The 283,966-nt window shown below is 43.7% G+C and overlaps 3 protein-coding genes and 1 pseudogene across 8 annotated transcripts; 3 read left to right on the top strand and 1 right to left on the bottom strand.

Annotated features, from left to right (window-relative positions):
• The first annotated feature begins 16,274 nt into the window (after positions 1-16,274).
• On the top strand, positions 16,275-76,098 carry LOC119183586 (uncharacterized). Of its 5 annotated transcripts, none has more exons than XM_075871457.1 (9): positions 17,796-17,876; positions 26,259-26,336; positions 30,696-30,874; positions 32,714-32,776; positions 43,519-43,646; positions 47,663-47,739; positions 62,894-63,002; positions 64,394-64,459; positions 75,857-76,098. In XM_075871457.1, exons 1-9 carry the CDS (start codon positions 17,810-17,812, stop codon positions 75,924-75,926), a joined length of 837 nt encoding a protein of 278 aa, XP_075727572.1. In that variant the 5' UTR covers positions 17,796-17,809; the 3' UTR covers positions 75,927-76,098. The 5 variants fall into 5 exon arrangements, with proteins under 5 accessions (XP_075727575.1, XP_075727573.1, XP_075727574.1 ...); XM_075871456.1 differs by lacking the exon at positions 75,857-76,098 and adding an exon at positions 74,654-74,800 and having other exon boundaries at positions 17,797-17,876; XM_075871460.1 differs by lacking the exons at positions 17,796-17,876; positions 30,696-30,874; positions 75,857-76,098 and adding exons at positions 16,275-16,379; positions 74,654-74,800.
• Positions 76,099-111,083: 34,985 nt separating this feature from the next.
• On the top strand, positions 111,084-232,629 carry LOC119182674 (uncharacterized). The gene is made up of 8 exons (XM_075871455.1): positions 111,084-111,229; positions 142,801-142,928; positions 145,999-146,061; positions 168,889-169,013; positions 174,114-174,169; positions 213,641-213,749; positions 227,989-228,054; positions 232,383-232,629. Exons 1-8 carry the CDS (start codon positions 111,127-111,129, stop codon positions 232,411-232,413), a joined length of 681 nt encoding a protein of 226 aa, XP_075727570.1. The 5' UTR covers positions 111,084-111,126; the 3' UTR covers positions 232,414-232,629.
• LOC119165753 (uncharacterized) lies at positions 207,916-211,468 on the bottom strand (annotated as a pseudogene).
• Positions 232,630-237,683: 5,054 nt separating the features above from the next.
• Positions 237,684-279,071, top strand: LOC119185497 (uncharacterized). 2 transcript variants are annotated; one of them, XR_012885286.1, is made up of 7 exons: positions 237,684-237,791; positions 239,447-239,589; positions 247,100-247,162; positions 248,498-248,622; positions 273,793-273,894; positions 273,955-274,028; positions 278,834-279,071. XR_012885286.1 is itself a non-coding variant. In XM_075870413.1 (6 exons), the coding sequence occupies exons 1-5, from the start codon at positions 237,686-237,688 to the stop codon at positions 273,872-273,874; spliced, it is 519 nt and encodes a 172-aa protein (XP_075726528.1). In that variant the 5' UTR covers positions 237,684-237,685; the 3' UTR covers positions 273,875-273,894; positions 278,834-279,068. The 2 variants fall into 2 exon arrangements, 1 of the variants encoding a protein (XP_075726528.1); XM_075870413.1 differs by lacking the exon at positions 273,955-274,028 and having other exon boundaries at positions 278,834-279,068.
• The last annotated feature ends 4,895 nt before the right edge of the window (positions 279,072-283,966 follow it).

Below are 283,966 nucleotides of genomic sequence, written 5' to 3'. Positions count from 1 at the left end.
CCACCGCAGTCTCTATAACGAAATCGTAGTGCTGCGGGCCTTACGTGGGCCTGTTTCAGAATATGAGTGCTAGTACTGTCTCTATTTTACGATTATAATAATATTATTACACAAAATACATTTACTACTCTGACACCGAGCACACCACTATTAGCGGGCCTGTCAAACCAAATTTATGTTGCTGTCGTAACCTTGCTCTTGCCCCCGATCGCAAACATATCCACCGATATTCCTGGCATGTAGCAGCTTAGTGCTAGCTGGCTACGCACGGGTTCACTTTAGCCAAAATAAAAAAGCCATATCATAGCATCCGGTAGACTTCTAAAGTGGGAACAATACACCAGGTAAAAAAAAGGAGACGCATAGATGCAATGCCCACTAGATTCTTTATGCGTTTGCCAAAGACGACTTGAAGACGACCGATACCTTCTTCGCAGCCATAGTATTTTTGACATACAAGTGAACATGCGTCCGGTTCGCATACTTATATGCACATAGGTACATATGCGCACGTTGAGACACCACAGGTGTCGGAACGTTTTGGAGCCCTTCACAATATTGTCGAGGCTTTGGGATGTTAATTTCCAAAAGTTCTCTACAAAGAAATTTTGTTCTGCTCTTTTCTCTTCGTCGATGCACTGCAGGGCACTCGGTATGTTACCGAACAGGCACATGTATACCTGTGGAGCTCCCATTAGGGCCGAGAAAACAATTTGACGTAAGGACACGTGTTGCTGCGGAGACGTCTACAACCAAAGCCTTATTCGTTAGTCAGTTTTGCGAGATGTATAGAAGCCGCTTTGGAACCTATAGCATTGCATTATCGCATGGCGGATGGTTGGTACCACGTCTTTCACAGCAAAACGGCATTTATGTCATGTCCGGACAGGACAATCCGACTAACTGTTTACGGACAGTGCAGTGGGCGGCTTCATTTCTCCTATGCGTATGATTCCAACAAAAATGCTGGTGTATGAAATCGGATCGCATTATCGTTTCTGAATATTGCAGCCGTAGAGTAAGATGTGGCTTCTCGAGAAGTTTATACAGCAAACACTGAGAACCATACAGTCGATTGCGGTGTCCATGCATTTGGTGACGGCGAGAGCAGCTCTTGCTTTTCACCGTATTTCTCGGTTTTGTGCATTGAGCATGGGTTACGCTAACTGTCTGCCTTGCAAGTATTCTACAGTGACAGCCCACGTGTTTTCACGTGATTATTAGACAGAAAACGTAAGTGCACGTCAGAGATAAGCTTGTACCTGTGTTTGATCGTTATCCTGTCACAATCTATTTGCGTATGGGGTATGCCTTTTTCTCGAAACAATAGACATGTATAGCAACTCTGAACGTCCACCAGGGTGCGCTCTTTCGAGTGCGGGTCGGCGGCACGCGGATCTCTGTTGTTCAATATCGGAGTGCCGATGTACAAGTGGGCGTGAGTTTCTGTCCTCCCCGCTCAATGATCTTGTGCGATTCAATGACCTATTCCCACGCATTGTAGATACCACTCTATTATTTTTAAATGAGGAGAACACCATGGGGTTGGTGCGCCGCCTCAGATCACACTTGGTTGTTTTTTTTTCTCATTGGGTCACCCTTTTTTGAAAGTTGATAGTGTGTCTTTTGATGCTTGAATCCAAAAATTTTGGTCTAATTTTCTCTCGCAAGATCCGGACACCCAGCCAAAGTTTACGCTCTTGCTAACTGCCTAGCCACCTTTAACTGGTGGCGGCATTCATATCTTGAACACTGTCGATAAAAGAAATTATCACGCATATCTGAGGCGTAACATCAATATGTAATTAATTAGTGGTGTGTTCATTTATGAAAAATACATATATGCGTAATTTTAATGACCCAAATGCCTCTTACGTTCCCCTTAAAATGCAACGCTATGCACAAAAGCACTCTCTGCCGATCATAAGGAACGGCAGGCCGAATGAAAAACCGGCCGGATGAAAAAAAAAAACAGCATCATTCGTGGCTGTGGACGAGATCGGCACTGATGTAGCACGGCTGGCAAAAGGCAGACAGTCCCTCAACAAAATTGGCAGCGAAAGACGCAGATAAGCGGCCAGTTTTTGCATTGGTCTTTTCGTAAGGGATGAATCTGGTGACAAAGCTTTCATTGGCTAAACTTCAAAATGAGCCATATTTCAAGGTGCATGAAGGTAGTGAAAGTACCTCGTTATTTCACTTTATCGCAAGACTTGTAGCCAAGAGAGAGGGTAAGAAATGATTGGGAGAACGGGAAATTACCTAAATATTGGCATCCGGTTTACTATATATAGCACTTGGATGGGGTAATTGAGGCAAAAAAGAGGGTTTAAAGCAGGAAGAAAAAGGGAAAGAAAATGAACTAGTTTGCACGCAGGGGAAACCAAAAATGCATCACACAGAGAGGGAACTATTATTACATTTGTTCAGAAATTACAGTCGATCGTAAAGTGCGCGGGAGCACTTCATGGGCCTTATTTAAGCGTTACAACTTAACGATGATGCAAAATTCCTTCATTTGAAGGATGTTGGTTTTCTAATGTGTGGAGCGCGTTTTAAAGGCTTAGTGGCTGTGCACTATACTGTCGGTAGTCATAAAATATACAACGAATAGTTTGTTATCACAGTGGTTACAGACTGCGGTATCGAACTTAACAATGCGGAAATTGTATAAGAGTTCGTAAACACAACTCCCAGCTATAGCTTAAACAAAAGGGTCGCATCTGCTCGGCGAAGCCTCGCCAGTGGACTTCATGACATATGATAAGCTCAAACTAGTGCAGTCGTGCATGCGTGAACTGCGGCTGATTTATTGGTGACGTGGTGTGTTGATGAACAATCCACTGGAGCGTCCGTTCACCACCGGCACTAGAAAGCAGTAGTAGTAGTTCATTGTCTTCTGCATGGCATGAGCTGGCAAGTTCATCAGCCCTTTCTTGACCAATGATTCTGCACTGACTGGGACGCCACTGAAATGTAACGTGGTTTCCTTATTCAGTTAGGTGATGTATAACGTCTCCTGTCTTTAGTACCAGCTGCTCGTGCGGTACGGGGTGTAAGACTAACAGTATGCACTTAAGTGCCCCCTTCGAGTCGCAGAAAGTAGTCCACTTGCGTGTTTATTGATCAATGACGAACGGTAACACGGTAAAAAAGGCTGCCAATTCTTCTGTCATTGATGTTATTGTGTTTACTGTCTTTAATCAATTGGACCAATCTTGATATCCCGACTGCACTGGTTGAGCTGTTTGGCTGAGCGGATGCGTCAGTGTAGATATTTATGGGGTCTTGGCACTTTTCATCATAGAGAAGTACTGCCCGCAGCATAAGCACAAATGACCACAAATAGGCTTATTAGATGCGAAGCATCTTATGACAGAGGGTTGTGTTCCTTGTCCTACGGCGCCTACCGCATGGTACATGGCATGCACGCAACTTTTCTCTTCTCTCCAATGATCCTCCCTCTCTCGCCTCACAGTGCCTAAAAGCAGGCAGCGTCTGCTTGCGTGTTTCTTGATTCAAAAAACGATGCGTGCGCACGGCACGAACATTCACTGGCCACCCTCTCTATATATATGCACTCGTCCCTCACTTCAAAGGTAATGCGGTCGGAAATTTCTCCTGTGGGTTTCTTGAAGAGAAAAAATTCCCTGCGTGCGCTTTAACTGAAAAGGAACTGCACATCTCTGCGTCCGATAGCAGACGTCTGAACCTCGTCACTCATTAGCAGCGATTGGCATGTTCAAGCAAGAAGCACAAGTCCATCACGGCGTGTTTTGCACCTTCCCAGGTTTCTCTCTTGCACAATGCTGCTGTGAACGCCAGCGTCAGTGCTGCCACCAATGTAAATTTTATGGCCTTCTGCTTCGCATCCACATTGTGTCCCTTTAGCTTGAAGTGGTGTAATTTCTCTGGACACCAGGTATGATAATACTTATATTTGGTTGAGCAAGACATCATGCATCTGAGCCAAACTTGATGATGTTTGGTGCTTTGTGGCACCAGGCATTTCAATGACCAAAGAGCGCCAGTTCATGGAACAAGAGATATGGACAAAGATTGTAATTAGCAGCTGTATAAGGGCCTTAAACTTCTTCGCCCTCAGGTGGGTAAAAACACAGCAGTAGTAAAATCATGACGATGCTGTGAAGAGTGTGTGGTGTTAATTTTGATAATAAAAATTGGCAGATCCTACGTACAGTGGGAATCGATTATATGCGAAGCACGAATGAGAAAATTTATGTCACTTTAAAATCAGCACAACGTTACTAGGTGGAGGTAAATGATGCCGCACATGACTTCCGTACTATGATTATCACGTTTGCATGCGTCGTTTACCTTTGTCATCTACTCCCGTCAGCTGATACCAAATTTAGTATATGTGGACCTAGCGAAATAACCGCGAGCACGCTATAAGCGTCGTATGTTGTCATGGGCTTACATGACACGCGTGTCAGGAGTATCATGCTCGCACAAGTCACATAATTCGTCATGCATTGACGTCCTGTAACACCCAATTTGGTATATGTGGAGCTAGCAAAATGGCCGCAAGTGCATCATGAAGGGCTCAATACGCTCCAATGTAGCGTTGACGCGCGCACGCTCTGGGCACATTGACGCTACGTTAGCAAAACGCGATCACTTATAGTCTGACGCCTGGCGCGACCAGCGTCCGTCAAAGCAACGCCGCGTGGCGCGCGCCTGTGAGTATATGGTTGGACAGGCGCCTGGCGTGGCAACGCCGGCGTGACGCGACGAAATGAACGCCGGCGAGCACGCGCATCACGTGGCGTTGAAATGTATTGGCGTCTTGACTGTGGCATGTAGTCATGTTCTCACATGACACGCATCTCATGATTGTCATGTTTGCACCAGTCACATACCTTCGTCATCCATTGGCGGCGCATAATAGCGAGTTTGGTAGATGTGAAGCTATCGAAACAGCTGCCAGCGCATCTTGAGCGTGGCATGCAGTGATGGCATTACATGACACACATCTCATGATTATCATGTTTGCACCAATCACATACCTTCGTCATCCATGCAAGTACCGTAATACCAAATTTGGTATTTGTGGCGCTAGTGAAACAGCCGCTAGCGCATCATAAGCGTGAAACGTAGTCATGTTTTTACATGACACGCATGCCTTGATTTTCATGTTAGGGGCTGTAGCCTGTGTTCGCGATGCATTCATGTCATACCACACCACTTTTGCAACATGTCATGTGAGCAAAACCCCTGCAAGAGCTGCAGGACCATTAAATGTAGATCTTGACATTCATGACATACATGTCATGATTGTTAATTTATGATTACTCAAATATGTTCTGCATACAGTCATGTTAAGTCATACCAAGTTTGGTGTCAATACCATTATTGAAACGGCCAGGAAAACTAAGAGTCCTAGGCGGCTAGATAGATAGATAGATAGATAGATAGATAGATAGATAGATAGATAGATGGATAGATAGATAGATAGATAGATAGATAGATAGATAGATAGATAGATAGATAGATAGATAGATAGATAGATAGATAGATAGATAGATAGATAGATAGATAGATAGATAGATAGATAGATATGCTCAAAGTCGTCAAAGTTTGCCAAGGAAGGCTTTGCATTTAAAACCTGATTTACGTCCTGCAGGACGCAAATCATTACAATTGATCTTGGGTGATTAAAGGCTACTTTAGAGCGTCCGCATAAACATAAATATATCACCTGAATTGCTACAGTCATATTCTAGTTGACTGTCCGTAAATCAAAAAACAAAATATTCGTGTTCTGACTGATTCATTTGTAATTTTTCTGGCAGATTGTGCCATGAAGTGGGTGATACCTCCATAGTTCTTTAACCACTTAAATTTAGAATGGCAATAATAGTATTCAGGCTTGTGATTTGTATTCTTAGTAATAATTCAAGAAATAAGCGGACTGTGCAGCCAGGGCTCCTATAGGATAGTGAACTTCCGACGGATGTAGTTTGTTTATATTTTTCTTTTAGTGGGTGATAACATGAAAGCGTTTTTCATGTCATGGTCTACCAACACTGCACCGGCAGTTCCATCAAGAATGGGACATCCCTCAGAATCTCTCGAATAACTTACAGAGAAAGGTCAAAAGAAAAAGCTTCATTTTCTTGGATTGCATTGTTGTCGAAGCCGTGTTGTCTTTATACGTGACGATATGCGGCCCTGATCTCGCTGCACTTCCTACGCACATGCATGATGGTTCACAAACGCTTCTTATATATTTCTTACACCTGGTTTCTTTCTGGATAATGGTAATTGGCTGGGTGGTGTCGCCGTTTGGTTCAGTGAAGTTTTACAACAATTGACTGCTGGTACCTACAAATCTTTTTCGCAGAGTTTCAGCGCAATGAAAGATTTCCTTGTAATGAGCTACATGGCACCAAGGCAGAGCGCCTTATCGCCAGGTCAAGCTGCGAACCCTGCCTGTCGCATTCCTCAAACGCTGTGTGATATACGCAAAAGAGCACGCGTAAGTTACCTCAATACTGGAAAGCGCACACCTTGGCATTTTGCTGGTCGAATGATGACGCTTCGAATAAGTGTATGGCGAACACCAGTGTTGATCATATTCTAGTTCATACCATTGCCGAATCCAACACAGGCTGTGTTTAGGTGTGTGTCAAGTACCTTGGCTACCATAAAACATCGTGCCAGAAAGCGATGAACGCGCTGCTCAAGTTTCTGCGAGTGACCCACCGAGTCAGTGATTTACGGCATTCCAGTGTTCTGGTATATGCCCTTCCCTCCATTTCTCTCTCATTTCTTCCTTCTTACTCTTGTGTCTCCCATTCGTTCATCCCCAGTGCAAGGTAACAAACCAGATACTTGCTTTCTGTTTTACCTCCCTGCATTTCCTTATATCTTATTTACTTCTCTCTCTCTCTCTCTCTCTCTCTCTAGCTAGCTATCATAAGGCTTATTTATTTTTGACGTTAGTTAGATGGAACAGAGATGTGCCACTAGGCGATAAAGTGCACTCATTCACGTCAAGCTATCTTACAGATTCCAAACAGCAACAGAAATTTTTTAAGCACTCATGTGTCATTGCTCATAATAAGCAGTCAAGTGCTCTCCTGTGGCGAAATACTGCAGTCACTGGGTGTATAACATCGAAATTCTTATGTATAACGGCAGTGCTGTTGCTTTGTGTATATTTTTTGTTCACGCCAGGTGTACCTGTGTGTCTGTTTTTTTTTCAGTTTGCATTCTGGTGTTTGTGCTGTGCTGTTTGTATATTCTTATACAGTTTGCATTTACTTTTTCTGTATTGCAAACCATCCCACCTGTAACAGCCTGATAGGGCTCACAGTATTGAAAATAGAGAAAGGAGACATAGTTCACTTTTACGTTATCTTGTTTCTTATAACAAAACGATCAACAATGTTTGCTAGCTGTCATAAGAAAATATAGTGTATTTTTTGTAGCTCGGCATAGCGTACTTCGGGAAAGTCCACAAAATAAGTCTTGTGTATTTTAGTCTTCAGAAAAGTCCGGTTATGAATCATTAACTTTGACGCGACCACAGTTAAAAACAATAGAAAAGAGATTTTTAATAAAGTCGCCATAGAAGCGTCTATGTTAACTTCAAAGGTGCAGCAATAGGTTGGTGGTGTTTGTGATGTGGCAGCAAGCGACGTTGACCCGGCTGGAAATTGTTCCAAGCACATTTATGAAAATTGTTCCAATTGAGCGTGTCTTAAATATTGTGGTCTGTCGCCTCTTCATAAACAGCCGGGTGTCTCGTAGAAAGCACACCGAAATTAGCTACACGCTTCTTCTGTTGTGGCGGGTCCCTCAGGAAAAGATACATCTTCAAATGCGCGCTACCAATGGTAACACTGTTGTGTGCTGGGTACCATCGTTGTCCACTCTATATCAAACAACAGGTAAAGCCAAACACAATGTTCGCTGTCACAGGCGTCACCACAGAAAGCACAAAACCGGGAAGCCCATTCGCAAACTTCGAATCACGAAGCCCTTGTATTTGCAGATTCGCTTCTTATCAAGAGCAAAAGATTCGATTATTCTCCAGAAAGTTCGTGGATTGTACATACTTGATGTGGAAACTTGTGGACCACGTTGAAGTGAATACACATTAGAGCTTAGTTTTGGTGTTAAGTCTAAAGAGCCTTACGTTCCGAACACATGTCTACGCTTCCCGTGCGATGGCACCAGCCTTTTTGTGGTCCCCGGTTCTTACGTGGCAATGGATGTGCAATACTTTGCAATACTGCTCTTGTTAATCAGCTCTTAACGAGCGCCACAGATTGTGTCTTTAGCTTTTCTTGAGGCAGCCCATCATGATGTCGTCGTAATGCCAACTCTGAGGTCATAAGCATTAATATATCACAATTCGAAATTCCTCCTCTCTCAGTAAACTACAGACTCATCATAACTCTGCAAGCAAAAGCATATTCGACAGATATTTCACCAAATTAGTGGTAGAAGCTACAAATAATTACTTTTCGATACCTCAGCTGTGGTGATGCAATGGCGTACTTACTTGGACGCCTATTGCAAAAATAAACGTACGTTCTTCTGGCACTGGTACATGTTGTTAACGCAATGTTCACTGAGATTTACTGGCACTTCGGCTAGTGCTCTGGAGAGTTGCTGGGTCACACTGGTAGGGGTGCTGGCTTGACTGCTGTGACACTGGCCCTGCTCGGACGCACTGGAAACGCTGGATTATCACTAGAGCGTTGATACATTGATTTCTGGTGTTTAACGTCCCAAAACCACCATATGATTATGAGAGACGCCGTAGTGGAGGGCTCCGGAAATTTCGACCACCTGGGGTTCTTTAACGTGCACCCAAATTAGAGCACACTGGCCTACAACATTTACGCCTCCAGTGGAAATGCAGCCGCCGCAGCCGGGATTCGATCCCGCGACATGCGGGTAAGCAGCCGAGTACCTTAGCCACCACACTTAACAAAAATGACCTGAAATAACCTCAAAAACTGGTTAAACCATTTGTCCTCTAGCGCACTACCTTTCCTGGGTTTTTTTTTTACCACCTACTACCGAGGTAAAAATTTACTCTCGTGCTAACTGACTTTTTGAACGTAGCGAGAGTAGTAATTATTTACCCCAGTGAGGTTTTCAGCGAGTATAGAGGGAGTAAATTTTTACTACCTTCACAAGGTTTTTGAGGTGATTACTGGGAGTTATTTCTGGTGGTAAAAAAAATAAAAATGACAGGTGCATTCGCCCAGAGTCGACAAATTTATTGAATAGCAGCATTGATTGAATTTATTGAACGGCAGAACTGGTGACACATACATTCACACACAGACAAACACGCACACACAACAAATGCAGAATAACACACCACTAGCACAGACTGCACGCGTTGCTCGACCACACTTCGACAATCCGGTATATATATATATATATATATATATATATATATATATATATATATATATATATATATATATATATATATATATAGGCACGACTTTTTGACCGGCAATGTAGTACCGGTAGGAGAGCTCTTTTTTTTTGCATCGATTAACAACAACGCTTGAAGGTGCAAGCATAAGCTTCAGGTGGGCTGCAGGGCACTAAATGTCACACCAACCTTTTATTATAAATCTACACCATCTCACATTTTTGATTATCCAATAATTGCTTGGCACACCGGGCTCTTTGCCCCACGCGTGTTAGCACTGCTGATGCACAAGTCCACAAAATATACCTAAGTACGCACGAAGCATGGTAGCTCAATAATTCTCATTCAGCGACGGTGCACAAACACAGTAGCAGCACGTATTCATCACAACGGGCGTAGAAGAGCGGTCCACGCCTGCATACAAGCTGCTTACCGACGGCGTTCTAGGCCTTTTTGAGGAGCACGGCTATCCGATAAAACAGAGCTGGCGATCACAGAACACATATCCTGCGCGAATTTTGTCGTCATTTCAGACACAAATGAACATGTCACCGCTATCTTACGGGGACGGGGCGGTGTATGCACACTTCCAACGAAAGACCACCATCCGGGTTTTCTTCGTGCTCACGGGCAGCCTCTTGTTGTTTCCGTCTGCCTCGTATCGGCTTCGCGCTACATGTTTGAGAACAGTTGGTGCATGAGGGGGGGCAATTCGGGCAGCACTTTACTCATGCAGACATCGCCTACTGTGGAACAAAATATATGCGATGCTTCTTTCACCTTCCCCGGCGACACACTCCCACTGGTCACTGGTGGCCACGGCTTGGTGACGACGACAGAGTGAAGCATTTTGCTTATTGCTTCTCCAGCAGGAAAGCACGGACGATGACACCATATTGATTTTGTTACCACTGGCAGATCTTCACGATTCAGCTCGGAAGTAAGATATCCGCGACGTGCAGGTTCGGAGGCGCTCGGAAGAGCACGGTCGCTCGGTGATGTGGGAAACACGTGAGATCCATTAGCGCAACCAGACACACAGATACCAAGCTTCTTGCACTGTCTGTCTCCAAGGCCACCGCCGAGCAAAAGCAACATTTTGCGAAAATATGCAGGACAGCTTTCCACAGCAGGTTTTCTTTCTCTTTTTTTTTCTCTTTTGAAAAGCCCCCCCCCCCCATCTTTTTTTTTTTTCGTTCAAAGAATGCTGTTCTCGCTTGTTGTGCTTATGCTGCCCCCAGTTCCAGTAAAAGTGCGCTGACTCGAGGTCAGTCCAGAGGCACGGCGATGCAAAAAAAAAAAAAAAAATCTGTGGGCTTCACGTACCCTCAGTATTCACTGAGAGCGTCACAAGGGGGGTATGGGGCAAAAGCCGCCGAAGCAGCTACACCTTGCAGTCACGTGGTAATAAACTCTGAAACGCAGGTTAAAAATCACGTGATAGAAAACTCCCTAAGTGGTAAAACTGGATTTCGACATCCTTTTACTACTTGCCTGAGAGGTGGTGGTAAAACTATGTCATGTACCATCTTTTACTCCTACGCGAGGTAGTAATTTTAAACCCGAGAGAGTTTTCAGAGGTGATGAGCCGGAAAAACCCCAAACTCGGATAGTTTTTGCTTACAGTGTAGACCACCGCGGCGGGGCGATCACTAGAGCGTGCTTGTGCATACTGCAGCATGCACTATTTCGGCTAGTGTTTTGTGCACGTCTATGTAGCGGGCGCAACAGTATGTTTCAGTATGGTTGAATAGAAAACGCTTGAATGGATGGTACGAATAATTGCTAACTTAACAGGTCCCGAGCATGCCTCACGATTTGTCGATTGGCAGATATAGAGAATAAGCGCAAAACGTTTATGGTGTGTGATTTGCGAAATCACTGTCTCTTTTAATGTTTTCCTCTTGGATGAATCGATCAATTTGTTGATAACGTAAAGCAGCCAATGCGTAATACTTTGTTTTCTGGTGCGCATTGTTTTTAATATCCACGCAGTGTCAATAACAGAGTTAACTCTTGCGGTGCACGTGCGGGTCGCCCCAAACAACGCACGTTTTTTTGCATGTCCCCCGTGTATACCAATTTCCCACCAGGGACGTACTGTTGTAACCATTCTATAGGTTGCAGTGTTTAAAACCTTCAGCTAAACGTCACCCCGAACAGAAACAGCAAATCATTTGGGCCGCAAAGTTGACGAGACGTAAATTTGTTCTCCCGGTTGCTTCACAAGCTTCACCAGTGGAGGCGAGAAAAACAGTTGTCGTTCGATATCACCAACCGGAATTGCAAGTCTGGCAATGTTTTTCCTTCTACTTACTTCAGGTTCAGTTTTAGGTAAAGGAAAACTGCAAGCAACGTGATTCGCCTACACCGAGAGTGGTCATACCCTGTGCCCCGTTCAAGTGAGCATTAGGAGTATCGTGCTAGCCGCGTCGGTGTTTATGTTACCGGCGCTTCTTGCTTTAAGTACACACAATTATAAAGTTTAAAAAGTGACATGAAAGTATAGCATAGACATCTATCAACGTAAATCAACCAGTTTTCTTTGTGTGCGCTGCCCGTAAAGAAGCGATGACAAATGATGCGTCGCGCTTTAAGCGAAGCAAGAAGTCACCGAAAACTGTCGGAATGTACTAGCCGGTACTTCTCTGACTCGTATGCAAAAACACGTAATTTCCATTTAGTAATTTGGACCATCTTAGTGAACTAACAAACTTGTGTATTCTTTCCACAAACTGCATTACTATTTCCTTGGGCGCTTTTTAGTTGTTGCTATCGGTGCAACTCAAAACCTGTTTAGTGGCACGCCCACCGTACCTCAAGGGGAGTTCAAAAAAAAAAAAGAGCAGTCATTCGATATCGCCGCATCAGAAATACATGTCTGGCAATGCTTGTGTATCTACTTACTTCAGGTACAGTTTAGGTAATGGAGAAAAATGTTCCGACGCTCAAATGCAGAAAATTCAAGCATCGCAACCCAGCTGCATTGATAGAAGCCTTCCCAGTAGCCCATAGTGAGCATATACACTATAGGCATATCGTGCCGGATGCGTTCGTTTACATGTTGCCGGTGCTTCTTGCTTTAGGTGCATACACTTAACAGATAATAATGTCTGTAAAGTACAGTTTACTTATTCGTCAACACAAATCAGTCATTTGTCCTTCTGTGCATTACCCGCAAAACAAGTCTTGATGATCGATGCATCGCGCTTTCAGCAAAGCAGGCTCTCAAAAGAAGTTGAACTGGTATAGCGCATTACGGGGAAGAAGAAATGGCTGAGCAGACCGACACAAGAGGACTGTCCTCTTGTGTCGGTCTGCTCGGCCGTTTCTTCTTCCCCGTAATGCGCTATACCAGTTCAAGTATGACGAACCAACTCGCCCAATCTTCAACACTCGTGGCTCTCAAAAGAAGTTGCCGGTCGTACTAGCCGGTACAACTCCCACTCGTATCTAAGACTACCGTTATACCGCAAGAACAGAATGATGACAAAGGCACAAGAAGAAGCCGTGTGCTAATTTCCAACTGAGTTTATTGTGCAAAGCGCAAAAACATATAATGCAGACAGTAAACCATATGATACAATCAATGTGACAAAAAAGCACTGCAAGAGCAAAGGAAAAAGCAAAAGCCAAGAAAGAACTCTGAAGAAACAATACAGAAAGCTAAAAGAACAATAACTAGTTGTTCGCGGCGATACTATCGAGGAACTTTAATTCCTTCGCGGACAAAGACACGGAAGTCTTAGTGCGTGCCACCTGTGCACGTGCCAACGGCGTGGCCTTGACGATGGCATGGGCGAGCCCATCCCAGTGCTTATACGGCGTCACTGTGTCCTAACAACTGTGACCCTTTGTCTTCGTTCTGTTCTCATGCTATAACAATCGCCTTGTTGTACCAACTAGCCCAAACCACTCCGCTTATGTAAGGACACGCTATTTTCAGTTGCCCCATCGTGGTGGTGTAGTGGCTAACGTACTCGGCTGCTGACTCGCAGCTCACGGGATCAAATCACGGCTGCGGCGGCTGCATTTCCGATGGAGGCGGAATCGTTGCAGGCCCGTGTGCTCAGATTTGGGTGCACGTTAAAGAACCCCAGACGGTCGAAATTTCGGGAGTCCTCCACTACGGCGTCTCTTACACTGATATGGTGGTTTTGGGACGTTAAATTCCACATATCAATGATATCAATCACTCAGTTTTCAGTTGGTAATTTGGTACGCGTTAGTGTAGTAACACACTGGCATACTTTTGCAACAGATTGTATTAGTATCTTAACGCCGTTTTTGTTGTGGGTATCAATAAAACTGCTATTCTGTAGCTGCAACACCCACTGCATATCGCCATGTCATCGCTTGCGCGAGAACACTACTCATTATTCAATCGTGCGCGCGTATGTATCGAAAAAGTTATCATAAACCTATCTGCATGTGTACGAGTAGCAAGAGCCAGAAACGGCTATCAAAGAAAAAAACCGGCAGTTACAGCCGGTAATCTGCTCCCACAATTAGTTTAAAATTTTTCAGAGTTGATTTGTGAATTTCTCAAAAGCTTGGTGCTCTTTCCTCATTGCAACGTATGTCCTAGCACCAAAGCCGACTTCCATCACGTATTTTTAAATTGTCTGAACAAAGCCAAGCCCCCGTGGCAAGAGTCAGAACACCAGGAGCGATGGGACAGCTCGAAACCGGGGTTACAGCTCCGGACAGAGAGCTGGGCCAGAAGGGTCACTGAAGCACAGCAGTGTCCGGTCACCTAGAGCGGCCCGAGGGCCCGTCGTGGTCCTGCTTCCACTTCCCCTGCCACCCCCCTCACGTGATTCTACCGTGGATCAATAAGGTTGCTTGCCTACCTACCTTCCAACATGTAATTCGGTGACCGCCAGCCGTTCGTTAGTTTCGAATAAAGACGCGATTCTTATTTGGAGAAGAATATCGCGTTTATCTTGACTGAATGACTCGTAAACATGAAGCTGGACGACGTGTTTGTTGGAGAAATGATCCTTTCACAAACACCTGGTCACGTTTGGGCGAGGTGTGGTGGGTAGAGGTTTCGAATGACAATTAGAAGGTGGCGGGTGCAAATGTTCTGCGTGGACGTTTCTTTTTATAGTTTTTTTTTCTTTTTTATGCGTCAATCACTCCTTTTACTAATATATTTATTTATACCGAACAGGCACCCACGTTTTAAAGTTATAAACCCGTTTGCACTGTGTACCTAGCGCCTCCCAGTACAATCCGCTCCAGTGTCCCAGTATCCAACAGGGTACTGGAACACTGGGCCCATAGAAATCGGTACTAAACGTTGAAGGCTGGGCACTAGACGCTGGGAACTGTACGTTGGTACCCAACGGAGTTGGGTTTAGCTACAGGTTGCTCCACAATGTACTTACCTAGATAACTGAGATAACGTGATTTCAAAACACCCTATCGCTTTGTGGCGGAACAATGCAAAAAGAGAGTTGTGAGCACCATGAACAGCGCGGATAAAGAACCCACAAAACACCTTTCGCAGACCTCCGCACTAAGTGCCTGCTTCTATTCTTATCTCGACTGAAAGTCGTCTTTCAATAATTTCAGTCAGAACATGTACGTAAACTCTTCTCTAGTATTGACAATGCTGGCTTGATTGGGCGCTGTTACAGAAAATTGATAGTTTTGTGGGCAGCTCGAACGAAGAACGTCTTTAGAGCCCCCAATCCTTGAGATAACACTTGTAGTATGGTGCACGGAGATATTCGGAACATTTGAATTGTACGCATACTTTTTAACGTGAACGTGCTACCGGAACACCAGATTGCGTTTACCGTGTTACTGGAACGCGTGTTTTAAATAGTTTCAGCTAACTATACGTAAAAGGTTACGTTCAACGTAAACTTTGACAATACCTTGAAAAACATTGACGATTGCGTGAAACAACCAATAAAAAGGTGAAAATATCTATGTATAAAGTATATTTGATTTTTATAGGATTGAATCATTAAAGCGTCAAAATTGCAAGGTACGTTTTTAGCGCGCACAGTATGGTTGTATCTGTATTGAGGTGAAAAAATACTAGATTGCCAAACGATGTTATCATCATTTTGTGACGATTCGTGCAACCGTATTTATGGACACGTGTTGTTGATTTGCGCTTATTCAGATAAAATGGTGGCTTTCTGTAGAGCCATTCAGTGAAGTATTGACGTTAAAGAGCACATCTTTATCACGTGCGTGCCTCTTTTACCTACCACTTTAAGGCCATATTCAGGCACTAACCTACCTTGTCTAAGAGCGTTAACATGATCGTCAAACGAAACTCGCATGTGCAAATCTGTAATGACATTTCACGAACATTCTAAATCGGTCATTCGTAGTGCCTTGTTTCGGCACTCAACTAGCGCAGTGAAGAGGACTGACATTTTTGAAGTTCAGAAAAAGGCGATATCATTGGTCTTGAAAGCTTGGAGGCCCAAGCGCGATCGCTAAGCGGAGCTTCATAAGTCAAATGAAGTGAGTGAAAACTCATACCCAGCGCTTTCCCCAGCTTAAATTTCACGAAAATTATGATGGTCTGCATTAAAAAAAATGCTTACTCTATCATGAACTTTTTAGACACCAGCGAAATAAAAAAATTGTAGTTTACTAAAATGTTCACACTGACAATTTTTTGTATTTAAAATAAAATGCCATTTGGAGTGTTGTATTTTCCGTCAAGTTTGGAATTTGTCTTAATTATTTTGCTATAATAATCAAATATGCCAAGATCCTGTGACTTCGTGCAAGTGTGAATAGTAACAAGTCACAAATCAAATAAAAGGGTGAAATAAAGGAAAGTGTGGTTGATTAGATTTTTTTAGTTCATTGTAAGTGTTCGGGTTTGCATCATTTATAGGTTATCTTAAGCTCCTAAGTTACACTTGTTGCATTCTTCACGCATCTACTGCCGGAGATTCTTGGGTGATTAAAGGTAATGCCTGCCCACGCTTTTATTAACCAAATACTTTCAAGACTTCGAAATTTGAAAATGTTGTTGTTCTACATAAGTGATTAGAGCCTCTGAAATGAATAATTGAGAAGTGCTATTTTCGTTTTTACCAAGTTGTATCATATTTATGATTAATACATTCACCTAAACACAGTTCTCGGCATAACAAACAGGCAACCAGAGAGTTACGACAACTGACCAAGAACTCATGCAACAGCTTGAATATAAATGTGATTCATGTTTTTTTTAAACATTTGCCGCCTTAGCTAAAATTGTATTGGCAGCTGTGGCACAACGCACAAAAGCAAAATATATAATTGATGAAAAACTCAGCTCAAGCGACAACACTATGCAAAACAGAGCCAGGCCCAAACGTTTCGCCGTATGCGGCAGAAAATGTGCTTTTGTAGGAGGCTGCTCTGATATCCTCTTGTGAATAATTGTAGAGTAACTCAAGCAATCGTTAAAGAAAGAAAGGAAAAGAAGTCACGTGCACTGTCGGACGTTCATTTGAGCACTTCTGTTCTAGGCCACCGCTGGTTTGTGTGCGCCACGAGCGAACATCTTCTTGAATCATGATTTTGTGCTTTCAGTCATCTTTATGTTAGGCAACACTGTATTATCTCGAGGGTGCGAATCTCAAAATCGGCGGCCGCATTTTGAAGAATACCTCATGCCAGAAGACCATGTGCTCAGATTTAGGTGCAGTTGATATAACCCCACGTGATCTAATCTCCGGCACCCTGCTCAACAGCATATTTTACAATAATTTTCATGTCTTTAGGACAGGAAACTTCATTAATACTATAATCGTCAGCACTTTCTGTGCAGACAAAGAAACTTTTCAACTCTTCTAAAAATCTTTCTATGTTTTTTCCTTTTAATGAATTTCATTTTAAAATGTGCAGTTGTCTTTGCTTCCTAAATCTCCCGTCTCAATCAAACAATGAATTGTTACAGGAGAGATATCGATAACTTTCGCTACGTAACATTCAGCAAAGATGTCGTGTTGTTTTGGACATGAATTGTGTAGCAAAAACCTGCATGCGAACCTAGGCAATATGTATTCATTTATTTTGGCTGCAGACAACTACTATAGCATTAATTTGTGTATTCTTGTATACTTCAAGTAAAATAAATATTATAGTATTTGCTTCCACAGCATTAAGGTATTTTTCCATAGTGCCATACAGTTTGAAAATATATAACCATATCGAAAGGACTGCAGCTATGCGCTCGCTTGAGAGTTCATTTATAAGGACAGAGTTTCCCGCCGTAGGAAGCCTGATTAGCAAAGGTCATCTTTTTGTTGCTTTTGTCATAAAGAGCATTAATTTATTCGTAAGTTTTTATATAAAGGCAAGAAACGTCTCGCAGCCGGTCTTTAGTTTCGTATACCGTAGCCTTCATCTATGAAACCGCTAGGTCTCATCCTCTTTTGCGTTGGCTGTTTTTACAATGCTCAAGCTACTATGTCAAGTAAGTTAACTTTATAGCAATGTAAATTTTATACCAATCAAGACTTCTGTCATTATTATTCACTTAGCATATGCATTGAGGAATCTGAACGCAGCAGCAACTCAGCATTGCCATGGAGGTGTGGACAGTGCAAGTGCAAAGTTGCAACGAGAACTGCTATTGTTCATGATGAAGCAATGAATGTCACTTGTAGCACAGTGATACCATAGGATGCCTATTTAATCGTACCTTACATATTACATAACCTTTATTTTCCTTAAATATTAACAGCGTTTACAAAGTTTGAATGGCTAATTCGTTACAATGAAAGTATTAATGCCTGGTCTCAAAGGATGCAATATAGCTCGCTTCGAAGATAGGCTTTGCTGAAGCACAGTGAAGCTATTCTGTAAATCAGGTTTTTTTTAGGGGGATATGCGATGGTCGATTATAAAGTTTCACAGCGTTGCAGAAAAGAATACTAACGGAAGCAAGACAAACCGCAAAAATAAACCTGTTTTTTATTATATCCGGCGTTTCCGCAGCACTCATGCACCCATCCTTTTCGTTTGTGTTCTTTGGATGTCCTGTAAACTTTTCTGTCAAGTATTTTTTTTCGCACAATATTGGTCAAATATGAATCCTTGGCAATTCCTGTGCAATTTTTAAGAAAAATATTAAGAAATATATATATATATAGAAGTATATATGTATAACTTTTAAGAAAAATTTAAAAGTGAGGGGAGGCGCTGGCTTAACGCATCAAAAAGAATTTTAGAACAACAATGAGGAAATTCTTTCATCAGCACAGCCTAAGTTATCACACACTGACAATAACATGCACATACAAAAACCTATATTGCACAGGGTATGTACAGATAGAATTAGGCATGCGTTGAATTTCGCCGAAAGATAATTTTTGGTGTCCCATCCCTCAGGACTTCGAAACCAGCCTTAGTAATGCGACATAAAGTTTTAGTTAGTGAAAAAACTTTTCAGGTCTTCACTCAGCCACATTCCTTTTTGCTGATCCAGAAAATGGGTTTTGTATGAGGTCCTTCAAAATAACTTTTGTACCTGTTAGTCACAGATCTTGTTGGTCTAATATAAGTAACACCCACTTACCAAACGTTAGCTTGGAGTTTTCTAGCTTGCATTTTGTTTAAAAGCTCAAAATACGAAGCATTGCTCAATAAAGCCACAGCTTCACAATTTTTGCTGCACAACTATAATATTCATAATATCAGAAATTTTTTAGGGTGTTGTCACAGAAGAATATAACATGCGTGCTTTTAATAAATTCAAATCACCCAGAGTTATACGCAAGCGCGTACTGTAGCTTCATCTGTAAGAAAAAAACAAAAAAGCAGACTGAATTATTTTTGGGACGTCGAAGCTGCGGAATCACCAGTGTCCAAATGAACGTTTACGAGAAACCTGTTCAGTAGACGAGTATGTAGGTTTGGGATCATCGTAATTCTTATGTCTTAAGTACACCCTCTCGTATTCACGAAAACTAAGACCACCTGTGATGTTAAGCACATAACTGCCGTTTCGCCGACGGCATGAGTGACTTTTCTCTCCTTCTCTCTCACTTTAACCTTTATTCCTCTTACTCCCTCCCCAGAGCAAGGTAACCTACCAGGCTCAGCCATGGTTAACCTCCCTGCCTTTCTTTCATCTTTATTCTTACTCACTCTCTCAGATTGAAAAAAAAAAGACGAACGGCCGTTGGGAAGTGCGCATACGTGTTTCCACTGATCCTAGCATTGTTCCTGGCAAAAGCAATTATCCCAAATAGTTCATCTACATGTATTCATCAGCTGCTAACTAGAGGACTGCCTAGGCAGTGGACGATCCACAGATAGATGTAAAACTGGTGCACTGTTGCGATTTCCCCACTTCCAAAGGGTACTGAGCAGTTTATTTTCAATGATTTATTTATACTCTTTTTTGTACATTCTTGCAAGCTGAACCCTGCGCTTTACGGTGTTTGACTTTAGGTGTTTCACAAGAGCGGTGGGAAACACGCTGATGCTGTCGGCCGTTCGCGGATCCCTCTTGATAGAAGATTTTGCGATGTCAACAATTTCAATCTCGTAATTGCGTCAGGGACACCAGTGTTTGCTGACAAGGCCACCTTTGAAAATGAGCAGCAGAAGGGCGTCATCTAGGAGTCTTTATTTGCTGACGCACAACAATTCATTTCAGGAGGCTGCTCTTGTGTTCGTGAAGAACTACTTTACAAGAAGACCTTCTCGGTAATGAGTTCCTGCTTGCTGTTGATCGTTCCGGATATGCTACGTCCCTCTGTTCTGCGTGCCATATACGATGACGCTATTTCGGGTCACCTAGGAATGACGCCAACACTCCATCCTACACACGAGTAATTTTACTGGCCCCACCTACGCCAGTCTTTGATAGGTACGTGACCAGTTGTACTCTATGCAAAACACATATATCAGTCATGAGAGCTGTGGCTGGCCTCCTACGCCTGTGACACCTCCCCCAACTCCAAGTGAGCAAGTTGGCATGAACATCGGGGGACTTTTTCCTCACTGGTTAAAAGGCTTGAAGTGTGCTCCAATTACCTTACCCGCTACATTGAGAGGGCTGCCCAGTCATATACCACAGCTGGCCTACTCTCATCTTTCCTCTTTCCATATAATACACTACACCACGAACCTCCTCGTGTCATAATAAGGGGCCGCGGACGCGAATTGATGGCAGACCTAGTCGAGACAATTTTCCGTATGTGTGGCTCGGGACATTCGACGCCCTACCATCCCCAGAATAATCGCATTACTGGAAGAACAAACCAGACACTGGTGAATGTGCTGTCAATGTATGTGGCGTCCGACCATAAGAGCTGAAATAACGTCTTACCGTTCATCATGTATGCCTTCAACGCTGCCAAACACGAGACCACCAGCCTTGGTTTTTGCTTTCTTCTATAAGTTTGGCGCTCTCGCTATGCCTTGGATTACATATTTTTCACCTGTGAAAATGGCTATTCTTAAGGAGCTGACATTCTATGTATCACTGAATATGCTCGCTGTCTTGCCTGTCTTCGTGCCATAGTATGATAACACTGGTGAAAGGTATGCTGCGACAGCAAGCACCGGCGCATCATATATGAACGTGGAAACATTGTGCTGGTGTGGAATCCTTTGAGAAAACGTGGCTTCACCCAAAAACTCCTCGTCCAGTATGCTGGTTTATACGTTGTCCTAGAGTGCCCCAATGCAATGAATTGTAAAATTGTATGACTGACAGCCACTCGACGACGCTCTACAACGACCGAGGTGAATCACGTGGCTCACCTGAAGCCTTTTAATCAGTGGGAGGATGCATGAAAGGAGCGGTACGCTTCGTCAGCGAGGCAAGAAAAATTACGCAATGTGTATACCAGACAGAAAAAAGGGAGAAGTGCGGAGGTTGAAAGATCTCTCGGTCTCGTGATACTTTGCGGTCCTGATATCGAAGTCGTACATAAACCCCCAAACCTCTACTGTTGGTGTAACAACATTTCAGCATGTGGAGGCTGCAAAAACAGTGCGTGCCACCACAATTTTTAGCTGTATACACCCACAGAATCTGCTGTATGTGGAAAACTGAACAGCAGACTTGAACTTAGAGGCTCACAGTGGCGTTTATTCGCTTCCGCGTCAGCCCACAACGTCAAAGATGGTTTACTGTTTCACAATTGAATGAGATCACCCGCTCACTTTCTGTGCTGACGTGAAGCTCACCGTCTTCACGTAGAAAAAGTGCCGTATATTCGACATTTTGCACGCCACGGAGTGGTGTCATGTTGGTGCAGTCAGGTACTTTTGGTGCTGGTGTCTCCAAAACTCTTCCCTAATGTTTCATCATTCTGTTTCCTCGACATGATTCTGAGAGGCCCGCGGCGGCTATTTACTTATCGAGCAAAATTTTGATTTTCCGGATCTCTTCTCTTCACTTGCAAGAATTATTCAATGATATAGGTGATAATGACGATTTCGATGACCATGCAAGACGACACGTTGAGGAACTGAACGGATTCGGTTGCTGAGCTCCTGGTAAACTTCAGTTTATTCATACGCTGACACTCATTTACAAACTAAAGCTGGGGCAGCCACTAAACTGACCACTCGACAAACACTGGACTTGATACAAGCTGGTATTACCTGCCAAGCTCTAATACACTGTACACATCGAAACCAAATTATCAATGAAATATTCAATTTCTGGTCAGATTCAGCGCCAAGCACGACCACTATCCACTATGCCGATGTACTTCTTGAATACCGAGCTCTTCTCCTCTCAATTTTTCCCCCTTTAAATATATTCCGTGTCATCTGAGATCATCATGTGGGACCAACTCCTCTTTTCTGGTCCACCAATGTAGCAAACAGCTTTCTTTTTCAAAAAGACGTCTCTGTTCCTCAACGTTCTCATACTTTTCTGTCTTTATCTTGCACAAAATAAGCTACAGAAGCAATTAAAAGAGTCATTTAGTCGCGGTGCAGTTCATTTGTAGTGCCGCGGAACCAACAAGCCCATTGGTTGTCTCGAGATTGTCTGTGACAAGGCCACCGTCGGCCTACTATTACTCTGCAGGTCACGACGTCCTTCTGTCGGGAGAGGCATAGCGACGAGGACGACTTGTATGTCCGTCTGATTCTGAATGAGAATGCTGCTGCCACGCGGGTGACTCACCAGTGATTGGTGCGGTGAACAAAAGATCTTGAGGTTTGGCGATAAAAGCGCGTGCAGAGGCGAACTGCTTAATCACCAGTTTTGCCAGGCGTTTTTCATAATATGCTCTTTTTGTCAGGTGGCGCCTACTTACCAGCGATCGTTTACTTGCCCCAAACATAACTGTTGTCATTAGGACCGTAGGCTTTTTTTTCTGCCAGCTGGATGACATAAGTCACTATGTCAACGGGCATCTCAGAACACACTTCCTCGATAGATATGTGGGGTTTAACGTCTCAAAACCACCATATGATTATGAGAGACGCCGTAGTGGAGGGCTCCGGAAATTTTCACCACCTGGGGTTCTTTAACGTGCACCCAAATCTGAGCACATGGGCCTACAACATTTCCGCCTCCATCGGAAATGCAGCCGCCACAGCCGGGATTTGACCCCGCGACCTGTGGGTCAGCAGCCGAGTACCTTAGCCACTAGGCCACCACGGCGGGGCAACACACTTCCTCGGCTGTTTTAGTTGTGGGCGTTTTTTTTATGGAAACAATCCTCAGATGCCTTCACGTTTAATTAAGCATACCGTTCGGGTGAGGTCGCTCTGTAGTTTTAGATGCGGTGCCCATAGTACCTGCTAAAGATCCGTTTTTTTTTAATCTGAAAAATTTCATCCCGTCACCTCTACATGGCCGCACAGCATTGCGTGCACGAGCACTCGTGTATTTTCGCTGCCTCAGACAGTTGCTTTTAACGACTCTCCAGGCTACGTAACTGCTAGTGCTAACACGTCTACCCAGATTCTGGATCTTTTAGATGCGGAGCATCTTATACTCGCGCCTTGTAGTGCGCCGTCCGCACCGCTTCTCGGACATTCGACAGCTGACGCGCGCGCATGCGCCGTCGCGCCGTCGCCCACTCTTCCACCATCTGTGCATCCCTTCCTCCTCTACACACCGCGCGCTCTTCACTCCTCCACCATCTGTGCACCCTTCCTCCTCTACACACCGCGTTCGACATCTACAATTCCCCTGATTCTCCAGTGGACGCGCATGTGGCGTCGCGCTTCGAGAACATTCAACAGCTGACAGTGCATGCGCCGTCGTGCTGTATATATACTCAAGGTCGGCGCTCGCTCGCTCAGTTGCCGCTCGTCGGTTGGTTTGTACGGCGCGTCGACGTCCAAGGTCGCGGTGAAATGAATTCCAACGAATCCACAAACACAATGATCGACGTCCCTTCGAACAGCGCCGCCCTTTCGCATACGTGTGTACGTGTTCACTCATTTAACACCCCCTCCTACAACCACGTTAACCAATTTAGCCATCGACCCAAGTAAGTCGCAATTTAACACCCCATTTCACAACCACGTTAACCAATTTAGCCATCGACCCAAGTAAGTCGCACTTTAACACCCCGTTAACCAATTATATGGTCCGCATCCTCCTCAGTGTTCCCCCGAGGGAAGCTGCGGGCATTTTTTTTTCTGTTACTCTAACACAGCCAGGCAATGTTCTTTTCTCAACTGCTGCCTCTTGAGCAGCAGAATGTAAATTGGTCTGAGCTTTTACTCGAACGCCAGTGGCTGCTTGCGCACCTCGCAGAGCTCCTTAGACTGTTTACTTGTAAGGTCTGGCGTCGCAGGCCAAGGGGGGGGGGGGGGGGGGGAGTCTTCTTTGTCGCAAAAGCGCGCTTCCCAAAGAGCCGATTTTTGGGAGACGATAATCTCGGCGTAAGGGCGCCCGTTCTGGCAAGAAGACCACGGTTGGTCGCCGCTTTTGACAACCAGCAAGGTGGTCCCTGGCCAGCGAAATGCCAGCGGGCGACATGAGGACAGCCGGTGTATCGGCACACATCCATCAGGATTAGAGTCCGCGGGACGGCTGTCACGTTGGACAGCGTAGTCATCTCTTAGTAAAGGCAGGGGCCCCGCAGCCGAATGGAGCCATCATTGTGTGCGTTCGCACAGTTCGTGGAACGTAGTGTGCAGGCTGGTCCTTTCGTATCTCTCTCCGACCGAGAGGTCGAGTGCTTGAATAAGAGAGTGAGAGATAAGGACGGCAACAAATGTGTTTAGTCTGTCCAATAAACGGATTGAATTGTTTGGTTGGCCATGAGTAGAATTGGGAGGGCAACCAAGGGGTTAAAACCTGGCTCCCGTTTGCTCATGGTCGTTCCGGTCGCCGCAAAGAGTGCTCTGCACTATCGGCTCTGCCGAGCCAACATGCGGTGGTTCCAACGGTGAAACGTAAGGCTTGTACATAAGTTCCTGTATATAAAGTCATGTTGTTGCAACGTATCCAAAGGCGTTGGTCTCCATCCCTCACAAGCAGCAGCAGCCACGACTAGACAAGATGGACACCAAGCAACCAACCTTCCTCTCCCTTCTATAGCAACAGCCGCTACGCAGCTGAGAGAGCTCTGCTCAAGGGAACAGAGGGAGGGGGTAGAAGGTTGAGTTTTACTCTACTCATACACCTATTACAGTCTAGAGTACTCGACTCGTACTTCTGCTACATGCCTGTCTGTGCCACTCGCTTCATGACTTCCGCAAGTTTGCAGTCGCATTTTTTACGACGAGTTTGCTCATAAATAGGCTTGTGTTGAAATTTCTTCATCGTGATGGCACGGACACTGTGCTGTAAGTGACAAACAGTCTGCTTGTCACGCATAATAAATTGTGGCTCGGCCAGGTTAGCTATCATCAAAGTGGTTTCCTCATTCAAGTTTTTCTGAAGCTAAACTTCACGCTGTGCATCCGGTTTCACCAGCATGACTCGCTTTTTATTTGCCCGGTAGGATAGCTCCAGGCTATAGGTTTTGCTAATTTGACAACGGTCTCCGACACTCGTCTGATGGCGTAGGAGTATTCCTTTTTTCTTCCAGATGCCTGCCTGCTATAGATAACATCTTAATAATTATTTAACCTGTTGTATAAAGATGAAAGATGCATGGCAAGGCATTTTTTCTTCAATAAGCATTTCAGTTGTGAGTTCTCGTTTCTATTGTATTTGTTTTCGCCCTGTCTTTGCATCACCGTAAACCAAACACAGCATGCCCACCTACCTGTTAGACGGCACGGTCGAACAGGCATAATCGATGAAAATGGGAAAAGGGCTGAAAACGTCTTTGCATTGGAGTATAGTAAGTGAATGTCACAAACGGCAGTAGTGCGAAAGAATTCGTGGGGTCGAGGTTGATCCACGTTGCGATCGTGTCTGTGAAGGTTCGATAAATGCGTTCTGAGAATTCTTTGGTGGGCAATAGGTAACTAAATGTCTAGAAAATGATGTTTCGAATTGGTGGTGAAGAGAGTTGTGAACGGTTGGAATGGGCACATCCAGTCCATATGAGGGGCCGCTTTTTTGGTTAGAGCTCAAGCTGCCACACACAGATGATATTTAGAAATTAAAAAAGTATAAAAACGGTAATAAATAAATATGATGTATATTCTTTTTCTTCTTTTATGGAATAAATCATTCATTTGCAGCACCCACATTAAAGCCAGTTCAGCCCTGTAGGACCGCTCTAAATTTGAGGACAGAGAAACCACACACGCACCAAAACGTCGGTTGTTTTCAAACTCTCCTGTTTTCATTTTGTTGGTTCCTTCTTTTTTATTATTATTGAGTATTAAAAAAAAAGACGCTTTCTTGCTGACCTTTGGCTTCACAAAACAACTGGTTTTCATGTTGGCCACTCTCCTCTTGCAGAAAAGTTATATATTTCGCCAAGAGAATCAAGATGGAGCCACTGGAGAGATGCTCTTGAAGCTGATCCTAAGCACAGGCGTAAGTATGGGCGCGTTCTAGCTTCACAGTCGAAAGTAGAATTTTCGGCGCTTCATTCAATATAACGAAAAACTGCTTGGTGCACCTGATGGATGGGAAGTAAAATGTACTGAAGGATGGTTTTGATATAGCTTTGTAATTTGGTTGTGTCTAAGAGTGAGCTGTGGAGTTTATTTCGTTGCGATTAAAAAAGCGAAACCAAGTTTCTAGCAATGTTATTTCCACCATATCTGCGAAGCCACTTTTCTTCTGTATTCGCTTTGTGATTTTTCATGACTTGTAGGCGATAATTTGCCATTTTTGGCTCAACTCTTTGGTTACAATATTGTAGAGATGCCAGAAATACTACGTGTGGCAGGCTATACCACACGTGCTTTTGCTCAGGGACTTGACGACTGTTAACGCTCGAGCCCAACCCCATCCGCTTTATTGCGTGACAGCCACTCCCTGCGCGGCCGATGCTGTTACGCCATCGATGAATGTATTTCACTACTAGCTAGAGTGTGTGACGTGGTCACTCATATGTCGTATATCACAGACCGAGAAGAGCTCCACACACATAAAAAAAATCGGCCTCGTATCTGCATGTTAATCTGCAAATTTCGTCGAAAGACGATATTATTGCGTCTGGAGAGAGTGAACAAAACGTTTATTTGTGTTCTGCGCAAGAAAATTGGTGAATGGTATTCTGGAGGCGCTGTGTAGAGTGCCTCGAGTGTTGAGCGGAGGCGAGCGAGCGCATCAAGTCACGTCACACCTGAGACATGAGCGCTTTCTGGCAGTTATCTTAGAAAACGAAGTGTGCGACTCTGAGGTGGGCGTGCACGCCCGTCTCAGAGGTGATAAGGTGTAGAACGCAAGGCAACGAGGTGGGGTCACCACCGTCTCGTCTTAGCAAAGCGTTGGAAACACTCGCCTTTTCGTGCTAGCGTTGCTTGGGCAGCGTAGCGTGATAAAAGCTAAGGTCCTTATAAATACTTTTGTATGCCTTTTCTAGTGAAAGATGCACGAACAGAATATATACGTGTCGTTATGGTGCCTCAGATATGCGCAATAATTGCTCTTTAATTGACAATCGCACAAGTTTGAATGATGAATCTTGAACAACATTGATGGGCGCTGCGAATGGAGTTCGCCGTTTCGGGTTTCGGCTGGTGCCGTTTAGAGTACCCGGTATCAATAAAGGTGGACAAACAGACAATAGGACAGACCGACCAAAATTTTTGCGTTGAAGGGCCCCAAGAAAGACTATCGTCTTTGAAAAAGAGAGGAAAGAAAAAACAGGCCTTGGACCAATGTATCATGTACAGTCATGAGCAAAAATTTACAGACCATGGGATCGGGTGGTCGAAGCCATCCACGCACCATGTAGCATCGAGACGCCTGCTTCGGCGCGCATGCGCGTCTTGTCGTATCCGTTTACCCCTATGTCGCTTTCTCTGACGTGGTTATGGCGCTCGTAGCAAAAACGACAACTGGGTGTCGCTTTCTTGGCTTTGTCCAATTGGTGCCATCTCTTGTTTTTTTTTGTAGCGGCTGCGACGTGGACCAGTTCCAGTGCCATGCTCAGGTCACTATTTATACCCTTTCATTAACGTAATTACGTGCAGCTTGCATCAGAATACCCGATGAAGGCAAGCGCACAAATTTAGAATTTCTCAGTTGAACTTGCTCTTGACGATTTAAGGTGCATGGTACTGAAGGTGAAGGCTCGTCCTCGGGCTAACATCGGCGTTTCTAGATGGCGCATTATTTGCCACAATACCCATTCTTGTAATCTAAGATTTCTTTGTGAATTTTCAGATTAAAAAAGTGGAATCTCGCAGGGTGCCTCTGTTTAAGTTTGCAAGAATATTTTCTATGCATGAAACACATTTACTCCCAACAGCGTCCTACGTAGCAACATACTTCTAAATTAGTCGTAGCTTAGCGTAATTTGAATTATCTCGCGACATCAAACCAGTGTATCACGAGTGTGCTTCGATGCCACGCAACTATTAACTAATATTTATAAATATTTATAAGGGTAATTATAATTATCTAGCTTAGTGAGGCAAGACTCTATCAGGAGTAATTTGTATCTTCTTCAGCTTATATCATCTGAGCTCAGTGAAATTTGACTTCAAATACTTTATATTTGTTGAAAATTCGCGTAATTGCGCGTAGTTATATAAGAATAATTTGATGTGATGAACACACATGCTCAGTCAGATTTATCTATGCTTACTTTGACGGTTGATTGAATTATTGATATGTGGGGTTTAACGTCCCAAAACCACCATATGATTATGAGAGACACCGTAGTGGAGGGCTCCGGAAGTTTCGACCACCTGGGGTTCTTTAACGTGCACCTAGATCTGAGCACATGGGCCTGCAACAATCCCGTCTCCTTCAGAAATGCAGCCGCCGCCGCCGCCGGGATTTGATCCCGCGACCTGCGGGTCAGCAGCCGAGTACCTTAGCCACTAGACCACCGCGGCCGGGCGTACCTTGACGGTGCCTAATTAGCTTAGATATCTCCAATTATCCTAATTATGCCGTCTTATACTCAAGTATCTTTGGTATGTTTTATCAGATATTAGGTAATTAACCAGCCATACTTAGTACACGTCTTACTAGTACTAATTAGACATACATCAGCCTACTTTGTACAGGCAGCAAAGGATGAATTATACCTTCCTGGGTTTGGCTTCTGTGAGCTCACGAGAAAGTCGACTTGCATTATTGGGCCGCAATGAGGCTTTACTTGTTGAGCTAATTTGCTTATCTAAATAAACGATAGCATGATAAACTATGCCTGATTAGATTTGGCTGTACGTGTACATTTCTTGACCCATCAGGAGCATCGAAGCTTTATTACGATTACCATAAAATCCGCAAGCTGGACAGGGCCTAATTAAAGTTACTTACGCCTGACTTCATTGGGTCATACCCTACTCATCTAGGCTTCATTAAGTTCAGTTGCACTTACATTGACTTAGCTAAGCTCATTTATGTTAAACTTGGCCTAATCAAAAAAAAACGAAAGCTGATTTGAGAAAACTTAATTTTGTGTGCTTTCCCTCGTCATGTTTTGTGATGCTAGCTACGTTTAGTTATGCCAATCAACTGACATAAATAACTACGTGAGCCGAGAGCTGGAACTAGCCCCGTCGCAGCCACTATGTGAAAAAGAGACGGCATAAATTCGATGGAGCAAATAAAGGCACACACAGCTGTAGTTTTGTCTACGAGCGCCTTAACCGGGTTAGAGAAAGAAACATGAGCGGCCAGCGGATACGGTATGATGTGCATGCGCACCGCAACAGGCGTCTCGCCGCTAAATATCGTGTCGATGCCGTCGGCCAACGCAACTCGTGGTCTGCACACTTGTGCTCACGCCTGCACGTCAATGTCTGGCTATGCGCGTGTAGTAAATCACTGAAGTCTGCGTATCACGCGAAAGAGTACCTAACTACCTAACCACGCAAAGAATACGCACGCATGGTACCATCCACCACCGGCTCAACCAGAAGTCAGTCTTGTTATTATTCTAGGACATATCCAAGGGGTGAAAACTTCCGGCTCACTAGAAGACTGTTTTCTGGACAAACTAATCTTCCATAGTGTCCTAAGGTCTTATGGCAAATAACTATCAAGCCGGCCTAAAATTTACGCAATCTTTGTAAGTCTTCTATCATGGCGATGAAATGACGAATTTCCTGCGATCTGTCAGTAAGCAGGGCGTCATCTAGGTACCCGAATACTTACACCGACCAGCCGCAAACTTGGGATAACAAAGTTTCGAGACATAGGGAAACGCGTGGCTAGCACGCTGTTGACACTGCCGCAATATTTACTGAGGCCATTTTTATAGCTGATAGCGCAACACGTGTTGTTGTGTGAATTTGGCAAAAAGAAGAACAAGCAACAAAATGAGCTCTTCACTCGAACCTGATTTGACAGCCTCAACCTTGATTGATGTTGATGTTAACTATACCGAACAATTTCCGTCAGTGGCGTAAAAAAAAAACTTTCTGAACTTCTGACGTTTCTGCTGCCCTATGATGGTTGGAATTCCCCAAAGGTCTATTTCTCTGACAATAAAATTGTCCATTAGGAACCATATTTGGTTTCATCTATATATATATATATATATATATATATATATATATATATATATATATATATATATATATATATATATATAGAGAGAGAGAGAGAGAGAGAGAGAGAGAGAGAGCACATTGCACGTAGCATTCAATCTATATACATTACAATAGAGGTGGCACTCACGAGTGGTAGATTACGTGCAATTTTCTGAAGAAGGCGTCATAATGAACAAATCTTTCATGTTTTTGTTACCTCCTGGTGTCCCAGCTTACATACCAAACGGAACAATTGGAAAAGGCGTCTTGTTGACAGCAGTAGCCTTGTATGACTCAAATTTTTACAATTTCACAAAGATAACAGAAGAGCCTAACGAACCTAACAGTGTCACCAATACAGACCACATCGGAAAACCTGTGGAACAATATTTCAAAGAGTTTTTTCAAAAGGTATGCAAATTCCACACTAATTTATGATATACAAAAAGATATAAATTTTTATACTAGTTTAAAAAACTTGAAAACGTTAGGAATAAGTGGTGTCAATAGATATAGTGAGAACTTACGGAGAACTTACATGAGAACTTACGGAGACGTGAAGGTGTAATACAAATGACTAAGAAAAGCGCATAGTTCAGGTCCTGATTTGCCATAGAGTTGATACTCTGACGTCATTTGTTCAGAATATTTATTGAGTTTTCACGTAATATATGCCAGCTTCTTGTAGTGACAGTGCAAGCTTAGCTCTGAATGAACTCAATTTGAGCCAATTCAGATATGAATTTTTGACAGCCATAATGAATTGCGAGCGTTTACGCTTTGTGTTTCGCTCCGTCAAGGTTTTGCGAACTTAAATTTTGATCAAGTGGTCGTGTCCACGCCTTTTGTTGTGATAGCAATTATATGAACACTCTGGACGAGTTTTTGCCGTTGTAAACACCGTTGCCATCGTCATCACATCCCACAAGAGTCCGAATTCCCCGTCTATCATACATTCTACGAACGGATAATAGTGCGCGAGTGGGGACTTGCGAACGCGGCTTAAGCAGAGAACAAACAAGCCGGCCTGTCTACGTCGCTCTGAGATAGCGCTCAGCGAAACCTGTAAACGAAGCAGAAAGGAAACGCACCGCTCATCGTTAACGCGCATGAAAAGGCGTGAGGAGGGTGGGGGATGCTGCTCCAGGAGCAACTGCGAACTTTGACTTGATAGGTGCCCTAGCCATCACTGGTGCATGCGATCTCCTTATATCGTTATACCATCAGGTATGACAACGCGTCTCGTATACCTATCTACGTCTGAGCGTGTCATGTTCTAATCAGATAATAGCTAGTATAGAAGGGCTTTTATTATACTTTTTTTTTACTTTCGCATGTCATTTGCCGAGAGAAGAGAAAGCAATTTTTAGCTGACTTTGATAATCCATTGTGAGTCCCAGGCCACGTGCTGCGCTAAAATATTTGGCTCACGTGTTCTCGGCAGCCTCTACATTATAAGAAAAAGGGAGTAATTTCCCTACACAACATTTCGGTTCATCTGACTTGCTCCCCTGTCCTTTCTAGAAAACCCGGTGCTGGTCACTTTTCTATCAATAATGCTACCAACACGCGTGCCATTCTCGACCACCAGTTACTGCAAGCATGGTGATAACGCGAGAAAAATACTCCAAGTAGGTGACGACTACGATTGCGTGGCATGAACACTCCCCAAATACTTGATTTCTTTAGTGCATACTGCCGATCAGCAGGGTTTTCTTATCAGGCTCAAAAAGTGTTAAAGGGCCCTTTTAAGACTTAGACATGTAAATACATGTAAATGTAGACATGTAAATGGGCCAAAAGTAAGAAGGCAATTAGGTACAAAAATTCACGGCCGACTTATCAAGAGTGCTTACGTAACTTTTTTGGTTGCAGCCATATACTTTTCGCTTTAAAGATATTTTGTACCTAAGGGAATGTAAATCTTAAAATTTACAAGAAATTGCATTCTAAAGTCGTTTTAATAACAAACAATTATTTCACATAAAAACCAGCGACAATAAAGAGGGAAAAGAAAAGAAGGAGACAGACAGCGGCACTGTCTTCTTTTCTTGTCCCTCGTTATTGGCGCTGTTTTTTATGTGGATCATGTACCAACTCGTCCAAGCAACCATGTAAACAATTAATGTTCCCGTAACACAACTTGACCAAAAAACTCGTGATATATATTTGTGCGAATTAAAGCGGCCAATGCCAAATGCACCTAATGAATTCTTCCAATAAACTGTTCATCATATATTGATGTTACAGGTTCAAGATTACTTCAATAACCGGTCCATTATGATTAATATTAATGTTGAAAAAGTTACTCAGGTAAGGCAAGTATCAAATGATGGAAATTTTTTTTAACTCTTTCATGCACACAACTTTATTTTTGGCGAGAAGTAATGTTTTATTGAAAAAACGGAGAACTCTTTTGCAGGAAAAGATTTTCTCCCACAAGCAAAATTACCAATTTTTGTTCAAAAGATACAAAGTGGTCGCCATAGGAGACCACCATGCATTAAGGGTCTACGAGTGACATGCTGCAGCAAAGAGGCATTCCTTTGCTTCAGCACCTCATACAACATGCTCTCCTGCAATATCAACACAATAAGCAGAATACCTACATTTGCATACAAAACGATATCTCAGGTTCACCGTCTAGCACGCCTTGACGATTACGGAAGCCGGAATAAAGCAAGTCTAACATGTAACACTCAAGTCCAATTAGGCAAGTAACGTCATCCTAATTATATTGTATAGAGCTTTAAAAATCACTCCATTTTAAATTAGTCTCGCGAGGCTCATGGGTATCAACAGGAAAAATTGAAGAAAAGGTGGTTACCTTGGGTGAGCAAAGTGCGGGCAAGAGTTACAAGATGTCTTTTTGGTCCGTTTTTGCATACATGTTGCTCCTTGTTTCATGGGAAATGAGAGCTTTGTAGTGAAATTATTGCAACAATTTTTGAAGGCTGATCATGTTGGCGTTATCCAGTATTACGGCATTTTTAGACAAATCAACTTGCAAGTCAAAGTTCATGTTTGAAAGAAAGAAAGAATTGCGAAGCACGAAAAAATAACTATTTGCTTGATAATTATGAACACAAATTTTTGTTCAGTATTACTGTATGTAAAAAACAGATTGAAGATGGAGCTCAGAGGCGAGGAAAAAGAAGTAGCCAGGGTCACGCTCTGCATATTTTTTTTTATTCTCCTGTTCTGTCAACAATAAACCGAAGACGTATCGGTTCTGTGGTGTCTCTGGTCCTTCTGAAACATGGTACCGTGACCAGGAGGATCTGAAGACAGACGCACAGGCTTCAACCCCATTCGCAACAACGGGTTGAAGAACGAAGCAGCAGCGTCTGGCTCAAGGACGAACCGTCGAGAGAAGGACCACGACCGACGACTGTTGGCGACGCACATAAAAAGGCAAGAGCTCTTTCAACACGTTTTAGGCATAAATAAAGAGGTCCTATCGAAAAAGCGGAAGACGCTTCGAGCAAATGTGACGACGCTTACGAGCGAAATCGATAAGAAGATAGAAGAAGACGCCAATCGAGCGCAACTTATGACGCTTCTGAACCAGATGAAGAGCGTGTCACAAACGCTAAGACAAGTTAACGAACAGATAGAACCGTTCATTGAAAAAGACGACGCGGAGACAGAATTTGAAAGAGTTTTGCATTATGAGATGAAGATCGTCGCTGCAACGACAAAAATAGATGAGCGATTACGCGAGTTAGAACAAGCGACGCGACTGACTACGAGAATAGTCACAGAACAGGCGAGTTCAGTGCAAGGTACTAACAAAATTCTCAGAGACGCAAGAGCTTGTTAAGTTGCCACGTCTTGAGATGATCAAGTTTGATGGGGAAAAAACAGCATGACCAAGTGTCGGCATCAGTTCGAGACATCGGTGCATAACAGAGCGAACATGCCGAAGAATAAAAAATTTAATTACCTTCTGGCGTCTCTGAGCGGGGAGGCTGCATCCCTTATAGAAGGTTTGCAGTTTTTTTGATCAGAATTACGAGCATGCAGTCGCTCTTCTGAAAGAAGCCTTCGGACGAGAGAATAATTTAAGAGAGACCTACATAAAAGAGCTTGCGAATTTGGAAGCATAAAGAGTCCTAAAGATGTAGATGGATTGAAGAAACTCTTCCAAAAGTTGCAAGTGAACACACGAGCATTGCAGTCATTAGGAGTGGAAATGGGTAGTTATGCCGCAGTGATAGTTCCTGTTGTAAAATCTGCGCTACCAGTGGATATGAGGATTGAAATGAAGATGAAGGAGTTAAAGAAAGGTGACAACAGACCAGCAACTACGGAATCGGACTCAGCGTCAAGAGACAGCACGAGCAATTTGAAAGAAATTATGGAGTTTTTAAACATATATATACGCAGCAAAGAAGAAACTCGAGAGGAAAAATACGACGTTACCCTGTCACCGCACAGTATGAGGAGGACTAGAACATCTGCGCTTCAAAGCACCTCGATGAAAAAATGCATCTTCTGTGAGATGACTGGACACTATACGGAAGATTGCAGAAGAAGCATTAGTATGCAACAGAAGAAAGAAGCCTTGCAACGGGAACGAAGGTGCTTCAGATGCACCAGACCTCACCACACGGCGAAGATATGCCGCGCTAACGTACGCTGCAAAACATGCAAGGGAAGGCACGCGACATCCATGTGTCGACCACGTACGCCTGCAGGAAAGTCAGCACAGCAGCAAAGCGGTAATGATGTTGAGCAAGTGCGTAAAAGCGCGCAGCCTGACCAGTTAGACACCAGCAAGTCCTGCAACATGCACGAACAGCAGACTGATGAAAACAACTGCATACTACTGCAGCCTTTCCGTGGACGGAGGGACAAAACATCGGGTGCTGCTCACGTATTCTGCTCGAAAATGGGAGCCAGAAGACATTCATCCTCAAAAGATTGTCAAGAAAACTAGCGTGCAAGGTAAAAAGATCCGAAAGGATTACTGTAGGATCATTTGGAGGAGGAGAGATGGAACTAGACATGAAAGTCGTCGAGGTCAGCGTGAGGAAGGATCCCATCTCGAAGCTAGTCACGATTGAGGCACTGGAGATAGAAGTTATCTCCTGTGACGTGATACCATCGCCACCGTTGACAATACACGAAAGAGCAAGATCGATGGGAATTTGTTTGGCTGATGACAACGAGAAGACGGACAAAGAAAGAAAAAATATAGAAACTTCTATATTATTGGAGCAGATTATTACTGCACCGTAGTCACTGGTTGCATTCTCGAGATCCATCCAAAAGTAATGGCAATAGAAACAATATTGGGATGGACGGTCCAAGGTCCTAAAGGACTTCATTGTTCGCTGACGAAATCATTGACGGTTATGGTACTCAAGGTCAGTGCCAAGTCGGACGCGACTGTCGACGAACTGCAGAGATTCTGCGAATTGGAAAACATGGGCATCAAGGAGAAACCAGCAACCAAGATGAACGATGAACATGTGCTAGACTACGTCCGAGACAAACAATGCAGTTCAAGGCAGGAAGATACCAAGTACGGCTACCATGGAAGAAAAACGTGACATTAGACGACAACAACACCATTGCAGAGAAGAGGCTTATCCAGGTGACCAACAGTGAATTATGGTGGAAAGGCGCCACGTGGATCAAGAATGAAAAACAAAGGCCTGATTATGACATCACGCGAGAATCGGACAGTGATGACAACAAAGACGAAGAAAAGACAGTGGCATGCTTAACTACCACCACGAGTGAAGAAAAGATAATTGATGTGAGCAGATTTGGATCATACAAGAAAGCGTTACGAGTTACCGCGTGGGTGATGCGTTATACAGAAAACCGACGAAAAGAAAGGAAAACAGGTTCGCTGACAGGAGAAGAATTGGACAAGGCAGAGTTTGTGCTGATAAAGCAGGAGGAGAAAACGCTACAAAATGCAGTGACACGAATATATGACAACATGAATCTGTACGGCACGAACATCTTGTAAGATGATCAAGGTGTCCTCAGAGTAAAAAGGAGGCTTCAGTGGAGTGATTTGAGCTTTGATTAGAAGCATCCTATTGTTTTACCAAGAGAAAGTCACTTTTCAGAACTCCTAGTTCTGAACGCGCATCAAGTAACAATGCACGGTGGCGTTGCGGCAACATTGACACATCTAAGAACGAAGTTTTAGATTCTGCATGCCCGCAGATGGTGAAATATGTGATAAAGAAATGCATCACATGTAGGAGATTCAATTATAGACCAATGGCACAAGAAATTCCACCACTACCAGCTGACAGGATAACACAAACGAGACCATTCGACACAGTTGGTAGAGACTTTGCTGGACCGCTAAATGCTCGAGAGGAGAAAGGCGAAAAAGTTACAAAGTTTTACATTGTGATAATTACGTGTGCAGTAACAAGAGCCATACAACTGAAGTTGGTAAAGAGGATGTTATCACAAGCGTTTATACAAGCATTCCGAAGATTCGTAGCTAGAAGAGGATTGTGTACAACTATTTACAGTGATAATGCAACAGCATTCAAGAAATCTGAGAAAGAAATGAACAAGATATTAAAGATGGAAGATGAAAGGGTTCAACAGTACACCAGTATCCTAAAAATAAAATGGAAGTTTATTGTAGAGTTAGCTCCATGGTTGGGAGGATTTTATAAAAGACTGATCAGAAGGTTTAAGACATCCATGGCAAAAATTATAGGTTCTCGACTTTTAGATGAAGAAGAACTACGGACTGTGGTTGTTGAAGCAGAAGGAGTACTTAACAACCGGCCTCTCACTTATGTGTATGACGATGCTAACGAGCCACAACCCATCACACCGGCGGACGTTATAGGAGGCAGGCAAGCCATGAACAAACCAGGAGAAAACAGACTCGAAGAATACAGTTTGCTGAATTACTGGAGTGCAAGAAAACAGCCAATGATAACATGGTGGACCAGATGGAAAAAGGAGTGCCTGAGGGAGCTTAGGTGTGCCAGCAGAAAAAACAGAGCGTCACACAAATGTACAAGAAGGAGATGTACTTCAGCTTGGAGAAGCGCGAAAAAGAACTCAGTGGAAACTCTGCAAGGTCGAAAAGATGTTCCCAGGCAAAGATGGACTAGTGAGAACATGCTTGCTTCGTACACCTGAAGGAAAATTAGTCAAGAGGCCAATTCAACTGTTGTATTCGCTCGAAGGTTGCTTCGGTTGAATCTGGCCGGCGGGAAGATGTAGAAAACAGATTGAAGATGGAGCTCGGAGGCGAAGAAGAAGAAGTAGCCAGGGGCACGCTCTGCATTTTTTTTTATTTTTCCTGTTCTGTCAACAATAAACCGAAGACGTATCGGTTCTGTGGTCTCTCTGTTTTTTCTGAAACACTGTACATTTGGCGCACTTCTAATTAGCGAAAAAGTGGTTGTGAATACAGATAAAGCATTCAGGCCCTACATAAAAGGTATACCATTTGTTCAACTTGGCTTGCCACTATTATTCGTAAACGTTTAAAGGTTCTGGTAAAACCAACTAACACGATTATGTATGTGCAAAAATTATTTTTAAAACACAATAATGAGCCTGCATGACAGAGTAAACCAAAGTAATTTGAGCTCTGCAGAATATCAATAACTATTTGTCATTTTCCACCATGCAGGAAAGCTTCTTCGTTGTAAAAAAAAAAGCTCCTTTTCTCCGTTCGAGTGCAGCAGTCACAACCGCAAACATTCTTATTCGAACTACTTTTAGAGTATATGACCAATTTAGTATTGATATGCTTCATAATTCTGTTCTCCTATAGAATAACTTTTTTTCTGTCTTTTGCATCTAATCGTTATAATGTAGTGTACAAAGAAACATCCGTTAATATGTTCGCTGCGAAATGATGGTGAACGGATTATCAACGTTCTTTACGGCACTCTCAATGGTGCGCGCGCTTCGTTGTGACGCGGGGAATGACGTAACTGACCTAGTAGCCAATGGGGACCTTTAGTGTTGCTTGTGGCGGATGGTCTTTTAATTCGCCTTGCTATGCATAGGGATCATTGTACTATTTGAGCAGAGATTAGCGCTCGGGCTAGCGTTTACCACTGAAGGTGTACATCTCTGCTCCCCAACAGTATTGTCTTGATGGGCATAAAATACATCATCTGCATACAGGCGTTACAATGTGGCAAGTAATATCGCAGTAAAATTGCATGGTAGCAGCGCACAATGCCTTTGGGCGTCAGAATATTTGACTATCCTAGCGAATTATTGGTTTAAAGCTAGCCACCAATTACAAAAGGCACCCAAGTTACTCCACGTATTCTCTCAAGACCGCGTAATCAGTGCGTAACAGTTTTGAAAATATTCAATGCGCATAATTGCTCATGGTTTAAAGCATGCTAACCATAGCAAAGAATGCAGACACAGCTTTCCTGACACGAGCCACTTTGAACTTTATTGATGGCATTGTGGTCATTCACAATATAAACTTTTAGAATTACGTTACAAAATAAAAGGTGTCCCACAATTGTCGGAAGCACAAAACAGGGACAGCATATCGCTATCGTGTTCAACCCTCAAAGATGAAGCTTAAGGGTACCCCAATTTTTAAAACAGCCTTGTGGCCATTACAACAAGTGCACCTACATGGTAACATCTACATCAAAGTTAAAAATTTGTAGTCGCGAAGAGTTCACTCTGCCATTGTTCTGAACTATTCAGAAAGGCGTGGTACCCCCGCTTCACACTTTCGAGGCACTCAATGTACTTTCTTGATGCTGTGGTTGACGACAATGAGAAGTTATGCCTCGGTTTTGTAACGGGTGGAAGAATCCAACTACTTACTCGCTACGCGACTCGTATTGTGTGACGCCTGTTTGTTGGTTTAGTGTCCTAAAGGCTCTATTACACATGTCCACGCGATGCCCGATTTTATATGTAGCCCGCTCATGGTCAGTGTGCTACAGAGTTTAAACCACTGGCGTAGCACAGTGGCAGAGCACTGACCTGCCCCGCAGAGAGCCAGGATTTTATTGACGTTCTATTTTCCGTAAGTCTTATTGCGTTTTTTTTTATTCTAAATTCGCGCGATCGTATAGCGACAGAGACCGGCGGTGGCGGGACGGTGCCAGAATTCCATGATCTCATCACAGCTTTCACTGTAAAACAATATATCAGACTCGTAAACCACCATGAAATGCTTGCGTGCTTCCCTGCTAGCAGGTGTACAAGCTTCTGCCATCATAACCTCAGACGCTAAGAAACAGCATTGAGAGAGGAGAACAGACGACCCAACGAACTTGTTCGCTATACTCTCATGCACAGCTGCAATGCTACCGGACTAAATTATGAATCATTCGTGCTTCAGCTGCGCTTTAACATATTAAGATAAAATGGCAAATGTTTCTTTTAAATTGAGCTTACAGCATCCACCTGAGCACTGGTATAAATAAAGACAAAAACAAGCATCCATCCTGGGTTTTAGAAGATACAAGTCTAGGGAACAGTGGGAGCACCCTCAAACGTGTTCCGGGTAAAAGTTGGGTGGCAGCTGTTTTGCAGTTCACACAGGAATTTTCAATGGCGTCTAGCCGCCTTTATTTCCCCCTCTTGGGTGCTTTCAACTATCATATACAGACGAGAGACCAGTCTAGCAACAACTTCAGTTGATTTTAAGACTGCTATGAATGGACCACAAGAATCACACCCTAACAACAGCGTGAATACAACGCGTGATGAGGGAAAGACCTTTATTTTCACAAAAATGGTCGTGAAACTGGTCACAGTTGACGGCAGTGTCCTTTAGTAGTAGTAGTAGTAGTAGTAGCAGTAGTAGTAGTAGTAGTAGTAGTAGTACTTTTATTTACAGTAAGCCAGATACAGAGCTCACTGCAGGGGCAAAGGGCTAAAGGCGAACAGCCTGACAAAGACCCTTGTCTCTCCGCAGTCCGTGACAGTGCAAAGCTTAGACATCACCACTGACAAACAATATATATATTCAATACATTGGTTTCAAGCAACCTGCAATTGTACATACAAAATTCAAACATAAATAGCATAAGAACTTTACATAACACATTTTAAGAATTATAGGTCACTCTCGTAAAAATTCACAACTAAACGATATCAATGAAACAACTCAAAAACAAACACAAAATGCACGTGGATACAATGAATTGCGCTGTATACACTCGTGTAATTGACATAGAAGTTGATGAACAATTTAAGCATTTGCAGAGGCATGAGACTCCATTACGTAGTTTCGATAGTGTAGACCGGTGGTTATGAATAAGTTCTTTATTTTTTTCTTGAAAGTCAGACTACTAGCCCTAAAGTTCAATTGATCTGCAAGGGTATTTAAAACCTGAGGTACCTGGTAAGCAACACTTTGTTTTCCTTACTTGGTTCTTGTTCTAGGAGCTCGTTTCTTTTGTTCTCGCAGACTGTAGTGTGGTATTTCGCTGCAACTTTCTTCATATAGCTTAGTCTTTTGTATTAACTGGAGCAATTTAAAATGATATAATTGATCAATTCGGAGTATGGAATGTTTAATGTATAGTGGAGCAGTGCGCAAGTCTTGTAGATTCCCCTTGTATTTTTCAAAGCAGCGCAATATTTTCTTTTGTATAGTTATTACCTTTTGGTAATTCCTTTGTGATGTTCCACAGACTAACATCCCTTAAGTTACTTTAGAATGGAAGAGTGCATAGTACATACTTATTTTTAACCTCAATGGGATTAAGTGCATTGTTCTAAAAAACAACCAACTATTCGCGCTAATGCGGTGATCAGATGATTTACATGTGTGTTCCAGTTTAATTTCTCCTGAAACGATACACCAAGAAACTTTTGTTCCCTAACATGTGCGATGCAATTTCCTTCAAATTTTACAGCTATGTTACTAATCGGTTTGTTTATAAGTCCGAATATCATATAGGTTGTTTTTTTGCATTCAAGCGCAGTCCATTTTGCCTTAACCAATTTGAAAGATTGTTTAGATAATTATTTACACTGACCTCAAGTGATATTAGATTGTCTGATGAAAAGAAAACATTCGTATCGTCAGCGTACATTATAAGTTCAGGAGAATGAGGTATATCGACAATATCATTTATATAGGCAAGGAACAATAATGGCCCCAGTATAGACCCTTGGGGGACTCCTTGGTTTAATTTTATCTTTGCAGAAATAGTGTTATTCAGTTGTACATAGTGATAACGATCTTCAAGGTAACTTTTAAACAGTTGTAATGCAACACTACGCACCCCATAACTTGATAATTTATGAATCAATGATTTGAATTGTATGGAGTCAAATGCCTTTTGAAGATCGAGGAAGAGCCCAAGAGTATATTTTTTGTTTTCCATATTTTCGATTATCTTACCTTTGGTATACAGTAGAGCTTGTTCTGTTAATTTAGTTTTTGAAAACCATACTGACTTTTTGTTATTATTTGATGCTTATCAAAAAAGGATGCAAGTCTATCATAAATAACCCCTTCAAATATGTTTGATATTGTTGGAAGCACGGATATAGGTCGATAGTTCGCTAAAGTATTGATATCACCACCTTTATGTACTGCAGTGACTTTTGCCACTTTTAACAGCTCTGGAAATACACCCTTAGTGAGGAGGTTGATAATATAGGCCAAGACATTAGATATCAATGGTGACACCTTTACGAATTTTCTTTACGAATGTCTTTACGAATTTTCTAAAGGAATATCAAAGTAGCTTCATTTCTCAACCACTCTTCTATAAGTGTAGTGTTTGATATACCTTCCCTGGACTTTGGTGTTCTAAGGGCAGGATGGCCACCCATTCCTTTGCAAGTGGTCCTGCCTGTAGAGCTGCTTCTTTGGTGAACACAGATTACTCTACATTGGCTCAATCGACACGCCTTGTTCAAGCATTTTTAAGTGGCAGTCCTCCGTAAAATTTCGCTCGAAATAGACAGTATTTTTTCGGTTAAGAGAGCCAGAAACCCTTGCACGCTCATCTCCTAACAGATCGCTTGTGTCCAGCTATATACGTGAATTCACGGCTGAAAATGCACTGGGAAGCACGTAGTGGCGGCTTCTAAGCTTTTGGTACTTCCCCTCAATGTGTACTTTGCAGTAGTTGTCTGAGGTAATTACCGTGTCGGGTTTCCACCTCCTAAGCAATCGCGATTCAATAGCTTTTTTTTTACCAACGTATTGTACTCCATTGGTGATTTACCAATCTCTAGTCTTAAAGTAATTACGCCAGTTAATGATAAAGCATTATCACGTGGTTTTGAGGGCGTAGGTGAAGGTTAATGATTGTAATTGCTGGGGTTTATTGCCCCAACGCTTCGATGTGATTAGCAGGAACGTCGCAAGGAGAGCTGCGGCTATCGCGACAGCCTGAAATTCTTTAACGTGCATCTAACTCTAACTGAAGTGGCTTCGAAAATTATAGCCTTCTTTAAAAAGGGGCCCCCACTGTCAAAAAAGGCAAAAGTTTGACCAGTTCATATGAATTTCTGTATTGCTTGAATAATACCTAGAAAAAAATGTTAAAGTAAAACCATAAATTTTGTGCACAGTTCACAGTGGCCATATTTTTGGATTGAACAATGGAACGTTATATTAAATTTCGGGAATTCTTCAGCTTTGTTATTAGGAGCTGAATGTTACCGCGATTTATGCATAAATGCACGCATGTGGACACATGCTGTTTATTTCACATGAGTTGCATTAGATTATGAATTTTTTTCAAGATATGTAGTGACCAGTTTGTAGCCTCCACGTAAAACTTCATACATGAGCACTCTTCACTATATTTCACTTACTTTCACCTGTTCCACTACTCATTTGATGTAGTGAATGCATCTATTTTCATTTTGCCCTCGCTTTCATTTTTATTGTGGTTGCATTCTTGTTAAATGAACACTCAGAGTTAAGTGCACCCCAGAAGCCTTACCCTACATTACAGATGTATATACAAGGCGAAATATTTTGTCAACTGTGAGTCGGAAAAATCTAAATAAATTTTTGTTTCACTCAGGGCTACACGTTGGTAGGTTCTATTTTTGTAACTTCTGTGTTGTACATCAATGATTTACAGATGGATAACCTAACCGTTTATTTTGAGGACACACATGTTGTCGATGGCCGCAGAACACTAGAAAATATTACGACGTATGGGGATGGTCTTGCTCAGGCCAATAACACTATATTTTATTTGTTTACATGGTGAGTAGGTATTACGTTTCTTAGGACTGTTTACCGTAACGTACTTTTACCTACACAAATCTAGTCTGCACGTCATACCCACTAGACATAGTTGTATGCTGTTTCCTTTATTTCTAAGGCTTATTGTTAGAGATACTACGAATGCGTGAATGTCTGCACAGACCCAATTATTTATGTGCCGGTGTACACAGCACTGCGAATGAGATAAAATGCTCCCAACATGCCAGGAACTGTTTTCGTTTTGCATATCGTATACAAAAAAATAACTTTCACTCAAAAAAGTCTAAAAATTATAACCATCAATCGCAACCGGTTCCGATGTCCTTTCTTGATGTCTAATTATTCAAGGCATATATGACTGCAGATTTTATTCTTAGGTGTGCTAAATATATTCTTTTTACTTTATTTTCATTTTAAATTATTGTTTTGTAGTCTTATACACATTTTCAAGGTGTCTATTTGACATATAATAATTAAGTAGGAAATTGTTTTACACAAACGCACGTCAACGACGCCAGTGGGTGCTCAATAAAAAAAATTAAACAATCTCCAGCCCAAAGAAAACCATGTGTATATGCGAAGCAGCGGGCGCTTAGGCTTACACTGACGGTGACGTTGACGCTGGCACTCATCGCGGCGTTCAGCAGGAGACAATTTTGAGGTGCAAAGCATGCAGTGATCAACCGGTGTTTCCTACTGGAACACTCCTACGGGCAATGAGAGACAGGCGCCTCCGATTGGACATAGAGACCCGCAGCCCGCTCTTAAGTTATGCGCACACTGCGAATTTTTATTGTTCAACAACACATAGAAGAAATCTCCCACCAGCACTACCTTGGACGTCAAAATATAGTGCCCATATATACGAGGTGGCCAGTAAACGACTTTGCAGTGCGAGCAGTCGGATTTTTGAATATAGAAACCCGCTGGCAGACGCTGTGTGCCTAGGCAGGGGGAAGCGAGAGAAGGAAGAGCGTGCGATAGGAAGAGGAAACGCGCATGTGCCTTGGGGTGTGAATGCCGCGGGAAGGAAAGCCTAAATGAGAGAGAGGGGGGAGCGAGCGTCGATTAGCAGACCCTCTCTGCATTGGGATAGTGAGACGAAAAAAATTGACGTCAGATGCACGAGGTGAATGATGATGAGATTGGGCGAAGCTCCTGGAAGTAATACCGTGAACTTTTCTTCCGTTAATTCGCTTGGCGATATGCGCGCTTCCTCACCGCTTCCCATTGTCGCAAGTTTTCAAGATCGGCTTCGCGATGTTGACGTGCTGCGTCGGCCTCTCATTCCCGTACGGAAGGATCTCTCCGACGCTGACGTGCTGCTGCAGCTTCTTGTTCACTCACCGGTGGCCTACGCGCGAGAGCTCTCCACCTCGTGCTTCCGTGTGATGTTCGAAATAGCAAGTAATATATGTTGTCGATTCCCCTAAAAGCGAGCTGTCGCTATTGTTTTAAGAAAACAAGGGACGACATGTTTTTTTTCTTGTGTTGCTTGGTACCTTTCCCCATAATGTTTTTAAAGACGTGCCGTTTGACCTAGTGTAGAAGTTTCTCGAAAACAATTTTCAGAGAATGAAAATGTTGAAGCCATGAAGCAGTATAGGCCATGACGTACTGCTACAAAAGACCAATTATACTTACGTACGGGTCACGAATTATGTCGGTTAATTTATCGACCTCGTATACTAGAGCTAGAACGCGCAGGAGAAATCTCCCACCGGCACCACCTTGGAGGTCAAATCATAAGACTGGTTACATACTACGACTACGGCTACGAAGGACGAACGGGTGTCGCTATAAGGAGCTTCGCCCCTAAAAGGGAAAGCGTAGGCGACGAGAGAGGGGGAAGGGACGCTCATGCGCAATAAGGGAGGTAACGCTGCACACCAGATTTAACACGGTCCTAACCAGCTTCACATCTAAAAAATCTACGCCTCTCCATGCACGGAATTATGACGACTGGGTGAAGCTGGGTATTAAGGCCCATAATGTGTACGTTGAAGCCGCTGACTAGTATAATGAGACCACGCATGCGTGAATACACGCACCAACGAGCGCATGGACTGACGGACAAGCGACCGGAAGGACGGAGCCAAGGACACACGCATAGACGGATGAACGAACGGATGGTCGGTCAGATGAACGGACGAAGAGATGCACGAATCGAACTATTGGACAGACGGGTGGGTGGATGAACAGATCCATGAACAGAGTATGGTGTCGTTTTCAAAAGCCATGGGATGTAGCTTGCAAGGCTAGTTTCACTAAGCAGTTAATTGACAATAATATGGGGAGTCTTGCAATACCATTGCCTTCCTCTTGGCTTACGTGACAGGTCTGCTTTAAAATACATGCGCATTTCCGGTCATGCTATTGTTGGAGCTGACGCTTAATTGACATCAAGCTGAAATAGATTAAGGCGGCTTACACTACTGGTAGGCATTGATCACAAAAATTGTGGTTGGTATTTGCTGCAGAAAAACAAAAAAACGTTATTTTGTGTTATCATTCTCGATAGATTTCGTTGTAATCTTTCTTAGATGGCCAGCGTGACTCTTCTTTCTTTAAATGGTCACTCTGTTGGAACACTTATGTCCAGTCACTGTGTGAATTCAATATATCAACTTCGGGGTAATTTTTTATTTTGTGTTCAGGTTTTTTCTTCTCATTATTGCTTGGCAGCAAGCAATAATTCTCTTTGATCAGTACTAAACACTAAACAAAATGAAATAGAGGCGAAAACAATGTAGGGCCATTTGCTCAGATTTGGGTGCACGTTAAAGAACCTCAGGTGGTCTAATTTTCCGGAGCCCTCCAGTACAGCGTCTCTCATGATCATAATGTGGTATTGGAACGTTAAAGCCTACATATCAATCAATGTTTGATCAGCATTACCCTTTACGCCCTAACGTCCTATAAAAAGCACATGAAGCAATTTCAATGCCGTATGTGATACATGAAGTAAGAAATTGAAAAAGGTGTCCTAACAATCCTCAATACACCTGCGCTGCCATAGCTAGTAATTTTTTGTCATCGTCGTCTTTGAAAGTCCCCAAAGTAGAAAACAAAATGATGGATTGCGATAATGATGACACTTGCCACAACTAAACAATAAATGACACCTTACTAGTTAACTATTAAATCAGTAGCTATCGCAATTTTTATGTTGTTTCTAAGTTGTCTAACTTGCAATTTAATAAGCCCGTCTTTCCTAACACTAACGTATCACCCGCAACAGTGGACAGTCTTCATGTCTTAAATATAGGACACCGAGGCTCAGTGGTTGTCAGACCTCTGAATGCAATCAGGCTAATCCAATTGTGTAGCTCTTAAAGTTCCCGATTTCTTGTTATTCCAGTCGATAGACGTGCCCACATTACTTACATAATACGTAGGAGTGTCTAAAAGTGAGATAAAACGTAATAAATTTTAATTTTTTTTTTATAAAGTATAATAGTAGTGCACCATGGAGGTAGAAGAAGACGACGATTAAAAGTAGTTCAATCAGCTTGCTGTTGCTAACATGGGCGGAATAATTTCTGTTGCTGCTAAGCAGATACGGCAATTTTTCATAATGTTCGAACTTCCAAAGTTTTCAATATGTAGACAGTGGCCATTCAAGTGCAATGCTTCGTATCATGAGTGCAAATACTTGCTATTGGTCAGTTCTGGTGCTGTAACTAATACGTGGTTGCTGTATGTTAGTTTGAAAACGATCACTTGCACTAACGGGGTTAAATAAACAGTCGTATTTAAATTATCCATATTTCTCTTTACAACCACTAAGCCCCGGTGTTTTATATTTAGAACATTGAGCCTTTTTTTGTATGCTGATGGAATGCTCAGAAAAAAATTTTCATGTTCTTAAGGATGCAAAAACTCCAAATCAACAAGAAGCAAAAATATATGCCGGTAAAAAAATGCAGGGCTGTAAGAATTAAACATTTTGCCTATGCCTAAACTGTTATATCATGCAGAAACTGAAATGCACATTTTATTTACCACTCTTTCAGGCCCCCAGACGAGGGAAACAGTCGAAGGCTCTTCCATGAGATCAATACAGTCCCTCCTCACAGAACTAGTATCTCAGGTGAGCACGATATAGTTTAGGCTCGCAAACTGGCCGGGTCCTTTGTGAATTTCTCTGAGATGACTCGAAGGCGAAAGCTATATTTTTATTTTCAGCTGAAGCACTGGTCCTGCCTTGCACTCTCCGGAAGCTATGTGCACTAAGCGTGGTCTTGCAGTGCTTTCATAACAAGAGGAACCTCATTTTTTTTTCACTGCCTCCATGATCAGCCCACCTTTGATTCGGCTACGCTATCTTATGATGATGTCATCATGTGAATCAACTTATTGCAAAGTCACGCCAAATCTGTGACGTCATCTCGTGATAGCACAACAGGCACAGAACGAGTGGTGCGATCTTTCGCATTGCTCGTTATGTGCGTGGTGCCACCGATGCGGCACGCACACGCCAACGGTCAGTTGATTTCAGGATTTCTTCTGGAAATTTCAGACTTATCATACATACTATAAAAAAAATGCCATGCGCAGCTTCATTTATTTATTTGACATACCGTTTGGTTTCCAACCAAGCCTCACGAAGCTGAAAAAAGTGCTTGTTCATTAAAGATTAGGTTTTCTACGCGACATGTCGTTACTAGCCACGTGGACAACAAGACGCTTAAAGGATAAGTCATGCTTCGATATAAGGCTGGCACACAAGCTTGAGCACAGATGTCATTTCCACGTTCGAGATAAGCACTTTAGCGCTTACGTGCATATCGTGAGCAAGACTACATAAATTAGTTCTGCGTATTGCAGCAATGCTTGCTTGGAACGTGGCAAATACCCAGTAAATATATACTATATATTCAACTTCTGTGAGAACGACAGCCCATACTGCATGACAGTATCATATGTATGCAAGCCAGTAGCGAATATCAATACGCTCCTGGCACCTAGTTGAACCGGCATTTGGCATCACTGGAGGTATGAGGTTATGCTGAACAATTGATAATCCGCACAAACGGGCGATGCTAGCGATCTATATGTCCACATATCCGCGTGGTAATGCGTTCCTTAGCTTGTTCTAGCCAACACCTACTAATTGACATTATTAGGTAGCGGAAGCAAACAAAAAGTCAACACCAAGAAGCTCTAGCTGTAAGTATAGCTAGATTGTATAAGCGTGTTAGTGGGGCAAACGAGGGGTTCAAAGTTTTCGTCCTTTGATACGTGAGGGTGCAGTATATACGCTCACCCTGCCTATCTGCCCCACTCCTGCTAACACCACCTGCTTCTTTGCACCTGCGGCGCCTCACACTAACCCACTCGGTATTAACGCAACGCATGGTTACGTTCAATAAAAGTGCACATTTTCACAATTCTGTGTACCATAAAAACCGCAGTTATTTATTAATGTTCCCAAATCAACGTTTATTAAACATTCAAGAATTAAAATTTAGGACAATGTGACGCTATGGCATTATTCTTTAATACGGGTTCACAATATCGAGTACTTTCACTTAAAACAGAGGCTATGGTGCAAAGCACACGGCATACTGTTAACACAAAACATCTTGCGAGAGATTTTATGCGACCATCTCATTGTGCCTCTTCATCCTTTCTCTCTCTCTTTTTTTACACGATTCAGTAGGGTACGCCAATCACATGCACTGATCAGCCATGTGTGACGCAGCAACGGCAGCACAGTTTCCTATTATTGGTGCTTCTTGCTACTTCACGCTACCTCGTGCAGTTCCAATACATCATCTATATATGTGCGGTGATAAATGCGAACATTTGTGAAAGACGTCACATGCCTTGTGACCCCGGTTGTATGTGGATAGAATTTTCGTGGTGTATTGCAATAATTCACATGCATGGCTATTTACAGCACGCGAAGATTGTAGTGAGTGAGGCAAAACGCGTCACGTTTGCTCGTTAGAAAAAGAAGCTCCTACCCACCCTTCATCACAAAAATCATAATAACTCACGGTGTATGTGTCAGACTATCTTCCCTCCGTCCAACTTTGAAGTTGTTGAAGAATTAGGGTGGTGTCACAAAAACGCATGCTATATTTTGCTCGTGATCATGCACTTTGAATTGGCTGGGTGATCAGTGCTAGTCGAACTATGAGTTTGTGATAATAAACCCTGATCGTCCACTTGTTACATTTGTAGGTGAACATATTATTCATAGAAATGGGGTATCAGCAATGTAAACATCAAGAGCCCCAAAACGAGAAGTTGAGACAGCAGAAAAGCTGCTCAAGGCAAACAGCAAGTGCAAGGATATTCAACACTGCTCATCACGGCAATGCTCCATCGTATATATTTAGAAAAGGGCCGGCCAAATGAAGTCCTTTGTGAAAGCACTTATGACTCCGTGTACATACCTGTGTATATGCTGCGAAGTAAAGCTACAGAAATCACGAAAGGTCTAGCGGGCCCAGAAAAAAGCACTGAATGAAGAACCTTGCTTCTGTTCCTCGGCGACGCTTGGATGCGCCTGTCACGCACGTGGTGCCTGGTCCGGAATGTGTCGCAGATAGTGGACTGAAAGAAAAAAAAATGGTATATCCCTTCGTTTGGAGACACCTAGGTTGGGGCTCGGATAGAAGTGTTTTACAAAAGGGGAACCCCTGCAAATATAAGTTATCGGAGAAGTGTCTCTCTTAAAGTGCACCATTCTCTGTGGGATACCATACCTGCTAGCACTTCGGTCATAAGCAGAACGATGAAATCAAGCAAGCAGTGAAAAAGAGGGAGAAGTTCAGTTCTTCATTTCTGTGTCTCGACTTATGCTAGAATTGTCTCCATTTCCATAATGCTGCTAAGTCATACAACCTACATGTACGCACTCCACATATAAAAATACAAGTGCAACTTCCCAGGCATTTTTCTTTGCTGAGACCTAAATGCACTTCCTTTGTTTTGTACAGGTGGTATACTTTTCCATGGTTTAAAAAGCAACTGTGGCACAGTACAAAGAAGGCAAGCCTCTCACTAAAATGTCTCATAAAATTGAACTTAGGTTATTTTACAACGTTGCGAAACGCAGAGTATACAGCAATAACAACTTTTGCTATAAGGCGTCAATATTTGATTGTCATAGGCACGTGCTGTAGAAAACGGCTTGTCAGGACTTACAAGGTTGTGTCCTTATTCGAAAGTCAACTTTAAACTAAAGGAAACGTTAAAAAAGTGGGTGGTGGTGGTGAAGTTGCCCCGGGCGAGGTTATTCAGGCAGACCTGGCCGGTAATTGCTCCACCTGAGTGAGTCTTTTCATGTAGTTCAGCTCACTATACATTCCTTAATCCTGCCTCCAGTAGAAAACTGAAGAGTATGTTGGTCACTTCCTTTTACATCTACCGCACATCTGCCGGAACGTCGGAAACAAAATTTTCCAGTCAATGGGGGAATCCTCATCCCTTCATACTGCGTGTCATTCAATGTACCTCTTTCACGGCAAAAACGCATGCACGACCGTAGATGGTGCTCAATACCAACGACTTCATTGCATTCAGTGCACAGTGAGGCTGAGTGCCACCGATTTTAAGTAAACGTACAGGAGTGTAGGCCGATCGTATTCTTATTCTGAATAGAAGAGTTGACTCGGCTCCACTAACTTCTCTCGTAACACAAGGCCGATGAAGCGAGTTCCATAGAGAGTTTAAATGGCATCGGATGGTCTGCTTGGGTAGCTGTTGGTATATAGGCGCTCTGATTTTCGTTTGTCTTGAAAGTGCTTTGTTGGCTAAGACATCTGCCCTTTCATTACCGCTGTCACCAACATGCGAAGGTATCCTCTGGGAAGTTATGTTGATGCCTTCATTTGGTACCGTCTTTCAGTAGTGCTTGTGAGTGGTGGCATATTTTGCTCATGAGAGTTTTTCAAGACAGTTGTTGCATTGCCGACTCGAGAGAAATACGCCGGATCCCGCAGCTCCAATGTGTCAATCAATCAGCATCAAGGAATTTTTTGTGAAAAGTATGAAAATACGGGAAATGCTCGAACTGATAGTCTCAAAAGGCTAGTGGCTCGTCAATACAATATGCACACAGAATGTACAGGTCAGCTTTGAAGGGAAAAACAGAAGTGATGATAAATACAGGATATACACGTATGTATTTCTTCTAGCGAAATTGAAAACTTATGAGGTTACCACTAGCTTCCTGTGCATAGCACTCATTAGAGAAACGAAAGAACACAATGGAAATTGAATGAAACAGTCATGCACACGGGCTTACATATCTTGTCTCGATAAAAAAAAAATGACTTGCATGCTAGGCCGAGATTGCGTGCGGTTTAAATCACAAGAGAAATAGCGTTCCATATTTTGTTAAATTGAATTCTATCAGTGTTTTTTCCTAAGTATTGTAGCATTCAGGCAGATTGAATTTCCCATTAGAAACACGTTGCGTATTGCGAATAGGAATTAGGAAAATATGAGCAGGCAAATGTGGATTTTTTTAATTGTGTAATTTATAGACACAGCAATTTCCTTGTCGCGCAACATTGCAGCCATGAAAACACGTTTGATTAAAAAAATATTACTTACTTGTTCACCTTGGCTTGTGATTTTCACTGTACGCTTCGAATTCGTTCAATAGTTTTTAGACAACTCTTACACGTAACACCCCGCACTTCTGAGCAGTCTCTCATACAACAGTGGCACAATGAAAAGTAAAGTGTACCAAGTATGGCTCGTGGAAAGTATTGGCGAGCTTTTATTAGAGTATAGTAGACGGTGAAAATGGTGGAGAAATAGTGTTAAAAAACTGGCCATTTTAATAATGAAGTGTCTCTTGACGGCAAGAGTACAAGAATTTGGGAAGAACACCGTTAAAATTTTATTTTATATCAAAATAGACGTCAATGGCTATAAAAATTGCAGACCTATCAGCTTGCTGTACGTTTTCTACGAAATATTTACAAGAAGAGTAGCTATTAAGATGAGGCTATCATTAGAGTTCAATCAACCAAAGGACCAAGCATGATTTTGTGCAGCCTGCTAAACAATACACCATATGCGTATTATGTAGTAGATGATAGAGAAATGCTCAGAATAATCCAACCTCTATGCATTGTCTTCATGAATTACGAAAAGGCATTTGAATCAGTCGAGACATCAGCAGTGATGCAGGCACTACGGAATCAGGGCATCAAGGACTCCCTACATCAACATAATAGAACTATACAGCAGAGCCACGCAGGCCATAGCTCTCCTTAAAAAAAGTATACAATCCAAACGAAGAGGGGTGTAAGACCGGGAAACACGATCACTTCAATGCTATTCACTGCCTGTTTACAAGACTTTTCGGGGCTCTACATGGAGTAAGATTAGCAATAAATGTTAATAAAAGGTATCTTAGTAACCTGCGATTCACGGATGGAAATGCCTTGATCAGTAAACTCATGGGACGAATCACAGCTGATGATTACTGAGCTGGACACGGCAAGCAAAACAAGCAGTCTCAAAATGATTATGCACAAAACGTAAATAATATGCAACCATCTCAGCAGAAAACAGCGCTTTACTATAGGCGAAGAGACGCTGGAAGGCGTTGTGCACTCTGCAAAAGATGATGTCTACTTAGGAAAGGTTGTAGCTAAGGTGCCGGACCATGAGAGTGAAATAACCAGAATGGGGATTGGGTGGATGACATTCGGCAAGCATTCTCAAATTACGAATAGTAATCTATTACTAACCTTCAAGACGAAGGTATATAAGAACTGCATCTTGTGTTGCCGGTACTTAGCTAGGGAGCAGAAACTTGGAGGCTTACAAAGAGTGTTCAGCTTAAATTAAGGACGACGCAGCGAGCGATGTAAAGGAAAATGATAGGTGTGACCTTAAGATACAGGACGAGAGCAGAGTGGATCAGGTAACAAACCGGGGTTAAGGATATCACAGTTGAAATCAAGAAGAAGAAATGTACATGGGCCAGGCATGTAGCGCGTAGGTAGGATAACCGCTGGTCATTGAGGGTAACTGACTTGATTCCCAGTAAAGACAAACACATGAAAGGGAGACAGAAAGTGAGGTGGGCCGATGAGATTGGAGATTAGAAACTTTTCAGGTATAACGTGACCACCGAATGCAAAAGACCGGGTTGGTTAGCGGTTCATGGGAGAGGCATTTACCCTGCAACGGGTTTAGTCAGATGGATGACGATGATGATGGTCCTGTTTGGGATGTCGCAGTAACCAGCCCAACAATAAGTCCTTATTTATTCGAAAAATACATTCCTAAGAGACAGCTTTTTTAACCTAATACTTACAGCCACTCTGGATTCGTCATCACAAAAGACGTTTTAGATTGAGTTGTGGGGTTTACGTCCCGAAACCACAGTATTATTATGAGAGATGCAAAGACGTTTTATTGAAAGTGGCCTAAATTTATGAGTCAATGCACTAACGGAGATATTGTGCCCAGTTATCAATCAGTAAACTATTTTACTGTAATAACTTCTAGTCCTTTTAGGAATAGCCAGACAAGACGCGAGGAGAGCCATTTGGTGAAAAGTGCACTGTTACCGTGCATAAAATGATTCGTTATGCAGTAACAGATGTAGAACTTTCAGAAATTTTAGTTCATAAATGTTCCTGCAACGTATATTCAATTTTGTGGGTAAGTTTTGTATAAATTCGACTAGGGAAAATTTTGGCTGTGGCTTTTCGCACATCCATGGCTGTTTACGGCTCTTTTTACCCTGGGCTCAAATTAGCTGCGACACTATTCGGACGTAATTACTAGTTACAAAAGCGCACAAAACGCGCTGCATCCTGCGTCACGGCCTGTCAATGGGCGAGTGCACGTCCTATTAGTTAACAGTTGCGGCCGCTCATTTTGCTGAGGACGCCCCTGTTTGAATTGTTTTGCACACAAGGCAGAGGCCTGCTGAAACTAGAATGAGCTTACTTCGATATTCATGTTTGTTCAATTGCTTATTCTTGATGAAGAACGTACAGCGCGAACACAAGACGGGAAAACTAAAGAAGGGACACAGACAAGCGCTCATGTCATCATGCAATACCAACTAGCCCAAAGTTTCACTCTTCTAATGCTTATTCTTGTACGTTTTCGTCTGACCATTTGTGTAAGCGAGTTTGATTTGTTTTACCTCTAATTATCAGGGACTATTTGGTGGGGGCATTAGCGGCAGCTTTGGTGTAAGCCAGCCGTTCTTTCAATGTGATGCCGTGAAGGCGTTATGCGTCACTCTGTGGCTCATATGCCAGAAGACACACGGCTGTGAAATATCGCGAGTTCCCAACTGGCATGCAGCCTTAGGAATTTCCACTGTACGAAGCGTTGCTAAAACGAAGCGTTGCTAAAAAACGCGTCTTCCTAAAGGCTTCCGAGAAATCAAAGAAGTTGCCGGCAATTGACAAGTCATACACATTGGTTGACGCGCAAATCTATCCTAAAAATAGTTGGTTTATTATAAATGCTTTTGTTGCTGCTAATATTTGCGTACATTTCTATTGCTTTAAAAGTTCACGTAGATTGATATTTTCTTTCTGACTCATGATTTTAGCACGATGCACTCAGACATGTAGCCATAACTTCTACAGCGAGAGTGGTTATGAGATCACAGCTCTGGTCATGCGCGGTGCCGTAATGGTCCGCCACCGCCACCGGTGTCCGTAACCACTTCGCACGGAAGGAGAAAAAAAATTCCGTAGATCCTACTTTCCTGGGAATCCATATTATGCGAAGCATGCGGAGGAAAGGTGACCATGTTGCAATTTTTTATTGAGCGATACGTCATGAAATGACGCTAAATATATGTACAAATGTTTCACGCACAGACGTATGTTTAAGAGTTGAAGATGTTCACTTGCACAACGAGATCAACTGCAACATGCTCATTAGCAACACCAGACGCTGATATGAAGAGTTGATGCTTGCGAAGATGCTGGCCCCGGACACTGCTACATAAATCAGCTTCAGCGAATGAAAACTAACCCCATCTGACGTTAACCCGACGTGACGGCTGTATCAAAATAGTACATATGAGATGTAGAGGCAGCACTGCAGCCACTATTAACGTTTCACGAAGATTAGCGTCTATTTGAAAAGTAGTTCCAAAACCTGGCGTAGCTCGGCGGTAAAATGCTTCATTGGCACCCAGAATACTTGGGTTCGATTCCAGCTGGGACTCATCGGAGCAACGATACCGACTTCTGGTATTTCTTAACGCTCGCGCGTTGAAATCGTCCATGTGTGTTCTCATCGTTCCTGGGAAGATACAAAGTGTTTATCACCTGTGGCACCTACCCGCATACCAGCGGCACATACCGGCCCGCGGGTATATGCCACTGTCGGACGGGAAGTGTTTGACGACGTACGCGACGGGATAGTGACAATATTCATGTCTTGACAAGCGCGTCGTATTCGTCAAACCATCTTACTCTCTCATGCTAATTTTGGTTCACGCCAAGTAAACGGGGTAACCACGAGAGCACCTAAACGTTGATGATGATGATGATGATGTGTGGTGCTTTAAGGCGCAAGGGCCGATTGATGGCCGAAGAGCGCCATTTCAATTAGTATAGAGATGTGGACAATGATATGTTGCGTAGCTGTATAGGGGCCTTAAACTTTCTCGCGATAATGCGGGTAAAAACATAAATATTAAAAACATGACAGTGACGTGATATGCATAGTAAAAAGGGTGACAAAGGCTTTGATAATAGAAACGTGTAAAAATATTTGGCACTAGCACAAGTGCCTGATCAGCGCCCTTGTGTCCAAGGGCTGCCAGGCAAGTACTTTATTGTGTAGCCACCGCAGCAAAAACCTCTCTGCAGAGGTCGTGCTACGGAATGCCCGGGTACATGATATGAAAACTACCAACTTCTTTTAAAAACGCTAACAATGATTTTTTACTAAAACGCGGTTCCCTACCAACGAACATTGCAGGGTGTAAAGGTATATGTTGTCGGTAGGGTGATGGAAAATGTTGTTTTCTTAAAGTTTCTAACTCTTTGCACTAGATTAACATATGTAGGACCGTTAATCATTCACCACATCTGTCACACAATGGTGGATCGCCACCGGACAAAAGATATGTGTGTGTCGTGTATGTGTGTCCTATCCTGGGCCTTGTTAGTGTTACCTCTGTTAGACGTGATTTTGATACTGGTGACCAATGGCCAAGGTGTGGCTTGATAACGTGTAGCTTGTTTTGTGTGTGTCTATCCCACTTGCTCTGCCAGTAGTCCCTGAGCTTTCGTTTGAGAGACGGCTTAAGATCAAGGGGCGGGATCGATTAGGGTGTAGTGGAACTGGTTTCGTGGACGGATGCAGCAAGCTGATCCGCCATCACGTTGCCTTGGCTCTCACGGTGCCCTGGCACCCAGCACACTACAACATGTTGTTTGAGTGTGTAGAGTGTGCATAAAATAGACTAAAGTGAGACGACGACGGGTTTTTTTTTTTGTTTTTTAAGATTGAGCAGAGCCGTAACCACACTGAGGGAGTCCGTATAAATTACTGCTTTTTGTATTTGTGATTGCTTTATGTGTTTAGCCGCCACAAGTATCGCGTAAGCTTCCGCTGTGAAGATACTTGTGCCTGGATGTAGAGGGCCAGCATCCGAAAAGGATGGGCCGACAGCAGCGTAGGACACAGAGGAGTTAGACTTGGAGGCATCTGTAAAGAACTCAGGACGTGTGTATTTGCGTTGAAGTTCCAGGAAGTAGTTTCGGATATGGGCAATAGGTGCATGTTTTGTAACTTCTAGGAAAGACACATCGCAGTCTATAATCTGCCACTGCCACGGTGGCGGGTATACTGCAGGAGCCATTAAACTGTGTTCGAGTGACACTCCAGTTTCCTCAGCTAGGCCCTTCAGGTGAACTGAGAAGGGCTGCCTCATCGAAGGCCTGTTTTGAAACAGAATAGAGCTCGACAAATCATTAATAGTGGAGTATGAGGGGTGCTTCTTGTCTGCTTTCACCTTAAGAAAATATACAAAGGACATGTAAGTTCTTTGTAGATGAAGCGATCATTCATTTGACTCAACGTAAAGGCTTTCTACAAGGCTGGTGCGAAAAGCACCTGTAGAAAGGCGGATGCCCAAATGGTGCACGGGATCCAGCATCATCAAAGCACTTTGAGTCGCAGACTGATAAACAACGGCCCCATAATCTAAGCGTGTGCGAATGAGGCTCCTATACAAATTCATGAGACATTGCCTGTCACTACCCCACGTAGTACGTGACAACACCTTCAGAACGCTCATGGCTTTTATACATTTTGTTTTTAGATACTTAATTTGCGGTATGAAGGTCAGCTTGTGGTCCAAAATTAGTCCTAAGAATTTATGCTCGGCATTAACAGACAGACGTTGACCATTCAATTGAATGTCAGGTTCTGAGTGTATACCTCTCTTTCGGGAGAACAAGACACATGTGCTTTTTTGTTGGTGCAGTCGGAAGCCATTTTCTTCTGCCTATTTAGAGACCTCGTCCAAAGCTAGCTGAACCTGCCGTTCACACATTGCCAAATTGCATGACTTAAAGCCAACTGGACGTCATCGACATATGTACAATAGAACATATTGCGGGGGATGGACAGGTGCAAGGAATTCATTTTTATAATAAAAAGTGTACGACAAAGTACACCACCTTGCGGTACTCCCGTTTCTTGAACAAATGTTTGGGAGAGAACACTTCCCACGCGCACACGGAATGTCCGATTGTACAAGTAACTCTCGATTATGGAAAGCATTCCACCGCGCACATCCAGGTGAGACAAGTTTCTTAATATGCCAAAAAGCCATGTTGTGTCGTAAGCCTCTTCGATATCGAGAAACACAGAAAGAAAGTATTGTTTGTGGACGAAAGCGTCTCGAATATGTGCCTCGATACGCACCAGATGGGCGGTGGTGGATCTACCCTCTCGAAACCCACATTGGTATTGGTCAAGCAGATTGTGTGTTTCAAGGAAATATAAAAGTCGGTGGTTTATCATTTTTTCAAAAAGTTTACAAAGGCAGCTGGTTAGTGCAATTGGCCTATAACTTGAAACTGAGGAAGGGTCCTTGCCCTGTTTCAAAATAGGGATAACAATGGCCACTTTCCAGGAAGTAGGTATGGAGCCAGAAAGCCAGATAGCATTGTATAGGGAGAGTAATGTTTTTTGCGTTTCAAATGGCAGGTTTTTCAACATTTCATACATGACATGGTCGTGGCCTGGGGCAGAATTACTGCAGGAGTTTAGTGTTGCTTGTAGCTCAGCTAAGTTGAAACGTTGGTTGTATGCCTCGTATTTTGTACACTTGTAATCCAGTTTCTGCTTTTCTATTTTTGCTTTATGCCTTTGAAAAGCTTCAGTATAATGTGACGAGCTAGAGACCTGCTTGAAGTGTGCACCGAGGAAGTTCGCCTGATCTTCGAGGCTGTCTTCCTGTGTGTTTACGAGTGGGAGTGAATGCACTTGTCTTCCTGCTACTCTACCCACAATGTTCCAGGCTTTAGCCTCTTAGGTATATGAATTATTCCCCAATAAAAACTTGTGCCAGCTTTCTCTTCTGGCCTGCCGATGCGTTCTCCTGGCCTGAGACTTCATTTTCTTAAAAGTGGCAAGATTTTCGGCTGTCGGTGAGTTCCGAAGCAACCTCCATGCTTTGTTTTGCTGCCTACGTGCATTTCGGCACTTTGAGTTCCACGATGGCACACGTCGTTTTCCAGGGTGTCCATTCGTTTGTGGTATGCTTTTTGTTGCTGCATCAATCAGAGATGCTGTAAAGTAGTCGACAGCCGCATCAATGCTTAAAGTGCATATTTTAAATGAGTGATGGTATAGAACTGTTCCCAGTTGGCTTTGCTTAATAGCCATTTCGGAACCTGGGGCGGGCATTCTGTTGATGTAGGTGTGCTCAAAACTACGGGAAAATGGTCACTTCCGTAGGGATTAGTGATGACTTTCCAGTGAAGTAGAGGCACAAGCGATGGAGATACTATGCTTAGGTCTATGGAGGAATAGGTATTGTTAGCGAAGTTATAATAGGTTTGTTCTTTTCGATTCAGGAGACACGCGCTTGAAGAGAGAAGAAACTGTTCAATCAGTCGACCTCGGGCATCACAACGAGAGTCGCCTTATAGCCTGTTATGTGCACTAAAGTCCCCTAGAATAAGATAGGGTTCGGGAAGTTCATCTATCAAGGACTGGAATTCATGTTTGTGTAGTTGAAAATGTGGAGGTATGTAAATAGAACAAATGGTGACGAGTTTGCTTACAAGCACCACTCGAACAGCCACTGCCTCAAGAGACGTTTGGAGGTTCAAGTGTTTACATGCTAAACCTTGCTTAACTTAAACCATGCTAAACCATGCTAAACCTTGCTTAACAGCTACACCTCCAGATGATGCCACGGCATCATCACGGTCCTTTCGGAAAATAATGCAACTGCATAGAAAGTTGGTGTGTTTAGATTTTAAGTGTGTTTCCTGTACACACAGCACTTTTGGTGATGGTGAGTGAATGTGTAGAAGTTTTTGGACATCGTCGAGGTTTGTAAGAAGGCCTCTGACATTCCATTGTACAATCTGTGTTTCCATATTTGATGGAAAGTGGTGCTGTGTGTACGGAAATGAAGTGGCTGTTCAAGTGGGAAGTTGTAACTTAAGTAGCAGGGCCGTCTTCGGGCCCTGTTATTGGTTCCTTGGTTTTTTTAGCGCGCTCTAGGGAGCCACGCTGAATTTTGGCACCTGAGGTACCGTGTTTGTGTCCATTGCCTCACGTGAAGCACTGGACGCCCGCGTACGCAAGCTGCTGTTGCGTATTTGTGACCTCGCCTGGTGAGACGGGGTCGGTCGACCCGACGACCCTGGAGTCGGCCGGGGTCTGGCTTGGTAGGTGGAGCAGGCTTGGCTGCTTCCACCATGGGGGCGGCCACCACACCCGATGGCTCACTTTGCGTGGGCCTAGGTAGTGGCGGAGGGTGATGCGACGCATCCACCTGACGCGCCGCATCAGCGTAAGTTGTGCCGTCAAAAGCCGAACACCTTCGGCGTGCTTCCTTGAAGGAGATATTTTCGCGAATCTTCAGTGTAATAATGTGTTCAGTGTGTAATGTACTGACCTTTGCCACCAGTTCACTGGTGGCAAAGGTCAGTACCAAGTGTTTTGTAGGGGTTTCCTGATTGTTCCTTCGGATGACGATTCGCTTCACATTGGTCACATTCTGTTCTTCCCAGCCCTCCTTACGGTCAAGGAGGTCTGTGTCACAAACAACTCCACGTGCAGAGTTCATGGATCGATGAGGTGTTACGCTGATGGGAATGTCGCCGAATGTTGCAAGGTTCTTTAGTTTGTCAAATTGTGTTTTGTCACGGAGTTCTAAAAGAAGAACGCACTAGCCATTTTTGTAACTTTGTAGTCATCACCTAATGTGGCTGTCAGGGACCGCGATACTATGAACGGGGACACTGTTCTGGCTATTTTGTTGGGCTTCTCACTGTGTACAACATGATAACGAGGGAATACTTCTTTGGGTCGGCTGAAAAAGGAAAATTCTTCGGTGCGTACGCGCTTTGAAGCGGCACGATCATTGAGGAGTGGAAAGCTTCTATGCATGATAGAGGAATGTAATTCAGTAACGATGGCGGCCATCCACCATGGAGCCCAACGAGGGGACGCTACAATATTCATAAAACGCGAAACATGCAGACGCCAGCCGTACACCGCTACGATAACCTAATGCGCGTAGACCAAGGTTAGCTAGTTGCACAAGGTTAACCCAAGCCGCCCATGAAATTGGGGAAGTAACAGAAGAAATTAGAAGACAGGATAGATTTAAAGAGGAGAAAAGACGAAGGTGTGGGGGAGAGAGAGATAGGAAAAGGCGACTGCCGATTTCCCCTGGGTGGGTCAGCCCAGGGGTGCCGTCTACGTGAAGCCGGGGCCAAAGGGGTGTGTTGCCTCTGCCGGGGGGGGGGGGGGGGCCTTAAAGGTCCAATCACCCGGCGTCGGCTCAACCCCCAGAATCTCCTTTTCCCCGGACAAGGCAGAGCTACGCACGGCTCAGTGTGGAAGGGAGTCGTAACTCCCCCGTTAGCTCGGGTCCATGGTGTCGCTACACACCGAACGCCTGCTTTCACAGGCGCCCATGCGGGTAGCACCTAAACGTAAGCGGCTAGATAGATAGATAAATAGATAGATACGCTCAAAGTCACCAAAGCTCGCTAAGAAATGCTTCGCATTCAAAAGAAACCTTGGTTGCAAGGACACAGTAGGGCTCGAACCTGAATCGACTGCGAGTCAGCCCAGTATTCCACCATTGAGGCACGCCGGTGCTTGGGACTTCTTCGCAAACTTGCCTTATATTTAGGCTTGACGTCGAGAAAAGAATCGGGATAATATTAGTAATAAAGCGTTATAAAACTGAAAAAGAAAAACCAGGTGTCTTACATTGTGAATAGCGTAACGAGTGGGTCATCCAATGCTCCAACCCACTCCAAAAGCTTTTTCTTGATCATCTATTTACTGTGGCGCGTACCCACTTCAGGCATAATTCGTCATCGTCGTCAGCCACTTCATGAACAGTTGGCACAAAATTTCTTGAAAATTTTTAGCGGATACCCCACTTTTCAGAAGAATAACGAAGCGTAGCTTAGCAAATGCCGACCTACTACCCAGAAGTTTAAATTATTATTATTATTATTATTATTATTATTATTATTATTATTATTATTATCGTCTTAGTGGGTACCAAGCAAATTAAATATGCTTGCAGCAGTTACCCAATGAGTGCTTACAAAAGACTATGAAAGGCCGTTCTTTTCGCTTTTGCTGCGGCTGTGCTGTGCCTTCCGCGCAGGCCTGCCGTGTTTTGTTTTTGTATTGATTGAGCAGGGAGGGCATGGCGCTTGTTTTGAGCTTCATAAAATTCACTGCTCGCGGTTACTAACTTCCAATTGAATGAAATAGTTCATACATGGGGATCACTTAGTTGAGTTTCATCTGAAAGAAGATAGAAATACGGGTGTCATCATTATTATCCAGCACCTGGAGTAGCGTCATACGCTACAAGTCATGGTAGTTCCAGATTGCCTATCTATTCGTAATCCTCATTTTTATGCACTATTTATACTCACCATATAAATACCCACTACTTCAGCTTCATCTACTGTTTTTGTTAACTGCCACACAAGCAGTGAACGGGTGTCTGCCGCTAGAACACGTCATTGGCCATAAGTATTGTTGTTTCTATGCAGAGATTGCAACAAATGGAACATTTTGCAGCAATTCAACTAGTGCAGCTTTCGTAAGGCACAAGTATAACAACTATAATATATGGAGCACCGTTAAAGCAACACTTACCACGTGAGTAAGCTTGAACTATACAGTAGTTATTTTAAGGCTTAAACTGATATCTTACGCCTAATACAAGGTTAGTAAACTGAGAAGGCGTTCATTGGAGTTACGTATATCTGGTGGTTCTATGAATGCGACATGACAAGTCACAACAGCGCACCATCTAGAATGATGATGATGATGATGTTGTTGTTGTTGATGATGATGATGATGATGATAGTGGTGATGGTGGTGGTGGTCTACATACATAGCTCACATCCACTCTGCGGAATGGTCCAAGAAACGAATAATTAGATAAAGGGGATGACATTGTAAATGCAAATCTAATCAACTAGATGCCAGCAACCAGCAGCACACGGCGAGTGAGCACTGCCTGACCCGAGCGTTGGCGATGCTGCTTACCGGAGGCGCGTCGTCTTCACAATACCTAGAACTAGGTATATGATAAACACTTCTGAGCAAATAATCTGGGCCTTTCCAAAGTTCGCCTAAGCCACAATATTTAGTTAGCATCCTTGCATGCAGTGCCCGCCAGTCCGAGCATCACAACTAGGTTTGGCAAGTATCGCGCGGCCAGCTATAAAAATCTACCCCACCATCTATACTAACCCCTTCCTCTAAGAGTTGTTTGGTCTGAAATGTCACTGCTACTTATAGTAAAAAGATGAAAATGGTAATCATGGGGACCTCGTAAAAACCAGACACGCATGTTCACTTGCTTTGTGAAAAATATGTTGTAGGAATAACTAATACGTTCGTAGCTGATAAGCAGATAGCCAAAAAATATCAGTAACTGAGTGCTTTCAAACGCCTGCTTGCTTATTGATCAGTGAAAAACAATGGAATGATACAATATTTGTGTTCTTTTTAACACAAATGGGTTTTATGCTGGAGTGCACCACAGCTCCTCCCATGATGTCGCAAAATAAACTGATATAAGTTATTAGATCGGACAAGAAAAACAAAAATGTGTCTGTCAACAAATCTACGGCCCCTGACTCTACAAACCCTGCCTCCGCAGTGAATCTACGACCTCTGACTTCGTAGCGGTTGGCATAAAAATTTCGCTTCAAAAGCACGTTTACTAATAGCTAGCTATTTATATGCACTACTTAGCTTTATGGCGCTCCGAGTTCAGTGGCTTCAGCTTATTTCATTTTATATTATTTTATAGATTTTCATATATCAACTTTTTTGCAGCTAGCATGCTCCGCAGTGAAACTCAAAAGCATGCAGGAGGAATACAAATAAACTTCATATGTGCCCTTTTGAGACTGTGGTGTTACCTTTAACTCCACAATCTTTCTTTTAGAAATTAAAGCCTAAAAATAGGCATTGCTTATGTGCTCATCAGACAGTTACAAGTAAGTCATTGTTTGATCTAAAATTTGTTCATGCAGGTTTGGTTCCCCACACTTTATATTTTTCACTGAGGAAGACTACCACAAGATGAACGAAACTTTCATGTACGTAAGCAGTTTTTCTAACTCTGTGAATGTGTTGCACTTTATATTGACAAATTTAATTAGTACCATTACACACATACACAGTTTATCCCCTACTTTACATATAATTGTGAAGGCGCTGCCACGATGGTTCAGTGGCTAAGGTACTGGGTGCTGACACGCAGGTGGCGGGATCGAATCCCGGCTGCGGCAGCTGCATTTTCCATGGAGGCGAAAATGCTGTAGGCCTTTGTGCTCAGATTTCGGTGCACGTTAAAGAACCCCAGACGGTCGAAATTTTCGGAGCCCTCCATCACGGCGTCTCTCATAATCATATCTTAGTTTTAGGACGTTAAACGCCACATAATATAACAACATATAATTGTGGGCAATTTTCATTTAGGTAGCTTTGCTGCCAAAAACGGCAAAGAGTCAACACTGCTCACTTAATCTGGCACATGGGCGTTAAAGGCGCTTACAGTATGCAGGTAATATCTAACAAAGCTATCGTCAAATCAATGTGTAACTCATCGGTTACTTCTCCAAATGCAGCTGCCAGATTATCGAACGACATACCTTCGTAGGTTGGTGCAAATGTTATAGAATGTATGGATCAGTACATAGTCACAGTGAGTTAGGAAGCAGTTCTTACACCAACAAGCGCACTTCAGTGTAATCTATCTATCTATCTATCTATCTATCTATCTATCTATCTATCTATCTATCTATCTATCTATCTATCTATCTATCTATCTATCTATCTATCTATCTATCTATCTATCTATCTATCTGTCTGTCTGTCTGTCTGTCTGTCTGTCTGTCTGTCTGTCTGTCTGTCTGTCTGTCTGTCTGTCTGTCTGTCTGTCTGTCTATCTATCTATCTATCTATCTATCTATCTGTCTGTCTATCTAGCTATCTATCTATCTATCTATGTATTCATCCATCCATCCATCCATCCATCCATCCATCCATCCATCCATCCATCCATCCATCCATCCATCCATCCATCCATCCATCCGCCCATCTATCTATCTGTCGGTGTCTCTTATCTTTTGTGTGCTTCGTAATTTTTCTTTGGTGCTTCATTTGAGCTAAGGTGGACTGCAGTATATCGGGCTTCATAAAAAATTTTAGCACTCGTCAACAGCGCTGAAACGGGTATTCCTGATTCTTATGCGCGAAAAGTACGCTGATCACATAGGTGCTTATAGCTATGCATTAACTACTTCTCCAGTGCTGGTCAGGTGCACTAGCAGTACCAGCAAAACTACAGTCCCTTCCAAGACAGTCCAACCAAGCACATCGAGAGCTGAATAACTTGCCGCTGTTCATGCTGCACCATAAGTAGTTATCCACGAAAACTTCAAGCGTGGTCAATAGTGAACAATTTGAAGGCAGCTCTGACATTCTTGCTACCAGCATTGCAGCACGAACTATACGAGCCACTCATCTTCGAGGTTAGGTATCCACTTCATACTTCGTTCGAGAAAGGACATCACGGGACATCTCAATGGCTGGCAAGTCGTGCGCGGTGAGAGACAACGAAAAATTCGACGGTGCCGATTGGTCGACCCGTCAAGGCGTCAGCCTCGATACCATACCTTTACCAAGGACCAAAGCTGCCGGCCAAGTTCGGGTGTCTAGCAACATTGCGCCGCTCCACTGAAGATACAGCAAGCAGCTTGCACAGGCAGCACTACGGCTGCATCAATATTTTACTTCTTGAGACACCTAGTGAACTGCGCTAAAGTGATGACACTTTCTTTTGCAATTTATGGCTAACAATGGCTTTCACAAAGTATTTCTCCTTTCAAATGGGAATGCCTGTCAAGCACTTTTTGGACAACTGTGGTAACAAGTAGGTATTACGGCATTTTTTGCGACTCGTCTTCGCTACAAGAGGCAGGGTAAAATCACTTGGAAGTCGTTCTAAATCACACAGATCTCAGACCGTGGGGATCCGAAACCTTCTAAAACGTCGTCTTGAGAAATCATCACGAGTGGAGGCGATGCAAGCACTGCCAAAGTCTTTAAGTGCATCGGACTTCGACCGATGTTTATACATTAATCCCAAAATCATGACTAGAAGGTGTGTGACCCTGTGCGTGTGTGTTTTCTTTTTCTCTTTCTCTTTGAAGGTCCCCCATTTCTTTTTTTTATTTTGCGGTAGCGTATCAGTCTGTTGGGAAGAAGGTCCCACCAGAGCAACACGGTTCAAGGCGCAAGCACAACACGTTCCCGACAGCGGTGTGTGGCCACGTGTAACAAGACTACAGGTGCAGTTCAGAGCTCCGTAATTGAAACCACGATGCGTCACTGCTACCGCGGATTGTATCTCCGGACACACTTCGCAGTTGGCTTGCTTTATATTTGCTTTATTCGGGATGAAATTGTTGCGAATGCCTTGGGTGACACGACTAAGGGCTGATTAATTGCTTGATGAGGTCGTTCCACCCTAGCAGTAAGCAGGGGTGGCGCCTGTGAGGTTCTGGGTGGGATGGATGGACCGCCCCGCTCGAATCCCCCGCCCCCCCTAAAAAGATCAAGCATGGTCAAAACACAGCGCATGTGTTCTGAGCCTCGGTGGAGGAACTCACTTATATTGCCCCCCCCCTACCACCAGTGAAAAAATTCTGGCGCCTGCTCTGGCACCAAAGCAGAGGAAACACACGAGCAAGCATTATTAGCACATATGCAGTAGTACATATAGTTCTATACGGGTTCCAGTCAAGTGCAAAATTGTTAGTGTAGCGCACAAAAATATAAACACAGCTGTCACTATAGAGGAGCAGCAATACAGCATACGCGTACTTACAATCAACTTCTTACAAAAAGAAAATAAGTCTCGGGCGCATTACGAGTAGTGTGTGCCTATACAACGCCGCTCAGGTTTCATCAGGACAGGAGTAATAGTACCGGAACTATTTCGTGACCAAAATAATCCTAATCACTAAAAAAGATTAATTTGGTAACATCACCTCACAAACGAATTTAAATTTTGTCCGCTTAATATATCAATAAACAGTACTCCATAGGCTAATCGGAGGCCCAACTCTGTACTCTCTAGACCCTTAATTAAGGGGGTAATCAGCAGAAATCTCATTTCAATAAAACATTTTTATAAAAACAACCACAAACTTGACTGATACACCGCTGAAACCTACATTTAGAACATAACAATCCTGGTGTGGCGATGGCATAGTGGTTAGAGCATCCGCCTCGCATGCAAGAGGTCCGTGGTTCCAATCCCGGTGCCGCGCAGTTCCCAACCAGAAAAAAAAAATCCGCGTGTTGATGGAACTGCATTAAGAGGCCTGAGGTGCGGCCTCACCGGCAACCACCGCCGGAAACGCACTCTCTCACCAGAGAACGATTGGCCACCCTGGTGCAGTATCTGGCCACTACCTCCCACATGCATACGTCAAATAACTCACGGCCCTCAGTTCCCAGCAGCTGCGAAGCAACTGACCATGGCGGTGGTCAGATCTGCAACGCAGCAGAGGGTGCTAAGAATCTCTGGACTACAGGCCGCCTTTGGAACCTGAACTTGGCAACGTTTAACGCTGGAACCTTATCTAGTGAGGGAAGTCTAGCTGTACTATTCGAGAAGCTAGATGGTGTTAAATGGGATATAATAGGGCTCATTGAGGTTAGGAGGAGAGATGGGGCCTATACTGTGCTACAGAACGGGCACGTCCTTTGCTATCGGGGCTTGGCAGACAGAAGAGAACTGGGAGTGGGGTTCCTAATTCACAGAAACATAGCTGGCAACATAGAGTAATTAAACTGAATAAAAGATACAAGATGAAGGTAGTACAGGCTTACGCGCCTACATCCAGCCATGATGACGCTTCAGTTGAAAGCTTCTATGAAGACGTGGAATCGGCAATGAGTAAGGTAAAAACACAGTATACTATAATGATGGGTGACTTTAATGCAAAGGTAGGGAAGAAGCAGGCTGGAGACCAGGCAGTAGGAGATTATGGCATCGGCACTAGAAACACCAGAGGAGAGCCACTAGTAGAATTAGCAGAACGCAAATATTTGCGGATTTTGAATACTTTCTACCGAAAACGAGAAAACCGCAAGTGGACATGGAGGAGCCCTAATGGCGAAAATAAGAACGAAATAGACTTTATAATGACTGCACACTCAGGAATTGTGCAGGATGTGGAAGTGGTTGGCAAGGTACGATGCAGTGACCATAGAATGGTACGGTCTTGAATTCGCCTAGACATGAAGAAGGAACGACAGAAACTGATATGCAAGAAGCCAATCAATGAGCTATCACTGAGAGGGAAAGTACAGGAATTCAGAGTGTCGCTGCAGAACAGGTACTCGGCTCCTAATGAGGAAACCAACCTTAGCGTAGATACAATGATTGATAATCTAACGAGTACCATTACGGAGTGTGCAGTGGAAGTTGGAGGCAGGGTAGTTAGACAGGACACTGGCAAGCTTTCCCAGGAAACAAAGAACCTAATTAAGAAGCGTCAAAGCATGAAAGTGTCAAGTACAACAGACAAAATAGAACTGGCAGAGCTTTCAAAGTTGATTAATAGACGTAAGGTATGCGATGTAAGAAGGTATAACATGGAGAGAATTGAACACGCTCTGAAAAACGGAGGAAGCGTGAAAGCAGTGAGGAGGAAACTTGGGATAGGCAAAAGTCGGATGTATGCACTAAGGGACAAAGAAGGCAAAATAACTACCAATATGGATAGGATAGTTAAAATAGCGGAGGAGTTTTACAGAGATCTGTACAGTAGCCGAGACAACCACGACCTTGATACTATAGAAACTAGCAGTAACCCAGATGACACCCCACTAGTAATAATAGAAGAAGTCAGAAAAGCTTTGGAGAGCATGCAAAGAGGCAAAGCTGCTGGTGAGGATCAGGTAACATCAGATCTGCTGAAAGATGGAGGACAGATTGTGTTAGAAAAACTAGCCACCCTGTTTACGAGGTGTCTCCTGACGGGAAGGGTACCAGAGTCTTGGAAGAACGCTAACATCATCTTAATACATAAGAAAGGAGATGACAAGGACTTGAAGAATTACAGGCCGATCAGCTTGCTCTCTGTAGTATACAAGCTATTTACAAAGGTAATTGCTAACAGACTAAATAAAACATTACAATTCAATCAACCAAAGGAACAAGCAGGACTTCGAACAGGCTACTCAACAATTGACCACATTCATACTATCAATCAGGTAATACAGAAATGCCTAGAGTATAACCAACCACTGTACATAGCCTTCATAGATTACGAGAAGGCGTTTGATTCAGTAGAAATATCAGCCGTCATGCAGACACTGCGGAATCAGGGCGTAGATGAAGTATATATAAACTTTTTGGAAGAAATCTACAGGGGATCAACTGCTACCAGTGTGCTTCATAAAGAAAGCAACAGAATACCAATCAAGAAGGGTGTAAGGAAGGGGGACACAATCTCCCCAATGCTATTGACCGCGTGCTTACAGGAGGTTTTCAGAAGCCTAGAATGGGAACAGTTAGGGATAAGAGTTAATGGAGAATACCTTAGTAACCTGCGCTTCGCCGATGACATTGCATTACTGAGTAACTCAGGGGACGAATTGCACCTCATGATTACGGAGTTAGACAAGGAGAGCAGAAAGGTGGGTCTTAAAATTAATCTGCAGAAAACGAAAGTAATGTACAACAACCTCGGAAAGGAGCAGCACTTCGAGATAGGTAATAGTGCACTTGAAGTTGTAAAAGACTATGTCTACTTAGGGCAGGTAATAACCGCAGAGCCTAACCACGAGATTGAAGTAACTAGAAGAATAAGGATGGAGTGGAGTACATTCGGCAAGCACTCTCAAATTATGACAGGTAGATTGCCACTATCCCTCAAGAGGAAGGTATATAACAGCTGTACCTTGCCGGTACTTAGCTACGGAGAAACAACCTGGAGACTTACAAAGAGGGTTCAGCTTAAATTGAGGACGACGCAGCGAGCAATGGAAAGAAAAATGGTAGGTGTAACCTTAAGAGACAAGAAGAGAGCAGAGTGGATTAGGGGACAAACGGGGGTGGAGGATATCATAGTTGAAATAAAGAAGAGGAAATGGACATGGGCCGGGCATGTAGCGCGTAGACAGGATAACCGCTGGTCATTAAGGGTAACTAACTGGATTCCCAGAGAAGGGAAGCGCGTTAGGGGGAGACAGAAGGTTAGGTGGGCAGACGAGATTAAGAAGTTTGCGGGTATAAATTGGCAGCAGCAAGCACAGGACCGGGTTAACTGGCGGGACATGGGAGAGGCCTTTGTCCTGCAGTGGACGTAGTCAGGCTGATGATGATGATGATGATGATGATCAGTCTGTTTAAACTGGTTAACATCATTGGCTTTCCTTTCCCTCCTGTTGCTTCCTTTTTCTACATAAAATTGAAGGAAAGGATAAGGTTTCATAAAATGATGATAATTCATTGCATCAACGCCATTGTGCTCAGGGGTTTTCGCTTAAGCTGTTTCAATTCCAGAGACCGTCATCTACTTTGGTTCAGAACGGCAGCCTTCCAAATGAGTTAAACATCACTTTGTGCGCCGTGTCTTTAACAGCAAATTGCCTCCTTTCCGTCTTGTTTCCTTCTTCACGATGAACCGTATTCTGGCGTGGCGGTCGAAGGATTATAATTGAAACCTTTCCATAAGCCAGCGTATGTTCAATCTAGGGAACTAAAACGTGATTTGTGTGTTCGAATGTTTTTCGTGTTCAGGCTTCACTCCATCTATAGCATCAAGGATATTGAGAAGAAAGTAAATTGTGCTCCAAATAACAAGGAGCTGTACATTTTCGAAAAACATAACTCCGATAAAAACCAATTTTCCGCTGAAACACAAACTCCAAAAAACATCCTTTTTATTGCAGTAAAATAAACTCCAAAAACTCGTAGTTGTGTATACACGGATCTTGATAGAGCAGAGTGGTGTTACGTGGGGCGAGGCGTGAAAACAGAATGAACCAAGCTCAGGATAATGGCCAACATATGATAAAAATACTCGGATAGCGCTCGACCTTCACCTTCAACGGTGCAGCGCGCTAGCGCAATCGGGTACTGTTTGTACTGTGTTGTTTCTCATTTGGATGCCACGCTCTGTTTTGGTGTGTTTTTGGAATAGGTTGTCCTGAACCTTCTTACGTTGCTTACTTCAAGTTCAGTTGCATAGTACCCAATACATCACGTTTTGATATTTTGTAGATGAGTTAAACGCACATATATGGGTCAGTGGGGTCATAGTTACCGGCAAACAGTTGCTGATTTCTTGATGCTGTTGAATATGGTGATCAATAGTGTCTCATTGCTTTCTACTAGGTAGGTCTGTAAACCTCCCACTCGACGCGCGATATACATGATGTGACATCAGGTAGGACTCTAGGCTTTCACACTGTGTCATAGCAAAACCCCATGCACTGTCTCACGCCTTTTCACGGGATCCTTGAAGTAGTTGGAAGCAAAGGCATTGTGCTGTGATACATAACCTTTCAATGTTTTGTAGATAATTTAAAGACACAGCCAGTGGGTTCTTAATTACAGACGACCAGTTGCTGCTATAGCATATGGTGATCAATATTCCTTTAGTGCTTTGTACTAGGTAGGTCTGTAAAGCACCCATAAGCTACTTTCTTGAATTGAACATTTTCTAAATGGTCGTTCAAAATATGTGTCTGCTAACACTTTTAATTCCCAACTGAGCTCGTTGATTCTGGCGTACCCCAAGGTTCGGTACTCGGTCCCCTCCTTTTTTCATTTATAATAGTGGCTTACAAGAATGAATTACGTCTAACAATTATTTATTTGCTGATGATTGTGTAATATATTGAGAAGCTCTGACCCAAACGACGTAACAATTCTTTGGAATGACATTCACTTTGTATCCAACTGGTCTAAAACATGGCCCATGTAACTAAACACCACTAAATGTAAAGCCTTACGCGTTTGCCGCACATCTTATTTCTCCACTACTTATCTGCTTGACAACTCTGCTCTATGAACCTGTAACATCCTATCGCCACCTAGGTATTCACATAAATAACACTATCACCTGGTCTGTTCACAATAATAAAATCATTGATAATGCTAATCATTCGTTGAGTTACCACCGATGCAACTTTTCTTCTGCCCCTGTCCCTTTAAAAGAGCTCCTTTACAAAACCCTAATACGAAATAAACTGGAGTATGCCTCATGCATTTGGGACCCGTCCACTAGTGTACTAACCTCTGCTCTTGAGCTAGTTCAAACTAATTCTGTCCGCTTCATCCTTGGCAACTACAGTCTCGCCGCAAGTATCACCTCAATGAAAGACTCTTTAGAGCTTCCGTCACTCGCCTGTCACCGTAAATACTTCCGCATACACCTTTTTCACAAAATATATTACAGCCACACCCTGCATGATAACCTTATTTTCCCTCCATCATATCTCCTCTCGTAATGTTCATCCCCAAAAGGTGGGAATCTTGCGATGCTCAACTCGCACATGTTATGATTCATTTCATTTCCCGAACCTTAGAAGACTGGAACAATCTTCCAGGATAAATCACGTCAAATGTCCATCATTCTCATTTTCGTGACGTTTTAATATCAAGTGTACTGCTAAGCAACTAACCGATTATGTGATTCTTCTCTTGGCAAACTGTCTGATTCTTGTTTGGTGTGTTAAAACTGCTACCGTAACTTATTTTACTGCTAATACGCTTTTTCCCCAACAGTCTGACTCTCGGCTGTATAGTTACAACTTGTACTGTTATTTTTTGCTAACATTGTATATACAGAAGAAAGCTTGTAGTGTGTTTTTTTAAATCTACCAATCCCCTTTATAATGCCTCTGGCCCTGAGGGTAATTCAATAGATAAATAATAAATAAATAAATACATAAATAAATAAATAAACCTCCGCGAAACGAGGCTGTAGAAAGAAGTTTTAGCAGATGCTCGCCAAGCTTGTGATTCTAGGGTCTTGTCTTATGATGTGTACGCTAGCTTTATGAACAATGTACTGACTACACGCTCACTGTAACTTCCATAAAGTATGAAAGCACCCATTATGCAACTATGCCACTCGTCATTGTTCTGATAAGTGAGATACACACTACACATCTGTACGGTATTATGTGAACCGTGTGCTCAGAAACAGGCTCGTTGACAGATCGACCCCGAAGTGTGCTCGGGAAGCAGAAGTGGCACGAAAGCAGCTGCAAAAGCATCGACTCGGGATCTATATCGACATTGCCTTTTCCAATGTTTAACTGCAATCCCTAATTAAAGATCACCTCGCCACATACTTTAACGACAAAAATTGTAATCTTCAAATAAAAACCCCTCACACAGCTTTCCAATCAGTAATGCAATCCTTGTATATTATTACATTGATATGTGAATGATTCCATCTTGTGTATAAATAGGTGTCTACAATTGCATCATTATCTAAATTAAACTTGGTGCATATAAGTGTATATGCGATCAGGCCTACTAAAACGTCTCATGTCTTTATATGATAGTAGAGGAATTGTACGCAGAATCTACAAGTTCTTTCAATCAGCTCCGAGCAAGCTCCTTGATCATCAGTCACTAGGTGACAGAATTTGAAGGAGAAAAGCTCCTTTAGGCGTAGATTTGTCCACCCTAGTTGTCTGTCGTAGCCATCTCTAGTACGCGAAGTGCTCTATTGATGGCGCTCACGTTGCTAGTACTCTCATTGATCACTAGATGGCATGGAGGCGTGCGCTGCGACTGACGGCCAGACAGACAGACAGACAGACAGACAGGCAGACAGACAGACAGACAGACAGACGAGGGAAGCTCTTTCATCATCATTCACTTCGTGAATATGTCGTATCGAATGGGCGAAATTCACGGAGTATTTAAGGTTTCCCGATATACCTCCGCAGCTTCACCCACTCATCATTTACTCCGTGGATATATGCTGTGATTTTTCACAACAATTGGTGCACTCTATTTCGCCTCTCTTGAATGACGAAAAAACTGGAGAGAGAGCATTGGCTTATATGTTAAACGAGTTCAGAACAATAGGTATACTACATTTCACAGGGGAAGGGGATCACAAATCTCTGATGTTGGAAGTGTAAAGAAAGATGTAGAATTGCAAAGGATGTCATGTTGTAAATTTGTAAAATATGTTCAACATCTATTTCTTTTTGATGTGACGTTCCTGACGTTGCTTTTGCAGGCGTTGTCCCAAGAATAACGGCCAAGGTGGGGTTTCTAGTAGCAGCCAGGCCCCAGTGCCCCTGGCTTGCTGACAAGAATAACGGATCCCTAAGAAAGCAATGGGCACTCCGTGAAAACTAAATAAATTATTTTTTCCACCTTTTGACATACACTCATGGCAAACTACAAAAAAAGAAACCTAGATGCAAGAACCATCCTAATTTTGTGCTACAAAGAGGCGACCTTACTTAAAATTTCTTAAATTACGTGGATCGTTTAGAAATATATCGAGGTATGTGGTGTAGAAAAGACAAGTTTATGATAATTGACTCTCCACATGTATATGTTAAAATATTTATCAGTGCAAGAAGGTTGTTGAAAGCTTTACTGCAGTTTGCTTTAGGTAGGTAATAAAGCGCTGATGTTTGTAGATATTGAAATAAAAATAATACATCTTAGCACATCAAGTGAAATGGGTGAAAAAAGCGTTTCAGATATGTCAATTTTGAATCAATTGTCGTCTTAGTTTTGCTATTTTGACTATTCTCAGAATGAAGCCGGGAGCAGCACATTGCAATTTCAAACACGAACTGGGTGTCTGAAGAAAAAAACATGCATACGTAAACGCCAGAACAAGACTATAGCTAAGCCCGCTCTGCTACATCTCGGCGATAAAAGAACAAATTGTACAAGAACCGGGGCGCTCACTTTTATCATCACCTCGCTCATGCTAGGGCACCCACGCTAATCAGCTTAACGCTTCATACATGCATACAATCACTTACCCCAATTGTCAGTAAATCATATCTCTTATTTGACGGAGTTGCTATGACTTGTCAAAGGCCTAAATATACGCCCTCAGACACTACCGGTCATCATTCTTGATGACACCAACCAAACGCCACCTCCAACATCGCTCAGTGATTTGTCTTGAGGGTCTGAACCAAGTATTTCCTCCCATTTCATTGTGAGTGGTTTCGAGAGATGCGGTCGAATGGCATTATCCCGTTGCATGATATGAGAAGTGCCCTCCGTAATTGTGACACTGCTCTAAAGCTCTACAACGCGAACATTTACGCGGCCGATGTCGCAAGTCGATAGTATCACAGCCGCAAGTAGGACCTGCACACATGGCCTTATATTAAAATGTGTTATGCAAGTGCTCTGTCTCCCAATGTTGTGAAAATTTCGGGCCACAGAATGCTGGCATTTCCTTTTCCAGAAACCCACTGCAAACCATCAACCACAACAAAAGTATTACGGACCTTTATGCTCGTAAAGCTACTGATTAGTGAATCTGACATGATTTGCCATGTCATGAAGGGTATTGGAGATAACACTGTCAGAATGCTGGTCTAGGATATTCTGTGCACTATTGTTCTCTCAGCGCCTCATCTCCTGTGTTAAACCTCGAGGTAACGTCTTCCGAGTCAAAGTCCTTCCATAAAATTCAGAAGTTTTGTGGCTCGAGCAAGTTAATCATCTATGAACTTTGCTTGTTTTAGCACGGTACACATAAAAAGGAAATATGACACAGACACAAACATAGGTAGCCATGTACCTCTCTTTGCGCTGGTGTCCTCTTTCCTTGTTATATGTACTGCACTAAAACAAGCAAAGTTCTTCCATGAAATATATAGTACTATAAATTTACCCACTGCAACTAACAACGAACCACACGTCAGCCAAATCAAGGAATGCCTATTCATCAATTACTACAATTGGCTGTCCTTGCTGACAGTTATTCATTGACACAAACAATGGGTCCTACCTACTCTCCAGTAAATTTTTCGCATAGATATTCACAGTGCCCCCCCCCCCCGCACCTCAGTATTACCTTCGTGTACGTACTAGCACCCGCACAGCTAAACTTTTCGCAGCATGGTATTTCCCTCCGGCATTTTCACCACTTGTTGCATAATTTGCTGCCCCGCATAAACCTTGATTTTTGACCCGGGCTCGGCCCATCACCGGCACTCATAAAGCTTTACCCGCCCGAACCCAGCCCATTGACTCAATAGCTAGATTGCTTGCTTTTACAGATGTCATACATTCCGCTTCTTTTAGGAGCAATTTTTTAGTTGCAGCGCTGTAGTTTGTCTTTCCTTTCCTGTCCCTGTTCTTCTTGCACTAATATTCGTTTAAGATTGATCAATAGCTAGACCCAAGCCCAGTGAAATCCGAGAAAGAAAATGCACCTCAGCGGGCCAACCACAGACTAGGCCCTAAAAGATCCCAGACATATATTCTCTATTCTGGCACAAGTTTACAAGTCCGCCACGTTTGCTCTTGAAAAGTGGGCGAACACAAGGCTATATAACAATTGGCACGCACACCTGACTTACGTCACGAGCCATAGAGCTGGTGAAACCACCTTCACACATTTTTGAGTGCGTGAGGGCAGGAATATTTTTTTATTTACGAAGGCGAGCGGCTGCACTCCTTTGGTCACTTGAGCGGGACCTATGCCAAGTTCTCAATTTTTATACGACTGAAGGTGTCACTGCCTACTGATGTAATCAACAGCAAGACCGAGTAAGCAGGGAATATTGCCACATTACGGGTTCAAGTTTTGTTTTCGCCCTGTAACACTGTAATTCTCAGCGCAAACCACGTCAGCAGTGTTCGAAAAGCCTCGGCTATCTAGTAAGCAATTTCGTTAAAATTACGCGATTCTGGAACGTACAGAGCTGATAGCGATAGTGCTGGAATTTTCGATGACGCATGTGTAAATGCCTACGAATGTCACCGTTTGTTTGTGCTATCATTTCCAGTGTGTATCGCTGTAGTTTGACCTGTTCGCCGGCCACATGTTCGGCATAATCAAACAGTTTATTCTTAAACCTAGTCTGCTCCCTTCATTTTTGTCACAACCCCGTGACATCTGTTGGAGCTGCTGCTTCGTCCAAGTACCGGACACCCCCGTCAAGCTGTGAACCAAGCCACAGTCGGGAAGGAAGCGTCGATGCCAACCTCGAGCAGTGAGCTAGCCGAAGGTAATGAGTGCTACATCCTGAGTGTGGCACTCTACCCAATCAGATTCGCAAGACCAAGGCTACGACTACTACAGCGACAACTATGACAGCCCCTTTGCCAGCGCCCTCCACGGTTGTAATGCAGCAGCCAACAGAGCCACCGAGCTTACATGGATCTCTTAGGGAAGACCCGGAGACCTGGCTGTAGACAAACAACAAAGTGCGCACCCAAACCACTAGTACACAGAAGAGAAGCCACTTCTATTTGGAAGGTTCGGCACGGACCTGGTTCTAAATTTAGAGCCCAGACTTTCAATCTGAAATCTCCCTTGCGGCACAATCCTCCAATGGTTCTGGAGCGTCGCCCACAAATAAAGGCCTGCCACGCCTCTGGAGACGAAGGTACAACTGCTGAACGACAATCTGACCATCTTCGCTTAAGAAATGGCATGACTGCCCCACCACTATGACCCCGACATGCCAGAGGGGAAGAATGTTCGTTTTCTCTTGTGACGGTTCAAGCAAGAAGTCTTCACTGGATCGATGTAAACCTCCCGAAGAGCGTCCAGGATTTTCTGTCGGAAGCAACAGCAATCGAGAAGACGCCAGAAATGTAAACCCGCCAATACAATCCATGAACGATGCAAGACAGACCTGTGACAGCTATGATGAAAACTCAACTATAGCAGTTATTGTCACCGAACGTTGCTTTTTTATATTTGTGTTACTTGCATAAAGACTCCTCATAATAAATACCACATTGCTTTCGCTAAAGTTTTTGCACATTGGTGGCACAAAGAGAGAATAGGTTAAGGGTATTCTTTCTTTGAAATTCTATAGCTCCCACGCACGTCTCAATTCATCAGAACGGCAGTTTTATAGGACATGGTAAACGGCAACCTAAATTGTCTACCGATATCTTTTGGTTTTTTACCTTTTAAGTTTCGACAAGCTAACTTACCAGCAAAAAGTGTCCTCGTCCGGAAATATACGAAAAAAACCTCAGGTTTTTGCCATTGATATACAAACTATGCATGTCGAATACTCGAACTAAAACTCATCTTTCCCGTAAAATGTACCGGGTGTCGACCATCTCATTAAACTCTATTTATATCAAATTCACTGTGCTCAACAAATATTCCCAATCACTAGAAACATGATCAGAAATTCCTTAGTGGGTATTATTAGGTGTAGATTTTGCAACAAAAATAACACGTTCACGGCGTCGTGGGCCACCGGTGGGTAATCATTTGCGATCCGACTATACGGCTGCTTGTTTACGTACATTTATCTGCTTGTGGTAGCAAAAACTTTTTGACACTTTAACGCAGGGGTATGATTTTTGTTGCACCAGAATACACACACTCAGGAGAATACTTGTCTGCGGTTAGAAGCGTTGACCCACCGGCGACCTGCGACACACTCAATAAAAATGCGTTTAGGCCAGGTGTGACGTTACTCACCGGTGGCCTACGCGCGAGAGCTCTCCACCTCGTGCTTCCGTGTGATGTTTTTAATGGCAAGTAATATATGTTTTTGATTCCCCTAAAAGCAAGCTGTCATGTTTGTTTTTAGGAAACCAAGTGAAGACACGTTTTTTTCATTGTGTTGCTTGGAACCTTTCCCCACAGTGTTTTTAATTACGCGCCGTCGGACCTAGTGTAGAAGTTTCATTAAAACAAATTTCGTAGAATGAAAATGTTGAAGCCATGAAAAAGTATAGGCCATAAAGGACTGCTTCAAAAGACCAATTATACTTACACACGGGCCATGAATTACGTCGGGTAAATTATTGACCTCGTATACAAGAGCTACTTGGGTGTTAGAGATAGTTCTATTTGTGCCTCTAAAAATTTTAATCATTGGAATCTGCAGACGTCTTCTGAAAGGCACCGTTCACGCAAATGCTTGACGTTAGTTTTTTTATCGATGAGATACGCATGCTCTTCCTCCATCTAAAAGTTGGTCCTACTGTAGTTTCTTAAAACACGTCTTCTACACAGCACTGGCGTCATACATTCGAACTATTCAAGAACCTTTGATAACTGAGTCATCTGAGGGTGACGCTGTCAATTGTAGGCTTTGTTTTTATGACACATATCTTATCAGTTGCAAATAAACAAATCGTTGTCCGAACTACACAATGCTTACCAATTCACAAAAATCATATTATTGATATAAATTTTACCCCAAAGCTGCTCAACTCTAACATATATATTCAATGCTGCGAACGTTGAACACGTTAGAACTAGCGTTCGTACCAGAAGACATTGGAGGATACATCATCATGTATGATCCTGCACATAGCGTATGGAAAGTTTGCGTGGTATTCCTGGTATCTTTATTGTGTAAATCTGTTGCAATAGTGTTATCCGAAAGAGCACACTGTAATATCTCCCACACACTCTCTCTGTGTGGACACCTGAATCGCGACTCATGAAATATTGGCTCCCTATTAGAATGTAGATTCGACGCATAGGCATGCATTGATGATACATATAAAACTTTTCAAATCAGATATGTTATGTAAGACTGTTGCTGATTTATCTCTATACCTTTGACTATCCTTCAATGCTTCAATCTCAAACAACGTGAACAGCATAAGACATGTCTAATGAACCAATATATTTTTTGTTGAAATGGCATAGCTATCGCGGGCAATATCCCATGATGCATTAACACGGGAACAACTATACAACCATCTCAGTTACAAAAACCCCGCTGGCATCTTCTCCGGGGGAACTCGAGTAAATGCATTGCAGAAGTGTAGTGGTATCGCGTGATTTTTGCGTACTAGGGTATGACTTGCGAATGCCTATTTGTTGTTTCGTCCTAATTATTTTTATTCATCGAATGAACGAGAAGCGCTGCCTTCAACAAGTGGTGGAACGTTGATGTTAGGTTGTGCTTCTCTACTGCACAAAGGTACTTGTGCTTCCATCGCATCTACTCGAGACAAGCAAAGCGTCAAGTAAAGCTAAACTGAAGTAATGACGCCCTTGACTAAATTTCAAACGTGCAATTCAGAGCCTACATATACGGGCTAGTCAGTGAACGGTTCTGAAGCGTGAGAAGTTGGTTTTCACTAGCAGATGCTGCCTGCATTAGCCTTTGGAGGCGAGAAAGGGAGGGGGAGCAAAAGTTTGCCCAAGACACGAGCATGCCGCATGAGACGCGAACATGCGCAGTGGGATGTAAACAATGCCACCGACGCCGGATTGGTGAGAAGGTGCCACTATAGAATGCTCCGACTTTAAAAACTGCCGGAGCTGCGCGGAACACTCAGCACAGTGGCACTAAAACGTGAGAGGCATTTCAAGATCCCGTTGTACACTGCCTTAGGGACAATTAATGCATGAACACATACCGGGTGCCGACTACGCCACAAAACACCTTAATATTTATGTAGTAGAGCAGCACAATCTAGGCTACTTTTTGTCAAAATTCAGAGTACCGGGGAGCCGTCTACTCTTAGGTAAACGCAAGATTTCTTCGTTATGCTACGGCTGATGAATGGGTAGTTAGGCTTTATTCTGGTCCCTCGGACTGCACTCCGGTACATTGCGCGCCGTTCACGCGTGGGAACAGAAAGACAAGGTCTCTGCTCCATCGTGGGTCCGTGAACAGTCCATAGCTGTTCTTCGAGTACGTAGCTGGCGATAGCACCCTCTCATTTACACAGCGTCATGACTTCGCGGCCACCTAATGCGGGGCACCAACACAGCATATGTTCTCGAACGGCTGCATCCGCGCACACTGAACATGCATGGGTTGTCAAGAATAACTTCTACAGCAAGATAAAAATACGACTGCACAAAAAAAGGAGCTGACGTGAACACAGAGCCGTCTCTCTCCATGCATTCATGTTCTTTCTCGATCTTTTGAAAAAATTCTTGACACTAAACTATACCTCTCGCAAACACTCAGGTTAATGCTCTATTTCGGAATAAATTTGCCCTATATGATGGTAGGAGCCAACCTGAAATAGCCTTAGTGGGATCACCTGCGACGTGGCTAGTTTTCATTGTGAAAGTGTACTGTATCCGCCCCACGTATAAATACTTCATAAATTCGTTACACGATATGTAATGGTCCTGTTTCTCTTCAATCTTAAAGCTTCCCGTCCTCCTTTCATTACTGGTTAGCTACGTGTTCTACTTGTCCTCTATTCTAAGACTGTATATTACGTATACTAACATGATTATTTGACAAACACGATACCTGTGTAGGTAGGTATTCGTGTGGTGGGGTGCAAGCTCCACTGTGGCTCTGTCATAGAATACTGAACTTCGCCCAGTGAGCGAAGGTTCAGAGCCCATTTGATCCTTGAAATGTTTTGTTATTTCGGACTTTTTTTCTTTCGCGCATTAGCGCTTATGGACACTGATGGCGGACAACTGTGGTGCCAAAACCGGCTGTTCTGATCACTGTAAAAAAAACATCCTTTATGCTTGTGACAGGCAGTTAATGCGGTGTTGCCTGACCCCCTAATTGGTGTTTCTCTGTAGCTTCTGACAGCAAGTAAATATAATGATCTTACCTGCAGTTCAGACCAATCTAGGCCATGAAGTTTCTTTTACAATACTTCCTGCCTATATCTGTACCGGCAAGATACAGCTGTTGTGTACCTTCCTCTTGAAGGATAGTGGCCATCTGCCTGTCATAATTTGAGAGTGCTCGCCAAATGTGCTCCAACCAATTCTTATTCTTCTAGTTACTTCAATCTCGTGGTTCGGCTCCGCAGTTATTACCTGTACTAAGTAGACATAGTCTTTTAAAAACTTGAAGTGCACTATTACCTATCTCGAAGCGCTGCTCTTTTCCTATGTGTAACTTCAAGCATTGAAATAACACACGTAGGCAATTTCAATGCTTGAACAATAAAAACATTCTGACATAGGCAGCTTTGACCGGACGATTGCAAAGAATAAATATCAGGGTCTCAGTAGAAATCCAACCCTTATATTCTGCATGGCAATCACGTATTCTACCACAGAGCCACGCCAGGTCTACTTAGCTACAGACCAAAAACCTGCAAACTTACAAAGAGGGTTCAGCTTAAATTGAAGACGACGCAGCGAGCAATGGAAAAAAAATGGTAGGTGTCACTTTCAGAGACAAGAAGAGAGCAGTGTGGATCAGGGAATAAACCGGGCTAAAGATATCATAGTAGAAATCAAGAAGAGAAAATAGACATGGGCCGGACATGTAGCGCGTAGACAGGATAACCGCTGGTCATTAAGGGTAACTAACTGGATTCCCAGAAAAGGCAAGCGGGTTAGGGGGGACAGAAGGTTAGGTGGGCAGATGAGATTAAGAAGTTTGCGAGTTCTACGGGCTGTGTTTTCAACACACAAAAAAAGGTGCCAAAAGTGTGCCTGGAGCAGTGGCGGTAGGGGTGATCGCCCCCCCCCCCTATCCCACAAAGCCTGTCAGCACCCCTCCCCCTCTCTTCAGCGCTTGCCATGCACCTGCTTTCACCAGTTAGGAGAAATGAGTGGGACCACTGTAAGCACACATTAACAGTATTTACGCCATTACAGGGTTTTTGTGCGATAAGAACAAAAAGTAATGACCGCGCCCACCTCTCGGGTGTTAATTCGAGTGACCGCCCCCCCCCCCTAAAATCGGTGGCTGGATCCGCCCCAGACCTGGAGCGGCCGTATTCTCTTAAGGTGACGGTACCACCGTCGCCATCTTGCGAGTAGTTTCTGCTTGAGCCACCAGAAGACGCCACTAAGTCACGTTTGGAAAAAAGGGAGGAAAATGCACTCTCCGCCGTCGTAGCATGCAGTGGCGAAGAGCCTGTTCCTGCTGGAACTAATCCATTCTTTTCGGGGGTGCCCCTGCTCCCATATCTCCTTTGAAACGTTTCAAATGTGCGTGACGCCCCCCCCCCCGCTCCCCAATAACAACAACAGCAACAAAAAAAGGCACGGACCCGAGAGCCTTTGTACTCCCGTGCAACTGTCCCGAAAAGAGGTGGCTCTCTCTCTCCTGGTAACGTATAACTATTTACAATAGAACGGCGCTGAACCGCGCTGCCGCAAGGGTTGCTGGAAATAATGGTTTGGTTTCTGAACCAACTCTTTCTCTTACTCGCTAAAAAAGAGTAGAAAGAAAAAGAGTAGAAAAAGAGTAGTTCTCCAGGAAGTTTTTCAGTGGCCCTGAATACCGGCAGTGTTGGGTCGCGTGGAACAACGCCGACCTTGTGCACGTGCATAGTAATTATAGATTTCTCCACTGTCAGCAGCTTTGGTTCGACTGTGAATGTAGTGTGGGTGTCGCGCATGGTCCGCTTGATACTTATGTCGCTACATTCAGAAGCTACCCAGGAAGCTCCTTTCCACTACTTCCTGGCTATCATTACACAAAGCCCCTTTTCCGTGCCTTGCAGTGAGCCAAAAATGGTGATTTTGTATGCATGAACGACAGAAGGGCTTTGCCTTTTTGCTAGCGAGAACACTATGAGCCTCATGCATCCGAAAACAGATGTATGGGGCGCAGCTGTAAACAGATGTATGGGGCGCAGGTGGCTATCAGTGGCGCCTCTATAGGCGGTGCACAAGGCGTATACACGAATGCGCTGCTCAGCTTTAGCGAAACATATGAGAGACAATTTTTTCATCTATAAAACGAGTCCTCCTAGCACCGCACCGAAGAGCGCAAGTCGTAACACAGATGCGAATTGCGTCCTTTTGGGAGTATTGAATAATAAAATGCGTAAGGGCTCTTTCTCAGCGAAACCCAACCTATCTGTATAGACCTAGAGTCGACACCCGAAAACTAGCTCAGCTTTTCCAAGAGGCTGTCCAATAAGGCACACGGAAGCGATTGTTCTTGTACTAAAATTATAATTTCATCCCGCAGGTTGGCTGCTAATGGCAAAGTCGGGCCACATTGGGCAATGTGCATTATTTTCAGCTGTCTAGATAGCAGCAACGTAAAGTAAGAGATAAATAAAACAGAACACAGAGAGAGACGGCGGAGTTGAACGAAGAACGCATTCAGTGCGAAATCTCCACCGAAGCATCGAGAAGGTTGGTCCTGACAAGGACCGTTTTTTTTTTTCTGGCTTTCTTGCTTCAGCTAGAGGTGGTGGATATCGCCGCATCCTTTTTCGCCGTCTTAGGAAACGGCACACTGCCATGCACGGTTGTAACACCGGGCACGAGTGTCTTGCGTTGGCGTCCGCTGCTCCTATTCCCTGTAAACACACAAACATGATACGAACTGCTGAAATAATGCTTTTTTCTAGAATGGGCTTATATTTCGATGTTGTTAGAATCACTGCATAAATATAGTGCAGTGGTTGTACCATCAGTTCCGCGACATTTCTCACAATATGCTTCAAATAAATTACAACATGACAGGCGCAGAGAGAGCTACTTTTTCAGGAGCTCAGATAAAACGTTAAAAAAAATGTCTTTAGGAACGGTGTTTCTCGGGCATCAATACAAATTGCTCCGTGCTATGAACAGCGACGAGTTAGGCTGGTCTAGAAAGTGAATTTGTTTCAATGCTATCACAGCAAGTTGATCCCAAACAAATCACACTCGGAATAGCTGACACAAGGAAACGCAGCGACACGGAAAGATAGTTACCACTCATATTTTGATAAGGCGCGAAGGGAAGATAACCGCTTATATTCCGCTTTATACCGTTGCAAGCTCAGTTACTTACAGGCATATTTAGTCCTTGTAATTGGCTCTTTTGGCCTTCGGTGCTTCTCCATTCTTCGTTTTCTCCTTAGCCTCAATGGCAAGTCTGTTCCCCTCCGGACGGTGCACGTCCATGGACCGAGCAAGTCTGGAGTCTACAATCTCTGGAAGGATGCAGTCCTTGTAGAAGCGCAAAAGAAATGGTTCCATTTTCGCTCTCCAGAAAGCATCATCCCTGCGTATTTCCTGCACGTGTATACCTTTTGTGGTGTACACTACAAAGTCACAGATAATCCGCCCGGTGATGTGCAGCTGGCCCTGCACTTGATAAAAATAGCTGTGCGACCTAGAGAGAACCGGAGCGCCATCTCTTTGTTTTTTCTCCGAGAAGTTTCTTGCTGCTTCCAGTGGTTCATGTTCCTTGTACTTCAACGGGCATTTGACTTCCACAATTCGGTCTGTTCCAACCAGCCCATCCGGGGTAGCTGCCAAAAACCCGTGTTTCAGGTCAATAAAAAGCCCACATGGCTGAACAACCGTTTCTTTTTCTGTTGCGTACAGTTGGAGTGCAACACTTTCGTGTTGCTTCCCGTGCTCTGTTGCGGCGGTTGTGAAGCCTTTGGGTTGAAGGAGCCGCTTCACCAGCGCATCACAAGGAGTGCTGTCTTTCCTTGTGCAGACAGCATAAAAATTGGAGGCGGTGAGACGGAGCCTTCTTTGCTCGTGCCATTCGGGACTGCTGGCTTGCCCACGCGTCTCTTCTTCGATGCTTGCTCGCTTGCTGTCATCCACCTGTAGGTCCTGCAGCTGCCTTTCTGTGTTCGCAGACAATACGGCAGCCGACATGTCTGGCTTTTGACAACTTGGTCCATAATGGGGTGCCGAATTGCTGGCTGCGTGATTGCCGTATCTGCGCTCACGGTGGCCGCTCTCCTCAAATAGCCGCCTTTTGCGTGACATCGTCTGCCTTTTCATTTGGAATCTCCTCTGCGTGTATTTCTTTAGGGTTGCAGCTGGGCTTGTGCAAGTGACAGCCTTGCTTGCTTTCACGTGCCATTCAGGTCCCAGTTGAAAATGAAGCCCCGCACCTTGACAGCGATGCTCATAGGAGCCCTTCTGGCAACGATTTATCTGCTTTCCTCCAGAAAATTTAGCCACAAGGGACATAATGGCTTCAGCAAGATTGCTCGTGTCATCTGTGATGAGACGGTCTGCTTTGTCCGCAATCATGTTGGCTGCAGACATCAGCTTCACTTGTCGTATTTTAGGAACTGCTTGATACACGTTATCTGCCTTGCTTCCATTGCAAAAGTAGCTTTTGCAGCCATCGTGACTTCCAAAAACATGTAGCGGCCCATTCCTGAGGTCTGAAGCTAGCTCTTGAATAAGTCGTAATTTTTCTTTTTCCAGGTCTTCTGTGCTGCCATTGCAATCGCGCAGAATTTTGGCGTAGTGGCTCACAGCCTTCCGAGCTCCATTCTTAATTCGCTTGATTCTAGGAGCCGACAGCAACGAGCGAGTGCCCTTGCTTTCCTTAGCGATGCTATAAAGTCGAGAAGTATAGCACTTGACCACATGATTGGCGCACACGTTTTTCTTTATGAAACGGCCATATTCTACTTTAGTCTGAAGCTGGTAGTATACTGACGAGTCTCCGTCGCCAATGAAAGTGCGATACTGCACACCATGCATTTCAGTGCTTCTTTGGAACCCTTCCACAAGAATATCGGCCTCCATGGCGCCAGAGCTTTGATTCCAGTTTCTGTAGCATGTGTGCTCTTTCGTCTGGCCTTTCTTGGAATAATATTCGCAAGTGCTGCACAGCTTGTTTCTCACGCCCAAGTAAAGCAGCTTTTGCGTGCGCTTTCCTACGATGACAGCCAGACCTGAGTTGGCAGAGTACCTGTGGCCATGACTCCTGTGGGACCAACCGCCATCCACAACTACGGTGATCCATGGGGTACTGCCATCCTCGCAGAAGTGTCCTGCAGCCTCTGCGAGCCTTTTCTCTTGTTCGCCAGCCTCAGTCATTTCCTTCAGGAGGGCTACCTTCCACAACTGAAAAACAAGAAAAAAAGACGGCAGAGCTTTCAGCTATGTCTGAAGTTACCTTTGGCGGCTACATTCGCCTCTAAGCACCACATTTTGCAGGGTACTAAAAAATTGCTACAGTGTTGTCATTTCAATGAAAATTACTCGTTCGTAAGTGGTGCCCTAGCAGCCGCGAATAGTATTGAAGCGCAAAATGACATCGACTCCCTAACCGAGGGCATGAAACGGAAGCTTACCCACGATTCGTTTGATCGAGACAAACTATCCCTGAAAGCTTTCAAAGGCGCCGACTAATATGAATGAAGATATATTTGCGGTGACGCACCTAAATATTTCTTCATCTTGTCGGCGTCTTTCTAAGTTTTTACCGCTGCACAAGTACTGTATCTATGCGAGACTATCCTCCTCACACCGCTTTTCACCGTTTTCTGCGTGGATATTTGAATGGGTCTACGCAGGTATTCTCCTGAACAGCATTGTAGCCACCTTACAGAATTCAGCAAGTGGTTCACTCAAAAGTATAGAGGAAAGGTTGCGCTTCTAAGGCACCTTGTGAATTAAAATACTCGGATACTGGGTGATTCATCGATGTCTTGATGTATATACATTATAGCAAAATGTGTCTCTTACCTTGCCAATGCTTTCCTCTCGCCGCAGGAACGATCCCTTGCTCATTGCAGGAATTTCCATGACGGACATTGCCTCTTCTAGGTGCGAGTGTCCAGAACCTATGCTCATAAAACCCCACACTGCAGCATCATTGACGCCTAGTGCCGTCTTTTCTGTTAGGGGTGTTGGCTCCGCTACAGGATCAGTGGTGACCTTCCTGTTTTCGGCGCATCCATTGCACTTGAATGTATATTCTGACCAGAAGCCTACTCTACGCTCTGTCTGCAGTTCAAAGAACCCACCATGTGGACTGGCGCAGCGATGGTTGCCGAGTTCTTGTATGGCCTTTATAAAATGAACAACTGAGACAACTCTTCTTCCAGAGATGTTCATGCATTGCGACGAAGTTTCATTCGAAGCATTTGAAAAGCAGAGATTTGGCAAGTGCTCGTCCACCCCTAGGCCGTCCCAGTAGTCTGCAGCAACCTCATCACAGACGTCAGCAGTCACTTCCGTACGAGGAATGGTACCCTCATTTGCAGTTCTCGCTCTGTAAAAATGAAATAACAAACCATTCGATACTCAGGATAGAAAATAAGATCAGCATTTTCATTGTTGCGTAAGCGCGTCATCGTGCTTGTTTCCATTATCGTACAGGAATAAAACTTTTGTAAACTTATCTGTCGAAGTGAAGTGAGAGCAAAAAAAAAAAAAGGCTCACTGTGCCCGTGCCATGCATATGAGCAGTATATGACATACCACTGCGAGAAAGGTACGAAAGAATGCAAGGCTTACCTTTTCGTTCGCAAGGTGTTGAGATGTTTTCTGCGTTTCGCCGATAGTACCGTTGGCTTTCGCGAAAGGACCTTTCTCAGCTTCCCCATGATATGGAAGCGCAGTTTGACTGCAGGGCTCGAAGGCGCCAAATCACGCAATGCTTCAGTATCTCGCAGGACGCACGTCAAAGACAAGTGAAACACAGCGTTGAAAGCCGCAAAAGTCACAAGCGAGCTACCACTCAACCAGACTGGCTGAGTCGACGTCGAAGTGGTGGTGATGAGTGTGGAGAACAGACGCTTATTTATGCAGCCCTTGAGGGAGCATGGCGTAGCGTCTCGGAAGTCCCGATTGGAGCACAAACACTAATAGATATATGGATGGAGAGGGAGACAATTCGTTTCGTCTGATTTGTAAATGGATTTGTGTCTCCAGTTTGAAAGAGGTGAGAATAGTGACACCCCCGCCGTCACTGTTCCCACTCTCAAGAACGGGTTTTGTTCGCGAATTCGATCCTTCTCTAGAATCCTACACTCCCAGGAATCCCGGTAGCTTTTTCAGCTTATCCCTTTCTCACAGACTGGAGAAGGCTGCAGGTGCCGAATAGACTTCAGCATCGAGCGGAATTTCCCATCCTTTCGTCCATGTGCTTGTATACTTGAGAAGGATACAGTTTTTATCATCTAGTTCAGATAAATTCACAACAGTCGCAGTTCCGTTTTTTCACATTAGTATTCGTAGTAGTCATATATCGATGCTTGCATAATGCACCCCTTTATTGTGTATCGCTTAGCACAAGTGCGTCCCACGTAAAACAGAAAGCCGTGCTTCATTTGCAACCACCGCCTAAGCAACTAAATTGTTTTATTCACAAGCGAACACGTGAAGCAAGCAATGCAACTCAAAGAACACTGCTTACATGTGACTGTATACTTTGTAAATAAGTGATTGTCACTCAGTGAAATAATGAAGATACGTATATGCGTATATATAAATTCTTTACTGTATGGGTTTATTTCAACACTTTAGAGCTATCTCTCAATCGGCCATGTGACCATGTCTATTTGTTTGGTTGCTTCCCCAAGTATACTCCACTCATACAACTATCACGCAAACAGCAGCACTTTCCTGGTGTGCTTCGGAAATAACTTTTATGGAAATGAATTTAGAGCGAACCTTGAACAAGAACTCTAATAATACCATATTCGATTAGATTTCTAATCGAAAAAGGAGGTATTTAATTAAGTTGATTTGCCTTTGGCAGTATTCGATTCAATGTGAAAAGTTAATATTCGCGCTCCCCTACAAAATAAACAGCACAGTACACATGGTTGGGAAAGTTTAGAGGCCTCATCTAGCGCGAAAAGTGGCCGTCGCCATCTACGTGAGTGCTACAAAAAAAATCGTTGGTTGACGTCACCTTATGACGTCACAGATCACCAAAATTTCACGTGAAATATTCAAACACACATACACTGCCAGACACTCGTCACCTCCCTGCGATGGGAATGCGCGCTTCAGATAATGTCCTACGGGCTTCAAAAATATGGGGAGGCAAGGTCCAGTTCTTTGTGTCCTTCAAAAACGCTTCTACAGTCACCTGAGTACAAAGGCGAGCAACCAAGCAATTCCTGGAATCTTTGGCACAATAGCCTAACCTGCTGGCTATGCATTCCTGATGTACAGTGCAACACGCTTTATTCTTTTCTTCCTTTCTCTCTCTCCTTCTCTTTCTTTCTTTTTCAGCAGGATTTAGCCACTGAAGTCTAAAGAAGTCCATCCGTGTTTTGGCGGCTTAGTTATGTTTAGAAGCGCCAGTTTTGACGTACGTCGGAACTGACGTGAAACAACGTGATGTTTTTTTTTTTGACAGATGGCGCCACCGTCAAAAAGTGTTTGCGAGCTTTATTATTTTTGAAAAATCTTTTGTTTCAAGCACCGCTTCGTAGAGTTAGTGAGTACTGGTGATTACAAGACACTACATGGTCCTGCTAATGTGCAATACTTGTTGTGAATTAGCCTACAAAAGACAAAAAAAGGAAATTTGCACGAACCTGGCAAGCAAAAAAATGAGCTAAATTCACTGCTGTCCTACAAATTTTCTAATTAACTTACGACAATTTTCTCTTCATAGAAACCTAGGGAAAGGCTTGCTGATTTATTATTGAAGATTTCAGAGTTTCAGCTTGGATAGTTTTGTCCCTTCGTCGGTAATGCCTGACCAAGTAGCGCCATAAATTGCCGTATTGAAGGAGTAATAATTCAAGAACTGTTCATCAGAACACAAAACAACTTCGCGTACACATAATTTACATTGTAGCCTGAAAACCCATTCAATATTGTTGTTCTGCACAAAATAGAAAAAAAGTTATTTACTCATAAACTTTCATTCTTTTGCCCATTTTTATTAGAGCGTGCATCAATTTCTAATTGCTTTACTGGCAATATCTCTTCATAGAACCCTTGCATAACGCTTCGTTAAAAGGCTCAGCAAATTTCATTTCGTTATGTTGGACAGTTTTGCTGCACTGGCAGTACAACGGAGGCTTGTACAGCAAAAACGCTGTTTTTTGCTCACACTGTTTTAATTGCCATGAAATAACACTCCAGACTAGGCAAAAATACTAGTTGTCATTAGAAAGCGGAGAACGTAAACTTTCTAATGCAATAAAACTCATATTCTTCCATTGAGCAGAGCAAGCACAGTGAGCCAGTAAACAACGACTAAAATGTCGAGCTCTTGCCACTGGAGTGGGACCGCCACCTTCCCAGAGAGGGAACATTCCCAGAGAGGGAAAGCGAGTTAGGCGGAGGCAGAAGGTTAGATGGGCAGATGAGACTAACAAGTTTGCGGGTATAAATTGGCAGCAGCAAGCACAGGACCGGGTTAACTGGCGGAACATGGGAGAGGCCTTTGTTCTGCAGTGGACGTAGTCAGGCTGATGATGATGATGATGATTATTATTATTATGATGATATCTGTACTTTTCTAGGGATTTATACTTTTCACCGCTTCACAGCCAGTTTTCTTACACAGTAATTTCCACTACTTCTTTGTTGCCTTGGCTAAAATATCCGTCCCACTGACCACTAATACCCCCTTTTTATGAAAACTAAGCCTGAGTCTGTAACTGCATTCTCCAAGAATTTCCTTTTAAATGCGAAGCATTACTCTGCGTACTGCGAGCACTTCTATCTATCTATCTATCTATCTATCTATCTATCTATCTATCTATCTATCTATCTATCTATCTATCTATCTATCTATCTATATATCTATCTATCTATCTATCTATCTATCTATCTCGTATATATATATTTTTTCTGTATTGCTGTATATTTCTATATTCATATATTCCTACTGAAGGCAAGTTATTCTTTCACCCACTTTTCTTTCTTCTTATTTGCATTACGTTGCTTCTAATACATTCCCTATTCATTCCTTGGCATTACTGTTTGTTAGATCTCATTATTATTGTATCAAAACACGAAAAAATGAGCTTTTTGGTATACACTTTTTTCACACATATATATATATATATATATATATATATATATATATATATATATATATATATATATATATATATATATATATATATATATATATATATATATATATATATATATATACAATACTTGGTACAAGAATAAGGAAATTCTCAACGTCAGGGAAAATATAAATAATACATAGCAATGATGGCATTTATACCGAAATACAAAACATCTCAGCACTAATGAGGAACATAATATATTGAATATTAAAAATGAAGTGTTAGGTAATTGACGAGATGGGCGACCGATTTCGTCGTGTCCGCATTAACGACCTCCTGAGGTAACTTGTTCCATAATGAAAGAGCATAAGGGAATAATGAGTACTGATGAACGTTCAGATGACTGAATGGTTGTCTAACTGTTTTACTATTATGAATACGGTCAAAGCGCACGGACGGGTTGGTTCTGTAGCGATTGGGTGGAATTGTGAAGTGACCATGGTACAATAGGTAGATGAATTTTAATCGAGAGACTATTCTACGATGAGCGGGTGTTTTGAGATTTGCCTTCTCGCGAAGGGCAGAGACGCTTGCAAAACGGGTGTAGCTGGAATAAATGAACCTCAGAGCCAGGTTTTGCATCCTCTCTATTTTTTCAATTAAGTATTTTTAATACGGCGCCCAGACCAGGTCTGCATATTCTCACTTACGCCTGATAAGCGCTTTGTAAGCTATCAGTTTTATAGAAGGTATAGTGCGACGCAGTTTACGTTTTAAAAATGCTAACTTCTTTAGCGCATTGCTAAAGATGTTATCTATATGAGTTTCCTAATTTAAATTGCTTGTAAGCATGACACCCAGATATTTCACTTGCTTAGCCTTTTTAACATGAGCGTTATTAATAGTATATTGCAATTCTAATGGGTTTTGTTCGTTCGTAACTGCGATGTATGCCGTTTTTGATGCGTTGAGCTTCAAGCCCCACTTACCACACCAGGCGCAGATGGATTGCAATGCATCGTTGAGTCTGGCTTGATCAGAATACTGAACAATGTCGGCATAAATAACACAATCGTCCGCAAAAAGTCGGATTTTCACAGGTGATTGAAGTGAGAAATAAATATCATTTATGTAAACTACAAACATAAACGCTACTGCAACGCCCCCTCCCCGTGATCTTCTGTCCTTACGGATAAGGGTGTAAGATGATGGCACTATTTCAGAATCTTGCACTTCAGAATGCAGCCAGGTTTCTGTGATCACCAAAACGTGTGGTTGGTAGGTGGAAATTATATCTTCAAAAAGCGGTATTTTATTTAAGACACTTCGTGCATTGAGTGAAATAATCCAAAGTGTTTTGTCAGCTTGTCACGTATTATCGCGTTTACGAGCAGTTGCCCGAGTGAAGCGAGAAGTCGACTTTTCGGGTTGCGCAGACGCAGTGGATTGAGACAGCTCTGTCTTGCAATTTCAAAGTGCGTCCCACACATACAGTTTGCCATCGACTTTTAGTTTATCGCAAAAAAGCGAAACTTTAGAACCGGTCTTTCTTTATACAGCGCTGGAACGCCACAACTTTGTACGAGTATCACGAATATTTTTAGAAAAATAGTCCGATATAGATATGTTGGTTCCTTTTAATTTGAAACAGGATGACAAAACCTTAGTTTTATCAACGTAGTTATACAGTTTCAAAATTACCGGACGAGGGCGCTGTGCGTTTTTTTGACCGATCCGATGCATTAGCTTTATGGAATGGATTTCAACACTGACAATTTTTCTGAATATATCGCCATTTACTTTCTGTTCAAGTTCTTTTGAGCCCTCCTCATGGATTTCTTGTACACCGTAAACTACAAGGTTATTACGACGACCCCTGTTTTCGAGATCATCGACTGTTGCCCTTAACTAAAGAATTGTCTTGTTAGTACTCTCACAGGTTTCTTCCACCTTCTCCAATTTTTGCTCATATTTCTCAGTTCGACCGAGCTCTTGCTCAAGATTGGTAATCCGAGTTTGAATGTCCGCGACCGATGACTCTACCTGTTGCAGGTTAGTAGTTAACGCGACAAGATTTTTATTTGTTTTTGTTTGCTCTTTCAAGATTTTTTTGAGTAATTCACTGTTTAAATGTGCCTCTGACTCTGAATCAGAAGAGGGACCGGGGTTTAGTTCTATATCTCCGGAAGTTAGTAGCAGCAAACGTATTGCATCATAACAGTCACACAATAAACCGAGCAGACACTGTGGGCTTGGAATCACCGCCAGCGTGAGCGAGTCGTCTTTGATAGAGGAAACTAAATATTTGTCACCAACCTGGACAAAGAAAATCGGCGTAAGCATCTGTCTGCCAGCAGTGTCACCAAGCCCACTGAAAGGATCCTCCAACGGGCCTCGGTATTTATGCTTGAAATTATCGGCACTGGATGATGTCACGGAGTCGATTCGATGATATGCCTGGCTTAAGTAGGGCGCAGGTTTGTGATGAATCCATGGTAGTGCTGCGGTGGCGAAGTCCTTCTCCGCATGCTCCCTGTCCTCCGGCGCGTGACAGTCAGATGAAGCCCGCACGAAGGCATGACCAGTTGATCCAACGGCGAGATGCGCCTGGCAGGTGATCTGGACAAAGAAAATTGGCGTAAGCATCCGTCTGCCAGCAGTGTCGCCAAGCCCACTGAAAGGATCCTCTCACGAGCCCCGGTATTTATGCTTGAAATTATCGGCACTGGATGATGTCACAGAGTCGATTCGATGATATGCCTGGCTTAAGATATATATTTATTTATTTATTTATTTATTTATTTATTCATGTTTGTATGTGTGTGTTTGTGTGTGTGCGTTGTCACGCGCTAGGAGTTCGAAGAAACGTACAAGAAGACGCGACTGTCGAAATCTGAGACACAAAGAAGGACGTCTCAGCTGGCACGGTTTGCTCGTCTTTGTCTTCTTCGTTCACTGGCACAGAACACCAGGTGGCATTACTCCTCCCCCCAAGAGAGCATCGACCCGATGCTCAAGCAAAGTGTGCACAGTAGTGGGTCAAAGAAGGCAACATAAACAAGCATTATAAAAAGTAGCGCACGAGAGAAAATGCGTCCTGGGCCCTGCAATCGGAAATAAATGGCATCCACTGTTTACATGAGGAGTTCATTGGCGGAGTTCAATGAATGAGGAGTTCATTGAAGAATGAAGAGTTCAATGAGGAGTTCATTGAAGAAAATTTGCATCACCGCGTAAAGTATGGTTTTAGGCGGACGACGTGTACAGTCTCTGGGCGTGGTAACCTGCGCTCGGATGATGGTGAGCCTCCATCAGGAACCACTTAGTAGTTGTCGCTCACACGTCTGAGTACTTTGTAAGGTCCAAAGTACTTCCTCAAGAGTTTCTCACTGAGACCTCGCCGCCTAATGGGTGTCCAAAACCAACTTGGTCACCAGGTTCATAATTATCTTCTCGATGGCGCATGTTGTACCGCTGTGCATCTTGCACTTTTGAGTCCTGATGTGCGCACGGGCCAGTTTACGTGCTTCTTCAGCGTGCTGAATGTACTCATTGATGTCGGGGGCTAATTGGTCGAGCTCCTCGATGTCCTCCTATGGAATTATGGCGTCTAGTACAGTTCTGACATCTCAACCATAAACGAGCTGAAATGGCGTGAAGCGTGTATTTTCATGCGTTGCGGTGTTGTACGCAAATGCTACGTACGGCAGGATGTCGTCCCACGTTTTGTGCTGCACATCCACGTACATAGAGATCATGTCGCTAGCATTTTGTTTAGCCTTTCTAGTAAACCATTACTCTGATGGTGATACGCAGTGGTCTTTCGATGGGTTGTATAGCTCAACCTGAAGATATCATCAGAAAGCTTCGGTGTGAATGATTTCCCTCGATCAGTGATGACATATGACGGGCTGCCATGCCGTAGCACAATTTGATGCATAAAAACTGACAACTTCAACTGCGGTCCCTCATGGCAATGCCTTCGTCTAAGCGTAACGCGTCAAGTAATCGTTTGCGACAATAATCCATTTGTTGCCGGAAGAAGACAAAGGAAACGGGCCTAGAACGTCCATTCCCACTTGATTAAATGGTGTAGGGGGTGGATTGATCGGTTGCAGATAGCCTGCAGGCTTCAAGGGTGGTGTCTTTTGACGCTGGCATTCACGGCATCTCTTCATGTAGCGTTTGACACAGGCAGACATTTCAGACCAGTAGTCATGTTGTCGCACCCGATCTATAGTTCTCGAGTAGCCCAGATGGCCAGATGTGGGCTCGTGATAGGAAGCTAATAAGACGTCATTGCAGAGGGCTTCAGGCACGACGAGAAGATGCGATCTGTCACCAGCACCAGTGTTCTTTTTGTATAAGACGCCATTTCGTAGGCAAAGTGATGGCAACGTTCGCGACATCGGACGAGGAACGGGTGCGGTGCCACCTTATAAGTGATCTATAATCATTCTTAGATCGGCGTAATTTTGATGCTGAGACATCAGATCTGGCCCGCTCAGCGTTGCCACGAAGGCGCCGTCCTCTTCTGCGCTTGTACTGGCGGATTGAAGAGGTGCTCGTGATAGCGTGTCGGCATCTTCGTGCTTTTTGCCTGACTTGTACACGATGGTGACATCAAATTCCTGTAGGCGCAGACTCTATCGTGCTAATCGTCCTGAAGGGTCTCGTAGATTGGTCAACCAGCACAAAGCATGATGATCAGTCACCACTTTAAATGGTCTTCCGTAGAATATGGCCTAAACTTTGTAATTGCCCAAATGACCGCGAGACATTCGTTCTCTGATGTAGAATAGTTAGATTGTGCACGAGACAGTGTGCGACTTGCGTAGGCTATTACCCATTCAATGCCGTCTTGTCGTTGTACCAAAATAGCTCCAAGACCAATATTGCTGGCGTCAGTGCGTACTTCTGTGTCAGCATCTTCATCGAAGTGGCCTAGCACAGGAGGGGAAGAGAGCCGGTGCCGTAGTTCCGCAAAGGCAGTCTGTTGTTCGTCAGCCCAGACAAATGGTGCGTCATCACGCGTTAGGCGTAACAGTGGCTCCGCAATGTTGGAGAATTTCAGTAAACCACTGGTAATACCCGCGCAGACCCAGAAATCATCGAAGGCTTTTCTTGTCAATTGGAGTTGGAAAAGCAGCGATGGAAGTAGTTTTGCCAGGATCAGGCCGAACACCAACGGCGCTCACGACGTGTCCAAGAAACTTTATTTCTTCATGGCCGAAATGACATTTCTCAGGCTTGAGTGTGAGGCTGGCCGATCTAATGGCTTCGAGCACATTTTGAAGGCGATGAAGATGCTCATCAAACGTTTCTGAAAAGGCAACGAAGTCGTCAAGGTAGACGAGACAGCTTTTCCACTTGAGGTCTGCCAGGACCAACGTTTATAGATACTTTTTCAGTTCCGTAACTCCGCCGCCGCAGGCGGGCGCCGGTTTTACCCGGGCAGTGAGATGGCGCCACAGTCGCGAGTTGCGCTGTCGCGGGCGCACGTGTTGCCGGTGTTGCTCCTCCCCGCAGTTGCTTGGCCGCGTGCGCGGCTGTCATCGCGCTTTTTTTTTCTCGTTGTTGTGACCGTGCGCGCACGTGGTTATCCTCGAAGACTTCGATCATCTGTGAATTGTGACAACCTAGCACTACCGGCCACAGGACGTCTCGGAGCTGCCAAGCTTTACGATGCCAACTTGCTTCGTGCCCGGCTGCACCAGCGGGTACAAAAGCAATCCAGAAAAGCGGCACTTTTTTGCACCGCCGTCCGATCCGCAGCTGCTTGAAAGGTGGGTGAGAGCTATTCCCCGCGCCGATAAACTTCTGAGCAAGACATGCAAAGTGTGTGACGTGCATTTTATGCAACATGACATTGTGAAGACTTACAAGCATGTCATTGACGGCCAGGTTGTTGAAATAGACCGCGGCTGTTGGGCATTACAGCCTGAAGCCGTGCCGTGTCAATTTCCGAATGTTCCAAGCTATTTGTCAAAAACAATAAAGAGGCGGCGGTCGCCTAAGGATAGGGCCAGCTTACCCAACAAAGTCGTACTTGTTGCTACGCCATCAGATGAGTACCAGCAAGAAGTTCCTGATCCCGTGCACGACATTGATTTCGCACAGATTGTCGAAAACGGCTCATCTTTAAAGCTTCCGAAAAACTGGAGAATGGCGGACCTTGAGGAGGACACTGGTAAACCTCGGCAGGTTATCTTTTACAAGGCGGGAATGAAGGACGATGTTTACGCGATCCTGAAGAGCGTCGCGATTCACGAGGACCTCACGTACGTCATCCATGCAAATGGAAGACTGTTGCGCAGCTGGGATGCAGAGATTAACATATTTTCTGCGCAAGATGTGGAAGCGATTGTACAAATTGTGCACGCAAAACAATTTTGCCGTGGTTGCCCTCTTATCGATGTCACCAACTCCAGCAGAGTGACAAAAAAAGTTGGAGGTAGGCTTCATCACAACGATTGCGCCGTTCTGACTGACGCAGATAAAGAAGTGTGTGCTGCATGTGCCAACTTGACAAAAAGTTTAAAGCGAAAGGCAACGTCCACACGATCAAAGAGAAAGGTGCCCGTGGCAGCAAGTGCGCTGAGAAAGCGGCTAATTCGTGCCACTGCCGCACGAGAGCGAAAGAAAGCAGATGTAAAGCACCTGAGTGAGAAGCTCAAGAACGCATTGACGGCGACTCTGGATGATATAATTAAAGATTTGCCTGAAGTACAAAAGATGGCTGTTCGGGCAGCAGTGATGCAGCAGGCAGCGAAATCGCCTCGTGGCCACAGATACACAGCGGACTGGCTGATGGTCTGTTTGCTTTTGCGGTTAACAAGTCCGAAAGGCTACAATGCCCTTTCAAGTATGAGAGCTCTTCCCCTCCCAAGTACTAGCCGTCTCGTGCAGCTGCTGAAAGGACTTCCGTGCGAGTACGGTTTGAACAAGTTCGCTCTTGAAAGCATCCAGCTCCAAATGACAAGCAAGCCAGATAACCAAACATATGGGTGTATCATAATTGATGAGGTGAAGTTGCGAGAAACAACTGAATTTAACAGAACTACTTGCAAGTTTGATGGATTCATCGACTATGGCGATGTTGCCAGAGCAGATGGCGGACAACTAGCCGACCATGCTTTGGTCATAATGTTCAATCCAATGTTCGACTCATGGGTCCAGCCAATTGCAAGTTATGCCACAAAGGGAGCAGCACCAGGCTGGGTGCTGGCAAAAATGGTGCTAAATTCTGTGCTGCAGCTTCATGAACATGGCGCCCGAGTCCTGGCTGTGATTAGCGATGGAGCCGGTAATAATAAATCGATGTGGGCGCACCTTGGAATCAATGGAAAGCTTGGCAGCGCCCAGTGCAAGATGCAGCACCCGTGTCTTCCCAGCGGTGCATATCTCCATTTCATATGTGACGTGCCACATGTTATTAAGTGTGTCCGGAATCACCTGATGAAGCACAAGTACGGACAGGTATGTTACAACCAAGACTTGTCAACTGCACAGTATTTCTTTTGCCATATATGTGTTTCATGAATGTATACATGTATGTGTATTGTTGCAGATTGGGGATCATAAATTGAACTATAACCACTACGAGCAGCTTTATGATGCCGAGAAGAAGGTGGAGATAAAGGTGGTACCAAAACTGACCGAGTATCACATCAAGCCTCAGAAGCTTCAGGCCATGAATGTTCGCCTGGCAGCTCAAGTAAGACATTTAATATGACCTTGCTTGTCACCTGTTTCTTAGTTTATTGTAATGTGCTGAATGCTCCTGCTACATACACTTAATATTTCTTAATGTAAACATGGATTCATTGGCAAACAACATAAGTTCATCTGGCTTGCAACTCGATTAAGTGCACTCGCAATCGAACTAAAATATGAACCTCTTTTTCAGCTGTTCAGCCGCAGTGTGGCGATTGGTTTGAAAATCTACCGGCAGCTAAATGTACCCGGCTTTGATGACACTGCAGGAACTGAAAAAGTTACATCCCTGTTAAATGATCTTTTTGACATTCTGAATGCGAAGATCCCCCAGGCTGGCATAAGAAAAGGTTCCCCTAAAATTAAGGTAAGTGGTTTGTGTATTGACATTATGTGAGCAGCAAAAAAACCTTGTGATCAATTCTTATATTTCGATACACTATTCCCACTTTCTTTTGCACCATTTGTATCACTTTTGTTATAGTTTCGTAGACTATTTTTCATGCATTCACGCATAATGTTTCAGTTCCTGGAGGAATTTCTGGACATGCTGAATCAGACGGAAGCAAGAAAAAATGTCAAACTCATCGCATCAAATCAAACTGTCGAGTCCTTGCGCGTCACGTTGATGTCAGTGTTATCCATTATAGAATTCTTACACAACGAGGGTGTGAGCTACATCCTAACAGCCAAATTAAACCAGGATCCACTTGAGGTAAGAGTTCTGTTGCCGCGAGGCAACCTAAGGTGCTTACATCTATACTTTTTTTGCAGAGATTTTTTGGCCTTGTGAGGTCATTTGGAGGGGACGAAGACCATCCTACAGTGACCAAGTTTAGCCAGTTATTTAGGCTACTTTCCCTCTACACCCCTGTCAAAGTGGCTGTCAAAGGGAACTGTGAGAGCGGCAGTGATCGTGTTTTGCTTAGCGCTTTTGAAAGCCTCGGAGAAAAACGTCGTGAGGCCCTCGTTCGGAAAAGTGCAATGAAAGATAAAGTTTGGCAGCAGCTGATGTCCATACCATTCCATGCCCTCTCAAGTGATGCCGACGATCATGAATACAATGCACCATCACCAGAAGCGACCGCCTTGTATTACCTGGCAGGCTACGTGGCTTTCAAGTTGAAGAAAACTACACGCTGTGAGGTCTGCAAAGAAGATGCCCTTGGTAGGCGTGATTCACTGTCGAAGGAGGCCATACTGGTCATCGAGCGCGAATACGTCTGTGGCAGCCTTGCATACCCTTCAGAAAAACTGCTTGCGTGTGTGAGCACGGTAGAACGCACTATAAAGCATGCTAGCAAAGGCACATGTTTTGGTGACTTATTTTGGGATGTGCTGGATGCTCTAGTGAAGAGAGGCACAAATATTGTTGGCTGTTCCGAGCATGCTAATCAGCTTACTGCTCAAACAATTCACTTTTATTTAACAACTCGTATGCACTTCTTCGCACGAGCCAAATGCTTGGAGAACAGCAGTGCCGTTCGGGCACAGAGAGAGCGCAAGAAGGCAAAGCTAGTTTAACGAACTTCGCAGTAAACCTGCCGACAAATCTGTGCCGTGTACGTGTAATGAAATGTGTACGTCAGTTTTCGATCTATTCGTGAGGCGTTTTCCCACCGCAAAAAAAAAAAAAAGACGAATAGCAGTGTTTCATTCATCCAACAAAATTTACTAGTCGCCAAGTCCTCATGTTACGTAACCCCGAGTGCTATAAGTTTAAGATTTCTATTTCTTTTAGCGCGCTGAATTGTAAACTACTAATGTGGTCTTGATGCAATGGACACAGGAAGGCGCAGGGTGAAGCGATCACTTTGTCACTGCGCAAAACGGATGCCTGCGAAGTACGTACAGGCTTTTTTTCAAGTTCGTGAGTCATACAACGCGCACGAATTAAAGCGCGTGGCCTCTGTTAAATAGCGAGAGTAAAGACCAAGTACACTGTTCGCACAATTCTCACTCGGGCGCACGCAAAGGCTCACGCGACACCCTTCGCGCTAGCAGACGACTCTCGCTCTCCTAGCGCAAGGCGCGACTGCAGCGCTGCGGTGGCGGGTGCGGCGGCCGGCCGCCTTCTCCCTGGGCGCGGCGCGAGGAGTTGCGGAACTGAAAAAGTATCTATAAACGTTGGCCAGGACGGTGTCCATCATTCGCTGGAATGTGGCTGGAGCAGAACAGAGGCCGAAAGGGAGCACTTTGAATTCATAAAGGCCATCCGGCGTTACAAAAGCGGTCTTTTTCCGGTCACGTTCATCGACCTCGATTTGCCAATAACCACTCTTCAAGTCGACGGACGAAAAATACTTCGCGTGGCGCAGCCTGTCCAGAGAATCATCCACTCTGGGCAACGGGTACACGTCTTTCTTTGTGAGATTGTTCAGCTTCCTCTAGTCGACACAAAAGCGAAGCGTGACATCTTTCTTTGTCACAAGAACGACTGGTGATGACCGAGGGCTGCTTGAAGGCTGTAACATGCCATCCTGAAGCATTTCCTTAACCTGCGTTTGAATCACGTGCCGTTAGGTTGGCGAAACACGATAAGGCTGCTGCCGTATGGAATGCGCCTCGTCGTAGGTGTTTCGTGATCAGTTAATTGATTGATTGATTTGTGGGGTTTAACATCCCAAAACCACCATAAGATTATGAGACACGCCGTAATGGAGGGCTCCGGAAATTTTGACTTCCTGGGGTTCTTTAACGTGCACCCAAATCTGAGCACACGGGCCTACAACATTTCATAATCGGTGTTTGACGTATCTTCGAAGAACTTGCAAAGCATGTGTGGAATTCCAGCAACAGCTCGGTCAAACGCCGCTTGTTCACTTCAGAAAACGTTGGATTGACGTCGACGCTGCGGAAAGGCGCTTCAGCAGTGCCGATGGCCTTGGAAGCAAAACACTCGGTGACATTGGCGTCTGGGTCGGTGTAGGTGATGACAGTTCCAGGAAAATGGGGCCGGTGCTCATAGCTGAAGTTTGTGACAAAAACTTCGCAGTGATCCTCACGTGTCGTCTCGCTACACAGGCACCCTGAGACAGCAGAAGCGAGTCATTGCTTTCAACGACTGCTTCACCGTGCATCACTCTGTCCCACGCCACCTGAACCACAACAGTTGAATGGGGTGGTAACGTGAAGCGTCGTCGATGACGCGAAGAGACATTCGGAAGTGGCTGGGGTCAGCGTGAGCTGTTAGGGCGTTTGTGGTCGCGAAAGTGACTAGACGTCATCGAATGCCAATTACAGCACCATGCTCCCTCAGAAAATCCAAGTCAATGATTAGGTCTCGAGAGCACTGCTGGAGAACGCTAAAACTGCCAACAAACGTACAACTACGGACTTGCAATCTTGCTGTATACTTACCGAGTGGCGTGACGATATGCCCGCCAGCTGTACAAATTGGCGTGCGGTTCCAAGGGGTCGTTACTTTCTTCAGAAGGGTGGTTAGTTTTTCGCTAATTACTGAATAGTCCGCATCACTGTCTACTAAAACGCTGACTTCGCGACCATCTAGCCGAACAGGAATATCTAAGGAAACTCTCCCGCAATCAGCTGCTGATGTCGTTGTCGATGTATCGTCGGTACCTTCAGTCCGCTTCGATAGGGGGCTTTGAGCATGACCAGCCTGAGGTGCTGGTGGAGGTGCTGGGTACCCTATGCACCGAACACCTCCCAGTACAGAAGCTCCAGCACCATACCGGTGGTTACGCCTGTTCACCGTGCTAGCCGAAGGATCCGTGGACTGGACCCCGAGTTCGGACTTCTGTCAGAGAGGATGACGGCCCCAACTATCCCAGGCAGTGCCGTCCCAAGTAGCTCCAACCCAGCCGGTACGGAAGGCGCAACGCGAATGCACTATGCGCTGTTCAAGCCCCGAACGCCGAATTCCTTTCATTGTGCTGTCCATGAGGAAGTTGAGGATAGGCTAGTCCACTATGACTTCGTTACCGCTCATAACATGTGGAACGACACAGACAAGCACCTACATGTATACTTCAGCTTGAATGACGGGGCGCTAGTTTGGTACGAAAACCGGGCAGGTCTGTTCACGTCATGGGTGGACTTCAAACGCTGGCTTCTCGAAACGTATGCAAGTCCCGATCGCCAAGAGCGAGCTGAACGTGAACTCCAGTGCGTATCCAAATGCCAAATGAAGGCGTAGCAATGTATGTTGAAGACATGACGCATCTTTTTCGACAAGCCAATCCTCACATGCCGGAAGAGAAGAAGGTGTGTTACCTGATGCGTGGAGTGAAAGAGCAGTTGTTCGGTGGTCTTGTATGCAGCCCCACAAGACTATGTCAGAGTTTCTTGCTGAAGCCGTCCTAATTGAAAGCACGCTTCGGCAACGGACACTGACGTACGAGCGACAAGTGAACGTTGCCTCTGCTACGGACTACATGGGCAGTCTTGGGGGCCACGTCGACTTCTTCCGAGACCTCATACGCTCTGTAATCCGCGAAGAACTGCAGAAGTTTTCAGTACCCTTGGCCCCCACTGTCAGTTCTTTGTCCTGCATCGTTCTAGATGAAGTTCAGCACTGTTAAGTTTGGCCCGGCAAGTCATCTGGGCAGACGCCATTGTGTGCATAAGCGGTCTACTGGGGAGGCTCTCAGCCCCTTCGCCAATCTCGTCTGCCAGACGCTGTTGAAGATTTCGGCAATTAACCCAGACCATGCGGCAAGCGAAGGCGAGTTCTTGACTTTCAAATGCGGACCCTTTCATCGTCCCTTCGAACAGAAGCGGTGTCTGATGACCTCGGCGACTCATCTGGCGACGGGGAAGCTGTTGTGCATGACCGGCGCCAGAGCTGACGGGGGAGCGACGCTCCTTTTTTCCTCAATCAAGTAGATGACCGGCCGGCTGCCTATTCCCGCCAGGAATTGTCCCTGCTAGCCGGAGGATGAGACGTCGTGTCGCCACGACGCCGTAAACTGTTCCAGAGAGGACAACAAAGACAGCATTTTCCTTGGAAGAGACCGTGGCGGCCACCGCGAATTTCCCCGCTAATTAGGCGAACAAATCGGCGGACCCTTTGATGTATGTTGTCAGGATCTTGGGACCTCTCGACTAGCGGCACACACACGACGAGAAAGAGCCCTGCTGGTGCCACCTTGCCGTGCAGTGATCACGACTCAATATTGGACGTGCACGTGGGCCGTGCATGCTCGTCCCCCTCCCCTGTTGTGTGTGTGTGTGATTGGTGTTCCAGTCGGAGAGGAGGAGCCCGGCAGGGCTTAAAACGACGCTGCAGAGTGCTGGACGTCGCTCTGAACCATGTAACGGTTCAACCACTACGCTCGTGGTTTGTGAAACCATCAACCCTTCTTTGCTGTAAATACGTGTAAATAATGCCATAAACCTGTTTGTTTTCGTATCCTCTTCTTGTCAGCGTTCATTTCCTCCACCCGGTTACACCACGCTACCACAAGAGACCGGGTAGACCCCGATCCCTAACAACTGGTGGCAGCGGTGGGATGTTATCAGCGAACTTCCTCCTTCAACTTTAACAGCACGCACTACGAGAACCGTCCTGTCAGACGGAGCCGCGGCCGCTAAATGACTTCTCTCGCATGTCGCATGCGCAAACTCTGCTCTACCCAGCACCTCGACCAGTTGTCACGCACTAGGAGCTCGAAGAAACGTACAAGGAGACGCGACTGTCGAAACCTGAGAGACAAAGAAGGACGTGTCCGCTAGCATGGTTTGCTCGTCTTTGTCTTCTTCATTCACTGGCACAGAACACTAAGTGGAAATAAATAAATAAATAAATAAATGAATAAATAAATAAATATATATATATATATATATATATATATATATATATATATATATTGCTCCCCATTTTGCCCCACACCGGACCACCAGAGCCAGGAGGCGCCGTCTGGTCGAGAAGAATGCGTTAGTGAAAGCAAGCATACACAGACCACAGAGAACAGAAAGGTGAAAAAGAGAAAGGGGAGAGAGATGGAGGGGGATGCGGAAGGAAGATTGTAAGGGGGCAAGGGGGCGCCCCGGGGGGGAGTCCACCTTTTATTCTTTTTATCTTTTTCCTTCTTTTTTCTTTTTTTCCTTTTTTCCTCTTTCTCTCTCCCCCCTCTGTTTTGAGATTGTATAAAGCTGAACACCAACAAACTGTACCTTCAATCCTGATGAAAGCCTGACTCTAGGCTGTTACATCAAAATAAACCACGTTGTGACCGCTCACGGAGGATCTACTTGACTATATGCATCGCTACGGCCACTCAATCACCATGCCTGCTGTATATATATATATATATATATATATATATATATATATATCGACAAACACTTTCTGAAAAACAGTGGCACATACCTGGAGACGGATTTGTGCCACTGGTATGTGAGTATGTTTGGCAGCTTATACACAACGATTATCAACTCAGGTACAATAAAAAACACATAGGTAATTTCAATGCTTGATCAATAAAAAAGTTCTGACATAGGCAGCTTTGACCACAAGACTCCAAAGAATAAATATCAGGGTCTCAGCAAAAATCCAATCCTTATATTCTGCATGGCAATCACGTATTCTACCACAGAGCCACGCCAGGTCTACAAAATACCTTACGAAATGGACCCTAATGTTTATGAGACGTCTATTCTGGGTGCAGTACTGGTTATCAAGTCTATAAATATTACATATGTACTCCTATGACACAGCCGTCTTGTTGGGTTAACGTCAATTGTAGGTAAGTGCCATTCGCTGAGGCTGATTTATGTGGCACTGTTGAGAGAACTTCATCCTCGTGAGCCCCAGTGCAAAGGCGAGCGTTTCATATCAGCTTACCGCTTCTGGTGTTACTAATATTCACATTCATGTAGGCATCGTTACACAACTGCAAACAACTGCTAATATAAAACTTATGCGGCAATTGAACGTATACAAGTGCGTGGATTTGTATATATATTGAGGGTCACTTCATAACGTCTCGCCCAATATAAACGCTAAAAGACATTCACCTTGCAAATGCATGCTTCGCATTAGACTGATTCCCAAGGTACGTGAGATCTGCCGAATTTTTATTCACCTCCTTGGCACTGAAGCCATCATCTCTCTTTCCGCTGCAATAACAATGACTCGTAGACAACCATCTTGATTTGCCTCATCCAAGCAGAACCATTTAGAACAAAAGGCAAAACTACAGCATATCTTCTAAGGCCAATCATCACATCGCAATGAACTTGAGCCGCCGAAACACAAGTGTCGCAGGTGTGATGTGACCTCACGCGACCACCTGCGGAGATACATCACATCTGCGCCTGCTCAGAGCCTCGCCGCTGCTTTGAACTCCATCCACCGACAGACGCTTCGGTACCTCTCTTTTTCCCTTTGGATAACCCAGGGCCGTTTTACGCATAGTATAGCCTGTAGAGTAGGCCAACTGTCAAATATTTTGCTGCTAGCCCCGTTGCGGTGGTCTATAGTAGCTAAGGTACTCTGCTGCTGACCCGCCTGTCACAGGTTCAAATCTCGCCTGTGGCGGCTCCATGGCTTGTGTGCTCAGATTTAAAGGAGAAGAAGGAAGGATGAAAAACTGACAGGGAGGCTAACCTCCCTGCTGGCTCAAATTTGGGTGCACGTTAAAGAACCCCAGGTGACTGAAATTTCCGGAGTACTCAACTACGGTGTCTCTCATATTCATATTGTGGTTTTGGACATTAAACGCTACATAATATTCAAATGAATATTTTGCTGCTCAGAGGGGTGCGCTTTTGGCTCTTCCCACAAGACGAATGGTTACTCGGAAAGGTGGACAATAACGTAATGGCAGTGTTTCAATTGTCAAACACATGCAGATTTCGTGGCGTTCGCTGTAGGGATCTGCGCAACAGCTGCAACACCCCGCCCATATTTTTACCTCCGGGTAGCTCAACAGTTCCTGATTGAATATAAGTATGTCTACTGGCTAGTTTGTTATTATCAGTTTACTGCCGCCTTTTATTTGGAACCTTTATTGTTGAATTCTTGCAAAAAATTAAAAAAATTGGTAAATCCTCATGCATTTCTCATCCTCATACATGTACTTCAACAACTTGGATACGTACTATTGTATAGTGCTACTCAGTAAGTTTAAAATGTGGATTACTACAATGCAATCAGTAAAGTTGAAGGTAGCTAGGATCACTAGAGCTTTCGTGCCCGTCATTTACCACTTGCTCATTATATACCCATCGCGAAGAGTGCCTGGAAAAGAAAGGGTGTCCTACGACCTTTGGCTGCTGAATTGAAAATAAATGGTTTGTTTTTTTTGGCAACCGCTCTTTTCAAGGCAATATTTTCTACAAATAAATACAGAGCATATACATGAAAATGCGAGTCCACACTTCAAACAATGTGGCACTGAAAAGTCTTTCGGTGCCCTTCTATAATAAATTCTTTAGAACTCCGAAGTGGTGAACGTGACACCTAAACAAAATAAACAATAGTGAGCTAAGGTGTCCGGGTAGGTAGTGTGTACGCCTTGAATTCGAGTGAGTGGCTGCGAATAGCTACACTTATTAGTATCGAAGTGAACATGCTATAGGTCACTGCACTGTGTCATGCGAATTTACTGATGGTTTCCCGATAGGAAGGTACTGCACGTAAGTGTCAAAAACAATGTGAACTGCAGCTAGCTATCTGAAAGTTTGGTAGGGTCACTAAACGTTGGATGATCATCACCGATAAAGTGAGTTTAGTAACACTAAATTGAATATATTTTTTATCTTCCAATAGGAGTATAGCATATGCACATGGAATGCTTTTTTGTTGAACCAGAAAGCAGTTTATCCCATTTTAATGCTAATAGGACCTTTGCGAAATGGAAGGCCGTGCAAACATATGCTACCAGCTCACACCTTCAGCAAACACAGCTGTTGCACCGAGCTAAGTGAATTTTGAATTTTCACGTGGTCTTTGACTTCAACTCGAAATAATACGGTGAAAGGGATAAGCGATTGAGCACAAGTGACCACGTTTTGATGGCCAAAGTAAGGAGCTGAAGGTGAAAATATTCATACAGGCGAAATACGCCGCAAGCGGAGAAGCGAGTGACAATGTTAATGGCTTGATCTCACTTTTTCACCCTTTACACCTCTTCTCAAGCCGCAGTGATGCAAAGCTGAACCACATTACGCAACGCTTAATCACCTCGGGGTTGTGCGTACCAGAACTAGTAAACTGTGTGCGTAAAAAAGCCGCAGTTTTGACGACAGGATGCAGTAGCAAATACAACACCAATGAAGTGGAATATCATACGAAGATCAACATGAAGCCCCAAACTTGTTACGCGCTGCATTGAGACGAAGGACGTACAAAATGAAGGCATTGAAAGGGAGAGTGGAATAAAGTAAAGATGAGCTAGAAAAAGGAAAGAGCACCGTCCGGTTCATGGGTGCCTTTTCATTGCACGTAGATTGGTATACGAGCTTCTTTATATTATTTATCTGCTGAGGTAGCACGCATGAGCACGTAAGACCACGACCTTGTGAAGAAAGTTTGAACTTGCTACCTAATTGGTGCAGCCCCCAAATCTCCGCAAGTATCTGCACCCTTTCATCCGAGGGAATACGGGTGAGGTGTTTCTTCTCTGGTGTAACAGCATTAACGGCTGACTCTACACACGTTTTGACTATTTTGCACGCGCCCACCAATATTCAACGACCCTCATCACCCCTTTTTTGGGTTGAACTTATGATGCGTGGGATGGTAACACCGAGTCAGGCCTAGTACGAAATATTGCCACGATGACGACGCTTACAATACTGGCAGAAACCCGTCTAGAGTCTCGCATCACTTGCAATAAGAATATAACAGAGTACAAGAACAAAAAATGACCTTGATAAGAGGGCCGTGTAAGCTCTACTGGGCTTTTTTGCGAACTACTAGCCTGCCCGAACGACTTTGAGACTTTGAGTAGATCGCTTTCGTGTGTCTATGTGTTTATGTCCATCTTTTCAATCCATTTAATTTCATCTTTCTTGATTTCTATTCTTTAGACCTCAACCCCTGTGGAGCGTAGCATACCGAATCTCAGCATCTGGTTAACCTTCTGTCTTCCTCTTTTCTCTTTCCTGCATCTTTTTTTTCACCTGTAAAAAATTTCGCAGCCCATGTCAGCTTACGGTACCTTTGTATTCATTAAATTCATACCTTGCTTAGTTATCACTGTCTCAATCAGCTAACTCCTACTAAAGGTAGACCGAACATACAAACAATATACTTTCATCCAATGATAATAATATGTAGAGTTTAATGTCCTAAAACCACTATATGATTCAGAAAGACGCTGTAGAGGAAGGCTCCGCAAATTTCGAACACTTGGGGTTTTTTAACGTGCCTCCATACTTTCCTTTAAGTCGGATTTTTGTTGCTGATAAGTTCCAGAATGAACATGAGCAAAACAGAGGCTTCTACGAATGATATACGGATATTCGTTAGGTCCCACCAGTGATTCCTCTTTGGCCACTTATAGAAATTCATATGCACTCGGGAAGATAAAACAGTAGGCTAAATAAATAAAAAGAGCAAGGGCGTAAATTCAAAACTGATTTCAGGATTACCAATTTGATTACAATATATTGCTGCTCACTCTTAAGAAGAGTGGTATACATCTTCTTGAAATCAAGTATATCACAATATTTTGTATAATTGTCCTGCGTTAAAATATTACGTTTTTCTCTATTTTGTAGGTGTGAAAGTGCATCTGTACACTCGTGTGCTTTTGTAAGAGTACCTTCAAGAATTTCTTGAACAAGCAGTCAGTGCAATTCAAGTGAAAGATATTACATGCCAATGACATTGCTAGCCCGTATGAAAAGTTATCTGGCCGTTTTTTGTTCAAAGTATTTTAGAAAAACTTGTAAAACTACGAAGTACTGTTGAAAAAAAATTCCGTGATGCATTGACTAAATATCCAATATGAAGAACAATTTTGGTATTATAAATTCAACTCAATATCAAAAGAAATAATACCTCATCTTCAGCAGCAAAAAAACTGTATGATATAGAACAACTTGCCCCCACTCACTGGTAATGATATTTGAAACGTCAATCGAAGAGGTAAACCTGCATTCGTGAGACCTTTCACAAAATAGTGCACGTCGTGCCTTGAAGAATTGCCTTTCTTGGCTTATAAATGTGCTGTTCTGAAGCTGGAATATGTTTTCCCCACTTTACTTCTCAGCAGTTCTTAGCCCTATATAGTTATGCACAGACCAAACGTCCTGCTTCTGTATTTCCTTATTCAAGGTTGTATTGGAAAAAAAGTTACCACCCTAGGATCTTCAGGTCAACCTGCACTCGTATGGAGTAAGTCATATTCATTGCCCTTAGAATACACGTGTCTAATTTGACCCTTCACACAGTGTCTCGTAATGTTTCTGTATTAACCGTGATGGTCTCTCACAAGTCTTCAATTGTCCGATGCTTCTAACCAAGTGCCTAGACTTCCTTAGTTTTCATGATTATTCTTCCACAGTTCTCTTTTTCCACGGCAAGAAAAACATTTTCTCGTTTTTATTGAAATGCAAGTGTGGTAAAACCAGATGCCACAGAAATATTAGCATCTCTGACGAACACTACCTGTGTCTCCATGATACCTGCCGTTTCTTCGTCCTCAGTTCTCTAGTCCTTAATTCCTCATTTCCAGTGCAGGGTATCAAAGTGGACACTCCTCTGTTAAATGTTCTTGTGCTGTGAACTTTATTCGCCTGTTCATTTCTGTTCGCAAAGTAAAATGTCGGCGAATAGAAACTCTTTCTCAATTTACAGTTGCTGCGTTTTTTCTACTTTCGTTGAGCCGTCACCAAATCTAACATTCACAATGTTGGTATGTACGGGAGTGCAGTATGAATGTTAAGCATTCATTTCGACCGTCACAACAACTGGACGATGGCGCAACAGCAGAATCATCTAGGTTTATTTTGGGGGGCTATCAACACCATCTCTAATCTCGTCCTGTTCATCCTTTTTGACAATCAAAGTCATATGGAGCACACTGTGAGCTATATTATATGCAAAAATGTTTATTTTTGTTTCTACACCGAAACTTTGAATCACTCTTTATAAATGTTTGCACCACCCGGCTGCGGCGGCTGCATTTCCGATGGAGGCGGAAATGTTCTAGGCCCGTGTGCTCAGATTTGGGTGCATGTTAAAGAACCCCAGGTAGTCAAAATTTCCGGAACCCTCCACTACGGCGTCTCTCATAATCATGTGGTGGTTTTGGGACGTTAAACCCCACATATCAATCAGTCATTAAATGTTTGCACCAAGTAACATTCTGGAAAAGGCATGAGAAAGTATTCAAAAATGTTTCTACGATGAGCCTATTGTACTTTAATGTGTACCCGTCATACACGTTCAACCCGTTAGTGCTGAAGCGTTTTATATATGGTGAATAAAATGTGACCTTGCTTGCTTATAACAACTCAGCAACACGATGTTTGGAGCTAGTAGGCATTTTCAACATTTAAGTATGCGCCCGTAAAGGTCATTATATCCGCGCTACCTTGCGCCAAGTAATTCCTCCCATCCTCATTCTTTAATTAGAGCGTTTATGTTGAGATAGATAGTCCATACTTTACTTTCCTGTGACAATTCAGACGTTTTACATAACTCCCGATGTCACCCATTTGTGGACAAGCGCCCAGCCAAAGTAACATTTACAAAAGTTCTCATAGAATGTGCTGTGTTATAAGAGCCATGGCATAAAAGTAAAGATAAGCTTTCAGGTCGATACTGGAAGAAGCCAGAACGATAGACCAAACAAAACGAGTAAAATTGTTTCAAAGGCCACTCGAGGAGAGATAATGAAAAATAATTCTCACCGGCAGTGTTTAAGCATGTTGCTTCAAAAATATGCACAAAAACGTGTTTTCTGAAAAACACCCTACTCGCTCACAAAACAAACAATTTTTCTTCAGTCCCGAAACACCTTAGGGACTCGTCTTTAGGCACCCAATCTTATGGGGTGTGATGTATTCGCAGTTCATCACAAACGGGCGTGTGCTGCAAAAACTTGGTTAACCCCATTGCTTGCCTCCGGTTCACAAAAATGAAGTGGGCAACAGTTAGCCCAACAAACAGCGGATGACGTCAGTGGATCTGGAACACCTTTTGCAATATGTCATAGTAAACTGAAACCAGGCATGTCGAAAATAAAAACAAGTGTCCTTGGGTAACATTGATTCTACGCTGTATTGTAACGACGCTATAGGGAGCGAAAACATCCATGCCTGCATGCTCAGTTCTAGGAACGCATGATTGATGAGGCACCACTAGCACCCTATTAAGTAAATATATCTAGAAATAAAGTATACTTCACCCCTTTAAACGTTAGCGTTAGTAGAGTTCACAATTGTGGAGCTGGAACACCGTTTCCTACGTCTTTCACTCCTACTCAGTTCGTTTTGTTTCAAAAGCGTTTTAGGTTGCATATGGCTGTTATGCTTTCTGAGCTTTACCTTTTGTTTAAAAAACGTCTTCTGGAAGTTACATTTATGCCATTCTCTACAATGAAAAGGCACGATTATTATTTTCAATAAAAAGATGACGCAGTGCACGTACAACTTGATAAAATGCATTTTTAGCGCTGTACTGCTGTGGCGGCCTTTTGGAAATGACTTTTTACAGGAACAAAGAACCATTTGTTTTTATTTCCATGACAATTCTGTAGTGTTGTGTTGAACTATAAAAAACTATTAGAGCATGCCTATTACAAAGAGCCGCCAAAAATTTCAGCTATTGTGTTATACAGCAGACAACGACAGAAAGTTTTAGGCAATCAGTTATGCTGGCAATTCATTACACCTTAACAGTGAAAGAAATCGCATGAGCGATGCAATAGTTGAATGGAAAAAACTATGCTAAAGCATTTCGTTCCGAATAATGGTGAAAACTTTTACGTTTATAAAGTACAAGATGTGAGGTTGTAAAATCGCTTTAACAAACGTGAACTACTTCTGATGCGAAGATTTGTGAACATGTGTTCTTGGAACATGTTAGGCTTAGCAGCTATCGGTGCCTGCGTTGTATTTTTTTAACATGTGAACAGCCTAATGCCGAGTGAGGCATTACACAGCCTCGTAGTGCTAACTTCCAATTTCAAGAAAATACTTTCTTCAGAAACGCAGCGTGTATAAGTTATGGGTGACATTCTTGAATTTGAAAACAGTAGTCATGCACTAACCAAGTAGGCGGGTGATGCCTTTGGTCAATGCTGAAAACACGCAGCACTCTTTTTTTTTCCATGGGTCACGTCAGGATATAAAATGTCAGGTTTATATGGCGCCTACCACGAATCGCGCTCGTTATGCAACGCATAATTCGTACTCTGGCAGAGATTTTAGGTTTTTGGGCTGAAAACATGAGGGTTGTTTTCACAGCGCACCTGTTAAAAATTGGTATTGGCTCGAAGTTGCTCGAAAAAGCTTGCCCCCCCGTGCTCGACCTAGCCCCGTTAAAATACGGTAAGTGTTGTAGTGACTGACGAAGGGTTGTAAAGATAATACAAAAAAGGAAAAGAAACTTGTGGTTCAGCGCCAGTAGGCTCCGGGTGGCGCCTTTACATTCCCGCACCGTTTAGCTGGTTGACTGCAGCGCCACGGCGAGTCATGGTGCGAACTAACACGAGTGGCCCCAAGCTGGGTGTTTTTCTGACGACCGCGCATGGCCTAGGTACCAAATTTCGCGAACATCCCTAGGCCCTTCAGTCCCTAGCGGTGCACCCGCGCTGGCTGGAGTGTGCGGTATGAAAGGCGCCGCTGGCTGTGTTATGTGTGTGTCAGCGCTTTCTCTATTTCGGTGTTTTGTGGCAGTTTGTATCATTCCTTTCTAACATGGTGATGCATGAGTGCTGGCTGTTCCGTCGACGTTAGTTCTGAATACGCGGTGCGCTCTGACGCGCCTTAGTGAACGCTGTCACACGGGTACTGCTGCATGTGGTCGCGATGCACTGTATCTGATCGGGATTAGTTTAGACAGTGTAGCGGTGGATAATACCGGTTTTCCTAGAGAAAACTTGATCCCACGCAACAACATTTTTGCAGCTGAACTGTACAGCATCGAGTTTGGCGCAGACGTCCTGACCGCGAACACAAGTGTTTATTTGACACCGGCGCCCCGTCATGGTGGTCTAGTGGCTAAGGTACTCGGCTGCTGACCCGCAGGTCACGGGATCAAATCCCGGCTGCGGTAGCTGCATTTACGATGGAGACGGAAATGTTTTGGGCCCATCTGCTCAGATTAGGGTGCACGTTTAAAAACCCCAGGTGGTTGAAATTTGCGGAGCCCTCCACTGCGGCGTCTCTCATAATCATATGGTGGTTTTGGGACGTTAAACCCACATATCAATCAATGTGTGACACCAGCGGTATGAGTATCACATTACTTCCACTATTCGCACAGGTAGTCTAAGTAGCGTAGAGAAAAAAAAGCTGTGACTGCAACATCCCTTGTTGGTGATCACATGTGAATGCTTATACTAATTTAAACCGTGCAGTTTTGTATGCTTTTGTGGCCTCTACTTCTTTGGCTACTGTTTACATGGCAATGCAAGAAATAAACAGTCGACTAATTACATCAGAAATACGTAGAAACAGTGCATCATACTTAGGCAAGTCTCTAGAAAAGATGAAACGCCTGCAAAGAAGCACGTGTACATGTTCGGTCTTCCAAACAAGCTTATTGCTCACGCTTTTTGCAAATTTTGTTGTTAGGGTTTTGCTGACATGAGCTGCAGTGGTCCACCGCATTATACATTTACTGTATGATTGGTGTGTCAAGTGTTTGCCTGTAAACTGCGATCTGCATAAGGACCGAGTGCTTTGCCTTCAGCGCAACTTCGTTATGCTAACTTTTTGCTTAGCACTTAGATCTACACCTCGTCGTACAGTAAGGGTGTAATCATCATCAGCCTCACTATGCCCACTGCAGGGCAAACGCATTTCTCATGATCTGCAATTCAACCCAGTCTTGTGATTTTTGTTGCCATGTTATACCTGGAAACTTTTTAATATTGCTACGGTATGAGCCGGGCTGTAGTATGTGCCTGGGAAGTAGAAAAGGAAGACGACGTTGTCTGGTGTGGCCTGAGGACTCCATCTTTACCGCGACTGCCCAACTTCATCCTCACCCTGTAAATAAATCTACCTATCCTTTTATTCAACCGCAACAGTTTTGTGGTGGAGGTGCGGGGTAATCAACCAAGCAACACGACGCTTCAAGCGCCTGATCTACGACGAAGCCACCGCCTTGCTGGAATGCCCCGTTACCACCGGCAGCTGAGATGTCTCACGGTCAAGAAGGAAACCGGATCCCCGCAGCTGCAGACCTTCTACCAGTCCCAGCAGCACCGCTAGTGCCAGGTTCGTGTGCGGCTGGTCCCTGGTTGCGTCAGGATCTGATAGTGCCTCGCACATTCGGTGGCAAATCTGGCGAGGACGTGGACGCCTGGCTCACACACTACAAACGGGTGAGCAAATACTACCAATGGGATGCGGCGACCCAGCTGACCAAAGTAGTATTTTTCTTAACGGACACAGAACTCATGTGGTACGAGAACCACGAAGATGTCCTCACGTCATGGGATCGCTTCGTTTCCGAAACAAGAGCGTGCTTCGGAGACTCCGTAGCTAAGAGAAAGCAGGCGGAACAAACGTTACTGCAGAGAGCTCAGATCCTAGGAGAGACGTGCACGATCTATGTCGAGGCAATCTTGAAGCTCTGCAAGATTGTCAACTCTTCTATGTCAGAGGAAGACAAAGTTGGCCACCTATTGAAGGGCATTGCCGATGACGTGTATCTGTTCCTCATCAGCAAAGACAGCCTTGCTACAGTAACCGACGTCAAAAGCCACTGTCGCACATTCTAGACCCTGAAGATGCGATGTATCACCCCCAAGTTTGCTCGCCGACCGAATGTAACCACCGTGGCAAGTGTTGCGAATACACGCCGCTTGATCTCGTGTCGACAATACGCCAGATCGTTCGAGAAGAGCTCACTCGACACGCTCACCCGACGCCGTACGAAGCTACACCCGCACCGCCTCCCTCTCGCCCTCCTGTGTCAATTGCCACAGCAGGCATCGATGACTGAAACTACAGGCCACCCTCACCACAGAGGTGACAGCGCATTAACTACCCGCTGCCGAGGTACGAAGACCACTTCAGTTACCCCCATCAGCCAGCCAACACCTATTACGACCCGAAGGAAGATGTACCTGTACCACCACCACGTGAGCGCAATGCCTTCCAGGAGTACAGTGCATACCACCAAGCCCCTGTGTTCTACCGTTGCGGTATCGCCGGGCATATAGCTCGGTTCTGTCGTCGACAGAGAGAGCTGACATCCCGATATCATTCCCCATCAGAGTTGCCGCCAGCCAGCGGGCACTGGTCACAACAAAGGTCATTGGCCCGCCTATTCCAGGAGTACCTCACGGCGGGGAAATCACCGTGGCAGTTTCTCCCGCTTCTGACCGTAGTTTGACGCCTCCATCTGGCCGACTGCATCGTTCCCCTTCGCCGGGACGATGCCTGTCATCACCGCCACCGCCGGGAAACTAGCCAGCGCGACCGATGGAGGTGAGGTCGCACAACAGAATTTCCTCAGATGCGTCCGCCAGTTATAATGTCCAATAACAAGATACGCGTGGAAATAGACGGCTTTTGTACAAGTGCTTTGGTGGACACTGGTGCTACGATATCAGTTATGAGTCTTTCTTTCAAAAGTCGCATTGGCCGAAAAGTTGTTTTCTTGGGGCGAATCAACAAGGTTTCGTGGTGTTGGTGGGGAAGTACTTCATCCTGTCGGAGTTTGTGCCGTTAATATCTTATTGGCAGGAAAGGTGTTCCCAACAGAGTTTTTTGTGCTGCAACGTTGTATCCACGATGTGATTTTCGGTCTTGACTTTCTCCAAGGATGTAGCGCTTTCGTTGACTGTGGAAGCAGTGAACTTTCCGTCAGCGGTAACATTGTTCCTGCCCTCGTCGATGAGGCGTCGCAAGCCGCGAAGGACGCTCTGGTTGTTTACGATGAGCTGACAGTGCCGCCATGGTCAATGAGGTCAGTTGCGGCGTTCGCCCCAGAATCTGCCACATCTTTCGACGCCATTGTTGAACCTGCTATCGTTCAATGTGCTAAGAAAAGCATACTCGTCCCTCGTTGTTTGGTACCTGCTGATGAAGGAGCAACCTTTCTGTGGGCACTGAACTGTTCGCCAATGCCGGTTGTGCTCCCTCGAGGCTCATACCGTAGTAATATCATCAACCCCCCAACTTTCTGTCTCCCCTTCGTGCGTTTGCCTTCTCTAGAAATCCAGTCAGTTACCCTTAATGATCAGCGGTTATCCTGGCTACGTAAAACGTGCCCGCCCCATGTCCATTTCTTCTTCTTGATTGCAACTCATGATTACCTGAACCTGGTTTGTTTGCTAACCCTCTCTGCTCTCTTCTTGTCTTTTAAAGTTACACCTATCATTTTCCTTTCCTTCGCTTACTGGGTCATCCTCAATTCAAGCTCAACCCTCTTGGTAAGCCTCCAGGTTTCTGCTCCGTAGGTAAGTATGGTCAAGATGCAGCTGTTATATAGCTTCCTCTTGAGAGTTAGTGGCAGATTACCATTCATTATTAGAGAGTCATTCCTGAATGCGATCAACCCCCCTTTATTATTTTAGTTACTTCACTCTCATGGTTCAGCTCCGCGGTTACTACCTGTCCTAAGTCGGCATATTCCTTTACAACTTCCAGTGTCTCTCTACATATTGCAAAGAGCTCTTTTCTGCCGAGACTGTAGAAAATTACTTTAGTTTTGTGCACATTCATTTTCAGGCCTACTTTTCTGCTTCCAATGTTCAGATCTGTAATCATAAGCTGTAATTCATCTCCTGTGTTACTCATCGAGGCAACGTCGTCAGCGAATTGCAGGTTACGGAGATACTTTCCAATAACTCTTTTCCCTAACTTTTCACAAGCTAGGATACTGAAAACCTCCTGTAAATACGAGATAAATAGCACTGGTGAGATTGTATCTCCCTGCCTTACACCTTTCTTTACTGGGATTCCGTCGGTTTCTGTATGGTGGCTGTGGATCCACTGTAGATTTCTTCCAGTATGCTTATGTAGGGTTTTCGATGCCCTGATTCCGTAGTGCCTGCATGATGTCTTCACAGAGTGAAACGCCTTTTCGTAATCTATGCAGGCTATGTATAGGTGTTGGTTATATGTGAAGGTGTAGTTTTATATGATAATGGCACGCGATAACATCAACATTGTGGTTCATTCCACAGTGCAGTTAAGTGAGGCGTATTTCGCTTTGTGCATCTTCTTTCATGATCTAGCAGTAATTTATTTTGGGTAAGAAATATCAGTTTTGGTCTTCTTGCTTTTTTCCACTTCATAATGCGAATTGTTTGTAAAAGATCACATCTCATACAATAATAAAAAAACCAGGGCAGAGGAGGTCCTTGACACTTTGGTCATGCACTACCATATTGCAATTTTCAACGGCAACTCAACGACCACTGCAAGGAACATTTAATGCGTAATAAATTGTATTGTTGCAAAACTCTCCGTGTAAACGTTTGATTGTGAAAACATGCACAGACAATCGACAACAGCTGGTCCATTAGTTTATAAAAAGCACCCAAATGGTACTCCATGCCTACTGGTTATAGCACAGTGTAATAGTATTTGTCTAAAATACGTGGTCGATAGGCACAAAACAACAGCTGTGGCACCTTAAGCAAGGTATTATCAGGTAAATGAAAGCTGGGAGCACTTGGTCACAGCACTAATGGGAGTCTCTCATCGTGTATAGATCCTTTGTACTTGCAGAAGCTTCTGTGCTTACAGGCTTATTCAAAGCAGAGCAGAAGGAGCCTACGTTGCTCTCCAATAAATCATAAAGGAATTCGATTTACCTCTTGCTGCCACACATTTCAACCAGGAAGTTGTCTGGTTAGAGTTAGTTGAGGAAGTAAAAGCACCTATAATCTTTAGATGCTATGACACCAGCTAAGGAGGCCTTGGTGGTCAAAAAGAAAGTGCTTCCTTAGCCGAAAAACCAAGGCAAGGCTTCTTTTTATTGTGATTAAAAACAGCCTTTGCTAGTCTTTGGCAACTGTTTTAGCCCCCTTCGCTAACACCAAGGAAGTCAGTCAAGAACTTTAATATATGGTCCTGAGGAGTTTAAGCCACCAGGGTGCCCACGTGGGACATCCTAGCAGCCGCTACCGTAGGCGACGCCCGAGTCGGGGCGTCGCCTACGCCCCGACTCCAAGGAAAGTCAACTTTTTTTCTAGGTCTTAGCCCCGTATTCTAGAACCTCCCTTCACTCGACGCTTCGCCTTCACTTGAGAAAGCCGATAGGAGCGCCATCTATAGGCACGGAAAGCCACTGCATATCAGCAAAAGTCTTCTGCGATTCTTGAGTAGCGCATCGTCATTTTCAGCCGAGTGGTGACGCAGTGCTCATCTCTGACAAGTGAAGGGTGAAAGTCGAGTGGAGGAGCGTTTGTGAATACGGGGGTTAAGCTCTTTTGCTGGCCTCAAAACAATGTTAAACGAAGCTCTATTTTTACTTTTTATAAAGCTTCTTTCCTATCCGTTTATAACAAACTGCTAGTACCTGAACATTAAATGTCTTGAAATTCAAATACTTCTGAAGTCAAGATTGTCACAACTTATTCAGATTTTCTTTAGCGTGTCAGTATGATGTCATTACATATCGAACTTCTCTGTAATGAATAGAATAATTTGCTCTGAATGAACAGGTGCTGTTTCAAGTGTCATGCGTTTGCACAGATTAATAAACACATAAGAAATGATCTAATAACAAATGTCTCAACTTGGTAAACAGAAAAGTTGTATAATTCAAATGTGGTGTTTTATTGCATCTCTTGATGAGGGTAACATCATTCAGTAAAAGCATTGCTGGTGATTTCCATTGTCATAGAACTAATTGAATTTAAATAACTAGCGTTGAAGTTCCACTTTGCTCCAAGTACATAGTAGCACCATATTTATCCTCTTCTTTATGCCTTGGCATGTCATTATCGACACTTCAACAACTCAGAAGTAATAATATTATTGCCTGTCTTTGTCATATTTTTATCCGATTTAGCATAGTGTTTGGTGCTAGATGCCAAAAGAGATTATTATGTCACATCTACCATTCACCATGAAGGGGTTTTTTCAAGCTATGGTTTTGGCAGTGACGTTGTTCAGCATTTTGCTGTAGAGCATATGAGCAATACTGTTTGTTTGTACAGGACGCTATACCATCGGTCGCATTTACATGTTTTTTCTTCTACACATGTGGTTTTTAAAATTATCAGTGTAAATGCAATTGCCTTTATTTAGGTATGAAGTAGTACATTAAAAGCAAAGAAGTCTGCGTCTCTATTCTGCCCCTAGGGTTGAGAGACATGGTACTGCGCAGTCAGATTTGAATCCAGCCACTCATATAGGGGGGGGGGGAACGAGTTGCTTTAAGTAATACTAAAAATAGAGGTGTGGTCACTACCTTTTTTGTTTTTTACAAGCACAAAAACTCTATCATAGCATAAATACTATAATTGTGTGCTCGAAGGAATCCCGCTCATTTGCCCTAATTGATGATAGCAGGTGAAAAGGCAAGCATTGAAGAGAGGGGGAGGGGGTACTGACAGGCTTTGGTGGCGGCGTCGCCGCTACCGTCCCCCTTCTGTATCTGCCACTGCGTGCAGTTCTGCACGAGATCACGGGATTGATTCCGAATCACAGCAGTCACATTATAATGTATGCGTTATGTACTAATGTGCCAGTGTCATGTACTCAGAGAGAATATGAAGTAAAAATAATTATGCTTTCACTTGAAACAGTGCATCTCATAACCAGATTTCAGCCTTGCAACATAAAACTGTAGAACCTAACTTTATTAATTCCTCTCTAGGCCAGCATAGATGCACACTGCTTGCAAAACCCTACTCCCAGTTTTTTATGTGAAAGGTTTTAGAATGTCTGGTTTATCACAGACTTTATGGTATCATTCAGCAGTATGGTTTTCAAGGCCTTCCCAATGGTCATGACTGTTTTTTCACATTTCTTTCAAACCAGAAGACAAGTTAATTAGAGAACATTGCCTGCATGGGTGGGTGTATGAAAGAAATTTTGATGTGTTCAAGATGGTCTGTACATATACGCCTTTTCCAAATATCATTGTGCAGCAGTTATGAAGCCATACTGTCAAAGAAATAAATGTTCAGGACAAATAGAAATGTTTAATAAAAGTTACTGACAAGAAGTGTAAAGTTAGGCGTCTTTCATAATCATGTGGTGTTTTTGGGATGTTAGGCCCCACATATCGTCGAAAATGCTAAGTTAACCTTGCCTGAAAAAGTTGCTTGTTATTTACTACACACCTCAAGGATCAATATGAATTCTTTGCAATTAGAGTCAAGTGCAAGTATAGAAAAAAGTGCATCTTAAAACCATACGAGGGAGCAGATAACATCAATGTCACTAAACGCTTTTACTAAGTATCCTATCCAATATTTCAGAAAATTAAGCACCTGCAAACATATGCGCTAACCTCCTCTTGAGACTTTTGATGCAGGAAAAATAAAGGAATAATGAAAATAACCACATGTGGAATGATGTAGCCAGGACAATGTTTTATCATTAGTTTCTAAAATGCTTAACTTTTGAATCTTTTCATTAATGTTCCTGACTTAGCTCGTTATGCACTTGGCTGGAGTGCAGATTCATTTGCACCGCTCTCATCTATCCTCCTTTGAGGTCCTTGGCAGCAAAAACACCTATCTGTGGCCGACAAGGGGAATTACCCCCCCTCCTCCTTTATTTGCCTGTACACTTCAAGCAGCAGCCCATCTCCCCACTCCCAAATAGAGGTGATGGCGAGTAAGCTGAGAATGCATGAACTTCACCGCATGACCCAGGCTGCAATCTAAAGCATACACTCTCATAAGAAACTGTGATAAGTGTCCACACTGTTCACACTGCAGAGATTTAAACAAAATTTGTTGAAACACAAAAATATGAAAATGAGTGTGCTTTATCACTGTAAAGTACAGCGCAGTAAAGTGATTGTGTGAAGAGAACACTCACAGATGGAGCAGCCGAATGGGTGGCAAGCGTTCCTTGGTTGAACTGTCACATTCAATAGGCCTCTTGTGCAGCCCTGGCAATAGTATAAAAAATGCACATCCTAGTGCCTCCACTCCCACTTCAATAGCGAGTGGGTACTGTAGAATAGCGAGCAAGTGCCTTTTTTTTACTTTACAGGAGATCTCTAATATGTGCCAATAATTTAGCAAGTGCCAATTCTCTCCCAGAAATATTTTTCAACCTGTTCCCTACTACAAAATTTTGAAGCAGCAGTTCCTTGCAACCAAAGTTCTGACAGTCTTTACATAGGTACAAGATTTTTTAACACTTTTACAGTGTGATGCCTCGAGGCTGCATTCTGAGTTGTCACAAATTGTCTAAGCATAACTCTCTGAAATAACTGGAAGCAATAGCGCAGTATTTTACAGTGGCACGACATATCTTCAACGATCTTAAACCTTGAAAACAGTGGCCAGCTTTTCAAGAAAAAAAGTGTCACGCCTTATTCACAAGTTTAATGCATTCTAGCCAACAAGTATAAATGTATCAAAGGGGGCTTTTGAGCGATTTTGATAAGGCACATAAACAATGAAAACCAATAAAAAATAAGTCATTCTTCAAGCAATTTCTAAGTTTAAATATCTCCCATGGCAGGTGGTGCTTTTTCGAGGCAAAGATAATAAACAAAACATCTTGTCCTTATCTACCCATTCATGCAAAACTCTTGCTCCCTTGTGCCCCTCATTTCTTTCTCTTTCATGGGCTTATGATAAATTGCCCTTTTACCCTGGCAGAACACATCACGGGGGATCGGCTTTTAATTCACCCAATTCAGCATGCCGACTCCTCGTTTTCATCTCCTCGTTTTTGCATGTGGCCTTCACTGCTTTGTTTAAGTTGAAGGAGACGGTATGAAGAATATACAAAAGGCACTAAGGTAAGCAAGGGATGACTTTCGGCATTCTTGGTACAACGTATGTTGAATGTTTTTTGGTCATTTGCTGATTGTTAGTGCCAGTGTATGCGGGTTTCTTTCATCTTGATAAATCTGCCGTACACAATTCAGATAAGGTCGGCAGTTGCAGCCTTGAAAATGTCGGCATGTTGAGACGATGGCTCTAGTCACAACCCGCGTTCACAAATTTCTCATCTCTTTAAGCTTAAGTCTTCCTATAAATTTGTGTGTTTTTCGGTTTCATAACATGACACTTCTGATTTTAAACAAATAATGTAAAATGGTTACTTCCTTGTGTATTTCGTGTTCAAAATAGCTCATTTTGTCTGTATTTTAGTAGATATTTAATGCAAACATTGTTTGGGTTTCTTATGAGAAATAATTTGACTGACTTACAGAACCAATGATCGCTCTTGGTTGTTTATTTCCTGCCCCCTTGCCTGGTCTACAGAGTAGTACGTACAATACTAAGACTGAAAATATGAAAGAAACATAAAGAACGACGTTGTTACACTATGGCACATAAATTAGGATATTTTTTAATTGCGTCTTTTTATTTTATTACCAGCATGTCAAGTGCAAGAGGCATGACTGCTGGCTAGCCAATCGAGAGTTCATTTTCAGGCGGAAGGGAAAAACATTTTCCCCTCGACGACGCTCATCTGCAATTTGTTTTCGGTGATTTAATAATTCAAATAGCATAACAATTTGAAAAGTAGGCCAAACGTGACGTATCACCCTAATTTGTTATGTGGCACTGAGCAGCTGACTCATCTGTCACTCAGTGTCAGTGCGTCTAATATTACCTGGTTAAAACACTTCCGCTGCAAATCCGGCACAAAAGAAGAGCGAAACGTGATCCTAAAACCAGCAACGCGTTTAAATTACACGCACAATAAACGGACATCATGAGTACACGTACAGCAACATGATAAATACACAACACGTACGGTGGAAGTACGGTAAACAATGAAAGTCTTACTTTATTGTCAAGACCTGTATTAGCCTCTGCAATAATTTCACCGGGCTTCTGAACAAACCGAGCAACTTGCACAGCGAGGAAGTTTTCCAATTGTGGTACATTAACGCAGAGCAGTATTACCATCACTGCCACAAAATTAATGATGGAAAAGCGCATTCACCCTGAGATTAGTTAGAGGTTGACTGCTTACCCGTTCTTGACATGAAGTTCACTATCAAGCTCTGAACATTTGCCTTCATCACTTTCGTCACTGAATAGTACATTTATCGCGAGACAGAGTGCTTGCGGCAAATGAACACGTAGTTTGACTTTTGCGCTGGTCCGATGATAAAGGTGGAAGCCGCCATGACGCTTTTCCTGAGAGGAAACAGACGCAGTGCCAACGAGCCAACTTAAGTCTAAGTTGTTGCGAGCGAAATTTAACGCAGCTACCACCTCAGATACAGCTGCGATGACTGACGATTTGTGCTTAATACGTTTTCGTCTTTAATCTTTCATTTTAAATGTTTGACAAAAACGATCTCTTCGCATGCTTGAACTATATAGTCACCATCATCAGTCGGCCCAAAAAAGTTGAATGCGGAACTTGAAAGCACCCAACAATGCCATTTCTTTCAAGGCTCCTCTCGAAATGGAGCATAGTGCTTGCGGCAAATAAACACGTAGCTTGAACTTCGCGCTGGTCCAACGAGGAAACCGGAAGCCGTCATGACACTTTTTCTCAAGGGAAACAGACGCAGTGTGAACGAGCCAACGTAAGCCTAAATTGTTTCGAGGAAAGTTCAATGCAGCTACCTCCCGAGATACAGCAGCAATGACCTGCGATTCATGTTTAGTACGTTTTCTTCTTTAACTTTTCTTTTTAAATGTTTGACGAAAACAATCTTTTCGCATGCTTGAATTACATAGTCATCATCGTCAGTAAGCCCACCAAAATTGAGTTCAGAACTTCAAGGCATCCACAAATGCCATTTCTTTTCTTAATATTATAATTTCCAAAGAAATTGCAAGGCTCCTCTTAGAATAGAGCAGAGCCACAGTCACGTGCATTCTCAGCACTGCCTTAGAACACTCGTAAGCGAGGCCTTAGAACAAGAGAAAAATTATGACGTAGAAGAAAGAAAAAAAAACACAACTACATTGAGTCCTAAAATGCAACTTCCGGTAGGGTAAAGCACTAAGGCAAAAAATAAGCAAACTCTCTCAAATCACAAAAACTAAAAAAGGAACAACAATTTACAAAAGCTACCCACTGAAGTTCTAAAGCTGAATTCACTGAGCTAAAAAGGTCGACTAACAAAAAGAAAATTGCCGACATAGGGATTGATAGCCCCCAAAAATAGATAAAGGATAGAAAAAGCATGACAAAGCATGACAACAGGAAACTACATATGAATGCACACTCCAACATATAAATAGAGTACCATAAGCAGCAGTAGTAAGGTGGCAAAAAACATTTACTACTGCTTACAAATAAGTCATATAACCGAAAATAAAGCCAAAGTTGATCAAAACACTTCAATTCTCTGAGTAAATATAAACAATGTTAGAAAGAAAGAAACATAGAATCAGAAGCCTAATCAAGAACGAATCTCGTTGTATATCCTACCCCGAGAGAATAGAATAGAGTCGTTCAAAACATGACCAACGAGAAATCATGCAGCGTATTGTTGACTCGATCAAAGATGAAGGAGATCTCGTATTTAGCAAGCTTGTGACACTTTCTCCACAATGCTTCACGTACTGGTGAATCCATTGTACCACCGAACTGTAAAAATGCGGATACCGAGCAATTGTAGAAAAAAAGAGATATGAAAGATTTGAAGAATTATACACCGATCTACAGAAGTCCCACTGTGGATCATAGCCATGCGTTGTCAGACTGAAAAATCTATGAAACAGTACTAATCCATTTACCTAGCTTGCAGAGACTACAAAAAGGCATTCGACTCCGTAGAGATACCAAAAGTCTTAGAGTAGCTAGTCCATAAAGCATACATGAATACCCTAGCCAACATCTGCATAGAGTGCACAGCAGACAGACAGGCAGTTAACTGTATTAAGGTCCTGAGGGGCGATTAGAAAAGTCCCTTTATGGGGAGGAGCCATCACAGAGTAGAAAAATTCTATTTGTGAAGTAGATCTGGCAAGGAGACGAAATCTGAGCAATATTTACAGGATGCTTAGCAGAACTCTTTGACCCAGCATGTTGACAAGAAAGACAAATAAAGATTGACAAAACATATCTTGGCACTCACGGTTTTGAAATGACGTTTTGCTTTTCAGCAGTGGTGCCGAAAAAATACATTGAACTGAGGGTCTAAGCCGAGAAAGTGTTCAAGTAGGGCTAAAACTAAGTAAGGAAAGACAAGTATTTATTGTTAAGAGACCAAACAAGAGAGCCAGAATTTGCAACAAGCAACGGCACACTAGAATCCTTACATTATATATATATATATATATATATATATATATATATATATATATATATATATATATATATATATATATATATATATATATATATATATATATATATAAGTCCGATATTCACAGGACACACTATTCATGACAAGGAAATTCGCCAATGAATATGGATGAGCTAGAGCTTTAATTTATTTATTCATGGCAGACATTCCCAAACCGTGAAAGGCAAATAACAACTATACCTAAAGTGGAAAGTGATCAACTGTTTTATGCTGCGAGTACTAACTTATGGTGTGAAAACTTGAATAATAGTACAAAAATAGAAAAAAGAGTCCAAACAAATCAAGAACTATGCAACATAGAAACAGCAAATGGTTGGCATAACATAATATATTAAAGAAGTATAGCTCAATAGAGAACAAACAGGGCTAGATGACGTTCTAGCTGACATTAAGAAAAAATAAAAGATAGCCCTGAGCAGGTCAAGCAATGTGAGGGAGAGACAAGTGACCATAGAGAGATGGGGTGGAAACAAAAAGATGGGAAGAATAACTGAGGAATGCAGAGGGCTAGATGAAATGATGAATTGAAAAATTTGTATGCATAATATTGAACGAGCTTACACAGAGTTGGGAAAATTGTAGGTGACTGGCGGAAGCCTTTGTATAGCATTGGACATAAAAAAGGCTGATATACAAGAAGAGCATGTGTTATCGAGCTGTTGCACATCGGAAGCTGGTTTCAATACACACAGGTTAATAAACTAGCATTGCTACTGTTTACGTATTCTTGTTGCACTACAAAATGCTTTTTACAGTTTTCTAGCAACATAGAAACATATCTGGAACATTTAGCAGAACGATGTACAGCCATGTTCCCGACTGTGTAGAGCGCATCTGCAGCCAGTCTTGATCGGTGGTACCTTGCGGCAGCTGTGGGCTCCGACGTGGTGTGCCAAGGAGCATTCGTGACCTACTTGACATGCTTGGCTGATTTGCACAAGAATGACCCTGTTGAAAAGTGTGCCTGTTTAACCGAAGATGCATGGTTCTTCAGGATGCTTTCAGCATGTGGATTCTGAAAGATGACGTGTTTCGACTGATAACACATGCCTGACTAGGACTTGTTATTGTGCCTGGTCAAGTATGATACGGTTGGCATTGCAAAACTTTCTTATCACCAACTACTCCAGTTCCAAACTAAAGCACATTGCATGAAGGAGGTAAAAAAATAAGCGCACCTGCCACCACAATTCGGATTTTAAAATTTTACATACTTGCTAACACAACAAAGTGCAGGCATGACTTCCTTGAAAGGTCATGTTCTAGAAGAAGTGAGGGCTCTTTTTGGCGAAGCCACACCTTCATTTAGTCAAGTTACGAAAGTATGTGAAATTATTATTTGTGGCAGCAGGTGTGATTTCTTTACCTGCTTCGTGCACTTTGCTTCAACTTGGACCTGGAGGGGCTGGCACTGAAGAAGTTTCTCGATGCCAAGCGTTCAGCAGCCCACACCACTGAGGCAAACTGGAACCTGAAGATGAGGCATACCGGCTCTTTCATACTGAAGAAGCCTGCTCGCGTGACTCTGGAAGGCTTCACTTGTCTGGGCAATGTTCACGTTGCAGAAAATATATGCTATGTACTCAAGAAAGGTCCAAAATTTAGCCAGAACCTCTTTTTCTGGCTCACTAATTACTGGCATTGCACCGACGAGTGGCGGCAAAAGCCGATGTCACAGTTAGGGACTATTGCTTACAAGACAGTGTCTAAGTTGTAGCCAGAGCGGTGGAAAACCTATTCTTCGTCAGGAGGATCTTATGGTGAGTGTTGTCATTCTTCAAGTGAAAGATTTTGTGTCGGTTTCAAGTAGCTAAGTGTAGTGGCTCCGAAGTAATGAATGTAGATCTGTGCAACTTCAAGGCAAGACAAGCAGTCTACAGAAACTTCGTCAAGGTAAAAGACATTAAAACAAGAGTTTTGGGAAGCAAGGCATTGTCTCTGAGTAAAAACTTGGAACTTGCACAACTATCAGAGTCTGTTGCATACTGCAGCTAGCAAAAACAACACTCTTTCTGTGTTTTTTTAAGCCAAGACGCATAAGCCAGGTGTTTCATTCAGGACGATTGTAAGTGATTGAGGTATCTGGCAGAATGCGATTAGTCAGTTTTTATGAAGCAGCTAGACTCTATTGCCATAAAATCTTTTTTAAAGTGAGAATTCCCCCTGCATCATTCACTTTCTTTAAAGAATCCTTCGATTGGTACCTGTTCTTGGTTGATGTTGAGGACCTATTTTATTCTGTCCTGCAGGGTGAATTTTTTGTTCATAAGAAGTTGCATATAAGAGAGTGGCGTGGTTGCCTTCAGGAATGCCACGGGCATGGCAGTGTAAGATTTCATGGCCTTTTTCAAGTTTACGTTAGTCATCTTCATTAATTTTAAGAGCGCATTTTTTTACTACAATACAAGGCATTTACATTGGCTCTTATGTCGCTCCTGTGGGGTGCAATTTCTTATGCCTGACCATACCTTTTTTTATAACGTTCCACCAACAATTTATTTAGAGGTAGGTTTTGGCAATTCTTACGTATATTGACAACTCTTTATTATTTCAAAGCAACTAACCACTGTCACATATTAGCCCATTGTTAACAATGTTTTAGCAGGTTTTCGCAGACTGCAAAAAGTATTGTTATTTACACATGAGTTGAATGCTTGTTGCTCTTTGCAGTTTTTGGCTTAGTGCATTACCTTGCAGAGTCATCATGGCTGTTGGCCTTCTTTGCCTAGTTGTGTAATAAAATTCCTTTCATACGAGTTGACGCATTTTAAAACTGTGAAAAGGGCCATAGGTAAACAATGCCTAGAGTATTTATGTGCAAGGTCGTGCTGACACGTTATGCAAAAGACTTTTTAAAACCAATTCGGTTGGTTGTTTAAGGTTGATTTCCTTCGCATGTTCCTTAACGCCCTAGATGAGTCGCTCTGGCAGAATATCAAGAGAGAACACCACGGTACTGAGGGAGAGCAAGAACACAGAACAGCGAGACATGAGGTTGTAACGTATGTACAGTGAGCTGCACACGACCTATAAATGGTTGCAAACAGAGATGGCATGTCGATTCTTTTCCCTGTGCCATGAAAACCGTCTCAGCTTTCTCATGTATACTAGTATACTATTTGATGGAAGCAACAAAGGTGGGTACAGCAAGAGGCACGCCAAGTCATACACAAAATGTGTCAACGGGGTCGTTTACGAATTTGCACTATCGTACAGCAAAATAAGAATGTTGGACTGGCAAGAATATACATGAATGAGCATGCACAAAAACATCAACTTTCGTCAAAAGATAAAGATGGCGCATACTTGCAGATGCGTTGCAATTTTCACAAGTGTTAGCTGTGCCTGAATAATCTTCAGATTATTGGCAGAAGCAGGGACACAACTACTCGAGAATGGGTGGATGCATTCGGTATAAAATCACGAGGTTCAATAGGTATCAGTGACACTTTATTGTCTTTCTGTTAGGCAGAGAGCAAGGTGACAGATTGTAATTAGTTAGTATGCTCTCAATGCGAGCCTAGCTTAGTCCACACATGTGTACCTATAGTTTTCATTGTTGAATAAGCTGTCGAAACTTTGAGCTCTCCCAGAACCCTTCCCTCATTATTTCATCATGCAAAACAGGCATATCTTTGTGGCTCGTACAACAACATGGACTGACTCGAATGCCAAAAGTACTTTTAGCCTGATTTTTTTGTCTTAAAAATCCATAAGGGCAAAAATTTGGCAAAGAGGAGGAACATTTTGTCTAGTTGAGGCAGACCAGAGAGACATGAGATTATGACAAGCTACCGACTTGCAATGACAAGCAGGAAGATTGCAGTGATTGCGCGAGCATTCCAAGCTGGAAAAGGTTAGGAGTGATCAGTGCGTTCTGTCGCATAAGCCATGAAATAAGAAAAGCAACCACCCTCACCTCTGCCCCCACCTGGAACGTAAGAGGCTGCATTCATTGTTCTTTTGCACAAGGGTACGGCATGTAGCTTCCTTCCCTCATTATTTCATCATGCAAAAAAGGCATATCTTTGTGGATCGTACAACATGGACTGACTCGAATAGCAAGAGTACTTTTAGCCTGATTTTTGTGTCTTAAAAATTCATAAGGGCAAAAATTTGGCAAAGAGGAGGGAAACCTTGTCTAGTTGATGCAGACCAGAAAGACATGAGATTATGACAAGCTACCGACTTGTAATGACAAGCAGAAAGATTGCAGTGATATCGCGAGCATTCCAAGCTAGAAAAGGTTAGGAGTGATCAGTGCATTCTGTCGCATAAGCCATGAAATAACAAAAGCAACCACCCTCACCTCTGCCCCCACTTGGAACGTAAGAGGCTGCATTCATTGTTCTTTTGCGCAAGGGTACGGCATGCAGCTCCATAAGAGTAAAGCTAGGGCACATAAATGTTTCAGTTTGGTAGTGTCAAAGCACATGCTCAAATCAGTTATGGTCAAATTAGAAGAAAGTCACTGCTTTTTTACAGAGTCATTTTAGAAAAAATTTTAACTGGGTTTGAGGACAACAATTCATACTATGGATATTTGCTGATGAATAGAAATTCTTCGTTAGAATATAAACTTTGTAAGAAGGTTTCGCTAGATATAGTTTCATGGTATATATTAGTAAATATTAGAAACTAGGGAGCCATGAAAAATTTGTAAACAGGGGGTGGGTGCTGGAGACGACATTTTGACAAGTGGACTTTTCTTTTACAAGGCTCAACGAAAATTGAGATATTCCATTCAATACAAGAACTATTGCTTTATCATCGTGCATATCCCGAAAATTGAAGCTATTTATATTGTAGAAGAGTCGTTATTCTTGCACACACACGCCAACGAAATCCAAAAGCTTGTACCGTGCACTGACTGCTAAGCGGAGACAAATGTGCAAATCTGATAGTGAAGTACACATCACATCCTTCTGCTGAAAGAATAACGCGCAGGAAAACCAGTAATGAGACTCAAAATGACATTGTATTTCTCAAAGAATAAATAGTCATTCAATTTTCTTGGGCCGTCCAGCAGGCCCGCGGAGCGGCCGATAGGCTTGGCCTAACGGTCCCGACGTGGAAGTCGCCCGCTGCGCGCTGACGCGCGCCTTGCAGGACCTCAATAAAGTTTCGCAACCATTTCAATTTTCCTTGTGACGCTTGATTTAGCAAGACCGAATGTGCTTGAACGTATTTTAACAAAGCACAGGACTATGCCGACACAAGAAAAGAAGAAACAAATTACCCTCCTGCCCGCATAGTATAGCGCTGTGTTAAAATATGTTCAAGTACTGTCACCAACTGGCCCCGCTTTCAGTCCTTTTATGTACACGTGCTTATTTGCGGACGTCCCATTATTACAGAACTATCTAGTGCAATGCACCTTTTCTGCACAAATTTCTTACAATAGCTTTGTATATGTAGTAAACTGTATTTCTTGCATGCTCGTCTACTGATGCAACCAGCAGCAAAGGAGGTAGAGATCACAAGAGCGCACAGAAAGGCTTTGAGCATTCGCACGTGTGATCATACCAGTGTCACACGAGCACATTTCATTGCAATCAGCGAGGGCGTCTCCGTCCACCACAATATGGCGCAGAAAGTATACCGCGCAGCAGCGACAAACCTGTCGATCTCAATCTAAGTATTCGAGTGACATCAGTATTTGTCATTGCTGACTGCCCAAACTAATCAGATCAAATACGGTGCAGCCATCATATAATTTCAATATAAAAGGGTACGACATCGCAAACAAGAACCCGTGTGACAGCAGTGTTGTCAGTACAGTACGTCAGAGACCTAGATCTCATTCACAACACCCGGCACTTGCGCGTGATCATGCCGACGCGGGAGTGATTCGAAGCTATGGCTAGCATGAAACAGCATTATACCATATGCAGGGAAATAAATTTGTGAAACAAACCATTGCACTGCCCACACAAGACAGCCAGCACTTGAGGATATCACATCGACGCGGGATATTGGTCATTCAATGCTACCGCTTGCATGAAACAGCCACGGCGCTCAATATCTAATCTATGAAAGGTAGGTCAGCCGAGAATCAGCCAGTACTCCCTCATCCCCTGTTCGCAAGGCATAATGCCGCAATTCATACACACCGGCGCACAACACCAAAATCAACGTTGACCATAGAGGAAGCGCTGACAGTCGGCGTCGGCGCAGTGCTATGAACTAAAGCGTCAAGGGAGGTTCTCGCGATTTGGTGCGTAGGCAGCACGTGGTCACCAGAAAAGCACCTAGCGCGTGGCTACTCGTATTACTTAGCGCCATGATTCACCTTGACGCTGTAGTCACCAGCTGGAATGGTGCGGAATTTAAAGGCTCCTCCGGGAAAGGATGACTCTCGCTCACGAAACTAGGCCTTGGGATAGCCGGCAGTTGATGCGTAAGATTCAGGCTTCGCAGTCGCTAAACCCAGTTGACTGGGTTTAGCGACAGTTGCATACACCTAATTGGCTGTATGAAATAGTAGTCTTGGGACAAAATTGTAATTTTGACCGATGTGGGTTTGAATCTGCAGGTTTAAATAAATCTAATTCTGTGTGCCTTGTTTTATTGTGATACCAATAATATGGACATCCTCGGCAAGATGTTTCTTGCGGCGTATATATATATATATATATATATATATATATATATATATGTGACGCTATGAAGAATGGGAGACGTGGCGTGGCTCATACCCCATGTTTATTCTCATCTGACTTCTTCCTTCTCGACCTCTACTAACCATGACTTGATACGTCACACGATTCCCCCTCCCCCCGAAAGAAGGCATGGAACAAGGAAAAGTACACAAGGAGAGGTTGAGAAGTCACAAATGTCAAAATGCACAATTGGTTTCATGGACCCGTGGTGTTCCGTAAACTCGCAAAACTTCAGGAAAGAGTGCAGCAGTCCGGCTAACGCAGGAGTTCTGGTGGGCGAGGCTGATGGTTGCGTCCTGGATAACACAAGAATGCTTTGGACGTGGAGATAGCGGAAATCGCAGCCGGCATTCTTGTGAAGAACAAACGAGGTTCGAAAACCTTGCAGAATGGACAGTTCGGATATCGTAGGCATCGAATTCTTCGTCGTGGCACAGGCCGTTCAGGCAGCTTGCGTGCGCGTTGATCGAGGTTGATTGGGCGCCGCCTGTGTTTCTGTCGAGTATAAGGGGTGCTTTTGTGGCTCTTGGAAATTTTTCTATGGCGATGTCGCAGATGGTTTGATAGAAGGCACATTCTTGATCTTTGGTGGAGAATGTATCCACCACGATGGGCCTTTTTGCGATGTTCTTTAAGCCTTAAGAGTGCACTCGATGAAGTTTTGTTTCGCCGTTGACAATGTTTAAGTATGCGTTGACGTTGTAATTTCTTCGTTTCGTCAACTTGCTTGTGGTGTGACATTGATCGTGTTGCTCCAGGATTCTTAGCGATTCCTCTGCAGGCTTCTACGACACCAACCAATGCAGCTGTTTTCGGTGCAAGATGATGTGGGGGGTTTCGTGCACTTGAATCTTCTGTATTTTTAAACCGTTCATTGTTGGTCATGGCCTGAAGCGTACTTATGTCATCAGAAGTCGCACCTGTGGTTTTGTTTTCATTATATGCAGTGAGGTTGTATAGTGGATTCACGTCGCTTCGATCTTGTGATTGATGAACACTCGACGCTTCTGCAGAACACTTTTCTTCACAAGATGCTGATTGTGAATGTTTCTGTCTCTGGAGAACTGCTGAACTGAATACTTTGAACAAATGAGATTCCTGTGAACATTCGTTGTCTGGGTTGGTTTCGTGCGGATTTACTAACTCGTCATGCGTAAATGCTACGATCTTGTGAGGTGCTTCATCAGGTTTATCAGTAAAGTTGATGACAGGAGATGGAACTGCTGAGCTGAATACTTTGAACGAATGATGTTTCTGTGAACATTCGTTGTCTGGTTTGGTTTCATGTGGATTTACTAACTCGTCATGCGTAAATGCCGTCACGCGTCCGAAGCCGTGTGGGCCATGTGTGCGACACGAAGCATCAAGTGATTCGGGTTGTTTAGTAATACCTGAAGTATTATGGTGCCGTAAATACATTGGAAATGCCGATTTATTTGCCCGTGAAAAATCCAACCGTAAGTTCGGTCTTTTGGCAAAATGGTCTACATTCCTATCGGCATACGCTGGCATTACCTTATCTGCTGCGACGTGCAAGTCCCTAGTTGGTGTTGTAATGCGTGAAGTGTGTTTGGATGAGTCATACGATGGTACAATGGTGGAATATTTTCTCTGAGGTCTCGTTTGGGAAATAGGCTTACTGCGGGAAGACTTCGCGTAACTCTGATGGGCGAGTTGAAAAGCTTTCCGCTGATGGAATATGGACAGGTCTTTATCGTATTCCTTGAAACGGCTGATCATTTCTTCTTTGATCTTTTTCCAAGACTCATCGTTCTCGAAGATGTGGGTGAGGTAAAACTTGAATGCCTCACCTGAGATGTAGTCGGTGAAGTTTATGATCATCTCCCGTTCCGACCATGATGCAGCGGCGGCATGGAGCTCGAACAGGTTGAACCAGTCCTGTACGGGTCCGTCGTCCGCTGATCCGGTGTACTTAGGGATGTCAAGGTCGTCTGATGCTGCTGTCATGATGCTTGGTGGTCTTGGTGGTCCGCGTTCGGTCACTGCGTCTTGCTGAGGTCTTCGATGATGATGGCCGGGCGATGAAGTGGTTGCGAGGTCTTCATCCTGTCGACTTGTGTGACGCTATGAAGAATGGGAGACGTGGCGTGGCTCATACCCCATGTTTATTCTCATCTGACTTCTTCCTTCTCGACCTCTACTAACCATGACTTGATACGTCACATATATATATATATATATATATATATATATATATATATATATATATATATATATATATATATATATATATATATATATATATAGATTGACTTCTGAAACGTACGTCCCGTTGCTTCCCATCGCTTCCCCCCCGTTGCAGTGCCACTTTCCTTAAAGTACGAAAACTTACTGACAAACTAATTAGACATGAAATGCATAAACCAACATTGCAAGTGTACCTTCGTGCTAGGATAGCCCCAAGGGTATGACACTCTCCCTCACACCAGCCGCTACAAATCTAGATGAACACGACCAAATAACATGGCAAAACCTCCTCCTTGAGGCATCTCTTAAATTAACAGAAATCGCTCTTAATCACAGTGATAGGCAGGTAAAGAAACTGGTCGCTATGACCAACCCCATTCTCCGCCACAACACTTTATCGAATGAAGAAATCACGTGATTAACAGAATTTGAACAGAATAAATACCAAGCCATCATGACCAAAAAAATTCATAAACTCAAAAGAGACCATGTGCCCAAATCCGCGTTCCCTGATATAGTTCCTTATCACTACAACACCACCACCCAGGAAATCACTAATGGTACAAACGAGCACCCATCTAGGAACACACCCTGTGACACTGTGAGTGTAAATTTATCGGACAGGAGCTTGTCACTTGACGAAAAAAAAATGCTATCTAAGGAACTAAGCTTCTGCCCGACCACAAAATTTTTCGATGAATTCCACTTGCTCCGAGACCTCGACAACTTCGCTCGAAGCTTAAGGTTGCGCGAATATTTCTTGGACAGGCCTTCAAACCACGAAACAATTCACCGTCGTAAATCAAATGATTGGACACCGAACAGTAATCGAGACAAGTGCTTGGACCTTTATATCACCGCAGTACAGAAAGATATAGTACACGAATACCACAGACGGAAAGGAAACCGAGAAAACTTGACAAAATCTGAAAAAATAGGTATGAAAAATTTGGCATCTAGGACAGACATAACAATAAAACCCACTGACAAAGGAGGAGAAATTGTAGTCCTGAATACAACCAACTACTTACAAGAAGCATACCGCCAACTAGACGACTCAAGATTTTACGAACGCCTCCCAGGTGATCCGACAGACGAATACAAACGTATCGTATCAACAGAGCTAAAGAAACTGTTGGACGCAGAAAAGATAACCAACACTGACCACAAACTGATGTGAGCAGCATACCCTCGTCCAAGTCGTTTCTACATCCTCCCAAAAATTCATAAACCCGGTAACCCAGGTCGACCAATCATATCAGGCATCGGTACAATAACTGAACCCTTATCAGGGTACGTGAACAAACTAATAAGCCACATTTTATGCACCCTCGCGTCGTACATAAAAGACACCACACATTTTTTTTGAGACATTGCAGGTCTCTGTGTGCCGAAAAACTCGTACTTGGTTACTCTTGATGTCTCTTCATTATATACAAATATTCCTCACAATGACGGCATAGCTGCATTACAAAACATGTACACAAACCATATACAATCTAATACCCCAGATTTCTCTGCCATTGCAACTTTGACGAGGATGGTCCTCGAATTAAATTCATTCGAGTTAAACCAAGAGTAGTTTCGACAAATCAGCGGGACCGCTATGGGCACCAAAATGGCACCTAATTATGCCAACATATTTATGGGTAAGCTAGAATCTGAATTTCATGCACAAAGTTCCTTGAAACCAGTTTTATACAGAAGATACATAGACGACATCTTTCTTATTTGGACCTCCAGCGAGGACAAACTTCTCAGCTCTATCGACACTTACAATGCTGCACATACCAACATACACTTCACACACATATACTCGCAAGTTACCGTAAATTTTCTTGATGTTACCATAACAATAGAAAAAAAGAAGCTCTTTACAACCCTATATCGCAAACCAACGGATCGACAACAATACCTCCATTACCAAAGCGATCACCCACGCCACTGTGAAAACAGTATTCCATACAGCTAGGCTCACCGGTTTAAGCGAATCTGCTCTAGAGACGCTGACTTTGACACGAGCTCACAGAGGCTAAAACTTTTGCTCGAGAAACAAAAATACCCCCCACATGTATTAATGACGCTGTTCAAAAAGCGAGAAAACTAAATCGTGAAGACTTACTTATGAAGCGACCACCACGAGAAGACCCACAACGAACAAACCTCTGCTTGACTTACAGCACAAACTTCCCCAATATAAACAAAATCCTTAAACGACATTACAACATTCTGGAACAAAGTAAACGTCTGAAACGCGCATTCCCATCCGCTCCAGGTGTCGTTTACCGACGACCACATAACCTCAAAGACACCCTTGTCCACTCCCAAATTAACGCATCATCCCCCAATAATTCATGCCGCCCTTGTTTAAAGCCACGATGTCTTGTATGTAAGGCGATGCGAGAAACAGACAAAGCAACCAGCACACAATCCAAGTTTTCGATTAACATACGAGGAAACCTAACATGCAATTCCTCTAATGTGGTATACCTACTCGAATGCAAAGTGTGTGGTATGCAGTACATCGGACAAACAGAAACACCATTTAGGATTCGCTTTATTAATCACAGAGCCCATGCGAAATCAGCCCTAAGTCTACCTCTATCAAAGCATCTCAATCTTCCCGACCATGCATTCGACAAACTATCAGTAACGCTCTTGGAGACGAAATTTAAATAAATCGAGAACGTGAACAACGAGAGTCATACCTTATCCACCGATTTAACACCCTCGATAGAGAAATAAATCAGAATCCTGGTACACTTACAGCAATTAAATCATTAGAAAACAATAACGGCAACAATGAAAATAGTAACTGAGTTCACGGCACTGCAGCTGCGAAGGGCACTGGACAACCAAAAACAATTCCAAGTCTAACTACTCCTCCTAAGTGCAGCTGTCATCTGTTTTCTGTTTTATTTTACTACCCAAACAATTGTGTCATGCATGACATGCCCAACAGCAACCCTGTGCACAGCCGGGAGGCCCCCACTACACGCGTAATCCAGAAGCTGGCAAGGAATTCGCATTGCGCCCGCTTACCCGCCTGTACCGCAATACGGGGCACCCCTCTTTTTACGACGAAATGTTGACAGGGCGCCGAGTAGTTAAAGGCTTAGAACTTCCTAAAAAAGCTCTTTTTTGCCCCACACCGAACCGCCAGTGCCAGAAAGCGCCGTCTGGCCGGGAGGACTGCGTTAGTGAAAGGAAATATACACAGATCGCTGACATCAGAAAGGTGAAGGGGAGAAGGGGGAGAGAGGTGACGGGGGAAGTGGAGGGAAGAGTGGAGGGGTGAAGTGGAGGGAAGAGTGGAAGGGGGGTGCCCGAGGGGAGTCCACCGTATATTATTTTTCACTTATTCTTCTCTTTTTTCTTTCTTTTCTTTTCTTTTTCTTTTTTCCCTTTTTTCTTTTTTCCTTTTCTTTTTTTCTTTTCTGTCTTTTTTCCTCTTTCTTTGCCCTCTGATTTGAGATTGTATAAAGCTCAGCACCTACAAACTGTATCTTTAATCCTGATGAAGGCCAGACTCAAGGCCGAAACGTCGAAATAAACCACGTTGTGACCGCTCACGGAGGATCTACTGCACTAAATATATATATATATATATATATATATATATATATATATATATATATATATATATATATATATATATATATATAAATATATATACATATATATATATATATATATATATATAACTCATCCCCTGATGAAGGGAGGACCCCTCCCGAAACTGAAAAAGGAGAAATTTGTTTTCATATTTATGGGGCTCCTTGAAAACAAATTTCTTGCAAATTGTGAATATAAGCCATTTTACTATAAGCGGTTCATCGACGACATTTTCCTAATCTGGCACCATAGTGAATCGCAACTTCTTTCTTTCATAGCAGATCTTAACAACGCTCATCCAGCGATTTCTTTTTCGCACTCATATTCACCTGTGAACATAAGCTTCCTTGATGTCATAGTCACTCTACGTAACGGGAAGCTGATAACTAATCTTTATAGGAAACCCACGTATAGGCAGCAATATCTTCACTTTAGTAGTAGTCACGTGAAACACAACAAAACTAGTATTCCCTACAGCCAAGCAGTCCGTTTTAAAAGAATATGCTCTGATAGCAGCGAATTTTCCCGCCACTGCGAACAACTTCGGAGCGCGCTCGAAAAACAGAGCTATCCGGCCAGCATAATCACAGACGCCATCAAACGTGCAGAAGAGCTTGACCGTTCAGACCTGCTGAGTACTAACAAAAGACCCAAAGATTGTTCGCGGACTAATCTAATTTTGACACATGCGGCCTCAGCTCCAAATGTGAACCATATCTTAAAGAAACATTTTAACATTTCAATACAGAGCGAGCGGCTCAAAGGAATCTTTGCAGAACAACCACGCGTGGTCTACCGACGATCGCGGAACCTTCGTGATTTACTAACCTCATCTAAAACCACGTGTTCACATCATGAAGGCTGTCATCCCTGCAACAAACCACGTTGCAAAGTGTGTGCGCACATGACGACATCTAAAACAGTTTCAAGTACATCGTCCAGTTTTTGTTTAAAGATAAATGGGAACTACACGTGTGATAGTATCAACGTCATCTATCTTCTCGAGTGTTCAACTTGCGGTGCTCAGTACATAGGTCAAACAGAGACAAGTTTCAGAATTCGTTTTAATAATCACCGTGCACATGCCGTAAGCCTCCCTAATCTACCGCTGTCGAAGCACGTCAGTATGCCTGGCCATGGTTTCGACAAAATTAGGGCCACGATTATTCAGTCCGGTTTTAAGACAAATCACGATAGGGAAGTGAGGGAATCCTTCTTGATCCACAAATTTAACACCATTCGTTCAGGTATCAATGAAAACGTAGGAAAGCTCACCTGCCTCGCACTATAACAACACGACTTCTTAGATTAGTAAAATATTTTAGTGTATATTAAATTGTATATTAGTCAACCGTGGTTTCTTTACTTCTGAGCTCTTTTACATGTCCTGCCAACCATACTGTGCCCCCTCGTGTCGATGCGCAAGGAAATTTGAAACTTTTATATCCGTGCACCCGTCACATGTCAGTCATGTCAACACAAGGTTCTGACAGATTACCATTTTTTACTTTGATTGTCCTAGCTGCTATACCGAGAGTTCATCACGTGAGCCTATAAAAGCAGCTGCATTGTATCATACCTACTTACTCTGACGAAGGCCGTGCCACGGCCGAAACGTTAGTAAATACGATCCTTTTCTTATGTGCTATCTTCAAGTTAATTCAATATATATATATATATATATATATATATATATATATATATATATATATATATATATATATATATATATATATATATATATATATATATATATATATATATATATATATATATATTGAAACGATGAGCGGCGCGGCAGCTGTGGGCCATGGGCTGGAAAGCGAGGAAGAAGAGGCAGATTAAGAACAGCTCATTGGGATGAGCAAGACAGCGAACAAGAGACAACACCCGATCCTGTGCCAGCTGTTCTTATCCTGTCGGCTGCGCCATTGTGATAAGTGAGAATAAGAACAGCTGGCCCAGGATCGGGTGTTGTCTCTTGTTCTCTGTCTCGCTCATCACAATATATATTTATATATATATGAAAACGCAAGAAAGAAAAGAAACCAGAAAAAGACTCTGGCAGGCGGAATTAAATGCAGGACCTTTGCGTCGTGAACGCGAGGCATAAACCACTAAGCCACCGAAGAGCACGTTCGTTCAAAGTTCACATGGCAAGCTATTTATATTTGCCACACACCTCTGCTGACAGAACTCGGGGGAATATCCCTATTGTAACGATCCATATGCGATGTCTAATAATTCCGTATGCTTCCGTAAAAATACATATATTTCCTATATATTTTCCATATATTTCTGTGGGTCTCTAACGGAAACATACGGAATTATTTACCATCGCATACGGATCATTTCAATAAGGATGATCGTGTTTTCAGCATAACCAGAACGATGGCGCAATAAGCGCGCATCGCCACAACGCGCGGTGGCGTGCGCTCTATTGTAACACGCGTACTTTGCCCCGCTTAGAAAAGAGGACAACGCTTCCTCGCGCACAGTTAACTCGCGCGGAAGTCGTACGTCTTGGCTGGCCTCGGTCTTTACCTGGAACGATTCTGTTGTAGCTACTGGGCGCACAAACATCACTACAATTAATGCAGTCTCCGTTTGCGAAAAGCGCGCACTTTTCAGACGCAGCGAAGTAACAACTGATACTCTTATTCGCGCACATCTGTACCAGTGAGTTGATTTCGTGCGTCATTTGCGCGTGAAAAACGCGAGGCAGGTTTCTATATGCTTTACATTCTGCGCGTGACCCTCCGATTTGTTTCTATCACGTTCATCGCTTCGCCTTTGTGGCAAAGCTGTGACTTTTTTGTACAATAGTGCAATAACATTGTTCTTAATTTTTTATGTGTCTAGGCGATGGAAGCAAGAAAATTGGTGAAGGCATCGAAGTACTAGCACATGTATTTTATGACAACAATGAATACGAAACAAGAGCACCTGACAAAAATGTGACCAAATATTTTGAGCGATTGTTCAATATGGTAAGAAAATACCATTGTACCTTTTTAAATATTTTTGTGCACCAAAAATTGCTCATGCAATATTGTAAAAGTGCAAAAATACCTTTATAACAGCGATGTGATTTTTCCGGGTTACTATAGTGCCTTAGGTCCCGCTCATTCATGCGATTGTTTCCAGTCCTTTCAGCATTTTCGCGCAAGGATGCATGTCACATACAGTCAAACTGACAACCATCTTTCGCTTTTTTTCAATGGTGTGAGAGCAGACCTCTGCTATCCTAAAGACTCCTCACCAGGTACAATGATAGGTTTGGCAACTCAATTAACACACAGAAATTATACCGGGGGTGTTTTATTTAAAAAACTTTTTGAGTTTATTTATTGTAGTATGCATTAGAAGAAATGACATTGTTCGTTACCGTGCGTATGAAAGAAGACATTCAATCTATCTATCTATCTATCTATCTATCTATCTATCTATCTATCTATCTATCTATCTATCTATCTATCTATCTATCTATCTAGCTAGCTAAATCTCTGTCTATTTAGCAATAAAGTTCTCGGTGTACGTGTGATTCCCCCCGAAGCTTTGTATGTACTTAAATTGCCGTAGAAGTCCATGAGTGTGCGACAAACATTACTTGCTCGTCCCGACAAGAATAACATAACTTCGGGACACGTACGTCACGTGAACATTTTTAGCAGCCACGTGTGCGGGCATCTTGTCGGAAAACACACCATGTTCTAAATGAATGCACTACAACCTATTGGCTGTCAATGTCAGCTCAAAAACACTCACATCAACTTTGTACATGATAACGCGAAAGCACTAAGTAGCTTGTGTCGCAGAATATTTTATGCCAGCGATGTACAAGATCGAAAAACGCCGATAGAAGCAACGAACTATGGTCTCACCAGAGATCACCTAACCTTACAAGTTTGCATGACACTCACGTAATCAAATCCAAAGCTATGCCACTGCTTCAAATTTCTCAGTGAAAGACCCACGGCATCACCAAGTGTGGGCAGCACAAAAAGAGGTAGCTGTGTTGGCTATTATCTTTTTATGAGTAGTATTTAAAACTTGGCAAATTGGTTTAGATTCATAGCTAATCGAGGTCAACAGGACAAAAACAAAGACAGACTAAACGAAGGACTCAAGGTGGCACTTGTTTTGTGTCCTTGCTTTACTCTGTATTCGATTGCTACGCTGTTTACCTCGACAATCTATCATCTTTTCTAACTCAATATTGGCTACGTACGCTATGTTAAAGCACTGCTCGGATACCGTAAGAAACTGTACTTTAGAGGTGCTAATATTATATAAGCCAGTGTATGCTTCGTTGTGCTAAAAACTTGGATCATCTTTGAGCTTCACTGTGAAGAGTAGAGTGGGATTGTGCAATCCGACCATGGGCGCGCCATTTTACTAATTGGGTTGTCAGCCACCACGCACTTTCTGGAATGTCCTGACTTTCCTTACGTCGTCCCGAGTCCCGCGTCGACACGTAAAGGACTCGGGATGGCTTTGGTGCGGACCGTCCGGATGTGGCGGATTCTGTCCGGATCATTCAGTTAGAAATATTTATGTAGTCCAACGTACGCCCGACCACATGGGCCACTCAAATCACTCGAATCGCATGCAGTGAAGTTGCAGTGGCAGCAAGGACTCTTAGCAATTTCAGCTTAACTTCCTTGAGAAGTGCGCCAACTTTTCCGAGTACCTCAACCAGAAAGGAAAGTTGTTATGGGCATCACTTCTTGAAACAGCACTTCAAGTGACCACAATATAGAAGAAACAATGTCTATATATATTATTCCACAATAAAGAGAACTGACTTCACTGGATCCCCATTATATACCCCTGACACCCGACTCGTTTCGACTCCTGTAACTGAACAGATGGTGACTCAATCTACCTACCAATCACTGTCCTGGCGACGCATCTCGAGGTACACCTGAACCGTCCCGCAAGAAAGGCGAAAGTCTAGATGCAGGCATATTTCTATCTGTACATACGGTGCGGGCAATTTGCGTAATCTCACTCAATTTCTGTTATGTTGCAAAAACCTTTACGACTCATGTAGAGGACTTTATCACCCCTTTCCACGCTGTGCTACACAAGGCTGTGCTATACGTCATTTTTGAATGCTTGGTTTTGCATGTGTGACACCACACTAGATAGATAGATATGTGGGGTTTAACTGTGACACCCCACTGCGTTTTGCGCTCTTCCCTCCTCAAATTATTTTATACACGTTTAATACTCTTGCCGGTGCCTTTACTATACCAGTCGCTACATGACTTTGCTGAGGACGCTTTTGCTTGCGGGACGCCGTACGTGGTTATGCTATGTCTTGCTCCTTCCTTCCTTGTTGCGTTGCTCGTCAGCCTGACACATTTCCTGCTTACTCTCACTATTCTTTCTGGCCTTCTAGCTATGCTATACAGTACTTGGCTCTCCTGCACGCTGCTTTGTATACATAGTTTTTCCTTCATGGTACAATGTGACTGAATGACAGCATAGAACAACCTAGGCCTCAGAGGGGTGGAGCACCTAAATGGCCTCGATGAGTCCTTCTTTAAATTTGCGAGGTATTTTTTGCCATACGTGCTCTTCGTAATTGCCTTGGCAAAGTAATTTCAGCACATCTGCTGAGGAAGCCTTTACGAACACTTTTCGAAACTGAGTAATTCTTTACTCACACTGATCTTGAGGAGTGAATACAGTAAAAGTTATAATGGCGGGCTTTATGTGTAATAAAAGGCAACAGCATAGTTTCTAGGATAAACGCATGTAGATGACCGCCTGGTGAGAGCTACGTGCACATTGACAACCGTCAATTAGTTTGCTGAGAGTTTGCATCACTAAGCCGGTAGCTTCAACTTGCAATGGTTTTGCACAAGCCTATTCTCTAGTTTGGCTTATATTGAATATTTTTCCTACTTTAAGAAAGCATTTCGTATTATCATGAATGTTAAAATTATGGGCTCTATGCCTCAGAGAAAAGTTTTTACGGTTCTATGATGTTATTTTATCTAAAATATGATTTGGTCAGTACAGTATTTTGATATTCAAACTTTCTTCTAGACTCAACAACACTTCAACAATAGATCAGTAATGATAACAATAGTGCTGTGCAACGTCACCATGGTGAGTGCTTCGTATTTTTATAAATTATATCAAAAATGTATGTCCTCTGAAAACATATATCTAAACTAATTAACTACCTCTTTGCCTGCTTAGGCAAATATTTAGTTACCCAGTTTAAATATATATGCACGTGTGAAAACCTGCTTTGCGGCACGACTTTGATATGCTATTTTATTCTTGTTTACAAAAGAAAATGCCTTTAAAGCAGCCACAGAGTGGTTATAAATGCTCATAATATAATTTTGATTTTTTTTTCACACTATTTCTAATTATTCAGCTCATAGGCAAGCTATAGTTTGACGCCTTTGAAAATAGTGTGCGCTAAATACTCTCAACATTCTAAGCTCGACAGGAAGGCAATGCTTGGTAACATCTAAAATATCAATTCATTAAAAGCTCGTTACTTCAAATTTAACAGAACCATTAAAAGGCATCTTAATATTCCGAATGTGAAATTATGAAAAGTAAGAAGAAAACAATAAAGCAATGTGTAGTATGTTATGAAAACTCTAATTTGATTACAATTGCACCAATCATGCGCTTTTTTCATATGAGCAGTGTAAATGCTACATTTTTTGTCATGCTGCATGTTGCCATTGCGAACTCAGTGGCGGACGCCTTTATTGCGCACAAAACATCATCTGCACCCAAGCCTGATTACAAGATACCACAACCAACACGCACGCAAACGATAATATTTCGCAGAGATAATGACTGGCAACAGATATCGTGATCTACTTTAATGCGGGGGACGAAATATGCAGCAATCTAGTCTATTGCTTCGCACCCATTCCCCTGAACGTGACTTGACTGTGCTGCCTGTGGTTAGGGGTAGCTTCAACGACGGCAAAGGCTTCAGCAAAAGAATGGCAGACACCTTCAGGCTTTACTCATGCGATAGTGACGAAACATTAGAGCATCTATTGTGTTTCTGGAATTGTTCTGGCAACGTTCAGCGCAGTATGCTGAACAAACTGGACAATAAACATTTTCCCAAAAAACTAGATCCTCGAATCATGGCTCTACGCGTATCTGGCCAGCAATGTGACGCGAGGATCGGCACGTGTTTTTTTTTAAATGAATGGAATAAGTGGCCGCTTGTAGGCGCGCTGTAGACAGACACACATGTCCCCTGATGGTGCTCTATTCTCTCTTCTTTCTTTCTTTCTTTTTTTCCTTGATTCCTTCACCTCTTTCCAGAGTGAAGGGTAGAAAAGCAGACACGCATATTCAATAAGATATCAAGATCTGGGCTGCCTGGTGGCTGATCATTACATCTTATAGTAAAAAAAAGCACACTTTTTACAGAGAAAAGGGTCAAAAAAGACTGTTAAAAACAGTGAACATAGGTCGCAAGAGAGGAAGAGAAAGAGGAGGGAGGCGTGTGGCACGGTGGTTCTTGAATCTACGCTGCAATATATGGACATCGAGACGCTCTGATTTTCATCTTCAGGCGTACAAGTCCTTTGAACATGGTTTTCCACGATAGAAGTCTTCGTATTTTACATTGGTGCCGAAACCCGACCAGGTTTCAAGGAGGACCATGGAACTCCAGTGAAACACGAGAGCAGCTAGACGGCGACACAGTAGCAAGATCATCAAGGCCGTTGATGAGCTTCTAGCCTCGAATGACTTGGCGGGGCTTCGCAGCATTCTTGGGTGCCTGGAGAAAAGCACCGACAAGCACGCCAAGGCTAACGAAGCACTGCACGCCCACATGACGGATGACGAGGTGCTGGCGGACATTAACTTGGTGCTAGAGTACGAGGACCAAACTGCAGGGAGCGTTGGCTTCCATAAACATCACATCCAGGAGCTGGCTGTCCAAACATTGGGGCTAGCCTGGTCCAACAGTGAGTTGCCAACCGATTCTTCTCTGCCGCGTCAAGCAGCCCCGTTAGATATTTCCGCCGCCACAGGAACAAGGCTTCCTAAGCTAGACCTAATAAGATTTGACGGGTCTCCAACGAAATAGCTACCATTTTGGGACCTCTTCCAACACTCCGTACACGAGAATCCGAGTCTCAATAACGTCGATCGGTTTCACTACCTCCAAACTCTTCTCGACGGCCCTGTGGCAAAGGCTATTGTAGGCATACTCAGAACCAACAACAGTTATGAGGACGCCATTTTTATACTTAAAAAAACTGTTTGGAGCCGTACGTGTGATTGAGCAGAGGCATCTCGAAAATCTTCGCACTCTACGTTTTGTCACTACGTCGGTGAATGCTAGTGCCCTGAGAAGCCTTTACGACTTCGTTCAAGTCAACATAAGAGGGCTCAAAGGCCTCGGCGTCTTGGAACCGAGCTACTCTGCCATGTTGTGCCGCGTGCTAATGAAAGCGATTCCACAGGACACAATTGTGGAATATAACCGACGACGGCGACTTGAAGCGTCAAATGCTAACAACCCGCTGAGCTCAGAAAAAGAACTTCGACAGTTGCTCAAGTACCTACGCATCGAGGTCGAGTGCAGAGAGCTCACCAGCTACCAAACACGAGTTACTTTTACAAGGGATCAGCAGACTTCCGGCAGCCATGAGAATCAGCCGACAGCATCATCTGCAGTCCTCTATAACAGTGCCGTTATGAAGGAGGAGGCTTGCCTTTTCTGCCAGAGTCACACTCAACACTGGACCGCGACGCATCGCTTCCTGACTCGGAAAAAAAGCGTCTTCTGTCGACGACTGGGCACTGCTTCAGATGTACCACAAAAGGAAATCGAGCAAGAAACTGTTGGTGAAAGGTGAGCTGCTCACATTGTCATAGAAGAAACGCTTTTTCGATCTGCTCTAGACAGGCTAGTAAAGCCCTTCAAATAATGACGCCACCACAACACTCTACGAGCAGTACCTCCATGTACGCTGTATTAGATAGCAATAGAAGCCTTATTTGATACAATACCATTGAAAACATTTGGAGAATGAATAAATCGCGCAAAGGGTTCCTGCTATACAAGAAGCATTCTGGATAACGGTAGCCAGCGCTCTGTTATCAAAAAAGAATTTTCCAGAAAATGGAATCTAATGGTGCTGGGAGAAATTGACATTACAGTCGACGTATTTGGAACCAAAGATGGTGGTCGATGTACGCGTCGAAGACTAGTCTAAGTAACTTTGCAAAGCCAGTACGATGATGTTCAGCATGTCATTGAAGCCATCGAAATAGGACACATCTGTGAAGCCATTGTTGAGGTACCCTAATGTCAGAGGTTCGTCAAAGGGTTTCAGAAACGTGGTCAACGAGTGACTGATGCATTCGGCTTTTCCCACATAGCTCAAGAAGAAGGCGTCAGCCTATTGATTGGCTCAGAACAATTCTGAAAAGTCCTTGGATGGGACGTCAGTTGGCATGACAACCACAAAGAGCTCCTTTCCATTGAAACATCACTTCGTTGGACATGCCAAGGATCATTAGGCTATAAAACCATTCCTTCACGCACAAATGCAAACGTTTGTGTACTTCGGACGGATTACTTTATGAACGATGAACAGATGCAGAACGTGCAGGCTCTAATCTGAGAAAGCTTTAGCGGCTAGAAAGCTTAGAGATCATTGATGTGGATGTACCATCCTTTCACGTTGAAACGATTTGCAATGCTTTCAATGGAACCATAGAGTTGCGCGATCAGATATGCAAAGTGTACACGCCTTTGAAGGTTCTACCAACAGACCTGCACAATTATTGTACGGAAGCGTTCAAACGGCTATACGCTTAAAAGGAAAATGCTCTGCGCACAGTTTCTCAAGACACGTCAATAAAGTCGCTTGAAGACAGGGAGAATTGGTGGCAAAGACCAGTTCGCTTGGCAAAAGACGAAGAATGGTATGAACACTCGACCCACAATCTGAGTGATGTTGAAGACAATGCGAAAGAAAATGCGAAAGTAGACAGCGCTACCTGGAAACAAGGATTTGGCCTTGAATTGGCAGTCCTCCATGTTGGGCTAAATCTACCCAAGGCGTCGACAATTCGGGATTTACACCCATTTTTCGCGTAAGAGGATGGAGTGCTGAGAATTCAAACAAGGCTCCGGAATTTTGAGTACCATGAGGGCATGAAACACCCGATTCTGCTTCCCGGTAACCACATCGCCACTGAACTCATCGCCACCGGCTTACACCACAGGTTTTCTGCATGCAAGACTCCCAACAATCACCGCAGAACTTCGAGATCACTTCTGGGTGACGAAATCATACATCGTGCTATTGACTTGCGTGGTAGCACGCGCTGTTCACCTTGAGCTTGTTTTACGCTAAAGAGCAGACAATTTCTTGGAAGCCTTTCGGCGTTTCACTGTCCGTCGTGAATTGCCTTCAGTGATTTACTCTGGCAATGCTTTGTGCTTTAAACGTGAACCTTTAAAGCATGCTTCTCGCAAACTTCGTGTTGTGTGTGACATTATTAGGAGAAGTGAGGTCGGCGATTATCTGTCTGCCCATAGCATCATGCCGAAACTCTTTGCTGACCGGGCTCCTTGGTAAGCGGATTTTGGGAGCGCGTGATGAGGTCAGTCATAGACCACTTGAAAAAAGCTCTAGGAAGGTCTCTTATAGACTATGGTTAAATGAACACGGTCCTGGGAGAAGTTGAAGCGATCATAAATAGCAGAACACTGACGTATTTGTATTCTGCACCACAGGAGCCAGAAGTATTAACACGTGCCCATTTTTTACATGGCAAGCGACTGACGGCACTCCCCGACTTCCAAACTACAGACGTGGTGCCCACCTCCCATACGGAGCTTCTTAAAACTTGGATACAGCGACAAAAGCTACAGAAAGACTTCTGAAATCGCTGGTATCAAGAATATTTATTTCTCCTTAGAAGCGCTCATAATAGGCCAGTGATGGAAATTACTAGTACTGCGTAAGGCAATATAGTGATAGTGCGCGATGATGCTCTGCCCAAGTTGTGTTGGAAACTCGCACGCGTTCTGAAGAACATTACGGGACATGACGGTGTTATTTGTGCATGTCGCCTAAAGCTAGCAGACGGCAAAATTGTAACGCGGCCTATTCAACTATGGTGTTTCCTAGAAATGCGTCCGCAGCAATTCGTGGCCCGGGAGTGTTAAAAACAGTGGACATAGGGCGCAGCAGAGGAAGAAGAAGACGAGGGAAGCGCGTCGAACGGTTGTTCTTGGATGTACGCTGCAATAAACCGACATCGAGACGCTCTGCTGTTCATCTCCAGGCGTAAAACTCCTTTGAACCCGGTTTTTCACAAAAGAACACTTCGGATTTTAAAAGGACAAGGCACTTGCCACTGGTTGACATTCCTGCCGTTTAATCTTTCCCTTTCTCCTCATACCTAATACCAGGATGCTCACTACAGCTGACAGCTCTTAACATTCAAAAGCTTTCAGCATGTTTGCATTTTCCAAGGAGTTGCATGCACTGTATCAAGTTAAAATGGTGCTGCTTAATGACGCACCCTCGTATGTACCAAAACGTTTTAACATGTCAAGATCACTAGTTGAACAGCGTCATCTTGCTTCTGTTGGCTCCCAACACCGTCACCTCTTTTTCGGGTTGAACCAGTGGCACTTCACGCTCAGCAACCTCTAACAATCTTCTGAAAAAACGAGGCTGCAGATGAAGATTGCGAAACTAACCTGAGTTGGATAGCAATAAACAAGACCTACGCTGGCTGGTAGAGTCCAGAACATGGCGCAAAATCTGGTCACGTGGCTTAGAATCACTCAACTTTAAGTCTCATTTTTAAAAAACAAGCAGAACTACACAATTGTGTGATCGCTAAAATGATTCTAATACCTAGCCGCACGTAGAAAGTTGAGTTTTACTGGCCCCTTCCAGATCACCTTTTAGCGTCGAGGGGGTGATTTCTTGGGATTTTACAGTAGTATGAAGTTGGAGGTAATGCTTGGGCCAGTGCTCATCTCTCACTTTGAAGTACTAAGAACCTGGACAGCTTGTACCCCGACACAAAGAGAAGAAACACAGAATACCCAATACGTTTGCACTGTTTCAGGTTTTAGTTCACTATGGTGAAACTCGCATGTCCATCAAGCAAGCTGTGTAAATTAGGGCAATCTTAGGCCATGTGTTGCCTTTGAGCTTGTGAGGACACACTTCTCACGTTACCAGTCATAGTCAACATGGCTATGCACTTTCGCCCTTTATGTAAGAGAAAACGTGAGCACGTGGCCTGCGCTCAGCGGCGACTGGCTACTGTACCATCAACCTACAGCTGAAGAAAGCATGCCCACTTCTGTTTTATCAGCGAACATTCAACGGCCATAATTCAATCTTTTGTTTGCCAATATATGCATTCAAAAGGCGATGTGCCTTGTTTAGCGGTTGTTTTGGTTTTCCTGATTCAGTTAGTAAATATTTGTAAAGAGTACCGACACAAAAAGTGGACGTGTAATTTATTCTGCAGCATTTAGTGGCTAATGACCCAGTTATTTTGACTGCAAACCTTCTTTAACGGAGCACAAAACAGTTAAATCGTTATAGGACATATTCATAGTGCACTGCTCGGGCTTATGAACGTCGTCTCACAAGGTACCACAGTGCTGCAGACTTTTGGAACTGCATATTTTTTATGCTTCTTTTAGAAAAGGAGTCCATAGGCTCGTTTAAATGTACATGTAATGTATGTCTGTTGCAATAAATTGTCCTCTATGTCACGCTTTCTACCATCCATCCTTCTTGAATTATGCGATTGAGATGTGATACACTTAACATTACAACTACACTGACTTTCATACCTCTTTGGGCCAGGTGAATGAGCTGGTCAGCTACTCTACATCATTCTAGTTAGTTTTTTTTTCTTTTGGTGTTGAAGGGACGCTAAACAGCGAAATAATTTTTGCGTACTATCGAAGTATAATTTCACAACACCACTCTTACCACAACATGACGCTTGGCAAGTGCGTAAGCGTGCGAAGAAAATGTCTCACCAAACATCATGGCATCAATTATCTTGATGGCATTTACTAGGTTCTACATGGCTTATAATAAAAAAATGAAAGAAATTGTCATCATGGGTGTCGCAGACCTAGCATACGAAGTTTCAGAAAATATCACCGAGCCAGTCGCAAATATATGAAAAATACATTTAAAAACTTTTGGCGTCACGCAAGGATCATTCGGCACAAATTTCAATAGTGAAACCTCAATCCTAAGTTCCTCCACTAAAAATGAACTTGGGATATTGAAACATATGACATTGGCATTAGATTTCTCAGAGGGCAGTTTATAAATCAAAGCAAAACCACTATTTCTATTCAGTATCCTTGTAATGCTTTTGTAAAATACACGCAAGAAGCCTGTGAATCAAGTGCAAAGCTGCACAGCAAACTGGTGTTAGGAGTACGCAGTTTGTACAATGTGATTTCACCCATGTCGCATTGCTGCAGTGAAGGGAACCAAACTGCTCGAGACTACAGCAGCAGAGCTCTATAAATCTCTCAAGAGTTTCCTTCTACAGTTTCAACCACATGGGTTCAATAATGGCAAAACATGACATTTATTCCACTTGTTCTTTACAACTCAATCATAAACAGAGACTAACACATTAAACTTTTTTGGTTTAAGTCTTGTTTTTTATCTTTCAGTGAATAAGTTGACTTGAGGTAACACTGATAATATTGAAAATAGAATCATTTTGAAGAATAGATTCATTAGCTCTGCTGCTAGCCTCCTTTCTGACATGCATTCATGACAATCACATTCATTGGTAATTGTAAGAAGTTTCACCCTAGTAGTAAGTTCACCATTCATCAACGTTTTAGCAAAATTAACTTCCTGGATATGAAGTCATCTATTGAAACATTTTTATAGTTAGGTATAAAAAAGACAAATGCTCTGCCCACAACATAAACAAATAGCAGGCAATGCCAATCAGAAGATGAAAATGGACAGGGCAGAGCCAAATTAAACTTTGAGGAGGAAGGATGTGCAGGAGAAGCGGACTCCATCACCAGTCAAAGCGGACAAAAGGAAAAAAACAGAAGATCTTGGTTTGGTTTACAATGTTGTTCTTGCTGCTAAGATGGCTGGCAAAATTTAATCTGCAGTGGTGAATTCTTGCGGTGGGCGTCTTATTGGGGCTGTCTTGGAGTTCTTGATTTTACAGATAAATCAAAAGTTACGCTCTACATAATGCCAATGAATAGTCAACTATATTACATGGAATACACAAGCCATCATTCACGACATGGCAAACAAGGAATATTCGTCAGACAGGCAAAGCGTTTAGGAAGCGTCTGTAGTCACAACGATCACTATGCTCACCAATTAGGTAAGCTAAAGGAAACATTTGGTGAAATAACGTCCGCAACTCTCTGAACTAAATCCAAAATGAAGATTGAAAATTAGGAAATCATCAATAGATGAACACATCCCATAGCGCAGCCTAACAAGCCACTAGTCTTAGCAATCAAATACTGAAACGCACTTTCAAACTTAAATAATATCCTTCGCAAGTATTACCCAACATTTACAAGCAACGAGCCGCTTCGGAAAACGTTCGTCGGCATGTTATTGCATGTAAAAGTAAGTCCTCATTTTTCATACACATAATACCTAGTTGTAATTCAAGATTAAAAACCTGCCAGCACCTTCAAGATAACGTTAGACTCAAAAGGACTACAAGTGATTTATGCATAGTATAAAATCTAGTTTTACCTGCAATTGTTTAAACATTATCAACATGATTAAATATGCATATTGTCACAAACAGGACAAAATTTTAACATGGTGTAGTAGCACAACTTCAACAAGGACGCAGAGTAACAGAAAACACGATACTTGTTTTTCTTTTCCTCTGTGTCTCCGTTGAAGTTGCCCAACTACACCACAAGTTAAAATCATATCTCACCAATTAGCCCAGCCCTCAACACTGCTGAACAAACAGAATAACCTGTTAACGTTTAATAAATAAGAATCAATCAAGCAGGCCGAATAGCTGGCATCAATAATGCAGCACATTAGAGTGGCAGGACATATCTTCGACGATCTTAAACCTTAAATACAGTAACCAGCTTTTCGTAAAAAAAAGTTGCCGCACCTTATTCACAAGTTTAATACATTCCTGCCGACAAGTAAAGATGTTTCGAAGGCTTGAACCAATTTGACTTGGCACATACATAAAGAAAACCTATAAAAAATAAGCTATTCTTCAAGGAATTTCTAAGGCTAATTATCCCCATTGTCAGGTGGTGCTTCTTCGAGGCAAAGATAATTCAGCGAAATGTCTTCTCCTTTTTTACCTAGCCATGCCAAACCTTTGCTCCATCCTGCACCTGATTTTTTCTGTTTCATAGGCTTTTGACTGATTGCACCTTTTAGACTGGCGCATCCCGTCACCGGGGATTGGCTTTTAACTCACCCAATTCAGCACGCCAACTCCTCATTTTCATCTCCTCGTTTTCGCATGTGGCTTTCACTGCTTTGTTTAGGTTGGAGGAGACGGTATGAAGAATATGCAAAAGGCACTAAGGTAGGCAAGGAATGACTTTTGGCCTTGTTGGTACAACATATTTGAAATGTTTTGCGGTCGTTTGCTGATAGTTAACACCAGTGTATGTGGGTTCCCTTCATTCTCATAAACCTGCCCTACACAATTAAGATAAGGTCGGCAGTTGCAGCATTGAAGAAGTTTGCATGTAGAGACGATTGCCCTATAGCGCTAACCCGTGTTCACAAATGTTTCAACTCTTTAAGCCTGTCTCCCTCCCAACGTCTGTGTTTTTTTTTTGGTTTCATAACGTGACACTTCTGATTTTGAAAAAAATAATGAAATTGGTACTTTCTTGTATAACTTGTGTTAATATTAGCTCATTTCTGTCTGTATTTTCGTAGATTTTCAATGCATACATTGTCTTGGTTTCTTTTGAGCAATCATTTGACTAAGTTGGTGAACCAACGATTGCTCTTCATTGTTTATTTTCTGTCATATTCTATTTATTTCCCGCCATCTTGCATCTACAGACTAACACCTGCTTTATTAAGACTAAAAAGTATGATAGAAAGAAAAAGAAGGATGTTTTTACACTGTAGCACAGAAATTAAGATATTTATTAATGACGTCTATCTCTGTTTTATTACCAGCATGTCAAATGCCAGAAGCATGACTGCTGGCTAACCAATGAAGAGTTCATTTCTGGGTGAAAAGGAAAAACATTTTACCCGCTTGCCGACGCTCATCTGCATATTTTTTTCGGTGGTTCATTATTTCAAATAGCATAACAATTCGAAAAGTGCGCCAAATGTGACGTATCACACTAATTTGTTATGTGGCGTTGAGCAGCTGACTTGTCTGTCATTCAGCATCAGCGCAGCCAATTTCACCTGGTTGAAATGCTCCCGCTGCAGATCGAGCATAGCATAAGAGTAACACGGGATCCTAAAACCAGCAACGTGTTTATATTACACGGACAATAAACAAACATCATGAGTACACTTCGTGCAAAAAGAAAAATACGCAACAACACGTACGGTGGAAGCATGGTAAACAATGAAATTCTTACTTTTATTGTCAAGATCTGTATTATATTCTTTACAGTATTCTCATCAGACTTCTGAAGGAACCGAGCAACTTACGCAGCGAGAACGTTTTCGAATTGCGGCACATTAACACAGAGCGGTATTCACCATCACTGCAACGAAATTAATGGTGCAAAAGCGTATTCACCCGGAGATTAGCTAGAGGTTGGCAACTTACCCGTCCTTGACACGAGGTGCACTTTCAAGCTGTGAACATTTGCCTTCATCACTTTCGTCACTGAAGAGTACATTTATCGCGAGGCAGAGTGCTTGCGGCTAATAAACACGTAGCTTGAACTTTGCGCTGGTGCAACGATAAAGCCGGAAGCCGCCATGACACTTTTTCTGACAGGAAACAGACGAAGTGCCAACGAGCCAACGTAAGCCTAAGTTGTAGCTAGCAAAATTCAACGCAGCTACCACCTCAGATACAGCTGCGATGACTGATAATTCGTGCTTAATACGTTTTCGTCTTCAATCTTTCATTTTAAACGTTTGACGAAAACGCTCTTTTCAAATGCTTGAATTCTGTATTCATCATCATCAGTAAGCCCACAAAAATTGAATGCGGAACTTGAAAGCACCCAACAATGCCATTTCTTGCAAGGCTCCTCTCAAACTGGAGCTGAGCCACAGTCACATGCATTCTCAACACTGCCTTAGAACACTCGTATGCGAGGCCTTAAAACAAGAGAAAAAAATTATGACATAGAGTGAATGGCCAAAACCATGATTACTTTGATTCCTAAAACGCAACTGCGGTTAGGGTAAAGCACAAAGGCAAGAAATAAGCAAACTCTCCCAAATCACAAAGAAACAAAAAAAGAAGCAAAAATCTACAAAACTTACTCACTCAAGATCTAAAGTTAAATTAACGGTGCTAAAAGATGATAACGGTGATATTATTAAAAGGTGAATTAACGGTTATATTAACAAAAAGAAAATTGCTGACATGGGGATTCATAGCACCAAAAAATAAATGAAGAATTCAAAAAAGGAGGGAGCATGACAACAGGAAACTACATACGAATGCACACTCCAACAGATAGAGTAACATAATCAGCAGTCTTTACACCTTTAGTAAGGTAGCAGAACACTTTAACTACAGCTCACGAATAAGTCACCTAACAAAGAAAGAAGCCAAAGTTCAAAAAACCACTTAAATTCCACGAGTAATTATAAACAAAGTTAGAAAGAAACAAAACCAGAAGCCTAACCACGAACGGATCTCCGTGGATACCCTACCCTGAAAGAATAAAATGGAGCCCTTACAAAACATGACCAACAAAAAATCATGCAGCGAAATTGTTGATCAAATCAAAGATGAAGATCTCATGTTTAACAAGCTTGTGACACTTTCTGCACAATGCCTCACGTACTGGCGAATCAAATGTACAACCTAACTGTAAAAATGTGAATAACAAACAAATACAGAAAAAAGAGATATGAAAGATTTAAAGAATTATACACAGATCAACATATGCCCCTCTGTGGATCATAGCCATGCACTGTCAAACTGAAAAATCTGCTTAACTGAACATATCCTACTCAGCTTGCAGAGACTAATAAAAGGCATTTGACTTGGTAGAGATACCAGCAGTTTTAGAGTAGCTAGTGCACAATGCCTACATGAATACCCTAGCCAACTTCCACAGAGAGCCCACAGCAGACAGAAAAACAAACAATGAACTTTATTAAGGTCTTGAGGGGCGACTAGAAAAGTCCTTTTATGGGAAAGGAGCTATCGCAGAGCAGAAAAATTTTATTCGTGAAGTGTATCTGGCAAGGAGACGAAATCTGAGCAATATTTACAGCATGCTTAGCAGAAGTATTTGAGCCACCATGTTGATAAGAAACACGAATAAACAATTACAAAAAATATCGCGGTAGTTACGTTTTGCAAACGGCATTTTGATTTTCAGCAGTGGTGCCATTGAAATACAACGAACCAAGGGTCTAAACCGAGAGTGTTTTCAAGTAGGGTTACAGATAAAAAAGTAAAAGACAGGGATCTAATGTTAGGCGACGAAACAAGAGAGCGAGAAATCGCAATGGCACACTAGAATTCTTACAATGTATATGTATTTAAGTCAGATGTTCACAGGACACACTAGTCATGACAAGGAAATTCACCGAACAATATGGATGGGCTAAAGCTTTAATTGCACACATTCCCAAATCACGAAAGCCAATTTACAATTGTGCCTAAAGCGGAAAGTGGTCAACTATTGTATGCTGCGAGCACTAACATATGGTGTGGAAACTTGAATGATAGTGAAAAAGAAGAAAAAAAAGGAAAGAGAACAGTCCAGAACAAATCAAGAACTATGCAACATAGAAACAGTAAATGGTTAGCATAGCATGGAGATATTAAAAAAGCAGAGCTCATCAGAGAAGAAACAGGGCTACAGCTTACATCAAGAAATAAATGGTGGACCTTGGCAGGTCAGGAAATGTGGGGGAGAGACAAATGACCAGTTAGAGAGATTGTGTGGCTACGAAAATATAGCTAAAATAGCCGAAAAAGACAGAAGGCTAGATGGGATGATGAATTGCAAAGTTTGCACGCATAAGATTGAAAAACTTGCACAGGGTTGGGAAGTTGAAGGTAACTGGGGGAAGCCTCTGTACAGCACTGAACATAAAAAAACAGGCTGATATACAACAAGAGCATGTGTTATCGAGCTGTTGCACATCGAAGGTTGGTTTAAATACCAACAGGTTATTCAACTCGCATCGCAGCGCTACTGCTTACGTATTTTAGGTTACTACCAGCTGCTTTTCGACAGGTTTCTAGCAACGTTGAAACATATCTGGAACATTTAGCAGAACCATGTACAGTCATGTCCCCGACTCTGTATAATACATCGGTAGCCAGGCTTCATCCGTGCTGCCTCGCGGAAATTGTGGGTTCCGACGTGGTGTGACCAGGAGCACGCGTGACCTAATAGACATGCTGGGCTGCTTTGCACAAAAGTGACCATGTTTAAAGGTGTACCTGTTTAGTCGTAAATGACTGGTTCCTCAGGGCACTTTCAACACGTGAATTCTGAGAGATGACGCGTTTCGACTGATTACACATGCCTGACTAGGACTTGGTATTGTGCCTGGTCAAGTATGATACAGTTGGCATTGCAAAACTTTCTTAGCACCGACCACTCCAGTTCCAAACTAATGCACATTGCATGAAGGAGGTAAAAAAATCAGCGCACCTGCCACCACAAATTGGATTTTAAAATTTTACATACTTGCGAACACAACCAAATGAAGGCACGACTTCCTTGAAAGGTCATGTTCTAGAAGAAGTGAGTGCTCTTTTCGTTGAAGTCATAACTTCATTCGGTCATGTTAGGAAAGTATGTGAAATTATTATTTGTGGCAGCAGGTGTGCTTTCTTTACATGCTTCGTGCACTTTGCTTTAGTTAGGACCTGCAGCGGCTGGCACTGCAGAAGTTTCGCGATGCCAAGCGTTCAGAAGCCCACATCACTGAGGCAAACTGGAACCTGAAGATGGGGCATGCCCACTGTTTCATACTGAATAAGCAAGCTCGCACGACCTCGCAAGGCCTCACTGGGCTGGGAAACATTCACATTGCAGAAAGTGTATGCTATGTACTCAACAAAGGCCCAAAATTTAGCCACGAACCTTTGATGCTGGCTCACTAATTACTGGCATTGCACCAACGAGTGGCGACAAAAGTCGATGTCGCAATTAGGGACTATTGCTTACAAGACAGGGTTTAAGCTCTTGCAAGAAAAGAGGAAAATTCCTCTTCGTAAGGATTTTACGTTGGTGGGTGTTGTCATTATTCAAGTGCAACAGTTTGTGTTCATTTCAAGTTGATAAAAGTAGAGGCTCCATAGCAATGGATTTAAATTTGGGTAATTTCAAGGCAAGACAAGCAGTTTATATGAACTTCGTCAAGTTAAAAGTCATCAAAATAGGAGTATTAAAAATTAAGGCAGTGGCTCTGAGTAAAGACTTGGAACTTGCACAACTAGCAGAGTCTATTGCATACTGCCGCTAGCAAAAAGCCTACCCTTTCTGTGTTTTTTAGGGGCGAGACGCATACGCCAGGTGTTTCATTCAGGACAATTGTAAGTGATTTAGGTATCTGGCAGAACAAGATTAGTCAGTTTTTAATGAAGTGGCTAGACTCGGTTGTCATGAAAGAGCCATTTTAAACAGAATTTCTCATGCAACATCCTCTTTCTTCAAAGAATCCTTCGATGGGTACTTGTTCTTCGTTGATGTTGAGGACCTATTTTATTCTGTCTTGCACAGTGAATTCTTTTTCTACATAAGAAGTCGCATAGGCGAGAGTGGTGTGGTTACCTTCAGGAATGCCGTGCGCATGGCAGTATAAGCTTTTATGGCCCTTCTCAATTTTTACGTTAAAGTCAACTTCATTAGCAATTTCATATTATAAGACGAGGCATTTTTGTAGGCTCGTATGTTGCTCCTGTGTTGTGCAATTTTCTATTTTTAACCGTAACCACTTTTATTACATTCCACCAACAAGTTAATTAGTGAGAGGTTTTGAAAATTATTACGTATGATGATAATTTTTAATTATTTCAATCAACTAACCATCGTCACTTATTAGCCCATTGTTAACAATGTTTTAGCACGCTTTCGCAGTCTGAAAAAAGATTGGTGTTTAAAAACACACATGAGTTGAAGGCTTGTGGCTCTCTGCACTTTTTAGCCTAGAGCATTACCTTGCAGAGTCGTGACGGCTGTTGGCTTTTTCGTCTTGTCTAGGTCTGATGAAAAATTGCTTCCATACGACTTGACGCATTCCAAAACTGTGAAAAGGGCCATAGCAGAACAATGCCCAAAGTATGCGTGTGCAGGGTCGTGCTCACACGTTCTGCAGAAGACTTTTGAAAACCCATTGGACAGGTTTTTTGTGGTTGGTTTCTATCGCATGCTCCTTAACGCTGTAGGTGAGTCGCTCCACCAGACTATCAAGAGTGAACACCACGATACTTGGGTTGAGCAAGAGCACAAAACAGTGAGACCATAGGCTGTACCGTGTATGCACCGAACTGCACACGACCTGAAAATGGTTGCCAACAAAGACGGCGTGCCGATTGTTTTTTCTGCGCCACGAAAATCCTCTCAGGTTTCTCATGTATACTAGCACACTATCTGATGAAAGCAACAAAGGTGGGTACGGCAAGAGGCACGCCCATTATACACAAAATGTGTCAACGGGGTCGTTTATGAATTTCCACAATCCTACAGCGAAAGATGAATGTTGGCCGGGCAAGAATATGCGTGAATGAGCATGCACAAAAACATGAGCTTTCGTTTAAAGATAAAGATGGGGCATATTTGCTGACGCATTGCGATTCTCATAAGTATGAGCCATACCTAGATAAGGTTTGGATTATTGGCAGAAGCAGGGACGCAACTTCTCGAAAATGCATGTATGTATTCTGTATAAAATCACGAGGTTCATTGGGTATCAGTGATACTTTGTCTATCTGGTAGGTAGAGAACAAGTTCACAGATTGGGATTAGTTAGTATGCTCTCAATGTGAGCCTAGCTTACTCCACACATATGTGCCTATAATTTTTGATGCAGGATATGATCAATAAACTGTCAAAACTTTGAGCTTTCCTAGACCCCTTTTCTCAATATTTTGTGATTAAACAGCCATTTATTTCTTCCTTTTACAAGAATATGACCGATTATTATAGCAAAAAGTGCTTCTAACCTTACCTTTGTGTCTTAAAAATCCATAGGGGCAAATTGACCTACAAGAAGGACACCGTGTCTGGGTGATGCAGACCACGGAAACATGGGGCTATGGCAAGTTACCGATATGCAATGACAATGAGAATGAATGCAGTGTTAGTGCGAGCATTCCTAGCTAGAAAAAGGCTAAGACTGATCAGTGCCAGTGCCTAGAGGAGGCGCTGTCACTGATCAAATAGAGGAGGAGCTGTCAGTGCCTTCTGTCGCATAAGCCATGAAATAACAAAAGCAACCACCATCACCTCCACCACCATCTGGAACGTAAGATCACTAGCAAAGGCTGCATCCATTGTTCTTCTGCACAGGCTTACGGCATGCAGCTCCATAAATGTAAAGCGAGGGCACACAAATGCTTCAATATGGCAGTGCCAGAGTGCCTGCTCAAATCTGTTGCGGCAAAATTATAAAGAAAATCGCTGCTGATTTACCTAGTCATATTAACAAACTTTAAATTGGTCTGAAGACTTTGCAATCTACAGATTTTTTCTGGTGAATAGAAGTTATTCGTTAGATTAGAAACTTCGTAAAATGGATTTGCTAGGTAGAGCTTTATTATTATTTATTAGTAAAAATTACACAGTGGGGAGCCATGAAAATTTTGTAAACGGAAGGTGGGTGCTGGAGACGACGTCTTGACAAGTGGACTTGTTCTTTACAAAGCTCAACAAAATTTTGAGAAATTTCATTCATTACAAGAACCATATTACTTTATCATCGTGCCTATCTCAAAAAATGACGTTATTCATGATATAGAGGAGCCGAGAAATGTATTTTGATGCTAATTCTTATTGCGCACAAGCACCCACGAAGACCAAAAGCTTGTTTTGTGCACTTACTACTACACTCTAAAAAAATATCGAGTAAAAAGGGCGTCTTTTTGTCCCACAACAATAATCGTCATCAGGCCTGCGTGCGCTTTCTTTCTTGAAAATTCGGCGCTGGCCACTTTCCTATCGCGAATGCAATGTAACCCTGATAACGGGCATGTCGATCGTGACCGGAATGTACCGGGCACGGCGCGATAGCGCAAGGATGTAACGCAATATAGATGACGATTGTTGTTGTGGGACAAAAAGACACCCTTTTTACTCGCTCTTTTTTTTTTAGAGTGTACGCGGGGCAAATGGGCTACTACAATAATAAATCAAGCATCAAATCCTTTTGATTCAAAAATAACACGCATAAAAACTAGTCATAAGACCCACAATGACATTGTACTTCTCAAAGGATGAAAAGTCCTTCAATTTTTCTTGTCATACTTGATTTAGCAAGACTGAACACATACATGTGCTTGAACGTATTGTAACACAGGACAGGACTACACGGACACCAGAGAAGGGACAAATCACTCTTGTACCCGCATAGTCATGCGCTGTGTTAAAATATGTTGAAGTACTGTCACCAACTGGCCCAGCTTTCAGTCCTTCTGTGTGCATGTGCTTATTTGTGGACGTCACATTGTTCAGACCTGGCTACCCAGTATGACACACCTTTTCTGCATAATTTTGATAGAATAGCTTTGTATATGCAATAAACTCTTTTTCTTGAATGCCCGTCTACTGACGCAACCATCAGCCAAGAAGCTAGAGATCACAAGAGCGCACAGAAAAGGTTTGAGCATTCGCACGTGCGATCATACCGGTGTCAAACGGGCACTATTGATTGCAATTATCTAGGGCGTATGCAAAAAACTCGATCCGGTGCGGCAGCGACAGACCTGTCGATCTCAATCGAAAGTATTCGAGTGACACCAGTATTACACACCACTAACTGCCCAAACTAATCAGAGCAAATACGGTGCAGCCACCATCTAACTGCGATATAAAAGGGTACGACATAGCAAACAAGAACCCGTGCGACAGTGATGTTGTCAGTACTGGCGTCAGACCATAAATCTCATTCTGAAGTATGCCTGCACAAACATGATCACGCCTACACGGGAGTAATTCAACGCTACGGCTCGCATGAACTAGCGAACACTAACGTATCATCAAATGTGCAGGGAAATGAGTTTGTCAAACAAACCACCGCACAGCACCCACGAGACAGCCAGCACTTGAGCTTATCACATCGACGCAGGATGTTTGTGATTAAACGTTACCGCTTGTACGAAACACGCACGGCGCTCGATATCCCCCCTTTAAAAAATAGGTTGGCCGAAAATCACTGCCACATCTCCAGATTCACAAAAAATAATACCGCAATTTATACACACTGCCGCACAACACCAAAATCAACGTTGACCAAAATAGAGGAAGCACTGACAGTCGACGTCGGCGCACCGCGAGGGACTACAACGCCTAGAGATATTAGAGTGATTTGGGTGCCTAGGCAGCACGCGGTCGCCAGAAAAGCACCTGGGGCGCGACACCTCGTATTAGTTCGTGCCATGACTCGCCGTGGTGCTGCAATCACCGGCTGCAACGGTGCTGGAATGTAAAGGCACAGCCGGGCTAGATGACAGCGTGCGAGTGCACATAGCGCCTACCCGCGGCTTCTTCTCGCTGACAGATGGACAAAGGTGGTGCGAATGAGGACATGATGCTGAGGTGAGGTGTGAGCTCAAGTGCCGCGTGTGGTGGAGAGCGTGAAGCGAAAAGGATTACACGCCGCGAGCGGTGACAGGCTAGGGAGAGAGTGACGTCACGCGCGTGCACTGCGAGGAAAGGCGTGGCCCACTTGGCACCGCCCCGGTGCGATGACACAGGGTTACACAGGCTAGTCAAAAAGCAGCTTCGAATCTAATATATATTCCTTTCGAACAATTTCGTTCCAGCCACGTTGGCGCGCACGCTTCATTGTGTATGAAACCCCTTCGATCCTCAAAGTCATGTGACTGTTCTGCCTGAAAAAGAAAGCAGTAAATGCGACAAATGGGAATAATCAGAGATCCGCCGCAAGTGAACACTACAGAAATAGTGGAGTTGCTGTTCTTTTACATATGTCTTTGAAATATTTTTTAATATTTTGTGAGCTTGGGTGATGGCGTTTGACAACACAATTGTTGATAAGTATGGTGAGCATAATTATTTTAGAGGACTGCATTAAACTAACAAAAGACAGCTTCCCAATGGTGCAGGCTGGAAATTAGAATTTTATGTGGCGAAGGCAAGCCACTCGCTCCTTGAGTGTCAAACCTAGCCGAAGTCAATCAGAAAGGCTTAGAGAAACGGGGCAGCTGCAACCAGTGAAATGATGTGTGTGTTTTGTGTGGCTCCAACACAACATAGAGAAAATAGCGGATCGTCAAAGCCACAGGTACTCGGTTGATCTTATGCGAAAATTCGGTTCGCATGACAACTAGTGAAAATGACCAACTGGTTCAGGTAAGGATTGTGTGCCAGTGCCAAGCAGCCTATCCGCCTCCTGCACCCCCTCTTCTCACAACCTGTCTTAGAAACTCGTCATGGGAATCATCATCAAAGGGATCACCATGCTGTTTCGTCTTAGCCTGATCTACGTTCGTTGCAAATCTTATCACCATGCTGTTTCGTCTTAGCCTGATCTACGTTCGTTGCAAATCTTAGCGCATTTTTTCACGCACGTAATGCACCCATACTTCATGCGACGCCCTCCGTTACGTTGTCGCCTTTGACTTTATGCAGAAGTGGCTACACAGACAAGAAAATTGCCAGGCCTGTGCGGAACGCACTGCCCATTCACAGCGTAAGCTGGAAAAGTGGTCTTTCTAGAGCATTCTTGAACACTCTTGGGGCCACTACAGATGTACGTACTACGTGTACCTACACCTGTGGTGTTAGGATATTGCAACAAGGTTGTTGTTGCTCTCGGCCTTCACCGTTATCCGTAACCACTCACGCAATAAATTACAAACAAGAACATAAATAATAAAAACTATAAATTGTGTTGATATCGTGGTCTTCCCCAAGGTAGCCGAGTGTTGCTTTACTGAGTCAAGCTAATGCTAGAAACTTTATTGCAAACTGACTTTATGTGTGCTTCACGGCGGGTAACGAATCATTTGAACATGTGTGATAAAGCGTTTTTGAACAATACACTAACATCCAGGCGTCACGCAATGCGCATTGCTTGACAAGTGAGTATTTGATTGCTGCAACCTATTAAAAAGCCTCAGACATATTTATTAGTTGTCGTCAGGCATAGCATCAACTTGCAGGTAATGCTTTTACAAGTGTGTAGCGGGTACCGCGCTTTTCCGAATATTGAATAATAACTGCCCAGTGAACGCTCCATGTAATTTATGGATTAGTTGGAACCATGTTAATGGGGTAGTAGTTGCCCAAAAAGTCTTCCAAAATCTTTATAGAGGCCACTCCCTCAGCTTCTAATGTGACTACACTCTACACTGTAAGCAAAAGTTTGCCGGGATGGGAGTTTATCCAGCATATGAGCCCCCAAAACTCTCCTGCCCCAATTATTTACTCTCTAGTACAGAGTGAAATCAGCACATGTCGTCGTAAAACGCCCCTGCTAAATGACAGAGTTTATGAACGACATGACCTCGTTAAAGTACCCAGGAAGTTTCAGGTGGCATGGTCACAAACTAGTGTTAAAAATCCTTTTTGGTCATGACGTACGTGCGTGTGTGTGTGTCTTTGGGTGTATGTGCGGGTATTTTTTTGTACGTTGGTGTGAAACCCCAGTGAAAAACCAGACAGGCAACAAAATTATCAGTGCAGTGAATATTTGCAATGTCCGGTTGGTGTATAGTATGAAAATTTCAAGATATTTCGCACCGTTGAACCACGCTGGACATCGGTCCGATTCCTCAACAAAACGCCGCGAATGCCGTGTTCCAGAGGGCTGAGTAACAAAAGAAAATTTTGAAGAATAACTTAATGGTAACAAAAGTAAGCATTTACGATCGTCAGCGATTGCTCCTGGAGTTTCACCGTCTAAAACTTCGAAGCGGCCTGAAGTGCACTTCACTCAACCACGACAGGCTGGCCGGCAACCGGTGTGAGAGTTGCGCCGGCGACGCACTCGGCCCGCCTTCGCCGATGGTGGCTCCTCGGAGTGTCACCGGTATTTCACCGGCTACAACATCTAAGCGGTAAAAAGGTCTCGCTATTCTGTCGGTATCAAGCCGGCGTCGTAGCGAATTCGCACTGTGCGTCAGCCTCCGTGTCGAGCTCTACGAGCTAGCACCGACCACCAGCGAGGCAAAGAATGTCCAAGCTACGGAGTCCATCACTCCGTTGCCTAAACTGTGTAGATTGCGGACACCTATTTCTGTGCATAGGAAAAATAACGAAACTAAAACTGCACATCAGCTAACAATTTGTGATTGCCAGCTGTCTTTCATCGAACCACCGTGCTGTACTCGAGAGTGATGCCTAGTCGTAGAACGCGGTAGCGATGGTTCATTTCGGTTCATCGCTGGAACTGCTGAATGTGCGTCGTTGATGTGTTCATCATACAAAACCAGTCGGGCTTTGCGTACGGTTCTGTACATTTTACAGATTGACACCTAGTACTGCTCATGCAAATTATGTCCGTACGACAGAGCACCAAATAATAAAATCCTTTCACTATAGTTAAAAACTATTGACTTTTAAGCAGGCTTAAGATAAAAGGCATTTGTGCTGAAGTGCTTACATTAAGCTACCGCTTGCAACTTTGTACCTACACTGTTCATGTTTATTTCTTTATTATTAGCAAAAGAATGGTCCCTTCAGAGCTACTTTGGAGGTCAGAATGTCGTGCCTATATATACCCGCTGACTAAAATGTAGGTGTGCAATGCGAGTTTTGGCGAGTGTGAAATTTCGAACATTACGGGATCGTTGTGTGCATGTTTGTGTACTGTGATCAATATAGTGTGCTTCAAAGGTAATGAAATAAAGTTACGCTTGCGCATGGTACGGCTGCTGACGTAATTTTTATCTCGGGTAATGTAAAAATTTACTCTCATACTGACCCCAAAAAGTTTCCCGATGGATGTGAATAAAAACTCCCCTAAATCCATACGGAAACCCCCTCCTGTTGAGGAGTAAGTTCATCTTGTTCTGTTCATCTTGTTCTGTCATCTCCTCCTGTTGAGGAGTAAAGACATCTTGTTCTGTAAAAATTTTACTTTCTCCTAAACTCGGAACTGCGTTTTGACTGCCTTGCCTCTTGCACCAACTATTCATCGAAAAGTCTAATACAATTTTAAGTCGTTTTGTTGTTTCCTGTTATGTAAAAATATGGCCCATCGCGATCGACTGAGTGCCAGAAATACACTGCTGTTTATTAGTTTAGTTATTCATGAGATGACTGCTGTTAAAATGATTCTCTCGCAATGCGATAACTTGAATTTTTTTTCTTGACACCTGCAAAATTCGATTAGTTTAATTGCATCAAAACAAAGAAACTGCGCACGTTTAGAGTTGAACATCTATAAATAATACAAAAAAAATTTCACAGTATACGCACCTTCTTATTCATGCGTGGCTGCTTGAATTCGAAACAGTGAAAACAGATTAGTCAGTAGTGCAGAAACAAACGCACGTACCAGTGCCCTTCGCAGACCTGCACACTTGTTTAAAGAAACACTGCTTTGTTCGATTATTTTGCAGAATGATACCCTGGAGGTCCCAACTCGCCCTCACGTCTTAGATGGCAATGCAACACTGAAAAATCTGCAGAACTACTCCTATTTTAACCATTTACCGAACAACAGCATCGTTTATCTATACACAAAGTAAGTGCAGCTTTTTTTTTTTGGGGGGGGGGGGGGGTAACAGAGAGCACGAACTCTAGAGCTTTTTCTCCTCTGTAAGAAGTAAGAAGTGATCACGTTTTTTTTTTTTTTTTACGGAGAGATGACGGACTTATTTCAAGTCGGGTGTACGTGCGGTACTTTCTACGAACATCTGAGAAACTGCTACGACAAATACATTTTATATTTTCACGTGTTGGCGAGAAAAATGTGGAGATTTCAATCTCAGGCGCCACATGCGCTCCTTTTCTTCTTCGTGCATTTTACAGCCCCATTACACGTGTACCGTTGTTTGCACTGTTCATTTCAGTGGAACAGTGGCTAGGGCGCTCTGCTGCTGTGTACTGTGTGATGTCACTGCAAGTTAGAACACTAGATGGTCGAAAGTTACAGAGCCCTCCACTACGACGTCTTTCAAAATAACTTCATGGTTTGGGGTCTTAAAACTCCACATACCGCTATTGTTTGCGCAAACCACGCCTGAGTTACTGAGAACCCTTTGTCTAATATAAGAACCTTCTGATGAAATTATGCACTCAATGCGAAAATTACAATTGGTTCTGCTTACGCGGCCCTAGGGATCATGCTTCAATGTTTGATAACACGTGTGTAAAGTAAATGTCGACGCACCTGACCGCCTGACGGTTCAACATTGACCGATTCTCTGTCCCGAGCTATCAGGCTACAGTGTTTATTGCTGTATGACTTTTCGCTTGGTGGGAGCAGGATCCCCCAAACAGAGTTTCGCCTTAAAAACTCCGACTACTTTGCGAACGTCATGACTACTTGACCATCACGTGTATCTCAAGGAAGCGTACTTGGTCGCCTATTGTTTCTCATTTATATCAACGACTTGCCCAATAAGATATCTTTTTTCATGCGCGTATTCGCTGATGATTGCATTCTATATCGCCCAATGAACAATTCCACAACTAACATTTCCCTTTAAGATGACCTCAACTTAATTACCGATTGGTGTGACACGTGGCTAATCCAACTGAGCTAAACGAAGTGCAAAGTGATGTCCTTTAGCAGGAAGCATTCCACATCGAACTTTTCATACAGTATAAAAACCTGCTCATTATGCGAGGCCTCTTGTTTTAAATATCTAGGCATCACTCTCACTCCGAACCTTTCTTCGACTACCCATTTCACCAACGTATGTGCCAACGCTGCCAAGCCATTAGGGTACTGACGCCACAATTTTCAAAGCTCGCCCTCTCTCATTCGCAAGCTTGCTTTCCAAACATTTGTCTACCCACAACTTGATTTTCCTCTGCTATCAGGTCTCCCCATCAAATATTTGATAACTTTATTAGGATCAATCCAAAACAGAGCCGCTCGTTCCATTGCTCGAAACTATAAGTATCATTCCAGTGTGACACAAATAAAACTCTCTCTTTCCCTCTAGCTGTCAAATGACTGCCGTGATATTGCCTTGTTCTCGTTATTTCATAAGTACATGCACCCGCTCGACTGACATGCGTTAGGCCTGCATACATCAACACACATCTCATTGAATACATAATAATCCAAGTTTCACGCGACTTCACGGTTACACTGACGCCTTCAACTATTCCGCACTTCCACGAGCCATACGCCTATGGAACAGCCTACCTGATGATATAATCGCCGAAACTAACTCGGCGAAAATCAGGCAATCTCTTAACGTGCATATCACTGGCACACATTTTCTGCCTAACCTATCGCACGTAATAATCAGTGCTTTTGCTCGGGTGCATCCGCAGTTTCATCCGCGATGACTTACATGTTGTAGTCTTCCTCCCCTCCCCTCTTTTTTATTCTTCGTGCAAAGTATTCATTGTTTCACTCCTAAACTTGTTGGTATTTTGTCGTGCCTTTATTACACAACACAACTTGTTTTTCAATTTTTAATGTTACATTTTGTTTATGTAACATTAACATTTGTAACATTTGGTTTTATGTATCATTCACATTTACACAGTTTTGATTGTACTAATTCTATATATTACATGCTCCGTTCTTGCATACCAAATTTTGCTTCTTCATGTGAATTGGCTTTAGAGCTCTAATGTGATAAATTTCTGTAATGCCCCCCCTTACTCAAAGCCCATGTGACCATGAAAAGTATATCAAATAAATAAATAATTAATTAAATAGATATATAGAGCACCTCACAGAGGAATATTTCATTGCAAGAGCACGAGGAAGGCAGTGCTAGGAATGACGGCCAAAGGGGGAAGGATGGGTACGGCATAAAGATATTGGTCGTTTGGTAGGACTAGAGATTACATCGCCATCAAATCTTTCGAGATTTTCTGCTGGATAACGTTCTTTATCGATGCGTTCCCGCAGAAACCCCTATACCACTACGTATACTCCGACCACTACGCCGTTAGGCTTCAGGTGTTTTCAGCCCTTTCATACAAGCAGTTTTCTACGTCCTGCGCCTGAGTCACAACAGAGCAACATTTAAAATATTTTGATATGGAATGTTTTTCAAGGCATTTAGCAAGGGCAGCCCGTAATGACACGTGTGACAATGATTTCATATTACCTTGTGCATCGATCAATCGCCCACCGTTTCGGTTCAAGGCTGTACTGGCTGTACGGGGTGGCTTGTCCGGCTGTACCAGGTGACCTAAATTAAGACTGTTAGTTAGTTTTGAAGGTTAACTTCCTTAACACATCATGTTTGAAGTGGTTGGCAGTGAAAACTGCTTATTTTAACCCTCAAGCTACCTTGAGACTCCACAATATATATGGCCGAAAAGACCTGTCTCACAACAAATCTGTTTTTCTAGAGAACTGCCATCAGAGAGGCTTGAGCACTTCAGCGAAGCAGTGGAACAGAAGCCTCTACAAAGTAGAATAAGATAAGCTAAATTTAAAAGGCGCTCAAAGGTTGCTGAAAAACATCTCTTCGCCTTCGAGCATAAAATGAGAAGTTTTATATTGCCACAAGCAGCTGACGATCTAGCACTCCTTCCATATTAACCCTATCAATTTCATTGTACACCCGTTTTCTTGCATTTATCACAATGTAATACAGCTGCACTTAACTTTCGTTAGGCCGTTATGTTGGCGTTGTTTGTCTTGTCATCGCATAATGGAAATCAATCACCTGAAATCCGGCAGAAGCCATTGCTACTCTAGAAGCACCACTATTCTGAGAACTTGATTTAATGTTAATATTTTTGCTTGTACCTCCCGCTAAACGATATATTGGACAGACTGAGGGCCATAGTTGGCAAAGTGAGCACATTCAAAAGTTCACTATTCGAATGTTCACCCTGTGGGATTGTCACCGTTATTCTTCAGTCAGTGATGTACATAATTTTAATGTATTTATTATATTCACATCATGCAGTCAAAACAACTGCATTGTCTACACAGTCTTTGTCAGCAGTGGTTGTGAGGGCACGAAAAAAGAATGTAAGATTTTTAATGTACCGCTTATATAACAAGCCAAGGTTGACTACTGTGTTTATTATACATGTATTCGGCAGAATAATTGCCTCTGAGTGCATGCGCCACTTTCAGCAGAGTTTACAGGTTCTAGAGCTTTCGAATCAGGACCACTTAACAATAATAAATAACAGAATGTAGCATCGCATAGCGCAATAAAAGAACCAAAGGTATTATCACCCTTGTAGGATGTTGTCGAGACAGAAAACGAAAAACAGCGACCGCCAGAAATAAGCGAGAACATTCTTTACCACGCAGCACCACGCGACTGTCCTACACCGGCGGTATGATACCCAGTGTGGCAGCTTCGCGCATGGCCGTGATTTCAAACAACTAAGATTAATCTTATTGGCAGTTCAACCAATACTCATGACGTTAGTTGGGTACATTCTATTGAATGTAATAAATAGATTAGTTAAAAAGGGTGTCGCTAATTCTTTCAATGATTGAGTGAAAGCACGGAAAAGGCACATACAAAAAGAAGTAACAAACTTTTAAGCGAATGATACTGACAATGAAATATAAAGAAAAAACCGCCTTGAATGCATGATTGTTGTAAAGAAAAATATATGCTTGATTCTTTTTAGTTCAACATACCCCTATAGGATCTGTACGCTTAAGGGCGGAAAGTCTTTTTAGCGCATGAGGATTATATTCAAGGTCTTCTGATGCATATCCGAAAAAACACCTGCAAAAATATTATTTTTCAGTGAAAAATGTGTCACCAACCACCAACATACGGCCTCCCTTCAGGCATCATTACCACAGAAAACAAATAAGTTTCCAATGTTTCTTGTTTCGCTGAATGATAACAAACTGTAACAAGATAAGGACATCAACATGTTCTTATCAACATTGCTTTCAACATTATTTAACAATTAATACAGGTAGGGTGTGTACAACACCTTTTCTCGTGCCCAGCACACACACAAAAAGAACGTGAACTAGTACTAGCTGGCCCACTCTATCATTTTGGACAATATACAGGAATTATTATGATCAATAAAGAGACGGAAAATGAATCTTCTACATAACACATTCAAAAAGTACGTTACCTGAGGAAAGGTTGTAAAGACTGACTATAGCTTTCATTGAATTTATTAGTATTCTGTCCATATGATTCAGAAACATTTCATTGATTATTAGTCTCTTTTTTCCCAGAAACGGAAATCAAAACTTTGAGTGCTCAGAGTAAAGCTTCTCAACGTAAAAAAAAATGTTGTAAAGCTATTATATGACTCCTCATACAGCCAGCCAGTACAGATACTTCGCTTGTGCTAGATCTGGCCGGTTCATTTAACCACTTGCGTAATTGATTGATATGTGGGGTTTAGCGTCCCAAACTACCATATGATTATGAGAGGCGCTGTAGTAGAGAGCTCTGGTGATTTCGACAACCTGGCGTTCTTAACATGCACCCTAATCTGAGCACATGGGCATATAGCATTTTCGCCTCCATCGAAAATGCAGCAGCTACAGCAGAGATTCGATCCTACAAGCTGCCGGTCAGTAGCCTAGTACTTCAGCCACTAGACAACCGCGGCAGGGCTAACTACTTGTGTGACAAATCATAAACATAGTGGTTGCTTTGTTCACCATGCAGTAGAAATGGTTCTTTAACTGTTTTTGCAGCAATACGCTAGATATCAAGGACTACAAAGGTCCAGCCTTCCCAGATATGTTTTCAAGTAAGTGAGATGATTGTTAAGTAATAAAAGCAGAACTGATATAGATTAAGTTCAGGCCACAGGGTAATGACCTTGTCGCACGTGATATTCCTCTTGGCAGACCCACTCATAGATGGCGTATTTAAACTGGATTAAGGTGTCGTCTTTTGGTACACTATTACAAATAGATATACTGTGCTTCTTGAAGATATAAAGCATAATGCATAAAGCATAATACTAATTTGTCAGAAGTATCAATACTCGCATGACATAGTACATTATTGTATTTGCACAACAATTATTTGTGAAAACAGTAAGAAAAATAGGCCCTCTAGCGTTTTTTTCAACTATGAAGCATTTGCGTATTGCAAGTAATATAGTGCCTGTCTGTCTCTCTGTCTGCCTTTATATATATATATATAATATATCTATGTATCTATCTATCTATCTATCTATCTATATATATATATATATATATATATATATATATATATATATATATATATATATATATATATATATTGAAATAACTTGAAGATAGCACATAAGAAAAGGATCGTATTTACTAACGTTTCGGCCGTGGCACGGCCTTCGTCAGAGTGACGAAGGCCGTGACATCTGCAACAGTGGAGCATAAGTAAGAGCGTGCCGCATTTGTACACACATTTAGCCTGATTTCATGACGTGTCGCATATTTAAGGAAGTTCAGCACAGTATATATATATATATATATATATATATATATATATATATATATATATATATATATATATATATATATATATATATATATATATATATATATATATATATATATATATATATATATATATATATATATATTATATATATATATATATATATATATATATATATAATATATATATATATATATATATATATATATATATATATATATATATATATATATATATATATATATATATATATATATGCTTATATCTGGGTGCTCTTATAATCATCTCCTTAACTTGGTGCAATTAAAATGACATGGCACGGCAAGTTGCTTTGATGAGCATGACGGGTGGGTCAAGACATGGGTAATTTTACGATCCCCTCGGGTACACCGTCAAACACATTACCGCCGACAGTGGCACATACCCGCGGGCGCGTATGTGCTACCCTCCTCGGTTGCACCAGCGCTTCATATCACCTCATGGCTTCTTATGGGGTTGCTATGACAGATATTTCTCTTGACATCGCTGCGCAAGTGCAAACAACTGGTTATATCAACATCTGCAACAGTGGAGCATAAGTAAGAGCGTGCCGCATTTGTACACACATTTAGCCTGATTTCACGACGTGTCGCATATTTAAGGAAGTTCAGCACAGTCACCTTTCCTTCACATGCTCAACATACGTCGATTCACAAGGTACGTGGGATCTGCTGAATTTTTTCACAAGATCATTTCAGAAAAAATTCCGTTTAATGTACTGTGTTCTGTCCAGCCAGTCACTGCTAGCATTCTTATAGTTTGTTTGTTTGTCCCTTTTGTCCTGGCGCAACCCACCATGGGAGATCGGCCATAAAACGAACGCTGTCTTGCTATTTGAAAGAAGATGTTCATAATTTGGAAATGTTATGTTTTTACTGAATATGCTTGATTTCAATAATATTTAACGATGAACTTAGCATTCTATACTTCTCGTCTCCGAAAAAAAGTCGTAAACGACTTCGCAAACGCTTCTGTGGCTAAAACCCAGCACGGTAGCCCCAAACGAAAGAAGAACAGGAAGGTGTAAACTTAATCTCAACCTCCCAAGCGCTTCGTCTAAAGGTCTTTTTCGCTGATTGGTGAATATTCTGAATGTTAGAAAGAATTGATCAAGAAATTCACACTCCTTGCAATGGTGGTATGAAGGTGACTGTACCAGACTAAACTCAAGAAGGTAAAAACGTAGTGGGGGGACTCGGCATCAAATTTTGGTAACTGTGATCGCGGTCCTTCTGGGGGAACAACATCGATTCTTCCAATGATAATTTATGTGAGGGAATTCAGAAACTGACAATGTAGACTTCGCGAAGTTGTCCGATACGGCAAATTTTTCATAACGCACCACAGTTACAAACGCCAACGTCGAAAAATAGACATTATTGAACCATTACATGATAAAAGTGCGAGTACATCCACTTGTTCATTTAGAGGTATACCTTTGTGACCTGGTAACCATGCTAAGCGAATAATACGTATATGTCTTGGATTGAGGGACTGATATATTTCTAAAGAAATTGAAAATTTTGATGCAGTTAAATAGGAACAGACGGATAGGCTGTCTGTCAGAATGACGGCATCTGATAATAATAAGGGTAATTTTCGTAGAGCTAATATATTGACAAGTAATTTCGCATGATAAATAGGAGTAAAGTCAGTTAAGCGAATTGAAATATACCAATATAAATATAATGATGCATTTCTCAACCCTGCCTTTTCTTCACAATCTGAAGCGTCAGTTGCTGTTACTGCAGCCGTTTCTAATCTAGATAAATTGTCCTCCTCCAAAATGCAGTTTAAGTAGCTATTGGGTAAATGTTTGTAATTCTTGGGAAATATGTCATCAAATTCTATTCGACTCTTTTGTACGGGTCTGCTTTCGATTAGTATTTCACGGAGCTGCACTTGTAATGTTTCCAATTGTGCCTGTGCGAAAATGACTTGGGGACACCATAATCTTGGCCACACAAGGCCGAAAAATTGCGTCGTATGATTAAGAAAAACATATCGCGATCTCCTCACTGGCGATGCATAAATCTTCATAATTGTACGCATGGTTAGGATGTTAAACGAGTATGTAGAGAAGGCAGGCGTGCTTTTTTGTATAAAATAGTATTTGCTAAAAATTTTTGAAGTCCAAGACATAACCGTAATGATTCGCCTTCTAAAAGAACTAGCGGTCGCAGTTTGTATGCAGGTGCACCAGAAAAGAAGACGCTGCCGAACTCTAATATCGGGCGAATATACTTGCAGTAAATCATGATGAGAACATCCCGGCGTAAACCTCAACGTTTGTTGGTGAGTCTACAAAGCATCCCCAGCGCACGTGTTCCTTTGGCAGCCATGTTTTCTAAATGTGGACTCCAATTAGGTTTTCAGTATAAGTGATCCCTCAATACTCAACATACTCTACCTGCGGGATAACGCCTTGCCGGTAATTCAAAGCGATATAGACCACACTCAAATGAAAAACTACCATCGCACTTTTTTTGACATTCAGTGATAAATTTATTTTTTCTAACCACGTTTCTAGAGCGTTCATATACGTCTGCAGACTTCGATAAAGTGAATGTATAGATGCAGCTGTAGCAAAAAACGCGATATCATCGGCATACACGTACACTTGTACGTCCATTTTTACAGGAATAGTGCATAGTAAAACTTTATATAATAGTGGTGATAACACCAATCCTTGTAGGAGACCTCTCGTTTGTTTGTGCCTTTGAGACGACAAACCAGGTTGAGAACAGTAACATTCACTGTCGTTTAAGAAGGAATCTAGCCATGCTACAAAGTTTTGTGGTAGACCTGCGTTTTTAAGTGAATTTATTACTTTTGAATGTTCCACGCTGTCACAAGCTTTTTTGATGTCTAGGGTTACTAAGGCAGCATATTGTTTCTTATAACGGGCCAGCTGTATTCTACTTTCTAAATCGACCTGGGCAAAACCAATTGAGCAACCACAACTGAAACCAATTTGGCATGAGCTCAAGACCATCTTTTTATTAAACCAACTATCTATTCTAATGTTTAAGATCTTTTCAATTAGTTTTACCAGATTAAATGTAAGTGTTATAAGCCTGGTGTTATCTATCCTAAACCCAGCACCTTGTTTTTTTAATAAAGGAATTATCCTAGCGATTCTTCAGTCAGGTGGAATCCATGAGTTTCTGATAAGAGTGGTTAATCAATGGCTCGATTTTCTAAGGTAGAACCTTATGAAGGATTTTAATTGTCGAAGCGTTTATGCCATCAGGACCTCGCACAGTATTGGGCAAGTTTCTTATTACTTGTTCCAACTTCGAAGCAGTGATCTCCTCAAAACCGTTGCTTTTCTCCAGAGACCACGAGTGGTTTGAGAAGGCAGGCGTAAAGCGACACTCAATTCATTTTGCAATACTTTCGAGAAAAGTTGACAGTTCACTTGGAGTAGAAACCACTGATTCAATGTTGTTGCATGAAGATATAAGCTTTTTCGTTCTGAGAAAATTAACGAGAGATTTCCTGTTGCTAGGTTTTGACAGAAACTCTGAGCGCTGACTATCATAGCTGTCTTTCGCAGCGGCAACTGTTCTCTTAAAAATGGCAGCCGCATATTTGTAATCACTCCAATTTCTAGGGCATTCGTTGTAAAGTAGTTTACGCCATGCAGCTCTTCTTAGCCTGTAATCGCGTGCACAAGTGGAATTCCACCAAGGATTAGAAGGACATTTGGTAGATTCCTTTACGTTTACGTTGAATTTTGATTTATTTACCAATTCTTTTATCACGTTACTTAAATTCATGGTATTTTGCTCTTAACTTTTAACTATTCGGTTTGACCAGGCGGTCCGTAGTGATTTTTCGAATGTACTAAAATAAACGTGAGTTTTTGTGTAGCTAGTTACAGGGGTCGCCAGACATACAACCTCTAAAAATTTATAGGCAAGTGGTCGCTACTTGTACCCAAGTTCAGGGTAGACCATGTAGAGATAGTGAGGTTAGGACTGTAGAAAGTAAGGTCAATCGTGGATCGAGACCACCTACTAACAAAAGTGGGTGTTCGTGTGTTAATGCATGTTAGGTTATACTGTGAAACCAAATCCCACAAAAGTTTTCCACTGATATCGGTTCTGAAACCCCACAATGTATGGCGAGAATCGAAGTCACCCGCCAATACTCTTTGTTTCCTACACGACGAAATTGCAGAATTAAGCTTACAAGTATCTTGAACACCGGCTGGAAAATAAGTATTTACTAATGAAAAAAGGGGCCATCTCGGAAGAGAGATGTCTAACGCTAAAATTTAATTGTCTTCATTCATTGCTTGATTTGTAATTTCAACTTGATGAGCTATTTTTCAAGTAATAAATACGGCTAAGCCGCCACCCCTAGAGAGCCGGTCTAACGTAAAGATTTTGTAATTTTTTAAATAAAAACTCTTTTCTTGTAAAAACCAAGTTTCTTGCGAAAGAATTACGTCAGGAACTTATTGAATACAAAATTAGTATAAATCAGTTGTTGCAGAAAATGTTGACCTGCAGTTCCGCTTTCTTATTTTTAATCCTTATATTTTGACGAAATAGCAGGAATATGCACTGCCTTCTCTGAGATACTATCTTTCAAAACGTCCTCTTTTGAAGCAATTTCCTTCTGATATTTTTGCTTTTGGCCTTGTGATTCACTGGAGAACCCTGAGTTACAGGCGACGCACGCTGTTACATGTTTATAGATTCCGAGTCCACTTGCGCTTCACGGGAACTTGAATCAGAACTCCAATCCAAGTCTTGCTCAATTGGAATTATTAGCTTACGGTTCATGTTACCTGGTTTAGGGGAACACAACTCTTTATCGACAGGTATTATTTCCTTCCGGGTAGTTACTATTGAACCTGATTCTATCGAACGCGCATTAAGCTCCTTAGGTGGTGAGGATGGCAAAGAACTCAAACCCGATTGTATAACGCTCTGCAGAATTTGTGTCACCTGCGCGTTCACTATCTGTGCCCATGATTCGCCTTAGGTTAGGAAAAGATTTTCCATAGCCTTTTCCATTGACCTTTCAATAGTTAATGCTGTTAAGTGTGGGAGAGAGGAAACTATCGCCTGATCGAGACGACTCGTAGCCCTGGCATATCCCTGAGATGGCTCTACAATGATGATTTGAGCTTTTCGTCAAGAACAATGTTTTTGCTCAACGATTTCCAGCATTTGCATTTCCTGAGCCCTTGCAGGACAATTAATGTCGTCAGCTGCATGAGACTCGTTGCACAAAGAACAGCGTCTTTTATGTGCGGTACATTTTTAGCGTTATGACGCCCTGCACACATCTGACAATGGACTGCCGATCAGCACCCAATTTGTGGGGGTGGCGTCCAGCAGAGCTCCTACATCAAGGTCGCTACGGGCTCCCACCTGGACACAGAGCTTCTTCTCGTCGCCTGACGTCGACGATGCTTGTTTTGGTCTTCTGGCGTTAGCCAAGAAATGTCTCCAACTTCGTATGCGAGCTGCGGCTGCCGAACGCTAAAAGGTCACTGACCTCGACCAGCCCAGCGCTTTCTTCTGTGCCAGTCAACGACGTGAGCGTCTCAACGTATTCGCCAGTCTTTCCCTGCTACACGAGTGCGTCTTCACCGTTCCGTCGCATCAGTTGCAAGCCCCACATCATCGCCGCCACCATTTGCGTTAGTGTGTCCATGCCTTGGTGGAAGAGCCTCCGCTACAAGTACCGCGTCCCGCTATGTAGTGATAAGGGGTATCTTTCACTGAACATTTACTTCAATGCCCTGTTCACGTCTTTAGCCGTTCCTTCTTCCAAGTAACATTTATCTAGTTATGCATACTGTGTTCTTTGTCTGTTATTCTTCTTTTAGGGGTTTATGAAATATATTGAGCGTTAGGGATTTCGCGGAAGCGAATGGTCTCGTCGGATCATTTCTCGATGATGATTATGTCATCGGTGGTTTTTGCTTTACATGAACCTACACTAGAACTTGCTCATTAAACAGCCTCGTGACAGTGTTACCTGCGCGCCATCTGTATTTTCTAACGTGCTCGAAGGCATGCACAGATGGACGGATAAATAGATGGATGAACGGATGAACAGACGAACGCTTCGCATCACTCATCAATATTCACTCTGTGGATATGCTGTGATTTTTTTTGACTATCGTGCTTTCTTTGCCTTCGTAGTTCGTTGTTGTCTTAACCTTACACCTATGTTATATAGGTTACATTATTTTCGGTAAATAGGTGTTAGAATATCACAGCACATTTAAAAATATAAGAAGTAAATACTTTGAATCTTTATCTTAGTTCCCGCTATATGCTGCCACTTCCTGTCATAGTGTATTTAGTTCGAATGTGTAATATTTTCAGCACAATTGTTTATTCTGCTTGAATAAGTTAGGTATTGGACTTGGTAGAGGGTGGAGGTTTGTCAAGCCGCAATAGTGCAGATTTTTTCCGCAACCCCCATGATTCCCAGAGAAATAAAAACTGATTGATTGATTATTGTTTGATTGCTTGATAACCCCTTGGAAAGAAAGTCGATCATTGGCACCAATGTTTTGCATGAACAGATGCTTACAAGTGGAGTTACTTTCCCAGAACAAATGAAGACACGAGCTCACTACCTACGGTGATTTCAGCAACTGTTCATTTTGCCATAACACGGGAAACTTATCACTTTGGTTTTAGTGTACAATTGCATTGTATTCCTATTGAGTTTTTACCCACATACTGTTTACTATGAGTATTCAGTGCAACTAATTCGTGTTTTCTTATTCTCACGGTTAGCACTTTTCAAAGCGGGAGATATATATGGTTAGCAGAAACAAAAAACACGCCTCCACCTCCCTGAAGGGTGAAATGCTATTGTATTGCGTAGCGTCCACGGCAGCGTTTTACACGTGAGAACTCAGCATTAGAACAATAATGTCATCTTTCTTTTTCTTACACTGTCCAGCCAATAGCACCGTTCGCCGAACATGGTGTTTTTCTGTCGCGAAAAACGCAGTATGCGTTTTCAGCTGTATTGGCTAGTGTGCACAGGTAAAGAACAACTCAAGAAACATGAGTTTCTAAGCATAGAAATTATTAGTTTTTAGTTATTCTTTTCTAAGTATACTTTCACGCATGTCTATCTTTAAAATGTGCGTATGATTACATCCTAAACTTGTCCAACATGTGGCGCTAACTCAAGACCGAGCACCTCGTCACCTTAAAAATTGGCAGATCCCATGTACAGTGCAAATCGATCATATGCGAAGCACGAAGAAGAGAGGTTGATCTGTCGCTTTAAAAACAGCCCGACGTTAAGTGGTGGTGGTATATAATGCCGTACAGCACTTCCGTGTCTTGATTATCATGTTTGGATGTGTCGTTCACCTTCGTCATCTGTTCACGTCACGGGATACCAAATTTAGTATATGTGGAGCTAGCGAAACGACTGCAAGCACGCTATTAGCGTGGTATGTTGTCATGTTCTTGCATTACACGCGTGTCAGGATTATTATGTTTGCGCCAGTCATACGTTTCGTCATCTATTGACGTCACGTAACACCGAATTTGGTATATGTGGAGCTAGCAGAACGGCAGCGTGCGCATCGTGAAGGACCCAATATACTTCAATGTAGCGTTGACGAGCGCGCACGCCTTCGCACAGTGACGATACGTTAGCAAAACACGAGCACTCTATAGTCAGACGCCAGGCGCGACCAGTGTACGTCGGCGCGGCCCGACGGCAATCGGCGCGAAATACGACATGCTGCATTTCGCACCGATGTGTTACCAAGACAACACTGCGTCTCCATCTTTATGATAGGGAGGGACACCGGACGTGCCAAAACGCGCATGCGTCAGAGCAACGCAGAGCGGCGCGTGCCTGCGAGTATATGGCAGAACCGGTGCCTGGCGTAGCAACGCCAGCGTGGCGCAACGAAATGAACGCTGGCGTCACGCCAGTGAGCACACGCACAAAGTCACGTCGAAATGTATTGGCGTCTTGACTTTGGCATGTAGTCATGTTCTCACATGACACGCATCTAATGATCATGTTTGCACCAGTGACATATCTTCGCCATCCATTGTCATCGCATAATAACGATTTGGTACATGTGAAGCTAGCTCAATTGCCGTGAGCGTATCATGAGCGTAGCATGTAGTCATGTTGTTACAATACTCGCATCTCATGTTTATCATGTTTGCACCAGTGTCATACCTTCGTCATTCATTCACGTCCCGTAATACCAAATTTGGTATATATGACGCTAGCGAAACACCCACAAGCGCATCACGAGCTTGGCGTGTAGTCATGTTGTTACATAACACGCATCTCATGATTTTGATTTTAGGGTCTGTCGCTTGTGTTCGCCACGCACTCATGTCATACCATACCAGTTTTGAAACGTGCCATGTGAACGAAACCACCGCAAGAACTTCAGGGCCATGACATGTATATCATTTCATTTATGAGATAAATATTACGATTATCATGTTATGACTAGTCAGATATGTTCTTTATACAGTCATGTTATGCCATACCAAGTTTGGTATCGATACCATTATTGAAGCGGCCTGGAGAGCTAAAAGTCGTAGGCGGTTAGATAGATAGATAGATAGATAGATAGATAGATAGATAGATAGATAGATAGATAGATAGATAGATAGATAGATAGATAGATAGATAGATAGATAGATAGATAGACGGACAGACGGACGGACGGACGGACGGACGGACGGACGGACAGACGGACAGACAGACAGACAGACAGACAGACAGACAGACAGACAGACAGATAGATAGATAGATAGATAGATAGATAGATAGATAGATAGATAGATAGATAGATAGATAGATAGATAGATAGATAGATAGATAGATAGATAGATAGATACGCTCAAAGTCGCCAAAGTTTGCTAAGAAATGCTTCGCATTTAAAATACTGAGCTTCATCGAATTACAGGTCCCGGACGGCTCCGGACGGCCCCGGACGCCGGCCGGCGTATTCGTTTTTCACGGGGATCAACCGGAAGCTCCGCCCACTGGTCCGGAACCGCTCGGCGCATGTTTGTTTTTCGCTTGCCTGGCGGCCCGCGGACGGCTCGGGACCGCCCGCGCAATTTTGTTCGGGCAGCAGCAGACGACGTTTATTACGTCACGACAGCCATTTTCAAAGTGGCCGCGGGAACTCAGCTGTGCGCGTTTGAGTGTTTTAGTGTGCCGATTTTTCGCAGCTGCGCGTGCTAAATGGCCGAACAAGTATTTGTTTGGGAGGATGGCGAGACCGTCGTGCTTCCAGCCAACATCTATGGAACACCTAGGCTCGACGAAGGAGTGCTGTACGTTAACAGTAAGTGTCCACGTAAAGTGGCAGTAGTAGTTGTTATTCTTCGTCGCCTAATGTCGCCCTATATCAATGTCGCATTTGTTTCCGCTCGTAGGCGACGACAGCAGCGAGGTGCTGCCCAGCGAGGTGACGCCCCAGCTTGCTGAACCCTGCGAGTTGAGCGAGTGTGACCTGTGGCCTCGACCACAAGTTCTGGGATTCCTTGAAGAATACAAGACCTTCAAAAACAACCCCAAAAACCGGCTGAAGTTGAATCGGCAAATGTTTGAAATTATCGCCACAGTACTGAACAGGCACTTTCCGGGTCGTGCCGTCACGGGGAGCCAAGTTGAAAACAAGTGGCGGACCCTTAAACGAAGCTACCTGGGTACGCGCCGAAAAAACAACACCTCTGGGCATGGGCGCGTCACCTGCGAGTACGAGTCGTGAGTTGCTTTTGTGAATCTGTGCAGTACATCTTTCTGTTTTGCATTAAGTTTAACATGCACGCGTGTACGTCTTATACGGCGGTAAATTAACGCATAATTTCGCAACACAAGTTCCCTTCACATTGCATCAAATCGTACGTGCTTTGCAAACATGATTTGTACAATGTTAATTGAGAAAATAGCGCGAACAAGGGACAGTGTAGGAAAATAGTTGACGTTTCCTCGCGTCTTTCTTTCAGATATTCGATTATAATGATTAATTGAAATGAGCAATGGAGTGTTCAGTGGCAAAAGTAACGAACACACACACATACACACATAACACAGAACCATTGAAGAAATGTCCACACGGAATTAGAGCGGATGCGTGTTTATTAAGCACATGTGTTCATAATACTTTTGGTCACACCTGGCAAGGACCAGTTACGATAGAAAGAGATAAATGCAGGTACATGTGCATGGCAACCTTGTTTTATGATTGAGGGGGGGGGGCAGATTTGCAATCAAATTCGTGAATGAAGTCGCTGTACACGTACCTCCATAAACTTGACCATGATAAACATGAGAGATCACAAGGGAATGCCACTCTCAACGGAGCTGTGGCATGCAGGTTTCACACTAGCAGGGCAAAGCGGGCACCAATAGGGAAGAATGAGCAAAGTGTGGTAATAGCCTTTTCTGCAGTATCGTATTCACTCATTTGTAACACGAGGGGTTACTTCATAGAGTTCATGGAAAAAGCCTAAGTGTTTCGTGCGTGATTTTGTACTACATTGCAATGCGATGGCCTGCTTTAGGTAGAGAAAAACCTTGAAAACGCTACTATTACAATAAAGTAAATACGGTGATCTGCAGGTGTCAGGTAATTTACAAACATAAGTGTTCGGTGTGCTTATTCTAAAGTGTTCGTTTTCGTACAAAGTAAACCGTAAAGAATGCACCGCCAACTCGCAGAAACATGGCATTCCGATACTGCAATGTCTGTTTCCCTAAATAACTAACGATCACATTGGTGCTGCATGTATGCAGTGAGTTTGCAGACATCCTGGAAAAGTCACACGTGGCCAATCCGCCACTGCTGCTTGGGCCAGGCCGCGTACGAAGGCATAATGACTAAGTACGTTTATCTGCATATACCGATTTTATTTTTACCTTTTGGCACACGCGCATGAACAATGCAACACATGCACATGGAGACAGTGTGTTCACTGTTTGTGTTCATTGTTTCTGTAAAAATTTTACCATTATCATATGCTTGGTGTTCTCGAAGGTGAGCTGCCAGATACAATTAAGTGCAGCATTTTCCTGCAGTAACTTTTCTTTTTTAAATGCATGGCCAGATAAATTGTAACTATGTTGCTTTATCACTTCACTGGCAGGCAGCTCATACAAGCCGTAAGCTTTATTCTTGATGATGTTGCAACTTGCAAGGAACCTCAACGATTGATGTCATGCTCATATTGTGTACTCCTGTTTGTCATTTTCCACTGAAAAACTTTGCATCGTCGATATGTCAAACCAGCTAAAGTAAACTTCCGCACTGTTGTGGTAGTCTGGTGAGACATGAGCGCATGCATTTTTTTTCATATCAATGGCACCGTGCTTTCATGCCATGCAAAGGCACTAGCTTGGTAGAGAAGTTGCATGCATACCAATCATCTGTGTTAATTCACCACAGCAATGCCACTTTGTGTTAATCTTGTGTAATGCATACTCTCCTGCCAGAGATCAACCGTCTGGGAGCACAGGCAGAGAAAGTATCATGCAGCAGGCTTCCGACAGCCCACATGTCAGAGATGACACGGCCAGCCAAGAACACCATGCAACACACCCCCAGATACCACCAACACCAACACCCGCCACCTCGTCAGCTACGACCACAAAAAAACGTCGCCAAACACCCAACCAAACACTCATGGCAGGCCTTCTGAAATATCTGCATGAATCAGAAGCGAACCGAGAGAGAAGGCATGCGGAACGCCTTGCTGCCTATAAGCAAGCGGAGGCGGAAAGAGCCAGGTTAATGAGAGATCGAACCGCTGCTCTTGACAGGCTAGCCACTGCCCTATTACAGCAAGGGCCTCCTAGAAGCCACAGTGATTAGGCCCAACACTTGCTATGATTCAGTGCAGTGTAAATTTGAATGTTCCTTGTTGAGATACATTTATTTAATAGAGTTTAATTCAATGTGTTGTGTTGTCAAATGTATTTATAATTGTTTATTTCATTTTTTCGTTTAGCACTGTTGCTTACATTCATACACGTTTTACGTTTGCCTATTTCACCAAAAACTTCATTTAAAGTGTTTTGCAATTAGAGCCAGTTGTTATATTTAGTGTACAGTGATTCTTTATATATGTGTTTTTTTGCTGTTATGTCTTATGGGACAAAAGAGCAGTGATGTCACAAGTGATAGGTGCAGTCGTTCAAAGCTTTAAATATTGATTATGCATGGCAACTACTTTTTGGTCTGTCAGCACTTTACTGTGGAACAACTATGAAAAAATGCTTGAAAGACATGTGCTTTGTGGGCATACACTTGTCCTCACCTTTTTTGAAATTTAATTCAGTCGTATGGCAAATATCCACAGAAAAAACTACAAGTCATGCACGATAGCCGAAGATTAGTCCTACTGTAGAGGTAGTGAAGTGTATATTCATAAGTTCAGTTCCATTAACAGTGGCGAAGTGCACAATGCACACTATTGTGTGTAAGTTCTGTCATTATAGGGCTTGTGAGATCTCAATTTTTCGTATTGAGATGTGGCAGAGCAAGACTTTCGCAAGCAATATCCACATATGATTTATGATTATGCAGTCAAATCCTTTTATAGGAGACACTGATGTAACAGACAACTGCGCGTGACACAGGTGTGCCTATGTCAATATAGAGGTTGACAAGAAAATTTGAAACTGGTACCATGCTTATAAGAGACATCTCATATAAGAAACAAGAATTTTTTCCTGGTGTAAGTCTCTGATAAAAGTGGTGAAGTTTACAATGTACACTATTGCGTGTTATAGCTAGAGACAAATTTTTTCCTGGTGTACGTCTCTTATGAAGGGGTTGAGCTATACGTGGCGGTGCAAGATAAAAATAGATATTTCGGAGTTTCCACCTGAATGTGCTCTTAGGTGTTCCCATAATGGTTAGTGCATCAATAGTCCTGCGTTTTGCCCCGCTAAAAGCCAGCTGTCATGTCCAGGAAATCAACCTTCACCTTTGAGCTCCCATTGCAACACCTTGCTGGCTCAGCTACCAGCCAGGTGCTGCCACCTTAATTGTTAAATATGCCCTCATAATCATTTTGACTGGTTGTTTTCATTAAAATGGTGCCAATTTTTTGGAACGGGTTTTTGTTTTTATGCATTTAGGTAGAACTTTGTTACAAGGTTGATGTGAGTGTGATACCCCTTTGATTCATCATTTCTGCTACATTTGGATTAAAAAATAGAAAGGAAACGTTTGGTCAAGGAAGCTGAAATACGTATTACTGTTATTTGGTCCATTACCAGCTATATTCCGTGCAGAAAATTTTAGCCGCGCAATACTTTGCAGGTTAGAACATTGCTGTGTGGAGCTTATCTTATCCTTTTTCGTTGCCATGTTTTCTCCTTCGATTAACATCCAGCTTCATGACTTATAACACCATGCGCACCTGTGTGAACTTATTCTGTCACAAAAGTAACTTTTAGCTGTTTTTCTCTTTTTTGCAGCACAGTACAACTCAACATCCAAAGTCCTCTTGGTTGTGAGCCCTCTCATGTTCCGGTAGTGTATAGTGTACCTCACATGCATGCATATCTTTGGGGAGTATTTGTTTTATTTTTGCTTTACTGTTACTATATGCGATGTTACTGTTTAGCTTTACTGTAACAGTAAGGGGACACTAAATTCAACTATTAGGTCGACGTTGATTGTTGTAATGGCGGTGCAGAAACCTCGTAGTGTCACTTTTGTGCCAAGGAAGGGCCTATTTTAAAATAAAATCACGTTTTAGGGCTCTGCATTAGGTTGGCTCACTCCAAATTACCCGCCTCAAGAAGTGGACTGATCGGGCCATATCACGTCACTATTGCCATGCACAACGTTGCCAGGCTTTACTGTGCTAGTAGCAGCAGACCGAAAGCAGCGAGAGCCATAGCAGAAACAACAGCCATTGATCAATTTCCCGCCATTGACTTCGAGATTGCAGGTGCTTTTGTTTCAACTGCGCCCCGCTAGATGGCACCTTATAACCACATGAAAACTGAATTTTTGAACCACTCGTGCCATTCCCCATAGTAAAGTCCGGCGGTTCTTTTTTCCATGACTCAAACAGAAATGAAAAAAGCAGCATTTTATTGCATCTCTCAATGCCCAGAACATTCTTTATTTAGTGCAGTTACTTGATTAGTGATTACTTGTACGGGGTTCGTCTAATGTCATCGGGATCATTTTGAAAATGTCCTACTGCGGCTCTTGTGTTCTTGTGCATTATTCTTAATTTCTCAGTAAGTAGGGCACAGTTGTTGATAATATTGTCGTTTTGGATGTTGTCAAACATTGAGGTTTCACTCTGACCTAAATTGCTGCGTGACTTTAGTGTCCCTTTAAAAGCTACCTGCACCAACGGCAACGCATCTGTGCATTCCTCATCAAAAACGCCTGTGAACTGATTGTCATGCAATGCGTGCAAAGCGCTTTGCCTCTAAATGTTAAATTTAAGAACATTGGCATTGCTTTATTTATTCTTCTTGGTTTAAACAGCCATTCCTAACTACTGCTTTGCAGAAGCACTTTCCATGTGCATCAATTAGTGGAGCTTGATTTAAAGGAACATGCCATATCAATGTCAAAAAATACTTGAGGTATGTCCGAAAGGAAAACCTGACATTTAATTCAAGCTGTTGAATTTTTTTAGCATGCACCTAGGTAAAGATAAACAGCTGTTCTAGCAATTTGCGCCCTCTAAATATACTGTACGAAATTGGTAATTTAACCTATATCTTTATGTTTAGTAGTGTAACGCCTTAACCAGCATGTCAACTTGTCAAATTTTTATTGTTCACCTGTGGCAGTTATGATATACCTTTCGCCAAAAAGTATGCATGCCCTTTCTTATTGTAAGCTTCTTTAGTAGTAAATGCCGTGGTTGTACAGCATGCATGTGCATGTTTGCCTGCTTCTGAGGTCTACTATAGCTTTCACATGAGAGATCAGCACTGCTCCACACAACTGCACCTTTAATCTAGTCTAAAAAAAAAGCTTTGTGCTCGTTGCCTCGCATGATAAGTCGACCATTTGCAATGTCAGCTGCTGTACTGGTGTGCTTGGACTAATAGACCTGACCCATCAGTGAAATGTTTGTGTTGTTCGCAAGTCGCCCAATGAGCACAATAAATGTTTTTTGCTTCGAACTGCACCGGTGACTCTTGAATTACATTTGCAGAAATATTTATAACAATAAGTAATGACCACTGTAATCTTTATTTCAATAAGAATGAGCTGAGACTGTTTCCACATATTCATCCCGAAACACTGGGAGTACAAACAAGAAAAAAGTGGTGTTTTAACTTTCCTCTTGCGTTATTGTCTACGAACCCAAATTACATAAAAATCGTGTTACTTGTATGTACTAGGACAAACGTGTCATCATTATAGATAAACCCACGACTGCAAGGGCATTTGCACGAACTCAGAGGCTGAGTAGGTCTGTGTTTCCCAACAATGGTGCCCATTCTATTTTAACATTATTGTACTCAGCTTGCCATACAAATGTGCTGCCTTGAATGCAAAGCTTAATAAGCATTCTTACATTTTTTAATAGTTTGTCACATCCACTTTGTCAACATACCATCATAGTGCTAGCTATTTTGGTGGTTAATCGTATGCCAAACTACACACATTGCATTTTATTTTTCCTGTGAGTGACAGTTGCATACAACAACGCACGTATTTACACACACGTTGTGACCCAACCACCTTCGGCTGATGTGGTGAAAAATATCACATTTATTTATAACCATCTTTCACTCCTTAAGAAGCATTGCTTACGTGGGTCATAAACAACCCAAGGGGCAAGTTGAACCATAATATATTCACAGTGGTTAGCATATGTAGCATGCAACCAGCACATTCAAAGCGTGCTGCTTTTAGGCAGGATAATGTGTCCAAAAAAAGAGTTCCTGCTAAACAACAATATAAAGAAACAAGTAAATTCAGTGCTCAGTAGAGCAACTTACATGGAATCAATGTTGCATGTACGTCGATTATTACAGTAATACATGTGATGACTATGTGAAAAAAAATGAACAAAAATGTCATCTTATTTTGCACTACTGAACCAAGCTGCTGTAAGTAGTTCAAACCTGTCAGAAAAAAATCTTGAAACCTGAATAATAGTCAGCATCATGAGTGGTCCGTAGTACACTGCCTAACTTATTGGAATTAACATAGCCATGGCATTGCTGCAGGTCGCATTTGAATCAACGTAAGCCAGGTTGAATATTGCACTGTAAAGTTCGTTCAGCAATCATGCAGGCAGCCTTCAGGGCACTTGCAGCAAACATACAATGCAATATACTCTACAGTGTCAGTGCACTTATGCAGTAAACAATAATGCTCCATACTGAAAGGTTGTGGCTGGAAGCCATACTCATGAAAGGTAGCATTTACTAAAAAATTGCCTTCTCATTCATAAACATACACTTTCTCGAAGACGTAAACACATGTTTTTAGACCCTACGTCCATAACAGAGTCACGTAATCACGTGCTTCAGAGTGTCATTATAAAATAGTTGAAAATTCACCAGAAACTCCTAAAAAGTCTTATTACAATAACTAAGGCAAACCATACTCCTATCAAGAGAGAGCCGAAGACACGATGAGTTTACACAGAACAGGACTTTAAATTCTACGCAGCAATGTCATGTGTTAGCAATCGGTGTTCTAGTATTGTGGTCGTTAAATGCAGTTCCTTGGAGCCCAAGAAATCTGCAAATGTCATTGTCAGGAAAAAAAGTTGAATTTTTTAGTCATAACATGCCTCATAATTGGAACCCTTCAAATTCTTGACATTTGGCTACAATTTTGCATTGCGGTGCAGCTCGTTTATGTATCGCCTTTTTTATAAAATGGCTGTAAAATACTTGTTGAATTTTCCTACATCATATAGACGCGGACCCGATCCCATTTAAAGAGGAAACATAGCTAGAAAAAGCTTGAATGAGGGCAGTTTTCTTTACAAGCTGCTCAGGCGAGGAGTGCCTCATCACTTCCACCAGTCCACAGGGATCCCCAAAATATGCAAGTAATGCAAATTGTTTCTTCTGTCCTGAAAATATTCATGGCTGAGAAACTCTGCTCTGGTAGAATACATTTGAAGACAGAACTGCTCACCCCCCCCGCAAAACATGTCCTCTTCAAAGAGCACCAATCACAGTAATTAAAGTAATGATAATAAGCTGACACATACTCTAATGGCTCACATAGAAAGAGTTAATAGGATGTTCACTAAAGGCAGCAAAATTAACACAGAGCCTACAATCACAATGGCACACTCTGGGCCAGACGGTCCCGCAGCCTTGCTGCCAACGTAGGTTTGTGGTCAACATCAACTGGCTTAATGGAAAATATGCCAAGGTCGCTGTTTGCAATGTCACTATCTTCAAAAACATCGGCATGTCTGCAGCACACAGGCTGCCATCACAATTTCCACAGCCTGCGGAATGCTGTTAACATCGATCTTGTCCAATCGCCGAAAACGTCCCTTCAGCAGGCCAAATTCTATTTCAATAACAACGCGTTGCTTGAAGTGCACATGGTTAAACTTGCTCATCCATGACTGCCAGCTGCTTGTGACGTGACGGTAAGGTGGCAGCAGCCACGGAAGCAGAGGGTACGCAGCATCCCCCAAAAGATATCCACCTACACATGTACATGAATGTTACTTCGGAGTGCCAATTATAATGAGTTATTACAAACATATAAAGTGTGTACTCTTAACATTATTCTCTTGCTTACACTCCAGAACAGGGGTTGTTTAGCTACCCTAACGCAACAAGAATCAATCAAGGCCACTGTCAGCCAAACAAACCTGTAGAAATTGCGATCTTATTCGATTGAATATTACTTATTTGCTCACCGTCCTATCTCGAAACTGCCTCTTTGAATAGAAAACTCTCCTCCAACACCCTGGCGTCGTGTGCTTTGCCTGGAAATCCAACGAATACATTAGTGAACACCATGTCGGCATCACAAACAGCCTGGAGGATGATGGAGTGGAACTTCTTCCTGTTGTAGTAGTCCTCCTCGCACACTGTGGGTCTTGCGATGCGAACATGGCATCCATCAACGGCACCGATGACGTCTGGCAGGCCAGCCTCGACGCCTTCATAACGACCAAGCGCGCGAAACGCACGCTTATTTCGTGCAGCCTCCTCGTCGTTAGGCCAGCGTATTTCTCTTTCGCTTATGGACAGCAGTAAGTCCAAAATGCGGCGTATCACAACGTGCACCGTCGACTCGCTGACACCAAACTTGTCGGCTATGGCATTCATGGACCACTGCGTGCCCAGGTACGTCAGGGCAATCAGCATAGTCTTCAATGCTGTTATTTTCTGTCTTCCGCGCCCACCACGAGGATAGTATGACGAAGACTCGAAGTCGCCCATGATCACCTCAGTCGTGCACCTCTGTAAACGGAACAGCCTTCGGAACTCTTCGTCACTGTAGCTGTCCACCACGCTTTCTACATACAGCCGCACCCGGTGTCGGTCTTCCCTGATAATTTGTGCCACAAGCACGGCAGCAACGGTGAGATCTGAAGTCTCCTCCAGTTCTTCCTCCGACTGCAGATCCGACATTTCGCCGTCATCGTCATCTGAAACCAGCACGTCTGCGACAAGCTTAGCGAGCGCGGCAAAATCTGCTTTCACGGCAGCCATTTTCGCAGCAATCGGCGGTGTCGCTGGCGATACGGCGAGCACCTGGTCCCCGGAAGCCCTGACCTCGCGGCCCGGGACCACTCGCATCACGTGACAAATGACGCCGATCACGTCATTTCCTGTCAGCGAGGCGTCCGCGCGCCGGCTCGGGACTGGCTCGGGACTTCGTAAATCGATGAAGCTCACTATGAATTGAACAAAACAAGAAGGTTTCTTGGCTCGGCGTTGGCGTTTCACTACGGCGGCTCGAGCACATATTTCCGGGTGTTCTTGAAAGGCGCCCAGCCAGCTAACGGTCGAGAGGTGTGAACGGAAGGGTAAGTTGGGCACAGGGAGAACAGAGAGCGAACGGTGAGAGAATGAGCAGCAAAGCACTGCACTTACTCTCTCCTGCACTCTCTCGCACTACATGCGCCGGTTGCTAGGGGAGGGGGGATGATAAGCACGCGCACCCGCTGCTCTTGTTATGGAAGAGGGACTGAGAGCGGAGCCGCGGACACCGCGGATAACGCCGGGTGCCTGACAGAGCCTGAATAAGAAGTGCATTCCCACCTAAAACTATTGGGCATTGGTGTCACGAATGGTCACCAATGGCTCTGCTATCAATTACGTCCGTCTCAGCGTTTTACCTAAGGACGCGTGCAATTGGCTGCGCTAACAGTGACGTCGTCCATCCCGTTGCACCTGGGGCACCGAGCATGCGCCGAGAGTGAATACATGAAAAAGCTGCATTCGCCGGGCCGATGCAGTTTTCCGGCCACAAAAACTGGCCCTGGAGGCCGAATGCTGCCAATCAAATCGTAACGATGATCCGGCAGCCATCCAATTCCTGCTGAATTGAGAACCGAAGTGGAAGCATTGTTGTCGGGTGTATCCTGCAAGCCATGGTGCCAAGTTATGTCGCGATGTCAGATGCTTGCATTACCAGCGCGCTCAACAAGTAGATTTGCTGACATAACAGCGTTCACATAATGTCTGCGGGACTGCGATTGCCAGGGAGGACACCCGCTTTAGGCGGAAGCCTCTCCAGTGGCACTTTGGCCTCAGCTGCGACGTCTGTGACCATCTACGGTTCGACAACAACTTGGCAAAGATCTTTGGCATCTAATCTCTGCAACAACGCGGTTACGTCATGAAGGTACTGACGCGGTGTTTGTCGGCTGCTTCTGACGCCGGTCAGTTCACGCTCTGTTGGACGTGCAAGGAGTTGCTGCTGTGGCATGAGAAATAAAGACTGTTCTAAAGCAAACAAAAGACGTGTGTCCAGCCTCCTCAAGGAGCAGGAACAAGTTGTGGGTAAATATTAAAGGCTTCAGTGCAACGTGGGATTGAATTCAGTGCTAAACACCGACGTGGAACGTTTCAGTTTTCACAGTGCAACAATTTTTGCAGATTGTTTGTCAGTTATTGCTTATGTCTTTTTGTTGCCACTGCTACTATCAAAAAATGGTCGTTTGTGAGTCCTATTATTAAAAACACGAAGTAAGAAATAAATATATATAGTAGCCTTATGGTAAATGAGGAAGCGCTGCGAGCCCGCGAATAGCGTATAAGATAAATCTGTCCCAGGCAAGTGAAGCAGGGGCTACCACACGTACTTTTCCTTGCATATGATTGGTTCAGAGAATATCAACTTTTTTACTGGTTTCCTGAAACAGTCTCCGCGAATATTTCTTCTGAGTGTGGGCTATCACGTTCTTGAAATCAATGCTTCGGTGGTATACAGGTCCATCATTGTAATGCACAGAGAGTGAACGTACACGAAATTTGTGACTATCATTTTACGAGTAGATGTTACCCGTGATTCTAGTGAAGGTAATAAGCATGGCTTCATTCAGTAATGTCCAACAAAAAAGCCAGATTTTTGTAATGGTCCACTGCTTTCGTTATTAACTTTTAGTTCACTACACGTTATGCTCATTTGTAAAAGAAAGTAAATTTCTTAAAACATTTGTGTTACTATATTGCCACGTTCCTTATCTCATGTTTTGTTATCGCCCCAATACACTACAGAATTCTGAGCGCAAACCACGCCTGCAGTTTTCGAGAAGCTTCAGGACTGTAGTAGATCATTTCGATAAGATCACGCCAACTCCGCGAACTGTACAGATTATTCTGGAACATACGTCACCTCTAGCAATAACGCTAGAACATTCGATGGCAAGTGTATATATGCCGGCGCACTTCGCCGATTGTCAGTTGATCGAGGGCCGACGCTGCATGTACCGCTATCAGCACAAGTGTGCTACTGCAACCCGACTTTCCCTTTAGCGGGCACAGGTTCGCCCAAATAAACAGTTTGATCTGACCATTCTGTCTCGTGCCTTCAACCACGTCACGACTCCGTGACATCTGGTGGAAGTGCTGCTTCGTTCATGTACCGGACGTCCCCGTCAAGCCGTGAACCCAGCTCACGTCATGAAGAAAACACCGACGCCAACCAGGAGCTGCGAACAAGCCGCCAGCAGCAAGGTCTACCACCGGAGCACGGGTCTCTACAAGACAAGGCGTGGAAGACCAAGACTATGACCTCTACTGTGGCGACAATGACAACCACAGCGTCCCAGCCCATGATCGTCATGCATCAACCCAGGGAACCACCAACTTTCCATGGCTCATTGTTCAAAGACCCAGAGACCTGGCTAGAGACGTGCGACCGCGTGGCCGCCCTCAACCACTGGGACACTAAAGAAAAGCTCCGTCGTGTGTACTTTTACCTGGAAGACACCGCAAGGACATGGCTTGAAAATCGGGACTCTGCGCTTCAAACGTGCGATGTCTTCTGCAGCACATTTCTGCAAACATTCGCGAGCGTGGCTCGCAAGGAGAGGGCAGCTGCTTTACTAGAGACCCGGGTTCAGCTACCAAATTAAAATGTCACACTTTTCACAGAAGAAATGACCCACCTATTCCGTCACGCTGACCCAGACATGCCTAAGGACAAGAAAGTTCGTTTCCTCATGCAAGGGGTCAAACAGAAGCTCTTCGCGGGACTGATGAGAAATTTACCAAACACCGAACAAGAATTTCTATCGGAGGCGACCACTATCGAAAAGACCCTAAACATGCGTACCAGACAGTATAATAGTTGCCTGACTCCCTACTGCGCTGCTGCTCAAGCCATTGACTCCGAAGACCTGCGTGAAACGATCCAAGCGATCGTGCGGGAAGAGCTGCGCAAGCTGTTGCCATTGGCGCAGCCTCAAGTGGATTCAATCGCCGACATTGTGCGAGAAAAAGTTTGGCAATCGCTTCTAATTCCCCAAGCACCGCTGCCCGAGCCGGACGCTATGAGCTACGCCACTGCAGTGCGCCACAACGCTCCTCAATATCCACGCCAAAGCTCGACCCGATCGCCCTTTTGTCGCCAGACGCCACCGCCGCCACCGCCCCCACCGACGTACTACCGTTCGCCAGCGGGCCAGTGCAGTGCGCCGGGGAAAACCAACGCTGATTGATTGATTTGTGGGGTTTAACGTCCCAAAACCACCATATAATTATATATAGACGCCGTAGTGGAGGGCTCCGGAAATTTCGACCACCTGGGGTTCTTTAACGTACACCCAAATCTGAGCACATGGGCCTACAACATTTCCGCCTCCATCGGAAATGCAACCGCCGCAGCCGGCAATCGAACCCGCGACCTGCGGGTCAGCAGCCAAGTACCTTAGCCACTAGACCACCGCGGCGGGGCGAAAACCAACGCTGAAGCGTCAAATGCGCCTCTCGGCGTCGGTGTCGGAGGGGCATACGCGAGGAGGCGCGAGGGATCAAGCCGGGCTTGATATATTGGCACGCGTACGCTACGTCACCACGCGTACAGCGGCGCCAACCAACCAGGGGCGGCGCGCCAACCAACCAGAGGCCACGATGCCTTGGAACATTATGCCTAATGGCCACCGCTTCGAAGGCACAGCCGAGTGCTAGATGCAAGCACCGAAACTACTCTAAACGTTCTTGAACGCCCGCTTCGTAATATAGAATGACAACGAAACGACGAACGACTGCGAGTGCTACCAGCGTGACGCGGTTTCGTGCCGAGTTCGAGCGACGCCGACAAATCCAGCGAATGCCGGCCGGCTATGCTAGCGCTGGTCCCGAGTGCGATCGTCGGCCGAGCGAAAGGAGCATGTCGGTGTTCTTGTGTTTTGATCTGTGACTTTCTGTGCTAAAACGAGTGTAAACAGACTTCGGAGGTTCGAAGGTTTGAGCGTGATCCCTCGCCTACCTCGGAGGCAATTCAGAGCGGTGTCATCTGCATCCAGTGCAAGCCTCTACCGTCTAGTTCGTATGAACCAGCACATGTGAGGAGCCTCGGCTGAAAAAACTCTACGGTAGTTTCCGTCGCAACATAGACACCATTTACGACACCCGAAACATCGCGTAGTTCATACGGAGGAGTTTCTATCTGCACTCTGTTTGTTTTCAACATCGGTATTCATCATCGCTGAAAGCGAACCTCGCACTAGCCAACACATTTCGGTGATGTGAAAACGTACGTACTTATAGAAGAGTATTCGCGGATTGTGCTACGCTGAAACATTCGTTGGCTTCGGTGCAAATCGTTCTCGTGTGTTGCTAAGCTAATAACAAGCGTGCGCTGGTTGGTAGCAGTGTGAATCGACTTCGTGTCGTGTACCACCGACGCTGAAACATTCAGCTGTCAGCGGTCTCATTTCCATTCACGTACAAGACAGAAACTCGAGCGTGCGTTGCTGTGGTGATCGTAAAGAAAGTTGCATGATTAAGTGTTGCTGGTATTGCCTGCTATTTCACTTCTCGCTTCTTCTGCTTCTGTGCCACGCTCAGTAGCACATACGTTGTTTGGAGGCATTCTAACACACACATTCTTCATTTATAGTTCATTCTGATACTCATAGCTATAGGTATACAATGGCGCTTCTTCGTCGTTTTACAATTCACTATAATATAACGCGCGTTTTGTTTACAGCTGGACAGATAACTGAAAACCTTGTGAGAAGCACCTGATTTGAAATCAGCTGCACGATGACACGATAGTTGGAAGAGAAGATCACCACATATATGCACAGAATAAAAGAAGGTGCACTAGTATGGTACTGCACTTTACATAGAAGAAATGCAAAAAGTACCCCATGGGACTTATGCGACCTTTCAGAACTGTGCATGTATTTATCTGTTCCTCCAAAGTGTGATAAGCTGAAGATATTATTCGATGGTTTCTAACATGAAATATTTTTATGGGTTTCCGAGGAGTGCTTCGTTTCTGTTCAGTTTTTTACTATATGCATTAACTTGGATTATATATATGCATCCACTTAAGCATAGCCAGTTTAGCTCTGTTAAAAAACTTGCCAAAACTTCTGTACGGTGCTCTGGTGCAATCCTATGATCGGTATCTGTCCCATCAAAAGTTTTGGACATGCATTGTGTCATTATAGGGTATTTTGACAATTGATGATATGTGAAAGCCACAGTGCTTGGCTGTAATCTCAAAACCAATGTCTGTCTCATCAAGAAGTGACAGATGAATTTGTAGATGTTAAAGGATATTTGAACTACCAGCAAAGTGCTGAAGCCTTCAACACAGCACTGATCCGCAATCACCATCCAGCTTAGAAGTCATTTGTAGTGCTTTCTAACACGTTCAAATCAAGTTATCGAACACTGCATTGATTTAATTGCTTTGATTCCTAATACCAGTGTGTCTGACTTTTTGGAGGCACTTGTATTATAATAATGTTCTATTTCTCTGATTTCTTACCGGGATGCACTCAAGGGTAGTGATATTTGTTTACCTTGGCACACTTATTGTGATTACTGTTTAAATTCTTTCATTTTGTATATATGTACGCCACTTTTGCAGTAGCCTCACATTGGGCGGCCTTATTTGAAAATAAATAAATATACCATCCGCAAGTGTTCCACGCTGTGCTCGGTTCCAATCTGATCACTAATATCTGTTCCATCATGATGTTTGGGGTGTGTTTTATTGCATTGGAGAACATTTTGGCTGCCTTCCATACAGGGTTCGATTCCAGTATTATGACCGATATTTGTGACTTTATGAAGAGTTGAATGCGGTTTGTCATTTTAGAGAATACTTTAACTACAGACCACGTCCAGAAGTCTTCCATACAGGGTTCAGTTGCAGTCCTATGGCCAATATCTGTCTTATCATGAATTTTTCAAGTACAGTTAGTTGCATTAGAGCATATTTTGACTACAAAAAATGCCCATAGGCATTCTACGTAGTGCTTGGTTCCATTCTTATGACCAGTATCTGTTGTATCATTAAGAGCCAGATGCGGTTTCTTGCATTAGAGGATATTTCCGATACGCTTATCATTCAAAAGCCCTCCGCACAGGGCACAATTACAGCCTCATGACCTAAATCCGTCACATCATGAAGAGTAGGGTGTGGGTTGTTGCATTGGAGAACATTTCGGCTGCAGACAACGTTCAAAAGCGTTCTATACAGGGTTCAGTTCCAATAATATGACCGATATCTGTGACTTCATGAACAGTTGGGTGTCGTTTGTCGTTTTAGAGAATATTTTGACTAAAGACAATGTCCAGAAGTCTTTCATACAGGGTGCAGTTCCAATGTTAGGACCGATATATGTGACTTCAAGAACCGTTGGGTGTCATTTGTCGTTTTAAAGAATACTTCGACAAAAGACAACGTCCAGAAGTCTTCCATACAGGGTTCAGTTTCAATATTATGACCGATATCTGTGACTTTATAAACAGTTGGGTGTCGTTTGTTGCTTTATAGAATACTTTGAATAAAAACAACGTCCAGAAGCATTGCATTAAGGTTTCAGTTCTAATATTATGACCGATATCTGTGACTTCATGAACAGTTGGGTGTCGTTTGCTGTTTTAGAGAATACTTTGATTAAATACAACGTCCAGAAGTCTTGCATTAAGGTTTAAGTTCTAATATTATGACCGAGATTTGTGACTTCATGAACAGTTGGGTGTCACCTGTCATTTTAGAGAATACTTTGACTGAAGACAACGTCCAGAAGTCTTCCATTAAGGATTCAGTTCTAATATTATGACTGATATCTGTGACTTCATGAACAGTTGGGTGTCGTTTGTCGTTTTAGAGAATACTTTGACTAAAGACAATGTCCAGAAGTCTTTCATACAGGGTTCAGTTCATATATTATGACCGATATCTGTGACTTCATGAACAGTTGGCTGTCGTCTGTCGTTTTAGAGAATACTTTGAGTAAAGACAACATCCAGAGGTATTCCATAACGAGTTCAGTTTCAATATTATGACCGATATCTGTGACTTCATGAACAGTTGGGTGTCGTTTGTCGTTTTAGAGAATACTTTGACTAAAGACAACGTCCAGATGTCTTCCATGCAAGGTTCAGTTGCAATATTATGACTAATATTTGTCACATCCTGAAGTGTCAGGCACAGTTAGTTGCATTAGAGCACATTTCGACTACGGAAAATGCTCGAAGGCATTCTACCCAGTATTTGGTTCCTATCTTATGACCAATATCAGTTGTATCAATAAGAACCTGGTGTGCTTTGTTGCATTAGAGGATATTTCGGACACACACATCAACCGAAAGCCTGTTACTCTGGCCTCAATTGTAGTTGAGTTGATTAATAATTGATTATTAAGTTGAGTGCTATAAAATATGTGTAAATATAATTGAAGGTACCAGCATATTTAAAATATTGTTAATACATTTGGTAGTGCAGGTATAGAAACCCGGTAATTTGTAAACCTGATCAGGAGGGCAGCCGCCGCCTCAGTCACCGAAGAGAGGAGGGGGGGGGGGGCTCAATGTCAACTCCATATATTAACATATGGAGGGGGCGCTAAGTCAGCCCCAACATGGAGGGGGGCACTGCGACAAACTTTTGCCCCCCCCCCCTCCTTAAGGAGAACTCTGCACACGCCTATGATAGACGTACAGTATGTTAGACGCGATTGTTCATTCGCGGGAGCGGTGCACGCACGGATGTTGATTTCTGGTGCATACCGCTGTAGTTACTTTGGGCACTGGAATGTCAATTACTTCTAAAATAGTCTAAACTGTGGTGGGTGAAGCACTATCAATTTTTTAATGTGCTCTCATATCCTCTAAAACATATAAACCCGCTCTAGTTAGGAACGTGCCGTTCTGTGCTGAACTTCGACAGTTCTAAGCCAAAAGGTCAAGCAACATTGTGCATCGGCCTTGGACGCGTGGGCGTTAACGCGGTTGACGCGTGCCAGTGGTTGCGCACCCTTTTCCTCCACAGGCGCAACTAGACGCTTTTGACGCGTAGGCGCGTGCATACACGTGCCAGTGGTTGGCACTTAAGCGTGCACATGACAACCACCCCCTCTGCTACCGCTGCGGTGAGGCCGGGCACACCTACCGCTGTTGCCAGTACCGACAGATGGGGCTGTGTGGCTTCGCTGTCAATGCACGACGTCCGCAGCCAGGGGAACGGCCACGTGACATCACCGGCTACCTGACAGGAGCTCAATGGACACCACAAAGTTCTTCCCGTTCGCCGTCGTCCAGCAGACACATATCAGCACACCACCGGCAGTACTCTGGCCCAACGCGGGGCTGGTGTCCTAGCAAGTATCCGGGAAACCAAGGACAACAACTGATGGAGGTGCCTTTGCTGTGGGGCGAATTACGGAAGATCCTCCGACAAGGAGGACACCGTGACGGAGCTTTCCGAACATGACGCCAACCAGGCAAAGTCCTGACGACGAAACCTCACTTACCGAAGGTGACCTGACGACGCAACATGGAAGCAGAGGAACAAGCCGACGCAGCCGTGACCTAACGCCACACCCTAACCTTAACGTGAGACGGCGAACTAGCAACTTCGAAGTTCTTATCGATGGCCACAGTTTGACCACTCTCTTCGATACTAGAGCCGACCATTCCGTCATCAGTGGGTCGTTCACCGCGAAGTTGAAGAAAGTTAGGACAGCTTGGGAAGGCCCTGAAATCCACCCAGCCGGAGGGCATCTCGTTACGCCTGCAGAAACCTGCACAGTGAAAGTCACCATTAACGGCCGTATTTATCCTACAGACTTCGTAGTCCTACAGCGTTGCTCGAAAAATGTCAACCCTGGTATGGACTTCTTATGTCTCCATGGTGCTGTCATCAACCTAAGAACAAGGTCGATAACGTTATCCACAGAAGAAGCACTACCGCTGCGCACGCCGTCAGGAAACCATACCTTGAATGTGTTGGAAGAACAAGTCACCATTCTGCCTCGCTCCAGCGTCATTATTTCAGTCGGCGTTCCTCAATCACCTGACTTGGAAGGCGTCATTGAAGGCAGTCAGTATCTGTTGATCACCCACAATAATTGCGTCGCAAGAGGAATTGTAGAGCTGCGGGGAGGCAAGGCAACCATTAAGCTCACGAATTTCAGCAATCAGCACAAACACGTGAACAAAGGAACGACAGTCGCATACATCGAAGAAATTGTGGAAGCCACCAGTGCTTTCACCCTCGCCCAATCTTCGGAACCTGCTAAGAGGAACCAAGCCCCTTCCTCAGCTTTTGACGTCGATCCCAGCCTTCCGAACTATGAGCAAGAACTGCTCAAGACCCTGCTCCTGCAATACGAATATTGCTTTTCGTCGTTATCGAATATTCGCCAGACCCTAATCACGAAAAATCGCATCATAACCGAGGAAAATTTCAGACCACTCTATCAAAGTCCGTACAGGGTTTTGACGCGAGAATGCGAGGCCATGAAGAGACAAGTTGATAAAATGTTGCGGAATGACATCATGCAGTTGTCCAAGAGTCCATGGGCGTCCCCCGTGGTGTTGGTGAAGAAAAAGGACGGAACGCTACGTTTCTGCGTCGATTATCACCGTCTGAACGAAATCACAAAAAAGGACGTGTATCCTCTCCCACGAATAGACGACGCACTTGATCGGCTCCATAACGCCAAGTACTTTTCCTTAATGAACCTCAGGACTGGTTATTGGCAAATTGACGTCGACAAAAGAAACCGAGAAAAGATGGCGTTTTTAACACCGGATGGCCTCTTCGAGTCTAAGGTGATGCCCTTCGGTCTTTGCTCAGCGCCTGCCACTTTTCAACGCGTATTGGATAAAGTGCTGGCAGGATTGAAGCGGAAGACTTGCCTTGTGTACTTGGACGACGTCGTGTTTTTCTCGAGTTTCGACGAGCATCTTCGGCGCCTTAAAGCTGTACTTCAGACCATCTAGACGTCCGGACTCACACTGAAGCCAGAAAAGTGCAGGTTTGCGTACGATGAGCTCTTGTTCCTGGGGCACGTGATTAGCAAGTCTGGAGTTCGTCCCGATCCACGGAAAACAGCCGCCATCGCCGAATTCCCGTCGCCCACTAACAAAAAGGCAGTGCGCCCATTTCAGGGCCTGTGCGCCTACTATAAGTGGTTCGTGAAAAAACTTAGCCGGCATCGCTGATCCACTCACTAACCTTACGAACGCCAACGTGGAGTTTAAGTGGGAAACGCCGCAGGAACACGCTTTCCAGGAGCTTAAACATCGCCTCCAGACGCCTCCGTTACTTGCCCATTTCGACGAATTCGCCGAGACAGAAATACATACGGACGCAAGCAGCGTAGGTCTTGGCGCCGTTCTTGGGCATAGGGCTGACAGACTGTAAAGGGTTATTGGTTACGCTAGCCGATCGCTATCCAAAGCAGAAGCCAATTATTCCACAGCCGAAAAGGAATGTCTCGTCATATTCTGGGCTACGTCGAAATTTCGCCCCTACCTCTACGGCAGCCCCTTCAAAGTTATGAGCGATCACCACGCCTTGTGTTGGCTAGCTACCTTGAAGGACCTTTCAGATCGCCTCGCACGATGGAGCCTGATACTTCAAGAATATGACATTACCGTCGTTAACGAGTCCGGCAAGAAACGCTCTGACGCCGACTGTCTTTCTCGCGGGCCTGTCGACCAAACACCGCCAGACGACCCGGATGACGATCACTTTTTGGAAACGATAACGACAGACGACTTCGCTGAACGACAGCGGGACGACCCAGAACGTAAGGCCCTAATGGAATACCTAGAAGGCAGGATCGCCGAAGTTTCAAAGGTATTCAAGCGCGCACTTCTGTCGTTCTTCTTGCGAAATGGTCTTCTCAAAAAAATTTTTAAGGAGGCAGCGAAGGCCACAGGGTTCCTGGAATGAGGAGACCTCCCACCTAAGGTGATCGCGGAACCTACACCGCCCCATTGTTTCGAAAATAAACGTTTATTCCTCCTCCTCCTCTCACCACTTCGAGCCAAGTACCTCCTTGTGGTGCCTTCAGCTCTGTGACCAGAACTCCTGCAGACCCTGCAAGACAATCAAACGGCAGGGTACCTCGGTGTTTCCCGCACGCTCGCGAGGATACAAGAAAGGTTATAGTGGCCACGTATTACCGCCGACGTCACTCGTTATGTGAGAACATGCCGGGACTCTCAGTGACGCAAAATACTGCCGACGAGGCCAGCGGGGCTTCTGCAGCCAATTGAACCACCTCGCCGACCATTCCAGCAGATTGGTATAGGCCTATTGAGGCCATTCCCGACGTCAGCTTTCGGAAACAAGTGAATCGTCGTAGCTAATGACTACCTCACCCACTACGCCGAGACAAAAGCCCTGCCCAAAGGCAGTGCATCCAAGGTAGCTAAGTTCTCCGTCGAAAATATCGTCCTACGTCAAGGCGCCCCGAAGGTTCTTATCACCGACAGAAGAACGGAATTTACTGCTGAACTAACCCAGGCGATCTTGACATACAGCCAGACAAACCACCGCCGGACAACAGCGTAGCACCCACGATCGCCGACATGCTGGCAATGTACGCCGATGTCGAACACAAGCTGTGGGACGCCATTCTTCCGTGCGTGACCTTCGCATACAACACGGCGGTGCAGGAGACGAAGCAGATATCTCGATACGAATTAGTCTACGGAAGGAGCCCATCAACGACGCTGGATGCAATGTTACCCGAAGTCACCGACGAAGAAAACCTCGATGTGTGTGATTACCTTCAGCGCGCCGAAGAAGCCTGACAACTCAAGCACCTCCGTATCGAAAGCCAACAGATGACCGACAGCCGCCGTTACAATCTTCGACGACGCTTCGTGGAATACCAGCCCGGTGAACGTGTTTGGGTGTGGATGTCGATACGCCGACGTGGACTCGGTGAAAAACTTCTGCGACGGTATTTCGGACCGTACAGCGTGGTTCGACGTCTTGGCCCACTCGATTGCGAGGTTGTCTTCGACGGCATCCCGAACTCTCAACGATGCCTATCGCGCACTGAATTTGTCCATGTCACGCGCCTCAAGCCGTTTCATGCAAGTTAACGAACTGAAACAGTGTTTTTGTAATATTGATATATCGTAATTTGTTATTTGTACTTTCTTGCATTATTGTTGTACCTTCATCTTCCGTTAAAGCATCGGGACGATGCCTTTTTCAGAGAGGGGCAATGCCAAGTTCCTTTTCTCATTTTTTGGTTATCATCCCAATACGCTACACAATTATCAGCGCAAACCGTGCCAGCAGTTTTCGAGAAGCTTCAGTACTGTAGTAGAGCAGTTCGCTAAGATCACGCCAACTCCGCGAAATGTACAGATTATTTTGGAATCTACGTCACCACTAGCGATGACGCTAGAACATTCGATGGCAACTCTAAATGCGGACGCGCTTCGCCGCTTGTCAGTTGATCGACGGCCAACGCTGCATCCACCGCTATGTGTGCAATTGTGTTATACTGTAAGCCGACTTTTCGTTTAGCGGACACAGGTTCGCTCAAATAAATAGTTTGATCGGACCATTCTGTCTCTTGCCATCAACCCCGTCAAGACCCCGTGACGATATTTGCTATAAATGAGAGCTCGTGCGTGCGTTGAAAAAGTATTTAAGCACCTTTCTACCAGTGATGCCAAGCCTTAAAACAGCGGAGCAGGGCAGCCTTTCTCATTTTACTTCGGTTCTTTTTATTGTTGTTGTCTCAATTTCCTCTTTCTAGGTTTCTATTATAATTTAGGTTTTTCTTCATTTTCTTTGTGTCTCTCTAGTTATTTCACGCATGCTTTTTGTTTTAATCAATATTTATACAATATTCTGCCTGTGAGACGCCAAGCAACAGCACAATACTACTACAGCCTGGGCCCCTGAAGCCCTTCGCACTTAGTATATTCAACAAGGCCCTTGTTGTAAGAACAAGAGAAAGAAGTCTTCTCTATGGCGTGAGTGTACTTAGGCAACACCACCTAGACTTTTTTTCAGGCCTCCGCAAGCCTTCGTGACGTCATCAGTGTGAGATCTGCCTGGAAGCTGGCTTCACTCAAATGACCGGCACACGTTCGCGTTTTGTCGTTCCGCGGCCCAGTTGCACTCGTAGCATTGTTTTTCTCAGAGGTTTACACCTAGAAGCAGGCCCGTGGCCAGGGGGGAGGGGTTAGGAGGCCCCCTTCCCCCCCCCCCCTCTAAATCCGGATGGAGGGGGCTGTTTTACTGAGAATAAATAGCGAAAATAGGGGTTTGTCAAGGACTTCAACAGGTGCCCCACCACCCGAAAAATTAATTTTTGGCTACGGGCCTGCCTAGAAAGAATTTTTGTTAGCAACAGGTGTAAATCTTATAGACCCCGAAACGTTTTTGATATTTGCACCTATATTTACAATTGTAGCAGAACCCTGTGATGAGCTCATCGTGCAATGGACAAGTTCACGCCTAGCAGCAGAGCAGTGGTAACGGGAAATAAAAATAAGTCTATTGGCTATAATATCACACGTGAGAAAGTGTGCCTCAGTGAGTTATGATTATACTGAAGTAAGGCGCGTTATCGGACTCGTTGGTTTATGTAACGTTTTTGAAGGCATTGGAGAGTCTATTTTGCATTTCAGTACATGGACCAGAAGATTTGTGTCAAAACAAGACTGCATGTTTTATTATATAAAATGCTTTTAAAAACCAACCAACAATGAAATAAAATCATTGAACGAGGATTCATGCGAAGTTTTTCACATACGATATTTTCATAAAAAGTAAAATAAAGTAAACATGACATTACCTGTAAAATCTTTTCGACACTTAGTTGACTTATTTTCAGTAGATGTAATTGAACACACACGAATTGGGTTAGATATGATCTATTTAAATCTTCAAATGATTCTTCCACATAACAGCTCAAGTGCCAAAAGAAAGGCAATGTTCACAGCAAAAGGAAAAATGTAACAATACTTTAAAAAATTGTGGATATAAAGCTTTTAACATTTTTAAAATTATCTTGTAGAAGGTGTTGAAACTGGGAGCTCAAACGATTTGGCTTTATAAACATAAAGGACAAATCATCAGTCATGTACGAGAGATTACGCCTGGAGTGTCTTCAGTTTTCGTTTAGCTGCTTTGGCTTCAGGCAGCTTGTTGTTTTCTTGTTTGCAAAGGTTGTTTAACAAAGTGTTGGCTGCTGCACTAGGTATGTAGCCCATCACTACATGTGGCATATGACCATTGTCCCAAACATCTAAGTCTTCATTCCACTCAAGGAAGAGTGTTGTCATTGAAACAAGCAGTTCTTTCTGCTTTTCACAGGCATAAAATTTGGCTGCGTGTTTTTCACTTGTCAGTTTCTCGAGAACAATGTTCATCATCAGCCCCGCCGCGGTGGTCTAGTGGCTAAGGTACTCGGCTGCTGACCCGCAGGGCGCGGGTTCAAATCCCGGCTGCGGCGGCTGCATTTCCGATGGAGGCGGAAATGTTGTAGGCCCGTGTGCTCAGATTTGGGTGCACGTTAAAGAACCCCAGGTGGTCGAAACTTCCGGAGCCCTCCACTACGGCGTCTCTCATAATCATATGGTGGTTTTGGGACGTTAAACCCCACATATCAATCAATCAATGTTCATCATCAGTACGGCGTTCACAACGATGGCTTGGGGAAACTTAAGTCCACTTCTTGTGATACTCGTTATGAGCTCGTCTGCCTCAATTGTAAGAGTCCTGCTCTAAACAACTAGATTCTCTTTACAAAATGCACATTTAAGCTTCTTGAGTGCAGCATGTGCGCAATAACCAGCGACATAAGTTGTAGCTGGAAGTGTGTGCTGCTTTGCAGCAATGCGCTCTTCTCCAACCATAATCTGGAATTGCTTTAAAGCATCACGAAATTCATCAGTGGAGGCACATAGAAGAATCTCGTCACTCTCGGGCAGCCCGAGGACCTTCTGCAGCCTCAATTTGTGCTCCGCTTCATACATCGGCCGTATAGAGATATGGTATTGTGCGCCACCTAACTGTCGGTACCTGCCGAACCTGTCTTCAAGGCAGTCCGACTGGAATTTCCCCAGTAAGACGTACCTGAATCCAAGCTTTTCAAGGCAGTAGCTTGTCACCTGAACAAGAGCAAGAGGCGTGTGACGCAATGCATTGTGCGTCTCATGACTGAAATGACCAGTGTCATGCTTGAGGCTTTTTCAGTAGTCGAGCCAACTGACTATTTTGTTCAAAAACTCGACTTGGGGGCGACAAACTGCCTTTATGGGCTCTTGTAAGTCATCTCGAAGGTGCCTCCCTTTATCCGGCGTCTAAACATTCACTATGCGCCACCACATTACGACAGTGCTGATAAAATTGGCCGAGCTTTTGGCGCTCTGCAGTTCTGCTGCTTGTGCACTGTTGAGAGCTGCGATTGTGAAACTGTTGAAGACCTTAAGAACAAGTTTCATGTTTTGTCGCTCTAAGTTCGAAGGTTTCAGTGCCTTCAAAGACAATGTTGGAGCAAGTCGTACAAGCTCATTTCTTTCTCTCTCATGGAGCTCTAGCAGCGTGTTGAATGAAGCTGTTAGCACGCACGGCTTGTCAGGTAGTCCATTGATGTCTGGAAAAAACATACATTTACCACTGTTACGCTGGTTAAGCCAATTGTTTCGTATGCATTTTAAAACATGAACAGAATCTAAAATAAAAAACAGTGGTCTTGATTAGTCTGATGTATGCTTGTAGACCGTATCAACCTTCCGTGGCTCTGAAAAAAATGACATTGCCTTTTCATTGATGGAGTTGTCTGAAACAACCGCGATTACTCGAAAGTCTGTTGCCTCCAGCCCATTAATGAGCTCACGAAGAAATTGATGCAGCTGTATTGCATCTATTTTCGCCCCTGTAAGAATGTGCACTACGTCTTTCCTTGACGACAGGAGGCTTTGAATCATAAACACATATGCAGTTTTTGCTGCGTTTTGACTGTTTGTAGCCACTCCTACTAGACCACCACCTTTGTAGTCAATGTAGGGCTGCAGATGAATTTCGTCCATGACAAGCGTCACAGTTTTTTCGTGGTCATCCATTCCTACGGCCAGCCTCTTTGCATACGACAGAAATAAAGCATCTTGTTGCTCAGAGCATTGGTTCACACGGTATGACCCACAAGCACGTCTAATTGTGTCGGGATGTGGAAGTTTGAACTTTGATGTGGACCTAATTAATCTGTACGCATGTGGGGATATTGTGAACACAAGGCTAGCAAATACCAGCAAGTCCACAGGGTATCTCGAAGTTCTGCTCACTAAATGCCGACTTGCTGTTTTACGAACTTGACAACTTCCACTTGCCACTCATGTGGGAAACTTTGTGACGCTAGTTCATCCAGTGTTTTCACTGTCTTCTTCATGACAATCTGCAAGCGTTGTTCGATGTCGGAGAAGTTTCCTGCCAAACTTTGCACAGCAATAAGGACCTTGTCGATTTCCCGCAAAACACACAAATAAACAGAAAGCACGAGGGTCCCAAGCTTGTTAAGCTGCACGTCACCAACGAACACTTTCACAATCAAATCAGCTGACACTGTCACAGAAAAACGCACAGTTGGAGCTTCTTGAGAATCGAAGTTTAGGAAGAGGACTTTGTCGTGAGTAACAAGTTTTGTCCAGAAGGTGTTTGTCTGGAAACTTGTCAGAGCGGTGAGCAAGTCTTCAAAAGTACTGATGTTATTCTTTTTCTTCTCTTCTTTGTGAGCTTCAGCGGACTGGCTTATTGCCTTCTGTAGCAATTCTTCCTCTAGACGAAGCCGCTTCTCTTCAGGACCTTCCCGGACAACAGTAGTAGGACGAGAAAGATACGAAGGGCAGTTTGGAAATAGGCTGGGGATAGCACCAGGCTTGAGTCGTCTCAGCTGGAAAGGAACTTCAAGTACTCGTCCGGTTTTCTCATCTTGATAGGTCGACTTGGTCACAAAATCACTTGTATGAAAGTGCTTCTCACACACCTGAAAAAAAAAAGAAAAAAGAAACAGAGCTTATAGCACAAAAATCAAGCAAGAAACACTTAGTGGACATTCGTCAACTACATACCAAAAAATGTGGCTGTAATATTAGGCATTATCATAGTAGCAATGCCTTGTTAGGCAGCCCAACAAGCGAGCGCTGTTTAATAAATCTAACTCTCATAGGATTTGATCAGGCGCTGCAGTCCGTTTAGAGTGACTCAGGCCATCAGCTAGGCGTGAGATTGCGAGGAAAGTACCTGTTTGTCAAGACTGGTCGCGCGAAAACAAAAATTAGGCAAACAGCACGATTACTAATACTGCGTGTCTTATGTCCTTCGTAATATATGCTGGAAGTGCCCCGAAGGCATAGCTCACGAATAATGAAATTTGAAAGGTTTTTAGTTGCATGGCTGAGCGAGTTTACACATGCGTTGGCACCTGCGACAAGTGAAAGAACGCACTTACCACAGTGTACTTTGTGGGCGCAAAATCTTTGCGAGGGATCGCTCGCGTCCATGCGGTTCTTTAGTCGGCGTCCATCGGAAACCGATAGACGCGCGCTTTAGGTCCATGAGCATAGTTAGAGTTGCACCCCGGTGCACAGCAGCATCCAGGCATATTGCGTAGTTTACCCAACCATGCTCACACAGCACAAGAGTAAGAAAAAACAGCGTGAGCGGTAACAAAATGCAACTAGCCTACACCCACAACCACCAGCAGAGCGAGCGAGCACGTAAGATCAATGTGGCAAGACGCACTGTCATGCGCTGCCAACTTCGCTCGGCTGTTCACAAAAATGTTTAAAACGTGAATAAATTAAGTAAATTAGTACATCATTGAAAGATAGAATATTGCTAAGCTTTTTTTGTTAGACAGTAGGTAATAATTTTCTACAGTTTGCCTACTGAAAACTTGTTTCGAAGCAAAAAAAGATTGTCTGTCTATTTGGCTAACAGAATACGCAAGCCATTCCAACCTCAGCCAGTCGAGCGTTGCTTTCTCACAGATCTCACAGCAGTGACGTCACGCTGACGAGACGGAGGCTTGCCGAGGCCCTGAAAAAAAGTCTAGGTGGTGTTGACTTAGGACGCCATAGATGGCTATGCTACACGTGGTGATGCCAGCCTTCCGCCAAGCGATGACAGTCAATTAAAGCATGCGACTAACGGGTCGGTGCCCCTAAGGCGCTCTGCACTATAAAAAGCCACAGCTTTGACACAAAGGCGAAGCAATGAACGCAATAGCAACGCATTGGAAGGTCGCTCGCAGAATGGCTAGCAGATCGAAACGTGCCCTGTGCTTTTCACGCACAAATGACGCATGAAACATTCTTACAGGTACAGATGAACGCGAATAAGCGTCCCATTTGTTACTTCGCTGTGTCTGAAAAGCGCGCCCTTTTCGCAAACGCAGATTGTGCAGCGATAGCAGTGACCTTTGTGCACCCTGTAACTACAATGAAATCGTTCGAGTGCAAGCCTAACGCTAGCCAATACGAATGATCCTCCCCACCGGGAGATAAGGGCGCGCGAGAGATCGTCCACTTCCCTCCTTTCCGCGGGCCAAAGTACAGGTGAGAGGTGAGAGCTGCCACGTTCTCAGTGCGCCATCTTGCTGATAATGTTCAAAATACGATAGTCTCCCCCCTCCCTCCGAGGTGCCCGTTAACAGCAGTAAGGGGTAGATATAAATAGCTTGCCGTTTGAGCGTTCAAGGATGTAGTCCTGGGTGGCTCAATGGTTGACGCCTCGCATTCACGACGCGGAAGTCCCACGTTCGATTTCGCACGCCGGAGCCATCTTTCTGGACTTTTTTCTTTCTGGCCTTTCCACATATACTGACACGTATACATATAAGGTACATGACATTGGCGCTGACGCTGGCGGCGAAATCAAGCTGAGAGTGTCCATATAATTGATAAATTGATATTGCAATAAAACGGGGGCCGCTACGCTAGTTGTGCAAGGACTGTGAAAACTACTGATTTGCGGCCGGTGCCCTCTTTTTTATCCACTTCACTTTCCCGTCCTACCACCTGTCTATATTTTAGCTTACGTGGTTGCACGAGTGCTTACCTTCAGTCAGTCTACTTTTCTTCCTTCTTGGCACTACGCCGTCTTCCCAATCCATCGCTATGCTAATGTGCACATCAGAGGATTGAAGCACACTGGTACACATAACTACGTGAATCTATGTCTGTTTCTGTCCGTATTCTTCTGGTTTACACGATTTCTATCAAACTTTCTATTTATATTTTTCTCATTTTCTTATTGATAGAAGCGGAATCAAATGGTCTTCATAATGCTTAATTAGCTGCCATACCTTCATCAGCGAACGGTCGGAACGCTCTAGTTTCGGAATATGAGTACCTCCTTTCAAATTCCTTTTCACAAAAATTTTATAGCGCTCCTTTAGTTCTGTTCTTTGATTATGATTTTCTCTTCTACCCCTATCATTCCTTGATTGATTGATTTGTGGGGTTTAACGTCCCAAAACCACTATTCATTCCTTCTCTCTCATTCCTTCTCTCTACTTTTTTGTGCAGACTCAGCGCTGAACAATCGCATCCCCTTTCATCTGGGCTCCATGGCCTTGCCTCAATTTAGTAAAGTTCACTTCCCTTCCCCCCTCCCCCCCCACCTCGTTTCCAACCACCTTTCTCATCACTCTATATTGCATTTTTTTTTCATTCTGCTGTTTCCCTGTAGCGTATTGAGTGAGGCTTGCACGATTCCTGTTGCGCCCACTCATCCGACTTTCTACACAGAATTTTTATGCGTACTATGGCATAAACAGATCCACAGCTAAATTAAACATAATCTATTTCTCTGCAGCGCTGTGCACCAACGGAACATTTTGCACTAATACCAGCAGCGCAGCGATAGTAAGGCAGCCGCCTGGAAGCAGCAGTTATTGGGGCACTGTTAAGGTGACAGCAACTATGTACGTATGCTCTTATTTATTCTTCTTTGCTGTACATGACACGAAAAGTCAGCCTATACCACCGAAGAAAGTCTGAAGAGGCGGGTGAAATTTACAGAAATTGCTACTAACATCATAAGAATTCGAAACCTTCGCATTCAAGATTTCTCACAATTTTAGCGTCCTACACTCAAGTTATCTTACATTAGTTACAGGGAAATGTTTGCCGTGTAGTCTGTTTTCGGTCGGAATTCGAAAAACATTAACAAACATGACGCCTCAAATAATAACCTATATCATCTGTAGTGTTTATGAGTTGCTAGAAATCTAGCAGCCTGTACTTTGCTGGTGAATTTTTGCAATGATAAATCATAGAATACCAGCAATACGAAAAAGAGTTGCGTTAAACAACCCCTCTCAGCTATCAAAGTACTTGAACCATGGCCACATCCTGACAACCTAAGCCACGGAGAAAGCGGTCTTGGTGATATTTAAGGACTGTCACTTTCGAAAATATTTTTTAATAATCAGTGTGTTTTTTGCATAGTATTGTACCATTACTAAAGTATATCGCCGAAATGTTTAGTGTAAGTGTGTTGAAAGTTATACACATGGAATTTATGTGACTACTTCGTAGGTACTGTACTCTGCCTTTTGACTCTGATAATTATATATATATATATATATATATATATATATATATATGCCTATATAGCTTCAATTTTTTTATATTTCCTCGTTGCTCTCTTGTTCTACCTCTGTTTCTTGTGTTTCTTCAAGACAAAATAAAAAATAAGACTAAATATCTCAACTGCTGAGAGTGCCGCCAAGGAACTGATTTGGTGTAACTAGATTTTATGAGAATTGGCTAACATACGCTAATTCAGAAGTCTGCCATCACAGCGTGGTGGGTCCGGTAGCTTGTGTGCCTCAATACAAGTGAGCCCAATTAGAGCACGTACACTTTCGTGCGTGTTGGTCTCTGAATGGCTACGCCCCCACGCCCTCACATGGCACGGTCGAATTACACCCCCATATGCAGGTCTAATCACGACAGCACCACATATAATGCCCCACGTGACCAGCGAGCCACCGAAACAGCAAGACATGAACCCCTAACCTTCGGCACCATTCGAATGTGGAAACCCGGCAGGCACTGCTACGAAGACTTCGTTGTGTTACGGGTCTCGTACAAGCGCCGGAAGACATGCAGGTCATTTTCACTCCTCTTGTGCATGAACCCGGAAACCAGCGCCCTCCTCGAGACGTTTTTCCTCAAGATCCCGAAACCCGCTTCATGCTAAGTCGCTGTAGCCCTCTTCACTCACCCATTTCTGCATCGCAAACGCAGTCACCGCAGTTCTACTGCCATATTCAGCTATCCGACGAAAACGTGGACACGCACTGCGCAAAACTGCAGAACATGGTGAATCGCTATAAATATTCGTCAGCAGTTGTTGAAAAAAGACTGGCACGTTGTCACTTTATCGTCTGCTTCCTGCACTCCCCTCCTTCGGGCCAGCTGTGCAGAAACGCGAATCTCACAATCAAGATCATCAAGCCCATCAATCCATTGCTGGTAAAACAAGTGGTCATGGGAGAACAAGTTTTCCCATAACCATACAGAACACTCCTACGAGCTCAACATGGCCGCCACGAAAACCAACAAGCTTGTCTTTCGACCTAATCTCAGAGGTAAGCCTACTTTACGGCAGTCCACTTTCTGCTTCCGGTTGCAGTAATGTATGCTTCACATATGGGCGGCTCACGCCAGCTGTCCACATGTGAATTCTGTGGCCTCGCGCCTCATCATTCACAGTACCCCACCTGGTGCCCAGCCTGCAACTTTTGCAAAAATTGAAAATGCCATTTTGCTGACGCATACCCCTCCAAAAACTGCAAGCATTGCAAACTTGGCTCCATTCACAGGTACGGTGTCGTTACAGCCACTGCGGCAAAGGTCGTTTCCGATACAGAATGCAACGACACATCACAGTTCATGTTTGACTACAGAGCCAAAGTCTCCAATGTTTCAAGCGACTTTCCTACGCTGCCCGCCAAGCTCGACCAAATCCACCGTCTGCTCATTGGGCTTGTACTGGACAGCCACTCCACATGTTAGGCGTGCATTTTGGCACAACTTTGCGGCAAGCAGAAGCAAGCTATGAACGCATTTGTATAACCTCGGCTCTCACTGTGCTTTTCGTGGGATTGCCAGAGCTCCAAGCCCTCCAGTAGGGAGACTTCTTGATGAACTTAAGGCTCCAAGAGCCCCTGAAGATCCCAAAGTCTTCAAGAGAACGGGCACCCACAATGAAGAATACATCGCCTGGCTGAAACCTCCTTTAGCGTCACTCACGGCATCTCCACCCCACTGCCCGAAAGTGTTCGTCACGAGCTACAGAAATTGGAGATCACAAACGGGATCGAGAGGGTTTAAAGGCAATCAACTTAGTGCTCTGGTCATATCTATGGGGCTGCGACGTACGGCATAGCAACGATGCCCCTTCTCTATGGAGCATGCTTCATAAGAAACGAATATGATGCCGTGCCTAATTTAAAGCAGGAAGTTCTTCTTAGACAATTTTTCGTAAAACTCGGTGAAAGATTTTGAAATTCATTCAACTTCATGATATTTGCTGAAAGCGTATTGCCTCAATCCCTCTTCAAGTTTTGTAATAACCCCATTTCACTGTCAGTATTTCTCAGCACAAACTGCGCCAGCACTGTTTGAGAAGTTCAGGACCACAGTAAATCATTTTGTTAAATAACGGTCACTTCATGAACTTTACAGATTATACTAGAACCTAAGTTTCCACAAGCGATAACGCTAGAGCATTCGATGGCAAATATATAAATGCCAACGCGCTCCGCAACTTGTCAGTCGATCGACGGCCAACGCTCTGCTCGCCGCTGTCAGTGCGGATGTCTTGCTCTAACCTGACTATCCTCTTCGGTGGCCACAAGTTTGGCCCAAATAAACACTTTAATATACGACCTGCAGTCTGCTTCCTTTGTCCATGTTCCGGCCCTGTGAAAATATTCTATTGTCTAGCAGCATGGGCTATCTTGACGAAATCGCCAGGCCTGCGCCGAACCCACAGCACTGTCACAGCCAGAAATAGAACAGCACATTTGGAAGGGTCAGTTGTAACACGTTCACATGCAAGGCACTCACTCCGTCATAAACCACCGAAACTTTCAGGCAGTAGAGAAGCACCTAATATGCCACTGTCTACTGCAGAATTTCGCCGGTATTGCCGGTCAATATTTTTCTAACCTTAGTGCAGAGTAGCGAAGTGAACCGAAGGCTACAATCATGGTTGACCTCTGTGATAATATGGGCAGAAGAGCGAAGACGATATAGAAGAGCGCACAGGTTCGGGAAGTGCGTGACAGGGTTGGAAACAATTAAGCGGGCAAGGACAGGTGGTTCTTGGCTGGACGACCGGTCCGTGGAACTAAAAGACGTCTTCTAGGCGCTGTACTGTCCTGGACTCGGATGGGAGACTGTCCCAGGGACCAGGCGATCCGCTGCTGTACCGGCTGCCGTTCCTGAAATCAGGACGACCGGTGAACGAGGCCTGGACTCCGGTTGGGTGACTAGCCCAAGGACCAGGCGAGGTTCCGCTGTTCCGGCTGCCGTCCCGAGTGGTCACGAGTTCCCGGTTGCTGTGGGCCGCTGGACCTGCTGCCTTTCTGGGTGGCTGGCACGACCCAGGTGTGCTACTGGGACGAACTTGGCGGCTGAGAGCTGTTGCTCCAGTGCGGAGCTTCCGAGCGACTGCTACCCTCTTGCTGCTACTGCGGCAGAATGCCATGAAATGGCGTTGGCCAATTCACGTTGAAGACGTCAAGGGGACACACGGCACGTCGCCCTGAGCGATCTGAGTCCAAGTCTAAGCAAAAAGCGGCGAGAGACTTCTGATTTAGAGAGAGATTACGGATAGAACTGCATGTGACCGACTATGTTTAGAGATGTTCCATTATTGTTGCTTTTTCAGTGTAAGTACCTTTTGTGTGCGTGTGTGCACTCGTGGCTCGATTGGTTCTTAACTAGTGGTCCTAGGCCCAAACCTGGCACTACGTCACAACCTCTCTGCCTTTCGTTCAGTTGGTTCTCTTTGTGAATAGTTGAGGTATGCGCACCACGTGTATGTGTAACGGGTACTCTAAGTTAACAGCTCGCATTAATACACACACACACACACACACACACACACACACACACACATATATATATATATATATATATATATATATATATATATATATATATATATATATATATATATATATATATATATATACATAGTTGCTATGCTGAGGCAGACAGGCTAAAAAAATTACGGCATATTCACGGGGTGAATGAGGATGAATGGGCGAAGCTCCGGAGGGATTCATCGGTGAACTGTGAATCTTCCGTTTAATTCGCCCAGTCGATCATCATGTAAAGACGTGAGAAACGCTGTGCGTGTATATACACAAATCAACTTTTATTTGTTCTTAGACGATGGATGGCTTGCGATGTCCCTTCATTATGACGGCTTTATGGTCTGTGAAATGAAGGGAGAGCGGTTCCTGTATAAGATCTCGCGTCTTTCATCAACTACAAGCACTGCTTTCTAGTTTATAACATCTTGCATCTTTTCATCATCAGCTACAAGTACCACCATCTAGTAAACACTACAAGAACTAAACGAGAGGTGGCTACATACAGGAGACGGTACCGCCATCTAGTGAACACTGCAAGAACTAAACTAGAGGTGGCTACATACAGGGGACGGTACCGCCATCTAGTGAACACTGCAAGAACTAAACTAGAGGTGGCTACATACAGGCTACAGGGGACGCACAGCCCACGCCCTAAGGAGCTTCGCCCCTAAAACAAGCGTCTTTATTAGGGCGAACTTGTGCCCCCGAGTCTAATGACTATGGTCATCGAGTCCGAGTAGCCGATGACGATGATGATGAACCTTCAGCTTTGCTGGCACTCGCCCGCAAAGGGGGATCGGCCAAGAACCGGGCGGCAGGATCATCAAGTGTGCTAAGTCAGGCATTCAGGTAGTCTCGTAGCCGTAAATAATAACAATACGCTAACAGGGTAATCTGTTTGTTGCCCTTATGTACTCGCACACAGCAGAGAAAATCTCCCTGTGGCTATAACCTAATGTAATCCCTCCGAAGGATAAAATTAGTTCCACGTTTATTTTTAAACTTAGCTTCTCAATTGGTTCGACAAGTGGCACAGATTCAACTATCTTCCTCTTCCTCGTAGCCCAAGCGCACAAACGCATAGTGCATGCCAGCCGGGTCTTGCTGGTGCTCTTCCCACGATGGTTGCGGCGGGCTACTTGAACGTGGCCAACCTGTAGCGGCATTACGCCTCTCCTCAGACGCATTGTCCCCATGCTTGAGAGAGTGAAAAGATACATGCGCACTCTCACTCGTTTTCCCACAATCTGTACTTGATAGGGCGTCAATATATATATATATATATATATATATATATATATATATATATATATATATATGAGATCTAACAGACAATAATGCCAAGGAAAGTATAGGGGAAGATAGTAAACCAAATTGTAATGTAAATATGAAGAAAAGTGGGTGAAAAGATAACTTGCCGTTGGCAGGACCCGAACCTGTGACCTTCAATTGACGCGTTCGATGCTCTATCATTGAGCTACCATGACAGCTACCCCCAGCCACTTTATAGGGTTTATATGTGAAGTAAACGTGGGAGTGTCAGTCAGCGCCACCAGTAGCCATGACGGCGAGTGTGGCACACTCTTTTTGAGCCTGTTTGGCGTCACGTAGCACGTTAACTTGTTACGAGTGGGCAGCTGACCAATAGTCCCTCGTATACAACCTAGAGGCACTAAGTCTGCCAATACGAGACACTCGTTAATGAATTAAGGAAAGAAGTGTATACCTAAAGGCTGGTTTTTCCGTGTTTTTACAGGCAATAATTATGAGATCTAACAGACAATAATGCCAAGGAAAGTATAGGGGAAGATATTGAACCAAATTGTAATTCAAATATGAAGAAAAGTGGGTGAAAAGATAACTTGCCGTGGGCAGGATTCGAACTTGCGACCTTCGATTATTGCGACCTTCGGCATTATTGTCTGTGTGTGGGGGGGGGGTGCGTGTGTGTGTGTGTTTGTTGTGTGTGTGTGTGTGTGTGTGTGACGTAACAAGGCAGGGATGGTTAGGAGAAATAGATGAAGAAGAAGTGGTTTTGGAATAAACATGACGTATGAGCGAGGCCACGTCTCCCGCATACAGCATCACACGAGTCGACAGGATGGAGATCTGCCTGCCCCTTCATAAGTTAGTCATCATCGACGCAGTTCCCCACAAGACACCCGGACCATACCACGACTACCGAATCATCGCCTAGAAGGACAACGACCACCACCATGACAAAACCATTGGCCAACCTTGACATCCCCAAGTACACCAGAGCAGTGGACGATGGACCCATGCAGGACTGGTTCTACCTGTTCGAGCTCGAGGCTACCGCTGCATCATTGTCGGATCGTGAGATGATCATCAACTTAATCAACTACGTCTCCGGTGAGGCTTTTAAATTCTACCTCACCCTCATATCTCAAAAGAACGAGTAATGGAAAAAGACTAAAGAAAAAATCATCACTCGATTTAAAGAGTACAGTGCCGACTATGATAAAGACTCGATTATAACCCACCATCCGCAGACAATTGCACTCAGTCGTCAATTTCGCAGGCAATCTTCAACCATTCGAACGTACAACAAGGTTCGACCACTGGCACAAGACCAAGGGCACACGGGTTCAGTGACAGACAACAATGCGTATTACGGGAAAAACACAACCATCAAGTGGGCAGCCCTTCTGCACGAAAGTCGGCATTTCCAAAGTCATCGCTTCAGCATATGACACGAAACGTTGCTCAACCACCTGATGCTCTTCACTCATCGTCTCGCGTACGTTGTCCACCACCTGGTTTTTCATCCCGCGGTTCTTCAAGCACTCCTAACGCTCACCACTTGCCTTACAAGGACGTCGTATTTATGTTAGATGACCTGGCGCATCGGGAAAATACCCCGTCAAGCTATTCTCATTTCGTACGGTTTCATGCATCACCGTCCGGTGCACACACCCTCGACAGTTCAAACAAAACAGACGGCTCAGACCCATCGAACGTCGCACGCTACCAGGCGCAAGAACCACTCGCAGTGGACAGCGAAGAAGAAGCTCCTGAAGAGCTTCGTGTCATTTCTACAGCACCACAGACTTGCCAAAATCTGCAGTTCAAACCTAGTAATGCCACGTCACCTGTGTTACCCTTATGCAGAGCTCACCAATTCAAGAATCGAACAAATTCAGAAGTACATTATACATCAAACCTCGTGCACAGTTGTCTTTCAGAAGCGTCTGTAATGAACCACGTCACCGAAGTCTCTGAAGAGCATGCTAGCATCGATGACGCATTACCAACTATTTCCACAAGCAAGACACCAGTTCGCCATGCATCAGCTGTCTACAGGACGCGTCAAACCTCGAAGGAAATGTATCCTGATTCCGGAAGGGGTGCCACTACAGCCATGTCCTGAGCAGCATCAACAAAGCAAGCAAAGCCAAGTTCACAAACTCATGCGACAACGTGAGAGACTTCAATGAGGGCATCGACGAACGCAGAATTCAACGGAAGCGCACTCATCAATTGAAGGATATCGAAAAATAAGATCTGTAATCCAAAGACTAATTCAAGACATCAGACACTTTCGCACAAAAAGAAGACACCAGAGGCACTCCCTGCCCCTGCCATTACACCGACTGCACCACCAAAAAAAAAAACGCCGAGAAAGATGCGGAAGCACTTCTTGCACACTGCAAGCACTCAGGCACTGCGTCACAGTCTGTCAAAAAAGACAAAAGCAAGAAGCACTGAGATTGCACCATTCATAACAAAAAATACAATGCCGACAACATCCGAGCTGCCGATGCAACGATGCGTTCCAACCTTGCTCAGTCTCCAGAAGAGTTCAAGCAGCATTGTCAGTATCCATGTGTAGCCCGCTCTGTCCGGAACGCAACAGTCAAGCTCGTCCACCAGAGTCGTTATAGAAATCACCTGACTGCTCCCTCGGCCTAGAAGATTTAGTGAGATTGTGTAACTCCGTCAGTACGTGAAACTGTGATTTTGGCCATGATTTTGTTTAATCTCTTCTCCAATTCGTTATTGTTTGTAACCAGTGCCATCTTTCGGGGGAGTGGGACTCCTGTGACGTAAGAAGGCAGAGATAGACAGGAGTAGATGAGGAAGAAGTGCTTTTGTAATAAACATGACGTATGAGCCAGGCCACATCTCCCGCATATATATATATATATATATATATATATATATATATATATATGCGTGATATATATAAATATATATATATATATATATATATATATATATATATATATATATATATATATATATATATATATATATATATATATATATATATATATATATATATATATATATATATATATATATATATATATATATATATATACCAGATTCTTTGAACGTCAATCACGCTGGACCCGACGTATTGTAGGCAAGAATGTCATTGCACATCTACATCTCTTAACCTCGTATAAGCATGGTATCACGTCACAGTACATGTAAGGAATCCTTAACTATGTCTTTAGTGTGTATGTACCCTTCTGGTTTTCGTATTTTTTGTATTTTTTTCTTTTTTTCTGAAGCACTTGACATTTTATGATGCGCATTGTAATGCTAACCAGAGCAGATGGCGCTGATCTGTTATTGAAAGGAGCTTTTAAAGCCATGTATGAACTGTTGTCACATTACTCTGACGAAGGCTGGTCCACCAGCTGAAAACGTTTAGTAAAGACGCTTCCACGAAAGCTTCGTCGTCTCTTTCTTGCCTATATATATATATATATATATATATATATATATATATATATATATATATATATATATTTATGAGATCTCATAGACAGTAATGCCAAGGAATGTACAAGGAAAGTATTAGAACCAATGGAATGTAAATAAGAAGAAAGAAAAGTGGATGAAAAAATAACCAGCCGCTCACGGCTGGTTATTTTTTCATCCACTTTTCTTTCTTTTTATTTACATTCCATTGGTTCTAATACTTCCCCTGTAAATTCCTTGGCATTACTGTCTATGAGATCTCATAAATATTGTGTTAAAACACGGAAAAACGAGCCCTTGATATACACTTCTTTCCCTTATATATATATATATATATATATATATATATATGTGTGTGTGTGTGTGTGTGTGTGTGTGTGTGTGTGTGTGTGTGTGTGTGTGTGTGTGTGTGTGTGTGTGTGTGTGTGTGTGTGTGATTCATTATGCGCACTTGGCACTGTGATTCATGGCGGTGAATGTATAAGGCTGTTTTTTATATATAGAAAGTTCAAAGCATCAATTGACCCAAGCGTTGCACAATAAGCATTTTCGATGTCTGGTTGCCATTTTACTTATCTGAGGTTCTATGTCTAGCATGACACCCGCATAGCTTGTTTTAGCCAATGAGTTCTAAAAAAACAGTGCAGCTCTTTGAATACTCGACGACCACGCAGAGCTCAACGGTTCAAATCGCATTCATTCCAAGGAATTTTAGATTGAAAGCTTTCATCAGATCACAACAGTGGTAGCAGCGGCGTAGCTGTCTGCTGTCGGCATCCGCAACCACTATCGCACAAATTTACAAAAATGAGACCAGAAAAATGATCTAATAATGTTTGACATTCTTCGTCAACCACGCATAAGCACTTCTATATGATCTGGTTCCACACCCTCAACCTCGACCTATTTTTTTGTCTAACAACAGATTTAACCTGAGTGACATATACCGGCAGTGGTTACTCTTTGGTTCCACCAAACAGCTACCAAGAAAATACTGCAAGCTCTCGGCCACAAGTCTGTTGATAGTAATGCTTATCATTAAATTATTATAATAATATTATATCTCAGTATTGCTGTGTTGAGATCACAAGGCCCTATTTATGCGCCTTAGTTAAACGCTGCTGTGAAATCTGTTGTCTACAACACTACGTATTGAGAGAAATAAAAAATAATTAGAAACGTTTTTTGAACTGAACCGGATGTGAACTCGCGGCCTCTGCGGGGCTCTTAAGCGTTCACAAAGCCGCGCTGGTTCTCGAAACTCATTCGCTAAAACAAGCTATGCTGGTGTCATGCCATGCAATAAACTATGTGCACATTTTCGTTTAGCATCAACCGTACAAACAATGCTTGAACTCTACGCTGTTCTGTTTCTCGGTTGTAAGCGCTACAGCTTACCCGTGCTTTGCGGAATCCGAAGAACAAACATGCGCGTCCGCCAGTCAACTCAAGCCCAAGCACTGCGAATATGTATTGGCCTTTCGAGGTGTTCATATACAGCAGCGACAGTTGTCATCGCGCGTGATTGATTATCCAGTCAACACATGCAACCGCGTAGACGCTTCGAGTATGTACTTAAGACATTTCGCTCAATTCCATTGCATCACCTCGCCTCACTTCAAGCTTCTAGACCCCACTCAACGTTTAGCGCCACTGTAGCTCATGATTGTGCAGTGGTTCCACTGCACTTCACGTATGCAGCACGGCCGCCGTTACTATTGCGGTGCCTTCACCCACTTAAAGCACTTTTACCATTCCTGGCATCCAAAATACGAAACAATCATCACATCTAGCCCTGAAACAGGCCACATTACTTTCCTGCACGAGAAACACAACAGATGGCTTCAAACTTCTGCGGATGGTTCTGTTTCTTCAGTAGGCTCAGCATGGGTAGTGATTATTCCCACAAAGTTCATCACAGTTAACTTCAGGACATCGCATTTGACGTCGCCGAGAGCTGCAAAACTTGTCACCATAAGCAGCTGTGGAGTTTATAGCTGAAAAACCTTTGAAAAATCGGTCCATATTCTTGGACTCGAAGGCAGCTTCTCAAAGCCTCATGCCACCCTTTTGCTGTGGACCTAATGAACAGTTAGTAGCTGGTAGAAGGATTCTTCACCACCAAGGAATCGACGGGTAACACAGCATAGCTTATTAGTGGATACCACGTCATTGCGGTATATATGGCAACGACAGCACAGATGAGGCCGTTAGGCCTGCACATGACGATAGCAATACAAAGCCATTCCGTTCTCAAGAACTGGTGCAGCTACAAGACTTTGTTCACTTGCACGTGACCTCAAACTGGTACAGTGCAACTCGACGGAACTAACAAACGCTTGCCTTCATAACTTGGGTCCCCATCTCAAGGTTCGTCTTCTCTTAGGATTATCTGGAGAGCTGAGGAAACTTTTCTGTGCCGCCTGTAGCTTCCCGTGGCCTTCACGAATGCATACTCCTTTCTTATTGGAATGGCCAGCTCCTGTACACATGCAATTACTGCATCAGCAAAAGAACAATCACCCATACTCTGCGTGAGTGTACCCATTACCACGTGCCAACACGAGAACTTGCCAAAGCTGTAGAGAGATAGATGATCGGCCTTTGTCGGAACAAAGGATTTTGGCTCATTCACCGAGTCCATCCTTAGCCCAGAAGGCTTTGAAAGCTTTACTACGTTTTTGCGGACAACTGACCTTAAAGACAGACTTTATTGTCGTTTTCTCTTTGTTTTTGTTTTCCTTTTTGCTACCTTTTGTCTTTTCGTGCTCTCTTTTTGTAAAACATTCTTTTTATCAACTGTTATTCCACTCACCCAGTTCTCTAGCACAAGGTAGCCAGCCAGTCTATGAACAAGCTAACCTCCCTGTCATTCCGCTTATTTCTTTTTTCTTCCCTTTTATTATAGCATTGTTGATGAGTAAACCAGCAACCACATGTGGTTTATTTACTGCTTCCAACTTATATAAAGTACTCAGCAATAATTTTTCACTGTCATTAGCTGCAGAACAAAGTTAGAGTTATGCCTCTCGTATGTATAGTGGGTATCTCTTTTATACCCAGAATATTGAACAGTGGCACATTAGGTGCTTCCTTATACCTAGCATGTGTACCTTCGTTAGCTGCCCCGAAATAATCGACAACGGGCCCTAAAAGGGAGGCTACTCAAACGTGTTGTGCGCAGGCCTGGTAATATGTTTTAAACGCGGAGCTGTTAGTCGTACGATATTCCGCTTCAGTGTCGGCAGTGGCGCTTTACACACCCTTACTGTGCATGATCGCGTCTCGCGCCCCGTGCAACATGCTTGCGTCTCTTACTGAGAGAGAGAAAGAGAGATTGAGGAAAGGAAGAGAAGCAACTTCTGCAGCCCTAATTAGGAATATGGCTCCGTACCTGTAGAGGGTGGGGTGAGAGTATTAAAGATGTGGAGAAGAAAGAAGAGAAGAGAAAAGTCGTCCATAACTGAGGATGTTGTGGGTGGCTTTTATAGCCGGTTTTCCAGTCCAGCGTCCCCAAGGAAGCGAAGAACCACCTTGAAGATTGGGGTGTGGTGCTGTGCAGTGAAGAGGACGTCCCTCTGTGTCGCCGTGGGCAGACTATGGCGATGGAGTGCAGCGAGCAAGACGTCTCTGGGCGAACACAGAACACATGCTCTATGATTTCATCTGCCCCGTAGGCAGTGCACGCAGGAAACGAAGCTCTGCCAAGTCGATGACTCCGGGCCGCAGGCCACGAGCAGCGAGTGCGTGAGTGTAGTAGAAGGGACCTCCCTCTCCTGGTAAACTCCCGGTCAGGCAGCCGAGTTCGTGGTTCCATCCTGGCTACACGATCATCAGGGTGGCAGCGTAGCAACAGGTTCCTCAAATGAAGCCTCGAAAAGTCTAAGGCGACCACGGCACGGCACACAGAAACGGTGGAGGGATGCGCTTCATTCACCAGGGCGTCTGCCTGCTCATTTTCCTGGAGTTTCACAAGAGATTGGACCCAGTGCCGAGAAACCTTACCCCACTGGCAAGGAGGACGTGCAGCTCGGTGAAGAGCCGCTTTGTTTCGAAGCCTGTCCGTTGCGGTTTCGCCATGGCCAGAACGCAGCACTTGAGTTGCACGCGACAGCCACGGGGCACATTGTGGGCTTTGCCGCCAAGAGGTCCACCGCCAGGTGGAGACCGGCCGTTTCTGCAGTGGTAGAGCAGGCCGCAAAAGGGAGACGACGGGAGGCCGTCTTGTGTTGGCGGCTGGCCCAGGAAAACACCCACAAAACTATCAGTTCCCTCCCCTTCTCTCGTTTCGCAAGTCCGACGCAGGCAGCATGTGCTAGTAAAAAAATTGACTGCTCGCGCTGCACAACAATTCACTGGGTACTGGATCGTGCGTTCGAGATTCAGTCAAAGGCTTGGCTTTCGCTTGAGGTTGAAGGACGATGATCCTTAATTCAGTCAGTATGAATAATAAAGACGAATGAACAATTAGGTATTGGAAAACCATACCCGATTTCGCAACACTCACGCGATGCCCCCTCCACTCGGCGACGTATTTACTCGAGTTCCCCCGTGGGAAGATGCAGGTGACATTTTTTTTCAATTACATTTCTTTTTCACATTAGCATAGCGGTTACAAACTATCGTTTGCGGCGGCGTATAACTACAGCGTCTTAATTAGCTATTATTGTGATATATATATATATATATATATATATATATATATATATATATATATATATATATATATATATATATATATATATATATATATATATATATATATATATACAGCTTTCACTGTAATATAATATATAAGGTCTTAACCATCATCACTGCCCCCAGAGTAATGACCGACAGCAGGGAGAGGCTGCTTAACTATGGCTATGTATGTAGTCAGGTGAAGCAAACAATAACTGCCACCACCAGTGGTATCTGTCACCCAGGTTGAATCCACTGCTTAATATTAAAAAGCGAGTTTGAGGGCACGCAGCCTCACCTACTGTTAAATGTCATCTTGCTTGATTGACGATGAAAGCCAGTAACAGTAGTTGAATTTCGCATAAAAACTTTTTTGTTTCTTTTTTGTCATTTCGGGTGATGGTAGTTAGGGTCAGTGGCGGCGGTAGAAAACTACCTCACTGCAACTGTCAGTTGGACCAATAAAAGCATTGCCTGTAAAATAATACGTAGTCATGGTCACACCTACACCAAATACAAAGGAAAACACACAAGTTGAAATTTGTCAACTGCGTGTATAAAGTATACAATTTCTTCTATTAGTAAGGTAAAAAAAATCATTCTATATGTTGTTGTTGTTTTTTTTTTTCAGATTCGGAGCAAAGTATTTCGTCAACTTTACGGAGGAGGACATGATGAAAATGAACGAGACCTTCTCGTATGAAAGATTACTTTTTTTCTGCATGTTGGGTTTTCATAATATTTTTGTCGCCACAAAAGATCACTGGTATTGCGGATAAGGGCACACAGTTCGCCACTGATAAGCAAGCATAACTAGTTTATGAATTTTTTGCTCACATTCTCCACGACTTTTTCCACCATTCATTTCATTCCCTGTAGAAGGGTTTTTATGCGAGTATACACAAGGTATAATAATACCACTTTTGACCATGAAGAGCATGACTGGGCGTATTTTATAAAAGCTTAATTTTGAATATCTTCTTTTTGTGCTAGTTACGACCAGTGCTGCCAAATGATACCAAGCAGACAAGTCAATCCCTATCGCAATAAAAGCACTGAAAAAGCGGCAACGACACGTTTTCCAATACTGAGAATATCCACATATAAAATTAAAAATTCGCTCAAATAAAAAAGGGAAACTTTAAAAGTCACCTAATAGTTTTCTACAGCGAAACTATGCGCAAATATCATCACAAGAAGATTGCTACTCTATAATGTTTTCTTCAGTGTATAGCCTCGATTCGTTTGAAGGCAGTTTTGGCAACGCATGATTAACCTCAATGGTGTAGCCAGGTGGCGCCACTCGGGGCCCGTGTCTGCCCCCCCTCCCTTCTCTCCGAAATATTTTTGGTCATGGTATACAGGGTGAGAGAAGATCGTTTCAGAAGGTGCCTCTTTCACTCCCTTTGAAATCGAGGTGCCCCACAAAAATATTCTGCTTACACCCCTAATTAACGCTACTTGTCTTTCCCACAACGTGTGCTCAACTTGAACACTGAATCTTAGGCTTGCACACAAGGGTTGGTCAGTAGGAGCGACCACTCCCAATTCAGCTAAAGGTGAGGTGGGTCGAAAAATTTGCCACATTCCTTGACTTAGCAGGATGCGCGGAGGGGGGGGGGGGGGGGGGGCTGCGATTAATCTTCTCCTTCCTTATTGGGGAACTCCGCGCATGTGCGTGTGCTCAACTGCTCAGTCATCTATAAACACGCAATTAGTGAGCGACAAACCTGTATTCGTGAGCGTGATGACCACTAAAAAACTATATTTGCTACAAAAACGAAAATAATGCCCAAGAAACATGAGAAGTGAAAGTGAAATTCTAGAAGAGACTCGGATAAATAAGCGCTAACCCGCTTACTATAGGATGAACTGGCGATGTATTGAAACTACTGTGCGCGTTATCAACAATATTGTGGCTTACCAGCAGTGCCTCTAAAAAGTTGTCGTTTTTTGTTGAGACTCGTTAACAACACTTCACAGCATCCAACAATTACACTAACGACAGCCCTATGAAGCAAGTGAAAGCTATAGATATATAGTTAATTCATGTGTTCAGTAAGGCCTGTCCTGTCCGAAAGTATTTGAGCATACCACTGGCCTCTTTCGCACGCCATATAATTCTTACGAGAATATGTTGAAAGGGTACGCACATGTACCTACGAATTTATTTAGAGCAAGAGCTGGGGAAAGACTGAAATGACAGCGGTCAAAGACACTGGAACGTTTTGGAAAGATGGGATCGTTTTTACTTGTACTAGTGAGGGACGAAGTACATATTATTGTGCTTTCTAAAGCGAACACAAATTACGTTCAAACATAAAAATACACAATAATTAAATATTTCAATAGTGAAAATAGGATTAGTCAGGCAATTAAAATGAGGCAATATGAAATATACTCATAGGAGTGATTTCCGTACTCTGAAGTATTTTCGCCATAAGTCAAAGCCACCACCATAATAAATTGTCGCATTAAAATATATTGATTCTACATTCTGGTATGCGTAGCAGCGTTGCTGTTCGTATCATTGACATTGTGGCGACCATGTTTCTTTCTTTTTCACATTGCGAATTTACAAAAAATGCGTGTATCACCCGCTGCAAAGTGGCCGAACAGCACGCTGAAAGATTGCATTGTGTGCAACAGTTTCGTTAAGGTTGAAACGTCCTGTCAGTCTTGAGTGAATTAATAAATTGCAGGATTTCAAAGCTACAGTATAACACAAAGGCGAATTTTCAGTGCACTGCTTACTGATATTGTATTGCAAATGAAAAAGAGTAAAGTATAAACTAGAGGGTAATTTTTCCTGTCGCATTTGAGATTCCTTACAGCCCTGTAGCTACAGAAGAGCGACAGCTCGAAGACACCGAAGCCGAAGCTGGTTACTTCAACGACCAATGCGGGGATGACTACTGTCGTTCTAAGTGAAGCCGTCAACGCGGACCTCGTCGTCCACATTGTTTGTCACCGAGTGACCGCTATTGTTGACACTGGCTCTCACTTTTCGTTCATAAGCCAGAACTAGCGCACAGACTGAACACGACATGGTACGGGCCAAACATGACAACTGTCGGAAGTCAGTTGATGACGGTTACTTTAAAGTGCAAAGCCCCTCCCTCATCATTCTTCGCACGTGCCGAAAAGAGCCTATTTGGGAAATGGATTACCTGCGCGAATGTCGCGCTTTAATTTACATCTGCGACACGAGCGTAACGTTCTCTGTAGGAAGCTGCTAACAATTAGACAAAGCAGCGACCTTGCTTACTCATCTCCAATATTGACGAAATACCTAGGCTACAGAGTTGTTCTCTTGTACTCATGCAGTACGACACTTTACAGGATGAGACAGCCATCAATGAACACAACAGTGTGCTAGCATTTATTTGCAGCATTTCTATTTCTGCGGCTGTGAGCAGTGTCATCGACAGATGCGCTGAACTCTTGTTGGAGTATTTCTTTAAGAAACGCCGACACATTGTAAGACGCGCTGTTGCTAGGGCAACAAGTTCGTATTTCGCTTTCCCAGTAGGTTGCTTGCGTTGCATACAGTAGAAATCTCAGCAGAGAAGTTATCGCCAACGATGCTAAAATAAAAGTGAATTGATCATGATTTCAATTTTTCGTGGTAATCGCAAGGAATCATCGCTGATCTCTTTTCATTCAATTTTGCATGGCCTTTCTGTCCTCACAACAACCCCCGCTAAGATAGAGCGCAAACAACGGAGTGCACTGTGTGTGACTGATATATTATGGTAAGCGGACTCGAAGAAACTCCTGCTGCAGATGACCACTTACCATGATGTATCAGTGCCTGTCATCGGTATGTGAATAAGGAGAGTGTAGGCGAGAAACGTGGAGGAGGTCATGAGGAGGTTCTATAACACGCACAATTCATGAAACATGTCGAGTGGTATGAAGAGTATCAGTGCCGCGAGACCCCGAGAGGCAAGACGAATAATGTTTACGCCTCATAGCAATAAACGTCGCCTATACCAATTGCTTCATGAACAAAATTGGAGTGTCATACTCACCTATGTGTGTCAAATGTAATGTCGTAAAAACGTCAATCATGTCCTTTGTCAGTGCACGATATACGCATGAGAGAGACAGTCTCTGAAGATAGACTTAAAACTACAAGAGGACACAAACTTGAAGTTGACAGCCATTCCAGGCCCATGGCAAAACAGCTCCGATGCGGTACATGCCGAAAAAATCGCTACTGACGTTCTTGAGGGCCACAGATCTTAGCAAAACGTAATAAATGGTGTAGTGCATGTATGTGGCTGTATGTGTTTTGTGTTTATCACTGTATATATTATGGTCCTCACCTGGTACTTCAAGTAGTATGTCAGGTAAAAGCTGGGCAAGCTTCTCCAAGAAGTTTATTATTTACTCTATTTACATCTCCCTCAATTTTGTGGGCTTGGACAAGGTGATAAGTTTTCGCTTAAAAACCAACGACGCCGACATCGAAGCCGATGTTGAAATTTCCGCTAACGAGCTCTTATTGCTCTTGCCTTAAAATTTACCACCCTTATCGTATGGGGAGGGTGTATTGTTGGAGCTGATAAACATCCTTTTGCAAATCACGTGGTGCTTCGAGCATAATTTTATTACCAATTTAACATAGTTATGACCCTAATACAAAGTGCAAGTGTCAGTGCCGCGAGAATTCCCGTGCGTGCTGTTAACTCCTCAGTTTTGTTATAATCCTAATAACTTTTATAGACGCAGTATTGTAAGGACAGCAGATAATTAAGTTTGTATGATAAATGCATGAAGAAGTGTGACACAAAATGTAAAGCAAACTACAAAAATGGCATAATTTAAAATGCTTTTGTTAACCTTCATTTTCGATCTACTGGTATCAAGCAACTGTGCTTCAACTCAAGTGTTCTTGGGAATATAGGTAGCGGAACTGTGCATCGTATAGGAGAAATTGATTTGAATTTCTAAGCACATGTTTCAAACTGTGGTGGGCTCCATTGCTTCAGTCTAAAGTGTTCCTATTCAATGTTTCAGGCATTGTCATGTGAATAAATCAAGTGCATAAGCAAGAAACCATGAGGAGGTCACGAAAAGATTCCATAACGCACAACCTCCTTGGCATTGCGTAGCAACAATTGATGAAACATGTCCAGAGGTATGGAGGGTACTGAAAATAAAGATATCGACGAAGTATTAGTGTATGTTATATAATATTCTGAGGTAGGCTATGCACTTGAGCAACTTCTAGGTTGAAAATGAATAAATGTTTTTGTGAAGCATTCTACGCTTGTACAACTTTCAGCGCGCTCACTGAAATGAAAGTAAAGAGAAACAGATTGAAGGGTGTGACTCACAAGGGAGCCCTGCTCGTGCTTAGCAGATTCTTGAAAAAGAAATATTTCGCGGAAGCACGTTCGTAAACTCGTGAATTTAGAGCGAGCTTATTTGACGGTAGTGTGGAATAGTATTGCAGGCGCTTTCTAAGCTGGCCTTTCTGTTCGCAAAACTTAATTGGCGTTCAAATTTGAGTCCAGGAAGATATAACGTTTCTAGGAAACATTAAACTTACGTCAGAATATTGCTGTGGCCTGTCAGAGATGAGCACACAAGTTGACGGCGTTTAGAGATCTCTTGTGCGAACTATGCAGACACCATCTTGTACACATTTTCGCCTTCGAGAGCCGCACATGCGTTTCAGATATTTTCTGCAGCAGGTTTTCTCATCGTAACATTTTAGCATCGTTTTTCAGCTAGGAGAGAGGCGTCATGAGTTGGGGAGTGTGAAAGCTGAAACTCATAAATATTTTCGGCAAGCCATCTGGGCACCATCTTGCTGTACAGAAAGAACTCGTGTGACGAGCTTTGACCTGCACCAAGTTACACGAGTCATACTTATTTCCACTTCGCTCGTGATCAGCCGCAAGATTGTTGAGAAGATGCCTGAAGTGGAAAAGGTCGTTCAGATTCTCCAAGGACACGCGTATGATGCGTTATCTTTCTCACGATTTTGCGTTTTCTCAGCACGGCTGTAAAGACATCCTGCAAATTCCTTATGTAGCATCAATTTTAACAGCGTCCGACAGTACTGTGCGCGTCTTCCACCACAAAACGGAAACAGAATATCCAGTTTGTAACCAGGTTCATGGCCCCAACGACTTTTTCATCGCAATTTCTTCCAGGTAGTTCTGCGTGATACAATGCCAGCGATGACCTGTAAGCACTTCGATCAATTAACAGACCTGGCTACCACCTACTAAATGCGCCTGATCTGTCGTGAGTCTCGTACGCTGACCCTTGCTACTGAGCTTGGGCAAATAACAGCCCTCTCATAAAAGTATCTCTGCTTATGCTGTGGACTTCCTGCTCGTATTTCACGCACTCACCGCAATACCAGGTGGTCGCCGTCATGGCCGACTTTTACAGGCAGATAATGCGCGCTTGATGGTACCCATATGCCAATGCCGATAGAAAATGACACCACTGCGCAATCTTTTCCCGCACGACCAATTCGCTCGCCGCCGCCATGCCGACGCTTGTGGCCGCACTTCTCGGCGTTATCACTCTCCATTTTCCTATACTCTCGTGCATCCTCGAAATTGCGACGAATGTTGGTGTTATGGTAAGCCTGCCTCGACACCACTCAAAATTCATCTGCTTATGCTGCCTGGACAACCAAATCCAGCCAAATTAGAAGTTTGATGGCACACCTGTCATTGCACGAATTGCCGTCGGTGCTGGCATATCGTTTATGAACAAAGTACTGTGTGCTAGACGAAAGAAGCATCTTACTCCTGCTTTGGTCACTATAGTCGGCGTAGCTGATGATGCAACTTCCTATGACATTGTGATGTATACCACCAGTGTTACTGTTGATGGAAGCGATACTGCCAGTGACTGTAACTGTTTTTATTTAGGGATCGAAGCAATGCCTACCTGAAATCAGCTTAGGACTTGATTTTTTTCAATGCGGTTTGGCCTTTATTCTCTATTCCACGGGTCTTCTTCAGCTGACTTAACAATATTTCATTAAATTTCCTCATTCTACGCCGCGTATAGGCTCTGTTTTGCTGATTATATTCGCCTGTCTTCACAGGCCATTGCGTACATCGGCCGCTGTTCCGATACACCCATGGCTTAAACTGATTATCGCGTGTCTACAGAGCTACCGTACCCTCTTCGCGAATCGTCACGTTCCGACACATGGTCGATAGTATAAAGGATAATGCCGTGAATCGTACTATCGTCACTGTGAACTATGCTCTCAAGGGCTACCACAGTGCATCTCTCTTGCAACCCTTGTCCTTTGATATTTGAGACATAATGACGCCAGCCAGTCATAAGGGGCAGAGTGGCAGACTTTATTGAGGTCCTGCAAAGCACGCGCCAGCACATAGCGGGCGGCTTCGACATCAAGACTGTGAGGCAAACCTTATTTGTTGGCTGTGGGTGGCTGTTAAAAATGTAGCAGTTGCTCTTTTTCACCTTTTTTGTTTCCGTTTTGCCAGTAGGAATATTTTAGGTAGTTTTTTTTTTAAATTACCAGCAGCCGTTTTTCAGAAACTTCTAGCCAGAAATAGATCCATTGGAACAATGATACGAGTTCTTTTGTTACTCGCGGCTTTCTGTCTCAACTACTTCAAAAGATATATAATTGAAATCGTTCTTAACTACGGAATTTTTTCATTACACAAAAATCATGATGACCCAGGGTGACACAAAGACATAGCGCGGAAGTCACCACACTTTTTATTTCTTCGAAGACAACGCTTTTTTATGGAGGATACCGTCAGTGAAATTGATGTCATCAGCCCTCTCAAAGTGTCTCCCACAACAGCAAAGGTAATTACGAAATCAGTGAGCAAATGTATTATCTCTCTTGCTTTTGAAGATTTTTGAATACACTTTTTGAAACACACTCTATGGGAAGCGTGCAGCACCTACACGTGGCGCAGCAGTACACTGCACCTATACGCCCCCAGCGCTATTATTGGAGACTAGTGGTATAATCCATTTTACTGGCACGCAACAAATTGCCCTCTCTGCGTTAGTTACTGCCACGTTTTAATAAAGTATGTGTGAGCGAAGGTGACAGCTTTGTTAAAACGAGTAGGTTTTTATAAAATTAACAGTGCACAATCTTTTTGTCGCCCCAACTGAAAAGAAAGAACATACGCTTACGGAATCAATCACGTTTTCGATGTCGCGTGTAGGAAAAGCTCCACCATCCCGGAATTAGGCGGTGACACCAATGCTTTCTTCGTTGGGGATATTTTGTAACACCACATCAATCTTCGTTGCTGGGCTCCGTTCGTGTAACAACTTCTATCTGCGTCGTTTCTTGTACGGCCGTGTTGTACGTAAAGGTCACGTATCGAAGGATCGCATCTCACGTCCTGTTTTCGAGATCTACATAGACGGGAAGCGAGTCAGCGATAACTTTGTTTAGACGCTCGGTGAGGCCCTTGGTCTGTGGCTGGTAGGCGGTGGTTCAGCGCTGATTGGTCTGGCTGTACCTCATTACCACCTCAGTTAGAACTGTAGTAAGCGCTGTACCTTTGTCGGCAATGAGGACATCCGGGGCACCATAACGGAGAATAATGTTCTCGGCAAAGACGCTACCTCATTGTTAACTTGGTGGTACTGGGTCTGGGCAGCGCCTTTGTCTCGGTGTAGCGGGCGAGGTAGTCAGTAGCTACAATGATTTATCCGTTCTCAGAATTCAATGCCAGGAATAGCCCCAGCAGGTCCATGCCGACAAGGGCCTGAGAGGTGGCTCGACGGGCTGTAGAAGTTCAGCTGGCATAGTCGGTGGTGTCTTCCTTCGCTGACAGTGTGGACAGGTCCTTTTTTGGGAGGGGGGGGGGGGGGCGTCAGTAGTGAGGCAGGTCAAGCAGTACTTTTCCTTTTTCCTCGAGAGCTTACGGGAAACTTCGCGGTGTCCTGCCGTAGCATAATCATGCAGAGCAAGCAGAAGTTATGAACGTAACTCTTGAGATACTACTATGAGGTAGTTGGGCCTTTGTGGCGACAAGTTTTTCTTGAAAAGGACGCTTTTCTGCAAAGAAAACAACGCCCATCCCCGCTTCAATATCTTTGGAACAACGATAGCGTTGCTTTCATAGTATAGCAAGAGGCCCTTCAGTTCCGGGTGGGCTCTCTGTCATTCGGCGAAATCGTCGATGCTTGAAGGTACCCTAGAAGTAGTGTTCGCTCCTAAAGGACAGCAAACAAACATCGGAGATGTGACCTGGTCCGAAAATATTTAAAGAGCTGAAACTCTCCTTAGACCGTACCGTAGGTTGTATTAGGACATATAGATATGCACAGACAGTCCCAAAGAGTGCACGCTCAAGGATCATTGGTCTTTATCTAGTACACTAGTCTATCAACTAGGACTGCTGAATTTAAGCGTTTTCAACATAGACACCAATCACCTCGTTATTCAGTGGCTTTTACTACCGCGTTATTAGTTTATTCAGTGGCTTTTACTACGGACCCATCAAACTAAAAAGCTGGAAGGAGAAAGAAGTTGCAAACTTCCTTACAATGACTAACCTGTGTCATAGAACCTTAGCGTCAAAAACTTTTAGACAATGGGTGACCCATGTCACAAAACCTTCACGTCATGCGGATATCAAAAGGCTCTCTCCCTAACGAACACATTACGAGTGTTTCTGGTAAAAATTGTATTTCGGGCATTGTTCCCTCTTCCCATTTATATTTAAGTATTGGCAGCTCTGTTATTACCTGTAGGGGGCGCTATGATCGTGGTCACGCCATAATAGATGTATAGATGAACGGAAAGTGGGGTCTCTGTATTGTTCTAGGCTTAAAACATTCCAGTGTGGCACACCAGCACCGCGGAAGCTCCCCGTGCACACTGTTCGACTGTGGGGCAGGTGTTTAAGCTTTTTTTTAACGCTTGTTCACCTTCTTTCTGAGGACAAGAGAACCATCCGGAGGGTGTCTGTCTGCATCTAAAAAAAATAATAAATGCGGCTTTTCATTTGAAAGTGCCTTCAAGCGAACAATAGACCTTGTGCGTTTGCCTAGAGACTACACCGATGCTCTCTTGTGTGGAAGTCAGCATGACCTTTTTTGAGCACTTACTTAGTAACTGTAGCAGTATTGTCAAAAACTTTGTGTAAACTTTTTGTAAACAAAGCATAGTCTGCCTATACATATGCCTATCAAGGAGAAGTGATTGATTTCTCCAAGCTGGCAGGCTTAACCGAACCGCCGACGTGCGAGCAGCATGTATGACAATGTGTTCTTTTATTATCTTTCTCTGTCTCACTAATAAATACGCTCTAATCAAGCACATGTACTATTCATTCATGAAGGCTCCCTTAGCATACGTCACCTACAGTATGCTTCTCCCAAGCATTATTCTTCTTTGTTTCAATTTACAGCACTGCATTGGCGAGAACTCATCGCAAATTGGTCAGTTATTTTCTATGAATCTATCACTTATTTATTTATGAAGGACATGAGCTGCTGTTCGACAACAATGCGCTGATCTGTTGCGCATCAACACTTGTGTTCGTGTCATGGCTCGGACGTTTTTTTTTTTTCAATAAGTTTGAATAGGATAAATGCTAATGCACTTAGATGAGGTTCAGATTGTGAGCACTACATAGTTGGAAATATTTAAAAGATACCACTATTTTCTACTACACTTTTAATCAGGTCCTGATTCAATGCTGGTTATATCAAGGAAACCAGACGAAAATTCCCTGGTTTTCTGGCTATATCCTACGCTTTAGGCAGGACATGAACAAGAGTGTTGAGAGGCAAATGTGCACTTACCCAGCGAGGACGTAGATATTCGCGTGGAATCGCCTTGTGCAGTTGGTGTGTTCAGCACAATTGTTCAGTTGATGGGAACCACTTTCCCACCCAGAGACTTTATGCGAAAACCACCACTAATTTAGGACTTCCAACTGTTAATAAAAGTGGAGGACAGTGATTGTGACGGTGGAACAGCTTCCCTCGTCAGTCATTGAAAATCGCGCAACGTACTAAACAAAATTGATAACGAAAGGCTACATTCGAGGGCATTACACAAGATGCACAGTAAATTGGACACATTGGTAATTTGGATTATGTTAGAGCGTGAATAAAACCACATATCTTACTGAGGCATCCATAAGACAGACAGAGCGTGCATGTTTGTCTCTCTTACGGGTGCCTTAATAAGTCATTTGGTTTGTTTCAAGCTGTAACAAAATGAATCATTAAACGAGGGTGTTTTAGGTATTCAGATATAGCCAGGCAATATTAAAACCTATTAGGCACCAAAAATAAGGAGACTAAACAGGTTTAGAGACTCCAACGTTGTAAGTGTGGACCCAATTTTCGTTAACATATATAAAAAAAATTGGCCCTGATGATGTGTGGGATGTGTATATACAGCACGAAAGCGAAAAAAATCATTGTTTAGACATGTGGACGAAATGCTTCAACAGGCAGCTGATGAATGCGTCAGCAGTCACCGTCTAGGGATAGCGGTAAGTAGATCGGCCGTCGATAATCATGATCTGTGCTAATAGAAGTCAGCTTCTATATATGTGGCATCGAAGACTTCATTCATATCGGTGGTGGCCGCGTTGACTCAGAATTGAAGTTTAGTGCTTTCTTCATGCTCGCAAACTCTCGGGCGTGGTTTGCGCAAAGCGACGCTTGTATACACGTAATGGACAAATTGCACAGGAGAAGCGTGCGAGGCAATATACGCACTGCCGGTAAAGTGCCTTTTTAAGGTGGCCTCACTACAAACCTTTTGCCGGTGGCGATTACATGAAAAACGTGCAGCGGTATAATGTCTTCATTCTGTGCTTGTTCTTAAAAAAGAGCTTCAGCATTGCAAGAATCTATGTGCACAGTTGAGCAATATTTCCAAAGCACGTGAAATTATATAGTTGCTGACGTATTGCGATTGTTTGTGCTAAAGTTGAAAATAATGTCTTAGAAACTACTTCAATCTAACTCCCTCTTGCGTGACATATATACATTAAACACCAACTGCTGATATAGAGCCTATGATACACAATAATGTCAGCGAAATGAAATAATTGATATATATTTATAAATTTCAGATGCTGTTACTACAGAAATCGGCAAAGGAGTTGAAGCAAAGGTGTACATTGTGTATGACACCAAAGACTATGCTACAAAATACACACATCACGAGCACCGGAAAAGCGGCGTTGTGTGGTACTTCATAAAGCTGTTTGAAAGTGTAAGACGTTCGCTACAATTTTCAGCGCTACACCTTGTCGTACTATAAACTGGTTCATTGTAGGCAATGGTTGCAAAAAATTTTTGCGAAGTTCGCCATTTTGATTATTATGAACTACATAAAGTAGTCCATTGCAGCGTAAGACACTCTGCGTGCTTGAAAAGGTAGTACTTCTCAAAAAAAAAAACACAATATCATTGCCTCACCGCAACAGCTAAGTAACAAATGCTATAGCTACAATGTCGTATCGTGTCTAAATTAGACTATCCGGTAATTCCTTTTGAATCAGATGTGATGTAATTCAAGAAAGCACCGGCGCATGGAAACTTGATAGTTTTCAGCCAGAGAAACGACCAGCTGCTGCCTACATCTTTAACGGGAACTGAGCAGTCCTAACTATGGTTCCGTGCTTTCGTTGAGTTCAATTTCTTGATATTCGAAAGCTGTTTTCTTAATTTTTAATATCATTTATAAATTGGCTATTTATTATAGTTCATTCCTCGTAAATATATACTCTGAATTTATATGTGTATATTTTATTACAAGATGTTGCAATGCACTTTTCATAATAATTATTATTTTCAATGAAATTCTGTTGTTTTGTTGCTGATAATCCTTCTTCTCTATTCTTTCGTTATTTTTCTCACTTCCTGGAAACCCGTGTCATAAGAATGTTCGTGTACACTGTGGCTGGCTTGAAAGTCTGTACTTTTAGGAGCCTGCGCTAACCAAGCTGTCCCCTAAGTCGTCGAACACTTTTTTCCAGACAGTGGCACATACTGGCTGACGCGTATTCGCCACTGTTTGAGGGTATGTGCCACTGGTATGCAGTTATGTGCCACAGGTGATTGACACTTTGTATATACCCAGAAAAGGCGAGAACACACATCGGTAATTTCAACACGTGAGCGTAAAAGGAAAAGGTCATATCGGCAGCGTTAACCCGACAATTGCGAAAAATTAATGTCAGGGTTCCAGCTGGAATCAGACACCAGCAATCTGCGTGGCAATCAAATACTCTACCAGAGAGCTTCAGGTCTCGGAAGTCATTTTAGATATACCATAATTTTCGTTAAATGCCAATTTTCTTGCAGTTGCTGGCTATCAAAATTTATTGTACCAAAGCATAGTGGCACCAGCTCTGTGCCAGCGCAAAATAAGACGTTGACGTCCGTGTGTGGCTCGTGCTTGCCGGGTTTCTGCCTGTACCAGCTTATTGCGGCGAACGTTTCTCGAATATTAACCTGTGTTTTTACGCAACCTTGCTCGTTACATTTGATGAAAACGTGCTGGGTAACGTCCTGGAGCTCCGCAGCCGTAAGCTACCATCTAAGTCTGCGATGACCGAGCGCGTCGATCCCCCACAAGCCTCTTCCACGCTGCCGCCTGCCATGTGTTATGGTGTACTTCGTCTGCGTGACCCACTAGTATATAACGGCACTGAAGATCAAGATGTCGAGGACTGGCTGGCAGAGTACGAGCGTGCCAGCGCGATTAACAAGTGGGATGACCCTGCGAAGCTGACTCACGTCATCTTCTTCTTGACGGATTTGGCCAATCTATGGTTCACCAACCACCAATCCGACATCCCCACCTGGTTGATTTTCAAAAAGCCGTCACCTCGTTTTCGGTAGTCCAGCCATGCGCAAGCTTCGTGCTGAACTGGGCCTGCGGGGACGATTTCAGCGAAATGGAGAGCTTCAAGAGCTACATTGAGGATGTGATCAGCCTCTGTAGGCGAGTTGATGCGAGGAAGACGGAGGCTGACAGAATAAAGACTATATTGAAAGGCATTGATGACGACGCGACGCTTTTCATATGCTTGTGGCCAAAGACCCACAGACCATCACGGCCGTGATTCAGCTATGTCAAAGTTTCGATGAGCTGCGCAAGCAACGAATTTCTACACGTTGCGCTAACGCAAACAACTGATATTTCGGCTTTGGAGTGCAAAAGCAGTGGCCCCAACTACAGCGTATTAATGCCTCAAATTCAACAGTACATCCGGGAAGAAATTGCTCGACAGCTCTTTCTTGTCGCCACCATCAACGAGACCCCCACAACACTGGACCACTCACTTCGCTGTGCTATTCAGACGCAAGTTGCCGAGGCTCTCCCTTCGCCCGCGTCCCCAATATCAGTTGCTGCACCGCTGACTTATGCAGAAGCCGTCCGCCGACCTCTTGTCCAACCGCCACTCCCTTCATACAGTCCAGCCACCAACTACTACAGGTCACCAGTTTCGGTTTATCCGGTAAATCTGCCCTTTCTACCACCTCGAGAACCTGTAAACTCTTGGCGTACTCCGGGGAACCGGCCCGTGTGCAACAACTGCGGTATTCCAGGACATGTCGCGCGCTACTGTCGTCGCCGTGGATTCTATTTTAATGATGTTCAGCATTCCGGCAACATACCTCGGCAATCAGAATCGCATGTGACACCTGATGCATATGACCCCCGCTCACGTCGACCAGACTTCAGCCGACGTCGATCTCCTTCACCCCGTCTTCGGTCTCCTTCCCCCATGCTTTCAAAAGAAGGAATATCACCAGACCCTGCCAAACTGCGTGCCGTTGCCGAGTACCCCAAGCCTACTACCCTAAAGGAGCTTCGTAGGTTCGTAGGCTTGTGTTCCTATCTTCGGCGTTTCATTCGCAATTTCGCCTCTATAATTGCCCCCCTAACTCAGCTTCTCTCCCGTAGCGCGGACCTCTCTGGCTGGAATTCTCACTGCGATGACGCATTCACGGCGCTGAGCCGGCTACTCACGTCCTCGCCAGTTCTCCACCAATTCGATCCCAATGAACCCTATGAAATTCACACGGATGCAAGCGGTGTCGGCCTCGGTGCCATTCTCGCTCAACGCAAGGATGGCTGCGACGAGTACGTTGGCGCCTATGCCAGCCGTACCCTAAGGAAGGCAGAGTCCAACTATTCCGTCACGGAAAAGGAGTGCTTGGCTATCATTTGGGCTATAGGAAAATTTCGCACTTACCTTTATGGATGCCAGTTTGATGTTGTCACAGATCACCATTTAGCGTCCTTGAAAGATCCTACTGACCGCCTCGCTCGTTGGGCTTTACGCCTTCAGGAATACGATATCCGTGTTGTTTGTCGCTCAGGACGCAGACATTCAGATGCCGATGTATTATCCCGTTCTCCACTGCCTCCTGACCTTGCCTGCTTATCAACTGCCATTTGTGATTCATCATCGTTGAGCATCACTGACATGCCATCTGAACAGTGCAAGGATCCTTGGATCAATTCTTTGCTCGACGTTCTCTCTCACAGTTCGTCAGAAACGACTTCACGCTCCCTCTCTCGTCAAGCAAGACACTTCGCTGTCCGTGAAGGCTTATTGTATCGCCGCAATTACGTGACGGACGGCCGTAGGTGGCTCCTTGTCATCCCTCGTCATTTGTGTTCAGACATCTGCGCTGCCTTTCACGATGACCCTCAGTGTGGCCGCGCTGGAGTATTTAAGACTTACTCTCGCCTTCGTCTAAGATACTACTGGCGCGGCATGTATCGGCACGTTCGCCAGTACGTTCGGTCATGCACCACGTGTCAACGATGCAAGACGCCTTTTCACAGCACTGCTGGCCCTTTGCAACCCTTAACCTGCACAGCGAGACCATTCGACCGCGTCGGAATTTATATTTATGGTCCTCTACCCAGCACTCTTCGAGGCAACCGGTGGATTATCGTCGCCGTCGATTATTTGACAGGCTACGCTGAAACATCTGCGCTGCCTGCTACCACTGCGAAAGACGTTGCGTCCTTTCTTCTTCACCATCTCATTTTGCGACACGGTGCACCTCGTGAATTACTGAGTGACCGTGGACGCGTGTTTCTCTTGAACGCCGTCGATGAGCTGCTCAAGGCATGTCGCACTTTCCATCGGAAAACCTCAGCATACCATCCTCAAACCAATGGCATGACGGAACGCTTTAACCGTACCGTTGGAGATATGCTTGCCATGTACGCCTCTGACGACCGCACTAATTGGGACCAAGTGCTCCCTTTTGTCACTAACGCGTACAATTCTGCGCCACAAACAACCACTGGCTTTTCTCCTTTCTTCCTCCTGTACGGACGTGAGCCATCATGCTCCATGGACACCATTCTCCTTCACAGGCCTGATGTTTCCGAAGCGACGCCTGTTTCCGAAGCAGCTGCTTATGCCGAAGAGTGTCGTCAACTCGCTCGCTCATTTACCGCCAAGACCAATGGTGCCAGAAAACTGACCACGATTCCTCTGCGTCTAGTGTACACTATAACCCAGGAATGCTGGTTTGGCTCTGCGTCCCGTCTTCTCCTCCAGGTCTTTCCCCGAAGCTTTCGTCGAAATACCATGGCCCCTACCATGTGGTGCGACAAACATCTCCTGTCAACTATGAAGTTGAGCCCATTGATCCACCTTCGGACCAACGCTGCCAGGGGCGTGAAACAGTACACGTATCACGCCTCAAACCGTGCTATGACCCCCTTGTCGTGCCATTTCCCTAGGTCGCCAGGTTGGCTCCTTTTTGCGCGGGGAGTAATTGTACCGAAGCATAGTGGCGCCAGCTCTGTGCCAGCGTGAAAGAAGGCGTTGACGTCCGTGTGTGGCTCGTGCTTGCCGGGTTCCTGCCTGTACCAGCTTGTTGCGGCTAGCGTTTCTCGAATACTAACCTGTGTTTTTACGCAAGCTTGCTCGCTGCATTATGAACATTATCTACACCTATGACAGAGCCGTCACGTCGGGTTAACGTGAATTGTAGGTATGTGCCATACGCTGATGTTGATTTATGTAGCAATGTCCAGGGCTACCTTACTCGCGAGCACCAGCGCTTTATATCAGCTTATGAGTTATGACCTCTGATATTGCTAGCACTTACGTTCCGGTTGCCCCGCCGCGGTGGTCTTGTGGCTAAGGTACTCGGCTGCTAACCTGCAAGTCGCGGGATTGAATTCCAGCTGCTGCGGCTGCATTTCCGATGGAGGCGGAAATGATGTAGGCACGTGTGCTCAGCTTTGAGCACACGGTAAAGAACCTCAGGTGGGCGAAATTTCCGGAGCCCTCCACTACAGCGTCTTTCATATTCGTATGGTGTTTTTGGGATGTTAAACCCCACATATCAATCGATATTTTGTTCCGGCTGGCATCGTTGCGCGAGTGCAAACAACTGGCTATTTAAACATCTGCAACTGTTCAACAAGTTTGTGCGTGCAACTTTTTTACATGCATTAAGCGTCATTTCATAGCGTGTGGCTACATGAAAAATTTGAACAGCGTGGCCTTGCCTCAGCTCGCTTTGCATAACGTCCATTCCTAATATACGTGGACTCTGTCTAATTTTTTTCACCCAGCTTCTCTAATCTTCTTGCTGAGAAATACAGAAGCTTATTATTATTATTATTATTATTATTATTATTATTATTATTATTATTATTATTATTATTATGTTCTTGTTGTTGTTGCTGCTGTTGTTGTTGTTTCCATATTACAAAGTCTTAGATGAAATTACAGCTGGCCGCAAAAATACTTAGGTAATATCAAGAAGATAAAGAGAAACACCTGACTTCGACTAACTATCGAGTGTGTGAAAGTGCTGCACTACAACAAATTACAACCAGTACCTGAACCAGGGCCATGTAGTTCATGAGAAATGTGCTAATTACTCTAAGCACATTTGTAATACTGAGAAGCTACTGGGCACACACCAGCTATTTCTCTCTGCGGATGCATCAAGAACTGGCGTTTGTGCATATACTGGGCAAAGTGTCCTTCAGAACATCTTCAAATGTGTAATTTTTTTGCGTTGGGGCTGCCAATTTGTGCCTCAATATTAAAGACATTCTAACGTGTGTCTAGTACCATGCCAGAACAGCTGATGCCGAGTATGAAACACGCAGCATTCTTCAAGGAATTTCGCCCCAACCACATTGAACAGAAATTTGGCCACCACTGCTCGGGATTTACCCGAGCTTCAAAAAGAACACTACCACTGCAATGTATACCCAGAGTTATTTGCCGTATTTGCAATGGCCATTGACATCGCCGAAGAGAAGAGCTTTCTCAGCTGTCTCACGGCTAAGGGTGAGAAGGCTTAGATGAAGCTCTGGAGTTTGTTGTGACCTAAAAAACCAACTAAGGCGTGGAAGTGGTTGACGTTTTTAAGAAGCATTATTCTGCCAAGTGCCCCTTGTCACCGAACGGCATCACTTTCACAAGCGAAAGCAAGGGCCGCTTGAGGCTATGGCCGTTTTCTTGGTATCATTACAACAAATACTCTGCAACATGTGAATTCGGCATGTTTTCACCGAAGCGTTGTGAGAGGAGCTCGTCGCTAGAATACGTACCTGCTTGCCGAGGAAGTGCGGTGCAGGTTATTAGCAATACCAGATTAGAAGATTGTTATTTTAAATAAAAACTTGGCTGCACCTCCTAAATAGGAATTGTTATAACACGAATGTGGAATGTGTCTTTACAGAGGTAGTTGAGTCCTACTGTGCATTGTCTCAGCCACAGTAACAATTATCAAAGTCACGTTAAGAAGGGCAAACATCTCGGAAACTGTCAGTGCGCATCTCAAGCAGATAGCACGCGCAAAGTAAGCATACACAGGAGCGAGGACTAACAACTGTCACCACTCCACGTTCAAAAAACCGTCTGAAGAAAGACGCACGAAACTAGTGCAGAAGTACACACAAACAAGCCCAAACAGCTGTCACAGTTACTCATGCGTCGGAGGTCATCAGTGCTCTCATTTCGCAGTGGTTGTTGTTTTCTCTGCAAATGGCTCATACCCAAAGGAGAGGATTGGCCGATTATAAGGTGAAGTTGTCTGATACTTTCAGCACTGCATCATTTCTGAAAACCTTTTGTTACTTATATGATTTGAAGTGCTAATTGAAAATTGGCAGAAAAAGAAGTAAAGGAACAACTTCATCAACACGGCCGCGACAAAGTGCTAAGTGACCTTCGTTTTCTTCCGAATTACGAGGCTGATTAGCGCGCACGCAGGAAAGACCATGCATGCTCGTGGATGCGGCGCTTCGTGAAGACGACACCCTTGAGAGCCCACCCAAAGCGAGCACGTCGTGCCACCTCACCACTCACAACAAAAACGCTCTAAAGTTTCGAAGCTCTGAGGACTGCCAAACGGTGCATGGCGTATATAAATGGCTTGACATTAGCGTATACCTGCAACGCACAGTCTGTAGCGTAGACTGGTTAAAGCCACGCACTGATGATCAAATGGTTGTTGGTTGGAGTCATTGCGACATATATTTGCCTTGTGGTTTTTGTCTCTGCAATTCCTTATGTATTTCAACGTCCCTTACGTGGTGCAAGTACGCCAGTAGGGCCATGGCACACACCGGCGCAAAACACTTTCGTAGTAAAGGGTTCTATAGTTTACAGGTAGCTGCTGCTAACGGCGCAACAATTTCTTTGTAATATGTTACAAACAAAATATCAACTAACTGATGAATGAAGTGTTCTTGTTTCTTTATCTCTTCTTAGGTGCAACGTTACTTCCACCACAAGAACGTAAAAGCAATATTTAGCGTCATAGGTGTTGAACTGGTGAGTGTCTTTATTTTTCCAATGGAGTTTGATGTATATTAAGAGCATTTTTAAGCTACGTGTACTTACTTATCACGAAGCATCTAAATTTCACAGAAAAAGTTCATCATCTTGTTGTATTGTAAGTTTATCACTCACACAATATTTATGTATCAAAGACAAAAAAATCGTTAGCATTTTCAGGGGCCAAAAACTGGCTGTAGTGCAATTTCTTTTCCTGGTACATCTTGTGTTAGGCAAATGTTTCATGTAACATCGACATCAAGTTTGAAGGTACAAAAAAAATCTTTCACCGAAAAATTCTGTTCGTCACGATTTGGCTTGCACGTGCTCACTTCTATACAGCTAGCCCTCTGAGTTCGTGAGAGCCTTATTGCAGGGCTCTTTAGCTGAATATACACTCTTTGTGTTAGCTTATATGAAACTGTTAAGCTCAATGTTTCAGTGTGCTGCAATGTAGCTTGTACACTATTTGACAGAATAATTCTAGACACAGCTGCAATAATGAATTCTTTATGTTTGCACTAGCTATGTGTAAACCCACCACAAATGGAAACGGCTGTCATTATGTGCACGCGGAGCTACTGCGGACGCCACACTAAACTGTCGAACTAATGCGATGTGACATCATACACTCCCATACGAGTGCTACATCTAGACGTTTACGATGTTTTTATGTCTGGTCGGACGTCTGGCTATCAAAATCCGTTGATATTTGGCAGCCCTACAGCACTATTTTTCTGACTACTTATGAATAGCCAAGCTGATGGATTACGCTACCCGCTGTATTAGAAAGTATCACCAACTTACCGGTTCTACCCCACTCAATAGTTTCTCACCCTTTTTAGCAGGAAAGCGCTAATGCCGCGGTTCAAAATACTTCAGTGATGTGTTCACTGTCTCGAAAAAGAAGTCGAAAAAAATAGATTACTATAAGATAATTAAATTGTTCCCTCAATGGGAGTCACACCGACATCTTCTAGGCTCGCGAGAACAAACGCCAAGTCCGCTATGAACTTGGCTGAAGTCGTACACTCTGGTGGATTTACAAACTAGTCTCTTATATCTCACATTTTGTCTTTGTATATTTGATGGCGGCTTGGCGTCGTTCCTCTTGGCGGGACTAACCAATAACTTGAACATGAAACCTTACCTTGTAGTGAAGCATACACAATAAAAATGTATTATCGTTGGCTCAGTTTATAAAAAATCCTATGAGTTAGATTAGTGGAGTCGAATCATATAGTAAGCTTCGTAAATACTATAGCGATTTATTGCTGGCAGCTCAGCAGCAATTTGTCTTGGTAAGTACTCATAGTTATTAATTTTTTGCAGAACAATACTTTATGGATTAGAACAAACGATTCCCTAGACACAAATGCTACATTGGAGAACGTGCAGAAGGCCCTTCCAGTGGGCTATAGTAGACCGAATGAGACGATTGTTTACTTCATCACAAAGTAAGAGTGTTTTTTTTTTTATAAATGATACTTTTCAACGCAGCAGCTTGTTGCACCACATTTCTTAATTATTGAAATGTGCTAGTATGCTTTTCCTTGGTAGTTCAAGCTTTATAAGTAAAAAAATCTGCTTTGTGATTCTCTGTGCGATATTCAATTTACGATTCAATGTGAGCCAATGTCTTCAAATTAATATTTCAAAAACATTGCCTATTGAACTCGCCATTGAATAACTTACAGTATCTGTGGTTTGATGTCAAGATTTAGAAAGCGTAAGGAAGTGCCTTATTTTATCACACAAAAATGACAGTAGCTATATCAATGTCGCCCTGATGGCAAGTGAATTCAGGCCTCCTTCCAGCCAGCCTCTTTGAACGGGTGGCGAAAGATGGATCTACGATTAGAATATGTTGCGGGAGAACACAGCAGAATATCCAATTTTATCGCTATAATGCCGTTACACAGTATAACAGCTTCCCTGAAGGCACCGACCACATGAATACATATCTAAGTGGTCACCGCATTTCAGGTCATTGCCAGAGAATCTGGTTAGTCATCTTCAGTTTGTGATGTATCTGTAAGCAACGTGTGGTGCTGATTCGTAGCCCATCATCTAACTTTACTGAACTGGAAATCTGGAAGCAAATTTCTCAAAGCTACCTGACAAGATGGGTGAACAAGCCAAGAAGAACTGGCAATCGTAGAGCATCGGTGTTTGTTTATAGCGTGCCTTGTGGTCCATTTTTTGAATGATAAAGCAATCAACACTGTTTTAACTGTGCCTATAGTGACAAAACGCACTGGTGTGCTGCGGACAGCTGTGAGAGCACAATGTCGACGTAGTGGAGTAAATATGACGTCTTCATCTCAAATTCGTGCTTCTCATCATTCCACAACAAGTGCACAACAAATCCCTAAATTTACTTTCTGGGATGTTTTAATGCCTCAAATATAATTGCTCACTTCATTATGTTTCCTATTCGCGACTCCAGCCATTCATGCGGCACCTAGCGGCAATATAGAGAAGCTGCTTACTTAGGTACAAACAGTCCAAGTGCCAGTCCTATGCGGAAGGCGCACGGTAGGATGGTGCCGCCCGTGAAGAAAAAAACGAACGACCAAGCAGATTTCTTCTTTCCAGATGAGGCACCAGTGTTAGCTTGTTAACTCTAACCTATTAAATGGCCATTGTATCCAGTGACTACGTGTCACTGCGGCACCTATATTATGTAAACAAATTTTACAGAGACTTGGAGTGCCATGTGCATGACGCATACAACGCGACCACTTCAAGAACGCCACTTACGCTTGCGTGGCCACTGGTGCCGAATAAACTAAGTTGCTACGCGTCAAAAACCCGCTTCTATTCTACAAAGCAGCGCGAACTTCGATCACACTGCAGAAAACTCAATATTTGTGTTCGCGACAGCGAACTCAGAGACTTCTGTGAATCTTCCATGCTTCAACTCCGCAGCACCCTCTCATGTTCATTCAAGTTGCGAATAGCCTCGGTGCCTCTCGTTCAAAGAGCCTATCTTTATGGTGACTGTTCGTATTTTGAAAAGTGAAAGCATATTCACGATGAAATTTTCAATATGGTCTATACAAATGCACAAATGATACAAAGCCACGTGTGTTTTCAGAAGACACTCATGCAAATACACCAGTTTCTAACGGGTTAAGAGCACTCGTAAAGCAATGAGCGTGTCCTGTGTAGCCTGAGGCACCCGTTGGCCACAGAATTCCTCTTAAAAACAACCTTCTGGAGCCTGACCTAGTGCGATCACTCGAGGCACGGCAGAACCATGAAATTTAGGTTGTAGTATGGTGTCAGAGAGCTCACCCACTAGCAAATTGTTTACGGCCTCATCGATATTGTGGTTCAACTACCTCAAATGTGCAAATGCTTTTTTCTCTGCAAAACAATGTGCCAGGTCTGAAATCAAGCCTTTGCTTTGATGAAATTTACGCCGGAATTTTCATTCAACAGTATGGTGGACAAAAGTATGCGTCTCTCAGAAGATGTATTCATCGCGTTATTTTTGCACAAAAATGTTTTATAGTGAGGTTTGCCATGGCTCCGCTGACGCATTTCTGTCATAATTATGAAGATGAAAATAAATAATAATAGTGCGAAAGGGAGTAAACGAGAATAGAAGAATCTGTGGCGTGGCGTCAAACTAGCAACCTCTTGACTCGCAGTGCGCGACCACTGTGTCACAAAGCGTACGTTGTGGAGGATGCTCACAGCAAGCTATTAAATGCGAAGCATTTCTTAGTGAACTTCGGTGACTTTGAGCGTATCTATCTATCTATCTATCTATCTATCTATCTATCTATCTATCTATCTATCTATCTATCTGTCTATCTATCTATCTATCTATCTATCTATCTATCTATCTATCTGTCTATCTATCTATATCTATCTATCTATCTATCTATCTGTCTATCTATCTATCTATCTATCTATCTGTCTATCTATCTATCTATATCTATCTATCTATCTATCTATCTATCTATCTATCTATCTATCTATCTATCTATCTATCTATCTATCTATCTATCTATCTATCTAGCCGCCTACGACGTTTAGCTCTCCTGGCCGTTTCGATAATGGTATCGATACGAAACTTGGTATGGCATGATTGTATGAAGAACATATTTGACTAGTCATAATATAAATCATGACTGTATGTCATGAATGTCTTGATTTGCGTTTTATGGTCCTGCAGCTCTTGCGGTGGTTTCGTTCACATGACATGTTGCAATACTGGTATGCCATGACATGATTGCATGGCGAACACAGGCGACTCACTCTAACATGACAATAATGACATGCGTGTCATGTAACAACATGACTACATGCCACGCTCATGATGCGTTCGTGGCCGTTTCGCTAGCGTCACATATGCCAAATTTTGTATGACGTGACGCCCATGGATGACGAAGGTATGTGATTGGTGCAATCATGATAATCATGAGATGCGTGTCTTGTGAGGATGACTACATGCCACAGTAAAAACGCCAATACATTTCAACGTGACGTGGTGCGCGTGCTCGCCAGCGTTTATTTCATTGCGTCACGCCGGCGTTGTCACGCCAGGCACCAGGACTGCCATATACTCGCAGGCGCGCTCCGCGGTGCGTTGTACGGCGTCCCTCCGTCACGAAAACAGGGAGGCGCTGTGTTGTCTGGGTAATGTACAGGCACGAAATGCAGCATGTCGCATTTTGCGCCGGTTGTCGTCGGGCCGCGCCGACGGACGCTGGTCGCGCCTGGCGTCAGACTATAGAGTGCTCGCGTTTTGCTAACGTAGCGTCACTTTGCCCAGCGTTCGTGCGTATCAACGCTACATAGGAGTATATTGGGCCCTTTATGATGCGCTCACGGCCGTTTTGCCAGCTCCACATATAACAAAGTTCGTTTTAAGTGACTTCAATGGATGACAAATTATATGACTGGTGCAAACATAACCCTGACATGCGTGTCATGTAATAACATGACAACATACCACACTCAGAGCGTGCTCGTGGCCGTTTCGCTGGCTCCACATTACTAAATTTCGTATCACGTGACGTGAATAGATCACGAAGGTAAACGACACACCCGAACATGATAATGATGACTCGGAAGTCATGTACGGCATCGTTTATTTCCACCTCGTAACCTTGCGCTGATTTTAAAGTGGCATACAACTGTCTCTCATTCGTGCTTCGCATACCATCGATTCCCTCTCTACGTGGGATCTGCCAATTTTCTTTGTGTAAACCATACATCGTTTGGTGGTCCTCAGAGCTTCGAAACTTTAGCGCGTACTCGTTGCTAGTATAAGTAAGTTTATTCGGCGAGCTTAACGAGTAGGCGGACGATTAAAGATAGCCACGGGGCGAGGAAGATTGTGGTACTCGAGTGCCGATCTCGTTGCGCCTTCATGCCCCGCCGCTTTGGTCTAATGGCTAAGGAAGGTACTCGGCTGCTGATCCGCAGGTCATGCGACGTGCTAACACGGGAATTTCAAGTTCCGCGATGGTTTCTCAGCATTTCCTAAAGGCAGTGGGTGAGCACAAGAATTTGGACCCATTATTTGAGCAGGTACGTGTTTTTCATGAATACATATGAGTAAAGCCAGTTCTCTGCAAGCCTGACTGGACTGACAGAAGTTGAGTGTCACTTGACTAATTCGTGGAAACAGCAGCCAAGCTCCTCTCGGGAAAATGCGTTTATTGAAAGGCTTGAATATGAGTTGGCTTGGTGACGAAAGTTTTAGTTTTTCTTTGTATTTTTGGCGTCCAGTTCAAGTAATATCAAGTAATTATAGGCTGCTTCCTTATCATGAAATTCTTCTAGTCATGGTTTGAAAATTTGTCAGTCTTTACTTCCAATTGTGTCAAAGACACGTGATGGCTGAGTTGTTTCAAATATTATTATAGAGAATATTGATGGCGCCAACTTGCTGAAATACTGTTTCCAGTGACGTTCTTTCTCGAAAAACTTCTGATCGCTTCAAGCCATTCCATGCCTCTCAACTTAAGTCTCGTTTGGTACTCAAGTCTTGTAAAAAACTATGCGTGCCGTCATAGCAAACGTGATTGAGTCAAATACGTTGTGTCATACTCGCGATTGTTATTCATTCTCGCATTGGTTCTGATATTCTGAGTTCAATGTTTCCTCATTATGTCCATGCGACAGTTATAAGGTAAAGCTGCTTTTATAGATTGACACTTTCACACTACGTGAATGTCTGTGTTCTTTTAATACAAAACATGCACTAAAAAGTGCATTTCATTTGTGTCGATCGTGTCTCGTATAACTGAGAAATCAGTCAGCTTAACATTCGCCTATTCAGAAAGCACGAGCAAGATTTCCAACAATATTAACAAAATTTTATGGCCACATTGCCTAACCGGCCAGTGGACCTGAAAGAAGGCATGAGCGCCTTCCGTGGCATGCGAAGTGGGAATGAAGGGCTTCTACAATGACCCTTCTCCTTTCAATTTTGCGTTCTTTCTCTGTTTTGGGCACCTGTCGAGTGACGTCATGAAATAAATTTTCTGTTGAACGTTTATTTTTACTAGGATGCCCAGCAACCACCAGTGGTAAAAGCAGTGCTGCCGCTGCCGAGAGCGAACATACATAGAGGTTAGCCCCCTCGCGTTAGCCCCGCCGCGGTGGCCTAGTGGTTAAGGTACTCGGCTGCTGACCCGCAGGTCGCGGGTTCAAATCCCGGCTGTGGCGGCTGCATTTCCGATGGAGGCGGAAATGTCGTAGGCCCTTGTGCTAAGATTTGGGGGCACGTTAAAGAACCCCAGGTGGTCAAATTTTCCGGAGTCCTCTACTACGGCGCCTCTCATATTCTTATGGTGGTTTTGGAACGTTAAACCCCACAAATCATTCAATCAATCAATCAATCAATCAAAGCCTCCTCGCATTAGTGTCTGAAAGACGAGTTTTACTTGGTTCTTACCAAATAAATTGCAGCCGTACTCGAACCTGGCACACAGCAAACTGCAGGGCAGAGCTGCAGGTAAACTGCGACTCAAAACAGCAACGCGCAGTTCACTTGCACTCACCCACGTCATCAGGCTTTTGACGCATAGTAAGCTATGCTACTTTAAAGGCCAACCTCGGCGATTTTTAGAGGGGAAGGGATCTCAAAGAAACTCGCTGGGTACGTTACTTTGCACATTTCTCTTATATAGACCAAATTATGCCAAATTATTGGCGCGCGCTTCGCTGGTCTTGCTTTCACAGTTTTCATATTCCCTGTCGGTGAGACCTGTATATTGTGTTCAGTTCCTACCAAATAAAACGTCATTCACAGACAGGGCGCCCGGTTGGGTATCGGTTGCGGTATTGCACCTTTTTGCTTAGTAAAAATTATTTCAAACTTATCTGAACATTTTAGCTTTGGGCTCGTGACACGAGCGTCTCAGGAACATACAAACACCATTACTTTACCATGGTAAAAAAATCGCCGGAGTTAGCCTTTAAGTAAAATTTTTTGCGAACGTGTTTAGATACGCGCGTTACCCTTGGTTATTCTTTTTTTATATAGAAACTGTAGCCATAGACAGAGCGCTCGGACGCTCACGAACGTGGGATTAAGGTAACTTGTACTACTTCGGGCTGACAAAATGACTAAAAGCACCAACGCGACACTTGGACGGTGGTTGCCCCCCTCTCCCTCCGATGCCTCCGAGACATATACGGCTTTAGAAGGGGCAAAGTAAAAAATATCTGCTTTTCACACTTTCAAGAAAGTCACAAATACATGATTCCCTACATTCAAGCTCATGATATTGTAACTCAATAGAAACACTGAAAGTAGTTTAGATGAACGGTGAATATTTAGCATTTGTATAGTGTAGCAAAGCTACTCATGTTGCGAAACAGAATGTTCTTTTGTAAACTACTGTTGCAATGTTTGGACACCTAAATGTCGCCGGAATTCCTCTCTAACCTCGAAGAACGTCATCCATTTTACTTTTTGCTGCTTGAAGTTCCCTAGTAAAAAATAAATTTGAAAGTTTTGCAGGTTTAGAGAATCACTTTTTTTTAACGTATATGAAAGGCTGATACCCAGTGTGACTTGGCTACATTAATCGAGGCGACGAAAATGATTCGACGGCACAAAGGCACAATTTTTAATGTGAGATGGTTTGTGCAAATCTGAAAAAAAAATATTGGGGGGACCCTTAGGCTTTGCCTTTAAGAGTTCAACGCAATAGCGTTATTCTGTTCCTTGTCCGCACAACTATAAGCACCATTAACACGAATACTCCTACGCGTGGCATCGGCTCGCTTGAACTGAGGTCAGCGCAGCTATGCATAGGAAATGATATGCTTGCTGCAATTAACAATAGATGAAGGACACGTTGGTTTCACTAGTGGTTTGCTGTTTCCATTCGGCCTTTCCCGGTGTTTCTAGAAGCTATCCCATTGGCAGGTAGCTTCGTTTGTTCTTAAGTAACCCACCGTCACCGAAAAAAAAAAACCGTTTTAGGGGCGAAGCTCCATAAGGCGTGGGTCTGTCCATTCCTTGTATGTATGTAGCAGTACGTACCCACCGGTGGCACATACCCGCTCTGGAGTGGGTATGTGCCAGAGGGGATGCGAGATGGGAGTCGGCAGCACTTGGAGGGTTCAGTAGATGGATACACAGATGGACAGACAGACAGACTAGCAGACGGATGGATGGATGAATAGACGCGTGGACGTACGGATGGATGGACACACGAACAGTCAGACAGACAGCTGGATGGACGGACTCACGGACGGATGCATGGACAGACAGATGGACGCATGGATGGACGCATGGACGGTCACTTGGACAGACGGAAGCAAGAACGAACGGACGGACGGAAGCATGGACGGGCTGACGGACGCTTCGCCCCACTCATCATAATTCACTGCGTTGATATGCTGTGAATTTTTCAGTCATCATTACTTGTATAGTTTAGAATAGAAAACACGATGCAACGTTGTAAATGTCTAAATTATTTTATTCTGTAGTCCCGCAGAACCACCATCACGAATAATCATACATGCACGTGACGCTTATTTTGACTGTTCGACTTAGTGCAGTGTAAACACTGGCTGGCGCCAAAATATTTACCTTGCTAATCAGGGTGGATTGCTTCAGCAGGCTTTCCACAACGGCGATATGTATTCCATCATCCGCACAAGGTGGCTTCAGAATTCTGGCGTGCTTCAGACCTCCGGTTGCCAAGCAATTCATCATGACTTCAATAGCGTTTTCGAACACTGCAATGAAGATTCAATAATGAGCCTTATCCCTGTATAGCATTTGTCATACGATGAACATTGTCACAATCCTTTGTTACATTCTTTTTACATAGTATTTTTTTATTCAGATCAGATGGTGTTCACTGCAAGTTGGTGCCTCTACGGAGGCAGCGTTTTTTTTTTTTCTGGCTCACCACACGCTACAAAAATTGAGAAAAATTAAAATAGCACAAGGCATGTCACCAGGTGGAACACCAGATGTGCAAGTATTCTAATTCCTCATTTTGGAGAGCACTGCTGGCCCGCTTACGTCATAACACCACTCATATGTCACACGATGTATCGAAACTGACCGCAGATTACGCAACGATGTCAGTATTCAGAGACTTTCGATAGTATTCGCAATGTCTGTCACAGTTAAGCGAACGCTCGCGAGGTAATGTAACAAAGCAGGACATATTATGCAACATGCTAATACAAGAAACGCTATCGAGTACATTCAAGTTTCACTCACCTCTTGATAACTTGAATAGGAAATTTCTGGCGAGAACATAACGCTGATTCGCTCGGCAGCCACCAAGAAACATATATTTACCGGCAATATTTGGGTGACTTCTTAGTCTCCCATGCGTAACGCTGGCTTAAGTTTCTTATATGCAACCACCTTGTACAAATGTGTATGTCAAGAAAGAAAGATACTTACGAGTAGACTTGTCAGTCTCTACGGTCTGATCAGGGGTCTTCGATGTGCATCCAACGCTGTATGATGCACTGGTCTTGCAATAATGAGCGGTGTCGCCCGAGTGATCGTTCTCACCAGCGAATGCAAAGGTGAGTTGCCCCAAAGGGCTGTCGCACAGTCCGGTAGCATTTCCTCGCAGGACAGACTGAAGAGTGGTAATGACACATAAATGATTGCCTAAAACATGGACGAAGAGTTGCGATGTACTACGAATGACTTGCAAGCAGATGACGTCATGCGGCGCTGACTGCCATGTCCTACTTGTGGCCATGACGCACGCGTAGATTATCCCTCCACTCTCGATCATAGCGCTCGTTGTATGACCACCTGGGAACTGCAGCGCCGATTCCAAGCGCTCATGAAGAACAAATTTCCGAGTCAAAGCATCATTCGCAGGAGCCACACGATACTCTCTCCATGGTGTCAGGAGATTACGCTCTGCCAAGCAGCAATAAAACCAGGCCAAGCAGAACGCTCGGCTTTCGTCCACTGAAATAGCTCTTAGGGCTCCTAGAATTAGGTTGATGGTCTGCATCCGCGGCATGCCTCTCAGATCCGGCAGCCACCAGATTTCCGTTTCGCCAAGGGACTGTAGTGATTCGAGCGACAGTTCACACAACGTGATACGGAGTTCATCTAAGTCGGGCTCTGACATTATGAACAACGAGTACGGCTCTAATGAAGCGTAACACGCAGAGGGTTAGAAGGATGTGTGTTGGTTACAGAAAATACCAGAAGAAGTAAAAAAGCGTCAAAAAGAAAAAAATGGTTGTTGGAATATTTGTGGATAGACACGTGAGAGGAAAATAGAAGCGAGAGAGTAAGCGAGTGGACACGGCGAGATGGGAGATCAAGAAACTTGGTTTGGGTTCTTGTTACTTTACACAAGCCATATCAAAAAGGATGAGCAAGAAATGCTAGACTTTCTTCAACACCTTCGATTCCTCTACCTTCACGGCCACCCAATGACACGCTTAGACGCTCTAGGACCGTCAAGAAATCAAGTAGAAATACCTTCGTGACGTTCCACGTAGGGCCGTTGCCCCCAGGTGAGTCAGGTTTCCAATATGTAACCAGGAATGTTCAGATAGGAACCTATAAGTTAACAAAGCAGACTTTTCGCAAAAAAGAAACAAGGGAAGCAAGGGGTGCAGTGCCAGCTTTTTTTTCTGCATTGGGGGGGGGGGGGGGGGGGACACTCACGACACTTCAGTTTTTTAGAGGGCGGAGAAGGAGTTAGGGAGCGGACAATTTATCCTTTGTTAAAAGGGTGAATCGGCGGAAATTTTGTGTCAGTCGCAAGCTTGGGATCAAAACCAGCGATTACGTGTAGTATCGGTAAGCAGGCAGGACGACGGCCTTCTTGGCTGCGCACATGACGACTTAAAAATGCGTGGTTACTGCCGGATAGTTTATGCCGGTTCAAAGCAGCACGAAGTCTTCGTGTGGCTTCTGTTACTGCGAGGGCCAACAACATAGAACCTGCCTTACTAAACACCATGACGAGTTCCTTGCCATTGTCAGCCTGAAGACCGGATTTCTCTGAGCATGCCAGGTGGTGGCAATGAGTCAGGTGATGAAAAACGCGCTTATTTTGCAGCCCTTGAGTCAGCTGGGTGCAGGGTCTTCAGAAAGAAGACGCGGGGAACGAAAGAAGGAGGAAGCGTAGGTAGGAGCTGGAGGCAGTCACAGACTATGCTGTGTGAGCGCACAAACGTGCCAGCTAAGTCCTTTTGCGCTCTTTCAAATTCTTGCCCCTCTCCGATTCACGGATGATCGCCAATCAGTACACCACTCCTTACTTGGACGTCCACAGAAAACAACAACATCAACAGAAACAACAAATCAGCTCAAGGACACGCCGAGCTTAAACCACACCATTCAGGGAAATGCATGTGCTAGCCACGATTTCATTCCGGCTGAAGCACAAGGAAGAGAAAGCGAGCGTGAGGAGAGGGAAAAACGCTATTCCTCTAAACCTAACAATAAGTATGGCTCATTGTCTGCGAACGATTAAAAAAAAGAGAATAAAGACAAGAAGAGTCGAAACGAACAAGACATAATAGGAATCAATGGCTGAGAACCGCCGGTAGTCCGGTCCAGTGTCCGGAAAGAATGAAGAACAACCTTGGCACTTGTGTCACAATTTTCTCAAGTCACAATTGCTCTTAAGAAATTGCGGACAGCCCCGCCGTGGTAGTCTAGTGGCTAAGGTACTGGGCTGCTGACCCGCAGGCCGCGGGATCGAATCCCGGCTGCGGCGGCTGCATTTCCGATGGAGGCGGAAATGTTGTAGGCCCGTGTGCTCAGATTTGGGTGCACGTTAAAGAACACCAGGTAGTCGAAATTTCCGGAGCCCCCTACTACGGCGTCTCTCATAATCATGTGGTGGTTTTGGGACGTTAAACCCCACATATCAATCATGAAATTATGGACACTCGTAAACTGTGCGACAGAAGAAGGGAACACCGCGGAACTTCCAAATGCGCTGCACTTCGGTGTGATTCACTGGGCAACAGATAATGCAGAACTGTCCGTTTATCTATTGCGAACACCTTATCGGCTGCTATATAAATTGCTCCGACGGGAACGCTCTTTATTGTGGTCATCAAGTGAATGTAAACCGATATTTTGACCCTAACTAGGGGAATGCCGATTTTGATCAAACAGGTTACACGTTGTTTCACAACGAAAGAAAAAAGCAACCCATGCAAATGAATACGGTATATTACCGTGATATATAACATGCAAGAAACGGATGGTCCTCGTGTAAACAGTGCGCTGGGTCTCCGATAAACAGAAAAAAATGGAAAAAGGAATCGACGTTAGCTGTCATGCCCATAGCAGGCTAGGGGGAGTAGGACTAGAGGCCCGAGACCTCTTGATGTCTAGATGGAGGGGGTGTTTTACCAAGGAAAGGTAATTGGAGAAAGTCGGTGTTTTTCAAAGTTCTAAATAAGTCCCCCCCCCCCTGAAAAAAAAAACTCCTGGCTACGGGCCTGCTAGCTGTGTATAGTTACCACATTGCGCCAATGCGATGCCGAATAATGCAATATGTGCATAAAAAGGTTTTATTTACGAAAAATATTCGCAGGATAAGGTTGGGAATAAACAAATTCAGTTACACTGATGAACTTTGCTGACACCTGGATTCGACAAGTTATAATAATTACTTGCATGGAAACGTGATAGACAAACACCATTCACTGTTTAAATTTTGGTACCAAGAGCAGCATGAAGAGCTAATTTCATAATGGCAGTAGCCACAAATTCATTCCTAAGGAACCGTCGTGGCACAAGTATCCCGTGCAAAAAAAAAAAAAAAAAACACTGCCTCTGACGAGAAAGTTCATGGCTTTCGTGTAGTCGAACTTCAGCACACGTCTTGTCACGGTATGCGGCAGGTATGCTTCAAATTCACTGGTTTGCGATCGCCACAATAAGAGCAGATTCGAGATCAGCGTAAGTCCCACAGAGAGACTTGTCAGCGTTACCGAAAACAGATTTCAGGAGGTACGAATAGGAGGCGCCTTCCGCGGCGTGGTAGGCGACGAAGGGCAGTCCGGGCCACACGCAAAAGCACACTGGCAGGTACTCCGGCGGACCGCGGGCCTCGCTTGCCATCAGAACTGTCACAGAATAGCAGGATCCGGTGTCGACAACGCCGATTTCCGCGCAACGACCGCTGAACTTCACAGCTTCCTCCAGACGTTCGCCGAAAGCGCTGACATTCGACACGGCTTCGCTGGTGTTCAGGCGATAGAGGACCCATGGTGCGAACACTCCTCGCGGCACGAGCCAAGCATACAGCTTGGCCATGCAACACAGGCGCTCTTGTTTCCCTTCGATGGTCACGACGCTGGCATAAATGATTTCGACGGCTTGTAGCAAAGTATGCCCTTTGAGTGGCATCAGCCAGGGAAGCCCTGCGAAATCAAGCGCGTGCAGTTCTTCGAAACGCAGGAGGTAGAAGATGGAACACAGACGGCGTATCTCCTCGGCCGACATAGCTGAACTGCGCACCAGTGTGAACTGCCTTGGATGCTGGCCGGACTGGACTGCCTTCGCAATGCGTCGCGAGTGACAGAACTTCTTCTCGACACGGCCGGGCTAGACTTCACTTGCACGCTCAAGAAGCGAGCGCGCAGCTGCAGCCTAGTTCCGCCGTGGTACAGAAAGGTGGTAGTGGGGCGGGGGAGGTTATAAGAAGAAGAAGAAGCCACCTAACTTCTGTAAGGCGACACGGTGCATTTCCTGTAATGGTTAGAAGAAGAGTTCAGCCTGGTAGGGAGAATGGCGTAGGGCGTCTACAGAAAGGGGAGAATCTCCGCCACACCTTTTGCACCCTCTCGTCGCTCCGCCCTATTGTGCCCGCAAGTAGCACCAGAGCTTTAGGTTCGACACGTTGCCAGCTTAACCCGATCACCTCTCCGCTGTTTTCACTCTCTCCTGAAAGCAACGCCTTTTATGCGCGTAGAAACCTGGTGCACACGTGCGCAGTGCATAATCGTTTTTTTTTTTTTTTACAGTTTACAAGACGCCATCGGCCGCGCAAAAAAGTGCACTTTCTGTTCTGTGACATTTTAGGTAAGGTCGTCTCGCGCAGTTTTGATACCAACGAACATATTTTCTTAATGGACTCGAGAAGTTATTTACGCTCATATCCTAAGCTTTTGTAAATAAATTTGAATTGGTAAAAAAAAAAAACGGCAGACCCGCGTTGAAGGTGCAGCACAGTCACAGTGAAATCTACAAGAGCGGCCTTTCAGAGCCTTTTCTAACACTCATAAGGTAACTGATGGAAGCACAGTTGCTGAGTACCCACTACGGCACTAATAATTATAGTTTATGGGGAATAGTCCGGAATTCACTTTAACAATTCCTTTCTATTCTGTGCCACAAACACGTGAACTTATTTAAATTATCTGCATACACTTAAAATAGAAGGCTCTTTGAGAAGTAGCTTGTGTACCATACACGATGCGCATAAGAAACTGCTCAGGAGGTTCAATTTTACTCCATGCGGAACTTTTAGTCGTGCACCATGTGTACAAAATGCAAACATAATATATAATGATATTAAATTCCTTCCCTTAGTGGTATTAAAAACCAGAGCACTCCGGTATGCTTTGTATACGCGTAACCATGAACTCTGGCAAGTACCCTTTTGTAGATACAAATACGCTAAGGAAAGTGTTCGATATGCACTTCCTGTGCTGTTAAACATATTTTAACGAGGAATTGATATCCCTAACATCCCCAAAAAAAGAATACGTGCAATTGGTTGGCAATAAAATTAATACTTCACAGATGTGCAGCGGCTACCACTGTTATCAGCGGACGGACGAATAATGGCGTAGATGGTGCCGCCATGCTTTGCAAAAATTGTGATTTATGGCTAAGCGGATACCTCACATTCATTTGCTCCAAGACACTCCGCTCGAAATTCGCATTGGGCATTGTTGTCAACGTGAGTCTTTTTTTTTTTGCAGTAATTGACAACAGTGATTGTAGCAATAAATATCGTGCTGTAATAATTCTGTGGGCTAGTGATTGGCAAACAGAACAGAATACTTCGTGCCAGTAATATAAAAAGATTTAGTACTTTCTTAAGTCGTTTTCACGAAGTTATACATGTCCGCTTTCCGTACAGCATTTAGAAATGATCTAGAGAGAAAAAAAGTCAATGTTAAGTTATCTTTCTTATTGTTTGTCTCACCGTATCCGAAGCCGCGTCGCTTGGTTTGAGCCGAGACGAGTGTAAGCTTTCCTCCGTTTTGCGGACTGCCGTGCCGTTAATTTATATAAGAAAACCGGCTTCACTTTCAATGAAGAGCACCGTAAACCTCCTAGAAAGTATTATGGATTTGAATAACAGTGTTCCTTGAACGTAAGCTTCGGTATCCCCCATGACTTGGTCGCTTTCAACTTGGTGGTTTTCATGCTCTACTCGGTAAGTTGAACGTTAATCGCTCTCAATCTTAAGTGCGATAATGCGAGGAGCAGGCGCATCTTCAACCATTTTTGATCGGCCACAGCATAAGATATTTTGAATTGTAATCTAACGGAATATAGTTACCTTTATAGGTAAGAGTAAAAAGTAATTTCTGCCATCTACTGATCGGACGGCTACAGAAGCTCGCCTAGTAGGCGATTTCCTACTCGCATTCTGACAAATTCAAGAGTGAAATGAGGCACCACGCTTATTCAGCAGCTATGAGACACTCCCGCCCCCCCACACACACACACACACAAATTGTTAAGAAAAGCTGCACTAGCAGAGAAAATTTCTTGGCAGTGAAGGGAAGGCTATGTACCTTGTGGGCATGTGTTACCAATAAAGAACATTAGGTTCATGTTTTTTTGTAAAATTTATATAAAAACGTTACTTTATTTTCTTCGCCTAGCACGCACCAAGTACATATATATATTTTTTAATTAATGCAGTGTGGTTTCGTGTTTTTTTCGCGTGTCAAAACATCGCACGTTTAGCGTTCACGTAGTCAAAAGGTTGTCTTCGTCTTTACAAGAGTGCTCGTCACCCTCCTGCTATAGAGCTTTTTACTGAAGGCTTCCTGGGCGCTGCATTAACATGCGTGACCCCCCGAAAATGCATGGCTGCAGCTGTGACGTCAGCTTGTGTACTCCCGCGCCACAGCCCAGAAAGGAAGGGATCCTTCTTTCTTGTAAATACGTCTATTCCGACGACTCGCCGAAAGAGCTAGTGACAAAGTTCACTCAGAAGTGGCTGTCTGAGCTGACGTAGCGAATCGCGTACATTGTTGCTATTGAAGACGGCCGTCATTCGAAGGGCGACCAAACCAAACTGCTTGGTGGAAGAGTACATGCGCTGTAGCATTGGCCACGTGGCTAGGCGAGATTCCAGCTACCATTTGAACCAGTGTGTTGACCTATGCCACATTCCAGCCAAGGACAATGTCGTCCACTGTGGTGTGTGGTTCCCGAGGACTGATTCGGGACGGCTGTTTGCGCCACAGTGACACGCTCCGCAGTGACGAGTGCCCAGGTGGAGCGTGACTAATGGGTCTCGCAGCTCTATGCAACGCGGCTGTTCTCGGAGCATACCCTGACGTCCATAAGAAACCTCGCGGTGGGTTGACTTTCCCTAAAACGCCAGTGCAAATGTTCAGTGCGAGGGGAGAGCCAGTTTCGAGATTGGCGACGCAGCAGCAGCTCTGACTCATTGACCCCTCTCGTATGGCCACCCATACCTTTTGTGAATTAGCCGAGACGAGCAAAAGAAAGGGGCGAGGGGGAATCAGAGGACGTCAGAGAAGACGGACAGCACAGGCACAAGGATGCAGGTCTGTGAATTGCTGTTCTGATGAAGTTTCCTCAATGGTAATAAATCAGCTTTCTCAAATTACAACATCGAAGTTATGATTTGACCAGCAACGGCTAATCTTGGTCAGCACACAAGAACTCACACGCTACATTCACTTAGCATTTACAGGGCCTGTCAAATGATCCGACAGGCTCTGCAAATGATGAAGTATATCTTGAAACTTGGTGCTGTCGATATTAGAAAAATTTGTATATTTGAACACATTCAGCAGGGCTGAAAAAACGGCGAAAGTCAGCGGTGCCTTAGAATAGGAACCCAACCACGTGGTACTGGCTTGATTTAGTGGCAATGCTGTCATTTGCACAGCTGAAGTTTTGTTCTTCAAAAGAGCGTTGGGGGGAGGAAAAAAATACTGGCGCACATGTAGTTTATTCTATCTCAGGAACTCCGTAAGCCGCTATCAATCATTACCAGTGAGTTCATGGTCGTATAAATTGTAATACCATTATTACTAGAATGGTAGAACTAGCATGAATACCTAAAAAGCAAAATATGCTGTGTAGGTGGCTGCCAATACTAATAGAGTTGGCTTAATATCAATATTCTTATACGCAACGCACCATTGTTTATGGAAAAAGGAGTTGGAAAACCGTTGTGCATGCTCAGCCCCAAGAAAATCTTTTTTTTTTTTTTCTTTTCTTCCTTTCGTGCAAGGCTTGGGTAAGGGTCAGCACGTCTGCGTGAATGACGAAGCCCGTGCTGCAGGTGGCCAAGGCAGCTTTTCCATTTCTCCCTAAATTGAGCATTCAAATGCTTTTTGTGGCTGGTCAGGCATTTTAGCACAGTGTAGCTTGATTTCATGTACTTCCGTGATTTTGGCTCAGCTTGTACAAAAACGAGCAAGCTGGGCTCGCATGCCTTCGCTTGAATTTAGAGAGGTAAAAGCACAGTGGCGGAGAAAAGCAGAGTGTGAACAAGAGTTTTTAGTTGCAAAACAAACCTTAGAAAAAAGTCACCTAGCAAATTTTTGCTAATTGTCCATTAACTAGGGGCAAAAATCTCCAAGCTGGCTTTCCTGCAAGATCAATTTGCAACCAAAAAGTCTTGTTCCCAGACCGCTTTTTCAGTCATTGTGATTCGGCCTTCCCCCCCTCCCTAATAGGAACGACAGGCGTCTTGCTGCTGTGCGATCTGAGGGTTCGTTCCAGGTGGGTAAACCACACAGTCATTGTTGGGGGCAAAAGTCGTTTTTTTTTTTTTTGGCACTCGCGTTTTTTCGCTTGAATAGGAGTGGTAAAATCACAGTGAGCGAGAAAAGCAATCTGGACATGACTTTTTTGTTTGTTCATTTGTCTAGAAAAACAATCTTCAAGAAAGCTGCCATACGATTTCGCGCAAATGATAAAAAATATAGCCTTGTGCCTGAAAAAATTTAGAGAAACAGAATTCATTGAAGTTGTTAGACGAATCACCGTGGGTGTGTGCGTGCTTAGAGTAAACCTAAAGCCAAATGTGAGCAACATTGTGGCATGTGAGCAACATTGTGAAATAGGGTTCACGTGGACAAGCATGCATAGTGCCCACAGCTCTACGTGCAAAAGAGATTGGCTCCGGGCAAGTGATCGAAAAATACCAATCCCGCTGAAAAAAAACAATGCACCGCAAACCACAGCTGTTGTAGTACTACTTTCGTCCAACACTTTCTAAGCAAGTCAAGAACGCGCAAAGATATTAATTTGCCACACATATTCACGCACTTGTGACGGGAGCAACATTTTGATTTTTTATTTCTGGAACATATTGATTTCTTGAACATAATATTCTGGAGCCATTTGGAATGTCAAAATATCCCAAATTCTTTCGGTAGTCTAAAAGCGCAAGTTTTTCATCAGTATTGATATTTATTATGAAACACGTAGCAGTACAATTATCGCTATAAAGTGCGAAGGAGAAATAATTAAGCATGTGAATTGCTATTGAGCAAAAAGTAACATTAGCAACATATATTTAATGTAGCAGATATTGTAGCAGGAATGAAACAAAATCAATAAAGACGCAATGCAAATTACAAAAGTAGTCACAATCACGTTTACTTATTTACAAAGCAGCAGTTTATAATCAGTACAAGTTGAATATGTTATGTTCAAATGAAATAAATGAGTTTTACACATAAATGGGCCGTTCTTGAAACATGATTGAAGTAAAAATGTGACAAAGTAATAAAGAAATGATTCACACGTCAAAGTGCCAGTTAGTAATCAGAACAACTTCAAACAAATATTGCGCACCTATCGCCGAAACAGTGCTTGTTAGAGGCGAAGGTTTACTCTAAATGAATGTATACGAGAAGTTTACACTTGATTTGTATTTGTCAGACAATATTGAGCAAAACATGAAACAAGGATGTGCTGAACGTTACGTGTAAATATGCCAATTACACAGGAGTGATTCCAAACTTGGCTTCAGGGAAATGGATGATGCCGTGTTGAAGATATATTCTATACACGAATGTGCTAAACATAAACAAAAGTTATGAGAGTATTCCAAGGTAAATCTACAAAAGTGCGCCTTGTAGCACGAACGCAGGTCAGTAATAAGAACACCGTGCAAATTCGAGTGCAAAATACACGAGTACAAGTGTGGCAGCATGCCTCCTGCGTTTTTTTTTTCTCGTCCCGTGTCCATGTTTAAAAGATCACTTTTCAAGATCAATCAGCACTTACTATAGTCCGCTCCATACATCAGGTGCAACGCTGTGGTATTTTTACAGCAAATTTGCTCAGCAGATCACTTTACTCAACGCGTTTCGTGCATAGATTTTGTCGTTGTAAACATGGCCCCGCCGAGAGCGCTGGCGGAACTAATATTATGAAAAAAACACATTACCGGTAACGAAATTATTTGACTATTTCTTGGTGTGAGCCGGCTCTACTGAAAAAGGTCTCACTATTTTCCATAGTGCTGCACCTGATGTGTGAAACCACCAACCTTATACAGCAGTAGCAAGATGATTCAGTTGACCTGTCCATGGTCTTGGCTTGTCAGTGACGTCGATCTGGATGACAGGCCGAACGAGCTGAAGCGAGACTTGGGTAGAAGCCGTAAAAACACCTCTCCAAGCCTCCGACGATAGATTCAAACAGAGCCTGGTTGGTCGTATCTGAACCAGCCATGTCCTGGACGTGGATGGCCACAAAGGGTAAGCCAAGCCACACGTGGATGCTGATTGGTATGTGCGTGGAAGGTGAGCGAGCTCCTTGCGTCGTCATAATAGTCACACACCAGGCATCTTCCGATTCGGAAAGCCACTCTGCCGATCTTCTGTCGGTCGACCGCACCTTCCGCACCAGCTGGCGTGCAATCTGGGGCGCGTCCAACACTGATCGGATCCGGTGAATGCCGCACAGGGCCCACGGGGTTTGTAGGCTTCTCCGTAAAATCCACGAGTAGAACATAGCCATGCTTTGAACACGCTCGTGCTCACGCTCGATGTCCTTGATGCATCCGTAGAGGGGGTCATCATAGAGTTCTAGAATCGATGGATTCAGAAACGGGTAGAAGTAGGCCTCCATTGCTGCAATATGTTCTGGTGGGAGGTCGTGGCAGATACTGCACAGCCGCTGAATGTCAACGTCTGCCATGACGGATATCTGCTGTGTAGGTCGTGGAACGGAACTTCAGCCGCGGCAACTTCTTGCAGGATTCGTCTTGTTGATGGCACCAAAGTTATGTGCACGGCGCCGTGTCTGTCTTGTTGACGACAGGAATGGCAAGATCTCTTGTGGCAACAAACACGAAGCTCAAGTCGTAGTGCCCGATGTGCAAGACGCAGATGAACTGAACTTCAGTGTGGCACGTGCAAAAATCTAAAACGATTTGCAGAGCTTTCTTCAGTGAGTACTATCGTTCACAGACTGCAGGTGTCACTTCTCCTTTTGTCACTTTGAGTTCTAGTTCACCGACCTCTTCCAAACGACAGGGAACTGGTTTATCACGCCAGCACTGAGAGTTATAATGAGGTGTGAAAATCCCATAACTTGGGGAATGCATTTGGGGTCTTTGCGTACATTCACTTCAGAGAAAGGGAAGCGACAAGAATGGTGTTTTTGAGGTATGGCCTTGCCAGTATAAGCAGCAATATGGGGTCCCAGAGTATATTTCTGTAGAAGCCACACTTTTTTTTTCTTTTTTTGAGAGAGGGGAAAGGAACCCTGTGTTTGCAAGGTGCGCAAAATAGTTTAGCTCTTCCACGTGTTCCGCGAACCTTCTCCCTTTCTTACAATGAGAGAAAAAAGACTACAGGGACACCGAGACACGTCCGGCTTCTGGGGACCGGTCAGCGCTGCGTTTTTTTCTTTTGTTCCCTCCTGTGGGTTGCCCTTATTTTCACTCATAACAAGTCAGTGCAGACACCTTGCAAAACTGTTACTGCGCAGGCCCGAGCAAGTGTGATTTTCCAAGACACAGCATCAGTCATGCATCATAAGACACTTCTTCCCGTAGGAAATTCTTATCTACCTTCCTTTCTTTCAGTTATTCATGTACTCCGTAAAGCCAACAGTAAGGCTTGGTGTTCTAGAGTTAAATCTCTTGGAAGCATATATGACTACTTATTAGAGGAGGCGATAAAAAAGGCAGCGCTTGTTTCAGGTCACCGACCATCATGTGCAGTGCGCGATAATTGTCCGTTAAGTGAGGACACCTCAACTGATATATTCGCGGGGAAATAGATATTGAAAGTATGGTGAGAGTGAACAACAGAAAATAAGGTAAAAGAGAAACTATAAGAGAACAAAAAGACGAGAGAAAATGAGGGGGGGGGGGAGGCGGAGATAAAAGAGTGAAGGTGAAAGTGAAAAAAAAAAGAACTTCCGTGATGGCAACCGCCCCATTCACCATGGCCAGGGGCTTGCATAGGTCCCTAGTTCAGGTTGGCGTCCCGAAGAATGCCGAGTAAGGCCACAAAGGCAGAGCGGAGATGGTCCGAGCAGTCGGTGGGATATCAGGTATCTTCCAGGATCCCACATGGCAGGCCGAGGAGAAGGAGACCGTAGTTCATCACGAGCCACTTGCGCGCATTGCCGATAGCAGGACGCTCACGAAAACCTAATCCTACGCAGAACTGTTTTTAAGGGATGGTTCAGCCGGACATTTTGTTCGCTGGTCCATGCCTTTTTATATGCTCAAACAAAACTCGAAAAAAAATTCGGAAAGAGGCGGATGGGCTGTCACCCCCCTCTCTCTTTCCTGGCTATGCCAGGGACCTGAAAAAAAAAAAGGTGTTGAAGCCATGCGATTACAAGAATTGTTGGCTTCCAGGCGGCTCAAATCAAACGTTTTCGCCGACTAGCCTCGTGCAGTTTATAGACAGTGAAGATAAAATTGCACCTTCGGCAGTCTCCCACTCGTGTTGAGCAAAGTACGGGATTCTGAGCGAGAAAAAAATCGGCAATTGTCAATTTTAATAAAAATGAATGCAGTGAACATTCCATCCAGGAGGTAACACTGGAGGCAGTAGATAAATGCCAATTAATTGGCGTGCGAATGAGCAAGGATGCTGAGCACCCGATAAAGCTCGAAGGATACGTAAAGACTAAAGGTAACAGGTATGCTGCTGTAATGAGCACATGAGAATTCCAGAATTACAATAGCTAAAATGAAGGAAAGAAGTGCAAATTCGAGGGTAAACATTTATGTGTTAGACACATAATTGAGTACTAACATGCAATGATACCCAGAGAACTATAGGGGATGTTGATAAAAGTAATTGTGATCTAAGTATGAGGGAAAATAAGGTTAACCAAAGATAGCTTTCTACCGCCAGAATCCACGCCAACGACTTTCGATTAACGAGTTTGAAGCTCGACCACTTAGCTACGGAAACGGTGACCTCTCCGTTGACTTTATGGGGCATTTTAAACGTGGGAATGTCAGGTAGCGCCGTCTGTTGGCATTGCGGAGAGCGGGAATACGATAATTAATTACTTGCATACTACCCGAAGGCAGCAAGTCTGTCCGAACAAGACTCTCGTTATGAATGAAAAAGAAAAGTGGATAAGTTCTCTACCACCCTCAAAGAACTCACTTGGCGTGAGTTGTTCCCCACTAAAAAAAAATCTCTCGGCATCGCTCCGGCGTCTCTCTTCTTTTTTTTTCTGTTAAATGTGCCTTACAAGGTCTATGTTTCACACCTTACTCGCCCTGTGGCAATAGCTACTCGTAGAACGTCACCTAGATATTCGACGGTCGTATAGAGCGTACACATGCCTTCTATTGACATTAGTTTGGTTGCCATTGCTTGACAAGAGTTCAGACAAGAGCATGAAACGGTGACCTCAGATCATTGCTGGTGTCCCCTCCGATTCTTCGTGTTCCCCCTTGGCGTGCCTGACTAAAAGAAGAGAGTAGGCAGAGCACAAAAGAACGCAAGGGGTGAACAACTCTCTGTCCTCGGCTGCACTGACTATCTAATGAGATAAAAAATCATTGTGGCCGCCATTTTAGGTATCCAGCTAAAAGAACCTGTCTGTGACATCACGTGCAAGGCTGTCGTGAAAGCAGGGCACTCGAAGCGGTGAAGGAATGTATGGTCACGGCCGGGCTAGACTACACCTGCGTGCAGAGAGCGCGCACATGCAGTCTAGCCCGGCCGTGGTCTAGTATTCCTTGCCCATTATTTTCAACAAGGCCAGTGTATAAAATCAAAGACAACAGCCGAACCACAGCTTCATGATCTCTTCTCATGCCAAATACATTCGCTCACTCTTTCGTTTCTACTTTTCGCGTCACGTGTCTCTTCACATATGCTGTGAAGCGCGCTGTCGGTAGCGGTGGATTGTAGAAAAGTGTAGCGCGGCGTTGATTCGAGGATTCAAAGTGCTGCCTGACCTAATACCCAGTTTCAAAATATGAGATTGATGTAAAATTATGGTAAATATTCAGGGTTTTGAAGCAGCTTTAGAATAAATCTGCCATCTCACAGGGCTCCATGAGACTTCTTAATACCAACGCTTGCATGCGCTCTTTTCATGTGTGATTATTGATATATCAAACATTGTCCTCACCCAAGCTACATCAAAAATCTCTTCCAGCCGCAATACAATAGCCATTTGCCCCCCCCCCCCCCCTCCCTTCAAGAGAAAATCCTGCTGACGACCATGTATCAAACTACTTTCGAGTCTGTTCGATGCCTAAGAGTATATGTGTCTCAGTGACCTTACCATGCCCGCTTACGTTCTTTCAGCGGATCATTTGACATTGGGCTGTGTTTTTGATAGTTTGTGCCTGGTGTGTCCGAGTCTATGATGCACGTAACTTGTCTCTTAAAATGTGACGCCCGCAGGCAAGTATTAATATGAGCAATATGAGCTCGAACACTTGAGCAAGTGACAATTAGGATAAAAAATGCAAGAGAGGTTTGTGACACGTGGAGGGCTCTGTCAAAATTGGATGGGTAAAGAGGTGGTGCTCTTTAACTGTCTTTTGGCACTCACACTTCGCTAGCATTGTGGGTAAACGACAGGTTATTGCGGGCAATCAACCGCTAGTGGCTATAACACGAAGAAAACCACAAAAAACAAATTAAGTGAAAGACGTGCGCCACAATTCGCATCCAACACTGCCTACATGTACTACAGGCAAGACATCACACCAGTCTACGTCACAGCTGCACATATCTCTGCAGCTACTGTGCTACATAGGGTGATTCGGTGTGACTTAGCGCCTTGTGCGAGTTCATATCACCGCTGATAGCTACTAACATGCAATAGGCCGCCGTTTTGCAGCTACGAGGCTTAGGCGAGAGTGTCAACTGACACCAGAAGTGCACCGCCCTTTCCACTTCGCTTCGGACGACGGCCGCTGCGAATCAGCCGATGTATAGGGTTCAAGGATATTTGCTACGCACTCCCGTGTTCCAACTCATATCGCTCATGATATAGTACGTCGTTCAATCTCTTGAGGCCACCCCGCCATGGTGGTCTAGTGGCTAAGGTGCTCGGTTGCTGACCCGCAGGTCGCGGGACTGAATCCCGGCTGCGGTGGCTGCACTTTCGGTGGAGGCGGAACTGTTGCAGGCCCGTGTTCTCAGCTTAGGGTGCACGTTAAAGAACCCCAGGTGGTCGAAATTTCCGGAGCCATCCACTACGGAGTCTCTCATAATTATATGGCAGTTTCGCGACGTTAAACCCCACATATGTTTCTATCAATGTCTTGAGGCCCTCGCTGTTTATGCGCGCTTCTCGTATTGCTCTTTCGGGTGGTTGTACTATAGTTTGTAGTGACCTTTGGTGAAAAGTTCATCCCTGCGTCCAGTCCATTTTTATCTGCTTCACAGCTATTGTGCGGCAGTTCAATCTCGCATTCGTTGCGACACACGGCGTTGACGGGAAATGCGAGAGTGGCAGTGCTTCACTTGGCGTCGCCTGCTGCCTTAGTGCTCTGGGATGGCGGCACGTACCGATATTGTATCCCAGAGTTTCGCGGTCTTACGTACTTGCAAATTACATATATACAGCTGCACACCATCTATGTATGTGCCCAGCGCATGTTCTCTCTACTAAGGTTGGCAAGAACAGAAACCCAAATAAAAAAAAACAGCTGGGCTGTTTATTTTAACCGAATTTCACAATGTGACGCTATTGACTAGTAATATGTAAGCTTTTTCATTCAAATAAAATCTGCCTATTAAAGGAATAACTGCCCTAACGGTATTATTTCGTACAGATTTGTTGGCTCGAATGTTCCAAAATTACTTTTTGCAAGGTGAAAACTCTATGTAAGTTATGTAATCTACATGCATGACCCTGATCCGTGGCATCCAAGGAGTAGCACATCAGGCGCGTGCCCCCCCCCCCCCCTTTATTGCAATCTAAGAGGTGCTCCTCCACTCTAAAAAAAAAAATTCTGCGTCGCCCATGACTCTCCATCAAATAGTAACTGGTTGGAAGCAGCTACCTGCCCGCCGGAATTTCGTATTTTAAATTTGTGTATATCATTGTTGCGGAGTCACCACTCCGGAATCGGAACGACTCCGCAATCCTTCCACGTGTTCGAAACCACGCAATTCAATTGGTATAAAAATGGGACAAGGCTGAGAGTAATAAATTGGGATTAGAATTGCAGCCTTTTCTGAATATATATCCCATTTTTACCTACGGGACTCGTTTACTACGTATGGGAGGTGTATTATCGTCATGTAAAGTCACAATTTATATATTGTAAAAGGAGCTACTGATATTCTTTCATATAGGTCAGTAGATCTTGAAAACTCCATCCTCGCGGGAACATTCGCAAAAAACGTGTTTTCAATCTTCCCAAGTGTTACACATGGTGTACTCGGAGAGGACATCACTATGTACTATTAATAATTCACAGAGCTCATCCGGATGCCACCATCTTCTGCTGCGTCCAGTTGCAGCGATGGCAACGTTCTGTATGCACTCGAGAAATACGTTGATGAAGCGATTCTTCAGCTTGGTAAGTACAATACTATTACTAGCGTTCTGTTGGTATCGGAAGCAATCTTTGACATTTCAGGTATACTCCAAGGCAAATTGGTGTGACATAAGTACAAAATGTGGGGCGTATTTTGTAAAGGCGTTCCTCGAAAGGTAAATAAAGGCGCTTATTGCATTTTGTTTTCAGAATGTTTATTAACACTTAGATTTCTGTATTGTGTGCAATAAAGTGAGAGCTAGCGATCGTGTTGACGTTCCGCCCTCACAGACGCGCTGGTCAAGTACGTATTCTATATCGTACGCGCCATTTTTCATTAAAGGCCTGATCACACGTCTACCTGTCGCAGCGCGTCGGCGTGCAGTTTTCCCTTGCCTTTTGACGCGGCTTCGTGCAATCTTCCTAGAGACACAGAGAGAGAGAGAGAGAGGAAGGCACCACATCGCGTCGGATTTGAATTTTTTGTGTTCATAGGTGGCAGCACTTACACACCATAAAAAGGTGGGAAGTTCGAGCACGTTCTAGGTGTCTAAATCTCACCAGGACACTGAAATTTCATTCCCCATGGGAAAGTAAGCTGCTGAAAACTTGCCCGGGACTACTTGATAATGCGGTGACCACTTTGTCTGAAAGCATTCCAAGTTTTTCTCCCTCAACCGTAGCGAATGATACCACGGGGTCAAAACTATTTACGACCTAGCGATCCTCTAACTTCTCGCTTTTGTCACACCACATCTGTAGCTGTAGCAATGCTAATTATGTGCCTCGCCAGCTGTCTACTGCTTATTGTGACAGGCTGTCCCACAATTTCAGCAGCCCTTCAAACAAGTTGCAAGAACGTGCTATTCGCTTCCTCAGGCTATGGGGACAAGGACCAGCGCCTTCAGTTGTGGTATGCAGAATGCATGGCGAACGAGGTTACTGGTCGGAACACCTCTCATTCTGCGAATTCACCCCGACGGGGGACTAGTACTTGTTGTTGAACTGCCAGAGCAGTATTGGAAACACGAAACGATTGATTCCACCGGTAAAATTTTGTTTACACTCGGATATATGGCAGACGACCAGTGCGGCTTTCTGAAGTACGCTGAGCTAGCAGTGCGTGGTCAGAGTTCAGTTTGCAGCGAAAATGAGTGTCTGTACGAGGCACTGAACGTAACCAGAGTCCATTCCTGTTTAAAACTGTGCTGATCAATCGAGTTACTGGGTGATACACGCTCGAGAAATTACTACAGTGCATACGACTACAGTTTGTTTTTTTTTTTCACTAAAAATAAGCTATACACAGTGTGGCGTTGAGCCAACTTACACACTTCAAATTGTTGATAGAATAATTCATGGCGATGATAAATGACACATTTGGTCATACTAATAGACACCAACATTTTTCCTGCTTCCATATACAATATATGTCTACTTAAAATTTTACTTCAATGAAATTGAACAGGTGAAGCCAAGGAATGTCGAATGGGCTTGAATTGTACAGCTTTCCCTGTATTGGAGTCATCGCGACCCAAATGTGAAAAGAGTAAACTGGGTGTCGGAATGAATGAACAAACTTATTTTAGAGTTCGTCTGGCTGTTTTTTACGAATTGAAAACTTTTTATTGGTGTTTTTGTACATTATACTTTTTTCACCCTATATATCACAATTACTACAACGCAGTTAAAACAGTGAGATTTACGTCCTATGTGCCCTCTGTGACTTACTATCTGTTGGGTTTTATTATGTTGTAGAAATGAAAGAAATATGATATGTTTGTTGACTACCTTCGTACCGTCCTGTATTTAGGCTGCTGCCGTTATTCTGTACCATCGAGGATGCACTATCGAAAGGCGTGTACACAGATGTCAAGTTTGTGTTGTACGGTGATATATTTTGTCCATTTGGGCAGTGCCGATGGAAATGCATGGCTGCCAGCAGAGGCGACAAATATAAGAAAATATATTTTATGCAAAACAGCTTAGTGCTGTCCTTTAGGATAAATGTAGCCAGTCCAATTCCCTGTCCTGTTTTCTTTTGTTTTTTCTTACGCGTTCTCAGTTCCACCACAAAAAATTCGTTACGCAAAAGTACTTTGCTAAGAACAGGGCGATGTCGTCTGCTAGCGGCCCAAACAATACGCCGAAAATCAAGAGGCCGAAATATTAGAAGACCGAACGTCAGAACGACGAAAATTTAAATGCCACACTCAAGACGCCGAAAATTTAAAATACCGAAAAATCAAAACACCGAAACGCTAAAATGCCGAAACATGAAGACGCCATCGCCTAGCTATGGTGGAGGATAAAGTATATTGGCAAAATGAAGGTTCCATCACCCTCTTTTCCTATAACCATATTCTCTTGGCGATTATTCTTCGCAGTAACACACACATATATATATATATATATATATATATATATATATATATATATATATATATATATATATATATATATATATATATATATAAACAGTGATGATGCCACGCTTGTCACTGAACCTGCGTCATCCCGATCACCCGAAGAGAGCAACGTGGACAAGTCTCTCTGCTGCAGAAGCCAGGGCTGTTATTTTTGCCACCACAGCAAGCTCCTGCGCCGCTGAATACCATGATTAGGCGCGGTTCAGGGTATAACTACTTTGATAAAAATCATCGCTAAACACCGAGCATTTCTGGACAACCTGCCAGGGTGACCATGCTTTGAGGAAGTATTCATCCAAACGCTGCTTTGTGTTTGGGGCGCACACACAGCATTTCTCTTCATTGTCGCATGGCGCACGCCTGACAGATGGCATGAAAGTAACACAACGAAAAGAAATGTTCAATTACAACCCTCCCCCTTCTCTAGTCAGTGCGTCTATTTCTTTTCTCCGGAACGCACCAATACATCCACATGAGTGGTTGGTGGTAGCGTGTAGTATTGCTGAGTATAGATGGCACCAGGTGGAGCCACGTGGCGCCTGATGATTTTGGGGTTATTTTTAAGTACACACAGAAAGCACACACAACACTTTTCAATCCTGTAAAAGGTGAACCGCTGGAATGATCTGCATAAAAGTTATACCATAACAATCAGGAATGAAAAAGGAAAGAAATGTTGTGGAAATAATTTCATTAATTGAGTTAGACCCGCCGCGGTGGTCTAGTGGCTAACGTACTCGGCTGCTGACCCGCAGGTCGCGGGTTCAAATCCTGGCTGCGGCGGCTGCATTTCCGATGGAGGCGGAAATGTTGGAGGCTCGTGTGCTCAGATTTGGGTGCACGTTGATGAACCCCAGGTGGTCGAAATTTCCGGAGCCCTCCACTACGGCGTCTCTCATAATCATATAGTGGTTTTGGGACGTTAAACCCTACATATCAATCAATCAATCAATCAATCAAATCATCAATCAATGAGTTATCGTCTTTAAGAGACAAAAAAGAGCGAGACTACAAAAGTGCAATTCTTCTGGATATTTTCTTCTGGTTTGTTTAAAAAATAAAGCCTGAGCAGAAAATCTGTCAGCAACATTTCTTCCATAGACTAACAAGGAATACAGTGCCGAAAAACCCGTGTATATTTGACCAAATTCGGACGAGCTAGAGCTTCAGAAAGTACACATGTATTTTCTATGGGCGCTCGCTCTGGTGAGCCCTCTGAAGGGCCTATTCGCGCGCTATCCGGAGAGCCACACCGCCAGTGCGGCACACGTTCCGCCACTTGCGGTGCGGCTCTGCGATGGTTGCTGTATCACACAGTGCAGCTATGATAGCAACCACCGTGAGAGCACAATCAAGTCAGCACACACTGACTCACACAACAGTCAACTCTTAAAGTTGAGATAGCGCGTAGATACGCTCTATAACTGACGCCATCTTGTTTGCGGGTATGTCAGCAATTGTCGTCTCCTGATGTGGCACCCCGATCTAATTTCGTCGTCACTTGTCATAACACGTGTCGTTGCTAGATTTCATGGTTGAATTTCGTCGTTTCACGCATGTTCGGCGTTGTTGATTGATTGATTGATATGTGGGGTTTAACGTCCCGAAACCACTATATGATTATGACAGACGCCGTAGTGGAGGCCTCCGGAAATTTCAACCACCTGAGGTTCTTTAACGTGCGCCCAAATCTGAGCACACGGGCCTACCACATTTTTGCCTCCGTCGGAAATTATGTTGGGCGTTGTTTCATGCAGGAAAGATTTAGGACGGTGCATTGCGGATTGCTGTTAGAAAGAAAGATACGCAGAACCTCAGCCCACACAAGCCGAGCTTTTCTTGCCCACTACGAGATGATGCCCAATGGCCGCCAAGCCGCGTCAGAAACGGCACGGGACTTTTATTTCCTGTCCACGGTCATTCGCGTTCAATTATGCCAACGTTCGCTCTTCGCCGTTGGCGATACACTTCGATGAGCGTTGTTGTTGGCGCGCGTCGATGAGCATGTAGCGACAACCAGAAGATAGGTAAATGATATTGATCATGTTCCGGTGTCTTGCTATTGGCTGCTCGAGCCCAGAACTTGCAGGCTACGAACTCAATATCTGATCAAGCGATTGATCATGCGATATCGACTACGCGACACGTTGCGCCAACAGCCTGTGTTGTCGGTCACAGCGTCGCTCGATGCCGTCGCGCGCATTACCGCGCACATGAGCTATTTTTTTGTTTTTCAACAAAAAACTTTATTCGGGATCAACACACCTTATTCTCTGTTGGTTTCTATTAAAATTATGCCTAACAAAGAAACTTCAGCACTAATTATTTTCCTTCCTTCGAAATACGCATAATATTGCTTGATTTTTAGGAGCGGGTGTATGTTTTGTGTCTTGCTTGATCTAATTTTTTTATTGACACAAATTTGTGTGATCCTGCAATCTTCATGTTTTTTCTTTACCTGCAACCCCCCCCCCCCTTTTTTTTCTATATTGCCTGTTTGGGGGCTGTATACATTAAATTTTCTGACTGAGTCGTTCTACCGTGTTTTTCAGAAAACCGTTGGCGCAGTTGGACGCCCATGGGAGCCGCAACGGGGTCCACTGCAACACAGACTGAGAATTTTTATAATCCCGGAGGAGGCGAGGAATTCGAATTACTCTCCCACATTTTTCTCTCACTCTTTCTTTCTCTCCACACACACACGCGCGCGCACACGTGTGTGTGTGTGTGTGTGTGTGTGTGTGTGTAACCTGGCAAGAGAAGGAGGAAGTTATCTAAATTATTAAGAAGATAATGAACAAGTTTGTGACTAATAAAAAAACTCATTTTCTTTACACGTACGCGTACATTGTGAACTTATTTTGCACGAGATATTTGCAAATCCTGCTAGTTTCGTCGTCATATGACTTAATTCTCAATGCAACCGCTGCTCAAACCTTCGTGCTTGCCACCGCCCCGTTATACGAATTTAAAAATCACGCAAGAAGAAGAAACGGGGCACAAACAGCCTCTGTGAAATAGCTGGAAGACAGGATGGCCAACTGTCCGTTGGCGTAGGGTCTAAGCCACGATCTAAATAAATAGTCTAAGCTCGCCCCAAGAAAAGGCCGGTTCTGCCCCCCCCATGATGCTGCCCCTTCCGTCTCCCCTCTATCGATGCGATGCAATGATTTATGGTTTAAGCCGCGTCATTTCGTCACTGTGAAGGACTACTGCTTCCTTGGTCAACGCTGAGCTAGCCATTGCTCCATCAAGCTTCAGCCGCGCATTTGTGACCAGTGCCCAAGCAGGACTCCATCGCGAACTCTGTCGCAACCTGAACGCTATGTTGAGGACCTCTGGCTGAAGTCGTGACCTGCGAGACTCTGACCCCAAACCAATAGCCTAAAGCAACATTTTAAGCGACTCGACGATACGCGCACCATGCACTTGAAGTGGTCGCTGCATGAACGTTTCGATCAAACAATTGCATTTGTAATTGAGAAAAAAAACGAGCGATTGAAATAAGGCATTCTAAGCGCATGGTTGCTGTTGTTTCTTGCCACGGCCTCGAAACATCGTCGTTTATGGTCCGTGCCACGAGTTGCCGTATATCATAGAGGTGTATCAAGAGCACCTAAGCAGACGATATACAAAAGAATTCTTATACAAACGGGTGCTGAGGTGATAAAAAGTGTGCTTGTTTGCATAATACTGTCTCTTGTATCTAGTCTGCTTATGCGCCCTTAATACCACTATTGATCATTAGAAAGTCGTCAACTTTCTATGATTCTTTACCGTGTACCAGAAATGGTGTCGCCCTCACTGCAATCCTTTACACTGGCAGCCACGCAATCCGAGTACGGTTGCAATCGTAGAGCGCTGTACGAGCTGACCAGGCGGCAATTCAAACCGCGGAAACTGGTTTTCAAACATACTTCAACCCCTCTCCCTCCCCTCTTATTCCTTTATTCACTTCTTAAAAGCATGCCTTGTGGATAAAAATCATACTAACATGCTCGAAGTTGGGACGATACAAAACTTTGCATTTCCATCATTTCCATTTTGTAACACCTAAGCACCGATGGTGGAGCTATTCTGTCTCATCAGGAAGTGTTTAATAAACATATTGTGCTGCTGGTTATATGCCGTGAGCTGTCATTATGATTTCCTTTATATTTGTGTTGAATAAAGTGATATGCCAGTTTTGTTAAACTTTAGGCTGCATTCCTCACTGGAACACTTTCAAAATTGAAGTATAATTGGTGCATGAATGCAATTCCAGAGAGTTTCTGCAACCTCAGTTCACAGATGCAACAGAAAGTGACTGCTGAATCTCGTTACCCTCAGTTGTTCCACTGCTTGTTGGATGCCTCAAACTTCGGCATGATTACGTGCCGGCCAAATCATTGAGAAAACATTATACCACATAGGAAAACTAGGTTTACCTGGCAATGACGTAGTGTGCCAGTGAGATAAACCTGTGAAAAAATATGCGATTTTTTTATTCTAAAGTCCACATATGCGGAAACTGCACACAAACTGCGCGGCGTCTTTTCGTCCCTTCCTCTTCACGGGAAGATCCGTTCCCACGTAACGTGGCAGCAGGTTTTCCTCTGTGCCAGATGAGTTCTGTTGCGCTATCTCTCTTACAATACCATGGCCAATATCTCAAAGTACGGGCATTTTTAGGGTACAATGGCGTCATCACTCACATGTACTTTTTATGTCCGGAGGAGTGCAGTGTATTTACATGAGACCTGAAATTTTGCATATTGTCCCATGGTTGTGACGTCTTAGGAAACAGTCAGTTTGTCCAAAATGCAGCCCTTCATTTAGCCAAACTCATGGCCGGTAAAATTAAGGTCAGGTTGCAGCAATACACGCTGTACAATGAGAGCGATGAACAGAGCATCGGCCGTCGACACACTGATCACCATTTAGACGCGCTGTCCTTTATACCTCACGCATAAAACTTTCCAGTCTTATCTCTGTGGGTGGCACAAGCACTGAAATAAACTAGAATGTTCGCATCTGGAGTGCAATCCGGAGGGAGTAGGGTAGAGTGAAGTGTATATGTTTGTTTTAGCGTAATGTTTTAGAAACGGCTGCAAGTATTCCCATAAAATATTAGGTGCTCACAAAAATTGCCTTTGGGTATCCAGTGACATCTTTTTTTTTATTCTTAGGTTGCCTATCCTTCTCATGTCCCACACCTAAATTTAAATGGGTTCCACTTATTTGATGTACCTTTTCTGTGCCACTACGAAAATGATTGTAATGGTATACAGCCGTGTTCTTGTCGTGACCTATCGGTTACATCTTAACTACAGAAATAACATTCTTCATGAAGGTTTCGCAAAAATAAAAGTACAGCATGCACAGAGCCACAGAGGTGGCGAATGGTTGTGTTAGTTTTTACAGCTTCAATTTATATGGAGTATTTTTTTAGTGTAGATTGTTTCTAGCTTGCTGTAGCTCACGCATATAATGTTTCATCAAAATTAATTTCACACTTTCTGAGAAAAGGTACACTGAAGTCCAAAAATATATAGAAAAAAGTGCTACTTCAGAAGAACGACATTCTATTTGCGCATATTGCTTACGCCAGAGGGCACGCGGTACACTTCAGCGCTAGAGATACTGTATATGCGACCAGTAACTCTACTCAGCGCGGTATTTAAACCGTTGGGAGCAGCTGCTCCTCGTCCGGCATCCACAAGTTTCTTCCTCAGAGTACAGTGGATAACTTGATGCCGAAATCGGAAGTTATATTTTTGTGGTAGTTAGCCTACCATACGCCCTTAACAAAACAAACGATGTACTACAGTTGTGAAGCTTCTCGAACATTGAGGTGTGATCAGCGCCGAGCATTACAGACATTCTTTGCTGACGTAAACCAGACACAGCAAAATTGAAACAAGGAACGCACGTGGCGAATGCCGTTTTGTTCCAATGATCTTCTGAATTTCACTGCTACATCCAACTAACTGCCATCTTGCACTGTTCTTCCCTCCTCTCATAATTACTCCAACGCTCTAATGGACCATCATTTGTCTGCCCCCTAATTACTTGCCTGAAAGTACCTGCTGACGTTCCTGTCAAAAATCAGGTGTAATCACAGAAGCTTTTAAACATGAAGAACAACTGATCTCTACAATTGCGCCGCATCTATCGGTTTTGATGATATCTAGACGGTTAAAAAAAAGAAAAGGAGGGGGTTGGGGCAAGTATTTGTAATGGATTGGTGCGTGCACTATCACACTACGTGCACTTATTCATTTCTGTTAAATTCGACAAATGTTAGTTCGGGGCCTGTTCATTGTACTTCTTCATCTCGCGCCTTTGTCCCTCTGCCCTGCGTTTTAATGAAGATTAAACAACGAGCCCAGTTTCGCACGCTAGTGCAGTTCAATTGAAGGAAAGATGCTATTCTATGTTCCACAGAAAAACAAAAAGAATACCGAAGCTTATCAGTTCATGCCAGCATATGAAACCTACATCTGCACCTGGAAACCCAACACAGGATGCTCCTTGAGACTTCTGGAGAGGACGAATAGGGAGCGGCCTCATAAACGACCCTGTTCAAATCTACGTTGTATGGCTCTGTTGGACGAACATATTACATATTTTACACACCTTAAGCGCCTTCGCCATCTTCACATTCGCGGGGATGCATGAGCATTGGAAACGTCTTGCAATAACTATAGTTATCATCTTTGCTCTTCTCGTTTTTAAGCTTGGGTCATGTTTTTTCTGTAATGATGCACGAACAGGTCAAACACCTTAGTTAATGAACGTCAGCCTTTCGACAATTTTCGTGGTGTACCGAGGTAAGTCAAGAAGAAAAGAAGGAAATGCAGGTGTGAGTTTTAAATAAAAAAAAAACCTGCTACCCTTTGGTCGAGGCTGGTCGTGCCGAAAGGACGCTTGCTCGAGCATGAGCCTAAAGGGTTGTGGAATGTGTCAATATATTTTCATGAGCTTTCGCTTACAGTCACTGCAACTCAGCCGTGAACGCAAACCTGGGCCCATGAGGAGGGAAGATGGCACAACGGAGCTCTTGCCAACTCATTATTACTGGCATCGACCTTCCCGCATTCCAAGCAAATATGGTGTTACACACAGCATATTCTTGGAGCTAAAAGAACACATCGACGGGGTCTTTTTGTGCCTTTTTTGAAGGAAGGCTCCCTGTTTGCTGGCGTGGCTACTTATAGCGTGTCGCAAATGTGATCGGTTCCCCCGAAATGCATTGCCAGAGGGTCCCGATGTCAGGGCTTTGCTGGCTAGGTTACCAGTTCTGGCGCTACAGTCGCATTTCGAAATCCTCTTTCGTTTTTCCCCCCAGTTTTAGTGTATGTGTGGAAAGACCCCGAATGCTTTTCAAAAGTTCTGAGATTTTCAGGCTTCATTGGAACCTGCACTGTACCTGTACACGTATTGAAAAAGGACCCTGTTGGGGGGGGGGGGGGAAAGGAAGAGGCACCTGAACTCGATCTGGAGGTTGTGAGAGAAGAACGAGCCACAAAAGCAGCCTGTCAAAGAGTGTTCGCTTCAAAAAAAATAATAATAAATGCACCGCTAAGACCCGTTCACTCGTTTCTGTGCTGACTTTTGAAGTCAGTTCGACATTGAAGTCACGTTCATTGACTTTTGGCAGGTCTGTCACTTTTGGCCCGAACGCCGGCAAGGCAACGCACCTC

This window comes from Rhipicephalus microplus, chromosome 8 (genome assembly GCF_043290135.1).
Source record: "Rhipicephalus microplus isolate Deutch F79 chromosome 8, USDA_Rmic, whole genome shotgun sequence".
NCBI lineage: Eukaryota > Metazoa > Arthropoda > Arachnida > Ixodida > Ixodidae > Rhipicephalus > Rhipicephalus microplus.
Note: the sequence above shows the minus strand (reverse complement) of the source record. Positions and strands in the feature narration are given on the sequence as shown.

Excerpts from the sequence above, each read along its gene's own strand:
- LOC119185497 (XM_075870413.1), top strand. The coding sequence starts at position 237,686 with ATGAAGGCTCCCTTAGCATACGTCACCTACAGTATGCTTCTCCCAAGC. Across the intron at positions 247,163-248,497 it reads GCGTCATAGGTGTTGAACTG|AACAATACTTTATGGATTAG; the intron begins GTGAGTGTCTTT and ends AATTTTTTGCAG. Across the intron at positions 248,623-273,792 it reads ATTGTTTACTTCATCACAAA|AGCTCATCCGGATGCCACCA; the intron begins GTAAGAGTGTTT and ends AATAATTCACAG.
- LOC119182674 (XM_075871455.1), top strand. The coding sequence starts at position 111,127 with ATGCACAGACCAAACGTCCTGCTTCTGTATTTCCTTATTCAAGGTTGT. Across the intron at positions 111,230-142,800 it reads TCAACCTGCACTCGTATGGA|GCGATGGAAGCAAGAAAATT; the intron begins GTAAGTCATATT and ends TTATGTGTCTAG. Across the intron at positions 174,170-213,640 it reads CTTCCCAGATATGTTTTCAA|CGCTGTGCACCAACGGAACA; the intron begins GTAAGTGAGATG and ends ATTTCTCTGCAG.
- LOC119183586 (XM_075871456.1), top strand. The coding sequence starts at position 17,810 with ATGAAACCGCTAGGTCTCATCCTCTTTTGCGTTGGCTGTTTTTACAAT. Across the intron at positions 32,777-43,518 it reads ATGTTGAAAAAGTTACTCAG|ATGGATAACCTAACCGTTTA; the intron begins GTAAGGCAAGTA and ends AATGATTTACAG. Across the intron at positions 47,740-62,893 it reads TCACAGAACTAGTATCTCAG|AGATTGCAACAAATGGAACA; the intron begins GTGAGCACGATA and ends GTTTCTATGCAG.